The sequence below is a fragment of the Numenius arquata genome, chromosome 11 (assembly GCF_964106895.1).
Source record: "Numenius arquata chromosome 11, bNumArq3.hap1.1, whole genome shotgun sequence".
NCBI classification, from domain to species: Eukaryota; Metazoa; Chordata; class Aves; order Charadriiformes; family Scolopacidae; genus Numenius; species Numenius arquata.
Window position 1 is genome coordinate 3550448 of NC_133586.1, and position 247220 is coordinate 3797667.

General features: G+C 47.3%; 5 protein-coding genes across 5 annotated transcripts; 4 read left to right on the forward strand and 1 right to left on the reverse strand.

Moving 5' to 3' along the window:
• The first annotated feature begins 12704 nt into the window (after window positions 1–12704).
• Window positions 12705–47995, forward strand: PCSK6 (proprotein convertase subtilisin/kexin type 6). Its single transcript, XM_074156749.1, has 21 exons — window positions 12705–12940; window positions 19379–19483; window positions 23769–23879; window positions 24519–24662; window positions 25258–25334; window positions 26072–26160; window positions 29247–29419; window positions 33287–33499; window positions 35001–35101; window positions 36665–36768; window positions 37248–37365; window positions 38448–38636; window positions 39203–39339; window positions 41368–41547; window positions 42115–42217; window positions 42791–42987; window positions 43426–43513; window positions 44832–44923; window positions 46187–46316; window positions 47359–47471; window positions 47898–47995. The coding sequence occupies exons 1-21, from the start codon at window positions 12719–12721 to the stop codon at window positions 47993–47995; spliced, it is 2784 nt and encodes a 927-aa protein (XP_074012850.1). The 5' UTR covers window positions 12705–12718.
• A 6115-nt stretch (window positions 47996–54110) lies between these two features.
• Window positions 54111–61030, forward strand: SNRPA1 (small nuclear ribonucleoprotein polypeptide A'). Its single transcript, XM_074156034.1, has 9 exons — window positions 54111–54268; window positions 54886–55033; window positions 55566–55644; window positions 56130–56176; window positions 56874–56976; window positions 58277–58356; window positions 59617–59692; window positions 60094–60187; window positions 60845–61030. Exons 1-9 carry the CDS (start codon window positions 54187–54189, stop codon window positions 60901–60903), a joined length of 768 nt encoding a protein of 255 aa, XP_074012135.1. The 5' UTR covers window positions 54111–54186; the 3' UTR covers window positions 60904–61030.
• A 294-nt stretch (window positions 61031–61324) lies between these two features.
• Window positions 61325–68063, forward strand: SELENOS (selenoprotein S). The gene is made up of 6 exons (XM_074156316.1): window positions 61325–61420; window positions 61645–61779; window positions 63470–63576; window positions 64966–65055; window positions 65159–65237; window positions 67241–68063. Exons 1-6 carry the CDS (start codon window positions 61336–61338, stop codon window positions 67318–67320), a joined length of 576 nt encoding a protein of 191 aa, XP_074012417.1. The 5' UTR covers window positions 61325–61335; the 3' UTR covers window positions 67321–68063.
• A 10245-nt stretch (window positions 68064–78308) lies between these two features.
• On the forward strand, window positions 78309–154880 carry CHSY1 (chondroitin sulfate synthase 1). The gene is made up of 3 exons (XM_074156377.1): window positions 78309–78568; window positions 87641–88136; window positions 153288–154880. Exons 1-3 carry the CDS (start codon window positions 78309–78311, stop codon window positions 154878–154880), a joined length of 2349 nt encoding a protein of 782 aa, XP_074012478.1.
• Window positions 154881–166013: 11133 nt separating this feature from the next.
• LRRK1 (leucine rich repeat kinase 1) lies at window positions 166014–242517 on the reverse strand. Its single transcript, XM_074155869.1, has 33 exons — window positions 242451–242517; window positions 223720–223883; window positions 222893–223064; window positions 220492–220671; window positions 219723–219871; window positions 211254–211480; window positions 210603–210730; window positions 210174–210337; window positions 209334–209471; window positions 205402–205514; window positions 204175–204251; window positions 200695–200824; window positions 200044–200156; window positions 198965–199179; window positions 196917–197081; window positions 194677–194849; window positions 192573–192693; window positions 192159–192318; window positions 191224–191500; window positions 188058–188229; window positions 186462–186625; window positions 185017–185156; window positions 183199–183448; window positions 181610–181776; window positions 180308–180505; window positions 179352–179629; window positions 179001–179195; window positions 178057–178208; window positions 176329–176446; window positions 174878–174994; window positions 169073–169908; window positions 168387–168488; window positions 166014–166191 (listed from the first exon to the last, which is right to left on the reverse strand). The coding sequence occupies exons 1-33, from the start codon at window positions 242515–242517 to the stop codon at window positions 166014–166016; spliced, it is 6000 nt and encodes a 1999-aa protein (XP_074011970.1).
• Window positions 242518–247220: the final 4703 nt, after the last annotated feature.

Here is a 247220-nt window from a genome sequence, read left to right on the forward strand (position 1 = left end):
CCCTGCTGCCAGCACTTGGGTCCCTGCAGGAGGAAGCTGGGAAAATCCTCTGGCTCCTGGATCTGGGCTTCGGGGTGATGCTCTCCCTGAAGATGCCTCATGCAGAGGACACAAGCTGAGCCTTGGCGTGAGCAGGGACAGGGTGAGATTTCTGGTGATGTTCTGTTTTTGGTGGTGACTCGGGAGGCAGGATTGGATCAAGTGGATTCTGGAGAGATTTACAGCAAGTAAACCCTTTCACGTGAAGGGCTTATTGTGTCGCTCTTTGTATCTGAGGCAGGTTTCAGAGGTATTGCCCATGGCAGAGCAGTGGGGAGGGTGAAACACTCCCCTGCAATGGGGTTTTCCTCCTGCCACGTGTTCATCCCTCCTTAACCCCACAGAGAGGTGACACAGGGACCACGAGCACTTTGCATCCCTCTCCCAGAGCTGCTGTCACCTCCCAGCCTTTCCAGCAAGGCCAGGAGCTTGGTGGCCGACTGCTGGGCTTGCAGCCATGCCAGTGTCCCACCTCAGTGATGATCCAGTGCAGACACATGGATGAAACAAACTGTGGGCTGGGAAAAAGGTCTGGCTGAGAAGCACTCAGGGGAAATGTTTCCTTTCTGAAATTGCAAAATGTAATTAATGCCGGTAATAAATGTGGAAACTCATTAGCTCTGTGGCTGGGCTGGGCTCTCCCTGGCTAACAGCAGCCTCGGTGCTGCAGTCTCTTCCGAATGTGATGTGCTACCAGGTCATTTGTTGCCTCCAGCATCCCTGCCACGCTGCTGCCCGCATCCCTGCCATGCTGCTGCCTGCATCCCTGCCATGCTGCTGCCCGCATCCATGCCACGCTGCTGCCTGCATCCATGCCACGCTGCTGCCCGCATCCATGCCATGCTGCTGCCTGCATCCCTGCCACGCTGCTGCCTGCATCCATGCCATGCTGCTGCCTGCATCCCTGCCACGCTGCTGCCTGCATCCCTGCCACGCTGCTGCCTGCATCCATGCCACGCTGCTGCCTGCATCCCTGCCACGCTGCTGCCCGCATCCATGCCACGCTGCTGCCTGCATCCATGCCATGCTGCTGCCTGCATCCATGCCACGCTGCTGCCCGCATCCCTGCCATGCTGCTGCCTGCACCCCGCACCTCATCCCTCCCCGGCAGCCTTTCCCCTCGGCCCTTTTCAGCCCAGCCCGTCAGTCCTCTACCGCCCTGAGCCCCCGCTGCTCCCCCGGGCAGAGCCGCCGGCAGCTGCCCTGCCCGCAGCCCCGTGCCCTGGCCTTCCTCCCGTCCTTCCTCCCCGGCGCCGGGCGCAGCAGCGCGGCTGTGTGGTGCCATCCCCACCTAGTGCCGGCCCGGCGCACAGGCCGCCCCGGCGGGTCCCGGGGAGACACCCGGACACCCCTAGCGTGGTCCCGCGGCGGATTTTCCTGCCCCGGTCCCGAGGGATGCTCCGGGGTAAATAAACGAGTGGGAGGAAAGGTGCTGATGGAGCCCCCACCATCCTCCGGAGGGTGGGCAGAGTCCCCTGGGGCTGTTTGCCTCTTCATGCCCCATTCCCCAGCTCTGGAAAAGGGGGTGCCCCCTCCCCTCCAGCACGGGGAGCCAGCTGGGGACAAGGGACAGTGCCGTGTCCAGTCCCCAGTCATTGAGCTTGTCCCAGCACCAGGGCTGGACCCCCTTGCATGTGACATGATTTAGTGATGTTTTTTTTATCAGAGTTAGGTTGATGGTTGGACTAGATGGTCTTAAAAGTGCCTTCCAACCCAGACAGTTCTATGATTCTATCCCTCTGGGGATGCTTCTGCACGTTGCAGGTTTGGGGACCTTATAGTGGCATTTCCCAAGGACACGCTCCCATGGACCCCAGGTGTCTCAGTGCCTGGAGAGCATCACCTCCCTCGGCCCCTCCAGCCCAGTAAGGACCAGTTGAGGGCAGAGTATGAGGCCAGGTAAAGCCTTCAGCGATGCCCCCCGGGTACCAAGTCTCCCCTTGGAGGGGGGCTCCAGCCCATCGGGGACTCCCAGAGCCACAACGATCTTTTAATTTTCCTTCCACTCCTTCACCCTGCTGCTCCCTGGAGCTTCGTACCTGCCGTGTCCCTGTGACTGAGGGCTGCCCACCCTACCTGAGTGCTGTGCTAAGCCCACCTCCCTTGGGCTGGCCGAGCCACCTGGGCCATCTAATGGCATTTACTCCTTGCCTGGGACAAGACAGTGAGCAATCATCCCCTTCTCACCCACACCAGGCTCCCTGGGCTTGGACCATCCTCCATCCAGAATCCAGGAGCCTTTGCAGGTCACTTCACCTAGTCCTCAGAGGGTCTCGGTTATGTAGTCACTCCTTGCACTAAAATTTTCCCAAATTTGGCTCATTCTTGTCTTTTTCTTTCTTTTCTCTGGCTCCACCACCTCTGGGCTGTTGCGTGGGCACTTTCTTCTCTCCCTCGGGTGCTGTGGCTTTGCTGTCCCTGCCCCGTAGGAGGGATGCAGGGTCCCCCAATGCTTCCCTGCGGCTCAGGGGATGCTCGGCGGGGGGATGCTTTGCAGGGGGGGTGGTCCTGCTCGCTGCGGGGTCCTGTGGGATGTCACGGCCAGCCATGCCCCTCCAACCAGTGCTGGTGACTGCAGTGTGATCTGCCGCCTGCAACAACAAACTGGGCTGGGAGCAGTGTCCCACCAGGCAGAAAACCTCCTCCCTCTCATCCCGGCCACAGCAGAAAATTCAGAGCTCGGTGGAGACACTGGAACAAAAGCAACTGCAGGGAAAGACCCTTTGGATTAATGTCAAGGGGATTTTTGAGGGTTTTTTTTGTGTTATTTAAGTTCAGACACTGCGGGAGAAGCACATCTTGGGTAGAGACTGTGAAGTGCCCTCTCCAAATGAAGCTGGAAAGCTGGAAACATGCTCAGAAATCGGTGAAGACCACAGGAAAGTATGGGAAAAATGGACCACAGCGTGGGAGAGGAGGCAGAAAGAAAGGAAGATTAAGGGGTGATGTGGCCTCCTTCACATTTCCCCATGAAACAAGGAAAAAACCCAACACTGCCCCTATTTTCTCTTGGAAAACCCTGTGCAGCTCAGCCCTGAAAGCAGGATTCAGCAGCTCAGCGTAACCCGAACGTTTCCTCTCCTGCCTTAAAGCAAATGTTGGAACAGAGCAGGCTTAAAGTCTGCTGAAGAGGCCCATTTACCTGGGAACTGAAAGAAAATATTGGGATAATATTTGGAAAAGCCTGCGAATGGGCACAGCCCAGCGCGTGCCAGGCAGCAGCAACCTGCTGAGCCGGGGGCGGGGGGAGAAGCCACCCTCCGCGTGTGGCTAATTTTCCCCTTTTCCCTCATTTCCTTCCCATTTCCTTCCTGGCTCCAAAAAGTTTTGCCATCCCTGAGAGGGTCCTTGGGATGTGTTTCCCCCAGGAGCGTGGTAGTGCTGAAAGAAAAGGGGATTTTTTTCATGAGCAGGGTGGGCAGAAACCCTGCCCGGTCCGAGCACCCCAGGGTGGGAGAGGAGGAGGGGGCTGGCAGGAAGAAGGTGATTATTCCCCCCCCCCCCCCCCCCCATCAACAACCGAGGCTGATCTGTAGGACCCATTTAATCAGATATCACTTAAAACCAGGTTGATTTCTGCCTAATTGGTCAGTAATAAGCATTTAATTGGCAAAGCTGCAAAGAAGCTGCAGCCCCTCCTTCCCAAAGCCATTAGCAGTGTCTATTTTAACACTCAGCCTGGCTGGCATTCAATAAATGCTGGGGTGGTTTTTTTCCCCTCCCGCTTAAAAACGTTAATGTGTGTTCAAAATTCAGTTGGACATCTCATTTGGGTTTGAAGTATAATTATGTTTGATGAGGACTAATAAGCAGCTTTCAAAATGAGACCAGGTTAAAGTCTCTCCCGCTGTCTGCTGTGGGGAAGCCAATATTCACCACCAGCGGCTGATGCTGATTTTTATGGGACTAATCCAGACACGTCCAGGGCTCCGTAAAACCCTGCTTTGCCTTTCACTGCTTTTTTTTTTTTTTTAAAAAAGGTTTTTTTCTACCTGGGATGGATTTTTACTGTTGTGGAGTTTTGTTTCTTGCAGTATTTCCCCTCGCTGTGGGACGCAGGGTGCCTTTGCGGGTTGCAAATGGCAATTTACACAAAACAGGCATTTTTACCCTCAATTTTCCAGCCTCGTTGGGAAAGAAAATAAGCGTTGGATGTGCAAAAGGGAAACTTTGAATTCTCAGCCCCAAATTGAGCCTGAGACTTGGCACCTTGGTGTTGGCTCGAAGCCTGGCTGCAGGTTGAAGCGGATGCTTCGGCGCGGTCCCCAGCACAGATGATGGTTGATGGTTGAACTGGTGTTGAGGTCGGCTCTGCTTTAGCACCAGTGCCTGCCTAGGTGGAGCTGCTTCTCTTCAGCATCGCAACCGGCCAGAAAACACTGGATCTGGTCTGATCGCCCAAATACCGCCTGGCTGCAGCTTCTGAGCAGAGCTGAGGCAGAAAAAAACCCACCCAAGCTGTGGGTTTGTGTTTGTTTTCCACGCTCCCCCTTTGAAATACCATGCCAAAGGTAAGCTCTCCTGGAGATTAGGCTTTGGCAACTCTCATTATGCTGCCGAAACCTCCAGGAACGCCCTTGGTAAGCCCTGAGCACACCCTCCCGCTGGGACAGGGAGTGAGTCCCAGCCCTGGCTTTCCAGGGGATGCGGGGACACGCGTGACACTAACCTGCAGGACACTCCCTTCCCTGCCAAAACCTGTCACTTCCCCAAGGGAGAGGCAGCAGAGCCTCTCCGCAGCCCTGTGGGAATGCACCCAGCCATCACTCCCAGTCATCTCTCTGGCAAACCCCGAAACTGCCAGGCTCTGAACCCCTAAATTCCCAGATGGGGCCAAAATACCCCCAAAAGCTGAGATGGTGAAGCAGAAAAAACCCTCCTGGCCTGCCCTGCCACTGCCTCTGAGGGTTGGCAGGGGGGCTTTAAATGGCCACCAGCCGAAAGCTGGTGGGGAAACACCTTAAATTGGGAGCGCTTGGTGCTTGGGCAGCTCTCCCTGCATTTATTTTTTTTCTTTCCAGGGCATTTTTCAGCAATTAAAGAGCTGCAGGTAAATAGCCAAACCCCAGAGCCTGGCGAAGGTGCCAGCCGCTCTACAGTCAGGACAGACCCAGCCACTGACTCCGGGCTGACCATGTTACAGCCCTAAATAGCTGCTTTTTGAGGACAGGTAGGTCACAGCAAACTTTATTTTGCTGGAAACAGCAAGCACATTGTGCAGGGAAGGCTTTCCAAGGATGCTCCCCACGCCCTTTTCAGGAAATACCACACTGCTCTCCTTCGTGCCATGCCAATTTTTTTTTTTTTTTTTTTTTTTTTTTAATTTTTTAATTGGCATAAATGATAGCCTCGGCAAGGACACGCCGTGTTTTCCCCCGGGCTGCTGGATTTTATTTTGAAATCGCTGCTGGTTTGGTCTTTGCATCTCTCCACCCCCATGCGTGTCTCTCTCCCTGCGTGTTCCTGCTCCCGGCGCTTGCTCCCGTGCAGGGGCGTTTCCTGGGGAGCGAAAACGCCGTGGGGGGGGTCTCATCCTGTGCCGATCACAGCCAGGTCCTTGGGGACATCACCTGATCCGGGGGCAAAGTAGGAGAGTTGGACTTGATTTGCAAAAGCCACCACAGTGAGTGGCTGGTGGTGATCCCTGCCTGGTGACCCCCAGCCCTTGAGAGAGTCCAATTTTAGATCCCGGTTTCAGCCCTGGAGCCACCATCCTAACAGCGATGGCTGTGCTTCCTCCGGGGGGGACCCAAAATATCTTCCTCCACAGGGTGACGAAACGGCACCGGCATAACCGGCTTTTCCAAGACCTGCAGTTCCAGGGGTGGGGTTGGGTTGGCCCGGGTTTACTACCAGCTCCCTCTTGGCTCCGATGCCTTTTCCTGGTACCGTGCTCTCGGATGAAGCGGGATGGCGGTGGGGAGTGGCAGAGGAAGAGGAAGGATTCCTACCCCATCTGCGGGCAGTGTCATACAGGATGGGTGCCACCAGGACGCACCCTTGAGGTTCCCTCCCTGTCCCAGCACCCTCTCCTTGGGGACAAGCCCTCCTGCACCCCAAGTATCCCAAAACGCAGAGGGTGGGAGCCAAGACAGCCCCGGTGCGTCTCCACAGGGATGCAGCAGGAGCTGGAGCATCGCAACCTCCCCTCGCCTGGGCATTTCCTTCCTTGCCCTAATTTCCAAAATAACAATAAACCCAAAATCTCTTTGAGATGGGTGAAAAAGTCTGGGTTTGTTCCCTTTTAATTCAAGACCAAGCACACAGCCAATCTTTTTTTTAACTTACTGATTTTTCCCCCCCTATGACTGTCTGTGCTGAGCCCAGCAGTCCCCGGAGTGCCCTTTCGCTGCCGAGTTTCAATTGTTTCTAAACTTCCAGATCCATCTTTTGGATATTTTTACAGGCCTGAGTCCGTAGTGGGCCCTTTCTTTTTATTTTTTATTACTAGCATTTTTACCGGGATGACATTTTGACTAGTCTGGGAAATCTTCCTGCCCGCAACACCGGTTCCTGACAATCAAGATTTAATCTTTCCGGAGAGGAAGAACATAGCGGAGAGAGAGAGAGAGAAAAAAATTAATCCAGATTTCTCTAATATTGCAGAAAAGCGGAGCAGGAGGAGCCTGCAGGAAATCTCCAGCCCAACCTGGAGCGGGGCTGCGACTGCGCAAGCCCCGACCGTCGCTGGACAGATGTTGGTCTAATTAGAGCTAAAACCTCCGGCGCTGGGGATGCTCCGCTCTCCGTACCCCGAGTGTATCATCGCAGTCGGGCAGCCTCTCTAATCTCCAGTTTAAATCCCCTTTGCTGTTGCCTTCAGTCTTTGGGAGAGATGCTGGAGGGTAGAAAACCATTAGCACATCCAACCTTGGTCATCCCCGTGGTTTTGAGCTCTTCCACTCTGGCAGGAGCCCTTTTTGATCCGTAATTCTCCCTATTTCTCACTGAGAAATGCCAGAGATCAGAAATTGCTAAAATGGGTGTTTCGGGCAGTTTGAAATGAGTTTCCCTGTGCCTGGGTTGTTGCGGTCAGGGCTGGGTGCCGGCGCAGAGCTGCCACTCGTCCCCCGCCTCCCCTGACCTTCCTCCACCGCATCCCCTCCTTCCTCTCCATCACATTTAACGTCACCTGTTTGGTCTGAAAACAGCTTAATCCAGATTGAGGAAGGAGAGGAAAAAGGCAGGGGCAATATTTTTCCATCAAGGACGAACCTCCTGGGAATTCACCCAGGGGTTTCGTGGCTGCAAAGCTGGTGGCTGCTGAGCAGTGGCAGCGGCAGTGGCATTGCTGTGACACATCAGCCGTGGGGATGCTGCTCCACAGAGGCTCAAAATCTTATTTTCCACTGGCAAGCTTCATGGGCAGCTCACTCGCATACAGGATTTTACCATTAATACGACCGAAACCAAACCATCTGGTCACTAGTGAGTCCGGGGTTATTTTAATGCCTAAAAGGACAAGCAGAGAAAAAAAGAGGTTGTTTGAGAAGTATGACTATAAATGCAAAAATACTGATTTCTGCTTCAGATTTCAGAAGTCCCTGGATGGGAGCAGTGACAGCGGCCGAGAGCCCAGTGCTTTGCCATCGCCATCACCACTGCGTGTACTGGGAGAGAGCTGGGGCGGCTGCGGGAGGATGCTGGAGGCATCGGGCTGCCGACCGGTTAGAAGGCTGGTGTTAATGAACTGGTGTTAATGGGCTGGTGTTAATGGGCACCCTGATGGCCAGAGGTCGGCTTGGGCAGCGCTGGAGCTGTGCAGGGGCTGGAGCTGGGGCTGGCTGGGATTTTTCCACATCCACTGGAGAGTGAAGAGTGAAGCTGCAGCGTGACTCCCCGGCGCAGACAAGATTGTGAACCGCACTGCTTTAATTATGCCAGTGCAAAGTTCCCTCATTTGGTTAAGCCTGGGAGCTACAGAAAGAGCTATTTCCAGGTGCGCTGGTTTAATTACCGTGTGCCCTTTATTAACCATCGCATGCAGCTGGGTGGCTGGGATTAGCTGGGCTCTCTGGCCGGGGCAGGCTCGCAGCCACCAGCACTGCAATGGCCCCCTCGTGCCTCTGCCTGTCCCTGGGACACGCACACGGGCTCCGCTCGGGTAAGATAAATGGGTTTTAACCTGATTTTTGCTGTAATCTCCACATCGACAGGCCCTCATCACGCAAAGGATAAAAACCCAGCGCCCGTGGCCAGGGCCCTGCGGGGTTTGACCGGGCAGCTCCCACCAGCCACGCTGGGGGTCCAGCCAGCCGATGTCCCCAGGCTGAGCGGCCACCCCGTCCTGGCACCCCGGGGGCACCTCTGGGCGGTGTGTGTGTTTTCAAAACAGCTTTTATTTGCTTAACTTCTTGCACTTCAGCACGCAGAGGCACAGCTCCTACTGCCCTGCTCCCTGTCTGCCCTGTGGCCACAGGAAGGGACATGGTGACAGTCCCACTGCCAGGGGCGGGCAGCCCAGCGCCAGCCCTGCCAACCCTCCCCTGCAAAAAATAGCAGCTTTCGGGTGCTTTATTTGCACTTTCCTTTTCTGAACTTGCTTTAAAAAGAAGCAGAAGGGCTCAGTTTTCAAAGAACTGGCATTTAAAAGACGTTCTCCCCTGCTCGGCCAGCTCTTAGCTGTAGTCTCATTGCCGTAGGAAGCATGGAGCGTGCACGGTACGTGGTGGGATTTCGACTTTAATTCATGGACAGATATAAAAATGCCAGGATTATTATAAATTTTATTCCGCAGGGTTTGAACGTTACCGGTTCAGCAGCGCCTCTTTCTGTGCTGTCTCTGCAGCAGCTTCTGTTTAACCGCTCGGCTCGCAAAATTTATTGCGTCGCCTGTGCCTCACAGTAATTCTCCAGGTTTTCAAATAATCCCAGGAAAAGAGTTAAAACGGAGCCTCTGCCTTAGTCCACGTTCATTGCGAAGCACGTGGGGCCAAAGTCTGGTTTTCCTGACACCCCTGGTAAATCCTGCGGGCTCAGCTGGGAAAATTGCCATCCAGGACATAAGGGGATATGCTTTGAATTTCAAAATCATGCCAGCGGGAGAAGGGGCAGGAGCAGCACAGGGACCGGGGGACACCGGGACATGGGTCCCAGCGTCGCAGTCAGTGCTTGGGCAAGGCTCTTGCCCCCCTCGCCCGCTATCGCTGGCTGAGCCGAACGCTGCCGGACCCACCACAGGGCACAAGGTTTTACTGGTACCAATAACTATCCCCTGGGCTGATGCATCGGGAATCACGGCCAATGGCCTTGGGATGGAAGGTGTGGGATGCAGGATGCTGCTGGATTCTGTTGCCCACGGGATGCAGAGACACTCCCAGGCACAGGTTCACCCTGGACCTACGGGGATTTGCCCATTTTTCATCACCTAAAGTGGAGTGGATGGGGTTTTGCATCCCCTCCTAGGTGACCCCTTTCCCATCTTCACTCTCTTTGCCATCAGAAAGCTTGTCCTGCCATCAAACCCTAAACCTTCCCTGCTGCTGGAGCCCATTCCTCCTTCCATGCTCCCCGTGGTGATATTTCTTCCCTCCTATGCAGCCCCTGTGGACAGCGGGCAGCCCCCGCAGCCCTTCCCCAGCAGAGCGAGGTGAACCTTGTGAGACCGAAGGGATGGGGTTTGTTTCGTCTGTTCTCACCCTTCCTCTGGCTCTGTGTCTCTCTGGACGTGCATCGCACACGTGGCACGCACAGCACCCCCCAGCCCTGCTCACCCATCTCACGCACCTTAACCAAGGGGAAACTCGAGGAAAAGCCCATAAACCAGATGGGAAATGAGGACTGGATTTGCAGCGTGCTTGTACTAATGGAAACCATCCTTTACTGCTTAATCAGAAGAAATGGCCACATGCAAACCCATGGAATCATAGAATCATAGAATGGCTAGAGTTGGAAGGGACCTTAAAGATCATCGAGTTCCAACCCCCCTGCCGTGGGCAGGGACACCTCCACTAGAGCAGGTTGCTCCAAGCCCCATCCAGCCTGGCCTTAAACACTTCCAGGGATGGAGCATCCACAGCTTCTCTGGGCAACCTGGTCCAGTGCCTCACCACCCTCACAGTAAAGAATTTCTTTCTCGTATCTAATCTAAATCTCCCCTCTTCCAATTTAAAACCATTACCCCTTGTCCTGTCATCTCTCCTGCCCAGGCAGCACATGGGGTGGCCTTGCGAGGATGCCTGGGATGGGGACCCCCAACGCAAACATGTGGCTCTGACGTCCCTGCGCATGATGTTGTCGGCAGAGATTTCCATGAGCGACAGCTTATGGTGGGAGCTGTGAGCCACCAAACTCCCCCTTGCCTGTGGCAGCGAATCGTCCCATCCCCGGTGCCGGCACGACGGCCTCCCGTCTGCACACACAAGCTCTCCAAATCCCCATTTCAGTGATATTTCTAATTGCACGGGATGAGCCTGCTGCTGGTGCGGGGGCTCACCTCCGTCTGCCCCTCTCCATGTGGGCCAAATCGAGGGAGTGCGGGAGCTGCCGGAGGATTTTGGCCATGTCTGATGCCAAACAGGCTCCTCATAAATTTCCCTGGGTTTAATCTCTCCACTGAGCTGGGGGGACTTTCCTATTTACTTGGGCTGCCGCTGTCTCACCTACCCACTGGCAGGGCCAGTACAAACTGGTGACGATGAGACTGTGATTTTCCCACACCCCCCCAGCTCTGGAGATGGGATGTAGGATGGGCCTGGTGCCCCCTTCCACCCACCCCACGTCCCCTCCTTGCTGCTGGCATCACTTTCCGGATGCCCCCTCGCCCGGGAGCTGCGCTTAAGTGGGTTTTGCAAAGTTTTTGGGGGCTTGGGAAGGTGTTTGCATTCAGATGGTTGGGACTGGGGGCAGCGGGAAGGGCATCTTGGAAGTGCTTTGGTTGGAAGCCAGGACTTGTGCCCCAAATACCTCTCAAATCTGTTCAGGGCTTGGAAAATAGACAACACCCGCTCCAGGAATCACAGCCGCCCCGAGGCCACCCCGGCTGGAGCCTGTGGTTGCAGCCACATCTCCTGGCTCAGACTGGGGGGCAGCTCCTGAGCTCCTCTCCAGCTAGTTGTTGGGGCCTTGAGAGCCCCAGGGGCTGCAAAGGGGCATTATTCCTCAAGCTCCGATGTGATGCAGGTGAAGTTCCGATGTGATGCGAGTGAAACTCCGATGCGATGCCAGTGAAACACCACTTCATTTTGGGCAGCTGTTGGCTTTCTGCCAGCCTCTGCCCGTGCTGGCAGGGAGGGCTCTGGAACAGAGCATCATTGACCCGCTCCTGAGCCCGTCCTTTGTATGCGCTGCCGCCTTCTCCCTAACAAAGCCTATTTTCTAATATCCCACGAGTTTTCTGCCGTCCCCCGAATGGCGTCCGTGGGAGGCAAAGGCAGTGCTCCAGCCCCTCTTTCTGCCTGTGCCCACGGCTCCCCATGCCCACCACAGCCAGGCTCACCTGGAGGGTCTTGCCCCCAAATCCTCCCCATCAGCCAGCCCCTCCCGGCCTTCCCCCTCCGAGCCCATGAGGAGCTGGGTGCGGTTTGCCTGGGGGTGCAGAAGGGATGCCCGGGGGGGGGCACAGGGGGGCAGTGCTGGGGGGGTGGAGGAGGGATGCCCAGGGGGATGGGAGGCAGCGCTGGAGGGATGGAGGGGGGAGGTGCAGTGGGAGATGCCTGGGGGGGTAGTGCAGAGAGATGAGGGGTGGGGGGGATGCCTGAAGGGATGCAGGGGGAATGGGGGGTGGGGATGATACAGGGAGGATGCCCAGGGGTCAGTGCCAGGGGGATGTAGGGGGGCAGTGCCATGGGTTTTCACGTTGGCTGCCTGTAGGGGTGCAGGGGGCTACTTGGGGAGTGGAGCCAGGGGAGAAGCATGAGGGGTTGGCTGAGGGCATGCGGGGGGGATGCCTGGGGGGGTGCAGGGGCGCAAAGGAGGATGCAGGGGGATGCGGGGGCAGGCCCAGAGGGGAGTGCCAGGGAACGTAGAGGGATACAAAGGGGTACACGGGATTGTCCAGGGACATGCAGGGGGGATGTCCAGGGAACAGCATCAGGGACGACGTGCAGGGGGGTTCGGGGGGCACAGGGGGTTGCCTGAGAACGTGCAGGAGGGATGCAGCAGGATGCAGGGGGCTGTCCGGGGAGCAGCACCCGGGCATGCAGGGGGGATTCAGAGGGATGCAGGGGTGTACAGGGGGGTTTCCGGGGAGCAGCACCGCTGTATGCAGGGGGGGTACAAGGGGGTTCAGGGGGTGGTCCGGTGACACGTGGGGGGGATACAGGGGGTTGTCGGGGGGGCTGCACCGAGGCACGAAGGGGGGATGCAGAGATGTAAAGAAGGGGTTCCGGGCACTAGTACCGGGACGCGCAGGGGGGGATGCAGGGGGTTGTGCGGGAAGCAGTACCGGGTAGGCAGGGGGGCTGGAGAGGTCTCGGGGGGGGTGCCTGATGGCAGGCAGGGGGTCGCAGCGAGGGTGCCCGGGAGCCGCCCCGTCCGCCCGATTTCCCGGCGCTGCTGCCCGGCCGGGCCCTCCCCGCCGCCTCCGCCTGCCCCCCCCCCCCCCCCCTCCCGCCTCGCCTCGCCTCGCCTCTACCCCCCCCCCTCCTCCCGGAGCATCCCCCCGCCCCCGCCGGGCTCCGGGGCCGCTTTAAAAGGCGCAGCTCCCCGCTCCGCCCAGCTCGGCACCGCGGAGCGCACCATGCCCGCCGCAGCCGGCCCCGGCCCGGGGAACGCGGCCGCCCCGCCGCCCGCCCGCCTCTGCCTGCTGGTCCTGGCGCTGCCGCTGGCGCTGACCGGCCGCGGGGCCGCCGCCGAGCCCTCCCGCACCGTCTACACCAACCACTGGGCCGTGCGGGTCCGGGGGGGACCCGCCGAGGCCGCCCGCCTCGCCGCCGCCTACGGGTACATCAGCCTGGGGCAGGTAAGGGGCAGCGGGCAGGTGGCGGGGCACCGGGAGTGGGGGCTGAGGGGGACGGGGGGGGGAGTGGGGGGGGTGGTTGTACCGGGAGCCCGCGGAGGGTCGCGGAGCTGTCGGGGGTCCCGGGAGCGGAGGGACGCAGGGGGTCCCGGGGAACTGTCGGGGCTCCTGGGAGCGGGAGCTGCGGGCGGGGGGGGGGGGGGGGGAAGCTTATACTCGGAGCCCGTGGTGGGGGGCTCTCGGGAGCTGCGGGGGGTCCCGGGATCGGAGAGGCGCCGGGGGTTCCGGCGCCGGGAGCCTGCGGGGGTTCCCGGGAGCGGGGAGCTGCCGGGGGGGGTCTCGCACCGTGAGTCCCGGCACCGGGAAGCTGCGGGTGTCCCGGAGCTGGGGAGCCGCCCGGGGGGGTCTCGCACTGTGGCTCCCGCCTTCGGCAAACTGCCGGGGGTCCCGCGGAGCTGCCGGGTCTCCCGGGACCGGGGAGGTGCCGGGGGTCCCGGGTCCGGGAGATGGGCCCCTCCGGAGCGGACGATGCAGCGATGCTGGCTGAGCTCTTTGGCGCCGGGGGGCGGCCCCAGCCCCGCTCCCCCCGCACCCCCCCCCCCCCGGCGCGGTGCCGTGCCCTGGCAGAGCCGAACGACCGCTGCTCGGGGTGCCCTCGCCCCGCTCCCCCACCGGCTGGGGGGTTGCACAAGTTCCTCCCACCCCGGAAAGCTCCATTTGTGGATTTAACAAACTTTGGACTCTCTGGCCCGGGTTTATCGGGTATTTTGGGAACACGAAGAACTTTTGCTTTCAATCCCCCGCAGCACACAGATGGCTTAAAGGTGACTTTCAGCACGGCAGCTCTTTTCCCTCTAAATTCCTTCATCTTCTCTGTAAACCCAGATGTGGGTTGGTGTCCTCAGAGTTCTCTCTGGAGTTTGTTGCTCCCGCGCTGCCCGGCTGCTCTCCTGGCTGGGTGGCACTTCAGGTTGTCTTCCTGCCCAAGGTGTCTCCTGGACTATAAATTATAACCTTGCTTTATATCGCAACCCCGCTTTTAAGTGTAATTAAAGTCACGGGGTGCTGCGTAAACAAATTTTTGGAGGAGACGGGGGGAAGGCTCAATCAGGGACACTCTCTCCTGCACCAGTGTCTGTGACCTCCCCTGGGGGATAACCCCTTCCGTCCCACCCTCCATTCCTACCTGCTGTGCTCCGCTCTCACCCTGCCAAGGAGAAAATCACTTATTCAAATGCCTCCATCGCAGGGCTGGGTGAATGTGGTTGTGCAACCCAAAGGGCTTTTCGGTGTTTATCCCTGTTCAGGGAATATCTTGATTGAGCTTCCCACTCTCCCGATTTGCATCAGCCTAACGTCAGCTTGTGGTTCGGGGTTTTGCTGTGTCCCTGCCCCCTGGAGCATCTGCTCCCTGCTTCTGGCATCCTGATTTTCCTGAGCTTGTCCCCACGATGCTGGTGGCGTTCGGCTCGTGGGCACGATGTGGCCCTGCTGGAGCATCCATCCCTCCCATCCCCTGAGCCCTTCCCCAGGGCAGCCCGGTGCAGGCTGGAGAGCGAGGGAAATATTTCTGTGGTTGCATCAGGGTGTTCCTGGCTCCCGCCTTTCCCGCGGATACTGGGAGCTCGTGCACCGCTGGGGCTTCCCCAGCTGCTCACAACGCCCTGCCTTCAGCTCTCCGGCCCCCTCCGAGCTCCCCAGGCTTTTCCCACGGGAGCTTGTCGAGGGCCAGACCCCGAGGAACCTCTTTTCCTGCATGTACTCGCGGGTGACGCTTGCTGTGTTGTGCTCGGGGTTCATGGTGTGCCAAGCCCTGTGGGGTCCTGGGTGTCCCCAGCTTCCCCTGCTGCAGCCTCTGCTCACAGAGCTGCCGGGGGGGACGGCATTGTCCCTGGCAAGATGTGCTCTCTCAGGGGGCCTGATTCTGTGCAAAACCTGCTGGAAAACCCTGCCAAGGGGGTATCACCCTGCTCTGAGGTTGTGGCCCTGCCCTGGGGAGGTGTTTGGGTGGAGGCAAGTGGTGGAGTCCAACATGGCAAGGGAGGGGGAGAGGTGATGGTCATGGAGTGACCCATATGGGTGCAAGGGAGACTCAGCCCTGCATTGGTGGCTGGTGACCTCTTTTCCTCTGAGATGCAATCCCGGAGTCTCCTGATATGCTCCGGGCCCTGAAGGGCATCTCTGGGTGTTTGCCCAATGTCCAAGCTGTCCCTGTGCATTCCCGTGCCCAACCTGTGCACCAAGACACCCGTAAACCCTTCTGGGTCCCAGCAGAGTGACATTTCCCTTGGGAAATTATTTGCGTCAACTTCTATTTAAGTGAAGCAAACAATTAAGCAAAAGGAGAGGCTTTTACACCCCCAAATGCCCGCTCATTCCTCCCTGCTGGTCTTTGTTCACCGTGCTGTGCCGGGGTGAGCCAGAACAGGTCCTGGCCAAGGGTGCTGTGAGGGCTGTGCAGTGCTCTGCTGTCCCAGGGGTGGTGATGAACCAGTTCTTATCCTGGTAACAGGATTTATATGAATTTTTCCTTGTGCAGTGCCCAGTGCTGTAAGTTTTGGGAGGGCTTGCATGTCTCCAGTGGTCTCACCTGCAGTGCAGAAGACAGACAGGATTCATTTGGGGCTGGAATTGGAGATTTGCTGGATTTCTGTCATCTGGGGGATGCTGGAGTGGTGGTGTCCTTGCAGTCCTGTACTCGGTCCTTACAGAGCGGAATCTGAGAATAATGTTCCTGAAGGCAGGAGCTCAGCGGCTGGAGCCCTTGTCCCTAATGGTGTCCCCAGGAGGGGAGCAGGCACGGCCTCCCCAGCTGGATCTGTCCTCCTGAAGGACACCAGCGCTGATTCAGCTGCATTCTGCAGAAATGGGATGGTTTGGGTGAGATGGTAGAAGACTTTGCTGTGATGGGGAGGGAAGAAATGGGCTTGGAAATGCTCTGACAGGCTTTAGTGCTCCCCTCGGTGGTGACCAGCTCCCCAAAAGCTCTCCTTTGCCATGTCTCATTAGCTACAAGTGATCTTAAACCTGCTTGAAATACTCATGGCTGCTAATGAGGTGGGATAGGCACTGGGCTTGTCTCCACCTGCCAATGCATTGGGAGAGCCAGGTCCTGCTGCAGGAGCATCTCCTGGGTGCCTCTTCCTGCCCTGGTGCCACTTGCAGGGGGCTTGCCGGTGGCACCGGGATTGGGGGAGAAGAGGATTGGAAAAGGACATTGGGAGATGGCCAAACTGTTAAGGACCATATTTGTAGAGTAATTCCTGTTGGCAAGGACCTCTGGAGGTCTCTGGTCCAACCACCACCAACTAACTTTGAGGATAAATCAAGCTGTGCAGAGACTCAGCTGAGTGAGATTCAAAGCTCTCCAAGGATGGAGATCCTACCATCTCCCCAGGCCCACGTGTCACCACCCTACACAAAGAATTACTCTCTTTATACCCAATTAAGATTTCTTCCTTTCCAACTTGTTGCTTCTATTCCTTTTGCTGTGCATCTCCACATCTCTCTAACCTCCTGGGTCCCTTCGGGGCCATGAGTACCTCCTTCAGCTTCAAACTAGTCTCTGTTTGGCTGGATGACATTGGCATGCGTGTGGCTTTTTGAAAGCAGAGCCGTTGACACCTGTGCTGTAGTGACGATGGCTTTGCAGGGCACAAAACGTGTTCACGTTGCTTCAAATTCAAGTTACGTCCAAAAAAAAAAAAATCTCACGTTTCCTCTGACATTTCAGCCCCAAACTGCAAATCAATTGAGAAAATTAATATTGACCCTTGTGGAAATAAGAACCTCCTGTGCGTGTTCTCGGCAGAAGTTAGATGTCCAAAAAAAATCAAGGTTGATAGCCATAAACACTCTTTGGGAAGGAACGAGCATTTCTGGAGCTGCTTGGTGTGGTCTCCTGGGCTTCAGGTGGGTGGGCTTTGTAGCCACAGTTGGTGGCAACCTGGACTGTTTCCTCTGTGGTGGAGCTGGGACCTTTCAGTGTGGGCGGCTGTCTTCTGGCTGGTCAAGAGCTGATGGGTACACTTGCTCGTCTAGGTAGCCAGGAAGGATCAGCCCTTGGTAAAGTCCTGCTATGTGTGTCTTGTGCTCCACTGGGTTTTCCAGCATCTCCATTGCCGTGGCCATAGGACTGTGGCCTCACTGGTGGTTTGTGCATGAGAAAACTCAACTCTCTTAGGCCTCTCCTGTCCCCAAGAGATGGGGACAGGAGCCCTCACTGAGCTGACTGGCTTCAAGGAGAAGAACAAATGCTCTTTCATTTTTAAAAAATGGCATTTTAAATTTTTTCTCCTTAGAATACCTCCGCTCAGAGCGGGGCTGGCTTTCAAGTTAGCCCCATCATGAGAAGATTTTTTCTTATTTTTTGTTCCGTAAATCCCAGGAAGATAAAGAACCTGAGGCACAGGGTCTTTCTCCTGCTCCTCTGGCCACGTATCCCCAGAGCCCGGGATGGGATCACTTCCCTCCCCGTCCTCTCGCTGATTTGCATGGTGTGGTAATTTTGCATTTATTTCCAAAAAAGCCCCGGGCCCGCTCTGGTGGGGAACAGAAGCGCTTCTTCAGCTGATGCTTGTTTATAGAGCGTGATCCTGTTATGGCAAGAGCCGGAGGGACCGGAGATGAGAATAAACTGAATATTATAACCCTGCAAACTGCAGGCTGAGCCACGCGGAGCTGAACCACCCGGGCTGCGGGATCGGGACTTCCAGGCGGAGTGAGCAAGAGGCAGGGTGGCGTCGTGCAAGATTTCCTTAAAATATGGGGAGGTCGGAGCATCCTCCTTCCCTTTCCTAAGTTGGAGTGGGTTTGAGGATTGGGTTTTAAAAGCCAAATGCAGATTGCAGCGAGCAACCGCTTTGCACGGAGATATTAAAGAAAATGCAGAGCTATGCTGTAATGCAAAGGAAAAGGCGGGGGGGGGGGGAGGGGGTGGGAGGGAGGGTTTAAACGAACTTGAGTGGAAACAAATTACAAAAATCACACTAACGGCAGTAAAGTCGGTGAAATGACGTTCTGGCATAAAAGGCAGAGCAAAAACTAATTAAATATTTAATGGTCGTAAGAGGCACTGGCACGTTTCAAGGCACGAAGTGTGATAAAGATGTAAGTAGTTGTCATCATCTGCTTCAGCATCTGGTCTGGCTAAACCTGTTTGTTCCCCCCTGCCCCATTGTGGCCAGTCCTGCTCTGGCCTGGGGGATGTCACTCTGCCCCCCGGGTCACACGTGGCCTCAGGGACACCACCCTGGCTCCTGGGTTGCAGATGTGGGCTCGTAGTGCGTGGCTTGCCCTGGTCCTGTGAGCCAGGCCACAGGGACTGCCACTGGCTCCCTGCAGCATCCAGCTCCTGGCCATAGGACAGTTTTTTTGGGGGGGAAAGAAAAGCAACCTCAGGGAAAAGGGGATTTATAGCAGAGACCAAATTTGTACCAAAATTGTGTGACCTGGGAGCCGTGTGCCAGTGAGAGCAGCTTTTGGGGCATTCCCATCCCTACAGCTGGGAATCCCTCTGGGGTGCTCGTCACACAGCGCTTGGCTGAGATCGCCCGGCTCGTGTAGCCCTGGCACTTTATCCCTACTTTTAGGATGGAAAAAGAGGAATCATGGTGTCTCTGGCTGCTGGGATGGGAGGGCTGGAGGCGGCACAGCCACCCCAGGACTTGGCAGGGTGGTGTGGCTGGCACGGTGTTCTATCACAAATGCAGGACACTTCAGCTCTGGGCAAGAAGAAAAAGGGCAAAAACTTGTAGAAGAGGAACATGGAGCTTCCCTGAAGTGAAGGGAGCCAGTGGGGCTGCCTTGCCCAGCTCCTGGACTGCACTTACTGCTGGGGAGGGACTCCAGGCTGGGGCATGTGTTATACATCCTTTGGGAGGGATGTTTGGTTTGCTTGGAGATGGTTTTTAGGGTTTTTTTTGACTCTTCCTGCTGTCGTCCCTGACTCTAGGCTAAGCACATTCATATCCCATGCTTCCCAGGAACATCCCAGGGCTAGCAGGGATTGCATTCACCTCTCCGTACGGGGCCGTTCTTGCTGCCGGGGCGAAGCCGGTGTGTGGGGTGGGGAAAGGCAGGGCGATGAGGCACAGCTCCCCCGGCTCCGCCACAGCTGCTGAGCTCATTTTTAGCTCATTATTTCAGCTTGGGAGCTGATGGAAGGCAGTTTGCAAAGGTGCATTTAATGGGTGAAAATTCATTAAAATGTTTCCCGGATTCTGTTGTGCCAGTTAGTGCCAGCACCCTGCATCCTTTCCCTGAACCCTGGCTTTGCCAGGGAGCACCAAGGCACAAAGGGGTGCTGCCAGCACCAAAATGGGGTGAAACCATGGGAAAACCTCATTTTTTATTTTTTTTTTAAAAAAACAAAAACAAAAAAAACCCCAAACAAACAAAAAAAAAGAAAACCCAAAAAACAACCCACCTCTCTTTTTGCAGATCGGGAGCTTGGAAGACTACTACCACTTTCACCACAGCAAGACGTTTAAACGCTCGACGCTGAGCAGCCGGGGACCACACAACTTCCTCCGCATGGACCCCAAGGTACGCGACCAGGCAGCCCGGGGGTTCCCCCAGCCTCTGTGGGGACTTGGTGGGATGGGGGGGGGGGGGGGAAGGGAAGGGGAAGGGGAAGGGGGTCACCGCTTTGCTCTGTTGGCTTGGTCTGGGTCAAACGTGAGCCCAAGCATCTTGCGATGACATGTTATCCTTGAACCGCAGCCCTGTGCATGCGACGGGGTGACTCATTGGACGTGGGTACGTCGATGGGTGACGAAAAATACTTAGAAGTGACTAAACGCTAACATCTGCCTGGAAGCCGGGAGGAAGAAAAGGGCAAAAAAAGCCTTCCAGGATAGAAAGGCTGTTGCATGCTCGGGGTGTTGATCCAGTTGCCACAACACTCGCTGCCTCAATGGTTGCTATGTGTGAAATCCTTGGCAATAGCTCCGCATTGCTTTTTCCTAGAGCAAGCCTCCGAAGGGATTTTTCAGTGCAGCTGAATTGACAAGAGTAATGGGGAGAGAGGGGAAGAAGGCAAGGAGGGACCAGGGTGGGTTTGGGGTGGCAGGGAAGGGCTGTGGCTCTGCCTCGACTTCCCTCCTCCCTCAGCTCCACCCAGCACCTGAACCCTGCGAGATGCGGCTTCTGTAGAGCAAGGAAAGGGTTAATGTGTGGGGAGGGTCTATTTTCTGGGCAGAGGGGGAAATAAAGGCAGAAAAAAGCCATTGCAGTGAAGGTACCTGTGCTGCAGTGAGCTGCTGGTGCTTGCACCGATGCCCAGCCGCCCTTGGGATGCTCTTTCCCGAGACATTTCCAACCCACTCAGCACATCCCATCCCATCCACGTCTCTTCAAATCCCCACACGGGAACCCTGCTTTCCCCAGCCATTTTGGCTGTTAAATACTTGGACGGGTTCTGTAGCACGTTTCTGAGGAGGCACACGCGTGGCTGTGTTGCCAGTGGGGGAAGCCTCAGCGAGGGGAGCTTCGGTGCCCTGGAAGTGTGCCGGGCCCTAATTAAAGCTGTTTGCCCTCGGGGAGGTGCACAGGCATCCCAGCAAATAATTAATTCAGCTCTGCAGTTGAAATACCTCCATTTAAATGAGTCTAGTTATAATGCAAACCAAATCAATTGGCTTTTAGTCTTATTAACATTTACCTTACCTTGCTCTATGGACTGCAAGCTAGAGCAATTAGCTCCCGTTCTCTTAATCCTTTGTTATCACTTGGAGTTCAAGACCTCTTGACGCGTGTTGTCTCTCCCCCTCTCCCATGCACTCTTGCGAATCGTTTTGGGAATGTCCTGGCATTTGGGTGGCACTGGCTTAGCATGCCTGATGCAGGAAAACATCACCATGAGGAAACAACGAGCTGGAATAGGCAAGACAGAAACAAATCTTGCAGAAATCCTGAAGAACCAGCAAATCCAATCATTTGCAGATGTTGGGTGGTTTAAGCCTTCCAGGGGCTATTGTTTCCAGCGCTGTTATGCCATGGGGGTTGGTGGCAGGAGGACCACGGCCAGGCCCTCCATCCTGAGGACATAGGTGGCTGGGGAGGGGGAGACCCAGCGAACACGGGGCAGCGCCCGGGGTCGTGGTTCCCATGGGACCACGCTGATGCCAAGTTCCCCTCTTGATCTAAGAGACCCCTGTGGCCAGCAACTGCTCTGTTTGGGGCTAGTATGAGCCAAGTGACGTGGCAGGTGATGGGAGGGGAGGAGGGATGCAGAGCAGGGTCACGCTGCCCTGTGCCACCCCTTGTATGGGCCCATCTTGCAGCTCTCATCGCCATAAACTTTTCCAGCTCTCTGGGATGCTCCTCTTGGTCCTCACAGTGCCTTCAGCCTCACTAATTTACCTGGGTCTCTTAGTCCTCATCGGGGGCTGTCACAGCCTCAGTCCCCGTGCCTCTGGCCACGCACCATAGCAAAATCAACCCCACCTAAATTATTTCTGCTGTGCTTTATGGCAAACGTGCTGGAGCTGTCTTGTTTGTCCCGGATCTCCGCTTTATTTCCTGCACATCCACTGGAATAAGTCAAACTATGGCTTTTCTGGAGTTGCATCCTCACCTGTGCTGGTTTTTGTGTTTGGTGGCACTGCCCTGGGCATCACCCACTGAAAATCTCAAAGTAAGGGGGAGGGGGATGTAAAAAGCTGCCCCTCCGTTTCCAGCCAGGGAGAAGGGTTCAGCTTGGTGATACCTGTGTTGCCTCGCAGAGTCCTTTGGTGCCATTCATTCTTGCCTCATTATTGCTAATTAGGGTTTGCAGGGTGGGACCCTGCAGGCTCAGGACTGTGTTGTAACAGTTTTGACTATTTCTAGTAGCAAAAAAAGACCTTTTTTTTTTTTTTTTTTTTTAAATTTCTGAGAAGCTTTTCCCCTTCCCGGATGAGTGATGGAAGTGGATCTGAGTTTCACAAGCTGCGGGAGCTGTTGCAGGGATGCCCCGGGCTCCTTCCCGCTCGCCTGTTGTTTTCCCACGCCAGCCGCATCGATTTAGCAAAACCTCCTTGAAATCAATGCCATCAAACTGCTGATTTCTCTCTGTCCATGCAAGACTTCTCCATCAGCTCCCGGCTGGCAGTGCTGGGGTCGATCAGGAGCGTGTGTAAGATGAAGATGTGCCTGCGAGGCACTGCAGCTCCTGGCAAAACCCTGCATCTTCCTGTGGTTCCTGCATCTGGCAAAGCCGCAGGAAAAGGTGATAGCTATGGCTTGGCTGGCAAAACCCATGCTAATGCTGCCAAGGAGTGCTGCTTTAAGGAGAAAAGATGGGTAATTGGGCTATATGTTCTATTTAATGTGTTTTTATTTTTTTAACTACACCATGAAGTTGTATTTTTGCTTCCAGTGCTTAAATCCATCATCGTATGAGCCAAGGCAGCATGGAAACTCATTTTTCTATGAAATATATATATTTTTCCTTTAAAGAGTTTCTTTTTTTTTTCCTTTGAAATATAAATGTTTTAAAAATCAAGCCCTAGGCTGGAAGCTGTTGGGTTTCCGATACGCACAGCTCCTCATCCACCTCCACCCGAGTCAGGAAGCTATAAACCATGCAAGAAGAGCTTGGTTCAGCTGACGATTTTCACATAAATGACCCCAACACAAACTTGCATTTTGGATTTTTATTCTTTTAGTTACAAAACCTTAATCAACAGAATAGAGACATCCCCAGAAGCAGCTCTGCTGTTCCCAAAAGGCCCCAAGCCGTGGGGAAGAAGGTGTCCAGCCAGGAGGGATGTGCTGCGGAGCCCTCCCAGCTCATCGGCTGGTGCCTCCCTTCTACCCCCCCCTCCACGAGCAAGTGGTACGGCTTTGGTCTACAAATTATTTTTTGTAACCTATTCTTAATAAACCTGGGTTTCATCTCCCTGCTGAAGGCAGGAGAGCCCTTTTTCTGGGCAATAAAGGGTCCGGGGGGGAAAAACGCCTGCCAGAGATGAGATTCGGCTGGTCCCAAACCCACACCTTAGGCAGCTCCTGCCACAGCACACCGGTGTTTCCCAATCCTGGCCTTTTCCGGCTCATTTCCCGTTTGATCTCTTTACATGTCATGCCCCACTGAAAAGCAAACAAATGTCAGAGCGGTCGGCCCCAAGGCCACCTCGCCTGCAGCCGGTGCCAAAACTGCCTCTCTGGAGCCGGCCGCATCCCCTGAGACCTGCTGTGGCCATGTGTGGTCGTCCCATATTTTTGGGGAAACACGTGTTGTGCTTGGGTAAAGCCCCCAATTTTATTATTTTATCAGGAGGAGAGGAGATCAAAGGATGAGCAGCCCCAGATGCAGGTGGGGAAGTCCCCGGGGCTGAGTGGCTGCTGCTTCCTGGCCAGAGGGAAGGATCAGCCACCAAATTAAGCCAAGCACCTGAGTCTTCTCCAACACTTTGACTAAACGCTTAAATATGTGGTTTGTCTCCAGCGGGACTTCAGCGCGTGCTTCAGTGCTTTGTTAAGCCGGAGGGAGTTCAGGCACGCGCTTGGAGGCGACGTTATTTATGCTCCAGGGTTTTGCTACACCAGAAGAGGAATCCGGTCCCTGGCTCAGAGACCACAAAGGGCTGAGCTTGCCCTGTCCGTCCATCCTTTATTCCCCCAAAATGAAGCTCCTATCCGCACAGCAGCCCTGCCAAAGGAGCTGGGGGAGTTTGCCGGAGCATGGGGTGATGCTGGGATGGGTCCGGGCTGTGCTTCACACCGCTCTTCCAGCCCGCATCCCACATCCTGCATCCCGTTTCAGCAGGCGATGCTGGACCCTGCGGCGTAGGTGATGCCCAGCTCTGTGCCCACGGGCAATGCTGACCCACGGCTCTGCTTGCAGGTGGACTGGCTGCAGCAGCAGGAGGTGAAGCGGCGGGTGAAGAGGCAGGTCCGAGGGGAGCCGCACGCCTTGCCCTTCAACGACCCGGTGTGGCCCAACATGTGGTACCTGGTGGGTATCTCCCCTCCGCCGCCCCGCGAGGAACCCGCTGCTTTACAGGGGGGTTAATTTATTTTTAATCAAACGCATCATCAGTCTTTGCTGAGCCGGGCCAGTAATGAAACACCTTAATATCAGCAAATGTGCTTGGCAGCAGGATTTTAAAATTGCAAATTAATACACAGGAGAGTCTAGTTTGAAGTGTTTCACTGTCATTAGCAGCCCCTCGTTATGTTGTGCGCAGCGAAGGCTTGGGAGCAGCGCCGCTGCATTTTACCCATCCAAGAGCTGCAGCCATCTATTTGCAATATCATTTTTCTCCTGCCTGCTTCATCGATCTGTATTTGACAGGGAGATTCATTGAAAATTAAGCGCAGAAAGGAAATGAGCACTTCAAAACCAAAGAGCCCGCAGTATTTGAAATGGAAGAGGAAAAGAATAATAGAGAGATAGCATTGCCTGGATTAACTGCTGCTGGATGGCTTTGATCAATGGAGTAAAGTTATAACACATCTATGAGTTATATGGCAGGGGATGGGATGTAAATATATTTTCTGGTTGATTAAATGGGCTCCCAGCCTGGCTGCTCGCTTAGATGGGCTGAACTGGGGTTGCAGCCCTTTTACAGCTCTGTTTCCCACACCCCCATAGCACTGTGGCGATAAAAGCAGTCGCTGCAGGTCGGAGATGAACATCCTGGCAGCCTGGCAGAGGGGCTACACTGGCAAAAACGTGGTGGTCACCATCCTCGATGACGGCATAGAGAGGAACCACCCCGACCTCCTGCAAAACTATGTGAGCTGTGGGCTGGACGGGCTGGGGCTGGATGGGCTGAGGTTGGTCCTCACAGTGAATTGATTTATGGAGAATTTCAGTGTATAAACACAGCTTGAGTCTGTGCATTGGCAGAATTAGAAGAAAATGTGAGGTGGTTGTTGTTTTTTTTTTTTAAAAGCTTGAGATGTTTTTAAGAAGGAAATGAGGTTTTTAGACAAGAGGGTTTGGGGGAAACTCCCTTTGCAGCTGCCTGGGAAGCGGCCACCTCCCTCCGTCTCACCAGGGCAGAGCCAAAAGCCTGCACAAACCCGCTCAGCCCCATCTCAAACCCCGAATGGCCGTGGCACTTGGGGGGACAGTGCTGAACTCAGCAGGATTTGGGGTCAGAGAACCTGTCTTTGGTGGCAGCAGGATGTTTCCTCTTGGGAAACCCTCTCTCAGTGTGGGCTGCAGCCCAAAACTATTTGTCTTGAGCAAATAGTCAGAAATTAAGTGGAAAATGGTATTTACTGCCTGGCTGGCTGTGGGTGAAGCAGGACCACGCTGCTGCCGAGGCCACTTTGTCCCACGCTGTGCTGGTAAGTCGAATCTAATGGTGGCAACGTGTTTTCAGGACCCTCTTGCAAGCTACGATGTCAACGGGAACGACCATGACCCAACTCCACGATACGACGCCAGCAACGAGAACAAGTACGTGACGCTGATTGCCGTGGAGCCTTGTGCTCCATGGATGCCCGGGGTTGGACATCACCCCTGGAGGTGTCTTCCAGGTCTGGGACCTTTCCCCATCCCAGAGGATGCTGTCTTATGGGCTTTGCACAGAGTCATTGCGTTTAATGCAAATCCAGCCTGTGGCAACCACGCTAATTGCTAACGAACCCTTGAGCCATTGAATGATGCAGCGGGGGGGTGTTCCTCACCATGGTTGGGGATGAAACCACGTTGAGTCGGGCTGGGTGGCTTAGATGTCAAAGCTCGGACACGCTTTCTGGGCTTCAATTAAAGCGGGATGGGCACGTGGGGGCACATGTGGAAAGGAAACGGGAATGCAGAGAGCAAATTGCCTTTAGGTGCAAGCGCGGAGAGCAAGTTGCATGGAGGTGTAAAAAGCAACGAGCAAATTGCACTTAGGTGCAAGATGCAAAGAGCAAATTGCATTTGGGTGCCAAAAGCAAAGAGCAGATTGCATCCAGGTGCAAAATGCAAACAGCAAATTGCATTTAGGTGCAAAATGCAAACAGCAAATTGCTCTTTGCATCAGTTTCCTCCATCCCCTAGCTCTTGTTGTGGGTTTTGGATAAGGACTCTCTGACTCTTGGGGCACTTTCTTCCATCGCTTCAGCCTTGGGGCTGGTTTCTGGGTGGAGGGTGGCTGGGAGGGATCCTTTGCCACGGGACTTCAGCTCATGATGAATTTCTCCTCGCAGACATGGCACTCGCTGCGCGGGGGAAGTGGCGGCGGCGGCCAACAACTCCTACTGCATCGTGGGCATTGCCTACAACGCACGCATCGGAGGTGAGGCTGGCGCCTGCCTGCAGATCCCCTGACCTTCGCCTCCCCCCGAGGGACTGTGGCCACCCTGGCCATGCTGATGGGCTCCCGGGTTGGGTGGTGGGATGCTGTTCCCCCAGATATTGCCAGGAGAGAATCTCCTCCTTGGTGCCCTGGCTTGGGGAAGGATGGGTGACGCTGGGTGCAGGGGACACTGGCTCCATGTATTTTTGGAGTGGAAACCTTCTTCTTGGGCTGCATCTTTGCCATGAGGGTGCACGTGGATCGTGGATGTGGTTTCACCCAAAAAGTCCACAGCTGCTTTCGGGGGTTCTGGCCTTCTTGGGAGGAGGCTGCTTTTGCTATGGTCGGTGGTGCTGGTTTGGCTTCAGAGCTGAAATCGCTCGTTTGTGAGGTTAATGTCTGCAGATGAGCCGCTCGGTGGGGAGGTGGGGGTCTGTGAGGACCCCCAAAATACCCTCATGGGGAAGGTGCCAAGGAGGTGGGAGGCTGAGGCTGCATGGGGCGGGGGGACCTTTGCACAGTCCCTCAAATAACAGGATGCGCAGGAGGCAAATGAATTTCTATCACCAGATTGGATCCTGATGGTAATTAGCCTCACAGAGCTTGTTTTCATTAACCTGGCTGGTTTGAGCTGGGGCTGGTATAGTGACCACTGGGGAGATGGGGGTGGGAGCCTGTCACCCCATCCGTGTGGCCAATGGGACTGTGCAGGGGACAAATGCCTGGAGCTGTGTCCTCATGAGGGGTTTCAGCCCTGTCCCCAGTGTGGCTGGAATGGGAGAGGGGCTTTTGCTGTGACCCCTCCTACCACCCCAATGCTGGGAGACGTCACCATTGAGAGCTTGGACCCAAGCGCCCATGGGTGGATTTGGGGCTTAATTCCTTCTCTTGGCTTGTCCATCCTGGCCATGCAAGGGGCTGCTTTCCTTAGGGTTGTGTCCGCACAGGGATGCAAAGGAGCTGGGTGCCAGGGGGGTGTCCCTGTGCCAAGAAAACCTCCTGAGGGAAGAAATAACCCCGGGGAGGGTGACAGGAGGAGTGGCAGGGGCTGTAAATGCTGTGGCACATCCCCATCCCATCCCCTGTGCCCCCTACATATGGGCTTGTTGCCTTTAAACCCGTGTCCAAGCAGCAGCAGAGCCAGGCAAAGCTCCTGGGGTGGGGGGGTGTGTTAAGGCAGTTTTGCACCCTGCAGGATCAAGCCGTTGCCTTCACGCTCCTTTTCAAGCCCATTTCTCCACAGCAGCTGTGGAGACGAGCGTTACTTGTTGACTTTATAACGACCTATGGGTCTCATTTTAATTTGATTCCTTTAATGAGTGCCTTGCCTTGGGGGTGTGCTGGGGAGGCGTCGAGCGATGCGAGGCAGAGGGGAGAGGCCCTGGGCTTCCCACACCGCGAACAGCCCGGGGGGAAAAATAAAGTCTGTAGCCATATCAAGTTTGGGATGGTGGAGGAAAATGCGCTATAGCTGCAGTGAGAGTGATTTTTAGATGGATTATGCAAATAAAGCAGCGATTAATGAGCACAACTTGTTGGGGAAGCCTATTTGTCACACTCGGAGAGCTACCATCTAATTTTACTGGCTGCTCTTCAGCGCTCTTGCGTTGCTTTTCATTTGCTCCGGGCAAAATACACTTCTGCTCAAGAAACAAAGCGGGCTCCTGCCATCCCTCCTCCTCCTTTTCCCCTCTCCTAAAATTCTGGCTTTGGGGGTCGGTATCGCTCCCTGCGCGGCAAAGAGCTCATTTATTTTGCAGCATCCTTCCCCGCTCCCTCCTGCCCCCCGTTATTTAACCGGGAGGTCCCCTGCATTGGTGGGTGGTTGGCTTTGGGTTGGTTTGGGGCTGTTTTGGGTTGACTTTGGGCTCGCTGATGGACATGCCCGCATTTAGTGAGCACCAAAAACCATCCCTCGTCTGGTTTTTCTTGCTGTGCCACAGCCGAGCATGGCTCGGACACTGGGCTCAGCTTTTCGCCCCTTCTTCTCGTGTTTTCTTGTTAACACGACAAAGGGAGGAAGTTTTTGGGAACTGCTCTGCTCCCTCATTTTGTATTTCTAAGCTTGTTTTTGGCTGGTAGGGGACAGCGTCGAAAAGAGATATTTGAGTTGACTGGTGTCCAGAGCGCAGCTGCAGCTGTAATGACATCTGCCTGCATTTGTTTGCTTTAAGGAAAAATACGTGTGGAAAGGGAAATGCATTTTTACAAACTGGACTCTCCCTGGTTGGCAAAATACGATGCTGACGTTTCCAGCACCTCCTTTCCTACAAAAGGGCTGGTTTTGGGCAGCCCTTTGGGGTGCCTGGCACCCTCTGCCCAGCGCTTGGTGGGGGAATTCCGGCAGGGAAAGGGCGATGGGGAGCAGTGGGGATTGTGACCCTCATATTGCAGCAGTTTGAGGCTGGGGATGTGCGTGTTGCTCTCCTGGGGAGAGCTGGTGGGCTCTGCCCGCAAACCACTGCCGGCATTCCCAGCTGGAAGGGTGAGGTTATCCCAAGTGGCAGCATCGTCCTGCCGTGGGCTGGGGTCCTGGCTCTGATTTTGGCCATGCAAACCACAGCCTGGGGCTTCTCCTGGGACTTCTCCTGGGGCTTCTCCCCATCCTGGGCACCTCTAGCATCTGTTGGGCAACAATGGGGTTCGGGGACAGCCACGGGGAGTTGTCCCCACTCATGGCGAGATGTTTCATTCCACTGGGGAACTGTGAGCGTTCGGGAAACACCAATATCTTCCAGGTGGAGAAATGAGTTAATAAATTAAAAAGGGGGGAAAAAAAGCTTTTATAGCAGGGGGATTTTGCCTCTTGCGAGTGCAGCTCCGCTCCCACCACCGCAGTGGAGGGGAAACGAATTTTAACCCTGCCCCTCCATCGCTTCCCATGAAGCCAGCAACACAGAAAACTTTTCCAAAATAGCTCCCCAGCTTCCCGCTGCCGGGCTCGTTAGCGCACGGGGCCGCGGGTTGAAGCTATTCCAGGCTGAGCCGTGCGGTTTCCGCCACCGTTAACAAAGCCCTTTGATTGCAATCCTCGCACTTTCATCCAAGCCATTAAGCCCTAATGTCTGATGTTTTTGTGCTTTTAGGCATTCGTATGTTAGATGGCGATGTAACAGATGTTGTTGAAGCGAAGTCGCTTGGCATCAGACCCGATTACATTGACATTTACAGCGCGAGCTGGGGGCCAGATGATGATGGGAAGACAGTTGATGGACCTGGTCTATTGGCCAAACAGGCTTTTGAGCATGGCATTAAAAAGGTGTGGATCCCACAGCGCCCAGACGCGCTCGCCCTCCTCCTCCTGCCCCGTGGGAAACGCGTGCCGGGGCCATGGCCGGCCTGGGGTCCGGCGCGGGGATGGGCGGCTCGGCCCCCCGAGGCGATGCCAACGCTAGGGCTGGGGCGGGTGGGGGGGGGGGGGGGAAGCGAATCACTTCTAATTTTTCCTAGTTTTCCCTGGCGTCCCTAAGAGCTCCGGTGGATTTTGCAGCTGAGGGCGGTGACAACAGGAGGTGCCCGGTGATGGCGGTGGGACCCCTTGGCACAGCCGGCCCCGGCGGGAGCATCCGGCAGCGCCGGCCGCCGGGCAGAGCCCTGGCAGAGCAGGCAGGCCCCAGGTTGAGTTGTGAAGCTCTGCCGGGATGAGAAACCCCAGGCGGTTCTTGGAGGGAGGGGGGTGGCTTTGCACCTCAAAATCTCCCCCTCTGGGTGCCGGCAGGGAGGGAAGCAACCGCCCCCCCCAGCATCTCCACCCCTTCCTCCTTCAGCTTCCCCAGGGCCCCCGTGTCATCTCCCAGGGGTCTCCATCACATTATAAGCAGTTCTCTGGTTTTCCACCTGGAATGACTGTCATGGCCGGGGGGATGTGGGTGCTGCCGCAGGATCCGGCCATAGGGGCACAGGAAAAATTTGGATTGTTGTCCCTGAAGTCCATCAGTGAGAGGGGCTTGGCTGGTGTCACGTGTGATTGACAGCTGTCAATTCCTGCTGGGGATGCCCCGGCCTTCCCGCCCCCCTTCTCTTTTTGGTTGCTTTTAAAAAATGCCCATTATTGGCTAAAAGCATCAGGGAAAAAGGCTTTTCCTGGCAGCTCAGCGGGTGCTGCGGGTAAGTGTCACGGTGGCTCGGGGCTCTGCAGCGAGTGTCCCCCGGGCGCTTTAGCAAATTTGGGGTTGGGGTTTTGCCATCAGCAGCCCCAGGCAGGGCTTTGAACCCCCCAACTTCGCTCCCTGCCTCCACTCCTGCCTCTTCTCGCAGCGTGCCGGGACTCGGGGCGGCCGCGGGCCAGGGCGATGCAGCCTGCCTGTTATCTAAAAATAGGGTGGAGTGTTTTTCCCACTATTTACTTGATTTCCTGCCGGGGCGGTGAGCCTGCCGAGGAATCCATTGAAGTGCCGGGGAGTTCACGCCGTGTAAATACGGGGGAACAGGCTGCTTTTTAGACCTTATTTTTCCATGCAGGAGCAAATGGGCGGCAGCGGGGTACGTGCCCGGCACAGCCCTGCTGTTTCAGGATGCTTGTTTCTGTCTCCCAGGGGACATCAGGCCCTGCCACCCCCATCCCCCCCTACTGCCACCCATGTTTGTGGCACCCGCTATCCTGCATGCACAGCTCTTAATTGCTGACTTCTCCTTAAATAACGAGGAAAGCCACAAGCAAGTAGTTAGCTGCCACCTTTAGCCCAAGCAAATAGCTGTAACTGAGTTATAAATCCTTAAAATTGAGTTTTTAATGGAAACATTAAAATAACCTTTATCTATTAGCGATAGGACTGCGCTGGGGTAATTTATCATCTTGTTTCTCGCTCCTCCAGCCACACCTTATTAGTTCCCGAGCTAATGAGGAGATATTTATCCTGGGCTCTCATGGAGTGCTGTTGGGCACAGACCCAAGCCCTGGCAGCGCTGTGGAAGCAGGGGGATGCTGTGCATCCCCGCATCCGACCCATGCGCTGCTGGGGTGAGCCAGATCGTCCCCAGCCTTGGCCAGGGAGGGATTCCCTCGTTTAAACGATGCCCAGATCCAGGTTTTATTAGGGGCCAGGAGCCCTTTGCCAGGGTGGCGTTGGCTGAGGAGGATGGAAAGTAAAGAAGTTGGGTGTTTGGGATCTGCTTGTGGAAATCTTGGTAGTTGCTTGTGTGTTAGCAAAGGGAAGGAGTGGTTTTTTTCCAATCCAAGGGAGTTGTGATACACAGTGAGCTCTCACTCTGCTGGGAAACGCTGTCGGGTGTTAGAAGTGCGCTGCTGTAGTGTCATTTTTGTGCCTGTTTGTGTCCTCGTGTAACCGTGCTGGCTCCGGACCCACTTTCCTCCAGCGCAGCCCTGCCCAGCCATCCTGGGGATGTGGGCTGGGACCAGGACCGAGCAGCCTTTCTCGGCACCTGCGGCCGCGATACTCAGGGTGCGGGATGCAAGGGAGGTCTGGGCTCCCCGTCTACTGATCCCGGTCAAAATCATTGCTACATCTCTGCACACCTTCAGCAATCGGTGCCTGGTTTTATTCCTCCGGTCAGTGATTTAGAAAAGCCTGAGGATGCATGCAGCAGGGCTGGGCCTTGCAGACGGGTGGATTTTAGTGTTGGAGAGCTGGACGGTGGCTGCCTGCGCCAAGAACATGGGCTGGGATGCTGCGGCCTCGGAGAATCCCTGGAAAGTGGGACTGGAGATGCCAGCAGCAGACTTGGTGGGCTGGTGAGCTGGGTCGAGCTATCCATGATGTGGGGCAGGGCAATAATTCCCTTTGCAATTGTACTTTCTCTTGCAGAGCTCCAGACAGCTCTATTAAATCTCTGCTAGGGAAATACCCACCCAGTTTGGCTGGGAGGCAGCCCAGATAATGAAAACTTTCATAAAGTAAGGAAAGAGCCTGACTTAGCCTGTGTATCCAGAGGCAGGGTCAGCTCAGAGAGCCTCTGCCCCAGGAGGAGGGCGAGACAGGTAATAAACCATCCTTCTCCCCCCAGCGCTTAAAACCCACAATAAATCCCAGTGAATTCCTCCGGAGCAAAGCTGCTTTTTTATTATTTTTTGTGGAGGAAGCCGCCGCAGAGCAGTGGGAGGGAGGTAAACACCAGATCTGCCTGGGCTAGCGCCGAAATCTCTCGGTGGCGGGAGCAGCCGCGGGGAGGATGGCGCTGCTCCGCCGCCGTGTGCTTCCATCGCCTGCCAAGCCCCAGAGAGCCCTGCCTCACGGGGCAGGGAAGAGAACCAGCCGCTTCATTTCCTGCCCCAAACCCCTTCGGGTCACCAAAAAATCCTCCCTTGGGACCGGCGGCAGCCTGTTTGTGAAAACCCACTGGGCTGGGTGATTCCCAGGGGGGTGCGGGTACCCCGGGTGCCCTGGCAGCGGTTGGGATGCAGGATGGAGGATGGAGGCAGTTCGCCCCCGCGCTGTTGGCTTCGTTAGGGGCCCCTCGTTGGCAGCGTGGTCGTTGCTGCCGGGCGGGATTTTCCCCCGGCTTCAGGGAGGTCTGGGGTGGCTGGCACGCTCCTCCCGCCCCCCCAATTCCTGGTGGGCTCCCACAGCTGTACCCCGTGGGGACGGCTCCATCAGATGTTCCTGCCAAGCGATGGGGAGGGGAGAAAAGGCCGGGATTAAAAAAATTAAAAACAAACAAAAGAAACCTAAAGGAGAGGCCGGGGGAAGGTTTCTGGTGGTTTGGGTGGGTTCATAAGGGGCTTTTCAGACTCAGGGCAAGGGAGACGTGGGTTTCGGGGGGCTCCCTGCTGGCTCCTCCCACGGGGCCATCCCTGCACCCCAGAAAGCGCTGTGCCGGGTGTTAACTGCCTGGTCTGGGGGCTCTGAGCACCCCAGATGAGAGCCCACAGAAGATGCCAAAATCTCCATCGCCGAAAGCTCTCCTGTCCTCGCGGGGAGTCGCTGCCTGTAAAACTGGGGCTGGCCGAGCCGGGGGACACGTTTGTGGGGGCTGATCTGGGGGCTAAGCACTGGGCAGGATGGGACCCATCCTTCCACCCTAACCAAACCCTACCTTCTGACCCAAAAATCAGGCTTGACCATGGCATCCCAGTGCCGGGGAGGGGGAGGGAGGCTGCCCGTGCCGAGACGGCCGCTCATCCTGGACAAACACCTCCTCTCACCCTCTGTCTCTTCTCTGCCCGCAGGGTCGCAGGGGCTTAGGGTCCATTTTTGTCTGGGCATCGGGGAACGGCGGCAGAGAGGGCGATTACTGCTCCTGTGACGGCTACACCAACAGCATCTACACCATCTCCATCAGCAGCACCACCGAGAACGGCTACAAGCCCTGGTACCTGGAGGAATGCGCCTCCACCCTTGCCACCACCTACAGCAGCGGGGCTTTCTATGAGCGGAAAATAGTAAGTTTTACCCCGATGTCGAGTGGGGCAACATCCCCTGGATGCTTTTTGCGTGGCTGGGCTGGATGACGGCTCCGTCGTAAGAGCCGGGCTTTGCCTTTAGCCCTGCGGTGGGTTTCGCTCGTGTTTTTTTTATGGTGGGTTTTTATTTTTTATGCTCTGGTCCTTGGGAAGAGCTCAGGCACGTGGTGCTTTCCCTGGGAAATGGGTGAAAGGGCTGGAGGATTGCAAAAATACCCGTGCAAATATTGACCTGTCCCCCAAAGTGCCTGCTCGCTGTACTGTGCTTATAAAAAAAGGAATTCTGAGGAGTTTTAGCCTGAGACGGAGAAAAAAAGAGGGGGGTGGGGGCATTTGGCAGGGATGTGGCAAACCCAAACTGGGAGCAGAGACTTTTCAGAGCCCAGAAATTGCCTGGCAGCGTGTGCACGTGTGGATCAGCCTGGTTTTCCCTGATCACAGGCTGTATTTGCCCTGTCCCAACAGCTGCTGTAGTTTCATCACAGCAAGGCCTTTTGTTACCGACATCCCTGTGCATCATCTGAACCTTGGGCAGTAAAACATCACCCACCAGCGTGGCACCTTACCTGAGCTGGGAGAGAGTTTTCCACCCAAATTAGTTTTTTGACAAAAAATGTGGGGCTTTTACAAGTCTCTGTGTGGGGGTTTTTTTGGGTTTTTGGTTGGTTGTTTTTTTGTTTGGTTTTTGTTTGTTTTGTTTTTTGTTTTAATTCAGGAGTGATTTGTTTGGCCCCTAAAAGATTAATTTCCAGCCAGAAAACAGAATCCAAATACCGTTTTCATGGTGCTCAGGAGCATTTGCATTGCATCAGATCAGTGCTGCTGGAGCATTGCTGGGCAAAAAAGCACCTTGGGGGGGAACTAGGTGGTATGTGGGCCCCCCTCCCCAAAAAATCACCAGATTAACTCAAAACCCAGGAGCCTTTTAAAAATATAACCAACTTAGTATGTCTTTGCCCACCTCTTCTCTCCAAGCTTTTGGTACCCAAGCATCGTGCTCTGCCCTGAAATGAAAAAGCTGGAAATGTGGTTTTTTTTCCTTTTTTTCTTTTTTTTTCCATGCAAGTGAAAGTTCTTGCCTGACACCAGGAGCTGGAGTTTTTATGGAAAGCATTTAATACAGCACAACTCAACATGCACCCATGGGTGCAGACCCCTGGCAGCCCATTCCTGCTCGCACCATTCCATCCGTGGCTTTTCCTCCAGCTGACCCACAGCAAAATTGACTTTTTCTCCCCTTTCAAATCATTTTTGCATCTTTGAGCAAAGGAAAATGGTTTCCTCATGTGCCAAATGTGGCTGCAGCCAATTTGGGGGGGCTCAGAGCACCCCGCTGGTATAGGAGCTGCTGCAGGTTTGGGTACCCGCAGGCTCTGCTCCCTGCTGGCAGCATCCCCAGCAAACCTGGGGTGCTCCATGGGGTAGCACCCACCCCGGCAGCATCTCCGCCAGCGCAGGGCTGCAGCTCCTCTCTCCGCAGGTCACCACGGATCTCCGGCACCGCTGCACAGACGGCCACACCGGCACCTCCGTGTCCGCCCCCATGGTCGCAGGCATCATCGCCTTGGCTTTGGAGGCAAAGTAAGTGTAACCTCACCACCGGCTTGCAGGTGTTTCCAAATTTAGTAGCTGGTAAGCAAAACCAGAAAGAAAAAAGGTAGGGTTTTTTTTGGTTTTTTTGTTTTTTTTTTTTTTTTCCTCTGGAGCAACTCAAGATGGGGCAAAGTTATTCTAAATTGCTCCTTTTTGGCACGGTTTGATACAGTGTTGTTGTTTTGCATCTAATCTTCCTGCAGGTGTTTTATTGAGCTAATTCTTCACTTGTTGCCATCTGTTGAAAAGTTGGGGTTGGTGAGATAAGTCAGGCTTTTCATTTGGTGCTTTGAAACTGCTGACAGCCAGCTCCAACAGGAGTTTTATAAATACTTCCTGGAAAAAAAATGTCAGAAAACATCACGGAAAATGGAAAATGTCTGTAGAAGTGATGGTTTTCAGCAAGTGTTTCATTTCTGGGGGAAAAAGACTACTTTTGCATAACGTCAAAAACCCACGCATCGTGACCAGCAGCGACACGCTCCCTGGTTCAAACGAACTGCTCTTTGCCTCGTGTTCCCATCCTGGTCCCCCAGCCCAGGAGCAGCCCCCGTGGGGAACAAGGCTCACCCCTTGGGCATCCCCATGTTGCTCCATGGAGCATCTTCTCATAAGCTTCTCGCTATTATTATTTTTATGGGATGGAAATAAAATTAAGGCTGTGAATAAGCCGCAGGGCAGCGTTGTGCTTGTGTCCGGGGACGGCGATCACAGCGTGTTGGCTGCATTCCCTCTCCTCCGGTTTAATCCCAGCACCCAGGTCGGGTGAGCATGTTTCCGGAGATGCCGTTTTCATTACAAATATATTAAGAGCTTTAGATGTAATTTTTGAATTGTTTAGCTGAGGCATAAAACGCAACATTAAGTACCAGAACTTGGTGCTCAGGCACTCCATTATGATGAGAAGGAATAAATTGAATTTCTTTTCTTAAATGTTGCTCAAGAGCAATATAAATCCCAGCTCGAGATGCTGAAGAACTGACTGTAAGAAAAGCATGGAAAATTCTTCAGCGATATCCCTGGGCTGGGGTCTTGGGGCAGGGGATGGGGCTCAAAAGCCCACAGTTCTCAGTGTCCTGCACCCTGGACACACAAACCTTCTGCAAACCCAGCCTAAGGGGGGTTTTGGAAACACTTTGGGTTTCATTTTTCTGTTAAATGAGCAACCCAGGGCTTTTTTTCCAGCAATTTTTACTGTTATTCCTATAAAGGGAAGGTTTGCTCAGCAGCGTGTATCAGCGAGCTGCCGAGACCAGTACCCTGCCCCGGGTTGTGCTTCGTTCCCAATCTCCTACAAGAAAGTGGGGAAAACCTTCCTGATTTGCTCCAGTTATACCCCAGAGCAGGGGAGCTAAATACCATGGGCATGCGGCATCCCTCTCTGGGGCAGCCCCTCTGCCGGAGGCACCCTAAGTGCTGGCCAGCCTTAAGGCAGGACATTCTGGAGCAGGAAAGAGAGTTTTGGGGGGTTTTTAACCCAATAGAGGTCTCTGCTGCTGCTGGAAATACTGGAGGAAGCGGGGCCATCCCATGAGCCGTGTGTCGTTGCAGCCCCCTGCTCACCTGGAGGGACGTTCAGCATCTGCTGGTCAAAACCTCGCGGCCGGTGCATCTGCGGGCGACTGACTGGAAGACCAACGGCGCAGGGCATAAAGGTGAGGGGCTGTGGGGCGGAGGTGGCATGGCAAAAATGGCCACCCAAGGGAAAATAAAGGTCCCCAGAGCTTCGCTCGTGGGAGCGCTCACCTTGGATGGCCGCTCTTACCTGCCTCGGGGGCTCCTACCATCAGGCTGTTGAGCGGAGGGAGGAGAGGGCAGTAATTTGTAGGGTGGGAGGCTTGAAAGCCTTGCTTGGTGCAGGCGTGGAAGCCTTTCTTGGTGGACGCTCTCCTGAGCTGCAGGAGAAGCAGTTGCCTGCTTCTTTCGGTGGGCTGCTCCCAGCAATGGGTTTTCCATGGTGCCAATGTGTAACTGGGGCAGGGTGAGGAGTTTCATGTGTTGGAGCACCTCACACCCCAACGGGGTTAACTCCATGCCTTCCCCAATGGTTGGAGGATGTTCCATCAAGCACCAAGGAATTGCTCCTGTCCCTTGCTTGGAAGGCAGTGGGTTTCTGAGTCTTCTCTCTTTCCAGTTAGCCATCTATATGGCTTCGGTCTGGTGGATGCAGACGCTATTGTGGTGGAAGCCAAGAAGTGGAAGACAGTCCCTCCCCAGCACGTCTGCGTGGGAAGCCTGGACAGGGTGCCCAAGTGAGTGTCGTGGGGTGGAGGGGACTGTCCTGTGGCATGTGGCTGCTTGGAAGGAGTTTTGGTGGAGCCAGCTCTTGCGATGCAAAGGCTCAGCTGCTGTCCCAGCATTTGGAAAGGGAAATTAGGAGTGGGGGTGGCCAGGACAAGCCCCTGTGCACGTGAGGTGATGTTCATGGATTTTGTGGTCAGAGCAACCTGCACTGTCCAGCCTGAGGTCTCTTTATTGACCCAGAAGCGCCCACCCGGGGTCTGTGAGGTGAGGAGTGGGTCCTGCAGGGGTTCTCCAGGACCAGCTTTGATGGCAGGTGATTTCTTTTTGCCCTTTCTGTGCTTTTTCTGCCCAAGTGGATGATCAGCAGGGTTTTTTTGAGGGCTGACGGTGCTGTTTGCCTTTTGGAAATGGCTTAGTGATACCTAAATCAACTCACCCACTGGGTCCTCCTTGAGTGGTGATGGGTTTGGCCCTCCTTCCTCTCCCTCCACATACCTTGTCTTGATGGAAGACACTAAAAAAAGGTGCTTTGTTGCAAAGGTTCCCAAATTTTCTAGTACTTGGAGTCTCTTTGAATTTGGCTTCAGGTTCAGACCAGCTTAGGTTCACATCTTATCCTTGGTAGGTCCGTCTCTGCTAGGTTAAAGGGTGGGATCAGGGATCTGACCACATGGACCCTCCTGGTTTACCACTGCCTGGCTGTAGAGCGAGGGAGTTGTTCATCAGACAAGGGAGTGCCTTTGGAAGACTCACATACGCAGAGCTGGAATGAATTTGGAGCCAAGTGTGTTCATGAAACTATTTATCTGATACAGACACTAATTACAACCCAAAAAGGAACGCTGCACCGATAGTTATAATAAAGCAGCGCCCTTGCAGCCCATAAGGCATAGATCTTAGAGGCAGTTCAAACCCATCGCGTTACCATTGAGCAATTCAGCAAATTCCCGTGCTAGGACGCTGTATTGCAATGGAGGATGAGATAATTTTTGCCATGAAGCAGCAGGAGACGGGGTTCAAACAGAGCTGGCCGTCCACGCTGCCGGGAACCGGCGTGGTCCCCAATGTCGTGTGCGCCTGTCCCCGGCAGGTACATCCGAGCGGACCACGTCCTGCGCACCAGCACCCTCAGCAGCGCCTGCGCTGACCACCGCGACCAGCACGTGCTCTACCTGGAGCACGTCGTGGTGCGGCTCAGCATCTCCCACCCGCGCCGGGGGGACCTCCAGATCAGCCTGGTGTCTCCGGCGGGGACCAGGTCACAGCTCCTCGCCAGGAGGTAAGAGCGCACAGAGCCAACACGCGTCTGGGCTGGGCAGCATCCTCGTTTAGGGGATTGATTGGGTTTTTGGGAAAGCGAGGGGCACGCTCTCTACAATTACCTGAAAGGAGGTTGTAGAGAGGCGGGGGTCGGTCTCTTCTCCCAAGTCACAGGCGGTAGGACAAGAGGAAATGGCCTCAAGTTGCGCCAGGGGAGGTTCAGATTGGATATTAGGAAAAATTTTTACACTGAAAGGGTTATTAAGCACTGGAAAAGGCTGCCCAGGGAAGTGGTTGAGGCACCATCCCTGGAGGTACTTAAAAGATGGGTAGACACAGTGCTTAGTGACATGGTTTAGTGATGGGTTTTATCAGTTAGGTTGATGGTTGGACTAGATGATCTTAAAGGTCCCTTCCAACCCAGACAGTTCTATGGTTCTATGCTCAGGTCTCAGCTGCAGGAGGGCTCCGTGCAGGGATGGGTGCATGTAAGGATCCCTAAAATCCTTACTTACCTGTCTTTCTTTTCCAAATTAATAAGACATTCAAAGTCAAGCTTCTTGGTGCACATCATGACTATTGCAGGGTGTTCGACCACTCCAACGAGGGGTTCAAGGGCTGGGAGTTCATGACCGTCCACTGCTGGGGGGAGCGGGCGGCAGGGGAATGGACCCTGGAGATCCACGACACGCCGTCCCAAGTGCGCAACCCTGCGGTGCAAGGTAAGGGTCCCCCGGCACCCATGTCCCACCCCCCCAACACCCGCTGGTCCCCCTCGCCCCCAAAGCTCTTTGCAGGCTGCTTAGTTTGGCCTTGACTTCCGCTGCGAGCTTTACTGTCTTCAGCAAAACTGCCTTGCCCAAATTTCTCAAAAAAGGGAATGAAACTTCAGGGCAGGAGGCTGCCAGTCTGGCAGAACGGGGAGCGGGTTTTCTCCCAGCAGCAAACTGGCTGCAACCGGGAGCCGGGTTTCCAAAATTAAACCGTAATGAGTCAAAACGAGGAAACCCGAGAGCTGTAATTGTTGTTTGTTTGTTTTGCTTCGCTGCTGGGACATCTGGCGCGTGGGCTGGTTGTGCAACGGGCGCAAGGGGACGATGCCCCTCGGGCTGCAGACGGACGGACATCCTCTCTGGGCTGCCACCGCGCCGGCGGGGGGTGGCCGGGTTCAGCCTTGGCCCCCTGCGTGTCCCCAACCCTGCTGTGTCCCCCCCCCTCCCCGGCTTGGCCGCCCGCTCCCTTACCCCTTCCCGGCAAAGGAGCCGGGCTGGCGGGATCCATCCCCGCCAGGAAGGGACAGCCGCCTCGCCGGCTGGTGGCAGCGGGGCATGAAGCATCCTGCCTGGGGCTGGCGTGCGTTGCGGGGGCGTTTAAAATCCACACGATCATTGATAAGGAGCCAGGAGTATATTAAAAATCTCTCCCACGCGACTTTCTGGCGGGAGGCGCACGTGGGGGCTCATTGTGCAGAAAGTGTTTTTGTTTGCTGCCTTCACCCGGAATCTTTTGAACTCGGAGGAGCAGCAGCGAAAGCGCCCACGGAGCTACTTTTCCCCCCGTATTTATGGTTTGCAGCAGGTGTTTCTGAGCCCCTCGCGGGCGTCAGGACTTGGCTTCACCTGGCTTTGCAAAATTAAATGAAAACCAGTGCGTTAAGTCACCGACCCCCCCCCCCCCCCCCAAAGGGTCTGCCCTGGGTTTGAAGCAGAGAGGGCAAAGCGGGAGGAAAAAGAGGGACGATGCTCCCAGTCCCCGGCAGAAGCAGGTATTAAGTGTTAATTTAAGACCGTTAAATTAAACCAATTAAATTGGTTAATTTAATACCAATTAAATACTACGGGTGTCCTGTCGCTGGCACCGCTGCATCGCCAGCATCAGCCCCATGCAGCCCGGGATTCCCTCGCAAGGGACATTTTAGATTTAAAGCAAATTTAATTCTTTTGACGGAGGCGTGCGGCTGAGCTCTTGCCCAGCTGATGCCACCCAAGCTCACCCCTTTGCAGGCTCCGCTCCATCCTGCGGCAGGTGGGTCCTCTCAGCCCTTTCGGAGATCCGAAAGGGATTTGGGTGTTGGAAATTTTAAGCCCTTCCTGGAAACGCAGGGATTAGTGGTTAAAGCCGAGCATGCCGCAGGCGTGAAGTGACTCGCGTTGACGGGGAATCGAAAGAAAAACAGTGTTGGAAAGAAGCAGCAGCATTTTTGGACCCCCTCCCCAAAGCTGCGTGGGGCGGGGAAGACCCTGGTGTGGGTGTAAGGGCGTGGGGAGCCCCCAGCCCCTGGGTGCTGCGCAGGCTCTGCGTTTTGGGGTGTTTTGGGGGACACCAAGCTCAGACCTGCGACGTGTGGGATAGGGGAGTGGCTGGAGCAACAGCCGCAAGAAATAATCCGGTGTGTGCCGGGCAGCTTTTATCAGACAGAAATAATCCTCCGTTACGGAGCTTTTAAAGTTACTGGTTCTCACCACACATCGGGTGTGATGGGTACGGTGATGCAGATGAGTTATAGCATAAAAAATTCCCTTGTAGGTGCCTTAAACAGCTGGATTCTGTGCAGGCTGGGAGCTCAGGGGCTGGGGAAGAATTCTGGGTGTTTGTTGTTTGCTTGTGCGTTGTCACTCGAGTGGAGAAGCCCTGACGGTCTGGTCCACCCTCCTCCTGCTTCTGCCAAAGCCTGGGCTGTGCTGTGGGGTCACCCGGGGAGGAGGAGGATGGGGAGCAGTGGGATGGGTGACATTGTGCCCATCCTGCAGGGAAGCTGAAGGAGTGGAGCCTACTCTTCTACGGGACGGCTGAGCACCCCTACACCGCGCTGGGTGGCCCCCAGTCCCGCGGGAGGACGCTGGAGGTGCCAGCATCGGAGATGGAGCCATCGAGAGCCGCCTTCCTGCAGAGCCAGGTGGAGGTGGCAGAGGAGGAGGAGGAGTACGGAGGTAAGCCCCGGCTGAGCTGCCATGTTGTACCCCCCCCAAAAATACCTGGGGAAAATGCCAACCAGGGGAGTCACGAGGCCTGATCCTGCCTGGGGCCAGGGCGGGCTGGGAGGAGCGGTGCCTGTGGCCAGCGTGGGGCAGCAGCATGGCGAAATTAGAAGGTATAGCAAAACGCCCCGTCCCAGCACTCCCGCCACAAATTGGTGGTGCAGCCATCTGAGGAGTAAAAAAAGCTCCTCTGCCCACCTTCCCTCCCCTGCCGGTCCCAGAGGAGTGGGTCTAGCTCCTCTTTCAAAGCTACTCCTGCATGAGGGTGTTCAGCCGGAGGATGGTGGGGTGCTGGGGAGGATGAGCTGGAGGAGATGCAAGCACCCGGAGCCGTGCAGCTCCATGGGATAGATAGGATAAGATCTATAAGATAACAGATACAGGATAAGGTAGGCGGAGGGTCCCCAGCCCCTTCTCCATGTCTGTCTGTCAAGGGAGGGTGTGCTCATAGCATCATGACAGTGGGGTCTGGGGGGTGCTCAGCCTCTCCCCAGGCTGAGCTGGTCTCTCCCTCCCCAGGTCCATGTCACCCCGAGTGTGGTGACCAGGGCTGCGATGGCCCCAACGCTGACCAGTGCTTGAACTGCATCCACTACAGTCTGGGCAGCATGAAAACCGGCAGGTGAGGGGTGGTGGGGTGTCCCCAGGGGGTCCCTGGGAGGCGGCAGTGCCTTTCCCCAGGGCTCACACCACAGCGTGGTTGATAGATGTTTGCACAGAGGAAAAAAGAGCATGAGAGAGAAAACGGGGGGAGAAGGAGGCATGGGGATCCCTGCCCTGGGTGAGGGTACGATGGAGTGGGGGACACGGAGCTGGAGAGCCCTGGAGGACCTTGGCCATGTAATCATGCTGGGGAAGAAGCATTGGCTTCACTGGTTGGGGTCACCCACGCCCAAGGGACAGCTAGCTGAGGTGCCAAATCACTCCTGGAATTGGGGTTTCCACTCCTCAGTCTCTTGGGCCAGCACATGGAAAGTTTACCTGTAGACAGGGTCGCTGGCCAAGAGATGCCCTGGCTCTTTATGACCAAGCCATGACATTCAAGACACCCTAAATTTTAGGAATAAGAAGTAAACGAGCCCAAATCGCTGCCAAGGCTGGGGGATGCCCCAAATGAGATGGTGGCGGGTGCCAAGCTGCCAGGAGGTGTCTGGTGTTGGCACCAAAGCCCGAGCGCTCTCGGTTCCTTCCCCAGGATGTGCGTGAGCTCGTGCCCCGCGGGGTTTTTTGGTGACAAAGGCGCCCGGAGGTGCCGCCGGTGCTACAAGGGCTGCGAGCGTTGTGTCGGGAGGGGACCGAACCAGTGCACGGCGTGCAAGCGGAGCCTCTACCATCACCAGGAGATGAACACCTGCGTGGTGCTGTGTCCGCCCGGCTTTTACGCCGAGGAACGTAAGGATGTTTATCCCTTGGCGAGCTGCAGCATGAGGATATGCAGGGGTTGCTTCTATTTTAAGTGCCACGGGTGGAGAAAACACCTTGATTTTTGAGTCTTGGCTTTGAATTTCCCCCCTCGACCCACTTTGGGCAGTGAAGGGAGGAGGAAAACCTCTGGGTGTTCAAAGAGGGTGGTGCAAAGCAGAGGCACTCAAGTCAGCTCTTAATTAGAAGACTGTAATTAATGATCCTAGCTGCTTCCAAAGCATATTTCTTCTTAGCAAGCAGTGACAGATAAGGTCATCTGCCGTAGCAGGGACCGTCGGGGGGAGGACATACCTCTCCTCCCCGGGGAGCCGGTGCTGGGGTGCAGTGGGGCTCTGCCGCTCCGACTGCCGCTTGCAAATCACTGTCCGGATTTTATTCTCCCTGCCTCGCTTTGTTTTTTGAAAGGTCAGAAACGCTGTCTGAAATGTCACCAAAGCTGTAAAAAATGTATCGGCGAAGCAGACAAATGCACTGCATGCAAAGATGGATTCAGGTAAAATACCAGCACGGGAGGACTTTATACCTGCAGCGTTGGTACCTGTGGTTTAAATTTGGGAAAACTGATGGGGAATTAGGGAGTGCATTAGTTAAAGATCTGAGATCCTGCTTCTGTGGTACTACAGCTGTGGCACAGAGCGCTGGAGGTCTGGGAATTTAAAGGTGGTGCTTCGTGGCCCTTTCTTAGCTGAAAAGCACGATTTAAACTTAATTTCCTTTTCTCCAGCACGTGCCAGGGTGCTGGGTAAGTACTATGCCGCAGGCTCAGAAGCGCTTGTCCAAATTCGGTGACCTGCGACCAGAACAGCTCCTGGCGTCGCAGCTTCTGAAATGGGGGAGAAAAAAGCAATGAAAACATTTACCCTGCCTGTTGCGAAGTGAACCTTTCCCCCTGAGTCTCGGGTGGCTCTGTCGGAGCCGTCCCAGCCAAATGGGACACTTGGTTTTGCTCACTGGGCAGAGCTGGTACCAGGCTGAGCCATTCCAGGCAGGCTGAAAACGCTCCCTGCAAGTGCAGGAAACCCTTCCCTCAGCTTCATCCATGCCAGAAAATTTTATCCGATGTTCCTGTTGAGTGGGCCTACTATAGGATGGGCACGTGGGTGCAAGGTGGGCAACCCCAACCCTGCAAGGAGCACAGGATGCTCTTGCTGTTGGCCCCATGGCTCCTGTGGGATGCAGAGCCCAGCCATGCTGGCAAGCGATGTTGGCTCCAGGAAGAAGCCGTTTTCCATCCCCAAGCTCACATGGAAGTAGGATCCCATCGCGCTTTGCTTTGCTCAGGGGCTGTAAGCGAGCCGGAGCCATGGTGTAGCAGCGGGGCTCTCTCAGACAAGGAAATTGCCGCCGCCAAAAGATTATCTACTCCCTCGGAAAAGCAAAACTGGAGGCACTTGTCAGACATAATCTGCACGGCGCTTGCTTTTTATTGTCCAATATCCTTTTAAGCCGGCACTTCAAATCATCCCTGCCACGGTGCAGTAGCACCGGCCCAGACATGGCACTGAACCAATTTCCTTCTATTCCAGGGAGCCTCACAGTGCAAAAGGTCTTTGGGAGAGCCTGGCTGCCTGCCCATGGGAAAAAATAATTTTATTTCCTCCTGGATAGTTAATTAAGGAACCTGCAGCTGTCCCTTTGGTCCAGGCAGGACTTTAATGTCTCCTGGAGCGCTTGCTGGCTTTCCAACGCCTCCTGCACTGCAGGCTGAAGCTGCTGTAGGGCCCTGGGGGATGCGGAGATGGGGACAGGCTGTGCTGAGTCCCCAGAGCCTGTAGCTTTGGGTACAAACGTCCCCTCTGCTTTCCCGGCAGCCTGGCAGGAGAGAGCTGCGTGCCGGAGTGCCAGCCCGCCATGTACCTCAGCCGGGAGCCCCGGCGGTGCGAGACCTGCCCCGCCGGCACAGGTATGTCCTTCGCCCCACGGCATCCCCATCCAAAACCCCCCAAACCCTCGTTGCATCAAGAGCTGATGCCTGCGTTACCCACCCCATGCCGGCAGGGAAGCAATCCCAGCTCTCCAGAGCATCCCGAGAGGTGCTGGGAGTATATTCATATTAGAAAGGTTTTTAGGGAGTTTTTACATTTTTATTAGAGCCATTCTTTATTTCCCCGATTCCTCTGAAGCCAGGTGCTTTAGTTTAATAAGGTTGCGGGGGAGGCCATAAAACCCTCTCGGAGTGATGGAAGATGGCTTTGCCGTGTATAAAAATGTCAGGCAGCTGAGGTGCGTTGTCCCAGCCGCCCCACGGGGCTGGACTGGCCGCTGCCGGCTCCCCTCCGCTGCCCGAAGTGGCTCGGCGTTCCCTTTAAATCCTGCCTTTTTCGCTTCCTGAAAGTCCAATTATTTTCCATTCTTAATGTTTGCGTCTGCCCTCAAAATCATCATAGATCCGATGATAATATGATCTCCAGACAATTCGTGTTCAGTGGCGTGAATCTCATCTATCATACATGGGCAATTTCCTAAGACTAAATCCAAAATATTTATTGATCTTGTTGGCAAGCGTGGAAGGGAATGGGCTCTTAATCCTTTAAGAAAATTACTTCCCTTCTAATTCTTATTCCAGTCAGTGTAAATGTTCTTCACCACAACTATTTTTCAAGCCTTTTTTCGTCTCCTTTTCCTGCGTAACCATTTCTCAAGCCTGGTGCGTGGAAGGCCTCTAATAATACCACCTCCATCACCACCGTTTGCCTTCCAGCCACGATGTGCTGGTGTCGGAGCGGGGTCCTCTGCTTTCCCAGCTCCTCTCCCCAGCCTTTCCCTCCTCCAGCTCCTCTGCAGCCCAATTTAGCATCGCTTTTTCCACATTTTTACTCTGCATAGGTGGGAAAGCTCAACTGGTGCACGCTTGGGAGTGGTGCCTGATGCCCTGGAGGGGATTTTGAAGTGCTTGTCCCTCTCTGAGCTGCTGTGGCCAGCTCTTGGCTCTGCAGAGGGGCAGGACACTGGATCCTGGATGGATTTTTTGGGATGGGAGATGAATTTTTTTGAGGTGGAAGCTGGGGGTTTTTTTTTGGGGGGTGGGAGCCACGTAGCCACACAGGACCCTGGTGGCACAACAAGCAGCTTGTTCGATCCCATCTCGCACGGGGACGCAGCCAGGTTGGTGCCATGTGGTTCCCGTCTCCGAAACTGTCCCCGTCATCTCTCCCTGTCCGCGCAGGGCCGGGCGAGGAGGACTGCGCTCCCTGTGGCCCCGAGGCCCCTGCACCCCACTGGCGCTGCGTCCCCGCTTGCCGGGAGGGCTTCTACCCCGCCGACAGCCACGGGCTGCCCAACAAAGTCTGCAAGAGGTACGTTCCCTCCCTCCCTCCCAACCGCGGCCAGAGCAAAGCCAGGACCGATGGGGAGTGCTGGCAGCAATGATTTTTAAAAAAAAAATAAATAAAAAAATGCTGAAAACAGCTCACAGCTGGAGCTGTTTACTAGGGAAATTAAAATAGGGATAAGGGAGCCAGGGCAGCCGTGGGGCTGGACCCCACACGCCCCTGCCCTATAGATTTAAGAGCAGGCTTCCCCACCGGAGCCAGCCAAGATGTCTTAGGGCTACAGTGGAAGGGGCTCAGCCCCAGCCCCAGGCTCTTTCGGAGGAGGTGTGGGAGGAAGGAGGAATGGTGATGTTTAGGCAAATACTCCAGCTTTCAATCAAAACCTGCTGCGTTCGCCCCGCGGCCGTGTTGGAGGAGCGTTGGCCCGCTCCTTGGCCCAGCGTGGGGGCTGCGTGCGGGGAGACGGGGAGATGCCGGGAGGCAGCAATTTGCTCCCACTCCGCGCTTTAAGTGGGGAGTGGGAGTGGATTCGGCCTCATTAAGGCGAACATGAAAGGGAAGGATTAAAGGTGACTTGGGAACACGCAGCGCAGCCCCTGCCTGCCCAGGGTTTCACTCGCCCACGCTGGCTATGCAGCGGGGAGGAACAGGGGTCCAGCATCCCTTCCCAGGGATTTCGGGTACAGTCTCTGCGAGCCACCATCGCCAGGCGGGAGGCCATGGCTGATGGGCTGTTTTCCCTGAGCAAACAGCTGGGAGCAGCACAGACTCCCCTCGCAGCCCTTTTTCGAACTGGGATTGCTGGGAAGGGAGGTGTATGTCCCACTGAGCTTTCCCAGCGGGCGAGTGCTTTTGGGATATCACTGGCTGTCACCGAGCAGCGAGCTGGCACCACCGAGCCCATTTTTTCCCAGGGCTTCAGTAACTTTTCAAGCTTTAGATTTGCTGTTTTCCACGTCCTCTGGCTCGGTCTGGATGTCACAGTAGTGGATGGCCAGCGTCGGGGTCTTGGTGGCAGTTCAGAGACCCTCGTTCAGTTCTCACGGCAGGGTGTCTGTCCCCCAAGGTGCGATGACCACTGCTCAGCCTGCGAGGGCTCCAGTGGGAACTGCCTCAAGTGTAAAGAAGGTTTCAGCCTCCTCGGCGGCTCCTGTGTGACAAATGAAACCTGCACCAACGGTAAGTAGCTGTGGCAGAGCCGCTGGCACCGTACTGCTTCACCAGTAGCAAGAATGAGGGTTTGGGGGGGATTCCCTTCAGAGCAGAAAGCTGAAGGTGCTGCAGCTCCTGGGCTTGCTGGGGCACGGCTGCGGTGGGCAGGCGGTTCACCTGGCAGAGCTGCTGGATATCTGCCTGTTGCTCAAACGCATCCAAGCGTTTGTATTTCGTTATAGTTTAGTCTGGGGGCTAATTCTCCCACTCCCTGCAAAGCTGCTTTATTCCTTCATTAAAGCCATGTGAAAGATGCCCTTAAAAAGCGACTCCTTTTCCATTCTCTCTCCTCCAACGCTGGAACGAATTGCACCGCCTGTTACGTGCGATGTTTGTTTATTTAAAATGTTAATCTGCTCTCATTTTCTCTTGTTCTTTGCCTCGGCCTCCCAGCTGACAAGACTTTCTGTGAGATGGTGAAATCAAACAAGCTCTGTGAAAAGAAGCTGTTTGTGCAGTTCTGCTGTCAGACGTGTCTTATGGCCGGGTAAAGTTCAGCGGCTGCATCCATCCAGGACTTCCACAAACTGCCAGCCCGGTTTTGCCAAATGTTTAGGACAAAAGTTTATTTTTTCAGCTTTGGGAGAGTTTACATGGTGCTGTCAAGCGTTCGCTCGTAAGTTTGATAGCTTTAATATCACTGTCAGCGCGTTTCTATAGCAATATGTTAAGCAGAGGTTGGATCGTACCCTGAATGATCAAGCCCTGAAAGGCAGCAGACAAGCGGTGATATTAATACTCTCAAACACTCCTCGGGAGCAGGGACCGGTGCGTGATCCGTGTACACACGCTCGGTTCTTCGCAGAAATCCTACTGATCTGCCCGCTCCGAGCGGCTGGCAGGAGCCCTCGCCGCGAAGGATGCAGGACTTGACACATCTGCGAAGAAAGAGCTGTTTCTGGCCCAGTTTTTGGTACCCTTTTCTGCTAGGTGACGGCTGATACAAGCCTGCATTGCGAACGGCCGGTGCCGTGCTCTGTACATAGGTAAAACGATGAATTAGGTGGTTCCCGGAGCCGTGCCCTCAAGCCCGCTCTGGCACTCCTGTTCGGATTCGGTCAGTCGCTGTTTCTCTCTGGCCGTGGCAATAACTGGAGGTTGGAGGACCAAAGCCAGAGCTGACCCAGGTGGCTCTGCAGGCGTCAGCCCAGCGAGTCCGGCAGGGCTTTGCCCCACGGGTAACTGCAGGCAGGGAAATCCCATCTGCCTATGGGGACTGACGGACTCAGGGGGTTCGTCCGCACGGACCAGCCTGGGCGGGGGTCACAGCCTTACCATGAAATGTATTTCCCTCCTGGAACTGCTAGGAGGCTGCTGATTAATTCAGTTCTGGAACGAGCTAGATCCTTCCTCTAAAGGAGATGGTGTCCCAATTAATCTTTTCTGGCATTTTGCATTACGATCCTTCCCCCATTTCACTGGGTGTCCCCTTCTATCTCACAAAATCCTCCTGTTCACGGCAGTGATTTTTCTTGGACATCTGTTTCCAAAAGAGACATTCCAGGGACCCAGCCAGGAAACTCTTAATTCTACAAAACCCTTCCCCGAAACAAACCTTTTCATGCTCTCTCTTAATAGTAAGTCATGTGGTGTTTATATAATTGTGTTTAAAATATCCTTGGCTATGTTGTTTTACAGATTTTTTTAAAAATAACTTATACAATCCTTGTTTTTTTCTCTGTGGACTATTTTTTATATGGGAGTGGGGAGTCTTTTTGTCTTCCATCCTTCTCCTTTTCTCCTCTCTGACCTCGCAGAGCCGCCCTTTGCACCAGACGTATGTAAACACTCTTTCCCTATGCTGCATGTTCTGATCTTCATTGTTCATAGTTTTAACGAGTTAAACCTTTTGCCAATGAAATTCGCAGTACGGATTGTCACCGGTTCCCTCGCGGAGCCAGGATAATCATCCCGGCTTGGTTTCAGTTGCAACGACAGGCGCCCTTGCCCGGGCTTGCCCGCTAGAGCTTACCTCAGCCAGGTGACGAGGGGAGAGCCACGGCGTCACCCGGTCCTCGCCTGCTTGGACCCAACCCAAGGAAAGATGGAGCTTTGGTGAACTGACCTTTTAAGTTAATAAACTATTGATCTCCCCTGACAAACGGATCTGTGCTTCTTCCAACTTCATGCAGCCACCCTCCCAAGCAGAGTCGGGACAGGGCGACGATGCACCACGCGTCTTTACTTTGAAATAAAGCAGCTGCTGGGGCTGGAGGTCCTGATCAGCCCAGCAGGAGAAACAGTTCGGGAACAAAACCGTCAGATTTGTTCTCATAAAGGTCTTTTAACTTCAGAGGAAAGTTGTATCCCAAATACATGCCCCGTGCCAGGCTGGGCTGGCATCTCTGGCCAGGGTTTGGGGCTGTGCTTGGGCACGGCTGGGAATATTTGGTTATGGGGAGAGGGATGCATCTGCAGCCGGATTAGCTGGCAGGGGGGCTGGCTCCCCTTTCCCTCCTGTGCTCAGAGCATCCTGTGGCCCCCAGTGCCCCACCACAGATCGCAGCCACCGGGAACCGCGAGGCCACCGTCCCCCTTGGGCTGGCTTGGGAAGGAGAGGAGCCACCGGTGCCTCGGGGAGCGGAGGGAGCTGTGGAGGCTTTTGTTTGTCGTGGTGGTTTTGCAATGTTTAACCACGGGCCAGGCGCCCAGGGTAGTGCCTGGGTAGCTGGAGCTGAGCTTTTTAAATGGAGGGAAAAAAGGAAAGAACAGGGTCCTCCCATGAGGGAAGATCCTTTCTCAGCGCTGTGCTGCTGTGGGCTCCTGTGTCTTACAGATCTTCATATTTACCAGATGATAAATGTGAATTAATCGGATAATTTATCACAAGCCGTGATTCCTTCTGTTGCTCCAGGATTCCCCTTTGGATGTTGGGCCAAACCAGGTGCCAGGAGAGGGGTAAAATTCTCCTGGCTTCTGCCCTTTTGGTTGTAAAAGAACAAACTTTCATCTCTGTTGCTGTGTGGCACAGCCAGAAGAGGGGAGCTGTGAATCAGGAGTACTGCGTCAGCTCTGCCTTTCGGTTCTCTGGCTCACGGCGGCCTGCCTCTAAATACTGCTCGCTGGTATATTTAGATGTACTGAAATGCTAAAAGAAAAAAAAAAAAAAAAAGAAGAAAGATGTTTACCCTTACATCCTGGCATAACTTTAAATACACACTGGGTGAAGCAACGCAATTTAAGATGACCAATCCCCAGCAGTCCCAGATTTATCCTGCTTTATGCTGCCCTCCAGCCTGCCAGGGAAAGAGAAACAAATTCTACACGTCAAGTTCATGCAACAGCATCAGCTCCCAGAGTTTCCCAGGGCACTAACTCCCTCAGAAATCATTCTTGGAAAGTAATAAAATTCAGATTATTTATCCAAGCTATTGCAACGCTTGCTTGGAGCTATTAAAATCTGTCTGACACTGCTATGCTCAGAGGATCAAAGTGGCTGTATCTTCAAGATAAATACATATTTAGGCAATTTATTAAAGCCCGTTTCTCTGTTGCCTCTTGGCGCCAAAGCCAAATCTATAATAGCTGTTTTCTGGAAAATCTTCTTAGCGCAGCCCGACTCCTCATTTGCTGTTTGGCTGTGAGGTTGCATCCACGGCCATCTGCTGTTTGGTAGTTGGCAGGTGGGGAACGCACATCTTAAAAATCCTTGCTTTGACTTTCCATTACAAAGAAAGGGCTCTTAAGAGCTTGTATACAGCATTTGAGACCAAGAATCTGTCTGCTCTCGGTTACAATTCTATTACGGCTGTAGAGCCGAGGGACGCAGCTGTGTTGTGCTAAGGGAGAAAGGTCCGCGTTTTATTTGGCTTTGTCGGAGGCGGGACCTGCTTTCCGGGAGGCTGAGGAGGGTCTCCTTTTAACAACTGCCTGAAATGACTAAAGGCTCTGTTGTCTTTAGCACCGCGTGATTCCCGAGTCACGTACAACAGTGCTGCCAATTCTTCGTTTCTGCTTATGACAGCTGCCTCTTTCTCTTGCTCTCTCCTGACTGCTTTTAAACAAGTGCAGATGTTATAACAACTTGACTACGTGCTTTCCTATAGAGCTTTGGTGAGGGTGTTTTTTCAAGCAGGGAGCAGAGGAGCTGCCTGACCCCAGCTGACACCTCTGCAGGAATCTCCAGCCAGACCAGAGCCAGCTCTGACGCTGTAGTCCTGGGGAGCAAGCCAGGCGTCACTCACAGGGTGATGCTGCGAGATGCTCCCAAAAGTTATGAGCCACCACTGTGCGGTGCCAAATGTGGCTGCAGCGTTTAACTTATTATCACATCCTCTGGGTTCAGAGAAATGTCACAGCTCATGAAAAAAAATCAAATCCTTCCCTCGACAGCAGTGGATGCAGAAATCATTCTGCCTCATCTCGCTCAGGGGGCTGGGAGGGCTGGGGAAGTATTTCTCCTGGACCACAGAAGCAGTGGTGCGGTGACATTTGGCAGGATTTGGGACCTGGGGGTGGTGAACTGCTTCCCTTTGCCTGCCACCTTCTGTCCACATCATCCGTGCTGTGGTTCACCTGCCTGCAAAGCCCTGCTGCCACCAGCCGAGTCCTGCCAGCCAGGCCACGAGCATCAGCCACAGTAGCCCAGCTCGGACCTAGTGACCTGCTCCACGTTGCAGTGGCATCGCCTGGCCGGCCACGGCGGGCTGAGCCATCTCAGCTGCCCCAGTTCTTCCTCGCTGTTGCCCCCGTTATGGTTCTGAGAAACCCACAACAATTTATTGTTGTTTAGACAATTATTCTATCACCTGATGAGCCCTCCCCACCCGGGAAGGGGAATAATGGACAAACAAGGAAACATGAGGGTTGAAATATAAATAGATTTAATATGGTAAGACTAAATAATTAACATTAATAATACTAAAGAACTAGTATTGATCCCGATACCAATATAAAAAGTACAAGGACTATACTCAGCCCATTCCACCAGCAGGAAGCTGTGCACTCCCAGCAGGGGACAGCCAATGAGGGACACTGAGAGCACTGTGGCTTCGGGAGGAACGGAAGGGCTCAGGGGTCCGGCACTAGGGCAAGAAGTTCTCTGGACTGCTGCCATCAAGGGAGAGAGAGCACTATGCAGCAAACTTTCTAATTTATATTGAATATGACGTTCATGGCATGAAATAATCCTGTTGGCCAGCCTGGGTCAAGTGCCCGGGTCTCACTCCCCCTCATGCCTGCACTTGGCAAGGCTCGAAAACACTGAGACCTTGAATGCCACATAGCCTAGCTGGATGGAAAGTAAATATTTTTATGAATTCAGACACTAGAGTCTTCTAAAGGTGCAGTTTTCGCAAGCATTAGAAATTACTCCTGTATTGCTCAAATTAGGACATCCCAAAATCCCTAAGGTGGGTAAGAGGGGATATAGTGACACTTGCAAGCACGGTTTATCTCACAGGCGAAGGGCAACTGTCATGCCCCAGCCTGTGGTGTGTTCCCAGCCCAACGCAGCTTCCCCAAGAGCAGGAACTCGCGTGGAAGTGTCAGAACAACAGTCTCAAATGCTACAGGGGCAAGGTGTTTAAGGGCGACCCTATGTCCAGCAGCAAAGGCTGAGCTGCTGCTCGGGTGGAGGAGAAAAAGCACCAAGAGCTGTTAATTGCTGTGGGAGGCTGTCCTGGCTGAGAAGCAGGAAGGGAACACCATGTGTTCGAACAAGCAGAGTCCCGCCAGCTAAGCCAACTCTGCCCAAGGGCCAGCAGCTTGCTGGCTGCAAGTCACCTGCATGAAGCAGTTTCCCAGACTGCTCTGCCTCCTTTTCTGCACATTTGGTCCGTGCTTGGATCAGAGAGAACCTCTGGTGACATCTCCGTGCAGCTTTAGGATGCTACTGATAGCGATGCCCAGCCGCTCCTCCGTTTGTCGATGGGTGCTCCGGCCCTAGGCCCTGCCTGCGGCCCATGCCCGGCCGGGGGGCTGCAGGGCGGCCTGGGGGAGGGGAAGGGGAGCGTTGGGGAGCCTCACCTCAGCAAGGAGAGGGTACTGGGAGTACTGGTACTGCTGCAGTCAGACCAGTCCGCTCGGGGAGGCCCATGGCGCTGTTGGGCCACGTTCGCGGGCCGCCGGGTCCCTCTGCTGCCCAGCGGCCGAAGCGCCGCCGCTGCCGTGGCTGGAGGAGAGCTGCCGCCCGGGGAGCACGAACCCGCCGCCCCCCCCCCCCCCCCGCAGCCGCCGGGTTTGGGCTGCACGGGAAATTACAGTGAAAAAAGCTTTAAGGGAGTGAGACGGAGTGAAAGACCTGGCTGGGGAGGGGGGGGAGTGCGCAGGGCTCCCCCCTCCTCCCCGTCAGGGCGCAGCGGCCTCGGCACTCTCTGAGGGGCACGGCCTGGGCCTGCCCGGCACCGGGCTGCCGCTGGAGCCCGAAGGAGGTCGGGGAGCAGGGGCTGCCCGGGCTGGGTCTGGGGGAGGCCGCCGCCGCGCTCCTGTCACCGCCGCCATCTCGGGGAGAGGACAGGGCGGGCGGCGGGGCGTTGCCTCGGCGCTCGGCTGGTCGGCCTGGCCGGGCTTGGCTCGGCTTTCGCCTGGTCGGCCTGGCGCGGCTGGCCTCGGCGCTCGGCTGGTCGGCCTGGCGCGGCTGGCCTCGGCGCTCGGCTGGTCGGCCTGGCGCGGCGCGGCGCGGCCCGGCGGCAGCGCGGAACGGCAGGGTGCGGGGTGGAGCGGAGCGGCGGGGCCCGGCGGGATGGTGAAGCTGACGGCGGAGCTGATCGAGCAGGCGGCGCAGTACACCAACGCCGTCCGCGATCGCGAGCTCGACCTGCGCGGTACGGGGGCCCGGCGGGGCTCTAACGGCGGGGGGGGGCCTGCGCTGGGGGTGTGGGGGCGGGTGGCGTGGAGGCGTTGCGGCCTGTACCGGGAAGGGGGCTGGGGGGGGCGGAAAGGGCTGAGGCTTGTGGGGCCTGCACCGGGAGGAGGGGCGGCGGGAGGCCGGGGGGGAAGGTTTCTGGAGGGGCCTGCAGTGGCCAAGGGGCTTGGGGGGCGGTTAAAGGGACTGCAGTGGGAGGGGAACCTGGGGGTGGTAATGGAATGGGATAGAATGGAAGGGAAATTCGGGGTGAAGTGTCGGAGGAGCCTGCGGTGGTGGGGCTGAGGCACAAGAGGGATGTGCCGGAAAGGGCCAAGGGGCTGCGTACAGGGAGGGAGTTGGAGTGCTGGCTGAGAGGGAGGAAGAGGGATGCTTGGCGAAGGCTGCGGGGGTGGTTGGCTTTGTGGGGGAGAGTCTGGTCTGCGTGTGATGGGGAGGAGAGTTGTTCCCAAGGTGTTTTGACTGAGACTATCTGCATCCTCAGTCCATCCAGATACGCCTCCTACGCACTGTCTCTGCCTGTGTTCCGCTCCCTCGTGGGCACCATCTGATTTCTGTCTTGCACTCTTTCCCCAGGCTATAAAATCCCTGTTATTGAGAATTTGGGTGCCACTCTGGACCAGTTTGATGCAATTGATTTCTCTGACAATGAGATCCGTAAACTGGATGGGTTCCCTCTGTTGAGAAGGCTGAAAACTCTTCTGATGAATAACAATAGGATTTGGTAAGGGGTTGTATTTTGATGAGATGGGGACCCTGGGGCAGATGAAAATGCTCTTGGGAGAGATGTGTGCATGCGTCTTTCAGTGCTGGGTAGGTGTAGAAGTGTTTGTTTTATGGGAAAAAAAAAAATCAGCACTGAATACTGCTTAGGCCCTCTTTAAGTTGCCTGACTTCTCACTGCATTGTCCCAGGTCAGTCATCATTTTTCAGACAGGACAACGAGATGCAGAGTTTGAAATTTGACCGGAACTTTGGATTTCAGTAACCATCCCCATAAAGACAAGAAAATGGGGATACCTGCAAGTGAATGAACATAAATCCCATATTGTATCTAATACTCTTATAGTGACGGCTGGTATTTATTGCCAGCTTTATTAGAAAATGTATTGTAGGAGTTGCTAACCCAAACTTCTGCCAGTGTCAGACTGGGTTGTTTTACAGGAAGATCCTCTATGTTATTGTATTTCTGTGTGTCTTTTCACCATTGCTAATTTCAGGTGTAAATTAAACCTTTGGTTTTTGTTCTTCTTTAGCCGGATTGGTGAAAGCCTTGAGCAGGCTCTGCCCAGCCTGACGGAGCTCATTCTTACCAACAACAACATTGCTGAATTGGTAAGCTATCGATGCGGGATAAACCTAAACAAGCTTAAATTTGTGTTTGCCATCTTTCTAATCAACCTTTTTCCTGAGATGAGTGTCATATGCTTTTGGTAGTAGTTGATACTGCTCATCTTTCTAATGAGCCTTTTTTCTTTCTCTTTAGAGTAGTACCATTTGGGTTTGCTGGTAGTTAGTGGTGTAGATTTTTTAATGGAACATAATTTGCAGCATGCAATGGAACAGCAGCCACGAAGTCTTAGTGATTTTACTGTTAAACTAATTGCAGTAATTCTGATTGGTCTCTAAAACAGATATGAGTTCAGGAACTTTGTTTTCAAATGTTTGATTGTCACTAAACGGACTTACAAATCATAGAATCATTCAGGTTGGAAAAGACCCTTGGGATTATTGAGTCCAACCATCAACCCCACTCTACAAAGTTTTCCCCTGCACCATATCTCCCAACACCAAATGCTTACTGTGTTCTCATTATATAGGGTGAACTGGATCCGTTATCAACTATTAAATCGCTGACTTACCTGAGGTATGTCGTCTTGCAAAGTAAAGCTGCTCTTTTTCTGCTTTTCAAACTCTGCTGCTGGCCTGGCTCTTTGCTTTGATCTGGAATGCTCTCCTTTTTAAGAGCTGTGACAGATTCTTTATGCTTAAAAATTGAATTGATAATCAAAATTCCCACTACACTTCAGCAATACAGGTTTTATATTCCTGACACTGTTGGACCATTGAGATGTAACATCTCCATAAACCAATATGCAAGGATTGAAGTAACTTTAACCTTTAAAAACCTAAAAACTAAAGGTTTAAACTGTTGTTACAAAATACTTTAAAACACGTGTAAACAACGACTTTTCAGTAATGTTACGTTTCATGCAAGGGACAAAAAAAGAAAAGCAATTTGTCCTATGATTTTTTGGTTGATCAGTGTCCAGGTAGGGAATGTGATGGTTGAGTTATTTGTTGGTTTTTTTTAATATTTTGAGGTTGTTCTTTATGTTGGTCCTCATTAAAATCTACTTAATTGATAAAATAAAGTGCAAGTTTTTTACTATAGTTTTCATAGTATCAGAGAACACTGTCACTAGGCTTATTTAATAGTGTTATTTGTTGTTAGTTATAGCAGAAGGTACATGAATGCATTTTAAGTATATTAATGTATTGCAGTATATTTGAAAATATTTTCAATATTAAGAATCTTTTTATAACCTTAATTTACTTTGTAGCATTTTAAGGAACCCTGTAACAAATAAGAAGCATTACAGATTATATGTGATCCACAAAGTTCCCCAGGTCAGAGTCCTGGATTTTCAGAAAGTGAAACTCAAAGTAAGTCTACTTGCTTCTGATTCAGCACAAGATAAATACCTTTTTTCTTATTACAGTCTTGAAAATTCAGTGGTAACTTGACCTTTTTGCCATAATTGTAAATTTTATCAAAACTGTCTATCATAAGTGGTTCTAAAACATGCTCTTTGTTGTCTTTCATGGTTTCATTCTGTTAAGGAAATAGTCTGTTTAATTGAGTTTTACTACCTGTGTTTGTTTAGTCTGATTCTTTTCTGGCCCTCTGGTGTTGGTAGAAAGACAAACCTCTAGGGAAGTTAATAAGCAATCACAGCAGAACTCTGCTCTCAGTGAAGATGAGTGTGGGAAAGAGTTCTTACTTTTCACAGAATTGTCCAGGTTGGAAGGGACCTTTAAGATCATCTAGTCCAATCATCAGCCTGATAAAAAACCCATCACTAAACCATGTCACTAAGCACTATGTCAACCCGTCTTAAATACCTCCAGGGATGGTGCCTCAACCACTTCCCTGGGCAGCCCATTCCAAGGCTTAATAACCCTTTCAGTGTAAATTTTTTTCCCAATATCCAATCTGAACCTCCCCTGGCGCAACTTGAGGCTGTTTCCTCTTGTCCTATCGCCTGTTCCTTGGGAGAAGAGACCGACCCCCCCCTGGCTATACCCTCTTTTCAGGGAGTTGAAGAGAGCGAGAAGGTCTCCCCTCAGCCTCCTTTTCTCCAGGCTGAACACCCCCAGCTCCCTCAGCCTCTCCTCATAAGACTTATTCTCCAGACCCCTCAAGAGCTTTGTTGCCCTTCTCTGGACCCGCTCCAGCACCTCGATGTCTTTTTTGTGGGAAGGGGCCTGAAACTGGACACAGCACTCAAGGTGGGGCCTCACCAGTGCCCAGTACAGGGGGACGATCACCTCCCAAGTCCTGCTCACCACGCTGTTCCTGATACAGGCCAGGATGCTGTTGGCCTTCTTGGCCACCTTGGCACTCTGCTGGCTCGTGTTCAGCCGGCTGTCCACCAACACCCCCAGGTCCTTTTCTGCCAGGCAGCTCCAGCCACTCTGCCCCAAGGCTGTAGCGCTCCTCGGGGTTGTTGTGTCCCAAGTGCAGGACCCAGCACTTGGCCTTGTTGAACCTGAACGTTTTAAGAGCATTCGGTTGATACATCCTGGGTCTGTGCATTTGGGGGATGTTTATGTTGTTACGTCTGGTTTCCACCTACCAATGTTCACTGATGAAGATGAGCCAAAGCCTCTTTCTTTGCAAGGACAGAAGCTTTGCAAAATGCAATGTTCTAAAATTAACTTTGTGTGTGTGGTATCGCTGTAGGAGCGACAGGAGGCAGAGAAAATGTTCAAGGGCAAACGGGGTGCACAGCTTGCAAAGGATATTGCCAGGAGAACAAAAACGTAAGATAAAAAAAACCAAATTTACACTGGCATTCTCCTTCAGAAACACCACTCTCTTTTGTGTGCTATTAGGCAGTAAACTGCAATATCGATTACTGGCAGGATGCCTTAAAAGCTTCGGTAGCCAGAAGTGCCTTGTCCAAGCATCCCGATTTTTGGATGGTGGTGAATACATCTCAGAAATATTTTTGAAAGAGAGATTTGGTCAGGGTGGGTTGATTTAAGCCAACAAGCAGGAAACCTTAATTTTGCTTTTTTTCTTCTGGTTGTTTAACTGCAGAGAGTTGGCCATTGTTTATTTTGCTGTTGTTTTTTTTTTTCCCTAGATAATTGGTAACTAAAACTCTCTGTTTTCCCAGGCAATACAAACTGTAAAATCTGCTGTTATTAGGAGGATAAATGCAGATGAAAATCTTTAGTTAAGCTATTACAAATATATGTTTATTTAGTTTAATTCTGAAGTGATACGTTGTGTGTTCTGTTTAATCCTTCATCAACCTGTTCCGAAATCAGAATTTGGATCACGTATGGCAACAGCATTTCCAGATTCATAGTTTAATAAAAAAATATCTTGAATGCATTTAGTGTTTATAATAGGTGGACTCCGGTTCTAGTTTATGAGTGGAAAGGGGTTCAAGTCTGTGATAGAACAAGTAGGTGATTGAACTTAAAAAGCTCAATAAATCTACGAAGAAAATCTTTTTATGGCTGCAAAAGAGGTTGCTGGGTCAGCACTCAGGAAATTCTTTCCAGCTGATTACATCCACGTTCACAGACTACAGACTTTTGTTTTTCTTAAAGCAGCAGCAACTAACCTTTTTCTTTTGAGTGCTAAGATTACATCCAGTCTAGTGTAGGCTTTATTTCAGGCTGTTATAATATCATATTAGACATATAAGAACAGGAGACCCAATTTCAGTTACTCTGTTTATCCACCCTGCTTTTGTAATGACGACAGACCACCTGAGTGTTCAACAACATCCAAATCGAACAGCTTTTGTCAACTGCTTCATTTATAAAAGTTAAGCTCTGCCTCTCTTTATGAGCAGATGAAAAGGGAGGGAGGAGGGGGGACGGATGGGACAGCGAGGACAAGTTGCTGGTGTTTCTGAAGGAGACAACTCTTCACTGTATCAGTTTGTTAACAAAGATAAGATACTACACTTGATTGAATGAAATGCTTCCAAACCTAGTTTGGGAGTTAGAGAAGCACATACTCTTCTGAGGGTGTAACGGGTCTCTATTTTTTTTCCTTTGAAGCTTCAATCCAGGTGCTGGTTTGCCAACTGACAAAAAGAAAGCTGGGCCTTCCCCAGGGGACGTTGAGGCAATTAAGGTAAATCTGTCAGGACAGCACACGTGGGCAAAAGCGGAGGAGAAGAACTCTTGTGAAACTGAACAAATGTTTCCTTCCTCCTGGCAGCCCCCGACTCTGTTCAGACGAACAGAACGGCGGGTCCTACCTTTGGTTTAGGTGCTTTTTCTGTAATTTTTCGTCTGTTACGATATACCTGGTTTTTGAGATCTTAAATGAAATCTTGGTCTGAGCTTAGAGCTCTCCCAGGATAGAGCGGCTTGTTTAATAAGAGGGGGAAGTAAGGTGGTGCTTTGTCATTTGTAGAACTTTTTTGAGGAACTTTCTGTAGAGGCTTAGCTTCACTTAACTGGGAAAAATCTTCTAAACAGACTGAAATACTGTATGTGAAGATTCATCGTGCTCTTTTGTCTGTTTTCCAGACTGCTATAGCAAATGCCACGACTCTGGCTGAAGTGGAGCGACTGAAAGGCTTACTACAGGCCGGACAGATCCCGGGCAGAGAACGAAAATCAGGTCACTGCACTTTTTTTTTTTATACTTTTGTTTCCCAAACAGAATCAATCTCTCTCTTCATTGCTTCATGCTCCTTTGCGTGATCTCAGTAGGGAGCGATGCTGGGCGGGCCAAACAGTTGGGGAGTTGGAAAAAAACTTTTAAAATTAGTGTAATTTTATAGACTGGATAATTGAGACTTTAAGACTCTGCAATCGGCATATTGGCCGCCTGGCCTCTGGGGTGCAGTTCAGGGCTGTTACACCTGGGCTCCTTCCAGAGCAAGGTGCCAAACCTCAGCCCCAGGTGCTTCGCTTTATTGCCCAACTCCAAACAGTTCATCCCAACTACTTAAAAAAAATAAAAAAAAAACCAAACAACCCTGAGATTTATCACAAAGTATATCTGGCTTTGGTTGGTTGTTGTGAGCGTTAGCGACTCAGATGGGGGTACAGGAGCGTCTCTGTGATCCGAGAGGTCTGTGTGTGGATGAATCTTGACCGCAGGCTGGCAATATCCCCTCTTTTTTTATATATTACAGCTACGTTGATATTATTTTTTTCTGCCGTGTTTTATAGTTCACGTTATTACTGTCCCTCTTCAGAGGGGTGAGAATTAACACTGCCCCGGTGGCAAAGAGAACTGATGTTTGCAGTAACCCCTGATGTCTCCTTCCAGGCCCCTCGGAGGAGGCTGAGGAAGAAATGGAGGAAGACGCAGTTCCCAACGGATCCTAGGCCCGGGCCCGCCGCCTCTCCCCGCAGGGGGAATGGCGCCGGCCCCGCCGCGGGCAGCTCCCCCCCCCCCTTCCCCGCACCCTGTCCTTGTGCATTTCGGCCTTCAATAAACGAACGTTTCTTTTTCTTCCCCTGGTGCGGCCTCTCCGGCTCCGGCCCGGCTTCTGAGGGGCCGCCGTGGCGGCGGGAGGGGGAGGAGCCGTTTCTGCACACCTTGATTGGCCCACTCACGCCCCTTCCCTCGTCTCATTGGCCGGTATTGCCATGACGTAATCCTCTTTACTCGCTGCCAATTGGTCGGTGATGGGTAGCCTCGCGTCCTGGTTGGGTCTTAGCTCCCGAGGTGGCAGTAGACGAGGAGGGCGGTGATTGGCGCAGCCTGGGGGGCGCGCGGGGCGGCTCCCGGACGTGAGGCAGCGGCGGCGGCGGGCGATGGAGCTGGAGGGCGGCGAGCCCGCGGCGGGCCCAGGGCAGGCGGCGCTGGGCCGGGGCGGCCTCGAGGTCCTGCAGCACACGGGTGAGGGGCCGGGGGGCGGTCCGGTCGGCGGGGAAGCCAGGAAGGGCGGGCAGGGCGGGCGGAGGAGCGGCGGGGTGGAAGGCGGGGGGGGGGGGGGGGGCAGACAGACTCGGCCTGTCCGCTGAGGAGAGGGCCCGGGTCCCGGCCGGGCGTTCTCGCCTCCTGGCTTGGCGGGTTCCCTCCCCCGCAGCTCTCCTCTTACCTACGGCTTGTCCCCGTCCCAGTGGGCTCCCTGCTGTCCAGCTATGGCTGGTACATCCTCCTGGCCGCTGTCGCCATCTATCTCCTCATCCAGAAGATATCCCAGGGGCTGGCGGCCCGGCAGAGCGGCCAGCCGGGAGCAGCTGACGCAGCTGTGGGTGAGTAAATCTTTGCTCTTCAGAGCTGAACGGGCTGGTGCTGGTGTCGCTTTTAGGTTCCTACTAGCGCTCCGCAGTCGTGATGTCTGACAGCTGCTCAGATCCACATATACATAGTCTTTATTTAAAAACATCCAAAAAGAAATCTAGTTCCCACTAGCACTCCGCAGTCGTGATGTCTGACAGCTGCTCAGATCTGCACACACATAGTCTTTATTTAAAAACATCCAAAAAGAAATCCCATTCCAAGGGATTTTAATGGTGAGCAACGCTCAGGATAACTTTAGGCCCGTGAGAGCGTACAGATCGTGCTACTGAAGAGATCGCTGGGTAAAGGTTGGACCAGGACAAGTTTTTAGAAGGTTGTGTCAAGGAAGGATTGTGTCCCAAAGTACTGTGGCTGGGGGAGGAGGAGCGGAGCATTGCAGAACAAGGGAATAGCCGGTCTTTGAGTGCAGAAGCTGAGAGAACCACCTGGTTCAAATGGGTTGTGGTCAGTTAACTTGCAGATTTATCAAAGAAAAACAAAGCATCCAAATCTAAATCCGGGGGAAAAAAACCTTTTGTTTAATAATATTTTTAATTAACGTTCATCATCTCTCTCCTTTCAGTTATTCCTTCACACTTCCTGCTTAGGCAGGACTGTATACTTTTGGGGTGTGAGTGCCTCTCATCTGTGTTATCTTCTACAGTATGGCATAGGTTGTAAGTCTGACACAGTCATGATCCTGCCTCAGTTGGAGACTCGCTGCCGTAAAGCACAGACTATACTTATGTATCTGCCAAAACGATAAGTGCTTGGCGCTGATACCTTTGGCGTGTTGGTGTCGTACTACATGGGGCCCCAGAAAATATTACTCGCATGCCCTTATCCTACTGGTGTTCTTTTGTAATGCTAATTAAATCTTGATTTAATTGCCAAAATTTCCTATAAAATGAAGTTACTGAAAGTACTGAAATTTCTTTTACATATTAATCACTGGATGATAACAAACACAAGGAGACAAACAAGTGTAGAGATACTTCAGCTACAAGAAAAAAAAGAGAGCAATATTTGCCTTTGCTTGAATATTATTTTTCTTTTGACTTCTCCTAAAGGCCAGTCATGAAGAGAAGTGGTGACTCAATGTAGATTTTCTGAGACTGTCAGTTTTCTCTTGAGATACGCGTGATATTTGTAAGCCATTTCTCTGCTGACGGAGCATGTTAAATCTGCCACTGCTTCACTGCTGTAATGAAATGAGCAGGACCCATTGCCAGAAGGAGTAGGAGTGAATGTGGGCCGGTTGCCTCATACTTCTGCGTAAAAGAAGTTCTCTGGGTAAAAATGGAATCCCTGCAAAGCATGGATGACATTTCTGAAATTAATTGTATCAAGCAAATCCTTCAGAAATAGAAGGAAGTATCCTATAGATGTGAATTTTAATTTTTTATGGGTTCATTATATTGGTGTCCTTATTCATTAAAATCCCATTAAAGGTAAGTGCTCTGAAAAAAATATTAAAATGTTATGAAATTTAAATCAGCATATTAATTACTGTAAAAGATTAGGTGGTAACTGAACTTGAGCTGTGATATTCTGCAGAACAGCTGCAGGGAGAGATGTGAGCCTTTCCTTATTGCAAATCTTTGAGGAGACCATGAAGAATTGATTTTGAATAGCTTTGCAAACTCTTTCCCAATTTCCTAGAACCTGATGTGGTGGTAAGAAGGCAGGAAGCTTTGGCAGCAGCTCGCCTCAGGATGCAAGAGGAGTTGAATGCGCAAGCAGAAAGATACAAAGAAAAGCAAAGACAGGTAACCAGAGAGTGTGTCTTTAACTCATACATTTGTCATCGAGTACTTTGCTGCTGGTAGAGAAAGGTTTGTTCCGTGCTAGATGCCAGAAGAATAGGAGACTCATTCTCCTTTTGCTGGAATGTGGGTGGTAGTCTTTTTTCCCCTCCTTTACTTGGGCTGCTTTTGATATAGTTTGATCCGTGGGGCAGTAACGAGCTGTAGGTGTCATGATGGGCCTCCAGTGATACAAGCACATACCTATATGTTGTGCTGACCTGATGTCTTGATGCTCTTTGTTGATTACAATGATTGATGCGTATAGTATTCTGCACCTTCCTGAAGTAATTAATCTCTGTGGCACTTGCTTGTCCGCAAGTAGTCGTGTGCGTGGGGCACTGTGGGCCTGATTTTTATTTTTTTTTTTTATAGGTAAATCTGTACTTACAGAAACTTAGTTATATGCGCAGTGAATGGCTGGAGGGGGTTTACTGGTGTTTGGATTAACTGTACTACAGCATAGATGTATCTTCTGTTCTTAATAGCAAATAGAAGTTCTTAGAAATGTAGCTTAGCATTGCTGTGATTCAGTGGTTGGAACTACAGTTTGAGATAATAAGGAATAGCATATTGCTGTGTGAGGCAGCATGGAAAGGTGGCTGTGATCAGCACAGCAGTAATATTGCTCATTAATCCCAGCTCTTCTTCTGTCTTGCAGTCAGTTACATTCACACCTCAGTTTATAGCTGATGCTTCAAGAAGTATTGGCAGTTAAAAACAAATGAAGAGTGGTATTGTGGAGGAAAATAGGCATTATGTAGAAAGTCTAGGTATAGTGTGCTTGGACTTGGGGAGCTTTGCTTTCTTTTTCTTTGACTGGATGGAATAGCTGCCTCATTTCCTTTCTATTTTTCGAGAAGAAGGCAGTCTGTCTTAACCATTAATTTATTTGGTTTTGTGGAGAAATTGCTTTAGAAGAGAGCTGGGAGAATAATGTCTATTGGGATGTAAATATGTAGCTGGCTGTCTTCTTCATTTGAAAAACATATTTTCTTCTGTAGAACCCTACATGGTACATTAATATCATACGCAATATTCTTTACTCAGTACTTCTTATAAACTCAGGACTTAAGCTTGCCACTTGGTTCTGGTTTACTTTCAAAATGTTTTTAAGCATCAAGTGGTCAAATGAAGCTGCAGACACAGCCTGTGTGTATTGAAGAGGGGTTGTTGCTCTGTTGTTGGGAAGGTGTAGGTGTTTAAAAAAAGTAAATGCTTCCATAACCTTGGAGATACTGCATCAGATAAAGATAGATCCTTTGGGTTTTGATGCGTCTGCTGTAGCTGCTTCTGTAGCAATTCTGTTAGTTCTGAAATCTTAGTCTTGTGTATCCTGGATTTGTTCCTTAGCTTGAAGAAGAGAAACGAAGGCAGAAGATAGCAATGTGGGAAAGTATGCAAGAAGGAAAAAGCTATAAAGGAAACCTGAAACTGAATCAGGTAATAACTGTGTTGTTAATCAGGTTGCAATTATGTTTATGTGATTAGATTAGCTGACGTTCACGTTGATTAAATTCTGAGTAACTTTTGCTTTTGTGAACAGCAAGAAGTAGAATCTGGTGCCTCCACCTCATCAGCAGTCCCAAAATCTAAACCAAACAAAAAGCCCTTGCGAGGAGGTGGTAAGTATGAAACTCTTAAGATATTCTGAGCTTGAAACAGAGCAGAGCACTTATCCAGCTGCATACATAGTCATTGTACGTATGTTTTCTCCTTTTCAAGGAGGAAACAAAATGTGCCTTACAAATGAGCTCTTTGCCTCTAATCAGCATGGTCTACTTTGTGCAAAACTTAGCAGGACACTTCAACATTGCTTTTCAGGGCAGCAGGGTTTCAGTTTTCTTGTAAATGCTTTTGCCATATTTTACTGAGATTTTTGTCACTCAAAATTATAGATTCTTAGAATATTTCTGGGATCTCTCCCCCATTATTGTAAAAGTCCAATAATTTAATATCTGGTCTGTCTTTCAATCACCTGTAGTCCCAACTAAATGCAGGAAGAGGATATTTCACTTTGTATTTTATAGATTCAGGAACATGAAAGACTTCGTTAAATAAAATGTGACCTTTTTTTATCAGGTATCACAATAATGACCTATTGAATATATAAATCCTGCAGATATATAAACTCTCGCAAACCGCCAGAGGGTCTTACCATTAAACTCACTGTCAGCCACTGAAATCATCTTGGCTGAACTGCTTTCTTTGGCCTTACGAAGCCCCTGTGAGGATCACTGCTGTGTATCAGCTCTGCAGCTGGTCTCCTTTCTCTGCTGTGCCATACCTGCAAGGGCTAATTTGGGTATAATATTTTAATTACAATTTTCCATAGTGGAGGGGACCATCTAGACAGCTTCAATTGTATCAGACTAAAAGGGAAACCCACTTAAGGTGCAGCACAGAGAAAGTAATTTGATTAAATGTATACAACCTGAAGATTCTTGATTAAACATGTTAAACCTCAATAATAGTTCAGTGCTGAAAGTTTTGAGTGTTTTTACTGACAACTATTGACAATGTCTGAAGGAACTGTCTGATTCATCTTGCATTGTTTCATATGAGTGCAGTCTAATGTCTGATGCTGTCAAATATCCCTTATAGCTCTTGCATGGGATATTTACCACCATGGGGGATGAGAAATGCATGGGAATAGCTGTGGATCAGGGCAGCTGGGCTGAGGCACCCTTCCAGCAGCTACCTGTCCCAGTTTCATCCTAAGCAGAATCTTTGCTTAAGTAACCGATGATAAAATTAGAGGTCTCTGATCTTCTCATAAGGTAGATCAGCGCAAAGTGAAAGAACCATCTGCACTGTTCAGCTCTTGAATTAAGCTAGAAAACAGAACTAGGCTAGTACGAGAAAAACAAACTTGAAAGATGGAGGTGATGCTCGCAGTTTCAGTGGAACAGGTTGCTCTGAAACCTGCTTGGTTAGCAAGGCTGCTAGGTTTTCAGGTTTCTCTCTTTTTTTTTTTTTTTTTTTTTTTGCCTTGTACAGAGCAAATTGAGGACGGTTGCCAAGTTGTATCTTTCCAAGTACATGCTTGTAAAATGAATTTGTCTATAGTGATGGCATTAGGAGGTTCAACTAAAGTATCTGTTTTCCTTACTGCATAAATACTTGCCTTTTCAAATTCTTTTTAAAAAAATCTTGGAGTAGTAATGAGTGGATCCACCTTTTGACCTTGAGAATATTCCTTGCAGGACTGGGACAGAAGATTATTTTATGTCCCTAACTATTAGGGCTCTTGGAGAACAGATACACTCTTACAGAGTTTACTGTAAGAGTTACTGTTACTGTTCTGTTTATTCTGCAGAGCAGCATTAAAGCTTTAATGCAGACTTAGAGAAATTAAATTATAATTAATTTCGTTTTAATTTAATCCTAATTGATCAAATTAAAACACGAGTGTTTTTCAATGGCTTTTACTGTTAGCACTATAAAAATAAACCATCTCAAGTCTGGATATTTTCTCTGCTTTCATTTTCCTTAAAAAGCTGCTTATGTAGTAAGTATAAACAAGGTGCGAATAAATGTGAAATTTATTTTTGGTGTTTCTTGTGTGTTGGTGAAGGCCTGTTGAGGATGAATGTTGATACGGTGGATTTCTCCTCTGTACTTCCAGGCTATAACCCCCTCTCTGGAGAAGGAGGCGGAACTTGTTCCTGGAGACCCGGCCGGAGAGGCCCATCAGCAGGTGGATGAGGCTAAGCCTCCCTAGTGTCTCGTGTCACTAGCACTTGATCTTACCCACTGTCTAACTGCCTACAGTTTGCGTGTCACAGTGACTCCTTTGGGATGGGGCTTAGTGCAGGTGTTAACTTGAAAACAGATGTACACCATTTCCACATAGTAATGCAGAAGCTGATACTACACAAGAGAAATACCCAATCCTCTTCGAGAGGATGAAGAAGAAACAATTTCGGTGTAATCAGTTCATTTTCGCTCTTCTGTAGAGGAGAAGCGTAGTCTCCAGCCAAGGTGAATCACCTGGGATTGTGAGATCTGGTTTCTGTGGCTGGCTATTCAAAAGACTGGCCTCGGGCAAATTTAATTATCTATGCTCCGTTTATTTCTGTAAAATGAGGATATTTGCCATCCTCAGACATGTGTCACCAGATTTACTGTGTTTGGCTGGAAGGTACTTCAGAGGGAAAGAATAATATCATCGGCAGGTGCTTTGAATTTTAAGAGGAGAGACTTTCAGAAAAAAACAGATGAACTGACAGATGCCACGGATTTGAACCACAGGTCAGTTATTGCAGAAGAGTCTCTGTGACAAGCTACCTTGAATGATGTTTTCCTTATAAATGGTAAACAAACCAGTGAGGATTACTGATGCTAGACAGCAGATGGGGGGTTTCTTGCTATTTCTTTTTATTTTTATTTCAACTGCTTTGTAAAAACAGAACACTATTAATATTAAATATAATTGCAAACAAATCATAAATCTAGCATTTACAATCTTGTGATTTTTCTACAGCATCGTTTTATATAGAAGTCGTATGTTTTAGTGCAATAGATGTGTGTAAAGCAAGATGAGAGATGAAATGAAATTATTTTCATTTCACTACCTCCATAAACAAAAGGGTTTTTTCAGCTGTTCTTTTGGGGGTTTTAACAGTTCTGGTTTATTTGGGTGATCTGTGTTCCAAATCATGATTTCAGAGTAATCGCCTTCAGGTTAAGACCAAATCAAGTTTTCCCATGTTTAAAAAGTGAAACACCCTGTTCTCTTCCCCACCCCAGTAACAGTTAAGTGTTTCTGAAATCGAACAGATGCGTCGCTGGTTGTTAAGCACTTCAGCTGTATTTGAATCTAAATCAAGAAAACACGTAACAAAGGCCTTTTGCTCTAACAGATTCTTTCCAAATTACTGTTGACAAATACCATTTGAGGAGGAGGAGATGAATAGGTCTGGTCAACTCAAACACTGCAAGATACTCAAAGGGAAAAGAGAAGCCACAAACCGTGCTGAGATCGGTGTGTTGTGGGCAGCGGTACTGTCTGTAGTTTTAGCGGTGCGGTGTCAGGCTTGCACCTCGGGGACATTAACAGAATCACAGTATGGTATGGGGTTGGAAGGGACCTCTGGAGGTCATCTAGTCCAACCCCCTGCCAGAGCAGGGTCACCTAGAGCAGGTTGCACAAGAACATGTCCAGGTGGGGTTTGAATGTCTCCAGAGATGGAGACTCCACCACCTCTCTGGAGCAGCCTCTTCCAGGGCTCTGCCACCCTCACAGGAAAGAAGTTCCTTCTCATGTTTAGATGGAACTTCTTGTGTTCAAGTTTGTGCCCGTTACCTCTTGTCCTGTCGCTGGGCACCACTGAAAAAAGACTGGCCCCATCCTCTTGACACCCATCCTTTAAGTATTTATAGGCATCAATCAGATCCCCCCTCGGTCTTCTCCAGACTAAAAAGACCCAAGTCCCTCAGCCTCTCCTCGTAAGAGAGATGCTCCAGGCCCCTAATCATGTGTGTAGTCCTCTGCTGTACCCTCTCCAGCAGTTCCCTGTCCTTCTTGAACTGGGGAGCCCAGAACTGGACACAGTACTCCAGATGGGGCCTCACCAGGGCAGAGCAGAGGGGCAGGATGACCTCCCTCCACCTGCTGGTCACACTCTTCCTGATGCACCCCAGGATGCCATTGGCCTTCTTGGCCACAAGGGCACATTGCTGGCTTATGTTTGGGCTGCCTTCTCTTCTGAATGTGTCTCAGGGTGGGCGCCGGCAGCCTGGCTGCACGGCTGTCCCGAGTAGCCCAACTGGATGCCAAGGTGTGCTCTTGCCCTGCTGCCAGCTTGTGCAGCGCAAAAGCTGAGGGTGGTTTGTGCTGAAAAGGGCCTCTGGCTGACAAACGTGTGAAACCTGTGTGGTCTTCATCCCTCTGGTGTGTAGCCAGCACTGTGGATAGAAAATAAAGTTAGAGCTGGTTATCATAATTGAGCTTTCCCAACATCCCACCCCCTTCATCTGCTCTCTAGCACAGAATACGGAAGACGAGTAAAATCCAGGCTTGTCCCTGATAAGGAGTGACATAGTCCTGTCGGTGTACAAGTGTCCCTGTGTCCGATTGCTGTTACTGAGCTTGTATGTAGGCATTCTAGTGGGAGGTGTCCCTGCCCACGGCAGGGGGGTTGGAACTGGATGATCTTTAAGGTCCCTTCCAACTCTAACCATTCTATGATTAAAGTATGTATCGGTGTTTCTTAGCATAGCTTAGGGCTGCTTGAACGCTTCTTTCTAAATATTTGTGTGCATCAAGAGGTATGAGTGCCAACTTAGAATATACCGTTTAGATGTATATAGGTACTGCTCTATATGTCAGGTGATCTGTGATTTTCTCTGGACTATAGATGGGGAGGGACTCTTTATCAGGGAATGTAGTGATAGGACGAGGGCTAATGGTTTTAAAATGAAAGAGGAGAGATTTAGGTTAGATATTTGAAAGAAATTCTTTACTCTGAGGATGGTGAGGCACTGGAACAGGTTGCCCAGGGAAGTTGTGGATGCCCCATCCCTGGAGGTGTTCAAGACCAGGCTGGATGGGGCTTTGAGCAACCTGCTCTAGTGGAGGTGTCCCTGCCCACGGCAGGGGGGTTGGAACTCGATGATCTTTAAGGTCCCTTCCAACTCTAACCACTCTATGATTCCATGTTACTACTGAGTTTTAAAGTTGCCACCTAATGAAATGGAAAGGCAGGAACCTTTTACTTCAGATCCATGAAGTGTGTGTTCAAGCGTGTGTAGAAGATGAAGTGAGAAGGCTATTAATGTTCCTATGGAAACTAGTTTTCATTTCCTGGCTTCTGTGCGTCTTGGTATGTAAATTTAGATTTCTATTGTTGTAATATAGACTGGTGTATGTAACTCTAGGTTTTAGTCTTTCACAAGGAAAAAAAAACATAGGGGTGGCGAAGAATATTTTCAAGATCTAAAGATTCTTTGTTGGTAAAGAGGACTAAATTGTTACCTTACTCATGCCTCTGGGGAACATTTTGCCCCTTGTGCTGGGGAAACAGGCAACAGAGGTGGTGTCTTCAGAAAAACAACTGGGGGAGATTGTTGTCTTAAATAAGCAGAATTCCTTGTGTTGATAAAATGGTAAGGACGGGTTCATTCAGTAAAAAAAAAGTAATTTAAGAAATAAATAAGCAGGTCTGAACTGAGCATATGCTAATCTTTGTGTCTCAAGACTTGCTTGTGGCTGGGACTGGGGATATGGATTTTTGCCCAATTCTAAGATTTATTAAGACATATCCAGTGAGAATGAAGTGATGTATTTCTGGAAACTTAAACCTTCTCTCTCCCTTATTTTTTTTTTTAATTTTAATCCTCAAGTCCCTAAGTTTTTCTTCATCAGACACTTCTAAGCTATTGAACAGGGTGGGAGGAAGAACCTCAGTTTGTAAAACTTCTCTTTTGGCTCACGACCTGCACAAGCAAATGGAAGGGTTTTTCCTCTGACTTCAAATAGAAAGCTCTCCCTTGACCACAAACAAGTAAGGGGAGGTTGCTTTATAGCTTGCAGAAGGCATTAGGTGAAAGTGAACTGTTTAATGAATCCATTATTCCTACTTTGGTATGAATTCCCAAGAACTTGAATTATGAAAGATCATATTAAAAAGCATTCAGAAGATTTTTTTTTTTTTAATTTCTTTTTTTTTTTTCCCCCACTTACAGCAGTTATGCAAGAAGCCTCTTACTTTTCTGATGCAGATGTTCTGGAAATATCTTTATCTGGAAGAAGCTACCTAACGAACTTATACAGCAGTTAAATAGCATTCCATTAACTCTTAATGTTATTTAGCCACTGAAGAGTAATCTGGTTTGGGTATTGAAAAATCCCAAGTCAAGCAAGTGTTCAGAGGCACAAAACAATCCTGAAAATGTTAATTGCTTGTGAAATGCAGCTAAATATTGTTCATTGCCTTTCAGATTATATATATGCTGGAGGAACAAAGTTTTTTGTTTTCTTTAAATTGCAGATGAGTCCTAGTTTATGCATAGTTCTCTTAACTATTCATCAGGAGATACTGAGCACTGGAGTTAAAACTGAACAAAAAAACCATCTCACTCATAAAATGTATTTGGCTTTATTTATGCCTTTCGAAAACATTGTGAAATGTGGTAAAGCTTTTAAGGAGTGATATTGCATACTTAGTTGTTTAAAAAAAAAATGTGTTTCTTATACTGGAAATTTTTAATAACAAGCAACAGAAGATGGACTTGGGGGAGTGAGGGCAAACAGGGAATCTGTCAGTAGAGCTGTTCCCAGGCGTTCTAAAATTACCTGTGTGTTAATCAAAGATCAATGTGAACAAAAATCATAGTTGTACCCATATCGTCAAGGAACTGCTCTCCTAGCAGAGATTGAATGCAGGTGTGAAATGTTAGTACTAACAAATCTAATCTACTGTGCTTTATGTAGTTCTGTACTATTTTGACTCAAAATTCAGGGAATTAGGCTGTTCTGCAGTCGCTCTACGCCCAGTCTGGTGTCCTCCTTAGACTGTGCGGGTACTCAGCTCAGGTGTTTGGATTTGGTTGGGTTTTGTGTCTTTTTTAAACACACACCACCCCCCCCCCGCCAAAGAAGATGACTAAAGAGAGGACTTGCATCCAGAGAGCTGTCTGAACGAGGATGCCATCCAGCGTGACAGTCTCCCGTACGTTTTAGCAGTGGTTTTTCAGGCCTGGCTGCACATCAACACACATCTCCACATCAGATCAGATCCACCCTTTGGACGATTTTTGTCCTTGTAGAGGCTAAAAAAAAAGGGACACCTTTTCTGGGATTAAGTTAGCCAAGAGTGGGGCACAGCGCGTTTCTGTCCACGCTGTCGCTGAACACTGAAACTATATCATTTCCAACTGTAGAAAAAGCCGGTCTAGACTTGGATGGGCTGAAGACTTGGGTTGGTTTTGTGTGGGTTTTGTTTTTTTTTTTTTCTCTTTTTCCCCTTTTTGGAATGAAAGCTTAAGCTTTTGGAACGGCTCTGCAACCACAAAGGAAAAGCATACGGCTGCTGGCTGGGTGGTGTCCTGGCCCGGCTGCCCCGTTGTAGCTGTCTTTGTGCGAGCGTCCAAGCCAGCTGTTCCAAGCCTGACACACACCCTGCCCATATTCCCAGCTCCAGAGCCAGCGACTTCAAAAACTTCCATCAGTTTTCATAAAGGAACCAATGGCTGCAACGGAATAGGTCTCCTCAGCTCAGTTTTGGTGGTGAATACACGCGTTTTCATTGCAGATTTCTGTTGCGATGGGCTGGCTGATACTCGGCTGCTGCTCTGATGCCTGGGTTTTTTTCTGGGATCATTTGTGTTTTGAAGTGCATTCCTGCTAAAAAGCACTTTCAGCGCGGAGCAAGATCTCCGCTGATAAATTAACGATTTCATTCTTCCCTCTGTGTCTACCGTAGTTTCCTAATCAGGCTTCTTTCTGTGTACTGAGCTGAAGCTTCAGAGCTGGTACTGAGGGTAACTAACATAGGGATGGCAAGGAAAAGAACATTCTATTTAAAGAGAACGGAAGGAAAGTGGATATACTGAAATACCCGGCCTTTCAATCTAGTTCTGCTGCTCTGTTGCGTGCATTAAAATGGGGAGCTACTGTTAAGTTGGCCTACAAGATGCACTTTCAAAAAAAAAACACCAAACCCAAACCCCAAACCTGGGTCCTAAAGCTTTACTTTATCACATACTACAGGTGTGTAATGTTCCTCGTAAATTTGGCTTACTCCTCCTTAGGTAATGTAATTGCCACTTCGTTAGCTGCTCTGCTTATTAGGTATCTTGCATCTCGACGTTTGCTCTTTAAATACAAGCCTTAGGCTTTTTCAATGGTTTGTTGACTCCAGTCTGGCGGTAGCACGTTAAAAATACATCCCCTTCCCTTCTGTGATGAGAACGGGAGGCTTCAGCAGGCAACTGGGGAGCTGTGTGGGAAGCAGGAGGGTTTTCCATCCCCTCCAAAGTCCCACATGGGGTTCCTGGCTGGGAAGGGCAGAGGCTGGGGAGGGCAGCGGCCGCTGCACTGCGGAGCCGGGCCGTAGGATGGCAATGTTGGGCTGGCTTTCCAGCAAGGAGCAACCCAGTGACATATTTTGTCCCTCCAACTGGCATCTTCCGAGTGATTCAGCTGAGAGAAAAGGTTGGGACTGGTCCGTGGCAGGACCAGAAGAGGATGGATGAGAAGGGGGGAAAAGAAAAAAAAAAAAAAGTGGGTGCTGGAGCTGGGAAAGGAGTTTCTGCATCATTTGGGAAAATGCAACGGTGCTGGAAATACTGTGACAGAGACAAATGCTGCTGGTTGCCCAGCTAGATTTTTTCCACCGTGAGTCTGTTACCTTGAATATATGAAGTATGCTCATTTTCCAGTGCCTTAGTAGTTTTTAAAGTATCAGTTTAAGTACTGGAACATTCATAATTAAAGTCTCTGGAGCGCTTGGGAAGTAGTTCACTTCTTTAACTAGTATTTTAAAATATGGTAAAGAATATATAACGTAGAAGATACATCCTATAAGTATTAGAGTGGGCTCACCGCTGTGGAAAAATTAGAGATCAAAATTGATGGGAAAAAGAAGTGGTTATAATGCAAGATAGTCCTTCTTTCCTCTATAGGGTAGAGTCCCCTACGTGGAAGAACCTTTTTTCTTTTAGTTTTAAGCTTCTTTATTCCAAAAGGACGATATCTATTCTGTACGCACACAGAACAGTTCGCCGCTTCACGGTCTCGGCTTTTTCATCATTTAAAAATGGGATTACTGTTTTGTTAATCTGATTACGAATCTAAACTGTGTGGGGCCTGTCAGGTGGGCTTCTGGCGGCTGCTCCGGGTGCTGGTCTCACTGGAGTGAGTGGGATGGGAGCGTGGAGACAGAGCGCACAGGACCCACATCCTCTTCGGATTTTGGAGAGCCCTCGGAATATTTCCTCAAGCTGTCCCACATAGAATAGAAAATATGCTGAATAGAAACATGTTTGTGCTTGTATAGAGTGTTATATGAGAAAAATACCACGCCTTTTAATATATAGTGGCCATAATCTATAGTGTCAACTATTTATTGAGACTAAGAGCTGTCTTAATAGGGGAAGGCACTTGAATATGATTATGCAGTATGACCTTTCTCTGCCAACCAGATTAAAAGCATATTCTAGGCAGGTAATGGCAGGGTTATAATTCAGTTGGAAGAACTAAGCTGTGGTCTTCAAGTTTTCCCTTAATTTGCCTTTTTTTCCCTCTTTTTTTCCTATAGTGGAAACAGCAGCTGCTCTGTGCAAGAACAGGGGAGGGGGCAGGAGCAGTAAGAGGGTCACTTGCCCACCGAGCACTTTTGAATGTGAGTTTGACACAATAAATGAAATAAAGCGAGGCACCTTGTGCTTAGGCAGGTTGTGTGGGCATCGCAGCATTCCCAGGTGCTATCCCCAATTTGTCTCAGTGGTGTGATCTCGGGTGGTGGCAATGTGACCTGTGAACGTGCCTCCTCTCTGGGTTAAATCCTGGCACCAACAAAGTACCCCTTCCTTCTCCTGCCCCTTCCCCAGGCGCTCTCTGCTCACCCTCTGCCCGTGGCGAGGTCCAGGACCGTAATTGCTCTGGAGGTGCTGGGAGGTGGGAACGCGCCAAACGAGAACTCGGGGCAGAGGAGATCTAACACGGGAATGTGCTGCTCCGCTTCATCGTTTCCATGTGTGCTGAAGTCGCATGAAGTTTTCAATTCTGATGACTAACTTCTTTTCTTTATGGGAAGAAGCCAACTGACAGCTCCTCAGCCCCAACTCTTCTCTTTTTTATTGCCTTTTAACCACGCTAGCTCTGCCTTTTCCTGTAATTCATAGGCCACAGTGGCTTTCCCTTGAATCAGGAGATTTTTATTGCTGATTTGGAGCACGCTGAGAATAATCCCATTCCTGCTCATGGACTTGCCACATCTCCCTCTTTTGGAAAGGTGTGGCCTTATTTTTTTATTTTACTTGAATGTCTGGTAGTGTCCTGTATTTCAGGACCTGATGATCGGGCTTGAGAGGAGAAGCAGAGTTTGACGAGGTCCCTTTTGAAAGCAGAGTAAGAGATCCAGGTGTGCAGAGTGGCACAAGCTGAGGACAACCCCAGGCTTTGGACAAAGGCATCAGGGTACCAGTAGTTAAAGATAACAGTAAAGTATTGCAACTGCTGGGAAGTTGAAAGGAATTACAGCAGTGGTTTGGGAGGGGAGGGGGTCCCCCATATTTACGGGATGGAAAGGGCAGTATAGCAGAAAAGGTTTTCCTGGTATAAATAGTCGTTTGGGATTATTTTAATAGGGTGAACTGAGCTGGATCGTGGGTCCCATTCCCTGTTCCCTGGAGGAAGGTCTCTTATACTGGTTTTGTCAGGGCAAACACGCAGCTTCCAGCTAGCCCCGGTGGCCGGGCACGGCCCTGGATCTGTGCCATGCCTGTCTGGGGTACGAATGCCTCTGTGCTTCGTGCATGGTCAACCTTTGAGGGACCCTTTTGGGGATCTTCATCATCCTCTTCTCTGCCTGGTGGCACACACGAAGCTGTTGGGGAACTGGTACCATTCACGCGCCCAAGGAAGTGCTGCCTTTGTAACCCTTCCCCAGTGTTCTGCAGCTCTCAAAGGCAGCCTTGGCCTCAGCAACTCTTCTCACCTTCCAGCTGGCTTTTGCCAAGCGATGGTGCTCCTGTCCTTCCCTGGCTTTGCCCACTGTCTGTCCCAGCTTGGACTTTTCTTCCTTTCCCTCTCTTTTGCCATTTAGTTCTCTTCCTCTTCCACAAAGATACATCTCATCTGGTACTTCTGTGTTCTGCCCGTGGGCAGCCAAAAGGAGGCCGCCTGTTCTTCTTTCCTGTTAATTGCTTGTATTTCTTCTCCAGTTTCTATTTATATTTAATATTATTTCTGTTTAATACCATAAATCGTGGTGGCTCTTTCCTTGTGCTATTTGTTGCGTCTGACATCACAAGAGTTCATCGGTGCTGACCTCCGTATGAGGACTGCACCACCACTAGAGCAATAAAAGCCACACAAAAGCATTTTTTTCCAAGACATATCATCAAGCTCGTTAGGTAAGCAGACTGTGGTACTACCTGCTAGTTCCCAGAAGCGTGAGAGTTACTTACTGTACAAAGACTGTAAAAATCTGTCACGTACGACTCTCTGACGTATTAACGTACAGTATTAATTTGATACAGCATCCTCTTTGGGCAACAGTTCTTGCTCAAGAGCAGGCTGCCATTATGCCCAGACTTTCTTCTTCTCAGCTTGCTGTGGATGACACAACAATATAAATAAATTTTAAAACGGGAAAGACTGGCAATGGGAGGTGCAAAAAAATTGGGTAGGAAATGGAAGAAAACACAATGATAAGCAGAAGGTCAGTGGGTTGTAATAGATATGTTTCTTCTTTAAAGACTGGAGGGTTCTTTTTTCCTGTAAAATGTCAAGGGTTTGAGGCTGCAGCATTTGAAGCTGAAGTACTCTGGAGATGAAACGCACGTGGAGAGTTAGCGCGGACAAAGAAAAAAGAAATCTTCACCCAGTGCAGCTAACGCCTTTGCTCTGTTGAACAGTCATTATAGCCTCCAGGCAGAAATAGACTGACCTATTTCTGGTCAGTTTAATTAGCAAGGTGGGAAAAAAAATGGAGAACTGCCTGTGCTTTCGCTCCCCCTGGCACCAGAGCACATGTGGCATGAACACATCGGTGCTGGGTGAAACCAGAGCTGGAGGGCTGCTCCTCGCTGTCGTGCCACCCCTCTGCTCTGAGGGCCACGGCGGGGCAAGTCTGGGGCTTGGGCAGCAGGGACCTGACCATGCAGAGCTGGGAATGGTGCATTTGGAGCCATGCTGGGTCTCTGCTGGGATAGGCGATGGACCTCTGTCACTGGGAATGTTGCCTGCCCTGGATTGGGGTACCAGTCTCCCAGTGCCTTCCCATCCTGGTCCAGGCTGGAGTCCCAGGCCCGGCTCCTCAGCTAGGGTCCTGTCCTGGGGTCTCAGTGCTGGGCTGGGGTCATGTCCGGGCTCTCAGTCCCCAGCCCTGGATCCAAGCACCCACACTCTCTGGGGCCCCTCTCTCCTCTAGGGCAGCTGGGCCGAGGTTCTGGGGTCCCGGGGTGGGATGCTGGGTCGGGGTGGCCCTGGTCTGTGGTGCCCGGTCAAGGTGCCGGTCCCTGTCCAGCGGTCCCGCTCCAAGGTGGTGCCCTGGGAGCCGGTCCCCGTCCCGGGGGAGGTGGTCCCATCGCGGGTCTCGGTCCCCCTGCCCCACCCCAGGGTCCAGGCCCCCACCGGGGCCCCTCTCCCGGGCGGGGACCGCCCCCCCGCTCCGCCAGCGGGGCGGGAGGCGGGGGGACCGGGCCGAGCCACCTCCCTCCCTCCCTCCCTCCACGGGGGCTACTCGGCGGCGGCCCCGCCACCCCCGCCGCGGCCGGGCGGGGCCATCGGCGGCGGGCAGCGCGTCGCGGGCCGCACACGGCGCCTGTGCCGAGGGGCAGGGCCGGGGAGAGGCGGGCGCCCCTTCTTCCCTTCCCCTCCCTCTTTCCCTCCCTCCGCTTCCCGTCCCTGCCCCTTCCCCCATGGCGGCGCTGGGCGACACGGCGCGGCTGGCGGCGGCGGCGCAGCGCGGGGCGGCGGCGGGGCTGTGAGGAGCCGCGCGGGGCCTGCGCGGCGCTGGGCGGGCATGGCGGGCCGCGGCCGCCGCGCCTGGCTCAGCGTCCTGCTGGGGCTGGTGCTGGGCTTCGTGCTCGCATCGCGCCTCGTCCTGCCCCGCGCCTCCGAGCTGGCGGCGGCGGCGCGGCCCCGCCGAGCCCGCCCGCAGGGCTGCCGCCCGCCGCCCGCCGCCCCGCCGCGCCGCCCCGGCCCGCCGGCACAGAGCTTCCTCTTCGTGGGGGTCATGACGGCGCAGAAGTACCTGCGGAGCCGCGCCGTGGCCGCCCACCGGTGAGCGGGAGTCGGGGGGGGGCGGCTCCGCTCGGCTGCCGTCGGCCGGGCTCGGGTGGTTTCGGTGGGCTTGGCTCGGCTGGGTTCGGCCACGCTCGTGTGGGTTCGGGTCTGGGCTCAGCTGGGCTCGGCTCAGTTCGGCCGCGTTCGGGTGGGCTCGGCTCGGTTCGGGTGGGCTCGGCTCTCGCACGGCCGTTTGCCCTGGCGGAGCGGCTGAGGTAAGAGACTCCGGGTGGGAGCCCTTGAGGCCGGGGTTACTCCACCGGCCCCGGGACCGCTCAGCCCTTCCCCGGGGCAGGTGTGAGAGAGCCGAGGGGCCCCCTCAGAGCACAGTGAGACACGGCTCCCCTCGCACCGGCCCGGGTGGGCAGCGCTGGGGCACTCGTCCGGCGGCCGCGCCGGGCTGGGCCGTGGGGTGAGGGGAGAGAGGTGCCCCGGGCTCTCCTCCGCTGCCTGGACAGGTCGGCGGAGACGTGAGGGCGTTGTTGAGTGGCGTTGATGCTCTCACACGGTCTGGTCGAGTCGGTACCTGGCAGGCAGGCAGCCCCAGTGGTCTTTCCTGAGGGTCAGGTAGCCCCACTGTAGCAAGGGGGCACCTACTACTGGTCACCGGGATCGTTGAAGTGCTTTCCTCGGTGCTCCTACCTTGGGCATGGCCACATCACGCTGGTGCAGTCCTTGACTGCTGCTCTGAAGAGAGCCAACAGCCTGATAATAATAAAGTTTGGAGAGTGCTGTAACCCCCTCGATAGGGAAAAAAGACTATTGCGCCAAGCCAAGAGCATGTGCTTAGGAATGAGACTCACTTAGGAAAAGGCATCTGGAAACAAAGAGTAAGATCAGCCTTTGCTCAGCACAGCTGTTGCTAAGGGTGGACCAGGTAGCGAAATAGCTTGAATGGGGAAAGTCAAAATGCTCCTAGCTTCATGCTGGTGAAGCTGGTGCAGAAACAGGGGTCTCTGAGCTGTGTGTTTATTACCTGAGTACACCCGTTTTTGGAGCAGGGATGATCTTTGTGCTTGGCACTGCACGCTGCTCACTGTGGCCCGTGGCGTGGTCTCCAGCCGTAGCTGCATATTGCCGCCAGCGCTGCGTGCTAACGGGACTTCTGTCCAAAGCCTCGGCAGCATCAGAATAATCATCTCTTCTGTGAGAGACGTGTCTGTGGCTTTGGAGAAACTCTTCGCTCTGCTGAAATATGCTTATTGCTCCGGCATTCGCGCCAGCAGGCAGTGCTGAGAGGCTGCGTGGGAAGCCTGATTGGGAAATCTGAAAGAGTTAAGAGCTAAAATGTCAGCTCGGGTATACCCCGGCTCCAATTGAGCACTGCACAGGCAGTGCCGTCAGAGGAGCAGCCAGGAGCTCTGGCGCAGATTTTTCTCTAATAAAACATCCCCTTTAGTCTTGCACTGGAAGAAACCCTTCTCCATGTCCTGCCTGCCTGGGTTGAAAACTACTTGGCCCTATTGGCCGGTAAGAACAGAATGGCAAAACCATGTATGACAGACCATCTCCTCCTCCCCCTGTCAAGCCCCAGTTTTGGGAAATGGTAGCTCTCGTTACATCAGCATCAAATGCAGTAAAATTGCTTAATTTGGGCAATCTGAAGCATGTTGTCCACCAACGATGGTTTTAATGGAAACATAATTCCTTCTTTCAGCAGTAGACCTGTAATTAAGTTACAGAGAGTGTGTGATTGATGCTTTGAAATGGGTGAAAGAATCTGTTTCTTCAGGGTTATGTATTCTTCACCATGTGGGATGGAGCGTTTTGGATTGCAAATCTCAGGAGCTGTGTAATTCACATTTACATACGGAAAGGCTGGAGTCGTGTTGGGACATCACATAACAGGTTTTATGGCAGAATAGTTTGTCTAGCGTCCATCAGATTTTGCATCAAGAATTAGAGAAAGGGAAATTTATCACAATACTGTCCAGAGATGAATGTTAGTTGTGGAGCGTTTCACATTGCTGGTGTGGGAAGGATTCTTGTCCCTGGCTTTGCCCGTGCTTGCTAAACAGTCCTGTGGAAGAGCTGGGTTTACAGAACCAGATCTGCAACCTCTGCTCACACAAAAAAAATGGCTAAAGATGGAACTTAACCAATTCAGCTAACGGCATCGGGCTCCTTCAGCCCTGGGAAGCAGCTCTGAGTATCGCTTTTTACTGCATTGCTATTTTGGTTTAACCTCTAGAGATGATGTCCGCTCTGGGAAAGGATGAATAAAGAGACCTTTTAACATTGCGGTAGGGCTAAATGCATTTTTCTCCCCTATGTTGGTAAAAGAAATGAGCTAATATCCTGGTGACAGGAAGACATCTTTGGGGAAAAGTGGGGAGAGGGGGAGAGGAAGACAAACCTGAAATCTTAAATGGCTTTTGATTGCCATGAAGTACTCAAGCAGACAATTGCTGGGATTACTACATTGACAAAGCATCCTGGTGAGCTGAATCGCTGGCACAGCCAGTGAAATGGGAAGCTGCTAGCAAGGCATTCCCGGGGTGGCAGCGTGTGCAGAGCCTTGATACCACGCTAGCCAGAGCGCTGAAAGGAATTAGGGATTCATAGGCTGAATACCTCCAAATTGCTGTGGCTCAAAGGCCATTTACAGACACAGCTAAAAGGGGCCTGAGCGGAAAGCATTTGCTGATCCTTGCTGCTGTGAATCCAGATAGAGTCTAACAAGAGGGGAAGCAATCCACTTCCTGAACATCAATCATGAGCAAAATGACCACTGCAAGGCAAAATGGGCCTGCTGGATTTTCGGGAGATGCTGGCTCTTTGAAACAGTCGTGCTTTTGTAGTCTGCGAGGCAGAGAATAAGCTTTTAGATCTACAGGTTTTCGGAGGGGAGATTTGTAGCTCCAGCAGTTATTGCATCTGACAGCCAGGTTAGCAGAGCTTCCCTTCCAGGAGGCCGGTGAAGTGCAGCAGCAGCAAACTGCGGTGTCACATCAAAGGACAAGAAATAGTCAGGAAAAGAGCTGTGCAGGAAGGAGTTAAGGTACGGCTGGAGTTCAGGGAAAGTGCAACAATATGTGCTAATGGTTTTGCAGTTGAGGGGAGTTGTCCTAAAAGAGCTGCAGGAAGGAGAGGATGGCAATAAGCAGTCTCCCAGAAGATTTAACTCTGCTGTCTCAGGAACAGACATATCAGGCGGTTAGGCAGCTAACCCTTTTTTTTTTTTTTTTTTTTTTTTTTTTCTGGCATAGCAGCTAGATATCCTGGGAAATGTGGCAGGAGACTAGTGTGAATGCAGTTAATGGCAAAATGCTGGCCTTTGGCAGGATCTCTGCAGGAGCACAGCTGCAGTACTCCTCAGTTTGGGACAGTCCCCACTCGAGGCCAGCCACGCGCATGAGGACTGAGGGATGCCCTTCGGGAGGCACCATTTTGAACGTGCTGCCACCCTGTTCCTGATGGCTTATAGGAAACAGACTGCACTGGAATCTAAATACCTGAGTGCTTGGAAAAGCTTAAGTGAAAGGCAGCCAGAAGGATTTGGGGTCTAAAGGAGTTTGTATTATCTGTCTAAGCCTGCAGTAGCTGCTGCAGAAGTGTAATACAAAACACATTTTTGTATTGCTTTTAAATTGGGAGCCCAGGTCGAGGCTGTTGGGTGGTATTTGGTTTTGGTCCTTTCTGGTTGCGAGTGAGGTAATATGATGGATTGTGGAGCATGCGCTCTGGCCTCTCAGGAGGAGATCGTGTGAAGTGACTTTGAACGTCGTGACAGGCGATCTGCGTTTTGCTTAATGCATCGATCATACTGCAGTATCGCAATAGTGAGAACCTGGTGTGTCCTGCTCTTGTATCCCCTAGCAGAAGTATGACATACTTGGGCTTTCTGAGCAGTAAGCAGTTACCTAAAATTTGCAAGAATGCTTAAGGAACAGTATGAAACAAGTTCAGTGAGGGCAACTGGCATGGATGCGTGGGGGACATGGAGAAACAAGGTCACCTACGTACCCTAAAATAGCCATGTGGCCCAAACCTCTGGGACACGTGGGCTTTGATCTTAATCTGAATATTGGTATGCCTATGGATGATGGATCTATTTCTGTCCCTGTTTCCACAAGGAAGGTGGATGGATATCGATGGACAGAAAACTGGCATCACTTTGAATAAAAGGAGTTGAAGGACTGTAAGGAGCTGTAGAAGCTGCTGGGTTCTCCGTTAAAGCTAGATACCAAGCTGTCCTGCAAAAAATTGAAAGGAACTCCTGCTCAAATCTGAATTCTGTAATGCAGATCTTAACTGACAAGCTCTTTTAAACCCATTTGGAAACTTAAAAAAACGAGCTTGTTTTTCTGACCTCTCGTGATGATCATCTGCAGTACCGCATGTAGAAGCAACGTGCTGGTGTTCTTGCCCAGTTCTCCTGGCTAAGATGTGGTTCATTGCTTCCCCTGTAGCAAGCGTTGCTGGAAAAAAGGGACCTTGAAGAGCAGTTACACAAAACTAGCCCTAATTCAACGTGAAATTTAGCTGAACCATGTATTCAAGAAATCACTCTTTTAGGTCTATTTATCTTGAAGAGTTCTTCACAGATTATGATTTCCTTCAGCATAATTATACAAGTTGACTCTTTCTCAAAACTTTAAATGGTTTCTCTGATCTCCTCTAAGGAAGGTTCCCAAGCTGCAGACAAAAAACAAATACATTTTTTGTAATCATCTTCAGTTTGGGTCTCTACAAAGGGAGCACTGTCTGCGTAAAGCTGCTGACCATGCTTCTGCTGAGTCTGCAGAGCTGATAACAAAGCAAGGTAATACAAATAAATAATAAACGGTGGAAACTGAATATAAAACATTCCAGATCTGTGCTCCTCCTGCTCCAAGCTGTGACTTTTAAACGTTGTCTTAAATTAAGAAATGACTTACCACAACATTTGGTGACTAGAATAGTGGTTGCTTTTTAGAAGATTCTGGGTTTTTTTAGCACTCTCTTTGTGCACACAGTTTTCTGTATTGCATGAATACCTGTACCAGCTGTGACCAAGTCTTTGCACCCACTTTGCTTGTGTCTTGCTCGGATAAGGGTACACACAGGATATCCTGTGCGCAAAACCAGTTAAGGGGTGGTAAAATTGACTTGGTAGCCACCAATACTGGAATAGTCCTAATGTCCTCTGCTAAGAGGTTTCTTCTAAGGAAGCGTTACCTAATTTTGCTGTGTTTGTGTTTGTTTAAATTGCACTTTGATTCCCTTGTCAACCCCTAGCTTCTAGTTTGCTGGAGTTACGTGTCCTGTGTGCTGAGAGAAACCAGGTCGCACCCAGTTGTGCATGTTTTCAGCGCTGCTCCAGGGGAAGGTAATAGAGAGCCTCGCTGTCCCGATTCATGCACATCCTCCGGTTTAACCGAGCAGATTCACGTTACACGGAGGAGATAAGGTTGGGATCTGTCAGAGCAGTTCAGTTGCTGTTTTTAAACGACTGGTTCAGTACACGTATCAGTTGTGTGCAGAACCTGATATTTCTCTCTGGACAGAATCGAAATGGCCTTAAGGTTGGCTGAGGCCACCAGTGATCACTGCAGTGGAGATGGTCTCTGCAGATATAGATACAGGAGCCTGGTGGCAGAAAAGTTGTGACTACATTCCTTTAAACAGCTGAGGGTGACAGAGGAGCCCCCGTGGGGGAAAGAAGGGCATCAAGTGTTGCTAAAAATATTTTCCCTGGTTTTTATTATTATCAAACTTAAAATTCATTTGCAGATGCGGTCTGCAAGTCTGATATTAGAGAAGCCTTGACCAGGCAAGTAAAGTCAGCTGGTGGGAGTGGGTGCTGGTGGGGCCACAGGAGTAGGAAGGTGTTGAGACAAGAGCTCTGTGCCTGAGGAGCGGAAGGCGTCAGGTTGCTGCCCATAACCTGAGAGCAGATATAGTAAACTGGACTGGGGATGGGAGGATGGGCAAGAAACATAACTGTTAACAAGCTGATCTGCAGAATTGCTTGTGATTGAGCCAGGTCTGATTCTTTGCAACGTCAGATAAAAAAGTTAAAGGTAGCTTTGATCAGAATTCCCCTACATTTACCAGTCCTTAGTTCTGCTGATAGCTGGGGTCAGAAAAATGTACTTGTAGTTCATCTTACAATTTGTGGTTTGGCTTCTTTGCTGGGGTGCAATGACATGTTTCCTGAGCAAATTGTTCTGTATTTCTCCCCAAAAAGGGGCCGTGTGGAGCAGCGAGCTGTGGCTTAGACATAAGGAGCAGCACATGGTGACTCCCATTGTTTCAGCCTCTGCCGAGCGGCGCTTGCATTGACACAGACAGGCAATTTTTTGAAGTGGGAGCATATTTGGTCTGTCTGAGTTTGAACAAACGCTCAAAGCCACAGTCACAAATAACATGGCGAGTTGTCCCATCCTTGAAACTGCGTTGTCGCAGGAAATGAACAAAGGCTTAGTCAAGCTGTGCTGGGGCATGGTCGCTGTGAGATCGCAAGGCTGAAGTAATGTTGTGGTGCCGACCCAAGCCAGACACTGATCCTTAGGGTGTGGTTATCACTTGGGCATGGTCTTTCTACGTGCGTTGCACCCCCCACATATGCAGGAATATATCTCTGGTTTACTCCTGTTTTAGTATGAAACTTAAATATGGCCCAGATCCATGAAAAGATGGGGTCAAACTGGCTTTGAGCTGAGGGGTTTAATGCAATACAAGAACTGGAAATCAAACATACCAGGGTTTATGGATGTACATGCATTTTGTTCCCTCTCCATTGAATGGGAACTCTTCTCTTGACCATTCTTAGGGGGGTCCTGAGATGAGGGTACCCGGTTGGAGAGTAGAGACTGAAACTTGGAGTGATAGAAGACATCCTGCATTGTCCGTAGTTCGTAATCATTTCAAAAGCATATCTTTCAAGATATCAAGAGCCAAGTCTGAATATTCATTGTTTGCTTTTGAGTAAAAAAAAAAAAGGCAATAAGCAGAAATTTCCATAAGATTTTAGCTTATAACTTCCCCTGGTGATTGTCTGAAAAGTGCCCCGGGTCCACCCGGAACTGCATTGGGAACTGGTCACAGTGGGTGAGATGAAGTGCCTTTACTTTCTATGAGATTAAAATTGGAATGGATCAAGTACCTTTGATGAAGAGGTTTTTAAAACTTAGATTGGGAGTTGATATGGGAACTCCAGATGATATGTGTGTGGAGTGTGGGTGTCAGAAAATAAACAGCAGAACTTCCTTAATAGTTAGTGAAAGTTCAAGATACGAACATGTCTCATTTTAAAATGGGCAGTTTTAAGTGCTTTAACAGGATGTGACTTTATAACCACTACTACTGTGCATTAATTGCATCACTGCATTAAAGGCCTCGTGACCTCTATTGTGAAGTGAAGGGGAATGTTTCCATTGGCTTTACTCTGTGCACTTCAGGGAAGCTGGGATCTAAACTTTTTCAATGAAACACTACCCAGGGCAGTAAGAAATCCAGAAGACAAAGCTTTTAAAGTAATTGGGCGATATTCATTACACAAAGCTGTATTAGTGTGTTGGGGGTTGGACTGGATGATCTCCAGAGGTCCCTTCCAACCCCATGTGATTGTGTGTACTGTTGTCAAAGTTGATGTTTAGTTAGTACTTGCGTTTCCCGGTGGGACTAAACAATAATTCTTCTGAAATATTTTTACATTTCAGACTTTGTACGGCAGCTAATTCTGGAGACTTCAAGTTTCAGATGGTCTGTACTGCCCAAAATCTGTTCTGCTTTTGGCAAGAAACCTCTTGTTGAGAGGCATCTGGTGAAAGTGACAGTGATCCATTGAGGGAATACTTGTCCTTTAACATGAGAGTGTTTTCACATTCAGCTTTGAATATAGGTTATATTCTGAGCATAGGCGCTAAACATAATTAGAAAATAATTTCCCCCTATACAAAAAGGGGCAAAACCTGTTGGTTTACCAATGAGAATAGTTTTCTCTGAGTTTCTGTGAAGGATACATGAACTCTGCTTTTTTCGCAGGTAGAATTTGAGAAAATGGTACTGAAAGCTTAAAATTCATAATTTTTAGGGCAAGGCTGTAACAGTTACATGATTGAAAATCCTCCCTGGAGGAGGCTAGGTGTTCTGCAGTCTGCCTTGAATCATCCTACCTCTCTTCCTGCATTATAAGTGACCCAGTTTGCCCACGCAGATGGGTTGAATTTGGCAGAGAGGAGCACGGAAGGTGTGGAGCAGATGCTGTCACTGTACTGCTTTGCACAGAAAAGGCTCCTCTTTTGTGATGTTCCTGTCTACTAAAATCTGGTCTGAAGTGTGGGGAAAGCTGCTTGAGGTGTGGGTGTTGGTAGCACCGGATCATCTGTTGGGATTACGTGTTTTGCAGGCATTTATTTCTTAGGACTACTTTTCTACTAGTTCTTTGCTGGTATGGGCAGACCCATTGGAGGTTTCTGTTGCTACCATGCTCTGTGCTTCTCCAGCTGTTGCAAACAGGCAGGAGCATTTTACTTCTGTCAAAGCCCTACGTGCTTCTCCACACAGCATCTGGAGAAGTTGCTGTTTGGTTGGTTTCCCACAGGATACTGATTTCTCACAAGTTCGTGTGAAATGTGCATCTGTTTATTCTCTGAAAGTCAGTACTTCTAAACGTACATTTGAGCTTTTCGGGGGCTTAGAGGGAATGGCAGGTGGATACAATGCTGAATCACTTGCAGGGAAGCTTTGGAGGCATTAAATCCAGTTGCATGTGAATTGTTTGCCTGGCTCCCTTTGGCTTTGCCCTGTATCTTGTGACAAATATCTGTTAGACCGATATTGAGTATGCTTAAGAAATCTCACCTTCCACTAGTGAACTACTCCTATTGAGTTATTTTTCTATCAGAGATGCAAAAATGAGATACGGAAGCTTGTCATATCAGAATTTTTTGTGTGTTATACCAATTGCTCTGTGTGCCATGTGAATGTCCTCATTTGTGTGGGGAAAAAATAACCCTTCAAGGCATATAAAAAGAAAATTTGTAAAGCAGATGAGGTGTGGTTCCTTTGAGAACTCTGCTAGTACTCTCTGCCTGACTGATTTACATACTTAATTAGTCTTTGTTGTCTTTTTCAATCTAGAACGTGGTCCAAAACCATTCCTGGCAAGGTTGAATTCTTCTCCAGTGAGGGTTCGGACACCTCCATTCCCATCCCCATCGTGCCTCTTCCAGGCGTAGATGACTCTTACCCACCCCAGAAGAAATCTTTCATGATGCTCAAATACATGCATGACCACTACTTGGACAAATACGAATGGTTTATGAGAGCTGATGACGACGTTTACATCAAAGGGGACAAACTGGAGAACTTCCTCAGGAGTTTGAACAGCAGCGAGCCCCTCTTTCTTGGGCAGACTGGCCTTGGCACCACGGAGGAGATGGGGAAGCTGGCGCTAGAACCAGGCGAGAACTTCTGCATGGGGGGACCAGGAGTGATCATGAGCCGGGAAGTCCTGCGGAGGATGGTGCCCCACATTGGCGAGTGCCTGCGAGAGATGTATACCACCCACGAGGACGTGGAAGTGGGAAGATGCGTACGGAGGTTTGCGGGAGTGCAGTGTGTATGGTCCTACGAGGTAAGGACGAGGGTGCGGAGAATGAGGTGTGTGTTTTGGGGGAGGCAAAGGAGAGGGTGGGGGAGGCTGGATGCAGGGAATTGCTGTTGTACGGCTGCACAGCAGTTTCTCCAGAGCTCACCTTCCTTTGCAACTTGACCATCCAACTGTACAGTTTCTGCATTTTTGTTTCTGATGAGTGTCATCCTGGGAGAGACCTACACAAGTACGGAAGTGCAACAGTAAGGAGGGAAATGGAGCCTGACACTAGGCAAGTTGGGGTGAGGGGACGAATGTTCATCGTTCATAACAGGTATTTTTTTCAGGCAGAAAGAGAATAAGCTTAAATCAAAATGTCCACGAGTCCCTGCAGTCTTGACTGTCCAAGCCTTTTTTATCTTCTTTAGCTGGGTATGACATGGTGTCAGTGTGGAAAATAGATGAAACAATTTCTATGCAACTTACTACAGTTGAAATGTGCAAGGTTGACAGATCTTTGCCCTGACAGTGACGGGTTTGTTTTTTTTTTCCCCAAAGTACAGCCATGGCAGTGATGTCTCATGGTGGCTGGCACTGTCACCTTGCACGCTGAGCTGCCTCCCAGCCTGCCCGCAGCCCAAGTCCGCTGCTGCTCAGGGGACTCGCTGGCAGCCCCATCCTGCAGACGCCTGCTTAGCAGGTCATTGACGTCAGAAGAGACAAGCCATCACCCTTTCACTGAAATTCAGGGTCTGCCCACACTGATGTGGCTGCAAATTTGGTATCTTGGGGGGCGGAAAAAATGAGTGAGTCCCCAGTCTGCTTGTGGCAGAGCTTCCTGCTGCTCTTCCTGCTGGTGGCTCCTCGCAGGGGTAAGGGGGGCTTCTCCTGGCCAGGTACGCTGGGCTCTTTGAAGTGTGAGTCTTGGGTGTTTACAGACTGTCTGATTGAAAACACCTGCTGGGCTTGGGCTGCAGTTTCTCCTCTAGGATCAGGGAAAACCACTGGTGGGTTTGCCTTAGAAAAAAGGGAGAAGTTGAGACCAGAAGAGAGGGTGAACAGTTTGTCTTGTTACACAAATGTTTACGACTTGCACGCAACCATCGCTTTGTCCTTTTATGAGATGTGGTAAAGAGGGAGATTCTTCTGCCCACGTGACAGAGAAGCTGTGGTCACAGATGACAACAGATACTGCTGCTGACCTGCTCTTTCTCTGGCAAAGACTTGTGTTAAACTTTTGACACCAAATTTCTGCCCCCGGAAGCTGTTGCTTCGTTTCAGTTCAGAGTTCAGCGATGGGAAAGCCTCTGAGGAAGGGGAAGAAGGTTTCCAGCTGCAGTAATTCATTCATATCGTTTGTGCGTAAAGACTTTCTGGACTAACAGTGGCTCTCCACGTTCCCTGCTTACAGACCTGAAACTAATTTATGTATTGCCAGTGTCGTGGTTTGGACCTTCATGAGGAGTCAGTACCTTTTTTCCACAGTTTTTAGCAGCATAAATATTTCACTGTAGACATTCTGAGTTGAAATAACTTCTGGTGTGAATGCCTGTACCATGTGGTATTTGATAACTGAAGGTCAGCATCTTGGTCCTACTGAAACTGGCAAACACCTCCTAAATCCAATATGATTTTGGCTTGAAATAGCTAATGATAGCACACGACTGCACTAGGAATGCTATCTGACAGAATTAGATCAGGCTTTTCTTAAAATCAGTTTTGTTTGATTAGCTTCTGTTAAATTATCCATAGTACTTGATTCTCCCAGGTGCTATGTATTACATAGAATTGGTTTCTGTGAAGTGTATAAACTGTATGATGTTCAGAAGTAGCCTGGGAGTGTGAGATGCTAAGGCTCAGCTGCTTTGGAGAGAGGGAAGAGTTTCAGTGATGCAAGCACGCTGCTTTTACAAGGAATAGGTTCACTCATTTATTTGAGGCTTTTCAATTTAAAAACCTGTCATTTTTTCCTTTTTTTTGATGTGGTCCTCTCATTGCCCAGACAACTAGATTAAAAGTGCCTGGTATTTTATTTAAGATAAAGCAATAGCTGTGTGAAATAACACAGCTGTTGTAACAGCTGTGTTAGGAAAGCTTGGTGTAAAAGCGACGTTTTCCATGTCTTGTATGTTCAAGAACATCAAGTAACAGGCCACTGTAAGTGAATTGCAAAGTGTTGTATTTCAGTGAGCTTCTGACGGAGCAAAAAGTTTATCTGTGCCTGCTTTGCTGGGGCACGGCCACCACATTCTTCACAGTTCCTGTGGAAAGGGAAGCAGTGACAGCACGAGGCTCAGCAAACAAAACGCTGTTGGCCTCAGAAAACCCAAACCTCAAACTTATCCTTCTCTTCCTGCACTTCCTATTCTAGAGAGTCTCAAGGGGCGGCACAAATGAGGAGCTCAGGTCTGTGCGGTCATCCCTCAGCTCTTTGGGTTTTGTTCTTAGCATCTTGGACATGGAATGCCCTGCCAGACCTCAGTGCGGGTGGTTTTTTTTCCCTTGCAGTGTTCTTGCAGTGGGCTCTATGCCCAGAGTCGTTTTACTCATCTCCATGACTGTCACTGCCCCTTTTCTCTGATTTTAGGATCCCACAATGTCTTTACTGTGCTGCTCATCTTCCCTGGCTCTGACTCTGGTGGCGTGCCCAAATGCGTCTCCAGGCCTGGCTCTGTGTTTTTTTTCTGCTCGCAGCAGTCTGTCTCAAAACCCTTTTTTTCCCCCTTCCTGTGTTTCTGTCACTTTGCTGCTCTCTGCAGTGCCTCTTAGACCACTTCATTAGTGGCACTGCTTATTGCCCGTTTCAAGACTTGTAAAGATTTGTTCACGCTCTTCCTGCCGTCAGGAGCTTTTCAGCAAATACAGTAAAGGAATTGACACCACGATTCTTTGGACTTCCTGTTTTATCTCACCCTAGAAAAGAGGCAGCAACAGTATGTACAAGCTGGAGGAGAACTGAAGCTCCCTGGGCTCTGGGGAGCTTCGTCTGACGCACCCAGGCTGCTGCTTCAGGACCAGTTTGCAGCCCGTGATGGATTTTAGGTTCCTGTGACCAGGCTTGTAGCTGTGGCCTTACTTGAGACAGGTCAAGTGAGTCACAGATGAGACATGCCTCTTAAATGTAAGTTCTTTATGGCAAGGATTATCATCATTGTGAAAACAAAGCCGAGATTGTTACTGCTATTTGACAAATAGCTGTAAAACTCAGCCCTCTGTAGGGTGGAGCAGCCAAAGATATGGATTTTGTGCAGCAAACTGGAAGAAAAAAAGAATCATGAAAAGAATGGAGCCGTGAAATCTCTGAAGCTTACAGATAGGAGCCTGACAGTTTATAAAGTGTTATAGAGTGCAGCCCGTCCTCTTGAAGAGGACAAAAGGCTTGTATTGATCTTGCTGGGAAGTAATTCTGCATTTCTAGTGAATATTGGTATTTTGGACTTCTGGCACGCTGCTGGATGTTTCTCTCAGAAAAGGTTTATATATTTAAGTCTCATTTCATCTGGCCAGCGGTTCTTCTAGTTTGTCTTGCGTGGATCAGAGAGATGTGCTAGTTTTGATTTCTCGTGCACTGCCTTGTGGTGCCATGTGTAGTCTTGGCTATTCAGCCTGAGAACAGGTTTCAGGCTTGATAACAAGCTGTCTCATTTGTGATTTAAACGATCCCAACGTATTGTTTTCGTTTTGAGTCTAACGTTTCCTTGAAATGCATCTGAATTACGAAGCCATCGCTCTGTAGCTTAGTGTTGCTTCAGCCTTGTTTTATAGGTGGTTCTGAGTATTGTTCTAATTTGTGTGTAATATCCTCATCTTCAGAGTGCTGGTAACTTTAATACAAGCTCCTTGTAGCTATTAGAAATCAAGGCAGTGCTGATACATATCCCATTAATTTCTTCAGTAATTAAACTCTTCTGACACACATTACTTTCAGGTGATATGAACCGCTTCATGTCCTACAGCTCAATAGAAACAGCTGGATCCAGCGGGGCAGCTTATGCTACCTCTAACTGCTGGTGCACATGCCCAGATGTTTTGCCTGATTTTCCTTCTGTTCTGATTGAGGTGGTGGGAGAAATTAGGTAAGAGCAGCAAGTGTGTCTGGGTGGAGGGGGAAGTGCTTTCCTCCGAACAAGTACTCTTAAATGTCTTGAAGTGAGGCAGGATTTTTATAATATACATGGAAAAGAAGCTATGACAAAGGGAGCGATCACATCAGGAAACATAAGCATCAAGGAAGAGCAGTCCAACCTTTTGGGCTTTGACAAGGGGAAAAAGTAGAGCAGTGGTGACTAGAGATGGCAGGGGGCTTCCAGGAGAAGGGAGATTTGAATTAACATTTTGTGTGGTCTTTCATCTGTAGTAATGGAAGATAATTCCTACTCTGAAATTCACTGAAGTTACGAAAGCCCTTAAAATGCACATTATATCTGCCAAGTACATTGGCAGTGCCAGAACGTACCATTTCTGGAATGGACTCTCCTATGGGCAAAACTGAAGTTTGTGGTTTTCTGTAAGATAGCCAGAAGTCAAAAAAAGATAAAAGTCCTGCAGTGATTGATCAGAACTGAAAGACTGGGGACAGATGCAACTGTTAACTGCTAACCTTCAGTTCCCTTGCTTTACCCTCTGAGAAAAAGCCTTGTCTGTGCAGTGGGAGCATCAGCAGCGCTTTTGAAATCAGACGCTGTAATAGATATATTGTTCCAGCTTCAAAGCTTGTATGTTTTTTGAAGTCAGAGCATAGGAACTTGGCAAACCCTGGCAGCAACAGATACCTTCTCTCTCCATGTGCGTGTAGTCCGTTGCATCTCATCATTTGAGAAATATATGATACAAATTGCTTGCATGTGTGTGAGGGAGGATACAAGCATGCCCAGTGTTTTAGGGTGGAAAATCATCTTTTCTTAAACACTAGATTTTATCTTTGAAGCGCTTCAGAGATGTCTTTTTTGCTTCAGAGTAAGTTTGAAGTGGGTGGCCATCCGTTCTGGGGATGGATGGAGATTGAGCTTCAAGAAGTTAATGAGGAATGGCATTTTGTCAGAGGACAGACAGGTGAGACTAGAGAAGAGCTTTATCTGGGCAGGGAAGGTGATGCATGGGGCTCAGTGTGAGACTAAAACACATGACTGATGTGACAGGAGTCTGTGACGACAGTGGGGGAGGTGGTGTGGTATGACCACTGTGGCCTAATTTTAGTAGCGGTGTTTGCTGAGGAGGAGGGCAGGGAGGTCAAAGGAGAGAGTAAAGGCTGCAGTTCAGGTTTGTGAAACCAAGGTATGGGTTAGGAGGGTTTGGAATAGGAGACAGATCTCAGATCTGCACCCAAGTCCTGACCTAGCTCGTTCACTTCAGAAAATAATTAAATATTTGAGAACCAAATATTTCCAAGAGGGAAAAGCTGACATCACTAAGTCATTCCTTAGGGACTTCTGAACTCAGGTTGGTAAAGGTTTCTTGTTCGTTGTAGAAATCAAGAACCGCTTTGTATATAGCACTAAGCGTTGTACCAAAGTTACTTGAGTCTGGATCTCTCTGACTTTCTGCTGGCCATCATTTTAAAAGAGGAGGGCTGTGTGATTTGTGCTTGCCCATACATGCCTTTCCATGCTATAGAGACTGTTTGAGACTGACCTAGTTTTTGTGAGCGCATGGTTAATCTGTCCCTAGTTAGCTGGATGACTTATCTAATGCCTAAGCGGAGGGTTGCTGAAATGGGGACTTTGATGGTGTCGTGCAGACTCTAAGGAAGCTTCAGCCCATGAATCCAGCAAACAGAAGTATTGCTTTTTTTCCCCGTTATTGTCTTCTTGAAGTGCCGTGGTTTGGTTAGAAATTAGGATCTGTGCAGCCTGTTGAGTTTAGGGAGCCATCAGGATTAGTCGTTATCTTGAGGACAAGTCAGGAAAGGCTAATCCTTCACTGCATGACAGGACAAAGAACTCTAATAAAATAGCTCATCATCCCAGTTTCTTAATTAAGGCACTCAGAAGATAACTTGAGGATTTGAGTTTGTTCTGTTGAGCAGCAATGGGGATAGGCAGAGGGTAAGTATGAGACCAGAAGTTTTCTAATGTATTTTTCTCTCCTGAATTTATGGGAAAGATGTCCCTTTTTTGCAGGGTAGATTCTTATTTTATGGCTTCCCGGAGCTGTGAGGCTCGGTACTTGGAAGAAATGATGTTGTGCTGTGATCAGAGCTACTCGTTGCACTGCCTTTTGTAGATGAATCCCACTTTACTGGAGACCTTGGAAGAACATGGTTAAATGCCAAACCCAATCGATATAAAATCCAGTAATACCTGTATAGTCAGTTATCTCCCATGGGTCAGTTATGGCTGACCAAACTTTGAGTTGGCAAGTTTTCTTTTCCATTTTATTTAGTGCTTATCTCTGTGTATAAAAGATGAGGATGGGATAATAAACAGTTTAATGACTACCTCTGTATAAACAGAATCTCTGTGAAATGTCCCACATGACAGTAAAAACGAAATAAAAAATTGTCTTTCTCAGCTGAAGTGGACGTGAAGTGTCTTCAGCTGCGGCTCTCAGTATGGAGGTTTTTAACGGATCTATATGTAAAGGGTAACTGTGACCCAGAAGTTTGGGGGTTGAGGAGTTAACTGTGTAAATTTTGAAAGAATATTTGGTTTTCTCCCCTTAATCTATTAGAACCATGTTCTGTGCACAGCTAAAGCGCCAGCAACATGGAGGTGTCAGAGCCTTATGTAAGCATGGGAGAGAAAAGCCAGACCTGTTTGGTGATGGGAAATAGAAATGAAGTGCTGATGTGGGGAAGGGGTTTAATATAAACTAGCTGAGGTCACTGAAGGGATGGTAGAAACACATTCAGCTCAAATACTTTCAGTGCTAGCTGTACTACACTTGGATTAGGGTGGTTTGAGAAATATTTGGATTTTTTAAATAAACAATAAAACAAATTATTACAGAGAAGCAGCAAAAGGTGAATCTTTTAAATGGATGGATATGATGGGGTTTGATGTAGAGTTTTGTTTTACTGTTTGTTACTTTTTATAAAAACAATTTAATGTAAGACATCATTTTCTTTTGAACTTGAAGTGGATAAACATAGATAATTATCCAGAGTTGCTTTAGACAGTGGTTATAGCCAGCTGCATTGGTGTGTAGCCTTCATAGCAGGTTAGTGCCTTTCTTAATGCTTTTGGGGAGAAGAGTACACAGCAGGGTGATTCTGCCGTGACACAGCACCGAGTGGCTGCTCTGCGAGCATTTCCCTGTGCTCTCTGGGCTGAGTCTCTGAGGATGCCTTTGTGATCTGTACAGTTACATTTTGCGAGTTCACTGTGTTTGCAGTCACTGGTCTGCTGCTGGAAATACATTGAAAAGAGCTATTAACAATAGGTGACTCCTCACCTCGGCTCAGGAATTGCCAATTCCTCTTGCTTCCCAGTTGCCTACTCCAAAAGTCACTGTCCTTGATGACCACAAGGTCCCCCAGCGCTGACAAGGCAAAAGATGACATTTAATGTGTTGTCTATTTCTTCTTTAATAGATTGCAGCTGCAGTTACTAATGAAAAATGTGTATCTTGAGTATTCCTGGGCATTGCACCCAAATGCACTTAACATGTCAGTAAAGAGCCTGGCTTTTTAGGCTGTGGTGGGAGAACCATCGGCTCATGGATGGTGAACCAAGATGCAAGATGCCAACCTGCAATGGCCAGTCCTTGCAGCAGCCAGGTAGCAGTTGAACTCGGTGCTCTGTGCTGTTGCCTGATGACTCTGTGGATGGTGTGAGTATGTAATCTGACTGCATGGAGGATTAATTGTCTGGGATTTGTCTAACCTCATTTCCTGTAGAAACTCCTGGCTGAAGAGCTGCTGCTACCGTTTTATGTTCTAAAACCATCTGATTTGGAGCAGAGAACTTGGTTCTACTTTGCTGGACTGTTATACCATCCTTAATTGATCCTTAAAATGCTTAAAACATTTTATCACTAATTTCCTGTGTTAAAAGCTTATCTGGACTCCTGGTGGTGTGAACTTTCATGGTTATCAGCTGGAGACCTCTTAAAATCTTGCCAGAAATCCTGATTGCCTGAAGGGTGGGGATTATCTTCCTGCATGCCTACACCAAAATGACCTTTATGTGTCACAAAGAAATTGGGAACATAATTGGAAGGGTTTGGGGAGCTAACTGGTTTTGTTTTCTTAAATCCTGAAGTTTCAGGCTGAAAGTCTTTGGGGGCCCTTGCAGAACTGAAAGTTGAGTTCTGGTTATTTATGGTTAATTTCTTACAGAAAAGTGAATTTCTGCTGATGTCCTCAGTGAAAGCAAGTTAGTTGTCAGTGATTCTTTCAGTTCTCTTGCGCAAGTTTAAAATACTGTTACAATAATGCAGCAAAAGTAAAAGTTCTGGCTGATTTTTATCAGTGGGATTCTTAAGAACCAACTGAACTTAATGCCAATTACTTGCAGCTTGTGTAGTAATGGTGACTTCAGCAAAAGAGTCAAAGCCTGTATTTAATTTAAATTGCTATTAGGTACCTAAAGTGTTTTTTAAGACTGTTTGAATTGGAAATCTCCGTTTCTCTATTTACACTTTGTTCATGCTGCAGTGTTGTACCTTGATGTGGAGTATTGCTGATAAGAGAAAAGCCACTACAGCGAGTTCTCCTTTCCAAGTAAGCACCTCAGCAGTTTTTCTGCTTCGCGGCGGGCTTTGCAGTCTGCCTAACGCCGTTTCTCCTGTGCTGCTGCAGTGACTTGCTCCCAGGGCTGCAGCATAGACGAAGCTCCAGCAATCAGCTTCTGTGCTCGGTGGTCTCGTGTCCTGGGAGCATTACTAGGGTAGAGCAAACCACTTCGTTTACCGTCTGGTTTATAGCTAAAAGCAGGTCAGTACAGGATGGGAGCCCTAAATGTTTATGCAGAGCTGTGAGATGAGGCTCCCAGAGCCAGTGCTTTAGAGTCATTAGCTTAGAAAGAAGTTTAGGAAAAGGCACAACATGCTCTTGTGTAATAAAGAGAGCACAGGTAGGGTCATGCCCATTGGATCTAAGCTCCATCCAAGTCTTTGGGTTTAATCCTTCCTACTGAATGGCTTTAGGGAGCTCCAGCTGAGTGCTGTATTTTTGTTCTTGGAAGCAGTCTTCAGAAGCATCCGGTACTCTTTGTGGATTAAGCACAGGTTCTTAGACAGAGGCTAGGATTAGCAATGAAATAAATGGGAACCCATAGTTTGGACTCAGCCCGAAGTTCATTAGAAAGCAGGAAAAGGGTAGTAGAAAGCCGTTTGCAATTCCAGAAGTGCTGCTGTCACTGCAGTAAAGAGAGAAGCACTTTATCAGAAAACTCACCTGCCTTTGGCTTGCACCAGCCTCTCTGAGTAGGCAGCCAGCATTTGGATGCTGCTTCCTTGCTCACTGTCCTCTTGGCCGAGCTTAGACCTCGTGTCGGTGTGCCTTCTGAAAGGCAAGCACAAGTTTGGTCATGAAAACTTGTTGCCTGCTCTTGTTCATGGTTGCCGCTTCAGATTGGTGCAGCTGGTTAGAAAAGTGCTCTGAGAATAACATCAGAGTATTAATGAAGGTTCCTCTGCTCATAGGCCTTCAATGGGTGTAATTACTTGGCAGTAACTTCTTTAAACCTTACTTGAATTAAAGCTACATGTTTTGGCTGGTCGTGTCACCACTGTATTAGTGAGGAATGCAGGAGAGAGTGCTAGTTTGCATGAACTGAGCTGCCTTAATCCTTTGTAACCATTCTTTTTAATATATGTGTTACTGTTTTACAGAGAGAGAAAACATTTGCCCAAGGGATAGCAGAGTTCACTCCTCAGTAACCCTGCATAAGGGCAATGTTCTTTGCCCTCAATAAGAAATAAGGAAGTTCTTAGTAAGTGAGTGTTGATAATTAATGTTATGTGTAACATAAATACTTGATGGGGAACTGTCTATACCTTAGGTCTGAGGTTTTTATAAATCTTTTTTCCTGCAGTCCATCTCTGCGTATGGGTGCAGAGTGGTTTAAATACCTGACACGTTTTTTTTTTAATGGTCTCGTACAGTCTTCAGACCAGATGCTTCACTAAAAGCGCTGTTGTCCAACTAGAGTGACTCCAGAACATATACCTCTCGCGTTCTTTGTCCAAGTCAGCAAAAATACTCTTCCCTTGTATGCATACCTTTGCTGTCTTGACAAAAGAGAAATTTGCTTAACCTTATCACAGGTGATTTGTCAAGAAACCTTACCCTTACCTTATGTTACTTTATTTGTTTAACCTTATCACAGATTACTTAACTGACATGCTTGGTTTTATATCCTTCGCCTGTTGAAGACACTTCCTAACATCTTTGGCCAAGGAGAACCTTATTTGGAAAAAAAAAAAAGCAAACAACCAACAACTGAGAGACAATATGCTTATAAGTATCTAAAGGGTGGGTTGAAGGAGGAGGGAGCCAGACTCTTTTCAGTGGTTGCCAGTGAGAGGACGAGGGGCAATGAGCACAAGCTGGAACATCAGAGGTTCCACTCAAATATGAGAAGAAGCTTCTTTACGGTGAGGGTGACAGAGCACTGGAACAGGCTGCCCAGGGAGGTTGTGGAGTCTCCTTCTTTGGAGATTTTCAAGACCCGTCTGGATGCAATCCTGAGTAATGTGCTCTAACATGCTCTGTGCAATCCTGCTTCAGCAGGGGAGTTGGACTAGATGATCTTTATGGTCCCTTCCAACTCTAAAAATTCAGTGAAATTCAGTGAAATATCAGATTTAATCTTCATAAAGCAGCAGGGTTTTTGCTTCCCTGGGAATGCTGGCGAGCTGAGGCTTTTCTAGGTTTCAGACAGAGCAATTTTTCTTTGACTTCTTCAAATAATATGTTTTTGTCCTCTCCAACTCCTTAGAGTTAAAATGTGGGTTGTAGTCACTGCGAGAGCCTTTTGCAGTTGCACTTTTATCTTGTTGCAGTGTTTTACTGGGCCCAATTGGAAGCCAGCTGTGTTTCTATGGAATAATGTGTTTGGCCAAATCCTGAAGTTTGCTGATGGTAGCATCACTGCAGCATGTGCTCGTACTGAGGAGAAACCATCCATGCGGTTTCTTATCTTTTCTAGGCCAAAAATAACGCCATAGCTCCTGCAGCCTTAAAGAATTAGCCTAATTTTGGAACTGGAAACTAGGGTGAAGGTGAAAAGGATATTTCAAAATATATAAAATAGGAGCTGTGTGGCTAAGCATTAGGATGAACAGCGTTTGTCTGGAGCTCTGGATGGTGAATCAGAAGTATTTCTGACGATTTTGCATGGACACAACCGCAGGGGCAAGTCTCTGCTGAATTGCAGGTCTGCTCAAATTTGTATCAAGCGGTGCAGTTCTGATACAGGAACTGCAAGCAAGGAAGGTGGAAGGTGAGGGCAATGTCATCTTCCTTCTGGTTGTAATGTGGCTCCTCCAGATCGCTGATGTGGCTCCGCAGAAGCGAACGGGTCATTTCTCCAGCCGACGGCGTCTGCTTTGTACCATCTGCCCTCGCGGTTCCCTGTGCAGAGGAAGTGTGAAATGTGTAACCCCGTTTATTCTGCTAGGTGGTCAAGGCCGTCTCCCTTACAGAAAATGCCTTGTTTCTGTTCAGCCAGCACAAAGGCTCTTTTATAGCTGCTTGGCTATACATCTGCTAAGGTGCCTCAGACTGTTAGCAGTGGTTACTGTTTGAGGTATGCAGGCTCTGAGGCCGGGATGTACAGTGATATGTTGTTTATATGTTGCCTCCCTTTCCTTTCGAGGATAGGGATCTGCGCCGTGTCCTGGCCTGAACAAAGCTGGTGTTAGTTATGTGATGGAGCGGTAGCCTGGAGATTTTCCCTTTAAAAGCAGGACTGGAATCCTTCTGTTTCTCACTTTGAATTAAATGTCTAAATTTGGCAATGTGACTGCAAGACAAAAGAACTTTCTCTGGGGAAAAATGTGTTGCATTTCTGCTCCAGAGACAGACCTGGCTTGAAGGACAGTGTGTGCATCAGCGCAGAGGGACCCCTTCCTTCATAGGGCACTGAACAACTGCAGAAAACCCCTGACTTCCTAAAGTTTTTGAACTTTATGGTAGCCTCTGGATTAATTTCACCATCTTCTCCCCCCTGCCTCCAATAGTGCTTTTTTTTTTTTTTCTCCTGCACACGTCCTCACACTCATTTAACAAAGAGACTTTGCTGAAACCAGTGCTGCCCAGAAACATGCACTCATCTTTTGAAATGTAGGGGAGGGAGTGAAAGGAGAGAGGAAGCTCTGTGAGCTGACAAAGTCCTGGTGAGTTCTGAATCTCTGATGTTTGTCTCCTTTGGCTTTCAGAAATGTTAAGGTTTGCCATCTCCTGGCTCCTGTGTTTGGTTTTCTGTGTTGGTTTCCTTTAACCCCACAAAGCAAGCTGACAGCTCTTCAGTTCTATTCCCAAATAGCATTCTGATGCTGTCACTGCTGGCTTCTTGACTCAAAGTAGAGCTTGGGTGGAAAAAACAACTTTTCATCAAATTACCATGCTATAGGTCTCATGGGATAAAGAAAAAGCACAAGAGGGATGTGCCCTGTTTCACCTTAAGCTCTTTTGCTTTGACGTTGATGTTCTCTTCTGCTCCATTAGCATGAATAAGTATTGAAATCTCATAGCTGAGTGTGGCAAAAGGTGGCTTGGGGCAGATCCATGGTATGTTCCACCACCAAGTCCTTGTCCCTCGAGAGCATCAGCTCTGCCCTGCCCGGGCCCTGGTGTCAGCGTCCAGCTCTGGCTTGTGAACATGTGCCTGTACTTGCTCTCCTCTCTGGGGAGTATTTGTTGTTGGAGATCTATTTAGGCTTTGAAGATTCGTTTAGGCTTTTTGTGGCCTCTTTCACAAGAGGGTGAGAAGTTACTTTTCAACTTAATTTTAGACCGACTGTCATTCTCAAGCAAGCTTGAAGAAGTGTGGTTTTGACCTTGCTTGCAGGGAAACTTGGTGGAACCTGAATTCCCAGTACATTGAGGGAACTGTTACCTCAGGTCTAGAATTTTGTGCTTCAGTATCAAAGCACTTTGCAAACCTTTCCCATGCTCCCATCCTGTGGAACGAGAGCTCTCCCTGCATGGCACAGGGTTATCCCCAGGCCACGGGAGGAGGTACCGTCAGGGCAAGGTGTAGAGTGTAAGAGGTCCTGACTCGGTGTCCTGTAGTCAAACCACACCTTCCCTCCCCTCTTTCACCAGTCACTTCAATTAAAATTCCACCGTCAGGGCTGAAGTGAGGTGAGGCAGGAGCAGACTTGTTTTCAGGAGGGAGAGGGAGAACCTAATTTTCTGCTGGAATGGGCCTTTTCCCACAGCGGGCTCGGGAAATGTCCCCTCCCCACCAGTTAAGTGCAGAAAAGTCACAGGTAGAAACTGCAAAAATAGTCACCATTGTCTGCTTCGGTTCTCAGAAAGCATCAAAGAGTGAAGGAATTCAGCTGGAAGTGAAGAGCCCTGCAGAGACAAACCTATGGTTCTCCATCATCCTTTCCGAACCATGGCCCAGAGCACTCATTGAAGATGATTTCTTAATAAAGCTGTGGGGAGCCAAGCTAGCAGGGGGGCAGATGAGACTCTTCGCCGGCACCAGGGAGCAAAGTGGATGAACGGGGAAGAACCTCCTGAGGGTGAAAGGTGGCAAAAGCAAGAGAATCAGAGTGAGACCCGGGGGGGTTCTTAGTAGTGTGGTGGAGTCCAAGTAATTTCAAATATTCTAAACAGAGGTCCCGTGAGTAGAGATACGAGGGAACCAAATTCCTTTGGCATTTGCAATATCAGGCTGGCTAAAGTAACTGCTCTTGTGCAACGCTCTGCTGAGCGGTTATAGAGCAGATGTTGCTCCTTTTATAACTGCTGCTCAAAGTGAAGCAGTTTCTTGCCAGGAGGGAAAGTCCGGCTGCCTGTGTAAATCAGGGAGCTGTTTTACAAGTGCTCACCTTTGCAGAGGGTCAACACGGTGATAGGAGTTGATGTCAGAAGTGCTGAGAATGGAGGAGAAGCGGTCACTTGCAGTTGCTGGAGAAACTATCTCCTTAAGGAGCGTGAGGACAATGCGAACCTTAAATATGCTTAACCTTTGTTGCAGGCGTTTTCTTTAATGAGGGTATAGGAGCTGGGTGTGTGGTGGGGGTATGCGGAGAAGGACTGAGATGCGCTTTCAGAAAGGAAATCTGTGTAAAGTAAGTGCAAGTAAACAGTAAAATGTTACAAGGTGCAAGCTAAGGAACAACCTGCTGTTTTCCCTGGCTCTCACTGTGACACAGCTCTAATCCTTAAATCCGGAAATCATATCTGATGGGCTACAATAATCTTATTTTTTTCTAGACGTAGAACTCTCCTTCGTCTGTCTCCCTTAGGCAAGGAGGAATACCTGCCAAGAAAGCAATGCACTCGGAGGCTCAGCTGCTTTGGCGTGCCAGCAAAACCATCCTGTGCTAAAGTGACAAGTGTGATGCTGATGGGACGTGTTCTGGCGTGGCATCCGAGTTAAATCTAAGTGGGAGCACTCACGCACCTGACTGATGGCCAACATAGAAAAAACACTGAACAGCCTGCATTGTAGCTGGTATAATTTCATGCCTAGTTACCATGCAAAACAGTTGATTCTTTATCCAAAAACGAGGTTTGAAAGTGACTTCTTAGGGTATGTTTTCTTCCTGTCCAAGAAGAGAGTGTGCAATGGAGAACAGTGGCTTGGATTTTGTTTTCTTTGGTAGACAACATAACGTCAGTGGTTGTCTTTGTGTCTGCCTCTCTTTGTGTGGTGGGACAAAAACGCCAGTTTGGGCTAGTGCCAGTTTTATCAATGTGATGATTATATGCAGAAGAAAGGAACTGCAGTGGTTCTTGTGGTGTCTCGATGGCAAATAATAATAAAATATGGCTATCTCTTAATATTCTGGTTAGACTCTGCTGATTGTCACACATTGGAAATCACCCCTTTTCATGTAACTGTGCGTGCTCACGTGCTCTGTGGTTAGCTAAAGCAAATGTTCACATCCTTGGGTGTGCTGCAGTATAACAGAATCACTGTAAAATATTCCAGACCCTGTTCCTCAGCATTGTCGCTTGGATGACGCTATTGCAGGTTTGGTTGGTTGTTTTTTTGGTTTTTTTTTTTTTTTAATCCTCAAGTGTTTAGTAGAGTTGCTGCTGTCCTTTCTACATCAGCCGTTGGGAATAAAACCATGGCTATAACTTTGAAACTTGGAAATATCTGTACAGACTCAGTCCTGCATCTCACACGAGACAATAATGAGCACTGAAAGCTAAACTGAGCCCATTGATATGTTGATGATCAGTACTTTTTTCTTTCTGATTAACATTCAACCTGTGTCTTCTATACCGTTCCAAACAAACCGTGGGATTGTCCATTCTTCTTAGATCCAGTTGCCTGGTGGATTTGAGCCCATCCTGCCAGAGGAGCTGCTGGCGCCTTAACCTATTAGGGCAGTATCCATGTTGGCCTGTGGTGCTGTGCTTATATGTATGATCCAATTTGGGTTGTTTTTCATTCCCTGAGAGTAGTCCTGGGCTGAAGGTGACGGAGTGACAACGTGGAGCGAGTTCCTTCTGCGTGTGACCCATTGAGACGTCTGTAATCCCGTAGGGGTTGCTGCGTCCCCGCTGGGAGTCTGTGTGTCATGTGGAAAGTGCCGAGGGCTGCGTGCTGCAGCCTTTGCCTTGGAAAACTCACACGCCAAGGGATTTAAGAGAGGCGCAGTAAATGGCAGGACACCACACAGCATTAAGTGAGCAAGAATAAATGCAGATATTTTTAATGAAGTTTTTAAGTTAAATGAAATTCAATTTAGACAAGCAACTCGGTAAAGAGAGAACTTCTTGTCTGTGCTTTAGGAGCTTTCTGGCTGCCTTCTTGGTGAAGCTGGCTGCTTTAGGTCCCCCTTAGCTCTCATCTGCCCCGTTTGCCTTGTCACCTCCTGTGTGTGCTGCTGGGGACTGGCCACCTTGGTTCTCCCGTGGGATCAAGGGTGGGTTCCGTGTAGCAGCTCTTTCGGGCTTCACTGAAAACCCCAGCCACAAAAGGAGGCAGGCCAGTGGGCCAGCAAGCTCTCAGAGGCTGGGGATAAGATACTCTCCTCTGGCTCTTGGACGTAAGAAGATATTGGAATGAGGCATGTAGCATTGGGAAGGCTGGCACCTTCCATCCTGTGCCTTTGCTGTAAGTTGCCAGCTTTTGGCAGTTGTCCTTTAGTCTTTGAGAGTGGGGACTCAGATGTACTGGTTAACCAGGCTGGGTTGGCAACCCTCCCCGGTGTAAGGTACAGCAAATGTGACACCGCCCTCCCAAAAGGGCAAAAGGAAGGATCCGTGTGGGGTAGGCAAACACACCTTCTCTCCTGCCCTCAGGCACTTCGGTTGAAGATCAAGGCTGAGAGGTCTGCTTTTCATGCCAGGATAGCCGGGGAAACTCATTGCCGTGTAACGTCAGTGAAAGTAAGACATTCATAAGATCTGAAGGGGAATTAAAACATAAGGGCAGCCAGAGAGTGCTGGGGCACACTCATCTTTGGATTGTACACTTCAAAACAGAGCTACCTCTGCACAGGGCTTCATCTGATGGGTAAATCCATGCTTCCCCAAACTACAGCAAATTTCACAGAATGGTAGTTTGGGTAGATGGTAGTTCACTCTGTATGTTTCTCTGTCTGCTATTTGTGGGGAGATGCTGGAGTGATCACGGATTTGCACATGTGCATGTGATCTATCTATATCTATATATATATAGAGAGAGATATATATGTGCGCCCCTGCTCCCTGAAGTGAGAAGGTACACTGCAGTTGTTGGTGGGGAGATGCTTTCCCAGCAGTTCTCCTACATCTTCTCCCTGGGAGCTCTCGGGAACTGGAGCTGTGTTGGAGGAGGGAAATGAGGAGGATGAGGGATGAAGTAACACGTGAGGCTCATCCAGGCTTTATTTCTCGCTCTGCAATAAAGATGACCTTGCTGGCTTGATTGATTTAAGTTTGCTGCAAATCTCATCCACTCAGCAAGCTGCTGGAGGAAACTACTGGCAATGTCTCCAGGTAACAGTAATAAAAACCCAACTGATTATAATATTATTTCATTTATAACTGAATTAAATACATAGGGGATGGCTGCAACAGAGCAGTTGTATGAAAGGGCAGGCAGCTCTTTGCTTTGAGGGGGAAGAGCGAAGGCAGTGGAGTGGCTCAGGCTTCCCAGGGCTCTGCAGAGGCACAGCTCAGGATGTGAACCTTTTTCCTTTTTTTTTTTTATTTAAAAAAAAAAAAAAGATTTCTAGGAAATGCAAGATGAAGTGGTCTTTGTTTGGACTGGCCACACAGTCCCCTCACGAGCAAACACTTTATCATGCCAGTTAGGCTGAGATGGGTGATGTATTACAGTAGTGGGCTTGTTACTCAGTGTAACTGCTGCTGCCTTTATAGCCAGAGGAAACCAGGCGGTGAGCTTGCTTGAAGCAGTTCAGTGCTAAATGTGCTGTTAAAGCCCTTTCAGGGGAAATCCTTATGGCAGAAGGCTTTCACGTTTATTAATTGGTCTAATTTCTCTACCTAGCAACAGACGCCTTAAATCATTCCAAAAGTAAAGAATCAGGTCCAGGTAAATTTATATTTAATGAGATAATTTAACGAAAAAGAACATTGTAGCTATACAGAAATGTCTTAGAAATGCCTTCTGCGGTCATAAAATGGAGTGAAGATATTTTTTTATTCCTTTTGCAATTTCTTCCGCCCCCCAGCAAAACCTTGCTGAACATGTCTGGACAATGAATGTTCTTTTGTAGGGATGAACGCACAATCTTGGAGGTTAAACTTGCTCTATAAGTTGTTTGCGCTCAGATAAAGCTTTTTATACATGACATTTCCTGCATTATAGCAACTAGCTTTAAAAATGTGTTTAAGGAAGATTTAACTTCACATAAGCAAGGCTGTACTTAGCTTAAACTTCCTTTTTAAAATGTCAAATGTCACTTAACAAAGCCCTTAACACTTTCCTCAGCATTGCTGCCAGTCCCTACCCGGCCCTGGTGCATGGGGTATCCATGAGCTCAGTGGGTGCAAGCAGGCAATTGTGAATTTGGGGACTCCCTGTCGTGCCTGTCATAAAGGTGTATCTTTATGTACTCCCCAAGCTGTGCATCGAACCCCTTTGCTACAACAAAGGCCTCCAGATGGTAACTCACTGAAGAAGCCGCTCAGTCAAGGAGAACTTCATCCAAGTATAAACTAAACACAAGGCTTTTCTCAGCACATCTCTCCCAGGAGGAGCCTATGCATATTGTATTTTTTTAAAAATTCCTTTTATCCATTCAGGAGTATCACCCTTAGGACTTTACCTGCAGTACATGGAGTAGACTCAGCACAGCAGCACTCCCTTTGCTTAATGTGACCAGTTATGTGTCCACTTACTGGCTGGAGCCACTCCTCTCCGGGCATTTAGTCGCTTTTCTTCTCTTACAGATAGATTTTGGCCACTGCTTTTAAAATTGTTCAAATTTCCATCTTAACTAGATGAGGCTAACCACTGAAGCTGTCTTGCTTTTAACGCTATTCAGGATGTGTCTGTTTTTTTTTTAAAAAAAATCATTTTCTTTCCTTCTTCAGTCAAGTCTACAAAGAATACTCTGTTTTATGTGCTTTATATGTATGATTTCTTCTTAAAGGACGACTCATTTCCTCTACTTTAGAGGTATTTTCTTAAATCTGTCACTTCCTGTCTTTCTTGGCTGTCTGATTTGCCAATTTTTACATTTTTTTGTAACTGTTCCGCTCATTAACTTCTCAGATCCTTTGGGAATTGCGTTTTGCCCAGGCGAGGTGAAACTCCGTTTTTATTCTCTGGCAAGAAAATATTTGACGATTAATTTAATTGCTAAATTGGCTTCTAAGCAGAAGCAGGCTTGGAAAACTGAAGGGGAATTAATCATGCCCGCTTAACAGAAGGGACTTGAAAACGTGGAGGCTGCACTAAAGACGTCAGTGAAAACCGAGGCGCACAGTAGCTAACAAGCTTGTAATATTTTGTCATACTTTTTTTGATTTCTTGCTGGCCGTCGCTGCTTGGTGCCTGCTTGAAGAGCAGACCATTCCTTCCCAAGAAGAGAGCAAAGTCTTCTCATCTCTGGAGAGCACTACCTGGCTCCAAGAGTAAAGCCCCTGGGCTTTTGAGTGAACACCTGAAAATTCATGTCCCAGCATAAAATACACACACGGGGCCACCCACGGACAGAGCCATGCGGGCCCTTGTGCTTCTTTTCAGAAATTAAAAATGTGGTCCCCGACCTCTCTATAGCTTTATAGAGAGTTAAGACATACTCTGTGAGCTGGTACATGAACAAACAGGAGGAAAAGCTCTGATCCCCTCCTTTTAGCCTTGGTGCTCACGGACTGTAGCGAGGCTGTTGTCCTTCACTGGTCCTGCAGCAAAAGGGCTGCTTTTACCCTCTGGTTCCTTGTGCAAAAACATCTTCATACTTACAAATGTGTCTTTTGAACTTTCTACAGACACATCTCAATCAATTTGGATTGAACTGTCTTTAATGTACACACAATAGGAAATCAATTCTGGTATAATAAAGAGCTCAATTCAAAACAATAAGCACTTTATCAGATAACATTTAAGATACTTTTTTAAAATTTATTTATACTAAAAGCAAAATGCAGATGAGTTACAAGAACTACTTCTAACTAAGACCTGGCATAAGGTTGAATTTTCCTCTGATGTAAATGGGTGTAACTTGATCAGGTAGCAAAGTTATGCTGATTTACATCAGCTAAAGATTAGGCTTAGAAATCTTGCATGTGACTACATATGAATATGACAAGAAAATAGTAAGGTCTAAAGGATGTTTTTGTTCAGTATTAAAACATATTGAATCCCTTTTGAAAATGCTTCTGCCTGCAAGACTGCATGTCTTAGTTACAGTGAACTCAACTTCATGGGACTCCAAAGGCATTATTACAACTTCTGTAATTACCCAAAATAGCTGTTCTGTACATAAGACTGGCAGAACATTAAAGCTTAGTGTCTTGGGCTTTTGCAGGACTAGGCTCCAGTAATGACTCTTCCATTATCTAGCGGGGAATCTCCCTTTGAAATACATAAAGCCGCTTATAAATAAGGGGGATGGGATGTCAAGCTGTAAAACGTCTGATTTTTATTAACCACGTAAGGTCTGCTGTTGGTCAGAGATGACAGTAAGTTCTTGCATGTGCTGTGACTTGGGAAGAAATGGGAATGTAGGGAGCGAATTTTGTGTTTGGAGAGGCAGGAGAAGCAATTTTATTATGGGTTATCTGTTTTGCCTGCTGTCTCCATTGGCAGAGGGAGAGATTAGCGCCATTGTGGCAGTATTAGGATATTAGATTTGATGTTTGCAGGTTAAACTAAGTGGAGAAAAGAAATGAGAAGTTACAGATGTTAGAACTGTTCTTACATAGGTAAAACCACTGAGGTTATTCCATACATTAATAGATGACATTTCTTATAAAATGCACATGTAACATTAAAGTCTCCGGCGACTGGATAAAGACATTGAGTGTTTCTGCATCGATTGCTATGCGTTAATTCAGACATGCAAATGATGACTGAAGAACCTTATTTCCGTAGTGCAGGAAGTATTTGCTGAAGAACAAGCAACCCTGATTGGTATCAGCATTGTATTGAACATGGATCTATTCTTTGAAAATCCCTTTTTGCCAGTTAAACTGGCTCCAACTGTAAATCTTCTAGTTTACTCAATTGTAATTATTTTTGCATTTGTTTTTCAGTAAATGTTAATAGTCTGAGAACTGCAGTCTATTGATCATTTTTCCGTTATTTATATAGCAATTCAGCAGAGCCAATATAAATCTAATTGGTTTTGAGCATTGTCGGTTTTTAAGTGTATTTGATGTTATAAGGCAGCCGTAAATGAAAACACAGCTGTGGTTCATGCGGTCATTCTGTACAACTGACTGGTTTGGTTCTTACAGAGCTGAAGAAACTTAACAGGTATCTTGTGCACATTGTCACTTAAATTGAGATCTAAAATGCCCAAGTTATAAGTATGCATTATTTGTATGCACAAATTTCTGAAATACCGTCCTGCTGAAGGGTTGGGAAAGTGTTGGGCGTCTGGTATGGGCTGTGACCTACCAATGGGAAAAGTAACAGGAAAATGTAATTCTGCAGTAAAATTGAAATGTCCCAAATGGAATGGGGCAAGGTGTTTTTGTAATAGAAAAGAGTAATGGGACTTGAGATGGTGCCTGTAAACTTTACTTTTCCTCTCCCTTGAAATCTCAAGGGAGAACCCAAGACTTCCTCCTTGCTAGTCCTGTAAGCGCTGTGTTCTAGACATTTCTGTGCATCTCAACCACTTTTTCAGTGACTTGTTCATTAGTCACTTGGGAGTTCTGTTTTTCCCCTTTAAGTTATAACCAAATAGTGTCTTGTCTTAGAAACAGAGCATACCTTGTTTACACTGTTAACTGGTCCCTTTGCATTTAGAATATTGCTTTACAAATATTTGTAAACATTTTGGTAGATCATACCTTGACTCCTTTCAGACTAATGAGATTATTCTCTCCTTTGTCCATCTGTCCACGGTCTGCCATGTGCTTGGGTAGTTTGTTGCTGTGTTGGGTTTTTCCCTAACTCTCCTAGTTTCACAGCCAGTTTTCTGGCAGGAACATTTGCAGAAGGTGCAGTATTGGAGTAAATGTATGATTTTAGCTCCCCAGCTCTGAACGTGGGGATACCATTAATATATCCGAAAGCAATAGCCTTTTTGCTGCGCTGGTGATGAAATTGCTTTCTAGCTTAGTCTGTAAGATGTAAAAACATGATGGCTCTCCTTTTGTGGGAAGGTCTGTCAGGGGCTATTAAACCTAATGGTCCAAATGCAGTCTCCAGCTCAGGAAACTCTTTGACTGCTGTCTGCTGTGAGCTGGAAAGCCATAGGAGGGCAAGGACCATCCTGTATCCATCCTGCTGCTTGGATGCTTCCCAGAGGAATTCCCAACTGCCCACTGTCAGAGCAGACATTTGCCAGGTGGGCCTTTGAGCCGGGCCAGTGTTTATATTCTGAAGTTCCTTCTGGTGCCGCCTCTGTCTTACTGGGTTGTCCAAATTGTTGGCCAGCTGGCTTGTAAACTCTGGATGCATCTCATCTGGTTTCACTGCGTCAATGGGATGAAACAAGATGAAATACATTGACTGTTCCTCTGACCCTTTTTTTCCAGCGCTATGAGCTTCTCTACTTCACGAGAAATGTTGATTGAAGGCTTTTACCGGCTCGGTGTCACCTTTTGGTTTCTTCCTCTCTATTTAAGTGATGGGTCTCTTTCCCTCCCCTAGATGGGTTTGTGTCACTGCTGCTATCTAAACTCTGCTGTTGCTCTTTAAAAACTGTACTGCTACTCTGCATCCTGGCATCATCATCTCCCATATACCCATTTCTCCACAGGTTTTAATTTCTGGTGCTTTTCAGTCTTTCCCTGCAACCAAATGACTCGTGTGCCGTTTTCTTTTTAGTTGCAGTGGATTTGCACTGAGAAGGGGCATTCCCTTTACTTCAACCCATTTTCCTCCTCTTATTGCCACCTGGAGGATCTTGTGAGCTCATTTAACAGCCTTCAACCTCTACTCTCTACCTGTTAATATTTTTCTTTGGATTCCTACCATCCTCTGGAGCATTGCCTCTTACTAATTGAGAGCTAATGCTAAGTAGGGCAAACATTGTAAAGGGCAGCTTTTCCATGAAGAGCCCCTTTAATTGCTAGTGGGAGAGTCTTATATCTGTAGTGTTTTCTTTCCCTTTGCTTTAATGCAGGTTCAAGTATTGCCCTTCCTGCTGGTACATGAAAACACTTTAATAAAGGTTAGCGCTTTGTATTTGAAGGTAGTGATTAATGAAGCTGCATGGTATAGCATTATTTTTGGTATTAGGAAAAGAAATGGGCATCTGAATGCGTGTATTCCAGTAACATCAATCTTAAGCTTATGCAAGCACTTCTGAAATGTTGGTGATTGTGTCTTTAGTTTGCTTTGAGAGAAAAGATTACTTGGAGACAATAGACCAAAGGGACTCTCCTGTATTAGGAAATACTAAGAAATGCCGAGTCAGTGGCTTCAGTTCTTACCTGCTTACTGGACTTTGGCAGGTTTTGCAAGCAGTATTCTGCGTGGTTCCCCAAACACGGAACCAAGTTATTTGAGTGCCTGCTGTCTTCTTGTTTTCACCAACAGATCTTGTACTTTCCTTCTCCTCCTCTGTGTCCTGGGAAAAAAACCTGTTCAGTGGAAAACTTCCTTGACGAGACTACGATGCTAAATCTTGTTGTCAGTTGAACTTCGAATTCATAGATGGGACTGGGTTGCTTTTAATTAGAATGCCTTGTCTTGTTTCTCTCCTCTCTCTTTAAATCAGCCCTGTCCTTTCCAGCACTCCAAAGGGCACTGCAGCAGAAAGGGAACACCTGAACAACGAATGCAACGTGAAGCCAAGAGCTTTTTAAATTTGAGTTAATATCCCTTCTTAAAGAAATTTGGCCTGGGGCTAGATGTGTGCAGGTGGGAAAGATGGAAAGACACATCTGCTTTTACTACTGATGTCTAATGGTTTAAGAGCGGTGCCTAGGTTGTTCATTTTTCTGGTGATCAATAATAGTGATGAATCAGGGTTTCTGGCTCTTACGAGCTTCTGTCAGATGTGTGTTTCTTCTCCCTGCTGTAGGAAACCTTTCCATGTTTTGAATGAAGTCATCCGGCTGGTTAAACTGTACCTAACCTACAGTGCTGGCTTTTGATCCTTGTGATTAGTCGAGAAATCCCAGGTGGTGTCAGCACAGGCCAGGGAGGTGTGGGAAGACGGCAGTTCCATATGCTGGCTTGGCCCTGCCAGGGCAAGAGCCACCTTCTCCTTCCCGTCACCCTCCTAGAACTTTTCATTCCTTCAGGAAGTGATTTCTTTGGTCTGAGTCTATATCAGTGTGTAGTTTTAAATCAACAGCTTAAATTTAATTAGGCTTTTCACAGAGGCAAAGGCTTTTGTGATATGAGCACTCTTGTAGTAGTTAGTTAATTTTCCAATAATTTTGTAGACACTTGCATGTCACTTATTTCAGAAGGTAAGGAATACGTCTTTGTGGAGTCCGTTCTACCTCTGATACCATTCAAATCATCTTATCTTGGCTTTAAAGCTATAGGTATTTCTGAAGAAGTTAGTTAGGCTGGTGTGCATTCCAACTGTGCACCGCTCATTCTGTTTGTTGTAGGTTATTTTTCTGTTTCTCGTGTGGAATAAAGGGAGAATTTGGTAGTTCATCGTATCTTTTAAATTGGTGTCACAGAAGTGAATATTGAAATTGAAGGCTTTTTTAAAATGAAAAACAGTTTTGAAAAGTGAACAGCTTAGGAGTTGTTTCCTTAAAAATTGTTGTTAATAATGATTTTTGTAGATGGAACATGATATTTTCATAGTATTGATTTGATAGTGTTGTCCTTTTTCCTTTGCCTGCAACCTGTAAAATAAATAGTATTACTTTGCCTTATGAAAAGGTAAATAGGAAAACACACACCACCCCCCAATTTCGCTAATACATGTGATCCCATAGACTTTCAAAATGCTGGACTTTCAAGGGCAGAATGAAGTTAGTTCTTGTTCATAATCCTTTTTTCTATTCAGGATTATAGCTCCCACAACAGAATCAGACATGAAAAAGGGATTTTTGCAGCAATGCTTTGCCTTTTCTGTATCTTAAGCACAAAGATAAGCATGTTTATGCTTGAACATGACGACATTATGGAAAGTAATTGTTGATCTGATTAGCTCTATTGAGACAGAGCTTGCCTTCCTGGGCTTTATGGGTGTTCATCTGCCCGGGGCAGCGCGCTACTAAATCTTCTGCTCATTTCCATTCTGCAGCTACTCAGAGGATCGAACAAGTTTGGACAGCAGACAAAAGGCAGGCCTGCAACAGTCCCTTCTGCATGTCAGACTTTGACAAGTTTGGGTGTCTGAGGAAGCTGGAAGTAATAAACGCTGAGCAAAAGCGACTTCTCAATATCTTTAAGAAGACCCATATGCTTTTTTTTTTCATGTTACTTGATGATTTTGTTGTTTTTGTTGTTGTTGTCTTGACTGATTTTTTTTTTTTCATGAAAAAATGGATTTTTATTTTCACCTCTTTTTCTTTTAATCCAGGCATTCAGGAAACCTGAAATTGAAATTGGCTTGTATTGATGGCTAGATAGAGCTGAGAAGCAGACAACTGGAATTTCTCTCTCAGAAAGCAAGTATTCAGTTAAATCAGTAAATCCCCCTATGGCAGTTTAATCCTAAACTGGAGCATGAAGTCTTATGCAATGAAACAAATGTCCACAATGTTAGGGAGGACTCTCAGAAGCCTCATTTAACTGCTGGAAACAAAGACACACTAACACACTGCTCATTCCATAAATATTTCCCAGTTGTAAGCCCTGGTGGGCAAAATACGTTACCTTTCAGCACAGTCATGATTAAAAATGGTAGGATTGCTAAACTGGTAGCATACAAAACTCTCTGAGAAAGTGCGCCCACATGAGGTGGTGTCTTTCTTCTGTCCTTAATTTTTGCCACAGCTGAAATGCAAAGCTTGGGGCAATAAAGCGTGATATTCTGTCTCTGTAGGGTCAAGCTTAGGGGAATCACTTGTTCTTTACCTCGACTCCATATTTGCAAACAGCAGGGTTGTGGGTAGGGTGTGTGCTTAACCTATTCAGTCTGCAAGACCACCACATTAAAGGATAAAGTATGATGGAAGGATCTGTATTTCCTTGATTAGATTTCATCTGTTTATTATCAGTCTGTAGCCCAATTTCCTCTGTATGGCCTTTCCAGATGTATGGGTGTGTTTTATTGACACCGCTGCCCTGTGATACTGAGGTATTATCTCCACCTTTTGCTTTGTGTTCTCTGCTCTGCCTGTACTTGCCTGTTGTGCGTCACCTTACTTTTGCTTTGTGAAGTTTGCAGGTCAGAGAGAGGTTGGGTTTTTTGTTGGGTTTTTTTTTTTCTGTGTTTGTGTTTTTAGGGGATTTTTTTTTCTTTTTATACTGTTACCAAGCCTGGTTGGTTCTCATCTGGGATAAGAGAGAGCCTTTGGCCATCCTGAGACTATAAATTATAAACAGAACTGTGTTTAACTTGAAGATTTTGAGCAAATCTTTCTTGGAGTAGCACTGGAGGTGGTGATTAGAGCCGAGGTTGGTTGTCTGATGAGTGTGAAGTTCTCACAGCTGTCTGGCAGAGCTATCTGCTTCTTGCAAGTCCTTGTTGTACAGTTGGCTCGTAATCCGTGGTAATAAAGTATCTTTTGACAAGCTCTTTTTCTTTTTTTCTTTCCTTTTTATTTTTTTTACTTCGCCCTTCTCTGACTCTAGCACATGATCCGAGGTCCTGCCTATGTGACAATAGAATAGGCTTGTTCTTTCTGACAGTGGGCATTTCTGACTGCTCCCCAAATCTCCTGCTCTCCCACGGGCAGGAAGAGGATCCCTGGTTAGAAACGGCTCTGCCCAGTCTGTAATACCGCTTACAGTCTTTCATCTGGTTTATTAGATGCATGGGAGAGCAGTTTCTTACACCTGTCCAATTTCCATTTCCAGTTTCCATTCTATGGAATGGACATCTCCCAAAAATCATACAGGAATTTTACGTCACAACCTTATCTAGAACCTGTTTTGGACAATAGACCTTGTCTTTAAGTTTTTGTCTTTGTAAGGGATTGTTCATAAAATGCTGGAGATGCTCATTTAAATTCATGCCAGAAGTTTTGCATGCTGCAAAAATTTCAGATTATTCCAGACACTTATCAGGAAAAAACTTTGGAAATAGAAATGTACGTAATTGGATACGTGCGCAGAGATCCCTGCAGGGTGTGTGTTTCAAAGACTCTTGTCTCTGCTGTTAATAACAGCCCAAAAGACCTCAGGCATCTATTTAAGGCTTTTTTACTAAGGGCTACAGCAAAAAAAAGTATATAATATAATTTAATGCAATATTAAAATAGTAAATGCAAAATTGACCTCTTATTTAAGGTACTGTAGATCCTCCTATTTGGACTTGGTTTTGGTTCATATTTTTTAAGGGAGGAGCGGGGGAAGCTGGTCTTTAAAATATCTCTGTTTATTTTATTCATGGTTGTCTTCCAAGCGTGTAACAGTGGTAAGTCTTACTGCAGATTGTCTTTACCTGGCACAGATTTCCAGTGTCGCTGGCTCTCGCCCTTCAGGCCCTTGCGAAGGGTGTATGTGAATATACTGGTAAGGACCCTCACATGTTTCTTAGAGTTATGTCTGCTGCTGCCGTGCCTTTTTGCAAGGACTGGAGTCCTCCCTGCTGGCCTGTGGCACACAGGCTGAGTGCCCGACCGCCTGCGTAACGCTGGGCAGCCTCTCTGCGTCCAGGCTTGGAAGCAGAAGCGGCTGCTTGGCAGGGAGATCAAACTCTCTTCTGAGAACTGCATGGGTGTGAGACCAGACACAAGGATGGGCGCAGTTCTAGGTTTCCTTCTCTGTCCCTCAGCCGTGGCTTGCTGTGGTCTCTGCTCCTTCTTCCGAGAAATTGCAGAAGCCAGTTGTCACAGTGCTGATATTTTCTTTTCTTACAGCTTGAGCTATCCAGCCATGCCTAATTGTTGGGGAGGAACTCCTGACAGTACCGTAATTTGCTTTCCTTGGGTAAGGTGACCAAATTCTAGGAGTAATTGGCCAGGAGGCCAGGAATAATTGGCTAGGAGTAATCGGCCATGTCTGTGGTGGTGGCAGTGATGTGGCGCCTTCCCAGAACATATCGAACCATTTAGAGTGACCTTTGGTGAAGATCCTTGTGAGCTTCTCATCTCTAGCAGTATCTTTAGTACAGCTCATAAAACAGCCACTAGCTGTCCTTGGTGGTGATTAGATCACACCAATTCAAATGTCTCCAGTGATGAGACAACTATCTCTTTAAAGGCTGCGCAATGTATATAGAATGGCTCCTTCAGAAATCCATGTGTGCAGTGACAAGCTTCTGTAAGCGCTGCTTCCCTCCAACCCAACCTGGCTACAAGGCAACAAGAAAAAGGGCTCTTTCTGTGAAACTTTTAAAGATAAAATCTGAAGGAATATGCATCTTCTCGGTGTTCAGTGGCAACTTAGTCGAGCAGTGGTTGGCAGTCCAGCTTCTTAACAGCTTGAGACATGGGACACATCTAGTCTAATATGTGCTGGTGAAGGATATTAGGCCTGACATTACGTTGTGGGACAGGGAAGCAAAGGTTGGTGAGAAATGACATTGTCCACTTCCCATAGGTGGATTTAAGTTTTCTCATTGTATAAAGAAAGGATTTGCAGACCTTTTGGTGTATTCAAATACACCGTCCAAAGGTGTATTCATCATTTAACAAGTAATGTTGAAGCCTTAACAGTTTAAGGGTACAAATAAAGTGAAGTTTAGAGGAGGAGCCAAGTTTTTGAATTTTTTATATATTATTTAGTCGGAGCAGAAAGGGTTTCAGGCCAACAGCCCTTCTTCAGGCTGGAAAAGAAGACTTAGATGCTGAAAGCTTGTCAGTCTCTTTGCTCTCCCTGGCCCTCGGGCTCCTTGTTTGTATCTGTTGGTCTACTAAAAGGTATTACATCTCCTGAAAAATGTTTCCTCGCTAAACATTTAAACACACTGGTTTGGATTTGTCAAAACTGTCTAGGCGAATTAGGCAGGTTTCCATAACACTCCTGAACAGCCTTTAAATCATGAAGATGGATTTGGAAATGCTATCCAACTTTCTTTTAAGTGAGTGGTAAAGTAGTATGGACAATACAGAGGCCTTTAATGTTTCAGTTATTGAAAACTTCTCTGATTTTGAAGTCTAGGTGGCGTCTATTTAAATACTAGTCTTGCAGCAGATGTTTGCTTTGCTTTTTTCTCTTTAAACACAGCTGAGTTTTTCAGTTACTGGAGCCTCTGCTGCATCATCATCTACTGTACCTGCAGCTCTTGTTATGCGATCCTACAGAAATCTTTGCTTTATTTAGTGCTGTTGTCCACTGAATTCACCGAACTCTTTTATTTTCCACTAAATAGCTGTGCATTCCTGGCTTTTGGAAGTGCTGAAACATGGTCTGAGCCAGCAGCTCCTAATGTAATGTAGCACCAGTTCCTCACCCGCTTTACAAGGTGGTGTGCCCTGATTAGCATTTGCTGCCAGCAGACTTGATAATCCCTCCAGAAGAGACATGTCAATAAAATAGCTCCCCAAATACCATGGGCATGTTGCAAGGGATGTGAGTCCAGCCTGCACCAGGCCTGAGGCTGCTCTGGCTGTCACTGGTGGGGAGAAGGGCTGTGCCATGGTGTCATGCTGGGAAGGGCCTCCCCTCCTTCCAAATACGTGGATACTGTGAAATGTTCAGGTTCTTGGCTATTTGTTTTAGTATTAGCTGAGAAATCATATATTCTTGACAACTGTTTCTCAAATACTTTCTGCAGGTGAGCCTAGAAGTGCTGCTTTAAGGATCGTGAAAACATTCTTGTGAAAAATTCTGACCTTTAAAACAAAATACATTTGGTCATTTTCACAACATGCAGGGGGAAGGAAGAACGTGGAAAGGTTAGTGCAGCTCTGGGTTTGGTCCCTTCCATAAATGTGCTGCAGGAGAATTAAACACCCTGCAAGGGGCTGGTTCTTGCTCTTGCTGCACTGCTTTTTTGTATTAACCAAGCAATCTTTGTCAAAGTGACAGTGTACCAGCATCTGTGGTGTATGAGACAGCTCAACTGATCTCTTTTTTAAATTTTTTTTTAACCTGCTGAACGACAGCCTGTATGGCTGGATCTGGCTACCTGGCATTTGTAAAAGTTCCCTCTTTCAAGCATGTGGTGGTCTGCTTTTCAGTAGTCTTTGAAAATTATGTTGATACTTGGGCAGCCCATTGACAGGTCTGATTTTTTTTTCAAACCGTGGGTCACAAACAGGCTCACAAATAATGGCTCCTGTGGGTGCGTCTGTAGTTGCAGGCTGCAGGGCGGTGTAAAAGCAGGGGCCTGAAGGTACGAGAAACAAATGTGCTGTGGCAGTTGCGTATGTTTGCAGTAAGCCGCCTTCTTCCCTGAGCTAAGGCATTTCAAGTCAATCTGGGTGTTGCTGTGTTAGGCTGTAAATACCCCTACTTGTTCTGCGGGGCTTAGATTTGTATCCCACAAGCAGGGAAAAACACCACACAACTGCAGCAAGTTGCAATATATTTGTTTTTGAAGAAGCTGGAAGCATCAGATTTTTCTCGTGCTGCTTGTACAGGCCTCTTTTGGGTGCTGCTGTTTTCTAGCAGCAGGTTTACCCTTGAAAAGGCATTTGCTAGAACTGGTTTTAATTGTACTTCTGTACTTAGTTGATTTATTCAGTCTCCAAACCCTAAAGAAGCACACTTAAAACTATCACAGGCACTTCTGCTGCTTGGCTTCTGTGTCCCATTGACTTCCAGTTTCACACAAGACTGCAAGTTATATATAAACGGTTTTGCAAACTTTATCCAGTATGTCTGAGAAAAACAAAGTCAGTTGACTGAATTCAGTGGTTCTGAGTATCTGTTTGAATCTAGATGATAATGGATTTCCATAAAGGTGCTCCTTCCTCTTAGCTAGACAGAGTACAGAGATTTTTCATGGGAATTTGAGAGTAAGGTCCTTTGGACTGGGAGGTCTTTCCTGTGAAATCATCTTGTATTTTTTTGGTGAGGACAGAGGGCTTAGTCTTCAGTTTCTGAACTTCTTGACCCAGAGGAATTTGGCCTCTTCTATTGCCTGCAGTGGCCAGTCACGATCCCATTCGACTTGGAAGGCCCTACAGGAGATGGGTAAGACCGTCACCTCTCCCTCCTCTGCTACAGAGGCAGTTTCTCTCTCTTCTAGGATGGCTTTTTTGAGTCCCTGAATTTCTCAGGAAGAAGCAACTGTAGGAGTTCAGTGGAAATGGCAAATTTAATGGTTTCTAAAACAAGTAAGCATCTTACTTCTTCACATCCTACCCTCTGTGGAGGTTTCCTGCTGGTACTGTTGATGACATTTATAGCTGTTGCTAACAGGGAAAGGGAAAAAAAAAAAGGACTTGTTATTTTTGCAGTCGTAGCAGTACTCAGGACATCAGCTTTAGGAAATTGGAACTGGAGAGCTCTCTTATTAGCTATTAGTCTTCCTGTCTTTCCTATACGTGCTCTCCCAAACTTCTGCAGTATTCTGTAACATGAGGTTTTGAAGCATTTGATTATTCACTTTAACTGCAGTAACTGATTTAAATGCACTTACCTCCATAAGAGCTAAAAATCTTATTTTTTTCCTTGAGCAAGCTGCTTTTGCTTCTCAAAGCCACCATACAAAGTCCAGAATTCAGATTGTTTCAAAGATGCTGGGGAGAACAAAACATTCACCTTCTGTTTTGAGTTGAAGGGAATAAGGTGTTCCGCTCCCTGGCCTGTTCTTTAATATCTGAATGGCTGCTTAAAGCTTTTTTCCAATTCTGAGCTGTTTGTGAAGGGTCCAGTAGCTCTGTGCTCTTCTCCTAGATGGGAGGTATTCCAAATGTTTAAGATGGTTTGAGAATGAATCTAGAAGAAGCCTTGTAACAGGCTGGTAGAGCAGGGAATAAATGTGCAATGCTTAGAAATGAAGCATTTGGTGTACAGTTCTCTTTTTTTTAAAAAAAAAAAAACCCAACATAAAAGACTGAGGAAAATTGGCACAGAAAAGGAGACTGAAGATCACAGTTCCTGCACGGAGCAGTGTTGAAATCTGCAAGCTCTCTTGAAATAATATGTTTTAAAGGGAGATGTACTCTAGGCCCCTGCCTTTCTGACGGTTGTGCGTCTTGCATGACCTGTATTTTCAGTACACTTGCCATGGTACAGCACTCGTGTAGGATTTTGTTCGGCTGAAAGCAGTCAGGTTCACATAACACCGCTACAAGCAAAATCTCTTGCTTACTTTTGCCTGCCTTTTGGTTTAAAAGAGAGCTGAGGGAAATAGAGAGCTGAGTAAAACCATGTGCCGGCAGTGCTCTGCAGCAGTGGAACAGCTCTTCCTGCACGCACGCTCGGCTGGGTTTCGTCATCCCTGCTGCAGAGAGAACAGTGTCCCTTTAACGTCTGGCTTCTGTGGCTGTTTGAGGTTTACCCAACTTCTTTTTAGAAGGTGTTGTTGAGACTTGCTCTGAAGCAATGATCCGAAGGGGATGTCTGATATTTCTAATCTTTTTAAGATACAGTTTAAAATTTGGTCCGACTCTTTCCTGCTTTTTTAGGACTTGGTATAGGGCCAAACTTTGTCTTTACTCAGAACAACTCTGCAGAATTTGGAAAGGAACTTTTTTCTTTGCATCTCATCGCCTTGTAATCTATATGGTTTGCTTAAGAGTGCTCTGTGTTGTTGGCATGTATTTCCAAAAAGCTTTATAGAAGGGAGTACAGTTCTGGAGACTCATAAAAATCTAGGTAGGTTTTGCTACTCAGTTGAGAAGATGTCTAGGGGAAGAAAGTGGTTCTGGTTTTGAGCTCACCCTGTCATCCAGGCAGCACAATTTCCTTAGGGGTCTCAATCTTTCTTTTTTTTTTTTTTTAAGTTACAATTAGTGCATTGCAATGGCAAACTGCTAGCACTCTCCCCCCATCATTTCTTCCAGAGTCCTTGCTTTGTTCATGCTTTAAATATTAATATAAGGATTAATTCCTATGGTAACATGGTGAAAGTCTTTCTTGGTAATAATTAAAGGTAACACTTCTGGTTTTCGCACTGTGCTGCTCCTGAACCTCACCCTAATCTCCTTTGACTGAAACTGAAGGTTGCCACCGAGACCCTACCAGGATGAAAAGGCAAGGGGAAGTAGTGACCCAGCTTTAAAATTTGGTTCTTGCCAGTTTTCAGCCCAAATCCTTGCAGCACGACAAAGGAAGAATGATCTCTTTTGCTGTGCAGGCATAGAAGAATAAAATTCTGTGTTTAAGCTTTAAGTGGATTTGCTGGCATGCGCTTACAAGATGTTCAGGCTTTGACACAGGGAGCTTTTATTAAAAGGAAAAGGAGAGATGTAGTAGTTTGTTTGGCTTCCCTTCCAATTAGGTTTTGGTAAAATTAGCTTTATTTCCCCCCCTCCCCTTTTAATTTTGTTACACATGTAGATAGAAATCAAATAATGGGCGTGTGCAATTCAATTTCACCTCTGGGAGAGCTTCTTCTAGATTTCCTGTATTGGTCAGCATGTGCTCTGAGCTCTGGGTGAAGGAGCTGAGTTAAGTCGTAGCAGCTTATGACTTTTAACTCTTTTGTGTCCAGGAGCTGAGATATCTCAGGGAGGAAGTGCTGCTGTGCTCTTCTCTAGCTCTCCGGCACCTTTGTTGCAGGGGACAGCACAGAGCCATATCATGCGTGTCCTACTTACTGCTGCAACAGAAGGACCTGAATTTTTAATCACAGTAATACAATTTGTCTTACTTGCAGAGATCAAAAGGTTGTAATCATCTTCTCGGAGAGAGAGAGAGAATGCAAATTTGAAGTGAGACAATTTTAAGGTTGTTTGAGGGTTTTTTTTTAATATGCTCTCTCAAGCTTTGATTTGACCGGTCCGCTCTTTGTTACCTTGCTGTTTCCTTTTAAGTCTGAAAACAGTAATTGCCATGCTAACACTGTCATTACGTCTTGTTTTACAGTGCTATTTCCTCATGTGCTCTTCCTTCAATGGTTCAAAGCCCATTTGATTATGCTGATTACAACGTTAGGCTGATTTTCTGATCCTTATCTGATCTGAGTTTTCTACTTTCCTCACACCAAGAAAAGGACCTTTCAGGTGTCTGCGCTGGTGGCCTTTTCTACCAACGCAATGCGGTGGGTGAGGCTCTGGGCAAACTTGGGGTTTTGCCGCATGCGTTTGGTGAGTTAGCTGTTTGCATTTGGATTTTCTGGCTGTGCGAGTGCAAATAAGGACTGGGGTGGGGGTAGGAGGTGGTGATCTGTAAGAAATCTAGTTGTTTACTGAGTTTATACAGATAATAGTTTGGGGACGGACTGACTGACGAGCAGCATTGCAGACAAGGGATGTGGGGTCCTGGTGGGCAACGAGTTGCACATGAGACATCAGTATGTCCTTTTGGCCAAGATGGCCAACAGCATCCTGGGGTGCACTGGGCAGAGCATTGCCAACAGATAGAGGGGAGTGGTCCTCCCCCTCTGCTCAGCCCAGGTGGAGCACATTGGGCTCCCCAGTACAAGTGAGATATAGACATACTGGAGTGAGTCCAGTGATAGGCCTCGAGAAAGGTTTGAGGACCTGGTGTATGGGGAGAGGTGGAGAGAGCTAGGGCTGTTTAGCCTGGAGAAAGGAGGCCCGGGTGATCTCATCAACAAATACCTGGTGGGGTGGTAATGAAGATGGAGTCAGCCTTTTCCCATTGATGCTCAATGACTGGATGAGAGACAATGAGTCCAAACTGACATACAGGAAATTACATGTAAATGTAAGGTAAAACTTCATTACTATGAGGGTGGTCAGACACAGGAACCAGGTGCCCACAGAGGCTGTGGAGTCTCCATCCTTGAAGACAGTCAGTATCTGTCTGGCCAGCGTCCTGAGTGACCTGCTTTAGTTGCCCTCCTTTGAGCAGGATGGTACATCTAAACAATTTCTAGAGGTCCCTCCCAGCATCGTTCATTCTGTTACAGTTACTGAAGCTTCTTAAACGGCCTTCAGACTGGAGTTTGCCATTTGTTAAACCACTGGAAAATGCAATCCTTTTGCAATCCTTTTGCAATCGGCAGTTGCCTGGTGGATGTGCGCACACAGCTCCAATTGAAATTGCTCGCATGTATCTTAAGAGAAGGAGTCCAAGTTGTTTGCTCATAAAACGTTTGAGTCTTGGGGCTGTTGGCTGCAAATTGGGCAATGCGTTCAAATTTGGGCTGCATGCGGTAAACCTCTATCTGTGTAATACATGGGCAGGGAACCTTTTCATTGCTAATGGCCCAGTAAATGTTTTCAACACATTTGACGGGCCACATCTTGACTTAACACACTTGTTACTGTGCGTATTGTGCTACGCATAATAAACTAGAACAAATAATATGGCTGCGAGCCATATGTTCCCTGTCACTGACTTACTACGGCAGAGATTTTCCGAAGAGATTGAAACCTTCAGCTTCCTTATATGTGTCGTCTTGCTCAGTCATCCTTGTTCTTGCCAAGTAAAACTGCACTCGTTCTTGAGGCTTGTGGGCTTGAGATAGAGGCCGAGGCATTAAAAGTTAGAGGTCTGACGCTCTTTTAGCACCATTAAACGCACAATTTTTCCCCATCAGGCTCGGTATTGGCACGTTCTCCGTTGACAAGCATCATGTGAGTCCATTAAAACTGATAGCCAGCACATGGACATTTAACATTTGCAGGGGGGAGACCCAAAACCTGTCTTAACTAATTTTAAATATCATCTCAAATCCATTTATACACAACTAGAGCGGTACTCGAGGAGTTTGTCCTGCCATCCAGGCAGAATTACAACCTGTGGTAAATAGGACTGATTGTGGGAACTGCCTTTTCTGTAAAGACACATCGGGATAACAAGCAGCTTGACGGGTGACTTTTCTTTTTGGCAGTGCTTTGAAAGCCTGGGTGGTCAATTGCAGTGTCAGCATCTTCCCCCTTTTTTTTTTAAAAAAAAAAAAAAAAAAGGCAGAGGGGGGAAGAACTTCTAAAACAACTGTCAGTCCAAGAGGCCATAAATGAGAATAAAGCACTGGCCGTGAGACGTGGCAGTTAGTGCCTGGAGCTGGTGCATGGGAGCCCTCAGAGGTGACATCCTGAAGGCACTGGGTTGAACTTTAAGTCAAAACACATCCCTTTGGGGGACGCATCCAGGACAACATGTACTGTCCTGCCTGGGGAGGTGTTCCTGTGCTGGTGCAGGGCTGACACGGGGATTTTGCCTTCTGTGGCTTGAGCCTTCCCAGTGCAGTGGAAAGCAGGATGCCTGCAGGGCCAACAGGGCTATAGGTCTCCAGGGCCTCCAGCTTGCAGCTCCCAGCACAGTCTGTATGACTCAGAAATGAGCCCGCTTTGAACAGCGTAGGAGAAGCTGCAGAAAAAATTCCCATACAGACATATCTGCACGGTGGAGGAAGGAAAAAGATGTGTCTTCCCTACCTCCATCCTTTCTTTAATCTTTTCTCTGCAACTGTGGCTTCTCCTGGTTTTGGGGGAGCTCATCCACATACACATCTGGGCTCTGCTCCTCTCCTCGATAGCCTTTTGTAGGATGTCAACTGAAGGTGTTGAGCCAAAAACACAGGATGTGGCACGTGGTGGCAGTTCTTCCTCTTAGAGTTTTGGGGGTTTATCCATCCTTTCTCAGCGGCAGAAGTAGCCCATGAGAGCAAAGGGGCTGGGGTGTTACCCGTGTTCTGGCTGTGCTGCTGAGCATGAAGCCCTCCAGCAACCGAACAAAAGAAGGCATGATGTGGAACAGTGGCTCTTTGCATCCCCCTTAAGGTGAACAGCTGTTCTCAGAAGAAGTCCAGTGCCTCTTTCTTTTCTTTATTTTCCTAAAGTAATGGAGAATGTGAGGAAGACCAGGGCTTTGCTTGCCAAATCTGATCATTTAAGTGGTTTTCCAGGGTGCTGTGTTTTGTCTTCTGTTGATTAAATGCCTATTTACAGGAGAGAAAAACATTATAGACTAAACTGCCCTGTTTTTCTCTGATTACGTAAAGGCTGATTTGTGTATAGTCTAAAACTAAAAATGTTCCAAATTGACATGTTTATAACCCTTATGCTTATAACCCTTATCCTAAGCAGGAAACAACACAGGTTCAGGAGAAGGCACACGTGTTAATATTGTTGTGTTACTTTTGACTGCCCACCAACAAATTTAACATCACTTGCACCTTCAAGGCAGGGTGGTGCTGTGTTACCCAGGTTTTTAAGCATGTATTGGCGCGTGTGTTTATTTATCTCTTTTTAAATAGGGAAAGTGAATCACAGAGGAGAAACACTTCAGTCTGGTGTCCTAGGATATCGCTGGGGGATTTGGTATATGTGTGTGTGTGTGTGTATCTTTTCAGGCCAAGGAAGGCTAGAAGGGGGATCATACAAAGAATATATTTTGAAGCAAATTATTCTCATTTTGCCTAGAGGGTGTGTAGGGCCTTCAGTTGGCCCGAGGCTGGGCTGACAGAAATGTTGTGGAGTTTATGAGGAAAAAATGTCAAGATCTGCATGCGAAGTGGAATGACGCCTGTGTCAGTACTGGCTGCAAAGGAGTGGGGGTTCTGGTGGGCACTAGGTACAAGCGCAGAGTGCAGAGTGCAATTACCGTAAATGAAGCAAAGTGTTTGTTAGCTGCCTAGGGAGCCTGGCCAGCAGGGTGAGGAAAGTGCTTCTCCCCCTCTGCTTGACAGGGGTGAGATGCATCTAAAATATTATCCTCTCAACTCACAAGGGTCAATGAGAAACTGAAGAGGGTTTAGCAAGAAGGCTGCTAAGATGACCAGGGACCCATGAGTCACAGATATCCTCCAAAGAGAAGCTGAGTGAGCTGTTTCCTCTGGTGAGGAAAAAGCTAAGGGGTCACCTAACAGCCACCTACAACGACTTGAAAGGGTAGTTGTGAACATGATGGAACCAAACTCTTTTGTACTCTGATGGTACAAGGAGCAATGGCAACATAACAGCTCAGGAGGTTCAAAGCCAATAGCCCCGCTTCAAGCAGGAGATTGGGCTAGAGGCCTTCAGAGGTCCTTCGTAATCAAAGCTTCTGTAATCTTGTGAAGATCTCACTCAAACTTTAGGGTAAAATGTGCAACAGCTGTCTACCACTGTGGTCTTGAAGCAAAGAAAGCTTGGTCTGGCGAGACTGAATGTGGCTTTGTTCTGATGTCTTCTGAGTGACTAATGCCGTGAGGAGGTGGGAGGCGGGCACGGATAGGGAACATCTGGGTTGTCACTGCGTGGCCAAGTCGCCTACAGCTTCGGTGTTCTGTTTGGCCACTTGCACCTATTTAACGTGACTCTGGTTGTGGTCGGTTTAATGTTGCATTTTATTGAAATCTAAATCGTGGTGAGCCTTCTGTAGGTAGGTGGGAGGATGTTGTAGTCCTGATCTGAAAGGATGTCAGGCAGGAACCAGTGTGTGAGGGATTAAAGCAAGACGTGTTCTCTGGGCTTGCCTACAATGGGGACAGCTTTAGGATGTTGTTATCTGGGTTGAATTTTTAGGCAGGAGGTGGTGAGGAAGTGAAACAGATCTTGTTTTCACATGTGATGTAGATATTTCATTGCAGTCCTGGCAAAAATTCCCGCCTCGTGAGTGATATTTAATTTGACCCTCTGTACTACTACTAGGCAGTAGTACTACTACTAGTTAACACCTAACAGGTTTTTAGGTTAACATCCGTGCACATTTCTCAGCACACCAGCAATGCATGTGGTAAAGAAAGTGTCTGCTAAGCACGTGGGTTTGCCCTGTCAGACCAATGCTTGGGGCAGAATAGTTTCATTCAGGGTTTATCAGCTGGTATCAGGATATATGGGGTCTGTCTTCTTTCCTGGGTCAGCTGCACCTCATCAGGGCAGACCAACAGCTACTTCTCCCCGCTCGGCTTATGAGATAAATTCTTCCCTCACAGGATATGACAAATTTTCATTGACTTCAGCATGAGTTTGTCATACCCTGTGGGAAGAAGTGGGCCCAGAACAGATACTGGTCCTCTTGGGATTCTTCAGCAAGGATGTGTACATCTATTTTGTAACTTTTCCACTGTTTGCTGTGGCCTTAGCCATGTCATCGCGTGGCTGAAAAGCCTGATTCCCCTACGTGGGAAGACTAAGCTCAGTTGCATCTTGGTCTCTTGGCTGTGTTTTGGGTTTTCAATATGAAACCGATAAGCTGACCTTCAGGCTGAATATTTTCTGGGAGGGAAGAGGATGCAGAATTACTGTGCAGTTGGTACATTGCATTAATTAAAGGTGAAGCTGTGCTTGAAAATACACTATTAAAAGGCACTAAGGAGAAAATGGCTGTAGGAAAGCAAAGCTTGGAGGCTCGCCACGCTGCTTCACTGAGCAGTGTTGGTGAATGTCTACGCGCTGTCCCAGTTGGTACTGATGGCTTAATTTAAGACTCTGCAAATGCTTCTAAGACCTTTCTAAATGTGAAATGACACAGTGGAGCAACGTTGGCAGTGCTGTTCTGCTTTGGCTTTATTTTCGACTGGTTGGCTTAAACTGTTCCATCTACTGTCGTGGCTTTTTGTGATTCATTTTTAGAAAGTGCAAGCACGGAAAGCTGTCTGTCTGGCTTACTTTAGAGATTATGTCCAAGATTTTCAGTAGCTTAGATATGACCACGGTCTTACTTCCTTCTGTCTGAAGGATGGCCGCCAGATTGAGAAGTAGCATGCATCATACCAGTGACGCACATCGAGGGAAATCCGGGAGCTGTCTACTGGAACAGCTGCTTGCCCTTTTTTTTTTTGAAGGAAACTAGGAAAAAAACCAGGACAAAATTGAGCAACAGTGTGCAATACTTGAGCCACTGGTACATAGACTGATTGTCTCAACTGCCGCCTTAATCAGACATTTGATAAGCGAGGTAGAGTAGCACTTGGAAATTTTGAATATAGTTGAGATGTCCTAGTTTGTGAGGAGTTTCAGGGCTGTGCCTGTGGGTGAATTATTCAGAGTAATGATTATTCAGAATTTGAAACTTCCAAATCAGGGAGGAAGGAAAGGAAATGTACTCAGGAGCTGAATTTTTTTATTATTTTCAAGTGGAAAAATTCTAGTCAGCGTGCTTTTAATTGCAAGTGATGTATTTTAATGTGTTTCCTTCAGTTCATGTTGCTGAAGAGAATTATGTCCAATACAGAGAATCCTCTTTATCCTACCACTTTGTCCAGAAGAAAGGGTTGAGTAGCTGATCTAGTTCATGTTAAAATCCCTCAGCTCTCTGGGCTGGGCAGCAGAAAGCAGAGAACGATGAGAGAGCAGCAGTGAGATCCTTTGCGGTGCCGAGGCGAGGGATGCTCAGCGCTGCAGGAAAGGGAGGATGTGAAATGAGTAATGAAGTCCAGGCGCTGTCAGCCCCTCTGACAGCCGGTCCAGCACCGTGTTGTAATAAAAGTCATTTATGTCGAGGCGGCGACACTGTGAGTCGACAGAAGGAGAGGTGTTGAAGCAGATCCTCTTACGTAGCACAGGCTAAAGAAAGCTAATGAGACGTGCACCCAGCATCGCTTCTCAGCGTTAAAGCCAAGGGGGACAATGAAGTCTGATTTCTCCAGGGTTTCTTTTCATCTCCCACATGTTTTTTGCTGGGCAGTTGTGAAAATAGAGCTCATGAGTATGAACGCTGGCACTGGACTTGTTTAAAAGGGAAAAAATAAAATCACTCCCTTCTGATGACCCTCTTATTTCTGGCTTCTGCATCATCGTTGCTTAATTATTGCTAACGATTATCAGGGAAGTTAAAGGAGGGGCATTCATAGAGACTGTAATGAAACCTGCAGTTGGACAATAGAGGAATAAAATCTCTAATTATCCAGGCTGGGAATTTAGCTGTGATAGTATGGCTATGTGTTCAGCAGTGATTATATGCAAGATTATGTGTCCTTCTGGACAGATCTTTAGCGTAACTGGCTCTGTGGGAGGCGCCTGGGGTAAAGCTAGAATCCTGTAGTATGTAGAGTAAGTCATGCTAGGAATTGCACATGAAACTTCTAACTATTTCAGAGGGGCTTTTTTGGAAGCATTTCGTGGATGGGGATGTTTGAGTTGATGGTCAGCAAGGAGATAGCATAGCAGGGAATTTCAATAGGGTTGATGCTACAGAGACACATATAAAATATGTTAAGTGTATAAAATATAGCTTGTATGTGTTTTCTAGCATGTGTGCTTTGAAAGGCTTATGGTCCTGGAAGCTGCATCTCAGCTTCTTGAGTATAAACTACTTCCAGTAAAAAATCAGGTGAGTAGTCTAGACAGAGGTGACGGAGGATTTCCCTCTGAACAGGAACCCAGCAGAAGCTTGAAACTGGAGTAAGTCTAATGGGAGAGGACAGGGCTTGGGTCTCCTTTTTTTTTTTTTTTTTTTTTTTAATACTGTAGTTAACTGGCAGTCCATCCAAAAAAGTTGGCTATATTAATTCTTCTTAAGTGAAAGCTTTACATGGGTGTAACTCTTTCTTTTCTTTGGCAGCCAAAACATTTTTATTTCCAAAGGCAGAAAAGTCTGGAGTTTTTTTCTCTTGGTGCCATTTCTAGGTAATGGAGCTTCAGCTAACCCAGCACTAAAAAATATTTTAAATGAAATAATAATAAAAAAAGAAATAGGGGAAAAGGGACACAAATGCAAACTGGGAAAGTGGGACAAGGGCAGCGCTGCAGCTGCTGCTCGGCCGGACGGCACGGAAAAGGCACAGTGGGAGGTGTCATCATAATATTTGAGAAGAAACACATTTTAAAACTTCCGAGGGCCTGCGTTTTATGTAGCACCCATTAACCCCTAAACCTTGTTGCTGCAACATGCTGATCTGCCAAAGCTCTCCATGGGGTTAGGAAGGATTATGGCCAGATATCAATATTAGCCTTGGCAGCCGTGGTACAACAAAAAACTGTGCATCGGTCGTGAGCTTTCCTCTGCCAGGGAATAAGTTAATGAGTAAGTGGGCTTAAGAGTGACTCTTTCAGCATAGGCTTGATGCTGAATGGAAGTTCCCCTTCTTGGGAATCCCAGATCCACGGACATCTGGACCTGACTGCTGCTCGGTGCTCCAGGTGGGACTTGAGGGGCTGGCAGGGAAGGGAAATGCTTCTGATCCCAGTGTCTGTCGAGAGCTGGAAAACAAGTTTAGTACGTGGGGGAATAAGGGTTATCACAGGAGATACTGGTTCGGTGCGAGCTCACAATCAGCACAGAGACCCTGCAGAAAGCAGCTCCATTCCTCACCCAGACCAGCCATGTAATGATCAGGTACATGTGTCCCATCACTGCCTCCATGGCAGCAGCACAGCGGGGAAATCATTCACATGGGCTCCTTCTGTCTCTTCCCCCTCCATGATTTCTCCCTGAGAGCCCTCCTGGGACAGAAGAGGCTTTGATATTAAATCATCTCTTCAGATCGTGTTTTTCTCCATACCAGGGTGGCTGGTGAGGGATTTTGTCTCCTTTCTGTCAAGCTGCTGAGGCTTCTGCGCAGAATCTTTCCTGGCACCTTCCTCGCAGTGTAGCTGAGGACATTGCTCAGGTTTATGGATCCCTACCCAGATTTCCAGAAACTGGCAGTCTCCTCCTTGGCTGGGAGATACAAAAGCCTGGAGTCCCAAGGCAGTGCCAAAAGAGCAGAGCTCTTCTGAGCAGCCTTCTGTGTCCCATGGGGGACAGGTTGGTTTGGTCTGTTAAAAATAAGGTCATGCCAACTCTGTGGGGAGTGAAACATCTGGGTGTGGAAGCTCTCACATGGAACAGCTCATATAAAATGGCTTTTTAAGCTGCTATGTCCTGTATTTCTCCTGTCCCCCGATTTAAAACCATCCTATGGGCTCAGCAGGATGCTTCCTTGTAAAAGAGGACTGAGCGTTTGAATAAGGCTTTACAGTTACGAGGAGGGAGGTGCTGAGGGGTTTGTGTGTTCAGCGTGGAAATCCTGTGATTTTTTTATTTTTATTTTTAAATATACCTAGAGATTTTTTTAACGTGGGGACCATTTCCCCTCCTTGATGTCCCTGGGAGGTGCGGTGGTTTTCTGCAAGGGCTCAGCCCGTCCGCTGGCTCTGCAGGGTTTCAGTGCTCTTTCTGCAGGGGTTATTGTGTGTGGTCGGGCTGTCTGAGATCTGAGAGCTGAAGGAAGTAGAGTCTGTGTTTGCGAGTTGAAATACTTGAGGAGAAATAATTGACCATAATCTGACAGCAGATCTAGCTTTGCAGAGGACAGCTCATCACCATGTTAACAGAAACGGGCTTTCTAACGGAAATGGAGCTGATGGATGTTTTCTAATTATTCCCTTGTGTTGCAAATGTTAGAGAGCCAGCTTGAAATCTCTGCCCAGAATTCAGAGCCTTAATTTGTTTGACCTTTCCACTGCTGCAGACACAGGGCTGTATGAATTGCAGTCATCTCCGTTAATTTCTCTATTGTTCTGACGATGCAAATGAGTGTGTTCTTCTGCAAATACTGTGTGGAAGATGGTGCGATACAGTTCGGCGTCAGGCAATACTTCACGGCGTGTTCGAGGGGGATGCTGAGCTGTGCCTTGCTGCAGGCTTCATCTTACAGACAGGTTGAGGGACATCCTGGCTGACCGGAGCTGGAGTTTTGTTTAAATACACAGGTGCTGGGAGGGGTTTCTTTCCCTTTCCTTGTCTTTCTTGGAAATAACCAGATATCCTGGCAAATTTCTCATAGAAGTGCCTTGATTTCTTTGCCTTTGGACGGATCCATTTTGACAATTAATGGTACATTTCAGATAACATATCTCAAGGATGTGTAATGGTCCAGTATCATCCTCTTGCCTTGAAAATATTATTCCAACTAATCAGCCTGAACACCCTTTAAAGGGCACGTGTGTTTTCCACTAGTTTATCAGGGAGACCTTTTAGGCTGGCTTGCTTTCATGTTTTAATGAATGAAAGATAGAGCTACCAGGCATCGGCTAGTTCAGATGGATGTCCCAGTACCAAACATGTGTGCACATGTGTTGCTCTCAGTCTGTGAATCACCAGTGGGCACAGCAGTAATTTTTGGTAACTAGGAGGCAGACAAAATTGCTGGTTATGATTTGATGTCTTGCCCACAGCATGACAAGCAAAAGGGATGAATTAAAGACAGGAATAGTAGCACAGCCTTTTTTTCTTTTTGTGTGCAGCAAACCTCAAAGCATATAATAAACTACTGCCATTTTGATTACCAAAAAAAAAAGAAAACCCACCCCAGAAAACTGAATGCAAAGATAAAATAAGAAAACCTCAAGCTTAATGGTTTTGCCAGTAATAAAAATACATCACAGAACAAAAGGCTGCAGAGGGTTTTTTTATATCTTGTGTTCAGTACACTGGACTGAAAAGAAATTGGCAGAAGTATATTTTTAAAGTCCCCACCTCGCTTGTAGTTTCTTATTTTTGCCTGGGAGGAGCGCCTTCGTGGCTGCACAAGTCAGCAGCCAGCAAGGACGATGGCCAGTATGGGAAAAGACATAATTAGGATAGCATTAATTGCTCTTATCAGAGGATTTCTTTTACAACAGCCTTTTAATTCAAGCTGCCCCACCATAGTTCAGTGCACTGTCTGTTTTAGTCCTGGAAGCCACGCAGGGCCTGGCCGGGGACTCACTGAAATCTGCTGCCACTTTTTGACTTCCATGAACAAAGAGCAGTTAAATTACACGAACACAAAGCTCCTTCGGGCTGTTCTGCACCAGTGGGACTTGTTTGAATCCTTATAAATACATTGAACTGACGTTGGCGCTTTAAGTAAAGCCTTTCATCTCCTTTCTATATAATGAGTATATCCTTGGCCACAGCCAGTAATCTGCTTCCTTCTCTCATCCCTTCCCCCCTGTTCTGAACCTGCAGCTTCTCATTTATGGAGGCTCATCCCACTCTCTGCCAAGCATCCCCACATCGCAGTGCAGCTGAGGCATCGGGAGCTGCTGGCAGGTCTTGCGAGAGGGGAAAAAAAAATTATAGAGAATGCTGTTTTTCTCTAGACACAAATCAGGCTGCATTTTAATGACAGTTCGCTGAGTTTTGGTGCATTGCACTGATACAGATTCTCCCTGAGTGTCTTCAATTATCTGTTGGAAGAGCCCAAATAATTATTCTTCCCTTATCCTCGTGCTTTGGGTGTGGGAACACAGCACCTTTCTAGCATTGCTGGGACGGAGGGAGGCATTGGGAGAAGAGCTAAAATCCTGAGTCAGCATTCCCTATCCGCTGCTTTAAAAATCAAACTAGGATTTTTTTGGACTCCAGCACTGACAAAACCTGGAGGATACAGCTGTACTGCACAGCAGAGTGCCTTTCAGGGATATCTGGACCAGCCGCTGTACTCCACCCAGGGTAATAGTCTAAGCAAAGCAAAATGCTACTTAATCCCAAGTCACTTTTTGTGCCCACAGCTTAACTTGGAGTTCCTACCCTCAAGTACTTATCCTTTGGGGCTGAGGCTGGGATCGCTTCAAACTGGTGACATTACCCAAGCGGCGTAAAATGTGCAACTGGACTTGCTGGTGTCTGGAGGAATATTGTGTCCTTGCAGGTTCATGGGAGTCACCCGTCCACGTTGATGGGGAGACTGTGCCTGCTTTCAGCCGATTCTTGGCAGCGTTTAACTAACTGGCTTCGCACAGCTTTCGACAATGGTTTTTCCACGAGGTGCGGCATACGGCAGTGCCCGGAGCTGGCTGCTGTCCTGCCAGTTACTCGTTATGAAATTGGATGCTCGTGGCTGGCACGGCTGCACCGTGCTCCCCGCGGCAGGGAAGGAGCAGAGCAATACTGCAGCTGATACAGATCCACCATGCTGCAGCCTTGGAGCCACAGCTCTAAATCCGCTTTTTCTGCGTGGAGCACAAGAGATTGGAAAAGCAGGCGGAGCTTGCACTTAGTCATGTCCCCTCCTGGACTTTGCTTATTTGATCTTGCGTGCACCATAAGCTGTTCAGTTTAACCCAGGTATCTCTGTATTAACTCAAGAATTTCAGCCTAATGCAGTTTTGCTCAGGAGAGACAAGAGAGAGCTTAATTCCTGAGCTTCTCCACAGACAGATGATTGATTAGGTGAGAAGTACCTAAGTGGTCCTGAGAGAGAGGCAGATCCCACGTTGTAGTGGGAGAGCACTCTTGAGGGAAGGATTTATTCTCCCATCTGTCCTGAGATAGGAATTATTCCTGACACCAGCTCTGGTGACCTAACCAACAGTCACCTTCAGCACAGCTAACCAGCCAGACCTCATAGAAAAAAGGACGTTATCTTACATCAGACTTGATCTGGTGTGAAATAACTCTACAGCTTTTCAGAGCAAAGCACCCGTGGCCCTCTGATCTTGTCCACTGATATCTTTTGCTACCACAAATATATTTAACAACACCAAATCTTGCCTGATCCTGGCAGACAACTGCTGAAGCTCTGAAATATCAGATCTAGTAATAAGGGTTTATTAACACAGGGCTGCGAGTGGTGGGAACGTGCTGAGCAAGACAATTGCGTAAAGTAATGAGCTAAACGGAGAATTTGCAGGTTTTGGTCCAGATATAATGGTCACGTCTAAGCAGCTTGGGTGCTCTGCGCACAGAGACTGCACAACAGCTCCCAGAAACTGTATTTAAAGCATATTTAAAAAAAAAAAAAAAAAGCTTTTTAATTTTATTTTGAAGTCTGAGTAGTTGGGCAAAAATGTACTATCTTGCCCACTGTGCCCATTTTGATGAAGCTGTTCAAAAGTTTAGCCACCTTGACAGTGAGGTGCCCCTGCTGTCAGCTCTTGTATCTTGTTACACCTTTAAATTGATAATGAAACCCCATCTCTGTGTTGTCAGATAATTACTACCTACACCTAGTGTTCAAATTGTGCTTGGCCTTCGCACATGCCTTTTCTTCTTAAGATAATACCCATTCAGTTAAAGAAAATGAAGCAAATCCCAGCAGTCTTGCTTGCAACCCTCTCTTTCCCACTCCTGTGCTTTTTAAGAACATCCCACCCCGTTACTCCTGCTCCATTGTGAACCACCCTACGGTGGGCAGTACATGTGGTGACAATTCTTTTCTGTGCCAGGCGCTGAAGCAATGTTGGTCTGACAAAATGTGCCTTTTGAATTTGCTTTGTCCAAGAGAAGTAGATATCAATAGCTCCTATTTTGGTTTCTGGTTGTTAGAGTTTTTCTATATATGTATGTGACTTAGTTTGTCCCCTGCTGTCATGGTCCCTTGGGTAACTGAGGCTAATTCTGCCCTCCAGGTCTGTTCTGAGGTAGAAAAAGCAGCATGTTTCTACTGCTGATTCAACAAAACAGTGACATACAGCAGCACTGCTCTGCTTTATGGTCCGAGGAGTGTTTGAAATGGAATAACTCTTGCAATCCTGTTAAAACCGTGCCAGAACACTCTTCAGACTGGGTAAATATTAATAGCAGGCTGACATGAGTTTCTTGCAGGCTGTCATCTTGAGCTTTAGCCACCTTGGGCAGGAGAACCTGCGGGGGGTATCTGGCCAAAATCTGTGAGGCTCCTTCTTTCCTTAGGGGAAAAGGAACCGAGAGTCAGATCTCCAAGATGATGTTTAATATGGTCCCTGCTTAAGCCACCGATCCAGGAGCGGAAAGTCTGTGTTCCGAGATCTTTTAGTAGAGTCACTCTTACGGGATGAGGTTGCCAAGCCTTCCAAGACTTTAATTATCACACTGTAATTCCATCTGCGACCTTAATAAGGATGATGTCTTGAAGGGTGATCTGCTTTCGTCCTCCTTTTGCACACTGGGCTGATACACGAATGTTTGCATTTTTGGCATTCTTGATTTTGAGGTTTTTCTCTTAAAACGAGAAGAGATACTGTATGAAAGTCAAAGGAATTACAGTCAGTCGTCAATGTAGTTGGAGTAGAATTTGCACAGCTGCCAAAATGAGGTTCAGATATTTAACTGGGTGATAGAAAATAAATGTTTAATTCATAGTGCATAAAACTTTAAATAAATATCACTTGGCCACCTTCTAATGAGGATATGCTTGACCATTGACACCTCGTATTCTGGATGTAGTTTCTCTGACTGGTTTTTATGGCAGACTGCACATTTTTAGAAAAAATAACATTCAAAATACAATTCGTTCAATCTTGTCTAAAATGAGTCTTCAGTTTTGTAATACCATGTTTGAAACCCTACATTTAAATTGCTGGTTGAAGACAGCCTTCCGGATTAAAACTGGCTTTTATAGAGCAATAAACTGCAATGTCATATACTAGATGGTAGCAACATATAGCTACTCTGCTTTTTAAGTAAAGATCTTGAAGTTTCTCCTCTATTTTACTTTCTTGAGAGACATTTGCTTATTCCCTGCATCCCATGCTGTGCTGGACCCACCTGCATGCAGGTTCCCTAGAGGTTGATCCTGTGCTTAAGGAGGGGAGCAGTTTTTTAAGTTTGGAGCCTGGCTGCACAAAGGAAACAGAAGTTTGTCTAGTGATTATTCTTTACCTCACCAGAGACTAACAGCTCTCTCCCTGCTTTTTGTCTGATAACTAGATGCATTTTCTTGGACTAACCAGCCAGAGAGTGAAGAGGAAGGGAAAGTAGCTGTGAGTAACGGAGTGGCTGCAGGAGGGCTTCCACCGCTTCGTGTTGTTACAGGTTGGAGGGCAAAGAGAGCAGAAGGAAAACAACCACAGCCATTGTAAAGAGGGTTTTCCCAGGTAAACAGGGATTTGTGTAGTGCACATCTCATCTGCTGAAGTGTGCTGTTTGTTGCAGGTGTAGGGAGTCTCTTCTGTTATATCCACAGTTGTTTTTCACCTTTTCTTAAGAGTTAAATATCTCTAATTTTAGGCAACTTTAATTCTTAAGATATTATCACGGCAATACTGTGTCCTCTCTGGAAAGATAAGAAGTTAGGATTAAAAGAAGGAAAATAAAGAGGGAAACAGTTCTCAACCACCAGCAATTGTGCTCTATGGGGCTGTGGGCTCCTGCAGGCCCTCCAACAGCTTTTTCTATCGGCTGCCCCCAATTTAATGTCTGGAGTGTGGGACACACGCGATGCCGATAACTGGCTATTTCAGTTTTGCTAAGGAGAGCTTGGCAAGTGATCACAGACTCCCAGCCATCTTCCCGGTCTGCATTTACAAAGGGGCTGTAGCTCTTCCACGTGGTTCTTGGTTGGAAAGCGTTGCCGGTTCTGCCGAGGAAACCTGCTCCAGAAGCTCCCTCGCACCACTCCCCCGGCTCTGGGCACAGTTGTTTCTGCTGCTTGTGTCCGTGCCAGGACTTAAACATCAGGGAAACCAGAATGTTTGCACTGTGAGCTAATCTACTCTTTAAAGATGTTAGATAATGTAATAAAATAGCTCAGCGGTGCATTGCAATTACCTTTCACATTTCGTCATGCTCCTAAAATTTTTGTCTTCTGAAACTAGGACTATATTTTTAGTACAGTGCAATCAAAAATGTCTGGCCAAGAACCTGATATAGTACCTAAGAAAATGGAAATATTCCTTTAAATGTCTTCCAGAGCTGTGGTTTCCTTTGAGTATTAAACTCCGTTTGTTATGTCCTGATTACATACTTCAGTCTGGGTTATATACAGCTTGGATTTATAATTCCATATATATGGACAGTTTGCTCTTTTGGTTTTTTAATAGCAGTAAGCACAACCTAGACTTTTATTTTAGCATGATGTAAGCATAATTATTTAGTAGGCAAGAGAATAAAGATTACATTCTTTTGTTTACCACTGAGGTTTACAGATTATTATTTTTTTTTCTTCATGGTTATGACCAAAAGATTCATGCTGTTGAAATCCTAACCGTTATGTCAGGGTAATGGTTTCTGTAACTTGCAAGTGAAGAAAGAAAACTAATATAGAGCCACCCAACTCACCAGCGGAGTGGATTTGACATTTGGGTTTGACATCATTCAGCAATGACATGAATTGGTGCATCTCTTACAAACCTGCATCTTGGTAAGTTCACACAGTTCACTCTTCCAGGCATTTTGCAGCACACAGGGCACAAATTATTAGCAGCAGTTCTAACTGCTCTCATAAACTATGACCCCTTACTGTCTTCTGCTCTTTTCAAGCCTTCAGCGTATCTCTTTTCCTGTAAGGAAATTTCCAGGCTGGCATTTACAACTTCCTATCTAACATGGTATCTGTGCAGAACTGCCGTATGATCCCCTGCAGCTCGTAAAGCTCCAACTGCCACCTTGAGCAAGCCATCCGCCGTTGTTACTGCACACTTTCTCATGCCTGTAAACAATCTGATGCTTGTCTAGTTGCTCTTCTATGGAACATAAAGGAAAACCGGAGCAGAGCAGCTCGGGTAAATGTCCTTCCAGGGCAGTTTTCAGTCTCGGTACTGAGTGGGAGTTGTCTGAAGGGTGAAGATGAGAAGGGTGTTTTGGATAGGGTTGGTTTTTGATGTGTGCTTTTTGATGTTGTAGGGGCTGGTTTACTTTCCCAATGTATTTTAGCCCTTTGACAAGATGGAGAAGCTGACATTAATGAGTTGGGTGGTTTCTTTCCCATTTAAAGTGAACAGGAGGGCTACACCACAGAAAAAAACAACCGAGGAGGAGCCCAGGGCTTCAGGGCCAGGGAGGCTTGTTTTGACCTTATTCTTGACTCGTTGCAAATAATATACTACATCTGCTAAGATGGTGCCGTTACTCTGCTAGTGGGTTACAAAACCTGAACACTCATCCTTGCTGCCAAAGAGAATGTTGCTTTGCGTAATGGGATGGCAGCAGCAGGCAGGCAGGCACTGAGTGTGCCGGGTCTTCAGCTTTGGGCCACGTCACTTCGGTTCCAGCTGTAAAACCTTTTTCTTAGAAATCCCCCGAGTGTGAAATCCCAGACTTCAAGAACAGGCAGTGCTTTTGTTCAAAATCAACATAAAGCAATGGGCAATGCAACATGTTGTGTAAATCACATGTGTGTCTCCTCACCCATCCTAAGTAAGGCAAAGAAGTATCCTTTCTGAGTTGATGGATTTAGTGGAGTTTGTATGTGATTTCTTTTAATGTGCTTCAAATTAGTCATGGTGCTTTATTTCCTAGGCTTCATTAAGCTCGTGGTCTGACCATATTGTGATAGTCACTCCTACCAGTTTACTGAATACTAGTTTTAATATCCGGATATAGATTTCTTCAATATCCTGCAATGCATTTTTCTGTGCTTTTCTGGATAATGCTAATACTAAGCAGTTTGTGATGCACCAGGCCCCCGAGCTACATTTTAAGTTTAGCATAATGCTTTCCATCTTTCATCTTTGCGCAACACAGACTGCTGTTATGTTTTGGGGTTTTTTTAGGACATAAAGTACCCGAAAGGAGCATCTTGCTTAAAAAGTACTATAACATGACAGAGTGGTGCTGCAAGCTTCCCTCTTCTGGTCTGCCATTGTACCTTCTCCTTTCCACTCTCTCCCTCTCTCTTTGCCCATCCTTTGCTCCTCTCTTTTTTATCTGTGGGAAATACTGTAATGGTGCAGTGTTTCCATAGAGAGCTAAATGCCTGGGAGATCATCTCTGTAATTCTTCTGGCTTAAAGACTTGTAGAGACAAATGTCATACCAGAGGGGAAAATAAAAGATCTCTTTGACAGTTTGCTGAGTAAAAAGATAGCAGGCTGGGCTCAATTTGTCACCTGGGCTCCTGTGGCACTACTGAATTAGCTGTTAAAATTTATGTGAAGGTAGAAAACAAGTATTTTGCAAGTCAAGAGGTCAAACTTCCCTCAGAGACAGAGGCTGTTATTCGCTGGTGCATATTGAAGCAGTTCTGCACCAGGTGTAGATTTGCCTTCTCCAAACAGAAAAAAGCCTTTGAACATATTATCATTGCCTTAAAAATAAAAAAGAAGACTCCCTTTGGGTGTTTGACAGGAGGCCAGACCTCAGAGGACAGCTGAAGAGAGAGAGACAGGTTTCTAACATCTGTTTCGGATGCGTGGATTGTATTTGACTTTGGCGTTCGCTTCAAGGCGAGGGAAAGGCAGCAGAGGCATGGATTGATGAGAAACATGGTCCAGCACCCTGCACCTTGACCCGCTGGCTCTTTGATTTTAAACAAAAAACAAACAAAGCGATGGGCAAAACAACCATGAAATGAGGGGTGAGAATCCTGGGGTACGTGCATAGCTTTTTCTGTAGGTTTTAGAGAAAAATACTGATAATGCTGGATTTGGCATCCCAAGTCAGGTTGTTGCTATAGAGGATGTCCTTGACATATGTCCTTGAGTGGAGTGAGTGCCTTCCTCCCACCCTGAGCTCTCTGGGTGCCTCCAGGCCCTGTCAGATGAGCTGTGTTGAACGGTACTGCTATTTTAAGATGCAAATAGTGTGTCAGTGCCTACTTTGCTTTCTGACACAAGGTGCTACCCTCGGGGCTGAGTCAGCAATAGGGAACACGTCCCTCTGCCGCCAGCTGTTTGCAAAAACTTGCTCTCAGTAGCGGTTCTAAAGCCTGCTGTGAGTTGGGAGCGCACCTATTTGCTCATTGGGTTCACATCAGAGCCCTTATTAGCTCCAGCTCAAAACCGCACTGAACTCTGGAACAACCTGCAGTTCAGATGATACAAGTATATCTCAGAAGAGTACTAAGGAAAATGCAGCAGAAAGTAGTCCTGTGTGTCCCTCTGAAAGCCCCATTGAAGGGCTCTGGCTCCCTCGTGGACGTGCCTTGGTGGGACAGCAGAAGAACACTGTCCCCATCCATGCACCCTGCCCTCCTGGGCCAGTGGCCCGTCTGAGTCTGAACCGCGGCGATTTATAACGCCCCGAGGAAACGAGTACCCGTTTCAATGCAGCTTTAAGCTGTCAGGCTGTAAATTGTCTTGGTTCGGGAGCAACTTCAAAGCAGCCCTGCCTTCCTGCAGCAAGGAGAAGGCTTTTTGGCAAACCGAGCAGAAGTCATTTGCTATTCATGAGTTAAATCCCTGAAATGTCCTCGATCAACAACTGAAAATGGGTCATAAGAAGACAAGGCATCGCTGTCTGGTGAACAAAGCTGCTAACTCCACCAGCCTTCTCCATCTGCTGGCTAAAGCTCCTTCTGCTTTCTCAGCAATGGCTTTTCCTCCCTCCCTGCCTTTCTGCGTTGTGCTTAGCAGCATCAGGCACCCACGAGGTTTCCTGAAGCAATGGGACTTTGACCCAGCAGGCCAGTTCACCCAGAAAATCTCCACATTTCCCTGCTCCTCCAATTGCCCCTGTCTCCCGGATGAGTAAAAAGCATCAATAGGGTAACGGAAAGTCACAAATGAAAGTGTTAAAATTCCTCCAAGCTGCCTCGTTTCCAAATCTAGAGAGCTGCGGTGTTCAAGGCAGAGGGAGAGGAAACACCAGCCGGGTGCAAGCGGAGACTTGCAGGCTGCCGGAGGGATGGAGGGACCAAGCAGCGGTGCCTGCAGGTAACGGGCCAAGTTTTAGAGCCAGGTCCACTCTCCCGAAAATGTACCTGTGGCAGCTTGGTCACAACCAGCAGAACAGGATGTCCTCTAGGTTGGGAGCAGAGAAACAAAGAAAACCCTACAAAGGGACCAAAAACCTCTTCATGTGTGCATGGCTAATGTTCAGAAGAGAGTTCAGCGTGTTGTGTGAATAGCAAATCCTTCACCAAACTTGGGAATCTCTGAGATGGTGTTTAATTTATGTTTTTCCTTTCCAACAGTGGCTGGTGCGTTTACATTCAGCATAAACTGCATTTATCAGTATCTACATCTCCTGCTTTAATTTTTAGGGCATTATAAAAGCAGCAGTTGAATATTCTTTTTGTCCAAGCTAGATGATGGATGGCGTCCATCAGTGAAGCTCAAACGCACCCGCTCGGAGGTGAGCCCCTGGGTTTGACAGACCGTGTGTAATGCAAGAGGCACTTGGTTACAGAGCGCTGCAGAGTAACGCTGCTTGTTACTTCTCAAAACTGTGCCAGACAGCAAACTTCCAGAAAACCTCAGACCATATACAGTTAGCCAGCAACACTATGTGAAATCTTTAACCATATTTGAACGAACGGGCTAACTTGGACACGGCGAGGAGGGAAATGCCAGTCTGCCTGACAGCTCGTTTTAATAATGAGAAAGTTGTTCCACTGACAGGAGGACAATAAAACCTGTGGCTGCACAGTAAGATGTTGCCTTTCTTCTAGTTCAGAGCATACATGAAACCGCAGAGGAGTGGGCTGGTCCCAAACCTGTGCATACGCAACTGTGCATTTCCCTTTCATTGCTTTTTTCCCCTCCTTTCACTGCTTTTTTCCTTTATTTCACTGCTTTTCTCTTCTTTCTGGGGTGTTGAATCTGCACCCAACCTGCAAACCCTATCAAAATGAGGCTTCAGTTTGCATTAGTAAATCACTACTTTATCCTAAAATGTGCCTTACCATAAATATATTATCCTTTGTGGTTCAGCAAAGCAAGTAATAAAAATAGGTGGCCTTTTTAGTTAGAGCTATTAATGTACAGTTTATTGGGCTTTTGATGTATAGGGCATGAAAGTCAAATTCTTGAGAGATCTTCTGCCCTCTGAATGAGCAGATTTCCTTTCCTGATCCCCCTGTTGATCAAGGAGCTGTATCTTTTATAACCAAGCTACTGTGCATTGCACGTACCTTGTCATCTTATGGTTTTGGCAGTGCCACGTCTACGCCGGACGGTGCACATATGTTTTCCAGCAATGAGACAAAGGGCAGATTTTGCTTTTAAACTCAGCACAGAATAGTGGGCAGGCTTTATGTCCTGCGTGGTAATGATATAAGCGCAAGAAAAACACTTTCGCAATCATGGCATCTCACTGTGGAAATTCTGTCTGCAGCAGCGGTGTTACCGCAGGATGCTCTTTGCCATGGCAGCCTTCTAAAGCTGCGTTATCCCAGGGCCAGGGCTCAGCTGTAGGATCCTCATGGGCTGACTAAAACATGTGGCTTCTCCACATAAAACAAGGGTTTGTGGCTTTATTTCCCTCCCCTCCTCTGAGTAATTATTAAACAATTCTTTTGGCACAAAAAAAAATGTGCACGCGTTTAAAACGCACACTTCGGAACAATGCTGTGCAGCTTTAGTGAACCCTGGAAGCTGTCATCCTGCGCTGCTCCCCGTGTGAAACAAACTGGTGATTGAGTCCAGGCCCTTGTAGACAGTCTTCAAACCAGCTCCAGAAATGGTGGCTCTGGCTGAAAAAACGGATTGAAGCTGAAGAACCCATCTGAGCTCGCAGGCTGGTGAAAGAGGAGCAGGGGAACCATACGCCCGATGTCACAAATGTTACGTCTGGGCTGGGCGCTGGTACTGCAGGAGTCTGTAAGGAGCTGTAAAGCTCCTTCTTATTTTCCACCAATGGGAAAAAAAGATGTTCTTCTAAATCTAGCTTAATTTAGGAGAAGCAGCCAGAGGATCGTGGAATGAGTTCCCACTCTGTTGCTGGATGCCTTGGAGGGGCATCCTACTGACACTGGCTCCCGGCAGGAAACCCAGCACTGCCTCATGCTGCCGGCTCCCCTCCGTTCGGAGCGGGCCAGCCTTCAGCAGCGGCCAAAAAAGGCTTGCTGTGGTGAGCAGAGGGAGATCATGGTCCTCACTGGGAGGCTTTCTGCTTTTGGGGACTCTGGTGCCTCGTGCTTAGCCACAGTGGCTCTTCCAAAGCTTTCTGAGCTGGAGGAGTAGTGGGGATGCTTGGAATGGCCAGTGGCCTTCAAACCGAGCTGAATTACTAACAGAGCTGGCTGTCAGATAGGGAGAACTCTTTATCTGAAAGAAGTCAGCTGGATTCCCATGGAGCTCCCCATCACCTGCAAGCTCAGAGCAGCCGCAGGCCCTTTTTGCTAAAGGGCTGTGGGTATTAAATTACCTGAAATATTGGGTGTCTTCAGCATAACACTACAAAAAAGAGTTAGTGAACACCATTTTGGAGCACTCATCAAAATCCAGGCCTCGAGGAGAGATGGCTGTGGCATCCTGTTAACAGTGATTCAACCATCACCTTGTCCTTTGGCTGTTGCAAACCAGGTGACGCTGGTGAGACACGAGCAGAGCCAAGCATTGATCCAGCGCATCCGTATGGATCCAGTGAGGCCAAGTGGCTGGAATGAGCCCACTCTAAGAGTTTATTTAAATGCTGGCTTGCTCTGTGTTTCAGACATCCCTGCCAGCACGAGGTGCTATGCAGCTGCCACCTCCTGGGGACAGGTCACCACCGATTTGGAAGGGGCTGAGGTTTCAAGAGCATATCCTGAATAATGTCCCTTTTTCCAGCTGCTCGCCTGGCAGAGGTGCAGCGCAGCAGCACCCCTCAGAAGGGCTGTTGTGGCAGCTGGGAGGAGGGCTCACTAACAGAGAAATCAGAAATCTAATATTTTCCCGGTTTTCTGTCAATTTTCATTAGTCCATATTGATGCTGCTGGCAGAGAAGTGGTTTTACCATCGGTTGTTAGGAAAGAGTAAAGCAGATGGATTTCTAAACGCAGTTATGAAAGATGCTCTTGTCACTTCCAGGCTGTTACTGGCTCTGCAGGTTCGAAGGGCTCAGCTTTGACACAGGCAGTTCAGCGCTTGGCCTTGTCTTGGGGATTTTATTCAGCGTTTCCAGCTCCCCTCTCGCCCCTTTCCAGAAGTTGTATTCTTGCCATAAAACTTTGAGAGGGATCAGAAACAGCAAGAATGGCCCGTTGCCATAAAAAAGGGAGCTGTGTCCCTCCCCATCTAAAACGGTGCTGCTTAAGCTGGAAGTGGCAAAAGTCTTGAAAATGAATCCGTTTTTTAAAATACACCCCCACCTTTTTACACCCAGGGAAGAACTGCAGCAGTAGCTATTGTGAGGCCAGATCTTTGCCTAATTAAATTCACAGTAATCTCCTGTGAAGGCTCAGAGAGATTTAGAGCTTTGCGCTGATGTGACTGCTTCAGTACTGTCCTTCGGCCCAGACCTGTTACCGTGACATTGTCTCCATGTAGGACAGTGTGTATCTACTCAGGGATGAGGGTTCCTGAAACGCCTTGCATCAAAACAAGGCTGTGGTGAGGATGTGGGCAAGACTGACGGAGCTGGATCCTGCAGCTGGATCCACTGGGGCTGATCCTTCCTCCAGGGTTCTTGCAGAGTCTGGTGTTGGCAGAGACCTGGAGACCTAGTTTGGTGTGTGCTACAAAATCACTGCTGTCCCCAGCCAGTCTCGCCAAGAGGCTACACTGCTCCAGCTTTATTTCTGATGTTGGGCTGATGCTGAGATGGTGGGTGCACGCCTAGGCTGCAGCTGAAGTTTTTCCAAGCAGAGGGTTTCTTCTCGAGCCCCCTGTAAGCAGCAGCTTATAGTAGCTTTGCCAAGTGCTTTGGGACCAAAAAGGCTCGTCATCCATCATGGCTTGCAACTCCTACAAAACCACTGGATGTGGAAAGTAGCTCCCAAATAGGAATCTTTGAATTCCATGGGCAAAAGTATTTCTAAATGATTACATTACTGCCTCTTGAAAACACATGGTGGAAAATCACGCAGCAGTCCAGAAGAGGTCTTCTCTTCTGTAGTCCCTGCTTAGAGGAGACTGCATCCCTCTAACTCTGTTTCCAGCATTCAAAAAAATATTTGCCAAGGTGTCAGAAGCTTTCTGCTCATCGTCTCCAAGAAACTACCCTCCCAGGGTCATGTGCTGCTCCTCTGAAATCGTAACGCTTTGCATGAGAAAGAGCAGATACAGACTTCCAAGGCTGCGGCTCTTTCTTTCATGGGCCTGTTGAAAGTCATAATGAAAACCAAGTTTTTCTTGTACTCTGCCTGTACTGCAGTGCCTACAAGTGTGGAGTTGACAACAAGGAAAAGAAATCCCGAGACACAGTGTGTTTGGTGGGCAAGTAATTTGGCGTCCTCCCTGAGTCTGGCCTTTAAATGAACAAATCAGCGACCAGTCGCTTTATTCCTGGTTTTGCTTGGATCCGGGACAGAGGCAGTCCCTCTCTGCTGGGGAGGCAGAGCTGAATCATTTGCCCTGTGGGTCAAAGCCTTAAACTAGAGCAAGGGAGAGCCATCTGCAGAGTAGCAGTTTGTACCAGGACTCGTAATTTGGACATTATGCACACTTTCTCAAGCAACAGCAATGATAATTAGTCATTAGCACCTATGATGTTCTGCTTCTTTAATAGCCGTAGGATAGAACATTTGTTAATATTTAGTGGTGTTTTATTTGGTTTTGTTTCTGTTAAATCAGAACTTTTGGAAGAAAACCCTGCAATTGCATCCAGCTCTCCTAAGGCTTGCACAGTTCAATCTAAATACCTAAAACGGCACATTCTGTTTTATCTGGTTACCCCTAAGGTATAAAATGCTTTTAGGTTATATTCTGGTTTATGCTTTGAGAACATAAATGTGTGTCTGTAGAGAAGCAGTTCCAGGCTTTATGGAGTGCACAACGGCACCTGTGTAGTTTGTGTGTCAGATGCACCCAAGGGCAAGGATGTTTCACTAAATGGGCAACTATCTTCTTTTGAGAGTGTTACGCGATTGCACTAGTCTTTCTTTTCTTTACACACCAGGTCGGATTCAACTGGTCCCCCTTATCCAAAGTAGGGGAGACCTGAGGAAGGAATCCTCACTTCATGACTAAGAGGAGACCAGGATCCTCATGTAGACCAGGAGGGTCAGGAGGAGGGAAGTTCCCTGTTTCGTAGCTGGAGGATCTCAGTTCCCCAGTGCTGTGGGTTGCTCCCACGTGTAGGTTTTGGGTAAGCTCGAGGTCAGAGGTGAAGTACATGGTGCCAGTTTTGAAGACGCATTAATTTTTGTGTGTTTTCTTCTTTCTGTTGCCAAGCTGGGAATACTTTAAAGGCTACTTAGTTTGAGAAACTGTAAATGAATAAGTAATTCTTAAGCTCTTCTGCTTGCATAAACAAGAAGGGGTTGGGAGAAGGACAGTTGTTTAATTAAACAGCTACTTGGTATTGTTAACAAACGACTGAACTCCAGCAGTAACTCTCCTAATTCACAGATTCCTTGGGAATTCAGTGACCTTGAGTTTGCTGTGCTTGAAGCTTGCTTTAGATACTTGGCTTCCTTTTGCAAATACTTTGGAGAGGAGAGCAGTGCAGAAGGCACTGGGGGGCTCTGGAGTGAGACAGGCCCTATTTCGTTTAGTATCATATAAGAGGCAATTGTGTGGTACAAAATAAACTTCTTTCTTCCGAGCGTGCCTGGAGTTACTGCACTCAGAGTTCACAGGGTGTCACAGCTGGATCTGCCTCTGCTTCTTCAGCGTTCTGCTATGGAAACTTTGAGTACTGGCTGTACGGGATGTCCAGCTGATTTTCTTGCCCCTCTTTAATTTATGAAACAAAGCAAATTGCGAACCAGTGCTACATGAAGAAATTTGTGTGAGAAGTAACATGTCTAAGGAATCACATTTAATCGTGTTCCGGAGTTTGGGGCTTCACTTGTCAGCGGAGAGGGAAGTCTGAATCCCCAGCGCCGAGTGGCGTTTCCTGCATCCTTTCCTGTAGTGGCAAATGGGGAGGTTGCAGGGATGAAAGAGTGGCCAAGTTCACTGGAAATGAGTGTTTATCCATTACTTCCCCCTGTTTGTCTCCACCATAATAAGCCTGCTCAGGAGTCTTCATGACTTCAGTCATGTCAGTGGTTAGCTGTGGGATTGCACATAAAGCTTTGGGATTTAAAATGGAAAGCTCATCGTTAATAAGAACCCTGAATACACAGAGTTGTATCCAGGGAGGTCTTCGCAGCCTCCCCCTCCACCATAGGTAAGTCAGCAGTAAATGAAGACCACTGCTTCTTTCCATTGGGTCTACATACAAAATATTTTATCAATATAAAGTAAAGCCCAGAAAACTAGTGATCTGTTTTGGTTAATCACTCCAAAGTGGCAAAGCTTGGGATTTGGGTGTTGGTGCAGCTTGGGATGTGGGTGCAAAACATCTTTCATTTCACTTCAGCCAGCCAACAGGAGCTGCCCCCTTGCACCGCTACGGCTGCATTTCTGGAAGGAGGAGCGAGGAGGAGATGGGGGTGAGCATCTTGCGTAATTTTGGCAGCAGAGCTGCAGGGTAAGGGCTGTCCGGGCACCCGCGTCACTCCGCTAGGAGAAGAGCTCTGCACCAGCTGCGGAGAGGGACCTGCATGCCCGTCTCCTCCCAACTGAGGTGCTCGCACGCTCGGTGACATTAGCCATCTTTCGAGCTATCAATTAGTTTGGCTTTGTATTTAAAGCACATCTTGGGCATTTTGAAGCCTGCCATACAACATGTCTTGTCCACGATTGCTTTTCATGAGACTTGTGGGGCTGCGTTTTCTGGGCTGTGGCAGTACAATCTGGAGCTGTGAGAGAAAGCCCTCGGGGGCTAATCCGTGGCTGCGGGCCAGTTTCTGCATAAACTGGTCTTATTTTTAAAGTCCATTTTCTCCAGTACACTTTTTTTTGGCCTGCAAAAGACTTCTTCATTTAAAACGAAGAACATAACACTCTCTCCTTTCAGTTGGTCTTTTGGACACAAGCCAGTAGTGCCCACAACAGCTGTACCACAGTTTAAACATTCAGTCTCTAATGGTTTGGGGAACATTAGGGTTTTTAAGGCTTCAACAGGTCTAGAGTAAATAGTGGTCAATAAAGAGTAGCTCTTCTTTGTATCCCTACGCTCTCAGTGCTCTGCACTAGAATAAAGCATGCTTAGAATATAATCATTGCAAAATTAATATCCATGAAAGGTTCTTTTTTTTGGAAAAGAATCATAGAGAAATGTGTTTCACTAAAAGAAGAGTTTGCAAGAGTTCAACTCGCAAGAGTCTGGTAACAGGCCTGGGGAAGTTTGCACATAATGTTTGTTACGAGACGTGGACGTTCTTGTGCCGCTCCCCACGTGTGTGTTTAACGGCGGCTATGTGGGAGGAACAAATAAATTACAGGTATTACTTCCTCTGTCGTCTTCCCCCACCCACCTACTAATGATGTACACAAGAGGTAATTGTGATTTTTTTGTCTTCCTTATGGCTTTCCAGTATTGCGTGGAGTTGAAAGCCCCTGTGTGCTAATAAGTAATATTTAGCAGTGGTTTTGGACCCAAAAGAGATAGAAACTCTGTTAGCAGGGATGGGTGATAGTTGGGCATTGTCCTTATTAGTGATTGAACCCAGTGCCCAGGACTAACTAGGACTGCCTTAATGATTTAGGCCAATTAATGTTGGTGGAGCTTTGAAACTGTATAGAGGGAACTGCTCATTTCTTTCAAGTTCTGTAGATGTGGGTGAGGAAGCGCAATCCATGTGGGGCTCCTTATTGTGAAGGAAAGTCCATCGGCATCGCAGAGCTTCCACAGCATTGGGTCCGTGTCGGCAGGCGCCTTGGCCCAGGAAGGGTTAAATTGCTCTGTTGGCTGCTGGCCACTTGGCCTTCATTTACAGCGCTTCGTGCCACTGTGCAAAAATAGTTTGTAAGTCACTATACTCTCTGTAGGGAATTGGTTAACCCTTTCTGATGCCCTTCCGTGGTTTTCCTACCAGTGTTGGGGGGGACCGTGGTTTCTAGATGGGGTTCGGGGCTGCAGGATGTGCCTGTTGCCGCCTGGTGAATAAGGAGACAAGAGGGATGCTGGGGTAGGAGAGGGGGAGACTTCATAGGAAAAACAATGAGAGTGCCAGCCTTGCAAGGCATTCTTTTGAAAAATAGGATTATATAAAAGCCTGGCTACCGCGGTGCTTCTCATTAGTGGCGCTGCAGGGTTGGCCGCAGCACAGGGTTTGTTACAGTTGTCACCTTTTTGGCTGGAGCGCGGTGGCCGTTAATAGATGTTTCAGTTGTAAATTGCTTTGAGTTGAGGCACCAGTGAAGTCTTGCTGAGATAGGTTTTATTTTCAGTTCAGTTTTCAAAGTTAGCTAGTTTTTGAAAGAGGCAAGAAGTACTCTTAAAAGTTCAGCAGTTGACCAGCCTAGCTAAGATGTTATCCCTGCATGGCAAGCCAGAGCTTTAAAATACGCTTGTTAATTTTATTTAAGGCCATTTGCATGGGGTTCATATATTTACTTCCATTGGGAAGTTTCATAACATTTTCCTACCCATCAGTATCCTATTAAAACTTTGTTGTGTAATCTAAAAGCCTTTCTGCTTCTCATGGTTTCCTCTCGTAACTAATTCAGAATGCCCTAGATGGCAATTTTGGAATAAATCCATTCAGGCTGCATGGTCTTGGTTTTGTTTTCTTATAAATTGAAAACAAGATTTGAAATTAAGACCTATTGTCAATTTTCCTTTAAATAATAGTTGCCTAATGACATGATTTAAGAATTTTTATCTAATGTCACAATACTCTTGGGGAAAGCCTGTGCCTATAGTTGTATTGTAGTTAAAATGTGAGTGAAATCTTCAGCCTGTTAACATATGCATTTAATACTTCTAGTTCTATAAATATATGTTGTGTTAGAGAGGATAGATCAGACGAGTCAGTAAAAATACACGTGTGGGTCCTGCAGTGTTGGGTGGGTCTTGTTCTTGCTGTTTGAGCTTCCTTTGTAATGAATTGTGCTTACAGGGTTGGGCGTAAGTGGGTGTGATTTGAGGCTTCCTAGAGCCCTTAACGTGGAGGAAAATGGAGAAAAACCAAAGTGTTATTAGTAGAGGAGACAATATAGGGATACAAATGAAGAGCAGTCTTTGGGTGAGTGGAAAAACATGCTTCTGGGGAAAGCATGAGGTTCATTCAATTTGGATAACTCTCTGCTGAACGCAGGGTGGCACCAGCTGACCTCTGCCCAGAGCACTGTCTTAAATCTTGCATGACTTCTAAAGGGATATACATCTTGACAGGCAGCTCATCTGCGACTTGCCAAGAGGCCATGGCCAAGATGTTCTCCTTTGGCTGGTTGCTGTATGGGATGTGTCTAATAAGAGGTAGCCCCTGCCCTGGGTTGCTCACAGTCGGCATGAAAGCGGCAGGAACCACTTGGGGAGGGTGGGCAAGAAGGTGAACTTGAGCAGGAGTGGAGAAGGGGTGGGGGATTGGTGATGACCCATGCAAAAAAATGTCCTTTCTTTGTCAGACCGGCTGAAATTCCTCCCTCCCTCCTTTGAAATCAATTGCATTTGTTCAGATTAAAATCTTCGTGAGCTGTGTTAAATATTCACCACTCGCTCCTGTGCTGGCCACGGCGATAGGCTGAACTTCAGGTTTCAGTATGCGCACATCTGGTTTGTTAAGACAGTGGTAGTTAAATCCAGGTGCAAGTTTATCCCTTACATTCAGTGTCTGTCCATAATAATGGGAAAAATGCAACCGAAGGCTTAATACACCAGGACTTCTGCTGGGTCTGAACAGCTGGTGGAAGCATCACTCGTGCTGTCATTTAAAGGGAGGTTTTCTGTGCCTGTGATTTTCCTTTTAGCTCTCCCTTTTATCGCCGTCGTGTTTGAGTCATTCTCTCTTCTGTTTGTCTTATGGATTTTAGCTCTTTGCTTATCTTTATAGCCTCTTTACATGTGCTTTATTGGCTGTATTACCTATAGCAAATTCTGCTGCCAATAACGAAGATCTGATCACGGAATTTCACGGAATTGTCAGAGTTGGAAGGGACCTCTAGAGATCATCTAGTCCAACTCCCCTGCTAAAGCAGGATTGCCCAGAGCACATTACTCAGGACTGCATCAAGGCGGGTCTTGAAAATCTCCAGAAAAGGGGACTCCACGACCTCCCTGGGCATCTTACATGGAATGAAGCTGTCATATCAGCTCCTCCGGCAGGTTGATGACGTTTCATAGAATCATAATCATAATTGTCTGGGTTGGAAGGGACCTTTAAGATCATCTAGTCCAACCATCAACCTAACTTTGACAAAAACAAAAACACACATCACTAAACCGTGTCACTAAGCGCCATGTCAGCCCTTTCCTTTAAATACCTCCAGGGACGGTGCCTCAACCACTGCCCTGGGCAGCCCATTCCAAGGCTTCGTAACCCTTTCAGTGTCAAAATTTTTCCTAATATCCAATCTGAACCTCCCCTGGAGCAACTTGAGGCCGTTTCCTCTTGTCCCATCGCCTGTGACTTGGGAGAAGAGACCGACCCCCCCTGGCTACTCCCTCCTTTCAGGGAGTTGTAGAGAGCGAGAAGGTCTCCCCTCAACCTCCTTTTCTCCAGGCTGAACACCCCCAGCTCCCTCAGCCGCTCCTCACAAGACTTGTGCTCCAGACCCCTCACCAGCTCCGTTGCCCTTCTCTGGACCCGCTCCAGCACCTCAGTGTCTTTTTTGTGGTGAGGGGCCCAAAACTGGACACAGTACTCGGGGTGGGGCCCCACCAGTGCTGAGTATAGGGGGACAATCACCTCCTGACTCCTATTCACCACGCTATTTTTCCCCTATATCTATCTTACACCTCAACCGGGAAGGCCTGGTAATGCTCTGAGGGTGGTGTTGCTTATGTTAGACTTTTTATAAAAAGGCCTTCAAGTCTTAAGATTTCTTCTTTATGTCGAGTGATGCAGTTTGTGTTATGACATAGAATCAGCCCCTGGTCTTCTTAAATGTCCATCATCTAGGCTGGTATATGACTTTGACCTTGAGAGGCTCTTTTTCTTTTGGGTTGGTTTTGGGTTTTTTTCAGCTTATTTTCCACATTATCATCCTGGTTTCCACATGCCTTTCATTATATCAGCTACTGCCTGACCTACTGGAAACTGTAAAGCTGGTTTGCTGGCTTTTCTCAAGTTGCGTCTTTCTGTAAGGCTTCTGAATTCAATCTTAGCTCACTGTCGTCTTGGTTTGAAATAGCAATTTCTACTTTAAGGATGTTTTTACTCTAGCATACATATGCATCCTGTTATCTGCCTTCTGGAACTGTTGCTGGGAATCTCAGGTGCCTTTTACATTCTATTTTAAAAGCGACGGGGGAACCGTAGCTTTGCATCCCAGCACCTGAGATAACATCTTTGGCATCTGGACTAAAACATTCAGCAAGCTGGATTTTTAATGCCTGGGTGTAACGGAAAAGGTGTCGTCATACTTGCTTACTGTGTATATGGCATCCTTTTTTATTGTTCTTTATCATTATTAATTTTATTCTTAAAGCCCATGGGAGGTAGAAGAATAGTAAGAGTTTTGCAGTGAATGCTTCATGGTATTTCTTTCCTGGTGGTGCTGTATTGTTGTGAAAAAATGAGCTTACAATCTGCTTACTGCTCAGTTGTTTGGCTGACGGTGATATCTCTAGAATGGGCTCTAGTAATCCCAAATCCACGGTAGATGTTTCTTTTACCAGTTTACAATGAATAATCCTCTTAATTTCCTTGAATAGCAGCTGGTGTTGCTACAACCTGTGCCTAAAACCAAGAACAGCTTATTCAGAAAGCCTTCAGGCCCTGCGAGCGAGGAGGAATTTTCTCCCAGCGGGGGCTGCGTGGGCAAACTTTCACAAGTACAGCACTGCCGAGACGCTGACTTCTCCTTTCTCTCTTCTAGATGCAGCAGCTGTTCTATGAAAATTATGAGCAGAACAAAAAAGGCTACATCCGAGACCTGAGGAACAGCAAAATACACAGAGCTATAACGCTTCACCCCAATAAGAACCCCCCCTATCAGTACAGACTTCACAGCTACATGTTGAGCCGCAAGATAGCAGAGCTGCGCCACCGGACTGTGCAGCTGCACCGGGAAATTGTCCTGATGAGCAAATACAGCAACACCGAAATCCACAAAGACGACCTGCAGCTGGGGATGCCGCCCTCCTTCATGCGATTCCAACCCCGCCACCGGGAAGAAATCTTGGAGTGGGAGTTTCTTACGGGAAAGTACTTGTATTCGGGTGCCGACGGGCAGCCCCCTCGGAGAGGAATGGACTCTTCTCAGCGTGAAGCCTTGGATGACATTGTTATGCAGGTCATGGAGATGATCAACGCCAACGCTAAGACCCGGGGGAGGATCATAGATTTCAAGGAGATACAGTATGGCTATCGCCGAGTGAACCCGATGTACGGAGCAGAGTACGTTCTCGACTTGTTGCTTCTGTACAAAAAGCACAAGGGGAAGAAGATGACTGTCCCCGTCAGGAGGCACGCGTACTTGCAGCAGACCTTCAGCAAGATCCAGTTCATGGAGCATGAAGAGATGGACTCCAAGGAGCTGGCCAGCAAAATCAACCAGGATTCTGGATCCTTGTCTTTCCTCTCCAACTCGCTGAAGATGTTTGTTCCCTTCCAGCTCAGCCGATCAAAAGTAGAGAGGAAGGAACTCAAGGACAAGAAGATCAACATCCTGATTCCTCTCTCCGGACGTTTTGATATGTTCGCGAGGTTCATGGGGAATTTTGAAAAGACGTGCCTCATTCCAAACCAGAACGTCAAGCTGGTTGTCCTGCTTTTCAATTCCAACTCCAACCCTGACAAAGCCAAGCAGATCGAGCTGATGAGAGATTACCGCTCCAAATACCCCAAGGCTGACATGCAGGTTTTACCGGTGTCGGGGGAGTTCTCGAGGGCACTGGCTCTGGAAGTCGGATCTTCTCAGTTCCAGAACGAGTCTTTACTTTTCTTCTGTGATGTTGACTTAGTGTTTACCACGGAATTCCTCCAGCGGTGTAGAGCCAATACAGTTTTGGGTCAACAAGTATACTTTCCCATCATTTTTAGCCAGTATGATCCAAAGATTGTTTATAGTGGAAAAGTTCCTAGTGACAATCATTTTGCCTTCACCCAGAAAACAGGTTTCTGGAGGAACTATGGCTTTGGTATTACCTGTATTTACAAAGGCGATCTTCTTCGAGCAGGTGGCTTTGACGTCTCCATCCAAGGTTGGGGCCTTGAAGACGTAGACCTATTTAACAAAGTCATTCAAACTGGCTTAAAAACTTTCCGAAGCCAAGAAATTGGAGTAGTCCATGTGCATCACCCTGTTTTTTGTGACCCTAATCTTGATCCAAAACAATACAAAATGTGCTTGGGGTCCAAAGCTTCGACGTATGGGTCCACACAACAGCTGGCTGAAATATGGTTTGAAAAAAATGACCCAAATTTTGGGAAAAGCAGCAATACTAATGGCTCAGTGAGGACAGCCTAATGTCCAGCTATGCTGGAAAAGACTTTTTTTTTAATTATCTAATTTATTTTTGGGAAAATGTTTTTTGATAATTCACTTTTAAAAAGACTGCACAGGATATATTTTAGGAATCATCGTTGTTTTCTTACAAAGTGCTCGTTTTGAGAAGAACAAGGCCCTTGGTTTTTTTGTTGTTGTTGTGTTTTTTGGTTTTGAACAAAACTGTGATCAATATTTGCCTTCAAACAAACAAATTGTTTAAGAGTTTTCTGACCCGATCAGCGGAAATCTGACTTGAATTAGAATTTCCTTGTGAACAAAACGATTGTTTTCTACCTTTTCCGTTGCTGTCTTCGTTGCTGGGATTCTGTAAATTGGGACCTGAGCGTGTCAGCCAAGTGACAAAACGCTGTACCTAAAGGTTTTGTTGTGACTGCTACCGTGCAAAGATTCTGCTTCTTTCGTTAAGGGTAGCCATTATTTTTTAAATTGCATTAGAACAAAACAAATGGAAGTGATGATGATGATAAGGATATTAATCACAGGAGGGGTTTTTTTTTTATTATTCCAAATGGCTGATAATCTCAGTTTAAAAATACACTTCCACTTATTATGGCCAGCCAACTTCAAGGGAGGGAAGAAATTAAGCACAACCTGCTGTTCAGTTAGTCCTTGTACAAATTTTTGTCTTTTCTATTTGGTCCATATATGGACGTAATATTTTAAGAATCCGTGGTGGGTTCTGTGTATTATCCTCAACCGCTGTCCTGTCTGGAGCTGAGACGAAGTGACCAAGAGACGCCGCAGCGCGATGAGGGGAGGGGAAGAGGACAGGAAACGCGAATCTCTTGCAGCAAAGCGACAGTACACAACGAACAATTAGTGATCCCTAATGAGAACTTTTGAGGAAGCTTCTATACCGAGTGTACTGCACCTGATTTGCATTGATTGTGTTCAGTCGGTTACGTGATGTTAACGGGAACAATTATTACATTTGATTACTAGTTTTGTTTTGGGATTATTTTTTTTTTCTGTATCTGATAGACCGTTAATTTATTTAATATCCATTGTTTTAGGTTCTTGACCTTTCCTTGAATATCTGTTAGTCATTATAATATTTTATATATATATATATGTGTGTGTAAATATATATATATATATTAGGAATGTATTGCATCTTCTCACTGATAAGGTAGTGTACATCATACTTGCAGTAAATGATCTCCAAAGATTACTTTCTAAAATATTTTTTCATGGATCTTATTTCCCACATTTCTTTTAACATTTTTGGAATGACTTCAGCAAGCTTAGGAATTTTTTTGGTATTCTAAGAGGAACTGAGGATGGGGAGGCCGAATACAAGGAAAGTGTGATCCCTACGAATTAACACCTAGCAAGGTAAGAGAAAAATATACAAAATAAAGTGCCTTAAAGCCAGAAAGGGAACCCTTTACACTGAGATTTAGACAGTGAACGGACATTGAAGCAGATGATCTGTTGGGACCTACCTACCTGTAAATATCTTGCTCAGCAGAAACAAAAAAAAAAAAAATAAAAACCAGCGAACAATATATTTTTCTATCGTATCCTCCAGCACCATTTCGTCTCATTGCTCTCGGCTCCGCTTTGCCTGCGCTTTGGGAAGTGGAGACTAGTGAAGGAACGGAGAAAAACCCAGGCTTAGGTTGTTGCCACGTTTGAAGGGATCTTATGGAGTAATTGCTATTCCAGTAGAAAAAAAAATAACCATTGTTTACACGTGTATGGAATATGAACTGCAACTAGTGTAGAGTTGATGTCTTACAATGTTCATCGTTTTTTTGGTGACAGTCCCAAGGATGTAGGTACTTGGATGGATTCAGTGCATGGAAAATCTTTTTTTTTTTTTTTTTTTTTTAAGACTTGCTTCTAAGATGCAATAAAGTTTTTTTTTCATTTGCAATCAGAGCTCCTCATGTCGTCTGCCTCAGTCCGTATCTGTTCGTACAGCGTAGGCACAGCCACAAAGATTTTGGGAAATAAATCCAGGTAAAAGGATCTCCCTCTTAAAAAGGGTTTTGGCCTCTGTGTTGTGTTTCAGCCCGGAATAAACTTAATGCCACGTACCTTGGCTCTGGGGCAGGGGAGAACATCCCTTCCTCAGGCTGGTGCTGGGCTGTGCGTTCCCTGGGGCAGCTGGTCCTCTCTGACAGGGGTTTGTGACTTTTTCCTCATGAAAAGATCAAAAATGGTTTTGCTGTCTGAACACATCCATAACTACACATTTAAAATGCATACGATGACGAGGCTGAATAATTGAGTAACGTTTTGTGTATTCACAACACAGTAAAAATAATTATTGTGTCGAGCCCTTATTTTTCAATAGCTCTGCCAGTTTTATCACAGTTACTCAATATTGGTGTGAGGCTTTTTAATGTAAAAATTGAGTCCCAGAGCAAGAGTCTTAGGGATTACAGAAGTGTTTCTTCACACTAGGGAAAGCAAAAAAAAAAAAAAAAAAAAAGCAAATCGTATTTGTGGCTGCGAAATAGAGCTTGGAGAATATGAACCCTGAAGAACTGTACCGAAAGATGGGGGAGAAAAAAGCCATGTACTTAAACTGTGTTTATTAACGTTTATGATTATATAGTACTTTTTTTTAGCCCATGACAGCCGGTAAAAGCAGAATGCGTGTAAATGGAAAAAGCCGTTTAATGAGAAGCACCCGTCTGGTGTTGGGTTGGGTTTTTTCGCTCAGTTGCTGCAGTTCTGATTTAGGGACTGAATCTGCCCGAGCAGCGTTAAACACGAGTTTTACACCAAGTTTGGAGTCAACTCTTGAGGCCCCACATCTTAATTGACCGCATGTTTTATGGACTCGCAGCTTAAAAGTAATCCGTATTAAAGTTAAATTGTGAATTATAACCGTCTATGATAAAGTCTAACCTTATAAAGCCCATTTTGTACTAAAATAAGCCTTATTTGCTGCTGCAAGTTGTAAGGAGCTTGACCAGGTGGAAGTCATCGGCTGGCAAGTGCTAACCCAGCCTCAGACAAAAAAACCCTTCTGGGGCTGGAACGTGTCGTTTGCAGTTTCCTCGGGTGATTCGGTTGGGAGGGAAGTTCCCTCCCTGCTGAGGAGCCAGTTGATGTGGGAAAACCCAGGAGGGTTTGCCTCCAGTCTGCTAAAGGAAAACAAGGTATGAGAAAATGAGGTGGTGTCACCCTAAAATTGAAGAACGTGGTGACCAGGAGTCGTTTGCTGAGGTTTGCTATAGATTGGGATGCTTCTCTTCTTCATTAAAGCAATTAAAAATGCGAGACGCTTTCCCTTTTCCGTATTCCCAGTGTCTGTAAGCCGTGCTGGCCGTGGGCATCCTCACTGCAGTAAAACTCCTGCCCAAGCAAAGCTTTTCAGCCCTTCAGCACTTGGGTTTAAACCCTTCCAGCTCTTCTGGACACCCACGGGTGCGAGCGGACACAGGGGTGGCCATGTCTCACCAGTGACCAGTGAGGGACCATGTTTTGAAGCACAGCTGGGGTGACCCAGCACCATCCTCACCCTTCAGGTGTCTTTGCCCCCCAGCCCTGTGTTGCTTGTCAGGGGCTTGATGTCCCCACCCCACTGCTCCCTAGGGCCTGGTCTCTGGCAGTGACCGTCCCCAGGGGTTGTCCTCTGGCAGCCTGACATCTGCTGATGAAGAGGAGGGGCTGAGGTGACCATCGGGGGGGTAGGGGGCCTGTGAAAGAGCCTAAACCCAGCCTTGGTCCTTCCTTCTGGTGGGTACATTGTGGGGTGGAGAGAAGAGCCTGGTTGTCCCGTGGGCTGTCGGAGGGAACGGCCAAAATTCACCGTGAACCTTGAGCTGGGGCATCTTGAGCCTGCGCTTGGCTCTTTGTTCCTGAACGTTCATCAGTCCCTGGAGTTAAATTCCATGTGAAACTTGAGGGAGAGGCAATGGCGGGGGGAGCCGCTGGATTTATTACCTCTGGTTTCTAACAGCCCTTCCCTCCCGGCGGCTCCGTTCTTTGCCCAGGGATCAACGATGGGGAAAAGAGCCGAAGGACACAGGGAAAGCGCGGGGTCGGGGGAAGGCGGCGCGGTCCTTTCTGATGACCTGTGGCGCTCGGTGCGACTATTTACAGGTTAAATATTTATATGTAACTTTGCAGAGTCACAGTCCGTGGAAGGATTTCAAGTTTTTGGACCTTGAGGCACAGTAGGGTTTTATTGCCCTGAAAAAAACAAGCGAGCGGCTCCAGGCATCTCCCCTGGACCCGGCTCCGCGGCTCCTTTCGGCAAAAGCAGCGAAAGGTCCCGCTGCCCCCAGATCTGCCGAGCCCCAGTTTTTTGCTGAAGCTCTAACTTTACATTGCAGATTATTAGCCTGAGTCGTTTCGCATGAATACTTGCTAAAAATACTCCGCCCGCGCAGCCAGCCTCGCTCGAGAGCTTTTTTGGAAAGAAAAAAAAAAAAAAAAAAAAAAAAAAAAATCTTTCAGAGGCATTAAAACTGGAGAGCAGGTTGGTGCCTTTCCCGGGGCGGATGCTTCCAGATCCCACCAGGTTCCTCCTCTTCTGCGCTGCTTCGGGACGTGGTGGTTTCTGGGCTGGTGGGACACTGCCCGCGTTTTTAACGAATGTGTTTGTACCCAGCTCCGCAGTCTCTCAACGTGAGTTATTGCCCCGACTGGAGCAAATTCAGGGGGTTTGGTCCAAATTGGAGCTCGGAGGCCGTCTCCTCCGAGGGGCATGGGCAGCCTTGGAGACATCCTGGACTCTCCAGCCAAGGCTGCAGCGCAGCCGCATCCCATGAGGTTTCCTTCCCCGTCTCTTTTACGGGATTTCACCTGGCTGCTGCTGCCAGAAGGGCTTTTATTCCTCACCTCCGAACTGCTGCCGACGCTTTCCCAGGTGCAAGAAACCCGTTCACGTCCTTTCCAAGCTCCAAAACCCATCTCCCGGCTCTCCTCCAGCCCAGGAATCTCTACCACCTTTTAAATCACATTTATGAGTGGGGTGAAAAAAATTGAATTAACATCAGGAAAAAAAAAAAAACAAAAAACCAAAAAAAACCCCCAGACCGAATACTGGGCTGGCTGTATTTACTTTCACACTTTAATTCAATAAAAACCTCAACTTTAATTGGCCTGAATCGGCTCCAACATTTCCAGCGTGCTGGGCTCGAGTGTCTCGGAAACCCCTGGAAATCAGGGGTCCCCGCCGTGGGGCTGGGGGTGCGGGGAGGGCTTTGCCCGGGGTCCAGCTACGCCGCTCGCTGGCTGTTTCTTTAGAAAAGGAAGACCAAAAAAAAAAATGATGACACCTTTGCTCTTTGTTGACTTTTCAATAAGAGGGCTCATACAAAGGGCAGTTTAGGGTAATTCTGCGATAAAACAAACTTCCAAAGCAAACGTGCCGCCAAAGGGGACAGATAAGGGCTGTTTGCTTTGCCGGCCTCGGCTCCGCGGGCAGCGCTTTGCACCTGGGGAACCCCGATTGCCGCAGAGGTGCGGCCGTGCGGGGCCGGTACGTGCCCTGGCCGGGTGGCCACTGCCAAAAATGCCCCTCCTGTGATTGCCCTGGTGCTGAGCACCTGCCCCAGGTGCTCATCCTTAACCCCCATCCTTATCCCTTCCCCGTCCTGGACTGCATCCCTATCTCCATCCCCATCCCCATCCTTGCCCCATCCCCACCCGGGGCAGCCCCTGCAGCGGAGGCAGGAGCACACTCAGACGTGGGTGACAGCTTCGGCCGGTCCCCAGCAGACTCGGTGACATCTCTGCAAATCCGTGGGTTTCCTTCTATTTGCCGCGCTGCTCCTCAGCGCCCAAATCTGTAAAATCCCCTTGTCTCTCCAAAAAATTCACCCCTCCCTCTGGCACTGGGGCTTCGGCACCAAGCGAGATGAGATGCCCACCTGTGGCTTGTTTTCGTCCCCGCCGCAGGAGCTCGCCCTGGGGACAGCAGAAGTCCTTGTAAGGGGACAGCAGCGCCCCGTTGTACCCCGGCGGAGCAAACGGATTTTGATGTGGCTGCTGGGGCTCCCTCCTGGCCAGCAGCAAGAGGAACGTTGCCAAGTTGGGGGGGGGGTGGGGTGGTCCTGGGCCCCCCCAAATCTCTCCCACGGCACTGAGGGGTTTTGACCTAAATTAAGAAAAAAAAAGATGAAAGGGGCAAAGCTCAGGGCACTGAAAGGCTCCTTCCCTCCCCACCGGCCTCCTGCCACCTCCCCACACAGCAAAGGCAACAAAGGGCCAAACGCAAACAGGGGTTGAGGTGGCATCCTCAGTAGAAAGGACTTTTTTTAAAAAAAAAAAATATTCAATTTTTTAACTTGCTCTTTCTCTGAGCCGTGTCAGGAGCGGCCCCAGCCCTTGATGCAGCTCTGGCTGCGCCGGGCCAGAGAAGGACTGGGTTTTGTAACCCCGGCTGAGCTCTTTGGGAAGGGGTCTGCCTTAGCGGTTTTGTGGGGGTCTTTCTTTTTTTTTAAAATCTTGGCGTCATTTTGTTGGGTGTTGGTGACAAAGAGCCCTGGCAGAGCATCAGCCTTCTCCTGCCTACGGTAAAGCAAAAGCCCGGCCCCGGTGCCGGTTCAGCCACCGAAGCCCCACGGTGCCCCCCGTCCCACCGCCCCGGGCCCGGGGTAAGACAAGGACGGGCTGGCAGCCTGAAATAGCCACGATATTTCCTGTCCTTTAAAGTTTGCTTAAAGAAAACTAATTTCCTCTGTCCTTTCGGTAGCAGAATACAAAGCAGCCAGCACTGCCCCTTTCCCCACGTCCCTTAGGAAAAAAAAAAAATTAAAAAAAAACCACAAAACCCACCTTATTTTCTCCTTTCGCTGAAGCCGAGCTGTTGGTGCACTGCGGGATGGGGGGGGCATCCATCCAACTGGCGTGTAAATGCCCATTTACCCCCCCCCCCCCGCTTGTCACTGGGGCACGAGAGGTGGGTTTTGCTCTAATCTATTACATTATGATTATTTTATTTTTTTTTTTTTCCCTGCGTGCTGAATGCAACAGGGGAAGGAGCTGCGGAAGAGCCGGGCCGTTCAGGGGATGGGAAATGAAGTCCTGCTTTTTAGCGTCTACTCACGCTGCAAGGTTAGAAAACAAGATTGGATTTGCTGTGCTTCTCCTCCCGCGGGCTGATGCCCCTGGAGCATCCCGGCTCCTGAAGAGCTTTTGGGAGCCGCGGACCCAGGGATGTTGTGGAGCAGGGACCAGTCAGTGCGACTGGGGCAGCACCGGGCAGGGCACCTATTTTCTGCCAAGGTTATTTTATCCGGCCAGGAATGGAGAAATTTTTAACGCCATTAAGTTGCCCTTTCCGTGGCTTTCTTTGCAGACAATGCCTGGATTAGCTGGAGGGATGTGCCTGGGGGTGAGTCCCGCAGGGTGTAATCCCATCAGTCAGGTCTGGGAGCCGCGGGATGGGACCGTGGGGCTGGGCTGGGAGCTCTCTCAGGCCTTTGGGCCCAATCCTGCACCGCTGCCCAGGGCGGCGGGAGCCACGGGGCAAAGAACTGGCCCAGATTCCCTTTTCTAGCAGAATTGGCTTTAATGTTGCCCCTTTTTCCTGCACACGGAGGAGCTGGTTGGTTTTTGGACAGCCCTGGACTGGTGGGGTCAGCGCATCTGCAGTGCTGGGGGGGGGGGTGGGGGGGTGTGTGCTGGGTCCCCAAAACACCCTGAGCGAGGTCTCGGAGATGGGGGTGCAACCAGCAGCGTCCCCTGAGCCCCACGGGGACCCAGGTGTTGGGCACCACAGTCGTTCTCCAGCCCAGGGCCCGACCCTGCATCCCACTCACCGCAGCCATGCCAGCGAAGACACAGCCAAAACCCAGGGTAGGAATCAGTGTCCGGCTGGTTATTATTTTTATTTCTCTTAAAGAACAGCCGAGCACTTTAGGGCAGGACCCGGAGGCGCAGCGTGTGGCTCCCTGCTCGCGGGGGCTGCCGCAGCTCAGCCAGGGCTCGGGCACTGACGGCTCAATTAATCCCGGTGGTGGCGGGTCCTGTGCGTCTCAGTAATTCCTCAGCGAGTAATTAATAGCCCCGGCCCCCGCCTCCCTCCTGCTGCCGGTGCTGGGGGTTAATCTCATCTGAGAGCATCCGCTTCCCTCCCAGCGCCGAGCCCTTTCCGTGCGCTCCTGCTGCTCCGAGACGGGCTTGGGGGGAGGGGGGGGCACGGAACCCAGCGTTGACAAAATAAAACTAAGCTGTTTTCTCGTCTCTCCTCCAGCAGCTGAAGGAATAAAACCCCCCGCCAGGCCCCCGCTCCGGCTTATTTTTAGAAGCTGAAAGAAAATAGCAAGGACTGCGCCATACGCAGCTACCCCGGGCCAAGCGCTGGTAACGGGGACTTTGAGCACCAGTACCTTTGGGCTCAAGCAGCCCCCTGCTCCTGGGTTTTGGGGGACTTTTCCTGCCTTTGGCCTTGACCCCATCCCTCTCCCCAGGGATGGATGATGGGGATGGATGAGGCCCCTCGTCCATAGCTGCCGTCAGTCCTGCCAGGAGCAGCAGAGGCTTCGCTGGTGGGAGGGCTGGGAACGAGCACTGAAATCTCACCTACACTGTCTCTGCACTGGCACTGGTTTTTTATTTTAATTTTGTTTTTAGTGTCTATTTATTTTTGTCCCTGGGGATTTATTCCCGCAGCACGTGCATGGCTGACTCAACGGAGCCTTGTGCTAATGAGGTTTCAGGTTTGCTGACGGGGCAATTTTGCCCTGACTCCAGGGCAGCAGTGTTCAGGCTCTCAGTCGATTTCAGGAACTGATGCCCTGTTCCCAGGAGGTTTCGGGACCCCCTCATGCCACCATCGCAGCAGCGTTTGCTTCTCTCCCACCCTCCAGCCCTTTCCCTGACCGTCCTGACCTGGCTGATGAGGGCGGCAGCAGGGTCCCAGTGTGTCTGGGCAGGGTGTGGGGGATGGCTGTGGGCAATAACAGCTCCGGAGTGCGGGGCAGGAGCAGAAGAAAGCCCCTTTTGTGGCAGAGCCTGAAGGTTTGGGAGAGGCTCTGTTTGACCCCCTTGGGCGCTGGAGAGCCCATGGAGGGCATGGTCCCACACCGGCTTTGGAAGCAGCGTGGTGCCAAGATGTTCGGCTGGAGAGGGATGATCAGGAACCACTGTGGTTATTTCCAGACCAGTGTTCTCTCAAAGAAAAACCTGCGAGGCTGAATGAAAGCACAAGCTGGTTTATGGCCTCTGCCGGGGCTTCAAGGACCATGAAACGTGTAAAAGGGTTCTGGCAGCCAGAGAAGGGGACCGGGAGACGGTTAAACCCCAGCGCAGGCGACTGTGCGTGGCCGGCGCCTGCAAGCTCGGGGCTGTGCAGGGGGATGGCAGGTAGGTGACACAGTTTCGGGGGAAGGCAGTTAATTAGCTCTGACACAGATACCGCTATTTCACAGCAAAGCTTGAGGCAGGAGAAGCTCTCGGGGCAGCTGTGAAAACACCTGTCAAATCGCAGGAGCAGTGAAGGGCTGAGCCATCTCTTCCCCGTCGCGGTGACAACAGGCAGGAGAGCTCGTCCTGGCGAGGGAGAGCGAACCAGGGCACAACGGTGCTGCCCTGACAGTGCCAGGAGGTTGTCCTGGAGGAGCCGAGTGGGACAGAGACAGGTAAGGCAAGAGACTGTCCTCGTAAACCCCATCCCAGCTACGCTCCTCAGGAGGATGTCATTTTTCATCACGCTGCAGAGCCCAGACGCCCCGCAGCTGATGCAGGCACGGGCTGCCTATAAAAAGTGCCACCAACGCAGTGTCATTGTAGGGAGAAAATCCGTTTATTTTAGGATACACTCTGTTTCTGAAGATGGGTATTTTAGCAGCCTGCAACAGAAATGTGAACCAGAGGGTTAACCTGCCCGTTCGGCCTTGGCCAGCCGTGCCGATGCTCACACATGTTTCTTGGGATAGAAAAACAAACAAACAAAAAAAAAAACAAAAAAAAAAAGAAAAAAGGTCCAAAATTCAAACTGTACACCTTTTTTACAGGGTGCTTAGCCGGGCTCGCTTTTTACACTGCTGTACATGCTTGGGATAACTAAGTGCAATTGTATTCGGAGCCAATACATCATCCCAGGCCACTAATGAAGATAAAATAAAAGCTGTGGTGAGCGGAAGCTGCACAGATACACAGGCAAATTAAGCTTATTGTGTTCCCGATACCCCAGAGCGTATTTACAAAGAGAAAGAGGAGGGGAGCAAAGAGGAGAGGACAGTTTATAAGCCTTCCTGGTCTCAGGGCTCCCTTCTTTTACACCAGGAAGTATCTGTCAAACCGAGTGGCTTTGCTTTGTATCAGCTCTATTTACAACTGGCTTTGCAACAGTGCAATTAAACAGCTCGCTCGCTCACTCACTGAGGTTGTGCAGTATTATTGGCAGGTTGTTTTAGGCTCTTCTCACAGTAACACTGTACCACAACAGCTTTTAGGAACCAGAAACGCAGTGGCCAGCCAAAGCTTGTCGCTGGTTCTCACACCTGGATGTCTCTACGCAGCAGTCACAAGAGGGGCTACACACCTGAAGTAGCCTCTAACAAACATGCAGGGCTGCGGGTGGCAGCCCCGCAGGGCTTCCAGCGGGGGAATTTGCCCGGGAGCAGGGTGAATTAGCCCAGGGAATTTGCCCAGGAGCAGGGGGAATTAGCCCAGAGAGAACCACACTGCCAGCCAGCAGGCAGTGGGGACTGGAACGTGCTCAGGCTCCCAGGAAAGAGCCCGCTGAGGCTATCGGAACTCTCCTGGCTGATGGTATTACACTAGAAAAGCAGCAGCAGCAGCAGCCAGGGCATGCTGAAGGTGAGGAAGGAATTCAAAATGGGGAAAAAGAAACTGGAAACAGAACTGCAGCCACCTCCACCTTCTGCTCTCGACTACTGCAGCGGAGCGTGTGACGGAGCACGAGAGCAGAGAGATTGCCCAGCTCCCGCTCGCCCCTGCCCCGCTCACACCGGTTTCTCCAATCCCCAAAAGCCCTGACGGGGTTCCAGCCCCGGGAACCCCGCAGTGCTCATTAGCAGCAAACCAGACACACGGCTCCCCCCACGAACCCCTCATCCCCTCCCTCGCCGGGGCTGTGTCTCGGAGTCCAGGGGCGCTCGGAGCAGGACACTTCCCTTCTTCCGTCGAGCCTCGGTCTCCCCAGCGCCACAGGCACTACCTTCTTTTTCGCATGCAGGTTTCAAGCCTTCCCAGCTCTTCGTAGGCCTGGTAAAAAACGTCAAAGTCTCTGGCGCTCCAGCCCCTCCAGACAGCCAGGCACCACTCCATGTTTTCATTCTGAAAGCAGCACACAACTGTGTCCTTTGCTATGAGGGCAGCATCCACCAGCGTCCTGGGAAAGGAAGGACAGAGCGGAGAAGGGCGTTAGAGCGAGAGCAGCTCTGCTCACACAGCACACCCCCGCTCAGCCCGGAGGCACCGACTCAAAAGCTTTCCCTTCCAGCTACCGAATCTCTTTTTATAAGCTGCAAATCCTTGAGAAAGGAGAAGGTAACAAAGAGAGGGATCAGAAACTATGTCACGGCACAAGCAAACAGCTCACTGACACGGGAAGAGATTTTTAAAGGGCTTCAGGTGCCTAAACATGCAGGTGGGTGCTTAAGTCTGCCGTGACATTTTGAAGTCGCTGTTAAATCTCCCGATTTGCTAAATCCACAGGCTCTTTGGCCTGCTGCCAGCTGGGCATTCTCAAAACAGCCCTCACCGTGCCACAGCTTGCAGGCTGCCGAGAGCCTCCGCGGCCCGAGATGCAGCGTGGAAGCGGGACAGAGCCCAGCTCTGCCAGCTCAGGGTACAAGCCCCCAGTCCAGACCAGCAGGCACGGCTAGGACAACAGCCCAGGAACCCACAAGCTCGTGTAGGAGGAGTCCTGCATGACAGCAACGTGTTGCAGGTGCTTCCCTTCATGGTCTCTGAGCGTGTTACCTCAAACAACATCAAACAACCGCAGTTGAATCACAAAATCATAGAATGGTTAGAGTTGGAAGGGACCTTAAAGATCATCGAGTTCCAACCCCCCTGCCATGGGCAGGGACACCTCCACTAGAGCAGGTTGCTCCAAGCCCCATCCAGCCTGGCCTTAAACACTTCCAGGGATGGGTCATCCACAACTTCCCTGGGCAACCTGTTCCAGTGCTTCACCACCCTCACAGTAAAGAATTTCTTTCTGGTATCTAATCTAAATCTCCCCTCTTCCAATTTAAACCCGTTACTCCTTGTCCTGTCACTACACTTCCTGACAAAGAGTCCCTCTCCAGCTCTCCTGGGGCCAGCTGAAGCTGGCCCTGATAGTCCAGAGGGAGGTGGCCAAGCAGAAGATGACACTTTTGTCCTTGCAGGGTTCAAGGGACAGGAGTCCAGCCCTTGGCGGGCTCTTTCTACCAATCTGATAGCAGATGGGGGAAGATGGGCCCCAAATTCTTCCCCCAGAAAGGCCCCCACATGGGGAGCACTGGCAACGAGGGCCGTCCTTGGCAGCTGGTTCTTACCACAAGCTGCCCCTAAGAAGCCACTTCCCCTCCCTCACCTCCCCACCCTGCTCTGTGCTTGGAGGGGCAGGTCTTCATCCTGCCGGGAAAACAGGGGGAGTCAATGGCTGAACCAGCCAGGCTAAAAGGCAGCAAAGCAGGACACGTCTGAGGTGGCAGTGTCACTTTGCCTTAACTCCACACTGAATTTGGGTAAAGCAAAATCAATCTAACAGTACCTGTGACCAATAAAGAGAATACGTCACCCCCGACTAACTGACAAAGACACTCAGTTAGCAAGTAGAGAGAACGGCAGGAGCACTTTGATCTCTTGTTGTGTTTGCCTACTGATAATAAATGACCATTTATAACCCTTAGCTTAACCTCCATTTGTTTGGACATAAACAGTACAATCCCAGACTAGTATTTAAGTGATCAGCAGGAACACCTCCATCTCTCCAGCAGCTATTTATTTACTTGGACTCTTGTTCACTGTATGAAACATTTTAAATTAATGTATATAACTGCTCTCCCCTGTGCTCCAGGAGCCTTCCCCCGGCCCGTCACTGCCAACAGCACAAAGGTGCTCATTTAGAGCCAGAACGTCAACCTGACCCACGTGAATACAGCCACAGACAAGCACCGCGCTCCGCATAAATACACCTCTTGTTCTTAACGCGGGGCCTGAGTCTGCTAAGCTCCAGCGATCCTCTGCCAGGTGCCCTCAGAGCACCGGGAGTCAGCACCAGGCAGGATCAGACCGACACTTATCGCATTGTGCAAGAGGGTCCTGCCTGTCTCTTTACAGGGGTGCTTGGTCTCTGTGGCTTTTGGAGACCAGACTGGTTGCAGTGTCTTCCCCTCACCATCTGCCATGCTCTCGGCGCACACACATGCCTCGATGTGAAACCAGCAACCGTGTCTCCTTGGGCTGGGACCTTCTCAGATGCTGCTGGAAGCCAAGAGGTAGCTCCTGACAGCCCCCAGAGCCTGCAGAGTCTGCCACCCAGTCCCCTTGTGCCCCCAGTGGTGTGACAGGCGGTGCCCAATTCAGCCTCACCCGTAGGGAGCCAGTTCCCCAGCCTTCAGCACAGCGATGACTCTGCCCCGCTGGGTGCCCGATTCCTTCTCCAGTCCGATAACGATGATGTCCCCTCCTCTCCTGGAAGAGAAACGAGGGATACATCACACGTGCTCCACAGTGGAGACTGGTGACACCTGAAGAAGATCCATGCTGGAGATCCACCCTTTCTGCTGCAATCCCGCCTGCAGTTACACCACCTTCTGTGGGGAAGGGGGCACTGCGATGCCACCGAGGGGCATCGTGAATCCACTACAGTGAGAGCCCCTATGACAGGCAAAATCAGATTCCCAGTGATTTCCATCAGCTCAACAGGAGGCATCAGGACTTGCCAGGGTTGTGTCTGAGCAAGGAAGCTGCCTCCTGTTGTTTCCCCAATAGCTGGGGAAACAGGGCTTTGAGTCTTACCACCCACCTTCTCATTCTGCTGCAATCAATCTGGCAAGACCTTAGTGGCCATTCTGCCCAACAAGAGATATCATTAAAAAGGTGTAGAAAAATCGACGTACCATTGTACTGGGAATAAAATTTCTTAATGGTAACTCAACTTTCTGAGCAAGTGAATCATACTGGGAACGTAAAAGTTCCTGAATTAGCCTGAGCTAACCTCACATTCAGCCCAGGGGGGATTTTGATGAAGTTCCTTTCTTAAGTGACCCACTTACCTGGGGATCCATATGAGGTCTTTCACTGGAAGAATCTTGACAGCTTGGAGATGCTGCGTGTTGTCACCTGCAGTCATAGCATCGTGATCCAGGGAAGGCTTCAGCTCATGAAACTTGTCAGACTCATCAAAATCTGCAGAGAGCGGTGCACTAGAAGAGCTCATGGGCGAGCTGGGTAGGCTGGAGGGGCACCGGGTTATCCTGTTGGGAGGCGAGGAGGAGTAGGAAGACACAGAGCAATAATCTGTGAGCGAGTCCTGGTGGTTTAGTATTTGGGTGCCAACCTCTGGGCTGTAGATAATGCTCATGTCCGCCAGCAGGTTGTTCTCCATTGCTTTGTGGTTTATAGGCGCTGTAGCTGGGATGGCTGCCGAAGGCAGCTGGATGGTGAACATGTCTCTGAGAGGGCTGCAGTCTCCGCAGAAGTAGCGTGCGCAGAGCTGGTAGGTGGAGACGTGATACATCACCAGGAAGTTGCTTTTATCATCCAGACACCACACCACCTCCTCCCCGTGACACTCCGAGTTGCAGGCGATGGATGTGATCACCGACGGCGGGCTGAAGGGTTCCAGCCTCCTGCTGATCTCCATCGTGGCGCAGTCTATGATGAGAACGCCGGGGCCGTTGCTGTACCAGACCTCTGTTCCGCTGTTGGTGATCTCCATGGCCTTCACGGGGTACGGGTTCTGCCGGGGGTCGTCATCAGAAATGTTGAATTTGGACCTGTTTGCCGTGTGGGAGCACAGGTAGGAGCAGCTGTCCCCTGGGATGCCCTGGGACACTGAAAACACTGCTACAAGTCCATCCGACAAGCCAGCCAGCACCACGTACGAGTTCTGCAAGAAAAGACAGCAGATTCTCCATTCAGATTCTTTATGTCTCTGCAATACAGGAGCTTTCAATCCCAGAAGCTCTGGCTGCCTCTCCCAATCCTGCAAGTACGCTAGTTACTTACCCCAAATCACTCAGTGATAACAGCAGCATAAAAAGAAGTCATTACATAGAAGCTGCTGCAGAGCCATACTCCTCTCACCCAGTATTACCTTTCTCTTTATTGGCAAGGGAGGACAGACGGACCTGGCAGCCTGCCCCAAAGGTTAACAAATTCAAGCTGGAGTATGTTCACAGACAGCCATCACGGTCCTAGGAATCCAGCTGTAGAAACCCGGCTCATTTCCAAAAAGGAGTAAAACTATTGCTATCAGTGTAGGTAGGAGAGGAATGGAAGAAATGCAGTAAAAACAGAAAGAGAAGGAGACAACCCTCTTGCAAACAAGAGCGTACAGCGATCGCTCCGCGTCCGATGCTTGCTGCTTTGAGAGCACCGCTCCTCCCCAGGGGGTGCTCTGGCTCTGGGATCCATGGTAGCTCAGAGACATCCCAGCGGAGGGTATGGAAGCAGCAGCAGTTCAGCGAACCAGCTGCCAAGTGCCATGAGCAATTCTGCAGGTAGTTAAAAACCTGTCCCTGAATGTACAGATGTGTTGGCTGCAGGAGCCATGGCCAGCATCGGGCTCCGGTGCAGCGCTCTGCGGCACTGCTGCGATGGGTACCATCACGTCCTGTGGACGGGAGCCGGTGAGAAGGCCATGGCTCGACGGTTCTCCGACTCCTCCAGCTCATCACAGCGCTGCAAAAGGCTGTTAGACTGGGATATGGATCCCTCGGGAACAAAACTCCCCATGATCTTGGGTCTGTACCAGAAACTCCCCCATCTGCAAAGCAGATAAAACAATACCTACCTCAAAGGCCTCTCTATTTCCTCCCTGTGGAGAAATAAATTCTAAAAAAAGACCCTTTGCCCAGGGCTTTTTTGCTGTTAAAATCTGGCCGGACTAAAGCAAAGCAAAACGAACAAAACCAGACAGAGCACCGCCGGCTGAACCCACACAACCTCACCCCTCAGCAGCCCCGCTGTGGTGGAAAGCCCGGGATGCCAGCAGGGACAGGGACTCAGCATCACCTTTTGCTGCTCAGAAATAAAGGGAAAGTCCGTGCCCTTCCAGGGATCATGGCTGTGCCAGTCCTGGGAGAGAGGTCCCAGGCTGCTTAAACCCATAGAGGCCAAAATCAGTATATTGAATTGTTCTCAGATATCCCAGGGCAGATCGGCATAGGGGCAAGTATTAGTTTAATCGAGAGCACTGTTTGCAAGGCTCGTTAAGTGTCTTGGACAAAAAGACACTATCTGCATACAAAATATGAGTAAAACCATGAGTGTGCTCAGCCCGTATGACTAATCCAAATCACAGCAGAATTTTACTGTAATGGGAAAAACCAGGGAAGCAAGTGGAAAGTTGTGAAACGGGACTTGGACTTTAACTCAGTCCCGTCCCAATTCTCTAACCACTAATTAAAAGAAACCCAGTGTTCGGTGCATGTCCCCGCTGCCATGTGGATCTGGTGCAAAGGCTCCTGGACGTGGGTTTGCCAGGGAATTGCATCGATAGGTTGGAACATGCTACGATGCTTTGCACAAGCTGGGTTTTGGGTGACTTTTTCTTTGGAAAGGAGTTCAGTTATTTAAAACAGAACAAAACAAAGCAGAACAGCCCACATTTCTCTGGTGAAAATGGTCCAACTTTTCCAGTCCAAAGGACCCTGCACAATAGGTATTTCTTACTAAAAATGGAAAATTTAAATTGAAATGGGAACATCTGAAATTAACCATAATGTGGGTATGTCAACCTGAACTGCTCCTAGCGTGACACCAGACAGTATTAAAGTCTTCAGAGAGCTCTATAATTTTGTTTCATTTAATTTGAAAATGCTGAATTACCCAAACATAGCCTTCACAAAAAATTATTTTCATTTCTTTGCTTAGCGTCAGCTACTGCAGAACAGAATCCTGATTCCCTTTCGGATTCCATAGGCCAAATTTCCCTGGCACTGGGCAATCGGCACCATAACGGGGCAGAGCTGCATCAGTGATCCCCACCCAGCTTTACTGGCCATACCGACTGCCAAATTCTAGCCTGTCCGGAATAGCGCAATGGTGGAAGCAAATCTGGAAGATATTTTATGCTTTGGAGCACTTATTACTCACTGCCTTGGCTATTGGGACTTGTTTCTATCCAGCCACTGTTATCTCTCTGCTTAAGAGCTGAAGAGCAGGAACTCAAATGCAGAGAAATGCCCTCAACCTGTCATTCCTCACCTGACCAAGGCGAGGGAGTGACCCATTTCACAGAAGAACACAGCAAAGAACACACCCCCGGGTGCCACCGATTCACCAGATTTTATTAGGTGCTGGTGCAGCTGGGCAGCGAGGCAAAACTCTCCAAATCTGGGTATTACAAGAGTGACCAAAGGCAGGCAGGGCAGCAGCCTCCAGAAACCTTAAGTAACTTTCTCAGAATTCATTTTCAACATTTGGGCTCCACAAAGAGCCAACAAAAACAACACAGCAACAAAACTGCATTTGAAGTCTCTGTCCTGCCAGAAGTCCCACTGTGCCAGGGAGGAAGGCCTCTGAGCGGGACTGTGACGGTTATGTGATGTGCAGGAGATGAGCTGGCTCCAGACGTTCCGTCCTCGCAGCTACGGACAGCACAAGGCACGGAGCCGTCGGGATGGCCGCTGCGAGCGGGTTAAATAATAAAATAAAATACAGCCCCCGACACCACGGCCTTGGTCACCTCCTCCTCTCTCTTCCCCGCAGGGTCTGGCACTGCTGGCACCGAACGCCGCAGCCTTTAAATGCAGCTTTTGTTTTCCTGTGCTCCAGGTTTTTGCAAGAGGCCAGAGGCTTGTACCCATTCAGATTTCCCTCTCCTAAACACCTCTTTGTAAGAATGCTGCAAACCAATTCAGAAAGCATCTTGTTTCGCTCTTTTTAACCTGTTTGTTCGCTTGCTTTTTTTTTTTTTCTGAAAGGAAATTTACTGAAAATTTCATTGTTTGCCAAAACCAAGGATACCGGTGACAGAAAGCATGCAACAAAAAAGCTTAAATTGTACAAGACTTTTCCTTGGCGGGTGAGTTTTGGATTCTGGGCCCCTCTCTGCTGCTTTTAAATTTCCATGATGCTTCCTTTGGATGAGAAACCAAGTTTTGGAAACTATTTCTTTTGGATCAGTCTTCCCAAGGCAGTCGTAAAGAATTCCCCTTCCCAGCAACATCCCTCGGCAATTCTCTGACTGCTAGTTACCTCACATCTCATCAGTTAAAGGCGTTCTTCCCAGGGAAAGGCGAGCAATTCTCTTCTCCACTGGGCAATAACGACTATGTGATAACTCCGATACAGCTCACTGCGGCGTACAGTGAGTTTGACAAGTGTAAGCTTTCCATTTAGCTTCGTTGGAAGAACTGGCTGCTTCGAAAAACGGTTTTAGTTTCCTGCCAACCTGGTCTGCACATCCCTACGGCTGCTGCTCTGGCTATTTCACTGCCAAACTCATTCATAGAAAGGAGAGAGGAAAAAGTAAGTCCAATAAACCAAGAAGAAGTGTGCCGAAGGGATGTGGATTTCTGGAAGGTTGGGTAGGGTCGGGGGAGGAAGGGAGGTGTCTAGACTCAATATTACTATTGTAGGGCCTGGCATTATTTATGACATTTTCTAGGCAAGCCACAAACTGAAAATAGAAACCAGGAGACATAAAGCCACTCGTAACCCCTAAGGAATGGCTTTTGCAAGCTGTATGACAGTGGAAAAGCTGAAAGTGAAAGACTCATTTGACTGTCCTGGACAGAAACCTCAGGCAGCATGAAAAAGAAATTTGCCATACACATCAGAAATGAAACTCCACAGCGGAGAAACGCTGCAGGTCCAGGAGCCAAAGAAAGCCAACAGATGCAGCCTGCCGGTGGGTGAAACACATCCCTGTGCCAACTTTAGATCTGTGCCCTACTTTAGTCCTACTTACCCCATGTTTGGAAGCAGTACACCTTACACTAACCATCTGCCTTGGGTTCAGTTTGCAGCGATGCAGCGGTCCCTAGCAAACGAGCCAGAAATGGGTAACAACACAGAACGGGCATTTGGTATAAACCAGGTCCACTGTCGCTCCGAGAGCTGCTCCATATTGGGCTTTTCAGACACACACCAGTCTGCTGGCATTTGCAAAAACTACACAGCTACCCATAATGTTGGAACATAATTATATGTTTTTGCTTGAGGTGGCTGTAAGCAAACCGGAGGTAATTTAGCCCAAAAACAGTTTTTATACATCTCAAGACTTGCCCGCAATAGGCAGTCATGTCAGGTTTCTCTTGCCAGTAACGGGATGTTAGCAATTCCAGAATAAAGACAGATAGTATATAACTTTTGCTATTACCAATAAGAGGCAGTTTTTGGACTGCCTGTCTTAGATAAGTGTTCTCATTCAAAACCAAAAAGAAGTGTGGCTGAGGCTAGGTAATATTTAAAGCCAATTGTGCACACAAATGACAACATGCACACCCACCAGGAAAAGAATGGGTACAGGATATACCCAAGTCCTGCATCAGCAGTTAACAAATCTCTATTCTAATTATTGCTTCATGTCCCCTCTACTTTGCTTGATCAGACTAAACCCTGTCTTCCAGTGATGTGGAAACACAGCTGGAAAACTTCCTTGCAGAGGAATTTGATCTATTTTGACTATTTTCCCAGCAGGCTTGGAAGTGCCAGCTTTGGTCCCCTGACTCAGGTTCTTGCCCACACCTCTGTCGTCTGGCAGAGGCACAAAGACCTGGAAACCTTCTCCTCGCGCTGCCAAAATGTTCCTGGGCATCACAAAGTCCTTCAACACTAGCTAGTGACATGCCACACAAACTCCGGCAGCAGGCGGCTTAGTCTCACTTTTCCTTTAGGTTCCTCCTTACCTTTTTGATGACAGGCATTACTAGAAAGCAGCTCACTGTAGCAGGAGTGTCTAAACCCTTCTGTGGAGTCTTCAGAGGACACATGCCCTGCAACCCGTACACAGAAATCTTCTGGTCCTGTGGAAGAACACATAAAACTCTACAAATTTCAATCATCTTCCACGCTTTTCATATTTTGATACCTGAACAAGATCACACTGGCTCCAAAACCAGTTTTTACTGGTATTTTTTGATATCCAAAGCCTGGGTTTCTCTTTTGTTTTCCCTGGAGAGCATTTGCTTTGTCTGCGGGTAGAAAGCAGGTACTGCCTTCCCCAGAACGAGCTGCGGGCAATGTGGGCACTATCCAAAAGCCACCAAAATCACCACTATCGCTGTTTCATCGCCACATTTAAAAGTGGCGTTTGACAGCCCCAACCCTGCACAAATCCCAAACATGTCAGGACAATTGAGACATGTTGTGTGTTATTTTGCATTAATCTGTCGATTCCAGGGAAGCTGGCATTACACCGTATCTGGAATTACACCTGCTCTACACCTCATAAATCTACCTCATATACCCACATAGGGCACCCAGTTCTAGCAACACATTTCATGTTGATCAAAAAGGTAGAAATGAAATTCTTTAAGATTTCTGAATTTTAATGGTTCTATACTTCTTGTTATAAAAAATAGGAATATTTTAACTTTGCCTCTATTTGGGAACAGAAAATGCAAAAATATCTTATTTTCCTGTGGGGGAAAAAAAAGATCTATATTCTCTATATTCCCTCTCCATGCTAGGGCGGAGTGAATTAACCAACACAAATTATGTATTCAGCAAGCGTGGCCTTTTTTCCCCTCTCAAAAACACTGAACTTCAGCTGAAAAAAATGGAAATGTTCCTGTTTTTCCTTTGTTTTGTATCAAACGATTGTGTCAGAATTGGCTGACACTTAACACAGCCCTTTTTGACGGGCGGGCAAGGGCTCTGAGGGACAAATCAGCCACGCTCTCTTACTCTTATCTTTTTAGCTGCAGTTTTCCACGGTAAACACAAAACTTGGGTACCCATTTCCCACCAACTTTCAAAGCCCTCGGGCCTCTTTCAAAACCCCACCCTTAGATGCATGGTTTCTTTCACTGCTTCCCTTTATCGCTTACAGATAAGGACATTTCCCAGATGAAACGCCGGGTACAGATACGCTACAATTCCAGAGAGTGTCTCCTCGGAAAGCCGAGGTTCCCACGATCGCTTTGAACACCAGGAGGTACGATTTTGATCTCGGTATCAGCTAAGTAACAGGCAGAAACAATACACCAGGAGACAGCAAAGTCACGCTGATCATCTGAGATGTCCGTTGGCTCAAACACTCTTAGCTTTACTAATTTAATAGTATCCTCCTCTTCATTTGAGCCTCTTCTAATGAGGCCCCTCTTGAGCAGGGCACTGAAGGGCAGGTAACGCTCACCTCCGTCGCAGCCCAGAGGGCATTCTGAAATTTTAGTTGGCAGCATAGCTTCATTCCTGGGCAGCTCATCCTCTCCACTTCTATGACCCCTTTCTCCGGATTCACCACCGTGTAGTTTCTGAAAGGAGCAAATAACAATTTCCTGTAGCCAATATTCAGCCTCCAAACTGCTAGAGGAGGGTACTTGGCACTTTGGGCCAAGCCGTGACACGACTGCCCAGATGTGGACGATGCTGCAAGGTTCTCCGTCCCTCCAAATGGTCTTCATAAAGGAAGAGAAATACAGATGTGCTGCGTCTCTTCCTCAGGGGGGCAGATACGCAATTGCCTCTGTGAAGATTTAAACTCAGCTATCTGACTTTGCGCGGAAATGGATTAGGAGAACTTACGTGGTCTGTAAACCTTACTATAATTCAGCTGTGAGACAAACAGCTCCAGCTGAATAGCAGTAATTAATAGCTGGGAGGTCTTAGCCCATCTTGCCCATTAGGTTCTCAAGAGAATAAGTGCTCGTTCTCCAAGTTCACTGCTGCAGTATTATCTGGCTTCATTACTTATTCTAGTACATAAACAGAAGAGCACGACTCTTCCAAATTAGAGCAAAGATCTGTAACCTGATAAAATAATTTATAAATACGACTAACTAATATTTTTGTAACTAAAAGGATTTTGTTTGTTTGAGGTTTGGGAAAGTTTATTGGGTTTGGGTGTTTGAACAATAACTGGATATTCACGACCACATCTGTGAGCCCCAGATGTTTTACCAACTGTGGCACAAGCAATTACACATCCTGAAATCTGTCACATATAAGTAATTTGTTATTCAGCAGTCTCCAGCAAGTGGATTGTCCAGTCAGGAAGCATATTCACTGAGATACATTGCTGTGAATATTTGGACAACATCCACGTATTCAAAATACATCTGTGAGTCCCATGTGTTTCACGAGTTTTAGCAGGAATAGTTATACTGTCTGCACTGAACGACTGACCAGGCACCACAAATAGCAAAGCAAATCGTTCATGAGCAAATCACGTACCTTTCCCATTATGTTAATGGTTACAAATAATGAACACATTAATATAAATTTCAGATCAGTTTGTGAATGTTTTCGAGTAAGATTGCGGCTATAAAAATCAGTAACATCCATAAAAATAAACCTAACTAGCCACGGGTCACATGTGGCTGAGCAAAATACCATCATCTCAGTCACAATTTAATAACATTTAAAGCACATGCCTATTCAGTATAGCACACATTTTACTGGCAGTGTACACTTGGATGCACACACAGCTTCAGGCATGTGGTTAACTCCTGATGATTTCAAGAGGATTTAAGCATGTGCTTAATTGCTTTGCAGAACAGAGATGGAACTGCAGTCTCAATTAGGAAAGGTTTAGTGTTAAATGGCCTCATTAGGAAAGGCAGAACACGTCTGTTCTCATGTGCAAATGCTTCATCCTGTGTGTGTGAATCATTACACTGCCCTAATCTTCTCCTCACATTAACTGAAGCAGAGTTAAGCTCATTAAATATCCTTTATAAAGCAACCACTGTTCCCAATTAAAAGAGTTTGGGAAAACAGTGTTCACCGTATCCTTGGCATTCGCCCAAATTCACTTTCACCTTCCTTACCTCCCTCCCAGAGGCATAAGTGAAGACGCTGAAGGTTTTTTACTTAAAAAGAAAAAAGAACAAAAGAAAGAAATCACTAAGACGAGCTGTCTCACCTGGTGTCTTCCTTCCCTTCCCAGAACACCACAGTGTACTCCTGTCCTTGGGAGCAGAAGAAGGAAGACTGCTTCCCACACGACAGCAGGTACATAAATGTTGCAAAAGTAGGATCTTTCATCTGTCCTACTACAGAAATAGCCAGTGGACGCTGTGGGGAAAGGAAAAGAGAAAGATGTATGTCACACAAGACAGCTGGAGGTCCAGATGAAATAAAAGAACTGTAATAATCACTATTTATTAAAGCTAGAGAGCCAAGATGTAGGACTTCTTTCATAAACACTTCTGCTACTTTCTCAAATCTACATCAAATTCTCCTTGTAAATCCCACCTGAGTGTTTCTTAGCATCCTCCATACCCCAGACATTGAAGCCAAACCTTTTCTGTACTGTGTTTCTCTTACACATTTTATTGATTCCTTTCTTCAGGTTTATGAATTTTGGCAGATGACCCACTGTCATGACAGTGTCTAGCTGTGAGTCAAGCTGACCTTCGTCTGAAGGACAGAAGCTCTGAAACACTGACTTGTAATTAATGAAAAACATAATGCAGCATAATCCTCTTCTCGTACTTTGAACCCTTTTCTTCCTCATACTGCCTTTTATAATCCTGGAGATTTTGAAGTCTTTGTAGTTACACTCACAGCATGATACTGTAGCTGTTTCTAGAAATTACGGGTAACGTCTTGCCCTGGTGAAATCAATAGCTTAACTGCCATTGACGTCGAGGGACCTTCATGTCACCGCAGATGTCTAAGGCCACCAATCTGCCATAGTTTAATTCATAAAACTATAATTTAAGTCAATAGAAGTTCTGGGCCATATCAGCAGGAGCGGTAAATGGGCAAATGAGCTGTTCTGCTGTACCGAGAGCAAGCCCAGCTCCTGCCAGATCCCTGCAGCTACATGATCAGAAAACACTGGTCATGAGGGTTGTCTTGTACCTTTTCTGGCTTAGTGTCCCAACACTCCATCATGAGTGCCTGCATCCTATATAGTTGCACCTCTTCCGGCTGCCCAAGAACAGGACGGATCCCTTTAGACAGCTTCTTTGCAATCTGGAGCTGGTGTTGTCCTAGCACAGGCCGCTGACCAGACAGCAGCTCATACAGGACCATCCCATATGAGAACATGTCAACCTAGAGCCAGGAAGAGAGAAAAACAGGGCAAACCTCCCTTGGTGGGTGGAGAGGAGAGCAACATCATGCAAGTATAAGGGAATTCGGCCCCATGCATGAAGCCAGCCACCCACGGGTGTCACGCAGGGACTGTGCCCATGGATACACCACAGTTACCTTCTCATCGTAGACTATGCGAGGCCTGATCTCAGGAGCTTGGTAGCCCGGCGTGCCTTCCACGCCAAGGGCGCCTTCGTGGAACGACTGCCGGGAGATTCCGTAGTCGGAGAGTTTGATATTGATGTGCTCTTTGACATCCAGGGACCACACCAAGATATTGTCTGACTTCAGGTCACAGAAGATGATGTTCTTCTTGTGCAGGTAGGCAAGGCCTGTTACAATCTGATAAGCTATTTTGTGTGTCAGCATGTGTCCCAGCGGCACAAAGGAAGACCCTGGCACAAAGGAACAGCCTGTCTTCAGTTCTTGTAATTGCAATAACTGCTTCCCCCCCCCCCCCCCCCCGTTTCTCTTTCTTTTTTAAACTCCAGAGCAATAACTAACAACCTTTTAAAACATCACTCAATGCCACAATCTGAAATGACACTGTTCGTGTTACTATACACGTCTGACAGTTCTATTAGATTCTTTTTTTAAACCCTTTCACTTCTAGACCCCTAACTCTTCTGGTGAAAATTAGTGTTTGACTGAAAGTTGACACAAAGCCAAGGTGCCAAGAGGGTCAGATGGCCTCAACCTATCTTGGAATTAATGTCGTTCATTTGACAGTGACAGAAACACAGATAATTATAAGAGAATTCAGAGTGCCAGACACCCATCTGCAGGGGAAAAACACAGCATTACCCATGCAGCACTGAAGTGAGATGTACTTCTTATTAATTTGCAGAGAAATTGAAAATCCATGTCTCCAAAGCAGTTTTGAAAATCCTGAGCATCAATTTTTACTAGGTTCCCAAAGGTACAGTTTAAGAGCAATTCCATCCCTCCCACTTCCCCTAGTCTGGAAAAAAATCCCCTTCGGTAAATCAAGCAGTAATTTAAATGCTGTTGACCATTTGTTACTACCGTGACTCAGAGAGGGAGTTCTCCCAGGAGGGAGACCCTGCTTTTACCTTTAGAGTTTTCAGACAATACGGTGGTGAGGCTGCCCAGAGGCGCCAGCTCTAGGGCGAAGCAGAGAGGATGGATGCTGATGCCGATGAGGGAGACGATGCAGGGGTGTTGCAGCGAGTGGAGCATGCTGGCCTCCTGGCGAAACTCGGAGAAGTTCTTCATGGCATCCATGGCTCTCAGGTGTTTCAGCATGGTATCTGGCAAGAAACACAAACTCCTTCTCACTCCCCAGCTGAGAAACCGAGTCAGACACTCTTTGGAAGGTGCTAATCACTGAGCAAATGCTGCAGGAGGAAGGCAGCTTATGGGGTTATGCCAACAGCAAGGCTTTAAGCTGCATCCTCATGTTGATACATGAGCCACTAACAGACACTGGTTATAAGCAATATATATATGTGTGCCTCAGGATGCAAGTGCTCCCTTGGTCCTTTAACACCAGCCTCAAGTGTGTCTGGCACACAGTGTTCTCATAGATCACCTGGATGATTTTGGAAAACACGTGCTGTGCTTTTTAAAGGAGGTATTATCTGGGTGTGGATGTCACACTGCAGACCCTTGGGTGGAAGGAGTCTTCCCTACCCTTTCCCAGCTGCCCTGCCAGAAGAGAGACCCTTCAGAGTAATTGTCATTCTGCCATGAGACACCACAGGCTGCTCAAGCAAGTCTGGTCTTTCCAAAGGTTATTGTCACTGGGACAGCAGCTGGCCTCCTCCACAGCTCAGGGGTTCACTGCATCCTTCCCTAACGAGAATGAGGAAGTTTCCCCTTTCCTTGGTCCGTGGATTGAGGCTCTGCTGGAAGCCTGTGCTCGACAGCCAGCACGTGCCAGGAGAGCCTGTCCCTGCCTGGAGAAGCTGGCAGGCTGAGAAGGATTTCCCATTTGCTTTCTGTAGCTGCTGGCACAGATGGAGTAAGGGACTTATTCAAAGGTGGAGACCTACAAGTCCTAGTGCAAACCCACGTAAATCCACACTTCTCATTTAGCTTGGGAACAGGAGATGAAATCTTGCTTCCCACCCCAATCAAGAGCTCTGCCTTGGCACCCCTTGAGTCCAACCATTAATCTGCAGGAGAGAAGCTTCCTGCAGCGCCAATGACCTTCATCACTACAAGAGCTTTCCTGAAGGACTCTTTAAGACGCATTCTCCTCCTCCATGGAAACACATAATTTTTTGCTATATATTTCAAAGCTGTATTTAAACAGGTGCTGCCAGTACTTTGGAGAGCAAAGGCTCTTTGGTCTTAGCTCGGGATCACAGGTTGCAAGAGCCCATTCCTGACACCGATTCTGTGTACTCTACCTGCAGCTGAAGTGGGAGAACCCTTGCATTTTTTAATCTGAAATCTCTTCACAGCCACTGGTTTTCCTTGGTATCGTGCCCGATATATAACGGTCCCACTTCCACCCTGGCCAAGAACGTTGTTTTCATTTTCACTGCATTCCAGTTTGCTATTTTCCAGGAACAGTCTGCCAAAAAGAAATTGGGGCTTTTTAATTAAAAGAAAAGTTTCAAAGACACTGTAAATTCATGGGTTTTAATGTCATTTCCATTTTCCCAAATCCATTAATAGGTTCGTCTTCTCTACTGAGAGGACTGGATCACCTTGGTCATCTCCATGTACCATACGCTGGCTTGTGTACAACAGATTTCTTGCACAAAAAAGCAATTTGGGCGAATAAGCAAAAAAGGCTTTTTACTGTGGCAATTTATCCCTCAAGAATCAAATAGATCTGGAAAGCACATAAGCTCCTTTTCTAAGTAGATGACACAGGTACAGATATTTGAACCATTTATCTGTATTAATGAATTTTTTCCTTCATTTACCTCCTGTTCCTCTTTTCTCCACTGAGGCAGGACAGGATGTTTATGAACAGCCCCACACTCTGAAATCTGATTATTCAAATCAGCTTACTGTTCCCAGGCTGCAATTCATCATTTCCCCACTCTTTCAGAGACTACTTTTACAGCTGTTCACACTTCAAACATCTCCACTCGCCTTTCACCCGTCAAACAAACCTCCAGGAGACAGCACTGCAAGGAGGGCTGTCGTGACAGGCTGATGGGGTGTCTGCCCAGAATACCCTGTAAAATGACCCCCAAGAAAGGAACAAGGGCCAGCGGGAGCACAGAAAGCTCCAACAGCAGCCAACAGGACTCAGTTTGGTCCAGAGATCTCAAAGCTCTGCATCGGGCACAGTAAGGTCTGAGAAAGTGTGAACTGTGAAACACTGGTCTCCTCTCTTGCTCTACATGCTAAGTAGTAAGGGGTATAAGACTGAACCCATCTGGGAATGCAGTTAAGCAGCTTAAAGATTTGGCGGTGCTGCTACGGGTAGGGAAGAGCTGTTTCAGCTGTTCAGGACTGCCACGCTCCTACAACGCATCTAACAGCCCTCAGCCAAGCAAGAGCCTCAACTCGGTGTGAATTCTCTAGTGGTGTCTATATAAATTCACTCACCTACAGGTTCTTCAGACAAAAGACGATTTTACTGCCAATCTTGCGATGCAGCAGCACTTCCTTTTGGTTTTGCCAGATTAAAATCTCCTTTCTGGGATCCCAGAAAGCCTCCAATTACAGCAAGCTCTGGCCAGAGTACTGGGCAATGCAGGACAGCTGTGGCTGTAAAAAGGACTTTCCCATTGCACTACAGTGATCTCAAAGGACCCCCCAAAGTGATGACTCAGGTCAGCACACAGCGATTGTCTAAGTAAGTGTGCTGACCACCAGGAGTGCAGTTTAGGATGAATTGTCAGAGCAGGATTGAGAGCAGATGAATTTGTTTCCTGTAGTCAGTATGTTCCTCTAGCAGAGATGACTTAGGAAAAAAAATTCAACCGAATTACATAGGTACACTGAAACTTAACCAAAGGCTATCAAGTAACATTACCTGGCAGGAAAATCGGTCATGAAAAGCTCTGGGACCAGCTCTTGGAGAGAAACGGGGATGTCAGGGTGGTTAGGACATGTGATGTAGTCCAGTTCGATGGCAGTCAGGACACAGTCCTCCATGTTAAAGTACTGCACGTCCTCTGCCTTCTCGCCACACTCATTCTCCTCCGCCTTGGAAGCTGCACAGATGTGGCAGGGCACATACTGCTCCATCAGCAACGTCCCATCGCTCTCAGTGGCTGTGAGTGCTTGAAAGCAAGCAAGCAAACAGAAAACAACATTACCCACAGAAACTGAGAAAGAACAGCAGCTCCTAGTGCATTCAAATGTCTGCAGTCAGTACCCGGACCCACTGGCTGAAAATGTTCACACTCACGAAAGCACCAGTTTACTCCAGTGTATTGACTGAAATAAAAAAAACCAGCTTTTTGCAAAGTATACACAGATAGCAGGGACTGAGGAAACAGGACTGTTGACATAACAGCTACTCTGCTTTGTCACAGGTAACACACAAGCTTGCAAAGAAAATATATTCAGGACCAGCAGAGATGAGAAGTATAGGAATGAAGCACTGGAGAGAACGTCCTACTTGCTGGGTGTCTCTGTGTGAACTGCATCTAGGGATCCTGAAGGGCATGACCCTGCAGTAGAAGGATGGCAGCTGTGAGGCTGCCCAGGAGCACCAGCCACGTCTGCTTCGCAGCCTGCAAGCTGCCAGATGGCTTCAGGCGGAGAGCAGACATGGGAATGAGAACAGGAGTGGACTGGGAGGCACAGCACGCTGAACTCAGGGTGAGCGCTTCAGGTGCAGGCCAGGGTAAGCTCTCACCTGCAGCACCCAGGTGAGGAACACAGTTACTGTGGGCTCCCTCACAGGCAAGGTTTCCAGCCCCTCCGGGGAAAACATGGATTCTACCAAGACCAAACCTTTGGGAGGTTCACACCTCTTGCACTAACTGCAGAGGGATTTTGTGGTGATAGGCTCCATTAAATGCCTACAATTAGGCAGGGTGAATACAGGCCGTAGCCTTTGAAGTCATGACTCTTCTCAAGCTTCAGTGATTAATGTTACCATTATTTTAATCCAAAGGCAAATAAAATCTTCTTTCATCTTCATAATACGAAGAACGTATGTGAGAGTGCACAACTGTTTCCTCCAGAGAGCCTCCAATTAAGAGATTTTGGCACTGCTTTCTAGACCAGTGTGGGACGACAAAGAACACTTCAGATTTTGTTTTGGTTTTAAACAGTTTAAAGTGTATTGGGGTTGCAAACAGCCCGCTGGGTAACAGCAGGATCTGTGCTGATCAGAGGAAAAACAACTGCTGGAGTCAAGGAAGTTACCTTGGCACAGAGTCCTTGGTATCATATTCACTCAGGCCTCTCACATCACAATTTTATAAATTATAGGGTGTCAGAAATGGTGGGCAAATGCCGATCCCAGCTGATGCCAAAACGAGCTCTGCCATCAAGGGACAGTGCCAAGTAGTTTGGGCCAAATCCTGTCCCTGCTACGAGCATTGGAGGAGTTCCTTCAACTCCTACAGAAGCAGATCCTGCTTGAACTGTAATGTTTCACCTGTGCTTGCTGTGACTGATGGACTTAAAGACACAACGCCTAGACCGAGGCGCGCTGGCAAAGAATTTTGATCTGTCTGCAGGTTACCAGCTTTTCTCAAACTTTATTGGCTGGAGACTGCCAGAGCCTGAGGGGTCTTCAATTAACACACAATATTGTGCACCTGGAGAGCTCTGTCAAAGAATCTTCTGTTAAAAAGACATAATACTGCACAGAAAATTACACTAGTTTTCTTACCAGGAAACCACTGGTCTATCAAAGAGTTGACATGATCTGTGATGAAGGCCATTGCTGAAAAGTCTCTCACGTCTGACTGGCAAATGATTTTAATTCCACCACTTTTTTTCTTTTTCCAGTTCACATCAGAAGACTCGACACTGTGTAGGAAAGCCAAAAGACAGCCGCATGAAGCTTTTCTGAAGTACCAGCGTCAACAAACTGTCTTTCTCACAGGAAACCTGAGCTACATAATAACATGGAGTTCATAAGCAATCAAAATAAAAAGCAATCTAGCTTTGAGGATGGTTTTCAATTCTGTCTATTCTACAAATGACTTTCAGAAGAGAATTCTTGCACAGAAATGGCAGTTGCTCACAATGGGTAAATGCTACAGAAGGTCAGACCCAGAGAAAACTCTGGCCTAAGTGAACCGAGTACGATGCAGAGTTTTGACAGAAACATCCCATACGGAATGATGTAGGGTTAGGAGTTTAAAAAATTGGTAATAAAACTCTAGTGGCAAAATAATAATAATAATAATGATGATAACAATAACAATTATAATTAAACTTCCAAAAACTATTTGGAAAAGTTTATGGGCATAACAATTCTTGTGCAATTCCCACGAAAAAAAAAACCCTCAACCCATAACAAAGCTTTAATGCAAAGAGCTGAGTTCTCCAACTCTTTGAAGTACACACGGAGATAAGAGTATGACCACCTGGATGGCCCAGAATTAAGGATTCCAGCTGTGATTTGCAATGCCTGGGTCCAAGTCTCAGCTGCAGACTGCCTAAATTAACTCAGGAAAGTCACTGTGCCCTTCTGGTCTCCAACCACAAAACAGCACCAACGGTTCCTCCCTATCTTGCCAGGGACTGAAAGAGCAAATGCATCTGAAAATACTACAGAGATGAAAGGTTTTAAGTGGCCACCTACTCCCTGCTTTTGTGAAAGAACATGGACGGAGGGTTTTCTCCAGGCTCACAGCCAGCAGGCACTCCGCCTTGGCCAGCTTAAACCAGTTCTCCATAGCCGCAGTTGCACACAGTCTGATAGCGAGGAAGCACCTCATCGATCTGGACTGCTGCCACATAGTGGTGAAGTTTTAGGATTCAGTGGAAAACTCATTGACGTAAGGAAATCTTTGCACGTGAAAATGCATGATTTTGCCCCGGCAAAGAGTTATGCTCCGAATCTTGCTTTCTGTTGTCAGGCCTTTTTAAATCTGCGGCTGCAATAACACGTAAGGTTGATATATTCCGAACTGCCAAACAATCAGTTATTCATCATTGTTGTCACCAGTTGTTACCAGATGAGTTATGTATATTAGAAGAGCCTCCTCTTCTACTGATGAGTGAGCATATAGCATGAGTCAGGCCCATTCATCTCCATTCAGTTGATGTGTTTCATACACTCTGTTAGTCCCCTGTCACGCATGCTGCATTACGAACACAAATTACCTAAGATAGCCTCCATCAAAGGTAACGAACAGACCTTCCTGCCAGTAAACAGTGTGAGTCCTTTTGACTCGGAACGTGCTGCAGCGGTTCCTTTGGGTGCCTGTGAAGCTGTAGATGGTCACCTTTTTGTTTCTCGTCTTGGTGTTCTTCTTGTTTTCAAAAAGCTGAAACAAGCAGAAAAGCATGAGAATCACTAAATTATTGAAATTTCTCATAAGGATGTTGTTTTAATTGAGCAATAAGGTGACTTCTTTTTTTGGCCTTCGCAGGTGCTATCATACCTTTTCCATTAAAGAGCAACTTGTGCTCATAAAAAAAATTTGTAAGGGAATGAAAATACACACAGTAAAAGCTGGTTTTGCAGCAATGGAAATAATTTTCATGCCACTCAAAAAGGAACAGTTTCATATCAGTGAACAAAGTTAATTCTATAACTGTGACATTTGTTATATGAGTTCTGCGTTTGCAAAAGTCTTATAAACCTAAAGAAGAGCTAAATGCTCTAGTGGATTATGAAGCCTGCCCTCAATCTAGAGTTAACTTTTCCACCTGTTTCAGTGGGAGGAAGATGGCTTTTCTCCAAGACGCTTCAAACCAGCACTTAGAGCAAAAGGTATTTTTGTTTTAAAACTAAAGACCTAATCTGCAGAACTCCGCTGTACTCATTGCTCTAACATTTATTTGTCTGCAGACAGGTCCGACGCCTGGGATCCTTTCCATTCGCTTTAGTGATCCAGGACTGGATGAGGTTGCTAGCGAAGGTGCTCTAGGGTTATGTAGTGCCCACGGGGATGTAAGCAAGGGGTTGCCAAGACAGCCCGTTAAAACAGGTAAAGTTATTACACGGTTTGAGAAGCTTGGAACACAGAGGACCTTCCAAAAACAGGCATCATGTTTTCCACGTTCTGTACATCAACGACAGGACACAGTCTAAATGCATAACTGTTAAGAAGATACCACAGTAGTTCTAAAAATAATTTGCAGGTATTTATTACGGTTTGCAGCAGGGCTATGTTTTCAGATATAAGCTGCTGCAAAAATATGTAACAACATCAAAATTCACTTAGTTTTCAGAACCTTACAAACACTACTTCAATGATATGCACAGCACTTGCACTACCAGGATGCCTGCTTGCACTCACTCGCCCATTGAGGCAACAGTCCTGTCATTTTCTTCTCATTTAAACCCATATAGATTCAGATAGCTGACTTTGGTGGAGCTATTCCAGATCTCCACTGGCAAAAGACATGAGCCGAGTCTGGCCCAGTGGAATGGTCATGGACAACAGCCACAGGCAGAACTCCAATTATTTGTAATTGGAAGATGCCGGAGGTACTGAGACCTTCCAGGGGATCATGTTATAAAGAGGCTGTGGAGAATGCAGGCTTTCTTCCCCAGTGCCGATCTGTTGTTCTAAATGACTTCTACTGTGAAAGCAGAATCAGATTTTGATTGCAGAGTCCCATCTCTCCCTATTTATTCAAATAATGTTATTGAAGCCTGTGACTGAAGCAAACTGGATGTGAATAGACACCCACTTACATGGAGCAACAACGTTAGCTGTCTTTTGCTTGCAGAGAGATACAGTAACCTACCTGGAGGTCCATCTCTGCCAGGCTAATTAACATTCGGGCTATGAATCTTTGCCAAAAGCCAACTGGGACAAAACTCATCTTGAAGACCCTTTGGACTGTGTTTGTGGTCTGGTGGCAGAGCCCATGGATATCTAATGCTGGCTTGGTAGGAAGCAGATGAGGAAGGAGGTAGCTGAAACACATCAAATTCAACAGCTCAAATTTTAGCTACAGCTTGTAACAGTGAGTACATTGTTACCGGATAATAAGGCGATTCAGTCTCCAAAGAGATTTTTAATGGCACAGTCTACTGCATATAAAAAAGCTTTTAGACTAAAGGCGCTGTAGCAATACATGGAGAAATTCATTTACACTATGGAAGCAAGCAGAAGCAAAACAGACATTACATAATTCAGCCAGGACTATTGGACAGGGCTAAAATTGACATAATGAGCTGGACATTTGTGTAATCACAAATTAAATGCACTAAAATATAAGAGTCATTACAACGGCTATGATGTTGGGACTCATTTTTTGTTATCTTTACTACTCTGCCCTGGTAGTAAGCAGAAAATTGCAGCTGTGCTCCTGTGTGGAACAGAAGATAAATGGAAAAACAACCCACAGTAGCTTAGCTCCAGTCAGCCCGGAAGGTGGGGAGAGAAGGTGTCGTGGGAGGTGGCAATGAGGCAGTCACAGGCTGCAGGGACTGGGCTGCTCTGGTTCTCATCCCTATCACAGGACAACAGCATCTTACGGGTCAAACAAGACGAGGTTTCTTGCTGCACCATTCTGCAGGTGGACTCCCTACCACATCCCTCACAAACTCCTAGGGCAAGAGCTCTCTTTGCCACACTGATGCCAGCAGAGCTATCGCTTGTCCTACTCGGTCTCCTCCTGCAATCAGGTTATAGGTTCTTTGCCCAAGTGTGGAGGAGACTCCGTGCCATCTGAGTCTGACCCGTCAGAACTAGCAGAGCTATGCTGGTGTAGAGGACCACAAAGTTTTAAGATTATTCTCAGCTCTCCCAGTAAACACATAATAATACTCATTTGTCCTGATCTTCAGTATTTGGGAAACTAAAACCCTTTGGAAGACTAGAATTGTTTTGAAAACTACAAGTTTATGGCTTTCAATACCTGCCAATAAATCCCTATACAGTGACACTCTTCTGTATCAAATACATTCCAAGATGCCTATACGATCGAAAACTTTATTTGCTTATAAGCAGCAACACTGCTGTTTTATCAGCACTGAGCCTGAGGGCTCATCACTGATGGGCGTAATGACAGCAATGAGGCAAATGGCCAAGGGACTTGACCAAAATAACAGCGGCAGGGACTAGATGTGCAACTAGAACTAATGCTGGGTCCAAATCCAATGCTTTAAGCCTACCATGTTTTCTCTCTAGCAGCTGCTCTGTAAAACCTGAAATATCAGCTCAGAAAAAAACAGCCATCACTAGACAACAGCTCTCTCCATATGTCACAGTCCATAACATCTGATGACATTTCACATGATCGAATTATCCTTTCCATGAAACATCTTTGGAATGTAAAACTGATAAAAATTTCTCTTCACTTATAAATTACAGTAAGAATGGTGATACTTTCCACCCTATTTTAACAAGCAGAACAAAGCTAAATTACGTGCACCTTAGGCAGAAAAGTGGAGTGCATCGAACTAAAAGTTCTTGCTCTATAAAAGTAGTGAATGCATCGTATGACAGCGAAGCAATTTTCCTCAGCACATCCAAGAAAGGGTCTAGGAGTACGAGAAGGCCAGTGAGGCCCTTCTGGACGACAACTATATAGTGGATTATAATACAGATGGTGATTCGATGCTCTTGAACAACAGCCAATGCAAATTTTGAAAATATGTGAAACATGCCCCTGTCCACCCTTTCAGAACAGAAACTGGCAGCTGCTTTCTCTACTGACTGCACAGAAACCCTATCTGGCAATCTAGACAATAATTGCAGAAGCACAGTAACAAATAACCGCTCTGTGTCTGGCTAGTACATTAAATTAATCCAACCTGCTACAGCTACAGTCCATCAGTGGGAAGAATATTCTGCTAATGCGGCTTGGATCGCTTGAAAAAAAGATCGGGCAGGCCATGAAAAAGCAGTTTCCTTGTTCCCGAGGCACAGACAATGTAATTGCCTTGGAGAAAAATGGCAGATAGTGACAAGGAGTCCAAAAGGCATTTTGGACTAAGCAGAAACATTGCTGCTTTATCTGTGTTAAGCCTGAGAAAATTTGTTGGCATCCGGGACTGGATAAGTGACAGGCATAATGACAGCACAGAGAATGCTGCACTTGTGCTGGCATTCAGAGCTCCCGAGAGGCTCAGGGCGATGCAGCCGTGCTGTCCTGGAAGGGCAAGGAAGTGAAATGCAAATGCCACATCAGAAGTGCAATACAACGATGGTTTCACCGTTAAGGCAACAACAGGCTGTCGCCAAGCAGATGGGAGAGAGAAAAATAGCAGGGAACTCTGCCCAGAGGAAAAGAGATCGGGGGGGTAGGGGGGAGGAGGACTCATTAACATTTAAAGAGAATGAGGTTTCCTAGATCATTTCTAGAAAAACTATTGATCAACACCTATTGAGGCTAAAAATTAAGAAAATCACATTGCTACTGAAGCTACACTTTCCCCATTTTACTGGAAATAAAATACTATTACGTTCAGGGCTGACATAATTATTGATTACCCAAAGTTTTCTGCCATACTCTGGAGTGAGGATTTTTCACTGGAAACAGATGACTCCAGCCCATCTATATTTCAGGCCCAGCAGCCACAGCCCTCGCATCCTCTCCCAGCTGCAGCTGCAACAGCAAAGCGCTCACAGCTTCCACCTGCGCGTTGCCACATCCCCAAGTGGTGTCACCACCCCTCCGTGCTGGTGGCTGAGCCTGTCACCAGCCTCAATGCACCCAGTGGACAAAGACCCGCTTTGGAAAGTTTTCAAACTAGTTTGTTTGGACCAAAAGATGCTCACTGCAGGAAATTCAGCCCAAATGGGTGGGTGCCTTCCATTACACTGTTTAACGCACTCAAATGTTTTCTCACAGCAAGATCCTTGTCAAGACAACCACTTATAGTCTCAAAGCCTGTTAATATCTGCTGATTAAACGGCCATTTTTCTCCAGCCTGGCTAAGCCTCTCTAATTATTAACATACCTGTTATTGGCCACAGGCAGTGCAATTTCAAACTTGGCCAAAAACTGGAAGTATTGCTCCTCGGTTTGCTCAGTGAAGCCCGTCCCAACCAGCAGCATCCTGAGATCCTCTGCTCTGATAACTCCATTCTTAGCTACAGACTTGGAGCTCTTGATGTTGAAAATCCTCTGCAGACACTCCGAGAGCCAGACGGGGTCAAGGAAATAGAGGTTTCTCAGGCCATGGCTTGTGTCTGGGAAGTGCAGTAGTGTACCCGTTTCTATGAGAAAATTAATCGCTGCAAAAAATAAAGAATTGTAGATTAGTAATAGACCAGCATTAGGACACTACAGTGCAGATGAACAGGATTATGCGGCAGTCTTTGCAGTTTTATGCATACCAGATACAGCCAGCACACAGCCAAGAGAATAACATTTATCCGAGGAGTGCTGCTATCTAGCACTCTACTTGTAAAACCCACATCTCACCGCTTTACAGTCAGTATTTATGTTCCCATCACACCTCCCCTTTACCCCCCTTCTGCCATCCTCACAGGGAAGGGCTCTCCCTGGCTCCTGCAGAGCAAGGCCTCTGTAAGGATCACGGGACTGGGGCCCTATGGAGAGCACAGCCTTGAAACTATGGCAACTCTCATTCCTCACGGAGCAGAAATAAAATCAGACAAAGCTTGTTTAAAAAAAAAATTTAAAAAAAGTCAGTACCCTCAGCCCATCATAGAAACTTCCCAGCCCTCTTCCCAAAGTCCCATTACTAATTTTATATCTCACCAACTTCCAAAGTGACCTCCACAACAGCTGTAGAGCACTCTGTAACTTTTTTTTTTTGCACAGCAATTATTTGGTGGTGGTTTTTTCCCCCGTTTTTATTATCCATGAAACATTTCAATAGGTCACACACACTGATTTCCAAGAAATTACTGGTATGCTCTGACCTACCAGTTTGCAAGTCTTCGTAGTCTTTGATATCATTTCCAGGGGTTTGCTCAATGATCAGTTCTATTTGCCTGTCTGTTAAATACTGTACATCATCATTCTGGCTTCTTCTATGCTGCTCCGCAAGGACAGCTTCTTGAAGACTAAGGTAACTTCTTGGTATCTGCAAACCACACAAGAAAAATAGCAGGATCAATAGCAGACAGCAACCACTCTGCTGGAGATGAACTGGCTAAGCCATCTCCCCTTTATAGGGATCTTATAGTGCTGTCTTTTCCCAAAGCCAGAAAGCCACGTTACGTACTTCCTGTGTCTCCTGCATCAGCAATAATTCCTACAGTTCATCTCCCAACCCAAAACCAAGCCCCCAAAAAGCGCCCTTTGGTATGGATCACCACTAGAAAGCACAGTTCTCACCAATCTCCCTGCGAGTTTCTGTGAGCAAATTGAGCTGCCGACGTCCTTCATGTTGCAAGTGACATGAAAAATCAGCTGTCGGAGTCCATCGAGGCCTTCCAGAGTCTTACATGAGAGCTCACTGCAAAAGTCATGCAAGGATGAGGATTATCAAACCTTATCAGCATACTTGCTTCCTTTCCAGGCTCACTTTTGTCTTATCAGTGACTTTAAATTTCCTGTGTCAGATGAATGGGAGGAAGGCTGTCAGTGAGCATTTTTAGCTTTGGAGAAAAATACTAAGGAGTCTGGAAAAGATATATATTAGGCCAACCTCTGCTCTGCCTGCCTCATTAGCTGTGCATTGCTCTTCTGTCCCCCGTGCACCACAACCTCTGGGGACTTCCCTGTCACACTGACCAAAGTCAGGACCCTTTTTCCCTTCACAGGGCTGCACACATCCTGGAAGGGACTGCAGGAAGGAGGAAAGCACTCTGCTCCTCCATCATTGGAGACGAGTCCAGTCCTCCCCGCTTCAGACCAAAGGCGCGATGATGAGTACCAGACACCTTTTCCCACCCTTATTCCAGCCCTGGCTCAGCTGAATCCTGTGATCTGGGAATTGATGCTTAGATCCTAAAAGCCACCCTTTATCATCTCTTTGACAGATAAAAACCTGCTCTCTCCAGCTCCTGCTATTTTTGGCCTTTTTGTGGGCTGGGTAAGAACGGCTCTCTTTTACTTTCCCCAACAAAGGGTTTTTCTAACTGATCCTACACACGTTCCCGTGGCAGAAGGAAAATCCTGTTCTAAAGCAATATGCTTTATCTTAAACCTCAGCCATTGGTGGCACTGGGAAGCGTGCACTCACTGGGATGCTGGAGGACCAGCTGGGCTCACCCACACAAGGTTTTCACAACTCACACTCTTCTGGTTGCCCGGAGCAGTGCTCAGAGAAGCCCCATCCAGCTGGACGATGGGGTGTGAAGGAGAGGGACGGGAGGGAGGAGGTAGGAAATCAGGCACAACTCTGACTGGAAGGAAATGCAGAGGGAAAGGAAAGTGAAGAAGGAGAACATGCAGGATGTGTGGCAGGGTGAAAGAAAGTCCCCTTGAGAAAGGATGATTGAGGTCATGTTAGGATGCTCTGTGGTGATGGGAAAAGAGGTTTGAGGACCCCAACCACAAAGCTTTCTCTTTCTCACTGTTAGTCTCTGTGCCTCACACCGGGTCCCTGGAACTCCTCCTAAGGGGAAAGAGCCAGCTGGGATGCTCAACACAGCGCTTGCATCTGCAGAACTGAGCGTGGGAGGTCTCCCGGTGATTTTGCCAGGCAGCAGATGCCAAGCACTGGGGACACTGCAGCGCCCTGCCCTTCTTTACTTGCCAGCCGCCACCTGCTCTTGCCTCAGGCACTGGCGATTTCACACTGTTTGGTGCCAGCCTGCTGCATCCACATTCTCCCTGTGCTGTGCACTCCCTTGGCTGACAGACTCGCTTCTTTCCCAGATGAAGCCTCCTCTCCCCCAAGGGCATTCTCCGTCAGCCAAAAGAAGAGATTGGCATCAGACTCCATGGCTTGACACTGATCTTCCAGACAGCACCACCCCTCCGTTATCACACCTGGAGCACCCAAATGGCACAGGTTTGGGCTGCCAGGGGCTCACACTGACCCACTCCTCACCCTGCCAACACTGCCACAGGAGCTGCGTTCCCACATCAGGTAGCAAGAGGCTCCCACCCAACAAACCCCACAGCACCCACCCTGTAACAGTCATGCTCACAAGCTTTGCAGCATTAATGACTCAATCTGTACCTTCTCTCCTTGTGACTAATAAACTGTATCACCATTTAATGGTGAGAAACCTGAGTGGAGCAGGAGTGCTAAAACAGGCTGGCCAAGGTCATGACTTTGGAGGTTCCAGGTCTCAGACCCACAATCAGACCCCTGAGCAACACTGAACTTCTCTCTCATTATACTACATTATCTCAGTCAAAAATAGATGAAATGCAGTGCTGACGAGTCTTTAAATCAGCTCTGTTGCCAAGGAGATTATGTATTACAAAACTGTTTAAAGTGACATAAAATAAAGGGACTGAGTTTCATAAAGGCACAAGTACTTACTGCAGGTGCTTGAATGTGATATCTGGGAAGCCGGTTGCTCTGGATCCAGAGGGAGACCGACAGAGAGCCAAGACATATGCCCTCAGAGTTGCTATCCTCTCAACGCGGAATTTAGTTTCAATTAAATCAAGGTGTGTTCCTACCACCAACACTACCGAATTCGGAGCTTTGGCCTGTAAGAGAAAACACTGACAATGATCTCATCCAGATTACGTTGCGGTAAATACAGTGAGGACATGTGAAAAGTATAATATTTAAGAGCGGGTAGTCATGTACATTAATAAAATTGAATATATATATAAAATAGAGGCAACCTGTTGTGGCAGCTTGACAACAGCAACAAGTGATCTGGGTATTACAGGAGTGCTCCTGCAGAATATGGCTTAATCATCTGCTGCTACTGCAGAGCAGGAAACTGTCAGTTTGGGTTTATTACATCAGGGCTTAACATAAAGGGAGTTGCCATGTAGTATTAAGTTGCTACGAGTCAGCTAAATGATGGGAACTATGTCCACCCAGACAAAGGAAAAGAAGTTAGCTTAACCTCTAGCTAGAAGATCTAACTTTGATATCCTGAAAAAGGCTAGTTACACCCCAGAATGGATACCTGGGGAAGTTATGTAAACTTTTTCACTGGAAGTACATGGAGAGGTGAGATAAACTGCTGGAAATATCTAAATCTACTTAACCCTGAATCAGTGCAAAGGAATGGATTAGATGATCTCGTGGTTTCTTCCAACCCTTCCATGATTCTATTACAGGACTGGAACATATCCAGATTTTAGGGAACACGCTGCCAAATACAACGGGATTGCACGGGCTTAAGCAGGGATCAGCCTGCCGATCCAAATGACTTCGACCACAGAAGAAAATTCAGATGCAGAAATACATGCTTATTTCCAGTCAATCCATTTGTCTCTTAGGATGCCCACTGAAATCTCCTAACCTGAATGCCACCAAACTTGAACCCTGTGTGGAGATGGGAGTGATGGCTGTACCAAGTCAGAGCAAAGGGCCCAATATTCCACCTGGGGGCTAATGAGGAGTATAGGCACAGGGTAAGCAAGCACACATTTTCCCTGGTGTGTTCTCCCAGTATCCAGCAGCCTTCAGCTCACCAACTTCCTGAACATGAGACTGTATCTATGAATTAAAAGCCCTTGATGGATTTTTCTTCTATCAGTCTGTTTTTTCAACTTCTGACACCCATAGCACATTGTAGTTCCAATAAATTCCACAGGTTGCTTATCTGCTCTGTTTAGGATACTTCCTATTTTTTGTTTCAAAGCTAGCATCTCACTATTTCATTTGATCTCTCCTAATCCTTCTATTGCAAAAGATCATCAACAAAGACTTCCTTATGGTTTTCTCCTTACCCCTGGTAAGTCTACATGCAGCCCTCCTCATTTGCCTCTTTCCCAAGCTGAAGAGGCCTAATCTATTTAATTGCTGTGCACTCAGAAACTTTTCCATACTTTTAACCATCATGTTCATCTTTCTCCATATATTTTCTGATGCTGCTAAGTGCTTGCTGGGATGTATTAAGGACAAAGGCACATCATACATTGCTGAAATATCATAATTATGCTTTTGGCTTTGTTACTTAGTTTGGGTTTTTGATTGCTGCTGACCATTAAGCTAACGTTTTTGTAATGTCAAGATGTTTCTTTTTCGAGAGGCACTAGCTTAGGTCCCATTTCTGTGTATGTAATATTAAGACATATCAAATAAGAAACACTTACAAAAAATTATGAACATGGTATTATAAAAATCAATCAACACCAGTGAATTCACTGCATCTCTGAGTCTCAGCTGAGAACTGACTTGGAGATACTCTCTAGCTTAGCTAAATCTAAAATGTTAAAAATATAACCTCAAGACTAATGCGTGTCTAACCCACATAAGAAAGAAAATGCTTCAAATCCCCCTTGGAGCACAGTGTGGTCAAACACTAATTCCAAATTAAGTATGTTCAGCCTTACTTAGCAAGGGTTTATAAATCAGCTTTTGTTTCATTCTCCAATGTGTGTGAGGGAGAACAAAGCAAATGATAAATTTAAACCATTAAATACAGCGTTACGCCTACAGCGTAATGGAAAATTAATTCCAAGAGCTATGCAAAATTCATAGCTTGCCGAGTTTTTAAAAGCAGACCAAAAAGAATCTGTAATATCACATATCTGTGTGCTGAGCGGCTACTTGATAAACAGATGCCCCAGAGTCCACCAGTGACTTCTTACCTCAATGTTCAGCAACCAGAACTGTAAGTTTGCCACAGCTTCTTCCCCCAGTGCCAAGTTCCATACCACTATGTACAATGCTTTGTCTGTGAAGAAACACTGATTGACTGTAGACATGCTTGCTGGGCCTCCGATATCCCAGACGTTGAACTCCACTGAATCAACCTACTTAGACAAAGAGAAGTGTTCAAATCAAACGGTTGCAGTAAATCACAGGGAGATAATAGCTGAAGTATAAACCTACGCCTGCATAATGTATGACACAAGAAGGGTTTCAATGTCCTAATTGTGCCTCCAGGAAAGAAAAATCAACAAGCAATTGTTAAGCATGGCTACCACTTCCCCACAGGAAATCAAGACTAATTACTTGCTGCTAAAACGATAGAGGTGCCCTTGATGCTGGTAATTCTCCAGTTAACGCTGTGGATTCTCCAGTACAAACAAGGGTCTCATTCTGAGCCTTGTATTTCACTGCATCTTGAACAGAAACTGTTTCATCCTTGTCTGTGCCATGCTAGACGGGACCGTTGAAGCTACTTATCTGCCACTGCTACGGGGAACAGGAAACCCCCTGCTGAAATCACTTCCACTGAGCTCAGTCCTTAACTGAGCCAAACAGAATATAGACGCTCAGGAGATGGGAAACTTCTCAACTTCATAAACACCTCCTGCATGTTGCTCAGAGGATTCTGACAAGTGTGTCACACCAGAGATGGGCCAGAATTACAGCCACTGTAAATCAGACTCACTGATTTTCAGGGAAACGTGTGAATGGAGGACCCTCTAGCTTTTGGGGAGGCAAGAAGCCTGTGACTGAGCAGAAAACCAAGCCCTGCTCTAGCCACCATCCTCAGAGCATCGTGCAACACCGAGTGGGCTCTTTTTACTGGTCCAGGTCCAAGTACTGATGGATCCTACATGACAAGTTACCCTATGAGGTTTCAGCAAGGAGCTAAGTGTCTCAGTAGGGCTCTGATCTAGCACAGTCCCAGTTTGAAGCTTCCCAGAAACAGCTGGAAGAACTTCCATATTGTTTAAACCAAGCCCTAACTAGCACCAGGACTGCTTTGTTCATCCAAAAGACCTTCAGCTGTGAGTGCTCATACGAAGGCACAGAGACTCAGAGGTAGGGACAAAAGCCCATTCAGCATCTTGATCCCACCCCAGGTCTCTGATGCTGTCTAGGTTTTTATTTTATTCAATTGCTCTCCAACACAAAACGCACAAATCCCTTCTCCCACCAAAATCTTGTCTTTAAAGAGTCGGGCTGTGCTCGCTCTTTCTCTTTCTGTCTCTGGCCTGGCACTCTTCGCTGTAGAATAGCTGAACTCAGCAGGCTCCTCCACCCCTTCCAAAACAGTCTGGTGGTCATGGCTCTCATCCGGGAAGGGAGAGACGTGTGTTTGCACACCATCAGCTCTGACAAAACCTCAGGACCAACTCCGCATGCTCTAATCCCTGTGTTACTTACTACCCAGGCAGCGGTCAGGGCCACCTGCAAATGCTTGAATTAATTCAATGCTGTCCAAATGAGTTCAGTATGGGTTGACACACTCCCTGAATGAGCCATCTGAGATTTGGGTGTTTAAGGTATGCCTTACAGCCCTGGATCATACCAGAGGTCAGGCATCCTACCTTCCACCCACCTTCCCCACCGAGGACACTTCTGATATCAAGAGAATCCAGCTTTAGGTACTGATGTCCCATTTTCTGGCCCCAAATGAAAGGGCAATCTGCTTTAGAGAAGCTGATTTAAAACATTCTCTCAGAATTAGTGTCCAAAAACCACCCAAGCTGGGAGAGCCAGAATTCAGGCAGTCTACACATGGCTTGCTCTCTTCAGGATACAAAGTCGAGTGCTCAGGAAAACAGAAGTGCCCTCTAGTACCAACTGGAAATGAAACAGAGGAATTGTGATGGCTCTAAAGTCACTTGCGAGGTCTGGCTCACAGGTAACGGAAACTGTTCTTTGTAAAAGACAGACAATTTCAGCTGACTGTGGGGCCCAAACATCCCACAGGCGCTAAGGATCTTCGATTGTTTTTCACCTTTGCCTTGTGTCCTACTGGCTTGGGGAGCTCCCATTTTGTTGTACGTATTGTGGCATCGCTGTGCATCATCTGAGGGACTTTTCCTGTCTGTAAGATCTCAATGAGCGTCGATTTTCCCTGCCGTGGAGGACCAATGATTATCATCTTCATTAGCTTACACTTCTCTGCTTTGCGCAGCTGTGCTCGTAAGTACGCCAGCACTGTTTTAGGGCCTGAAGGGGGGAAGAGAACAGTCTTAATCTATGGTTAGCAGTTACAAATGTACATATGTACAGCAGGACTGCACAAAACCTGCTGCTGCAGACACATCAGCTGAATTAATATTTTCCCTGCAGTTTTGCTGTGGGCTGAGACAACCCAGAGAATAAACAAAGAAACCTCTAGTGGACAAACCTGAGACAGAGACCCCAAAAAAGGTCACTGCTCTGAGTCTCTACAATGGAGCACTGTAAGAAGAAACAAATGCTGTGACTCGTATGCTTCAGAAGCTCAAAGGAAACATAAAATACGAATTTAGTATTGGAAAATACTCAGTTTTTCCTTCTGCTTTTATGTTTCCAGTTAAAATTAGATTTAGACTTCAACAGTGTGCTGGAGAAGGAATAATTCCTAATAACTTTGTTCCCACAGGATTTTCTTATTAAAATACACAAAAAAGAAGACAGTATTGTAATAGATCCAAAAACCTAGCAGCTTACAATAAAGTCACTTCAATGTGACTGTGACTGCTGATCCTAAACACTTGAGTCTTTAGAAAGACCGTCTAAATACCCTAAAACATACACATTCAGGAAGCAAGCCCTGGAATTTATCCGGCATGCATACTGCAAATGAAATGTTGCATTTATAAGTCATCATTTTATTGTGTGATCTATCTTAAATTTATCATACAGCCAGAGCTTAGCACTGATTATCAAACTTGCAAATACGCGTAGGAGGTTTCCCTATGCAATTGCAGTTAACTGCAACAAGGGCTTGGGCACACACTGTCTGTTCCTGTTCAGGACCATTAAAAGGAAGTGATTTTCATTATACGTTCAGTCAATTTAATAAAGAACACACAGAATCAGCCTTACCCTCTTTTCTGATCTCTGCAGGAACGTTACTGATATTTAGTTCCTCGATATCCAGCTGCCAGAGATTAGCCAGCTGTCCAAGTTCTGGAGGAAGCTCTCGGATACCAGGGTTACTGTACAAAAACAAATAAATCTACCAACAACCAGGCTTTGTGTGTAAGTAGCTGCTCTCACGGACTCTCAGATTACACTATTCTCTCCTTGCAGAAATCTTCCATTAACATTTTAATAAGACTACTCAGCACTTTAATAGTAATTTCCATCCTAAAAGTGATGTATAACCTCAATTTATGCTCTGGGGCAGACAAGCGTAATCATCTTTACTGGATAGTTGAGGAAATAAAGGCAAAAATGATGAGCTATTGACTCTAACGCTACAGAGGCTGACAGCAAAAAGCCAGAAGGAACTAGAGGCACATTAGATTCCCAGGCCTGTGTTCAAAGCATTAGATCATCTTCCCTAATTCAAAAGACCAGCCTCCCCTCTTATCTTAAGCAAATGATGGGCACAGTTCTAACAAGGGGCTGATTATTACCAACTTTTTGATTCAAAAGCACTGGACATCTGGGGTGGGGTTCTAAAGACTGAAGACTGGTCACTAAAACAACATGGAAATAATACTGCATAGCTTTTCCAGGGCTCAGACTTACTTTCCTAAATAAAGTTCTGTTAAACCTTTCAGAAGGCAAACGGACTGCGGGACGGAGTCCAGCTGATTGTCGTTCAGATAAAGGACTTCCAGAGAATCACTCAGAAATGCTGGGAACTCCAAAAAAGGACCTAGAACAAGACAGGAAACAAATTGCACCTTTAAAAACATAACAAGCACCAAGGCTCTGGACCAAGAGCCTTCACCTTAACTTTGTAGGCAGGACATGAGGTTCCTGCCAAGGAACCACCACGAAGCAACAGCAGAAAAGCAAACAGCCTTCAATGGCGATCCAACAAAAATGCTCACATCTCAAGTTTTTAAAATCACGGTGATGGGTGTGTTTGAAGGCAAAGGTCTCCAGCACTGCTGGCGTGCTGAGGGAGGAACTCCAGGCCTGCCATGGTAACTACACGACAGAGGATGAGTGACATTATACTTCTCGCTCTTGAAGAGCTGGTAACACCTTGTGAACTGTCCCTGTTCCAGCCTAGCAGCTAGCAGTGAAAGGGCTTACCAGGGGCACAAGTGGTTCTCAGCATGTTTTTTCTGTGTTGCCTGAGAAAACCTAGAAGCCAGTGAGAATTTATGTTCAGACCCCTGCGTTGCATCCTGGAGCAACTTAACGGTGAATCAAAGTCAATGACGAAGAGAAGAAAACCCAAACTGCAGCTGACAGACTACTAACCTATGTTGCCTCAAAAATGCTGTTTGCATTTGCCCCTCTGTTCTGTTTTAGACTGCAAAGTCTCGGGGCACTTCAGCCTTCCTACATGTCTGAGCAGTAACTAGCGTATTTTGGGAGCAACCCAAGCAATAATAACAACAACTACATGGCTGAGTTGCTGCTGCTGGAGAGGTTCAAACAAAGGGAAATTCAGCTGGTTCCAAAGAGCATCATTTCACTCTACAAATTACTCCCGGGACAGAAGCATGAAAAATTGCCATGAATTGTGTTGCTGTCTTAAGAATGTCACATGTATCTACCAAGAAGCATCTCGAAGACAAGGAAAACTAGGCCACACAGGGACAAGCAGATCCTGAGTCTCCAATTAGGAAAGTACAACCAGCACCATCTGCTGCCTCCACGGCCAATACAAGCAACTCCCTGAGATGCAAGAGACATCCTTCCTCAAGGGCAGGACAGTTACACTTCCACCAAGATCATCTTCCTTTACAGAGAAGACTTGAGGAACTATAACTAAGACTTAGACAAAAAAGGAAAAGAAAAAAAAAAGAAAATGGAAGAGGTTTTCTCAGGAGAAAATTCCCCAGTTCTAATATTAACAGCATTTCAAGCCTGAGCTATGATCAGAAAAGGAATAAGATAGAGCCCCACTGTCTGCAGGGGTGTTTCACATACGTGACAGGACTGTCTGGTGTGGGCAGGGTGTCACAGTCCGCCTTTCAGTTTTCAAATAAAAAAAAAATCATCTTTGGAATTATTTTAGGAGAACAGCGGGCTTATTCATGGATTCGATTCACTTTCTTTCTGGCTCATCGCTGAACTTAAACTTTTCATTGTTCCGCTTCAGTACACACCTAGGCACAGACAGATTTAGTCCCTCTTGGACACGTAGGAGCAAAAGCCTAAAATAGCAGCAATACTCTCAATTCATGAAAGAGTCCCAGGTGGAAAGGAGTATACTATATTGGAAGCAAGCTCGAGGTGTTTATGAATTGTAATTATTTATTCATGAGTTATTTATGATTTCTCTGGCTTAAGCTCAAATTTTCTTTTAAAGAACTGTAGAAAAATTAAAACAAATCCCATCTTGAAAATGTATTTTTGGATGAGTAAACGACCCCAACACCACATACATGTGCAAGAAGTTATTCTGAGATTTATCAATCAAGTATAGTAAGCATCCATAAATTATTCTCTTTAAATAATCTAAATTTAAGTAAATAGCTTTGTTGGCAAAATCATATGAAAACCTGCCCCCCACCTCGCTAGGAGACTTCTGTGAGCAGCTGATGTACTCCAACTTCTGTTTTCTCTTGATGTTCTTTAAATTCTTGGCCACATCCTCTAGTCTCACCAAGCTATACTTGGCAGAGGAACAGAGAGAAAAAGATGAGCTGGCTTTGCTCTGTCTCTGTGGCTATTCAACCGTGGCACCAGCCAGGTGGGCTACTCCGCGCCCTCCTGCAAGCTCAGGCAACCTCAGGCAGCTGGAAGTTGCACCAGGGTATTATGTGCCAAGGCTTTTCAAATGGTACTAATGCAGAGCCCATCCTCTCCTCTTTATGTAGAGGGGCTATGCTGGGTTTGCAGCACGTAGAAATTTCCATTAGCACAGGAATTCCCTTTTATAGCTGCTTTTAGCTGCCTTTGCCCGCTGCTCCTGCCCTTCTCTGCCCGTTGGGAAACACTGCTGTATCATTTCACAGAGAAGCTCTGAGGGTACGTCAGACTCCACAGATCCACAAGATTCAGACTCCTTTTCCCATTCTCCCATGTTCAGGATTTCACTGATGTCACAGGGTTTCTACTTCCATTTCTTACGTGCAAAACAACGCAGATCAACACTTTCTCCTCCTTGGGGTGCACCTACAGGACTTGTTGCACAGCAACCTCTACTTCCACAGACAGGAAAATGAGGTAGGATTAGCCTTGCCTGGAGGTACAGGTAGAGCTTCAGCCTCCCAGATGAGCAGACTGGAGATTAGGACCTCCAGTCCTATCCTATAGCTATGGCTGCACTTGATGCATTTACCAATTTTACCTATTCACGTTGACCTGAGATTATGCACAATTTTTCAGGGGAACTGAGGAAGGGATTTGCTGCTCTCCCTCCCCCGAGCAGCTGAGGGCTGCTCAGATGTGCGTCATGAAGACGCCAGCTCTATTCCACTCTGCCATTTGCAAAGAATGCTTTAGAGCAAGCCATTCTTCAGGCAGCAGAGAATTGAGAAAGCTCTCCAAGTGCTTTAAAATAAAACAAACAAACAAAAAGAAATGCAGATGAATCCCACAGAGAGCAGGAAGCAGTGCAAATATCTTCAGATATTCCTTTGTTCTCTTGTGCACTAATCCAGAACATCTCTTCTGCTCTGCCCCAAACTGTGGGTGCAAATCACAGAGACAGAGGAAAACATGCAATTTACAAATTCAGCAACAGAAACAATCCTAGGAGTAATAAGACTAATTATGGGTTAATTTCCCTTCAACATATCAGTCAGTAGTCCAGCTAAAAAGAATAACTTTCATGAAAAGAACAAAAGCTCAGTGAAAGAAACTGGTTTCACTCATTTTTCATCTTTCTGTATGTTGATGGTAGCAATCAGCTGCACCGTTTCTTTAGAAACATTTTATCTAAACATATTTCCTCTTAATTTAAATGCTGTTGCACTTAAAATTGCAGATGAATTTACACTGATTTCCCTCCAGCGAAACTCCACAGATTCCTGCTGCTTCACAGCTCATTTGGCATTCTCAGCACTCATGTCCTCTCATTTCCACTGCCGTGGACCTTACCTGCCTCTGGGCCGCAGCGCACCCTGTTCTTTGTGGTGAAAAAGGGAATCCGCTTTGTTTTAAATCCCTCATCACTCCTGTGGGAAAAAGAAAACAGTGACATGGAGAAAAGAGCTTGGGCAGGCGCAGCAGTTGAGAACGGTGCTGGAGCTGCATGCCTGGGACACCATGAGCTGCAGAGTTTGGCTCCACTCAAGGCTGTGGGATTCACAGCTCAGCTCTTACGGGTTCCTGTCTGCTTTTGAGAGATGGGATTGAAACCCGCCGTGCAATCACAGAGCTAGACTCTACCAAAACACTTTTCCAGGCCCAACGGTTTTCTTCTAACGGCAAATTAACAGAGCTCTGCAAGGCTGCACTTTCAGCTCCCAGGGCAAGAGCACTTGACCCCCGGCTTTATGGGTGTCAAGGTTAAGTAGGTTGTCAAACAGCAAATTGAACAAGCTTCATGAGAAGCGCTGGAGAACCAACCTGCTGCTGTTCCCTGCTCTCACCAGAGAGTCTCTGACAAGACGACCCAACAACAGAGTCATTCTGGAAATGCACCGAGACATTCAAAAAACAATCATTTGTCTTTCGCAATTGACACAGCAACTCATAAGGACACCAGAAAAATTGCCGGACAGACCCCCACATGAGAAGATAGAAGTATGACACAATTCAGTGCAGTTCTGGAGAAGATAAGGAACCTTTAACTCTCTGTGTTAAACACCCCTATTGTAATTTCTAAGTAGAAGAACATCACTCTTTTATTGGATGACCTTATTAATGTCAGTCCTCTATGAACTTGCAGCTGGTTACACTTCCATTTAAAAAAAACAAAGATTTTTCATTTTTTCCAAAACAATACTCCCACTCTAACTACAAACTGCAGTCCAGCCAGATAGTTTATGGTTAAGATATGCTCCTCCCAAACTAGTATTTGTAGTGATGAACCACACACTGGGTTAAAGAAATTTCTACTGCTCTGAAATTAAACTGCCATTATCAGTAATCTATCCACTTAATAAATGATATAATGTGCTAAATGCCCAAAGAATCAGTAAAGGATAATTCATCACTGTCACAGACACACAATATACTTAGAGACACGGTATGTGGATATCAATGCTTTCTATGCAGGTAATTAATTCACTACTGACACCCTTTGTATTACACGGGGGATCGGGTTTGCTATTATTTCTTCAGCTTTTGTTTTCTAAGACAAAATTTGAAAGAAACACTTACTTCCCAAGTTGGTTTTTTGAAAGATCCAGTGATTTAAGCTGTTTGCAATTCCACTTATCTTGTGAAGGCAATGTAACTAACTGATTTCCCAGCAGCTTCAGGGACACCAAAGCCTGAAAGAGGAACAGCCTTTAGTTAGAAGACAGAGTCCATCAAACACACAGAAAGACGTTTTTTAGTGTGGCTATTAAATAACAGCAACGTGAAGAAAGTACATCTTATTCATCAGAACATGCTGTCCATGCTGCCCAGCATGCAAACATTTCCTTCTTGTCTCCAGCAAGTATATTTTCTGCACGAAGCAACACCACTATTAGTTCTGGGAGATTATTAGTCTACTTGCTGACAGATTCAATTGGAAACAACCCATTTAAAAGGACATTTTACTTTTAGTGGAGGAAACCTTTCCAAATGGAAAAGAACAGTATGATTTACCTACACAGCATGCCACATATGGATTAGAAGTCTTAGACATGTGTGCAAGCTGGTGCCAGCGTGGGCTTACACCTGTTCTGGATGTATAAAATCAACGTGCAAAATGTGAACTGTTTCACACATGGAAAAATTTTTAATTTTTAATTGCTTTGTTATTAGATGTCTATTAAAATGGAAGGGACTTATATTAACTTTATATATATATATATATATAAAAAAACTTAAATTAACTTTTAAAGATTTATACAAGCTACCTATCTACTTTTTCTTTCCTCACACCAGAGACAGAAATTTTAAAAAGAAGTAGTGAAGCTGATTTGTACAGTTAACACCATACAGACAGGATTCAGCTGCAAATTCCATAATAAGGTTAAACACAACCTCTCCTTTAAATTTAACTGAAATATAAAAGAAAAAAACGCAGATCACATTCAAAATGCAGTTCACATTCATATTTGTAACGTTTCTGCTCTTATTTCTGCCTTTAAAAATAACATTGAGGCTCAAATGATCATTTTCATTTGGTTGAAAATCTAACTTTACACTGAAAAAGAGTCTTCTACGTAGAGTTTCCAACCAGGTTTATTCTGCAAGTCCCCCCATGAAAAGAGAGATAAGCGGAACGTTGGCTGAATTCTCTCATGCCATAAGTACAGTAGTATTAATGAATTACACCCCATAGAAATCATGTTTTACCAGCAGAGACTTCAGCTTTAAGTGTATTAGATGTTTTATGTGCTCCACGTAATATAAAAGGTTTATGCCCCTTTTCATCAAGCAGGATTAACAATGTCTCATGAAGCCAGTCTGTTGGCCTTCCTCCCCTTTTCTCAGATTGGAAAAATATGAGGTATCCATGTGACATAAAAGACAATCAACCAGCAGCTGCTGGAATGGCAACTACCATGCAAAACGCTCCCTCTAGTGATAAGAGAGGGGCAGAACTGGGTCTTGGTGGGACTTGGGGAAGGTAAAGTCAAATATTAAAGTGCAGATACACAGAGTGAACCTCTAGAGGAAAGGGTCAGAAAACTAGAAAACTGAGCGAACCATAAAACCCTCCACCCTCCCTGCCGCTTGCATCTTGACAGCCAATGCTTTTATCATCATCTGGCTTAAACCTCCCGCTGGAAGGAAGGCCCAGTCCTCCCTCGGTGCCTGGTGTCGAGCTCTCTCCAAGTACCAGCATGGGGCCGTTCAATGACAATGCTTCAAACTCCTCTCCCGAAATATCCCTGAGCAGGGGACGGGAGGAAAGGGAGGCTACACGTTCCAGAATTAGCACAAACTTTGTTCTGTGTGGTCTAGCTGGGGTGCTTCATTTTCAGTCAACTGTATCCATGCTACACGCCCCCCACAAACGCTGACAAAGGCCGCTCTCCAGGAGAGCCGAAAGCCTGGTGAGATTCTATGCAATGCTTATGTGCCTGCTCCATGGGGGAAAAATTAGTGACTTTCAACTGGTTGTGGCTCTTCATGACTGTAATTCTGGAGATCACTAGTCCTTGTTTTGCAATTGCCTCTTCTTTCTCCTCTCTAACTTCTCCATTTTTGCTGCCTTTCAGGAAGAGAATGGGTGCCTCCAGAAGCGAGACAATGGCAGCAGCAGACAACTTCCTTCAGACCTACTGCCACAGCATGCAAAAAGGGACCTGGTGCATTAGATTATACCAGAGGGAAGGAATTGCAGCATCCAAATTAGGCTGCCTCGGTCAGCTCATGACGTGGAGAAGCTGACCAGAGTCTTACCTGAATAATTCCACCCAGAGGTCTCTTGAAGAGACCAGAGGTCAGGTCTCTTCAAGACAATCAAACTAGTCTAGAGAACTAAGGCAGAGTTTGAAGCATGTAAAGTTGGTTCCTTTAGAAGGCAACAGACGGGAAAGCTGAGAAGGCCTCTGCTTCTTTTAACACCACATTTCTGGTATATACATCATACTAGCAACTGTGAGCTGGGCCCAGTCTTAAGACCCCTCCACAAAACACGCAAAGGCCAGTGATAAGCTACATGTCCCACCAGCCTAGGTCAGAGACATTTTTTCGAGTCACAGGCCCCCTTTGCTTTCAGCTGTTCCCAGGGAGAAGACAGTTCATTGCTGTTCCTACATAACAATGGAACATACAACGTTTCCTACATTATATGTAGGATCATGTTACTGCCCATCTGTCCCCCTTCCCACATCTACTTCTGGAGAGGGCTGGAGCGTGAGTGCAGTCCAGGGCTGATATAGACATGGCCTTTCACCTTCTATTTGCTCACCACACTCTAGCCCTTGGGGGACTGAAAATACCTGCTCTTTATTTCTTTTATGAAAGTAAGGCTGAAGAGGTATGGATAAGAACTGGCACTACTTAAGGCAGAGAAAGCGCGCTAACTTTGAAGACAGACCATCAGCAGAGATCACACTGAGGTCTTCTCTGATGCTCTGTACTGGTGCCTTCACATCCCTCTGCAGCCTCTCAGCTGTGGCACCCAAAGAAATGTGCCCTTGAAGCACCATCTAGTGTTTAATATCTGTCATGGTAGTTCCCACCCACTAGGCTTATTTTTAATGCATCCAGAAAAGACAAGTTTTGGAGACAATAGTCCATAGGATTGTTCATTCTATTTCAGGAGAAATGCCAATTGAAAACAAATGGTTACCAGAAAGCAAATCCAAATCTGCAGGGATGATTAAAAACAACTGAGGGAGCAAATGACCTTCAGCACTCTTCTTCCAGGCAGGAGCAAGAGGCAGCTTTGCAGCAGACTCCCGAGGTCCAAACTGGACATGCGGATGAAGCACCACTTCTGCATCCTTCCCACACAGGCCAGTGGTGAAAATCATGAAACTTCTGCACAGCAATTTACCTCTGTTTCTACCACCATGACCCTGAGTTTCACAATCTGGAAGGGAAGCTTGGAGGAAACCTCCAAGTTCTGCTTGGTTTCATGTCGAAATGATGTGAAGTCACAAATTCTGAAGAATTTTGAAGTAAAACTATAGATCTGTGACATCCTCTGGCAAGAATTATTTAATCTGCACAAGCTTAAAGACAAGAGAGATGCCAACTAGCATTGTTTATGGCATTAAAACATGCTATTTTCAGCATAGAGAGACTAATCTTTAATTACACAATACTGGTGTGCCAGATTAAGGAAAAACACAGCTATTTGTGAGCGCATCTGAGTACATCTGTATTTCAATGGCTGGAGCTTGCAGCTACAACGCAGTGGTTGTCTTCCAAACTGCATTCCCAAAATCTGAAAACCACAGACATCCAAAGAGCTCTCAGAAGACCCGAGTCAAAAGCCAGATACCATATCACACTGGAGGAGGGCCTGAATGTAGTTATTCAGGAGGTTACGGGCTGTTCAGAGGCTCTGAGCATTTGCTGGTTCACCAACTCAAAACAGTGGGTAGTCTCCTACCTTAATCAGGCAGCCACTGCTATGACTTTGAGGTGTGAATAGGTATTAAGAGAAGTACTGCGAAGTAGGAAGAAATGACGCTTACTTCAAGCTGGAAGAGTCCTGGTGGAACTTCTTTTAGTGAGTTCTCAGAAAAATCCACTTCTCTGAGGTGGTTTTTCCAGAAAACAGTCAATGCGTCAGGTAGGAATTCCAGTGAGTTTCTAGATGCTTTACAACATTTCTGGAAAACATAAAAGAAAAAACACCCAGAGAGTAGTAATCATCTGTTTAAATAATGAGGTACATCAGTTGTCACAGTTTAAGGCATTAATAAATTCATTCTAGGTGATGTCTTTATATATTTCGATCCAGATAAATTATTGTGCATGCAGCCACATAGGATTTGCTGAGGAGATGCACTCACTTAATTGATGGGCAAATTCTTTGGTGGGCAAAAAGTATTTCAAAAGTTACTTAGAAAATTATCCCCATTTCTTTTCAGCCATAAACAAACACCTCACCAAAGTACACTGATCTCCTGCTATCCCTGTAATAATGAGGAATAAAGTTACGGTGACGGGTGGATATAGATGCTCTAGTTAGCCACGGGTTTGGGCAAAGTCAACTTTGAATGAAGGCTATGTGTTCTGTAAAATGATCCTAACAATACTTCTGCTCATATAAACTACAGAGAAAATTAATACATCCATACAAGACACGTTCGTAGAAGTTTTCCACCAATGCCATCAACATGGTGAGAACAGGGGAGAACCTCAGAAAGACTTGATCTGAGACCCATAAACTGAATCAGGCAGAACTCCAACAGAAACAGAGCAGCCTTTAGCTTAAGACATCTGACAGCTTTCTAAGCATCACAGTATATTTTTTGCATTGTTTCAACAGCTTTTTCAGCCTCTGACTCTGTCAGAGCAATTCAACTTACCAAGGGGCAGGCCCAGGGATCTGGAAAGACTTTCAGCTGATTTCTGGAAACATTCAGTATGTTTAGGGACTTGAAGCAGTATAGAAAAACCGTTGGAAGTTCCACCAACCTGTTGTCAGAGACGTCAAACTCCTGCAGCTTCCTTAAACCAATCCAATTAGTTGCTAGAAAACACAAAACATTGCGGACTTGATGTAAGCACGATAGCGGTCTGATCCAGCAAGATACTTCATACTTGCTAGATAAGAGTCAAAGGACTTAACGAGCTCTAAAAACCCAACCAGGCCTTTTGATGTACTTTGGACAAATGATTGAGAGATGTTAAGCATCTCTAATTAATACTGTCTTTAAGTCATTATAATAACAGTTTGGGGTTCTCCCTTACAAATCAGGCCTTGGAATGTAGGCATAACACTGGACAGTACGTACTGTTTTCCTCGTCAAATAACTTCTCCATATAGTTTTTGGAAGCAATGAGTTTTTTAAGGTTTTTAAGATGTAGAAATCCAGAAGGGAGAGTAGAGAGCCTGTTGCTGGATACGTCGACCTCGAGTAACCTGTGAGTACAGAAGATATTCAGTCAGGCATCAATAAAACGCTAGCAAAGACTCCTGTTGCCATAGACATCTATTTCACCAGAACAGCTTTAGGCTTGAATTAAAGCAGCCGGAATGTGCTCTCAAAAGACAAACCAAAAAACCCCGTTTAGAAAATTAACCCTTCCAGGGAGCAGGCAGAAGTGGTCTGTATAAACAGCAGATCAGATAATCAACAGGAGCCAGTAAATGTCAATCTGAGCCAACTCAGGGCTTAGACCTAGAGGAGTGGGGCTCACCGGAACTGGAGAAAAGCAGAAGCGACATGAGACAACACAGGAATACAACTGTCCTGACAACTAACTTGAAAACACTGAGAATGCAAAAGGGCAGATCTTCAGTTAAACCTTCCAACAGACAGAAAATAAACCTAGAAGCTCCTGCATACACTCTTCACCTATGCAGTTTCACACAAGCACAACTGACTCATCTGCACCTGCTCTCCGTACGGGTTCAGTTTGCTGCAGGCATCCAGCGCACACACCTTGTACATATAATTTCATCGGATGACTGTATGCTGGGTAACTCCGTCAGCTGATTGTCAGCCAGGCTGAGCTTCCTGAGGTTTATCAGGCCCCACGGGATCACGGATGGAAGGGAGACCAGGCAGTTGGCAGAGAGGTCGAGCTCAGTTATCTGACAGGAGATATCAATCAGCCAGTCCAGATCCACCCAGGGCAGTTTGAGGTTTGACCAGTTCACACATAAAGCCTGCGTATGTCAAAGAAAGAAGAGAAAACCACGTTAATAAAATCCCAGTTGCTCTCGGCCTGTGCTACACCACTGGGAAGCTGGCAGATCAGAGCACAGGCCATAAATATTTTGTTCACTTTCCAATCTGCTTCTAGGAATTCACCTGACTCAGAGATTAAATCATTCCTGGATATCAGCAGCCTCCACCATATAACTGCTCCATGACCTCACTCCAAAGACCACAGGCAAGCACCAGCAGGGGACCTGGACTTCTTGCCCTGGACCTCATACGGACAGATCACAGAAACCCATCTTAGATCCAGGTTCCGCAGCCCAAACCCCACTCTGTCTCTTGGACATGGCCTGCATCACTGCTCAGATCTCCAAGGGACTCCGAACACCAACAGAGGCCAGGCAGGTCCAGAGGAACCCCTGTGGAGCAGTCTGTGTCTGCAACACTTGTGGATTATTGCATGTGCATCTGTAGAGAGGACAGGGACAGATCTGCTGAGTGTGGTAACGACTTCTTATGAGGAAGCCTGTTGCTGGAATAATTAATATATGCCCAGGCACTGCTCTTCCATCTTAAACCTTCCAACAACAAGCACCCAAACTGTTCTGGGCAAGTTTTAGGTTTTGCAAATGAATATCTGGGAAAGGTAAGGAAAGGCAAACATCTTCTTGCAAAGCATTTCTAAACACTAGAAATTTTCTCAGTATCTTTTAGGAAGATATTTTAATATCTGAGAGACACGATTTTGGCAGTTGCCTCCTTTCTAGATAATCTTCTGCTGACTTTGACAGTAAGACAAGGAAGTTGTTTCATCTTCTTTTGGAAAAAAAACAGAAGTTGTTGTGAAAGGCATAACTACTTATTTCAGGCTCTAGCTTAGACAGAACAAAACATGAACACATAATGGACATCAATGCAAGTAAACAACCCAAGGCTTCATTTCAAGATCACCTCATTGCTTTCCAATGAGATCTATGTTCCAAAATACACGTTTTTAAAATATTAGTCCCAAAATGTTTTCATAAGCTCAATGTTTTTGATGTAACTGATCCCAAAGACAGCTTCAATGAAGTGATCACTAATTCTCCACCAGGAGGCAGCAAGGACCCAACAGCAAACCTAATTTGCTTTCCAATTCCCAGTATTTAGCTTTTAAGACTTTTAACCCCTAATTTAAAATTAAAAGGAATATATTTTGGGGAGGGAGAGAAAATGGAAAAGAAGAGCTATCTCAAATGCTTATCTGAGTCTCAGAACTCCAAGTAATGTAGATCACACAGCTCAGATGTCTTGGACAGTGGAGTAAAGGGTAAGCACAGAAAGTTGCACTTTTAAGAAACTGACAGTAGTTGTACTTAGTGTAGACATAGTGCTTTCCAAATGTTCACTAGTGGAGCCTCAGGACAGCCCTGCAAATATGAATAGAAATATTATGCCCATTGTATCACTGGGGAAACCAAGGCAGAGAGTACAACCTGTTTGTCTAAAGCTACACTCACCGTCATGCCACAAGGCATCCATATAAAGCACAGCAAGCCAGGAGCAACAAGAAATCAAATTAAGCAGAGTATCCACTGCTACTCCAAAATATACAGTACCTAACGGGAGCTACACTGTAAAGCTTTCACACTGGCACTAAATATATTACTGTTAAATTTTTCAAGTCTATATATTTAACAGATGCCTGCTTAAAAACTCATGTTTTAAATTCTGTATGTAGTTCTCTGTAATTTTTTCTTCGTCTGCAACAGCCCAAGACTGACCTTGTTTACAACACTGGACAGCAATCGGTTGTGATTTATGGTAATAGAGAGTATAAACACACAGGTCAGATTCCCTTTTCCATCCCTAGCTACCCCACGCTTCAGGAGAGATGCAGGGATGTGGTACTGATGCTAAAGGACAGGAAGATCGTCCCAGCATGAGGAAACCTTGCTGGGAAAGAGCATGTTTGTGCTGAGATGCTTGACTAGTTTTTCCTGGTTCCTTGAATTGCCTCAAGAGCTCCTGGCAGGAACCAGATTCCTAAATCCAGATAATGCAGGAAACCAGCTCTACGCTACAAAAAAAATCCTCAAGTAGTAGTGATATCTGTTTGGCTACTTACATCCACATTCAGGGCACTACCCTATCTTATAATACTATTAATCTTTATTTTAGAGAGAGAATTTTCAGCTGGTTTAGCTCTCAGTCAAGGTCACCAAAAAACAACTTACAAGGGTACTGATGCAAGAGGAGGGAGGAGAGCCTGCCTGGGGCAGGGAGGAGGGCAACATCACTGTAGCTCCATCCTGGATCAGCTAAAATTGTCCCTGATAGAACTTAATAAGGAAATTCTATTTCTCTTACTGATGTCGTTTATACCATATTGTGGTTTATAATGTTGCCAACAAAAGCCTTTTTACGCTAGGACAATTAAACCCACACCATGACTTCTGTTCATACATCAAAAAACCCTATCACTGTCCTACCTAACTGTGCTGGATAACATCACATACTCTGCATTAGCAAAAACAAACCCCTTGGGTAGGAAAGAGTTAAGAAAAGGCCTGATTCCCAACTACATGTGCTTCATATCGATTTTTAATAGGAATGGCCTTTTCAGGCTAGAAGAGAAAGGTGTAACAAAGACCTAGCTACTGAAAGTATAATACAAGCACAGTCTGCCTAGATATGTGAGAAATGATTTAACAGGGAATACAACTAACCTTGGCTGGCAACGCGTGCTCTGTCCTGATACTTTCTTTCCAGGAATGCCAATGTTTTTTCAAAAGCTATGCGGAGACTCAGCCAAAATGGGGGCGGAGGGGGTAAACCAGAATGAATAGGGGAAAATCCAAGCTTTTAGGCAGCAGTTCCAGACAACGTGTCTATGGTCTAAAAATTAACTGCTAGTAAGAAGGGGCTTCCCGCTTACCCGTATTGCTGTCAAGACACCGGGTATGGAAATATTAACACGGCACTGAGGGTTACAGAAAGGTGGATTTGTCTCAGCCTGCCTGTCAGACCCATCAATTATCTCCTGTAACCATCACAGAGACCTCGCTCAGAGAAAAACTAAACCTCAAAAATGAAGATATGAAGATCAGCCATCTGCCAACAGCAGGGAAAAGCAGTGCCCTTCACATAGATCTCAGGCAATGGCCGAAGCAGCTTTTTACTGCCTCCAGACTGCCAGAGTAAGGTGGTAGATCAATCCGGGATGAAGATCCAGCTGTGGGACTAAAGCTACTTTTTACCCTGCAACAAGGAAAACAGTGAAATTACATTCAAAGTTGGCCTCAGCACTGAAGCTGTTAGTTATTAACCCATGTATCTTATGATCACTGCATTGGGCAGGACACATAACAAAGATTTTTTCCACAGGAAATTTGCCCTGGAAGTTCAAGACAACTTTAAACAGTGCACTGAGATGGAAGGGGTGGCATCCGGGCACCTTCTCCTCTGGCAATGGTATTGCCACAATGTCTGTGGATGCACAGGATCCACACCATGGTCCAAAAAGAAAACAGGGAAGGAAAATTTTCCTGGCTTTCTCTTTAAACATCTTTTAGCATTTGATCTGAAGTGGGAAGCTCCATAGCACCTTTCCTAAGATATGCATCCATAACCAGATATGGATCCAACCCCTTGAACTATTCATATATTTTACCTAAACAAACAGAAGCAAGAAAATTGAGAATTACAGCCAAAAATCTGGGCAAATATTCCATGCAAAAGCCTATCCACAGGTCCTTCAGTCACACAGAGGATGCCTGTAACCATACAGGGCTTTGAAATTCTGGCAGTAATGGGAATGAAAGTCTGGAGAGCCACCTTGCTCGTTTGGTTTCCTCCTCACAGGAGAAAGCAGGCTCCTGTGGTTGAGATCCTGAATTCAGACTGCAGAGTCCCAGATTTCCTGTGTGACACCAGTCACTGCTTCAGGCTACCCACACTCTGTTTGCCAGCCCATATAACCGGACAGTAACATGTCCTCTTTTCCCAGGGGAGCCAGGAGTAAAAATGCACTACAGACTCCCTCTTTTCTCCTCCTGCTTAATTAAACTGTGCCCAACAACAACAAAAAAACATAAAAAAGAACTGACGGTGCTTATCCCCCACTCAGCTCCTGCTCCGTTTCTGATGCTCTTTACAGTGGGCCCAGGCTCTTATTTAAGTACAAAAAAGTACTTTGCTTTGAGTACACCGACCAATGCAGTAATAGTAAGATCCATAGTCTACTTTTAGTGAGTGCAAGCAGGACCATACATCTCTGTTGCTTCTCATTTCAGACTGATACTCATCTCTATTTTGCATTTAGATTCATGTGTATCATTTACCTCAAAAATGCAGAGCCACGGCCTCCGGGTATTTAATGTGATAGAAAGATACCTGCAGGATTCAGATAGTGACCTCTAAATCAGATCGTGAAATCCAATACCTGCTAGGCATGCTGCAGGACAGGTGTCCCCAACTCCTAGGCAGCTTTTTGAATCTACTTGCACTCAGTCCTCGTCCCCATCCAGAGCCTGGGACTGACAAGTGTCTCTTCTGCCTGACTGCTGCAAAATGATCAGCCAAGCCCCTTCATCTGACTTAGGGATCCACAAAATCCACCTTGGTGCCAGTAACCTCAGTGGAGTTACATTAGAGATTTGCTTGGCTCAGCACTCTGCGGTGAAAATGTAATTAAGTGAAAGAAAGCCTGGCAGCAAGGCCACGAAGAGGGGGGATTTCCTCCCCAACTCATACTTAATCATCTCCACTATCTTTCTAGAAAAGCCCGTTTCTTTGGTGCCAAAGATCTGTGATGCTGAACTTGCAGAGGCCAGTGACCAGCTCAACCCTTCTCCATTTGGCACTGGCTGGTGAGCTCTGTGCTCAAACAAGAGAGTGACGTTGTTCAGAGGCTGTTAGATCCTGGGCACGGCCTGACTTGGGTGGGTTACCGCTCTTCAGAAGGGCAAGGAAAACCTCTGCAGACTCTCATCCCCTGCCAAGGAAAGAATTTCTCAATACGAGTCCTGAAAACTAAATGGAAATCTTCAACGGCAGCGGTGTCAGGGGATGCACTGGGGAAGGCAAGGGACTGGAAATTGTGCAGAAGCAAGAAACCCCACTGCTCTTGGGCAAACAATGAACTACAAATATAAGAAATATTTACTTAGTTTTGAGACCTTTTGGTAAGGCGATTAAAAAAAAAGGCTGTTGTGTATTCCTCCTAACTGACGTGACATGCCCCAACAGATCCTCGCTCTTGCCGTAGACAGGATATTCCAAGGACAGGGATCTAATTTCTCCATCGATAATGCTGCTATGAATCTTGAGTGGAACTGCTGCAGATTTCTTTACTGATAGTGATGTTACTGAGATTAGCCAGGCAGTGGGTAAAGAAATCAGAGGAGGTTCACACACGCATACATTTGTATGCTTGTGTATAAAATTCTTGGCAAAACATTTCCTACGGAAAATGCAGCAGTTTAAGCTCTTTTCTGGTCTGTAAAGGAAAAAAAAAAACACCCTGTATCTCACACTGCACACACTGGAAAGTGACATGTATCTCCATGCCATCTACGCTAATCTAAGTCAGGAATCTCTGTCCAACCACTTTACTTGCAGGGTTCTTTTGTCATTCGTTACCTGTTCCTGTAAAAATGGAGCACTTCCTCTCCTTAGTAAGACAGTGGTTTGCTGTGGGGATAAATTTATGCCAGAAAAACAAAAAAAAAAAAAAAAGGAGAAACAGATATTAGAAAAATGAGATGTAACTCCTCTTGTCTCAGAAAGGGCAGCACTATGCACAGCGTGATGGCTGCCTGGAAGGTGTGGCAGCTAAATCAAGCTCTCCAACCACATTTTATGCATAGCTGGTAGCATTCACTACTGTGAAATCAATCGGAGGTCAACCGCGCGGTGTTTTCACTTAAAGAGAGCACGGGTGGGACAAACCCTTTTGAAGTTCTGGGCTTATTCTGAAATGATCGGGTGCTCGGTCTGCCCTGTCCAAGAGAAGAGACGTTTTGATGTCCAGCTGGCTGCCATACACATCGTAGCCTCCGCACAATCTTTTTCTGCTTCCTCCCAGTGCAAAACGCATCACAACCCTTACACAAGATGGCTTATAGCCGTGAACGTTACAAGATACGAAGAAAGCACCGAGGCAGCTTGTTTGCAGTTGTCATGAAGTCGTGTTCTAAAAAAATTATCAGGGCGTCTGCTCATCACTTCCCAGAGACCTGAGCTCCACAGACAAACTAGGACAAATCCTCCTGAATTTGGCCCAGTCTGCTAAAATGAATTCAAAGAGAAAGTATAAAATAAACAAACATATTAAAAATAAACAGCTACTAGAAGAATCAAGGTCAAGTTTCTAGGTCTGGGTTTTTGTTTCTTTCTTTTCCTTTTTTTTTTTTTAAATCAGGCCCTTCTGGCAATTAGCTGATGTTTTAAGACTGCTCTCTTCTTCGCTCAGGGTGTGACAACAGCAAAGCTGAGTCATTTTTACAGCAGCTAAGTTAAATATTGCCAGCAAGTTCACATGGAAAACAGACCTCTTCCCTGTGATTCAAACATTCATTCCAAGTTTATTCGAGCTGAATTATCCAGTTAGCTGGATATTACTTTTTTTTTCCTTCTAAAAGGCATGTAGTTTTATCAGCTCTTATGCAGAAACATCTAGGGTTTAGCTTCCTTTTGTTTACCTGTCAACAAAACTACAAATCCCAAAGGGAGGGCTCTTAACTTGCTGATTGACCCTAATGAAATCAATCTCACATGTGTGGACACATGTGTAGTCACTAACATTCGCAGTACCATCAGGAATCCAGTGAGACAGAGTTTTGGCAGGAAAACAGAGAATGGAGAAGTTCATAACACTAAGAAAACCTCTCCGCTTATTTTTACTTAACACTAAAGAAGAATCAACACCCTGCAACGTTACGAGCTGAGCAAACAGGTACTCAGCCAGCAACCGGATTCAAAGCCTTGAGTGAAAAATCTTCTTCACAATTTTTCACCCCAAAATTTTTATGACCTGATGAAAACTGTAACTATTGAAAGCTCAGGGCTCTGGTGCTCCAATTTAACACTGGTTAATCTACATACTGAGGGGAAAACTGAAAAATCCAGCAATTTAGCTATCAGGCATAACAGTAGAAATAATACGAAATACTACATGCTTCCCTATAAAGCAGTAACAGTGTGTGCTGTGAGATATTCTTCAGTTCTGAATAAAGGAGACAGATAATAGAGACTGAGAGGATGGAGAATATAGCCTAGTTATACAAAGATACAGGATAGTCATGAAATGCAATAATACTGCCTGAAAACAATGCCTCTCATCTGTATATCTCAAAGCATCATCACTGTGTATTAAGCTTTCCAACAGCTGTGAGATACGAGGAGTTTTAATCTCTCCATTTCACAGAGGAAGAAATAGAGATGCAAATGAATTATGAAAATTGTCAGTGGCTAAGTAGTGAACAGAGTTCTTGCCAACCTAAAAAGGTTCAATTGCTTTTTGTTGGCATATGTGTCCCATCAAAACCCGTTTCTGTGGAACAAGCGCAGCTCAACTAATGTGATCTGATCACACACAGTACTCTCCATGCTGTTCCAGAAAGCCAGATCTGTCCTGAGCGAGCAGCAGCAAAGGCTATCAACCATCTTTTACTGATGAGGATCTGAAGTAGGGAAGAATATATTTTGAGCAGATGTCAGTTTACTCTACCTGTGCTCCATATTAACAAAAAGCCACATGAGCCTATTTGTATGTGCTGTATCTGAACAAACACAGGGGAAGAGAAGCATTTACAAGCTTAGGTCTGTGCCACGCTAACGTTTTGGGACAGCACAGAGCTGGTGGCATTACCTTCAACCAGAATGCACAATAGAAACCTAAATTGATTATCCTGAGGTCACAGAGGAGCCTGCTGTAGTGCTTATTTCTCTGAAGACTCTGAGCACGAAGCCAATGTTTCCCTTCCACAGCATATGCCTGGTTCACACGTTAACGTTAAAATTGCCAAGCAGAAGCTGCCACACACAGCGTCTTGCACAATGATGCCATTTAAAGGCCTAATGTTTTACACCTTGCAATTCAGCACTGGCACGAAAGCCACTTTCACAGCTTGTTCTCTAAATGGGTAGAAAACCACAAGGCTCTTAGTTGAGAAGAAGACTCACCAGCCACAAAGAAAAATATCAATTATTAACATGATGCTCCTTTAAAAGAACGTCTCTTCAGACAGATAAATGGCTACTTACGGTTTTTGCTGGAGCACTACCTGGTAGTGGACTCGTCTCAATGAAATACTTCCTCAGAAGGTGTTTGCTGGATTCAGGACTGTCCATCAGGATGTAGGAACAAAAGAAAGCTCCATTCCGTAATAAAAACACAGCTACATCTTCATTCCCTTTAGAGAAAAGATAGATTGTCTGTTCTCTTCTTCTCATGTAAACGAACAACAAGGAGCTGAACAGAAATCCTGGGAAAGAACCACTTCTGAAAAAAGCCATGGGGGTGTGCAAAAAAGGGAACTGAACTGTAGAAAGACTGTTTCCTCCAGCGATAGGATTTAGTTTGGACAAACCGAGATAGCAAAGACACTATGTAAAAGCACAGGCCCAGGCTCTTTTTTCTCTGTTTCCCCCCGTCTTATTAAACTATACACACAGCTGTGCTTTGAAGTGTAAATTATTCAGCCTAAATCAAGCATGTGTGCCAGAGTGTCCATAACAATAATGCTTTATTTGCAAGGTTTCTATTTTTGAAGGGTCTTTTCCCCAGGAGTTTAGAGAGGAAAGTTCAGCCTCTCAGCGTTTACAGTAATCTAACTTAGGAAGGCTCTGACTTAAATTTGGCTAAGTCAAAAGATTCAGAGCCAATTTTATTTTGATTTATCCCCCGGGAAATCCAGAACAATTCCAGGCAATCCAGTCCACAGTGACACCTTCCTAGAGGGGAACAACCCAACCCATTCTTTAAAAGACATTGCAGAAAGGGGGCAAAGTTTTGAAGCATGCAAATACATACCTGCCTTTATAGCAGCATACAGGGGTAAGCGTATAAGAACTGGAAACTCGTTCTTCCTGACTGCACAGCTCTCTGGGTCAGCACTGTATGCACGAATTAGGAGTTTTACTATGTCCAAATGTCCCTGCTGACAGGCTATGGCCAGCATCCAGTTCAGGAGTTGTTGGCAAGTCCTAGGACCTAACAAAAAGATACAGCATTTGACTTAGTTGATACCACCAGGCTGTGATGTGCAAAAGTCATCCATAAATAATGGCTGTGCAAAGGGTATAGGGTGAAGCCCCTGAGGACAAAGGAGCAGATGGCACTGCAAGAGTCTTACAGAAGAGCCCTATGCTGCTCAGGCACAAATTTTTCAGTTTTGCTTAACTGTTTTTCATTACCTACCCAGCTACTAGGCAAACTTTTTTGACTGGCCCTGATCTAAGCATTCATAAGCTAGCACCAGTGCAAGGTTCTGAGGATGCCTGCTGGGCTGCCATCAGAGAAATCAAACATTTAAGCCCAAGCAGAGGTGGCAAAGGATGACCAGGTCTGTCTTCGCATCCAGAAACAACAGGCCTGATCCAACAGACACTAGATCCAAACAGCCAAGAGAGATCACTTCTCCCAAGTTCATGAGAGGGGATACAAAGTATGCAGAAAAACAGCTGACTTATTTGTCCAGTAGCATGAAAAAACAAAAATAAATGTTTCAGACAACACAAAATAATTGTTTTAGTTTGTTTACACTGCAACCTAAAGTCTCCCACAAAAAATTTCATTTCCCCTTGAAATATTTCATTTTGGGTGAGTTCTTTACTATCAGTTCATAGTAAAGTTAGACAAATGTCATTTAAGGCTAAAACCTAATATGTTCTGATTTCTGCATGAATTTGCTAATGTTTTAGTCATCCCCAAACTGCCTTTTTTTTTTTGCTGAAATAATGTTTTGCCTGTAGAACACCACTTTTCTCTAGGTGTGCATAATTCTGCCCATGTAACTAAATGCCCATGACAGGATTATTTCTGCTAACAGTAAGCAGTCCTCAATTCTTCCCTGACTCACAGTATCACCTCCATTTACTTTACAAATTCACAAGCCCTTTGAAATGCTTACAAAAGCGTCCCCAAGCCCAAGTTTACACGTCAACTTTTTCCTTTTTTTTTTTTTTTTTTTTTTTGCAGCTTCTCCATGTGGAAATTGCATCGCTCTTTGCATCCTTAACAACTTGACGATATCCCTCAGCCTCACGCTGCAACAGGCTCTGCTTCAGCTGTAAGCCACAAGAAGTTCTCACTGACCCAGAGAGAATCGCTGCAGTGCATCAGCCAAAGTGCAAATTCATGCAATTTATTCCTAAACCCTCTTGTTGGTTTCTATGTAACTTCTCAGAGAAACAAATGGAAAGTCCTGCACAAAAACTTCTGAAAGCCGCTGTTTGTACAGAGCACCTCCCCTGACCCTCTGAAGCAAGGGTTTAAGGGAATTTGGTCAGTTCTAAATTGGGCTAAGTTTCTGGAAACTACTTAAGTCACTTTTCATTACTGAGAGTATTATATTAATATAATTCAATTTTTGCTACTAGGTTACAAAACCAGCGTTATCAGCCTCCTTTCTGGCTGAAGGAAATACTATGTTTAATTGCAGCCCCAAACTGGAATGTTTCTTTTGCTTATTAGCGCTGTGACAGTTTTAAGAACGTCAAATAATCAGGTTTCCCAACAGGTTATTCCTGTACTCCCTGAGGTCACTGGCAAGTATATAGTTCCAGTGAGGAGCCAGAGCTATGTTCAGGCGAAATATTGCAGAGGCCTGGCCCGGCTGTTGAAATTACTGCAGTGTCTGAGGTGAAAACCGCGATTTGCCTCGGCTGCTGAACTGCAGTGCTGGACCCTCACTCCAACAGAGGGTCCGGGTGCTACAAAACAATTTTAAAAATACAGAGTAACTAAAATATAACGATGATTCCAAAGAAGGAATCCCCCTGAAAGTTAAAACAGGAGAGCATAGAGCATGTCGCACCCAAACCATTCCTCTGCAGACAGTCATGCTGCACTCTCACTTCCAGCACCGCTGCGTCTGCTGGATCAGCAGAGTGGGATGAATCTGAAAATCCCCTAATTTCTCAGTGGTGTCGGGACGTCACCCAGCTGTGAGGGCTGATGGGAATGAATTGTCTAAATGGCATCTTCCTCCACTTCCAATCTGCAAACATGGAATATTTTTATGCGTGTGTTTTCCCCCCATGGGGGAAGTTTTATTCAAACACAGCAGAGATTAGATCCCTCCACGCACTTTCCCATGACTAAGTCCCTCCCCTTTTCAAGGGATGTTAAAAAAAATAAATGCCTGCTTGAAGCTGTAACACACAGCTACCAAAAAGCTCGAGGAAAGGCAGAGGCAACACAATAGTCTTACCATGCAAGGAATCCAGCAGCTCTTTCACGACGTCCTTATGTCCAAAATACGCAGCCACCACAGCTGCATTGTCATCATTAGGTTCTGTTGGTAACACCACTAATGCTTCCTTCAGTAAATACCTCACCGCCTGCAGATCTCCATATGCTGCTGCAATACCTAAAAGCTGACACTGGTAAAGACAATACAGCAAAATAAACTCTCTGTAAAGGGAGAGGGCAGAGAAAGACAGCATTTCCAGAGCTACGTATTTATTTGTGCCCATGCAAATACATACTCACTGTCACTGTGGTTAATTGAGAATGCCATAAACACTAGTAGCCATTACAATCATTGGTGTTGATATATTAATTATATTAATTTGTTGGGGGTTTGATTTATAGTTTTTTGTATAGCTCTACCACAAAAGTGCCCAAGGCACAGAATGGTGAGCGTAAATCCATTTTTCATGGACCAACAGAAAAAGCATTTGCACAGCTCTACTATGAGCTGTAGTATTTCCTGTTTTAAAGATAACCAATATGCCTGGACTTGACACAAAGGTACTCTCCCAAAACACTAAGATAAGGTCTGTGCCAAGCACAGGCTCAAAATGAGGGCTCTGAAGGCAGAGCAGTACAGAGGCTGGTGCAGAGGATATAGTTCCAAACACAAGCAGCGAAATCTTCCCAGGGGGCCATTAACCATCTTTGTACTGATGGGGGAAAGCTTTTTTTTTTTTTGCTAAGTCTATAAACTGCTTCCTTTTTATGGGGAAAAATCTATTTCCCTGTTTTAGTGACCACAGCACAAATAAAATTCGAGAAAGAGTTGTAACCTAACCCTACCTTTTCCACTTGCAGTGCAGTCTCCTCACATGACAACTTAATCAACTCTTGGGCCTTACTGGTGTCTCCAGCCTTGTAAGCATCCTGAATGCTTTCTGTCACAGGTGTCTGAATTATGGAGACTTCGCCAACTGTGGACTGTTTGCCACCCATGTCCACAGTTCCTGCAGTAAAATTAGAAAAGAGGGGTCAGGAAGAAGTACCTGTTCATTACTCATGCACAGCTGCAATGTCAATGCATCCTGGCAACAAAAAAAGGGGGTTAATTATTTTCAGTGGAATATTTACTGCACACAATTAAAAAAAGAGGAAAAAAAGCCTCGATGCCGAGTTGCCTGATAAAAGAAAGTGATAATGGTAAAGTACTTTCCAATAGGGACGTGAAACTAAAAGAGACAGTGAGTTCCCCAATTGCTCCCAGAGGTGGTTTCCAAACGTTGGTGTGAAAGCTAACAGACACACACGGACACATCTGTTCTGCTGTGCCTGACACACTCCACCTCCTGCTGCAGGAACCAGGGAAGGGAAAGGCTTACAGGAGGTTGGCACCTGCGGCACTTCTGAAGCTGCAAGGTGTCTTCAAGACCTGCAGAGCTATCCCGGTACGATTGGCCTTGCTTCAGTCACACTTCATTCACCTCCTGAGAACAGCCTAGTAAAACCCCACCGTACTCCTCCAGCACTTTCAACCACAGCTCCATACACCTCAATGAATGTGAAAGAACAGAAATTGGGAACATTTTTACTCTGGGAAAACAGAGTAAAAGGAGACTATGCAAGATGCCCGGTGTCATCCTGATCAATCCTGGAGAGTCTCCTAGGCTAGACTTTTTTTTTTTTTTTTTTCTTAATACTGTTAGGAGCCAGAAGAGTTTTTACATGTCAAAGATTAAAAGCTGCAAGCCATTAGAGAAAATGCTTTCGGTGGGTGGCTAATGAAGAGGCAGTCATGAAGTCTCACCCACCCACCTCCCCAACTACCAGGACAGGGGAAGGTGCAGGAAAGCCACTGTATTTCAAGTAAGATGTTCAGGTCCACTCCTGAACGACACGCAAGACACAGAAAAGAAGCACTTTTCAAGATACCATTTCATACTCACTTTTTCCTGCTAAACCATTATTCATTAGTATTGCTTATTTGCAACTGGTTAAATAAAGCCCTTAAGCCCACAGCTTTTCACATATGTTAACAAGGATTATTTTTTTTAAAAATAGACACGTGTCATGCAGGGCCTAGTTTAATGCAGCCTGGAAAAAGAAGTAAATTTGGACCAATCTATTACTGTCAGTAAATATCTTTGAATAATGCAGTCTGAATCACCAATAGATTCTGACTAACACTTCTCATCAATTATTTAAATGAAGCTCAAATCACTCAGACATCGGAGATGGCTCCAGAGATTCGTGCCATTAGAAATGTGCCCACATCAATAACCTTTCTCAGATGATGCAGAATGTGTAAAGGACAAGCAGCAGGAATCAAGGCAGATGAATGTGGTGTTAAATTACAGCATAATAAACAGCATCTCAGAGTTCACATTAATAGGTGTGGTGCCTTCATAATTCTGTACTTTTAGAGGATACGTGGGAAAAGAAATGAGTCCAGCATATGGCCCAGTCTTTTAGAGCAGACCACCCACCTGTAAGGGATCTGTGAAAATCCTGCATATGATTTAATTCTCTTTGTAATGGACACCAAAGGTAGGAAATGCAAACGATTCTTAAGCAAGTAACTGTTTAAAAGGTGATGGAAGACAGAGCTTTAAAGCAAAACAGTTCTCCAGTCTAAACAGCTCAGAACCGGACTAAGTAAAATCAAGAAGTATGGATCCAAGCAAACACTGCAGTTACTGGAACTTGCGGCCTTCCCAAGCTCGGTGCCCTGTGATGAAATCCTGAACATAGAGAGAAGCACTGGAATTCCCCTTGGAGGAAAAAAATGCCTCACATCAGAGATACAAAACAGCTGGAAAGCTGAGCAGGAAGCCCTGCAAATTGGGACTGACAGAGCACAGCAACTTTAATCTGGTAACTAAAAAAATGCTGAAAGGAGGGACAAATCGTACTTTCTTTCAGTCTCACTCCTGATTTTGGGGACTATCACTCAAGACCAACATCCGCAGCCATTCCACATGTAAAGACACAACCTTTCTGCCAAAGAATCGAGCAGGGCCATCTTTCTTTTTAAATCATGGCCAGAGAAGGTGGAGGTATAGCACAAGATGGTCAGAGATTCATTCGGGATCTAGAAGATCCTGGTGTTACTTCCTCGTCTCCAGCTAACCTCTCATGCATCTGGCACACCGGAGGTCTTCTTACAGGAGCATTTTCCACCTCTCCTATTGGAACTGCCCCACTGTCCAGGCAGGACTACCAAATCAGTTGGCCAGGGAGCACAAGAAGGACCACAATGTTGTATCTGAGGGAAGGAGGAACTCCACAAGCTAGATCCTAATCCCAAGACCACTTCTGTGTTTTACCAAATGACTACTTCATGAAACTACTTGGCTAATGTGTCATGCTTCCTCTTACATTTTTGGCCCCCTCAAAATTTCTTAAGTCCTCTGTAGTGTAATGGCTTAGTTACAACCACTGCTACCATCACCACTGTTTGGAGAACATGGGCTGGCCAGCAACCACTGCGGTCTGCTCGTGTACATTAGGTACAGACTTCTGGACACTCCAGGAACGAGAATGTCATAAATGGCTGGCTTCGTGGAGTTTATGGGCTCCCAGAGTTATCTGGCAGTTTAATCAGAATCTCTGTGATATTAATTTTAGTTCCTAAACTCAATTTTAGTCTTGTCTTAGTCAAGTAAGAACTTTTTATTGATCTAAATAAAACTGCTCAGTTTTGAACATTTGAACATACATCAAGTAGAAGTCAATAAAAACTTAATTGAATGTAAGAAATCTGGGCAATTCTACTGTTTGAAACCAATATATTTATATTTAAATATTCTTGGCAGAAAGATAATGCTACTCATCATTCAGGTTTCCTCTGTAACTGTCATCAAAACTCTTTTCTGTGATTGTATTCTGCAGAGTAAATTGACTTCCTGCCTAAGACCTGAGGAAAAAAAGCTGCCAAAGGTCTTCAGCAAAGAAAGACCTTGCAGCTGAACTAATTACAAGCCTGAAAAGAGCAAAACTGGTGACAGAGAGAGTGATAAAAAAGCCTGCCCTCAGCCAAAGTTAAAGTCTGTCAAAGTTAACTTGAGCTTTCAAAGGTTAAATGAGAGAAGGTGGGCCATCCACTCCTAAGTTCTCAAAAACCACAGAAGCCACCCATTGCAAAGCTAAGCATCTCGCTACCCAAATTACCCAATTCACAGAAGACTTCCTGGTGACTTAAGAAATGATATGTGGACTTCTGAAATACAAATGGAAAATAAGAAGCAGCATGTTTTATAAGCTTAATTTATACTCACCAGTAGGAAAAAAAAAGACGAAAATTACATTCTACTGACTAAAGACGGTTTTATTTCTACAAGATGCATGACTGAACTATCTCATCAGTACTGGCATTCATGTAGGTTGGGAATAAACTTTTGCCAATACGTGCGTCAGCCATTTTTAGCAAAAATCTGGGCTGAAATCCAAAGAAATTCTGCCTATGGTTTTAACTCTACAAATCTCATGCTCTTTACCTGAGCATTTTATGGCTTTCATAATAGGGTCACCTCACTTGCATATAGCCTTGAACAACAAGATACAAGAGCAATACTGAAGCTGAATACTGAACCTCTGGTTTTGGATTTGGTCATGCAACATGCTGAGCCTGGATTTAACAAAGTGCTTTTAATTCTTGGATTGCACAGATTTAGGAACTGTCTTCTGCACTTTGGTGCACTTCTGCACAATAGGGTCTACATTACTGTTTGATTGTCAAACAATTGCTGTATGCAATACAGCACAGCAAATTATGATATTCTATCAGTACTTCTTGGATATTCCTGTAATAAAATGCTTCTAGAAACTCCAGAAGCTCTTACACAGCCGTTCTGATTTCCTTTGGTTTTTGCTTTATTGCACACAGATCTGGGAGTTCCTGTGTTGGCACGGGTTCCCCTAAAACCATTGCCCCACACCAGCACCCCTTTTCTGAGCTTTCGGCAGGAACAGATAAATTTGAACCGAGGTGGTATGGTGTGGGTTCACTTCTCTAACACATTTGAATGTCAATGAAAATAAGGTTACGGGGTTTACTCCCTGTCATCCACATCATCTCTGCATCATCTTGATTTAACTTCTCTGTAGACCCACAGCTTCTTTTCTTTGCTTGCTTTCAATGACTGTAACCAAACCAAGTGCTATTTGTAAGGGGAAAACAGGAGGCATTTGCCAATGTTAAAAACGCATCCTTCATCTATTCCTCACGCCACTTAACAGCTTGTATCAAAAGCAACTAACTTTGGAAATATTTCCCACTCTTGATTTCAATATTTTATACTTTGGAAGTAGCCTTTAAGCTTGGCTTTGCACTAACAGCCTTTTACAAAAGCTAAGGGCAAGGCTAATTTTCTTTTAAAAAATATTCCAATGGAAACAGCAGTTATCAATAAAAAAGCAGTGTTATTTTATTGCCATTCAAAGGTTACAGCAGTATCAATTTTAAAGTGCAACAGACTGCTATTCCAGCTCAGAGAAACAAAACAAAAATAGGTCTTATTAATAATAAAGGGTACCATGAGAATTTCAGAGATACATACAGTTATACCCAGTCTCAGGCCTTGTAATTAGAGCTGGTGAAAAAAAGAAATCTAAAATTTCTAAATTGATAGGATGGCATTTTCAGTAAAAAGGTGTGGGTTTGCAGGTCAATGCTGTGAATCAGCAAACAGCTGCATAACAAAACAGCACACTGTATAGATTATTATATTTATATCCCAAATCACTGCATTCCTGTTTCTGACACATAACCTCACAGAGTTTGTTAAGTGCTACATTAGTACCTTTGATAAAGTAGGATTTCTTTGGCAACTAACTAGGATATTTCTGTTTAGCAGAGAAAAATATAAAGGAGATGCTTAACACAGGATAAAATAGGGCGGGAAGCTAACTGACTCCAGAACAGAATTACAATAATAATAGAACTTTAAAACTGCTACTGACCTTGTCATAATGTGTGCAGGTATTTCCAGAGACGGGAGCAAATCAAGATGATGGCTTTAACACAGCATCCCATTCAGCGATGCTCAATTAAGCTATTAATCCCTTGGACTGCTAGCCACCCACCTCTGCCTCAGCACAAGCAGCTCTTACAGCGTCCACTGGATGTAACATCCTTTGGCTTGCTGGCTGCTTCTTTGTCTGAATTAACTACTACATTTTAGCCTTGACAGTTATTTTCATCTCCATGTCCCATTACAGTGAAATCCAAGCCTCTGGTTCAGAGGGGATCTGGTGATGGCGGCGGGCAGGGAGGCTCAGACATTAATTCCTCAACAGCACCAGATGGCTACAGCTAACCTTTGCCAGCTTAATCTTTTGACATTTTGACTTCTGAGCACTGCCACCGAGCAAAGAAAAAATAGGACAGAGATGAGGTTTAAGATGTGCTGAATATTTAAAGCCAACCCTCCCAAACTCTTAAAAACTCACAAGCACCCCTGAACATTTTTTAATACTACTCCACAGAAGCTCTGGCAGGCTGGTTTGCAAAATTAATGGAAAGCCATGTTATTTCTGAGTCTCTGTAACAGACTCACGTATGTTCTGTTGCTTTGAAAAGCTTCAGACTAATAAACTGAACAACAGCCAACAGGGAGCCTCCAGTGATTTCAAAGGATGATGGATCTGTCCTACATTGCACTTTCCACTCAGATGGGTAATAAAATTGAGATACTGAAAAATAATTCCCATCCCAAAACAGGAAGAAAAAACAAAACCCCGAGTTCTTTAATTTAAAAAAAAAAAAAATTAAATCAGCCCAAGTCAGTAAAAATGCTTTATGAAATAAAGATACCCTTTGTGTTCCTTCTCTGATTAGCTGACACTTCAAAACAAGTTTTCATTTGTTGTTTAAAAAAGTTAAAAGGTTTCATTCATTTATTTCAATCATTCATTTCTTTAAAAGATACAGTTGTGGACCAAGGCCTGTTCCCAGGAGGAAAGTTGTTTCCCTCTCCTGCCCACACACACTCAGTCCAAGTGGCCCCATAGCCAGGACCTGGCCCAGATCCATGCAAAGGAGGCTCCTGCAGCAAGAACCCCATGATCTATTTCACCTTGTTCTCAGATTTAGGCGAAATACACGTGGCCCAACCAATTCTGCTATAAAATGTCCCCAGTAGGATTCAAAAATGCTCAGAACCACTTATAAACCCCCCTGTAAGAAGACAAGGAGAGAAAGTTATGGTAAATCCAACCGAGAGATAATAGGATGGTTTCTCTGGGAAATTGAGCATCCCCACTGAAGAGACCACACCAGAACTGGGCCATGTCCCTCTGACCCTGATTGATATCTCTTCACAATGAGTGAGACGTGCCAGCTTCTCGGGGTAGAGAGGGAACCCTCCACACACTTTTTCTGCTTATTTTTTGTGGTTCCATTTCACCCAAACATCCATTATTTCAGCTAATTAAAGGAGTGGCTCTGCACTAAGATCTGCCTGTCAAGCCAGTGGAAAAGATGATGTATTGAGTACAAAAGAAACCCGCATCTACAACACAGCTTATAACCAATGCTCACTGCCCCAAAAGGAAACTTATAAATCTACAAAAGACCAGACCTGAAACACTTCAAAGACAAAAATGTAGTACTAAAGGGACCTTTTTCCCTATTATTGCATAATCTGGAATTATTTTTAAATTGTTTACATGCCAGTACCACGCATGCAAAGTGCTGATCTGCATTAAACATTTTCCAGCAAGCATACAGGATCTTGCAAAGGGCATGCTGACAATTTTAGGTACAGCAACGCAAAGTGACCAATTATCACCAAGAGCCATTGGAAATTTTCGATTTAGAAACACTCTTAACCTGCAAGGAAAAAAAACATTTGCTAATGCAAACCTGAAAGGAAAATATTAAGTCCTGGATGGAAAAATGTTCTGGACTCCTGCCTTTCTAAGGGGCTCCAGAACTGAATTACAAAAACCAGACGGCTCTGAGAGCTTTAGCTTACACAATTGTTTCTTCATCATGCAGGATAATGGGGGAAGAGGGGACGAAGAGCCTCAAATACTAGTAATGCTGAGACTCAGCAGTCTTTAGTGGGCAGTATCACAGATGCCTGAATGGCTGTGTGAAGCTGTCTGTCTGTCTGTCTGTCAGAGCCAGCACTAAGCTGGAGCTGAAGAGCTCTTCCAGATCTGAGCAGGCTCCTGCACTTGTGCATGCGCCTCCCAGATCCCCAGGACTCTGGAAATTATTTGCATTGTACTAGAAGTTCAAATGAAACCAAGCTGGTTGCTCCTATTTTGCTGAAGTACCAAAGAGGCTACACAAAGCCATTATGGGGCAATGAGCCCAGAGAGAGCACAAGGAAATACACACTGGAATATGACCATTAGAGCAGATCCACCATGCCAGCGGACAAGTCACGATGGAAACTGCAAGGTAGCTTCAGGGTCACTAATTATACCTGCAGCTATCCAGGGACAAGGAACGAGAGCTACTACACATGATGGCCTGGGATGTGTCTCTTCTCTTGTGTTCTGCAGGAGGACAGCTCTACACTAGACACAATGCTCCCCACAGGCCGTTTCAAAGGTGCACGCACCACTTCCGCTGCCCTGGGCTATGGCTGATGGAGGAGAGGCAGCAGGACTGTGGTCCCCACTGCAGAATCAGAGCGGAGGCAGCTCATCAGCACCATGACTGGACACCCCTTCGTCACACCTGGGCTCTGGGGGCTGCAGCCAGCCTCCTGTATGCTGATAAACCCTACACAAACCCCCATCCGGCCCTGCACACCAGCAGGCAAGACTCCCATGGCTCCACACCCCACATTTAGTTTCACCCTCTCTGTTTCTAGAGCTTCCTTAGCTGCAGTAGGCAACACCAAGACAACCTCCACAGGCTGAATGAATGGCAGGATCCAACAGCAAACACGGGGCTGCTGCCTCTTCCTCTCTCTTCTTCTGACTTTTCACCTAGTGTCTAGGTACCAAACACAAAGCCCTTTGCTAACCCTGCCATCCCCAGCTTACCAGCATGACAAACTGGGCTATTGTCCACGACAGTGACAGTTCTGCCCTTTCCCCTGAGTAGGGGTGTCAGGCCTAAGCAGCTTCATGTGCACATGTTCATCCCTTTTTCATATGTAAGAAGGCTCTGAGCATCACTGGCCACAATACAATTCTCAGCGGCCAGGTTGCCTCATGAAGGCACCATCATTCCTGGTAGACACACCACTAGCCTTTGGGCAGGGAAAGAATGGGAAGGGAATGACCTCCGGCAAGCGCAGGGCAAAGGCTGGCTCTCGCCATGAAGGGGGATGCCCCATATCCCTCCCGCAATACCCTCTTCGGGCTGCAAAGGATCAACAAAGACCACAGAGAACATTGATGGTGTTAATTCCCACCCCCAAGGGAAAGCGATTGAGGGAACCAAAAGAACTCCAAATGGCCAGAGCGCCAATTGCTGTATTGAAAATACAAATGACTCAGCTCTAAGTGAAAGTTTCTATTTCTGTCTTTTGGCCTCAGTGATTTGGTTCCAATCCTACAGCTTGAATCATTCAGAAATATGCTTTTGCGTGCAAGGCCAGCTATGCCACTCTTGCTTTCCAAATTGTAAATTGGAAGATATACATTAAGCATGCAGAAGTATGACTATGCTTTTGGATTTTCTTCATGTTCATTTCCAGGCATGGCTGGAAAGAGGATTATTAAATGATGAAAGGTGTCTCTAGTGAGACCATTCCTGTCCAACTGAATCAAATATTATAGCCATGAAACCAAACCAAGATTGGATTTCATTTGAAACTTCGTAAAATAAAATTTCATGGCTAACTTTGGTTTCTTTTGAAACTTTTCCATTTCCCTAATGTTCAAACTTTCCTCAGAAGGGAAAAAATTCCATGCATCAATGTTTTATCTCTTTCAAAGAAATAATTTGCTCAACATTCTTCTAAAAAAAAAAAAAAAACAAAACCAAAAAAAGTCATTAATGATTCACATTGGGGAAGCACCAAGGCATGGCTAGCCCTCTTCTGCTACAGAACCAGCCAACATCTGTCTCTCCAGCCTCATGAAACTCCACGGATGCTATCGGGAAAGACAAGCCCCTGTGAGGCTTGCAGAGAAAGCTGATGAAAGTGGTAGGATGAAGCTCACAGCTGCTCCATGAGGTCCCCTTGGGCCACAGCAGCAAGCCCAGTTCTCCACCTGTCCATCACATGGCAGGGGTCCTGGATAGCTGCTGTCACCTGAGCTGCCACCAGTGTCCCTCCTCCCTTCCCCAAGCAGCACAGCAGGTCTCTTACAAAACCTGGACATATGAAGACTTTGGAAACGCTGGCCAGAGAGGAGCTAAAAAGGGAAAGTAACATTAAAAAGATATGTAAAATACCTTGTGCGACTCCAGTTTAACACGTTCAAAGAAGATTAAGAGAATCGGGAAGAGGTGGAGAAGACGAATAGGAAAAACGGACAGTCTAATTACAAGACTACAGATGAAAAGAGCTTGGCTTGTAGAGCCTGGAAAAGTGAAGGCCGGATGGGGATGGGATTACTGTCTATAAATACAACCAGAGGGAGACACCAGGGAAGGAGAAGAGCTATTTATGTACAGGGTATGAATATATTTTGGCTGCCAATTAGAAGAAAGTTTAAAACATTAGAGAAATGAGGCTTTGAAACAGTCTTCTAGAAAAAGCAGAAATAACAGGCAAGTCAATTCACTTAAAACAGGCCTTGCATAAGGTTTAGGAGTGTGACACCAGGCCACTGACCCACACAGTCCTTCCAGTCCTACAGCCTGTGTTCCCACCTTATGCACGTGCAGAAGTTAACCCAGAGACCGAGCTCTAACAGTCTTAACACGTGAGATGATAACAGCTTCACAGGCTACTTTGAGAGAAGTTTGTAGAAAGACAGAATATCTTTTAGACAAACTGACAGATCTAGGAAAAAGCAGACACTTCTAAGGGAAGAAGCCTTTCAAGAGATTTGAGGGGGTAAAAACACCCCATGCAGCAAAATCCAATCTTAGTACGTTAGACACAGTTCAATGTGCTGCTTCAACTGTGTCTGCTAGCTTAATAAAATACCTTTCCTATCCTCATTTCTCATTTACCACCAAGACAACAATTCTAGATTAGTTTAGGTAAAAGTGTTGCATGCTGAGGAAAAGAAAATGCAATCAAGATATTGGATATGGTTAGCATCAAGAGAGTGGAACAGGCAGTTTTGCAACAGAAGAGCCAAGAGAATTGCAGAGCCGGGAAGAGCATCAGAGGAAAGAGATGACTGTGATAGTCTGGAAAAGAAAAAAAAACAACAAACCACAAACAAAAAAACCCCCAAAACAGTGGAGAAGGCGAGGCTCCACTCCAGCTCCTACTGAACTCCACGGGAGCACTTCCACCAGCTTCCATGCGAGTAGGAGCAGAGCCTCCAAGATGCTGGTTTCCAGGACAGAATATCTCAGAGGGAAGATTACCTTAACAGCTGTGTCTGGAGCAGGAGAGAAAGCCTGATGAGAAGACCTCTGCTGATGGCCAAGACAGTGCCGGTCCTGAATCAGGCTGCGCAGTGATGTGATGCCAAAGCTTTAATGGGGGCTACCAAAATAAAATAAAACTTTCCCTCACTTGTGACAAAACCTAGAAGTGGCTGAAGTGCCTGCATTTGCAGAGAGAAAGAATGGGGAGATATTTCCCTTTTGTGTTCCTGATGTCTGTGAACATCAGCATTCATTTCAGCGGAGGAAGGACAAGGACTCTGCCTGGCACGATGCTATGTTCAGGCGAAGGTACATGCTGTGAACCCGCTGCAGCCACAGCATTTTTAGATGGCTTCTTCAAGGTAGAGATGGCAAAATTAGGCAAGGCACATTTCATCCCCTTCCCACCAACCCATGATGAACTCCGACCCATTGCATCTGAGAACCCGGTCCAATCCATGCATATGATTTCCATTTGATAGCTTTTATTACCACCCTGCCATCGTGTGAGAGGTCCAAGGTGCAAAATACTGGAGAATTGTGACCCTGATTACAAGCCCACTTAAGGAGCTGGACTTTGTTTTTCAAGCTACATTTGAGATCTGAAAAGGGATCTTGTCCATTAGTGTTACACAAAAAAAAAAAAAAAAGAAGTTCCTGTTTGATGCAAAAATAAAAGCATTTTCAAAGGCTCTTTGATGTGCAAGACAGAAAGACATGCAGGCAGATTCTGGAGGAGGTCTTGTCTTCAGCAATTACCAGTACTCTTTTTGAATCTTGCTCCCCAGACAGAATTTTTATGTGAAGTAGATAATCACACTGCAGAGTGTATCAGCTCTAAACCTTGTGGCTTTTCAATTAAGCAGAAATAACCTCTACTCCAAATACTCCTTAACCAAGATGGGAATAAAACAAATAACCCCCAAACCAACTAACTGCAGGTGAAGCAATTCCAAAGACATATATGCTTTTAAAAGATTTCATTTTGAGCTCTTCACGGGTAGCCGTGCAGTTTTCCAAGCAATATTCTGATCATTAAAACAAGCAGTGATGTAATTTCCACAGTGACCACAAACATACCAAGAATATTTGAGCTAAATTTATCCAGACTTCTTGTTTGAATCACTGCTTTGGTTCGCTATTTTTCCATGATTTTCAACTATGCACAGGAAAGGGGTTGCGGGACAGCCTGGGACTAAGCTTTCCGCAGCAGTATCCAAAATGCCAACCTTTATGCTTGGGAGCCACATATTGCCTATTAGAAATGAAATTAAGCTGCTCCTCCAGCTCCCAACCCCAGGTCCCTGTTCCTTTCACCCTTCACCTTCCTCCCACCCTTCCTGTAACAGAGTGACCCTTTCCCTCACCCTTGGGTGACACAGCAAGGGGCTTGTCTTTGTGGCCGAGAAGTTCCCGAAGCTCCCCAACAGGACAAGGCGAACCAAAAAAAGAGAAGATCTGCTCCAGATTTCCCACTGCTCTGTGCAGGTCCTGTCCGGAGCAACATGTCCCACCACCCATGCCATGAGAGCTCAGGCTAGGGAAGGCTATGTAGGGACCTTCAGCAGCAGGTACACATGTCCCTACAAAAAATAACCTACAAAGACATCACTGGGGTTCACTCTCTCTTCCAACACACACGGGGTGGCCAATTATCCCGCTGGGAGGGACTGCGTACTTGCAAAAACTGCAAGCCCTGAGATTTTACTACATCAACTCTGCTATTGTTCAACGGGAATCTTTTTCAACTGTCATATTTTAACATGCTCTGAATATGTCCTTGCTGACTCTATTTCAGATTCATGTTTAGACTCACCGAACACTCACATGTTTTAAAGGCAGTTTGTAATTTCTGAATATACACGTTTGTTTTTTTTTTTAAACCAGCTGACCCCCAGAGCCCCTCTGACTGCAGGAGGGCTTTTAGAAGATTGAAGGCCTTCCCTAATACTTAAAGGCTTCTTTTATAAGTCCTCCCTCTAAGTAAAAGCAAGGCACAAATTCAAAGCTTCGACACACTTCTGTTGTGAAACTATCAGCAGCTTACATAAAAGGGCGGCTGCTGCTGCTACGGGCATACATAATCATGCAAATAAGCAATTGCTGACCCACTAATGAGCACACAGACTTGGATTAAGGAAAGGAATTAAATATCAGCCTAAATTGATGCAAAATCTGAAACGGAACCTCTTAAGGGACAGACTTCACCTGTACAACACACTAGGAGCTAAATGGTATAAAATCCATCCCCCACACCTTCATCTGCGATGCAAACATTTCCTCCCAGGGAGCTGCCTTCTGCCAAGCAGAGCCCTGGCAGCCCCTTTATCGATCAGAGAAATGAAAAACAAACAAACCGCAGACTTAATGCTGTAAGGATCCCTGAAGATTTGATCCCATGCCTGTTATGACAGTGCAAAGACTTTAATGGGTTTTGGATAAGGCCCCTGCAGGCTTTGGAGAGGATAAAAAAAAAAATAAATAAATTCATAGCACTTTCTTTAATGCAAGTTTAAAATCCCCTGCAACATTGCTGCCAAAACAATAAATTGATTACAGGCCTGGTAAAGACTGAGTTGGTGTGAACACTATCAATTACTTTTTCCCACTGAAACAGAGGACAACGGTTCTATGACCACAGTGTCAACCCCCACCTGAGAGCTACCTTATAATCACACATTAGCAACATCGTTAAGGAGTCCCTGAGTATGGGTTCTAAGGGCAAAGGATTTTCTTTACTATCTTATCGCCTTATCTTTGTTTTTTTCTAGGGTTCTTGATAGAATTGTCATAAGTTACATTTTAATGCAATACACCACAAACACGTTTTAGCTAAAGGTGGAAAAATAAAAGCTGTATAGCAGCAGATAAGGCCAGATGGAGCTCAGATAGAGACTGATGTTTTACTACTGTCTGTAAATCAAACCCGCTCTCAAGTTGGACTCTGTTCAATTAGCTTCCCAAGGTCTGGCACTCCCAGAAGCTCTGCCCTCCTTGCTACAGCCCTCAAGCTCAAGAGCAGGCTGGCTTTGATGGTATTTATTGGGAAAAAGCTGGTCCTGCCACTACTAAGACCTAAGTGGCCCTTTATATCTCCTTGACTCCAGAGGGATGCAGCACCTACAAACCAAACTCCCACTTTCCACATGCACAAGAAGATGTTTTCAAAGGTAAATAGTTCTTCCTGATGCCTCTGTTTCAAAATACAAGGGACATCTTCTACGGGTATGTCTGAAGGACAGTGCTTAGTATCTAGACTCTGAAAATAAGTTCAGAATGTCTTAAATTAGGCACTTAATTGTAAATGCCCCAGTATTCATTGCCCTTTTTGGAAATCCTGGCTCAGTTGGGTGAGATGGTGCAATATGTGGCTCTGCTACAGTCTGCACAGGAGAGCAGCCTTAACCACACACATTTGCTGCTGCAGACCAGCCTTCCGCATTAGATTCTGGCCTCATGTGAGATTGCACCACTTCTGTATGAAGTGTGTATTTAAATATGTTTAAAAATACAAGCCTATTACTGCTTTGCTAGTGTACTTCCTATTCCTGCCCAGCATTTCCTACTTCTCCTTCTGCAGGGCATTATGCAGTAAGAGTAACTCACATAAGATACCTGTCTTAGTTTTTGCCTTTTCTTTTTTTTTTTTTTTTTTTTCTTTTTTTTTTGACTTGTAGGAATACTTTCAGTTTGCTGTTCGGACTCGCCTCACAGCTTAAACAAGCAGGAAGAAAAACAGAAAACCTTCAAGGGTCATTTAGTCTGACTATACAGAACTTCAAGCAACTGACACACTGTGCAGGTCTCCAGTGCTCTGTATGGAATGGAAAAAGTGGGACAGAGGGTGCAAGTACTTTTTCCCTGTTAATACAACACAACGTGCCACAGATGTGGTTAAGTCAACATGCCCCAAGACCTAGCTTGCTGGCCCCAGGTCACAGCTGATGTAAAGATTTTAACATTTACATGGTGATTTCATGAGGAACAAAGTGATATATATCACTGGTACTGTCAACACTGATTTTCCCTTCCTCCTCTATTCAGCGGCAAAGACTTAAAAGCAAAAATATTCACACTACCAAATGCAATCATATTTAAGGCAACCAAATCAACTGTGCAGAACTATGAGGAAATGACAGCAAAGATCTCATCTGGAGACCATGTACATGCATACCCAGGAGCAGGGTGAGCTCTGCCTGCTTTTAGTGCTATAAAGAAGTCAGGTTCTTCCTACAGACTTTTATTTTTTAAGTGGATCTCACACTGCCAGGCTGACAGCCTGGAAGGCTCTGGTTATCCAGTAAATACAAAACGTAGAGCAAGGGCAGAGTCTGTGACAGTTTCCATCCCTCCACTTACAGTTCCGTCCCCTCCTCAAACTGACACCTTCCAGTGAAGGCCTTGGCCACATTTGCAAAAGTCCTGCCCTCATGCAAACAGGAGCGATGCCGGATGCACAAAGCGATGTCCCAGGAGAACAAGACCTTTCATTTGCCATTAGCTAACCTCAAACTGTCACCATTCGATCCATTGTGAAACTTTCCATATAAAATTGCACTACCTCCTGAGCAGTCCCTCTTGTTAAAATGACCCTTTAACTCTTCAAGTTAAACTCTTCCAACTTGCACTGGAGACTTTTCTGCGATTCAGGAAGCGGCAGCTTTCCCTCTGAGTCAGTCCTGAGCTAAGCCATGGACCAGATGGGGTTGCCAAGGTCACTACCATCATGGGTAGTTTCTTTCTGATAAAATATAAAGCCCTGTGAGCTGCAGGGTCACCATGGCACTTGTGAAGCACAGCTTTAAGAGCCTCTGGTCCACTGCAAATTCCAACTCAGGTCATTATATTCTGGTTACTTGTTTGCTCCCTCATTTTAATATTTAGGTCTCTTTTCCAGGCCTACTGCACATGTCTATCTGTGTTTCCCCGGATGGTTAAAATTCACCAGCTTACAATAGATTTGCCTCCAAAGAAGTTGTGAAGGTTCATTTAGTTAATATCTGTAAAGCTACTACAAAATTTCAAACAACTATAATTGGCATCGTTGTCCCTAATTATGTGATATTTTATACATTACAACATAACACCCCTTTTCAATGCTCATTTCTAGATTTAGGAGGAGAGAAGAGACACCCTCTGGTGCGTTTGAAAGATAATCCAATTCCACCTCCGAGACACGCACAAGCGGCATATGAACACTCTGCGACTTTGAATAAAATTCTCAGTAAGAGAGAGATAAGCTCTTTAACAAAAGTACCCTTACTTTTCAGAAGACAATGATTGCTTTTCTACATCTTTACTGAACTGTCTCCTAGAAACCCATATGAGAGTTAAATCCTAGCTGTAAAATTTCATAAGATTCAAAGAAACCAACCAGCCCATAGAAAGGAGATGAATCTCTACTCTGTTCTAGGCATTCATACAGTGATATCTTTGGGCTTCCATTGTATTTCCTACAAGATTCATATTATGTCACCTCCATTATATTATGCTGAGCTCTTTAACCAAGTCTAAAAAAAGCCCCAAACCCGTGCTTCATAAGAGACTGCAGCCGCCCCCATATCTCTGCTCGCTTTCTTTCTTTTAATTAGGACAAGATGAACAGATCTAGGAAGGGGGAAGCAGTGTTTGAGGCAGCCAGGGAGGTGCTGACTGCACCAGAAATGGAGCATTATTCTGTACTACAGTGACAAATCCTCTCTGTGGACCAGCGAGCACTCGGCCGGCATCACCGAGTCAAGCCCAGCACCATCCCCAGAGAGTACGCAGGGGAGGAGAGCACACAGTTCTGAAACGCAGCTTGCCCGCTCTGAGGGTAAGTGGGCATCCTGCTGGGATACAGGCAAGACCACTGCCGCAGCCAAGAGGAACAGCAGAGGAGACACAAGCAGTAAGGTGAGCCCTTGCATCATACATTACATTTGCTAACTAAAGTCAATGATGCTGTGAACCTATTCTCCACGTTCTGGCCAAATGTAAAGCTGTCAGAAAAAGAAAGCCCTAAAATTCTTCAGTCTTTCAAAAGATCAAGGCACTGGGTGCACATCGTACCTACTGGACGGTGCCTCCAGCACTGTGCCGATCCAACTGACCCGTCACGGAGCCACCAGCATCACAACTGCTGCTTGTTAAGCCCCTCACATCCACACGCCTGTCCTGCCTGCCCCCCAAAAAAGACTGCAAGCTTTGCAGGCATTAATGAGGTCATCAGCATTAAAGACATTATCCGTGATCTCACTCCACTTCCCAGTGGTTCCCACTGAATGGAAGCAGGAGGCTGCATCTAGATTGTTAATAAATGCGCGTAAACAATAGGTTCAAATGTGGAGGCTGAGTGAGTCACCGCGTTCCTGCATTCAAGCTGTGTAAGAGGATCCAAATGCAGAACAAGGACCAGCTAACTTAGGGAGTGGACCAGCTAGCTAGCGACAATTATTCTTGGCAGGACTCAAACAATCCCGAAATAAAAATGAGTTTAAACATGTACAGTATGCTTATAAAGAGCAGCACTGGATCTTAAGCTCTCCTAGGATTCCCCTGTCAGTCTTCCAATGCTGTTTATGTAATAAAATAATCCAGACATGTACGTATAGAAGAGTTATACCAATAAGATTTATATGCTTCCAGTTAACCAGTTTAACTGAATATACTGACATAACAGAAACACATAATAAAGTTCTCAGAAGAAAAACTGAACTCACAATGTAGACAATATTATAATTATAACTAGTTCATGAGTGAATAATGAAGTGAAAAGTGAAAAAGGTATATTTCACTGAATTTCACTGAAATATACCTTTTTCACTTTTCACTTCATTATTCACTCATAAACTAATTTGTTTATTAACTGTATCTTTAAACAGTGAGAAAAACTTCTCAAATCACTATTGCAGAACAAAAATTTGCCAATTCTTAACACTTGCAAATCATTAGTGCGGATTAAAATTCTTCTCATGGTTTATAGCTTAGTATTCAAGTGGAGATAATTTATTCCAGAGAGAAATTCAGAAGACAAAATTTAAGAATTTTAAGAATATTCAATAATCAAATGTTCCCAATTATTATAGAAAGAAGACATAATGCTAATTAACAAAAGACAAAACAAACAGAAAAATCGCTAGCATAGAATAAGCAAAATACATACAGAGAAAGGAAAGAGTTCCCAGAGCTCCCTGTGACGCTGGTGAGAAACGTCTTGAGACAAGATAAGGCAGCCTCTGAATAAAGTATCAGGTTTTGCTTCATAGTTGCTGATAAAATCCAAAATAAGGCTGCAAAAACATTAGCTTCTACTGAAGCCTGCTTACTCACTACAGAGCGTCAAACACACCTTCATCCCACACTTAAAACGCAGATGCTGCCTCCTAATGAACTGCTTGTTGCAAGGGGGGAATACCGTTATACAATAACCAGAAGGCTATTTCTTGATGCAGAAACATAACTGGGTTTTGACTCAGAGAAATGCAGCAGTGCCTAGGAGCTGAGGGCTTCGGCGATAAAACTCATCCAAAAATAATTTGGCTGTTCAGAAAAAAAATTAACAGGAAGCGACCCGAAGCATATGTCCCTTCTGAAAAAGAAATTTCCACCTATGGATTTATTCCATTACATAAACGCAGACCTTCTAATCTAGCCCAACAATAAATCACTGCAAGCCACTGAATCAAAGCTGACAGTAAAACTGGAGCAGGTTACTATCTGTTCAGCCTGAGAAACGATGCTCTGATTTTAGCAGCTTTCATACCCTGAACACACACTGCATCAGTGGCTGGGAACATATTTGCATTCACACACTGAAAAAGCACGGATCTTGTAAAACATATTTAGGCACTGGTGAGACATGATACATATATTGACTAACTCCGTAGGCCTTTGGAGAAAATCAGTCTTCAGAGGAATGCTATTCTTATCATCCGAGTAGCTCAACTTCATTCTCCTTGCAAGTAAAATTCCATGTTCTCTACTGTAGATTTTCAAAGATTAGGGCTCAAATCACCAAAAAGATCTTTCATATATTTACGTTTCATTGAAACTCAGTGGCAGCTGTCTACTGAGTTCTCTTAAAACCTTTCGCTCCCAAATCTGAACAGGAAAGAAAAGAAATCGTCCTGTTTACCATTTTGTGGATCCATGGCGCGCTCTCTGCAAATAGCGGATTCCTCAGTTCCCACACACCAGTACATTCTGGGTCGCAGTTGTGAAGATCCCACAAGCAAACTTTCTGAAGCACTTAAAATTGAGTAATGTTGTCAAAGTTGAATGATGTCTGTCAAGTAAATGCAGGAGCAGAGCGACTGCTAGTAAGCACCATCCCGAAGAAACATCATTTACCCTGTTTAAAAATAAATAGTAAACCAAGTTAATCATTCCAGTATAAAAATTGCAAGATGCTTATTCGTCTGCACTCTAACACAGTTGTTACCATCCTATAAATACAATTATTTTCAAAATAGCTTTGTTAAGAGCGTAACGTGAGTTAACAGAGGAAACTAACACTGTCTCCACTACAGAAAAGATAAAGTTCACAGTTTTTCTCCACCAAAGCTGCTCAGTCTCTGGGCAGAGGGTATGGGGGGGCGGACAGGGGTCACAGCTGCAGTTTCAGATTCTCCACAAGCTGGTGTAAAGGCAGAGCACTGAAACCATGCACTGCAGCTGGAAAAATCCTAAATGCAACCTCAAAACCTTTCCCATCCACAAAGAAGACTGCGGCTCTTGTAAGACTCCACTGTGAGAAACTGAAAAATAGTGGTGTGGTTACTGAGACAATACTCTGTAGAAAACAGGGCTAAGAAAAACACACCAGCTCCTTTCCTCTTTGCCCAGTCCTTTTAGAGAACTCTACCACCCTGAAAGCCACTTAAAGGTTGGCTTCTTCTGAAGCGTCTTGCACAACAGCCAGCAGAAAACTGCACAGCTCAGTCTCCTGGGGCATTTCCAACTCCTTACCTCTCCAAAGCCGCACACCTGTAATTTTCACTCTTTTAATGTGTCATCCACAGAGGTTAAAACTACGGGTGAATTTGCAGTGTGTGCCCAGCCGGCATCCGCACTCCTTCATTTGCTGCTTTCAGTTTCAGTCAGTAAACGCCTCTCGGATTTAATATGATGCCCCTTATGTTTGACTCCTGTTAGTTTTTCTCATGTCTGGTGCGTGATGCTGAAGTTTTGACCAGCAGCTCTAATTTGGCAAAGGATGTAACCCATCTCCCACTTTGGCCACCAAGACCCAAGACTATCGCTAACTCTCCCTCAGAGGATGATCCCAACATCCCTTCCTGAGCTGGGATCAAAGGCCAAGGAGAGTATGAAAATACAGTGATCCATCACCACCCCCCAGGAAGCTTTTCGCTCGTCCCTCATTACATGGGATTTTAACCACCAGCAGACAACGTTAAAAATCACTGCATGGTACATCAGTTGTTTCCAGGCAAATATTTGAGTTTTAGGTGCAATTACAGCAAAACTCAGCTTCTGATGACTCCTGTTTTGTGCCATCTGGCAGCAGGAACCAAAACTCACACCCCGAGCGCCGCACGCACCCCTGCATCCTGCAATCAGGGTGTTGGGTGCTGCCACAGACTGTGGTTTGGTTCTTTGGTGTTTTTCAGGTGTGGGAAAAATGATCTGGGTGCCATACGGCAAATAACAATACAGACTGAGAGACCTGGGCCGGGCTACAGGCAAGCACTTTCACACACGCCCCATGGCTAAAAACCTCCTTTGCCAGCGGGATAGCTACAACTCCAGAGGGATGCAGAGCTGCTGAACATCCATCCATCCATCCATCCATCCCTCCCTCCCCATCACAGACTGCAGCAGCAGCTTGTCCCCAGGTCAGGCCCTGGCAGCTCTCACACCCCAAAGCAGCAGCGGTTGGGCAAATGTAAGAGGCTGAATTTGGCAGCTTTCCCCCACAGAAGGAGGTGAAGCCATGGGCTGCTGCGGGAGGCTGAGATGGAGATGGTACCTAAGCCCAGATCCAGTCCACAAGCCGCTGAACTGGGCCATGTTGGTGGAGGACTGGATTCCACTCTGGAACATGCCAAGTTCCCACCAGAGTCAGCCTGGCTCCTAGGCTGAGCTTCCCTTGGCCATGCTGGCAGGCTTGGCTGCTGTGCTGGGACCCCAAGTCTCTGCCACATTGCGGGTGCCATATCCCAGGCAGAGGCATCCAGGAGGTTCTCACGCCTCCCAAAAGCTATCCATGTTCTTAACTCTGAAAATGGAGGGGATGTGATGCTTCCAGCAGCTGCTTCCCCTGCACCCTCGCTATAAATGCACTGAGCAGCTACAGGAAGAATAAATATTTCCCCATGCAAAGCCCAACAGAATTGCTGTTTTTAGCAGATGCTGGTTTCTGAGGCATTTCCTTGCCGTATGATGGGAACACACCATGTGCACTCCCAGCAACTGTAAAAGAAACACCGAATGGGGGGGTCAGTATGAACCAGAGGGGCTTGAAAACCATCCCACTCACGATTTTTAGGTTTCTACCCAGCTTACGCCCCAGGCTGAAACTTTCCTCATAACAGTAAAATGAAAAAAAAACTTTCAGGAAAAATAATAGTGTGCTTTTGATAGTCAGTTCCCTTTAACTGCAAGTAGGACACTCAACGCAGTAGCCATGTGTCTTACTGCCACACAGCACCCGTGTAAGCAGTATTTCCATATTTCAGGACCTTTGTGTATGTAATAAAGCCACCGCTACAGTGCTTTTACTTTAAGCAAGATGCGCTCAACTGCAACACGTGCAAACGCCGTGTTTTAATTTGATTTAGGGAGAGGGATCCTGTGGGCTCTGCAGAATCTCATTCAGAAGGAGGAGGACCGTGAAGAATACGCCTAATACCGATTTACATCCCATTTCACGCATTCCCAATTTCTCTCCTGAGACCTTCCCCTGCCAGCTCCCATGTGGTGTCCCAGCACATCCCGCCATGCCCATAACCATCCCGAGCACCTCCTCTCTGCTCCACCAGCCTGTTCGCCCTTACCCCTTCAGCAAGACACCCAGAAGCGCCACGGTTTGCCCAAGATCGCTTCCCAATTCACGAGAAACCTGCAATAACGTCAGCTCTTCGCTCAAAACCACCTGCTGTTTCTGGGAAGCCCATCTGGGGCCGTGGGTATCATCACGGGTCTAGAGAGGCCCCAGGACGCCAACGGGGTGGAAATATGCTGTGGGCTCATCTGCCTGCCATTGCACGAGGCAGGGTGAAGCCGGACCTGGAACTGAAACATCCTGCCCAGGGGACACCTCAGCTCGGCGGGATGGGACGCACGTCCTTCGGCGAGCTCTGGGCAGAAAACGGCAAACCAGCCCCCTTCTCCCCACACCACAGCCGCCGGCTGAGGAGAAACCTGCCATTTCACCCCGGTGCGGGGTGTCTCACAAGCTTTTCCTGTCACTTTTCGGTTGCCGCCGCTCTGTCAGCGCAGCCGCGGGGCTGAGGGCCGGGGCCGAGGGAGCCGCCCCCAGCCGGGGTCGGGGCGCCGAGCTCGGCCGGCACCGCTCGCTCCGCGCCCAGTTCACTCCAGTTTGACCCAGTTCGGCCCAGACCGCTTACATGAAACCCATTTTTTCCTTAAGGCGAGCCTCAAGTGTTTCCTCTCCCCGCCGGGCCGGGGCGGCAGGGCCGGAGCAGCCGCTCTCCCCGCCGGGCCGCGCCGGGGAGGGCAGCGCCGCCGCCGCCCTGCGCCCGCCGAACCACGAAGTTCCCTCGGAACTTTTTTTTTTTAAAAAGAAAAAAAAACAAACACCCCAACCAAACAAAACTTTTTCGACCCCCCTCGCTTTCTCCACATGAAAAGCCCCGTCGTGCCCCAGCAGCTCCCACCCCGCCGCCGCCTCCCCTCACGGCGGGGCAGGTGCCCGCGGGGCGGCCAGGCCGAAGCGGCAGCAAAGCCCACGGTACCTCCTGCGTCCCGGGGCTGGCGGGGTCCCTGTGGCCGCGTCGCCGCCTCCTCCTCCTCCTCCTCCGGCGCCGGCCGCCCGCCCGCCTCGCTGTGCGGCGCGGGAGGCGGAGGGAGGGAGGAAGGAAAAGGAGCGGGGCAGCGGCGCGGCGCCTCCTCCGCCACCGGGCCCGCCGAGGGCCCGCCCGGCCCTGGCCGCTCTCAGGGGCCGCGCCTGGGCCGGCGAAGGGCGGGGGGGCCGCGGGCCTCGCACGGCCCCTCGCCTCCCACCTGAAGGCACCTGGGCAGGGAGCCCGTCCTGATGAGGGGATGTGGGGGAGAGCGGGAGGGAGGGAGGGAGGGAGGGCGCGGGACAGCCCTGCTGCGGGGCTCCTTCCCCAGCCCCATCGTCGACGGGTGTCAGCCCTCTCCCCGGGCTCACCATCTTTGACTTTGGGTTGATTGTTTTTAGGAAAACCTGTGGGAGTCGTGGGGCTGAAGCAGGACTCTCTGAGCTGCAGCGGGTTGTCTGGACGGCCTCGTCCTCACAACCAGCCCCATGTCGCTCCCTCGGGCAGGGGCACCCGGCAGGCACCCATCTCCTCTCTGCCCCGCAGAGGCCTGGCCTTACCCATTACAGAGTTGATCCGTGACTTTTTTCTTTGCAAGTTGAGAACGGGGTGGATTTCAAGAACAAGCTGCCTGAATGTAGACATCACGTCTCCGTTTGAAGTTAATCTTTATTTACTTCTTTTATATTAATCTTATGCTTTCTACTGTGTTATTTTTTGCTTTATCTACTCTTTCCCAATCCAAATCCCTGCTTGCAGCCGTTGCTTCCATGTGGGGGTTCTCTGGGGAGACCTTATAGTGGCCTTCCAGTACCTGAAGGGTGCCTACAAGAAAAAGCTGGGTTGGGACTGTTTGCAAGGGCATGTAGCAATAGGACAAGGGGCAATGGTTTTAAGCTAGAGGAGGGTAGGTTTAGATT

Bases quoted from the DNA above. Each gene is read 5' to 3' on its own strand.
- PCSK6 (XM_074156749.1), top strand. From the start codon at position 12,719: ATGCCCGCCGCAGCCGGCCCCGGCCCGGGGAACGCGGCCGCCCCGCCG. The intron at 24,663-25,257 runs GTGAGCTGTGGG...ACGTGTTTTCAG, and splicing joins CCGACCTCCTGCAAAACTAT to GACCCTCTTGCAAGCTACGA. The intron at 29,420-33,286 runs GTGTGGATCCCA...CTCTGCCCGCAG, and splicing joins TTGAGCATGGCATTAAAAAG to GGTCGCAGGGGCTTAGGGTC.
- SNRPA1 (XM_074156034.1), top strand. From the start codon at position 54,187: ATGGTGAAGCTGACGGCGGAGCTGATCGAGCAGGCGGCGCAGTACACC. The intron at 54,269-54,885 runs GTACGGGGGCCC...CTCTTTCCCCAG, and splicing joins TCGCGAGCTCGACCTGCGCG to GCTATAAAATCCCTGTTATT. The intron at 56,177-56,873 runs GTATGTCGTCTT...TTTACTTTGTAG, and splicing joins AAATCGCTGACTTACCTGAG to CATTTTAAGGAACCCTGTAA.
- SELENOS (XM_074156316.1), top strand. From the start codon at position 61,336: ATGGAGCTGGAGGGCGGCGAGCCCGCGGCGGGCCCAGGGCAGGCGGCG. The intron at 63,577-64,965 runs GTAACCAGAGAG...TTTGTTCCTTAG, and splicing joins ACAAAGAAAAGCAAAGACAG to CTTGAAGAAGAGAAACGAAG. The intron at 65,238-67,240 runs GTAAGTATGAAA...CTGTACTTCCAG, and splicing joins AAAGCCCTTGCGAGGAGGTG to GCTATAACCCCCTCTCTGGA.
- CHSY1 (XM_074156377.1), top strand. From the start codon at position 78,309: ATGGCGGGCCGCGGCCGCCGCGCCTGGCTCAGCGTCCTGCTGGGGCTG. The intron at 78,569-87,640 runs GTGAGCGGGAGT...TTTTCAATCTAG, and splicing joins CGCGCCGTGGCCGCCCACCG to AACGTGGTCCAAAACCATTC. The intron at 88,137-153,287 runs GTAAGGACGAGG...TCTCTCTTCTAG, and splicing joins AGTGTGTATGGTCCTACGAG to ATGCAGCAGCTGTTCTATGA.
- LRRK1 (XM_074155869.1), bottom strand. From the start codon at position 242,517: ATGTACTGGTGTGTGGGAACTGAGGAATCCGCTATTTGCAGAGAGCGC. The intron at 204,252-205,401 runs GTAAGTGTTTCT...TTTTTCCCACAG, and splicing joins TCAAAAAACCAACTTGGGAA to GAGTGATGAGGGATTTAAAA. The intron at 181,777-183,198 runs GTAATGTTACTT...TCTTTTTGGCAG, and splicing joins ATGACCGATTTTCCTGCCAG to ACTGTTCCTGGAAAATAGCA.